Raw genomic sequence first — 288,358 nt, 5'->3', positions numbered from 1 at the left:
GACATAGAAACAGGCCCTTTGACCCACTGAGTCTATGCTGACCAGCGATCACCTGCACACTAGTTCCATCCCACAGTAGAAACAACTTTGAGAAGCCAATTAACCTACAAACCACTTCTTTGCGATGTGGGAGGAAACCAGAGCACCCGGAGGAAACCCACAAGGTCACAGGGAGAACGTACAAACTCTGTACAGACAGCACCCGTAGTCAGGATGGAATTCTGTACCTCTTGCCTGATGGGAGAGGGGAGAAGAGGGAGTGGCCAGGGTGCGACTGGTCCTTGATTATGCTGCTGGCCTTGCCGAGGCAGCGTGAGGTGTAGATGGAGTCAATGGGAGGGAGGTTGGTTTGTGTGATGGTCTGGGCTGCGTCCACAATTTGCTGCAGTTTCTTGCGGTCTTGGGTGGAGCTGTTCCCAAACCAAGCTGTGATGCATCCCGATAAAATACTTTCTATGGTGCATCTGTAGAAGTTGGTGAGAGTTGCAGGGGACATGCCAAACTTCCTAAGCCTTCCAAGGAAGTAGTTGGTCCTGGTGTCAAGACCACAACCTTTCTCTGAATGCCAGCAAGACAACGTCGATCACCATCTCCTTTTGTCTTGCTGACACTGAGAGAAAGGTTGCTGTCTTGACACCAGGACACGAGGTTCTCGATCTCCTTCCTGCACTCCGTCTCATCACTATTTGATATCCGGCCCACAACGGTGGCATCGTCTGCGAATTTGAAAATTGAATTAGATTTGTACGTGGCTGCACAGTCGTGGATGTACAAGGCATAAAGAAGGGGGCTGAGAACAGCCTTGCAGAGAACCAGTGTTGATTATCACAGAGGATAACCTGTCCCCTATCCTCACTGATCGGGGTCTGTTGGTCAGGAATCTGTAGCCTCTTCTGATTTAACTTTTGACCACTGTCCTTCAGGGCGGCACGGTGGCACAGCGGTAGAGTTTTTGCCTAACAGCACTTGCAGCGCCAGAGACCCGGGTTCGATCCCGACTACGGGCGCTGTCTATACGTTCTCCCCGTGACCTGCGTGGGTTTTCTCCGAGATCTTCGGTTTCCTCCCACACTCCAAAGATGTACAGTTGTGTAGGTAAATTGGCTTGGTGTAAGCGTAGGATAGTGTTAATGTGCGGGGATCGCTGGTCAGTGCGGACTCAGTGGCCGAAGGGCCTGTTTCCACGCTATATCTCCAAACTAAACTAAACGAAACGAAATGAAACAAAACAAAACAAAACTAAATTAAATGAACCTTCTTCAGAATGGTTATGGCACTACTGGCAGGAGGTTATCGATGTAAAGCAAACAAATGCTGAAAAAAATCCAAGCAGGATTAAGATCCTTTGTTATCTCTTGTTTCTCAAACCAAAGATGTGGCCTAACCTACTGTGTATTTCCTGTTTTGATTTTAGATTTCCAGCATGTGCAGTTTTGTTTTATTGATGGATTATGGATATCCTGGATGTTCACGTACTTTAAACCACCCCTCACCCTTCCACGCTTCCCTCTCTTGTCCATTCTCACTGCTCGTTTGCCCACCGTCCTCACTTTGGTAATAAGAATAAATTCTCTCTCCTTTTAGATTATTTTCTAAATTGAGAGAGAATCCAGAAATCGGGTTTCCAGAAAAGGAACTTGGGATTTCTGGTGCAGGACTCCCAAAAGGTTCATTTGCAAGTCGAATCGGTAGTAAGGAAGGTAAATTCAATGCTAGCGTTTATATCAAGAGGACTGGAATACAAACACAGAGATGTAATGCTGAGGCTCTGGTCAGGCTACATTTGGAACACTGTGAGCAAATGTGGGCCCCACATCTGAGGAAGGATGTGCTGGCTCTGGAGAGGGTCCAGAAGAGGTTTACAAGAATGATAACAGGAATGAGTGGGTTAGCACATGATGAGCACTTGACAGCACTGGGCCTCTACTTGCTGGAGTTTAGAAGGTTGAGGGGGGACCTCATCGAAACTTACATAATAATGAAAGGCTTTGATAGAGTGGATGTGGAAAGGATGTTTCCACTGGTGGGGGAGTCTGGAACCAGAGGTCATAGCCTCAGAATTAAAGGGCACTCTTTTAGAAAGGAGGTGAGGAGGAACTTCTTTAATTAAAGTTAATCTATGGAACTTGTTGCCACTGAGGGCTGTGGAGTCCAAGTGAGTGGATATTTTTAAGACAGAGATAGACAAATTCTTGACTAGAACGGGTGTCAAGGGTTATGGGGAGAAGGCAATAAAATGGGATTAGGAGGCAGAGATCAGCCATGATTGAATGGCAGAGTAGATTGAATGGCTAAATGGTCTAATTCTACTCCTATAACTTGTGAACTTGTTTGCTCATGTCGTGCCCACTGCACCTGCCTTGCCATCAACCCTTGTCCAAAACTCTCCCCCACCTCACCCTTCCACCCTTCCACAATCCCCCAAGATGCTGCTGACTCCCAGCCAGAGGCACCACATTAGCGCAGTGGTGTAAATATTATTACAACTAACTGCAGGACAATTAACAGGAGATGGTTGTTCCTGAGACCATTAAACATTAAAATCCAACACTTACCACTGCTGTACCTGCAAGAATACATTGATGTGATGGAGGTGTTAATGTTATTATTGCAACAGTGGTGCAGCAGTAGTGCCACTGTCTTGCCGCGCCAGAGACACAGGTTCGATCCTGACTACAGGCGACTGTACGGAGTTTGTACATTCTCCCTGTGACCACGTGGGTTTTCTCCGGGTGCTTCGGTTTCCTCCCACATTCCAAAGACGTACGGGCTTGTTGGTTAATTTGGCTTTGGTAAAAATTGTAACTTGTCCCTAGAGTGGAGGATACTGCCAGTGTACGGGGATCGCTGGTCGGTGCGGACATGGTGAGCCGAAGGGCCTGCTCTGTGCTGTACCTCGAAACTAAAGTAAACTATTTGTAATGGCACAGATTAAAACATAATGGAGCTGCAGACCTTCTCAAATTAAAATCATTATCTACCATAGATGGTGCTGTTGAGCTTCCGTGGTTAGAGAGTGGCATGAATTATGAATTATGGTGACATCACTGCACAATGTCTGCGACAGCACATCTTTTCTCTTCATTCAAAGTTTACGGGTGCTACAGAAAAAAGGTATATATTTGTTTGTACTTTTTAACTGTAGTTGGAAAAAAACTGCAGATGCTGGTTTAAATCGAAGGTAGACACAAAATGCTGGAGTAACTCAGTGGGTCAGGCAGCATCTCAGGAGAGAAGGAATGGATGACGTTTCGGGTCGAGTCCCTTCTTCAAATTTTAAAAAAATTGTAGTATTGTGTGCAGTTGTAGCAAGGACACTCTAGCAAGGATGTGGCTGTGCTGGGGAGATTGCAGAGCAGATTCACCGGGATGTTGTTTGGATTGGAGGATCTGTATGGGAAGAGATTGAATAGGCTGGGTGTAAGATGGAACTGCAGATGCTGGATAACACCAAAGTTAGGCACAAAACGGTGTACACATTTTGTGTGCTCCCCTGCGAAATCTCCTCAAGGTACTGTATGCTTACTTTGAAGTTCATCTCCTCTCTCTGACGTGGGTTCTGCAACACCCTCTCTCACTGCTCCCCCTCTGTGATTCCTCCTCCTTCTCCAGCTCTACCGCCACGTTTTAACCCAGATTAGTTCATTGTCTGCTTCGATCTGTCGTTTTTACATCTTACTCTTCTGACTCTCCACCCCTCTGACTATCAGTTTGAAGAAGGGCCTCGGTCCATGATGTCACCCATTCCGTCTCTCCAAAGATGCTGCCTGTCCCGCTGAGTTACTCCAATATTTTGTGTCTATCTGTTTGAATAGGCTGGGCTTGATTTCTGTGGAACAAAGGAGTCTGAGGGGTGGAAGAAGGATGTGAGAGAAGATAGTCAAGATCCCTTTCCCATGGCAGGGTTAAGGGTATCAAAAACAACAGGGCATAGGTTTCAAATGAGAGGATTTTTCAAAGAGATCAGAGGAGTAAGTTTTTAAAACAGTGGTTGATATCTGGAACATACTGTCAGAGGGGGTGGATTTGGATACAATCACCACATTTAAGACACATGGAGACAGACACATCTCCTGTTAATTGTAAGGCTCAGAGGGATACTGACCAAAAGTGGGCAAATGGGGTTAGTGTATCTTGTGAGACAAATGAGAATTCCAATTTACTTAAACTTTATTGAAGCTTTAAGCAACTCATTTCTGTAATAAATATCTTCCAAACGCCTGGAAGGGGAAGAGAGAGAGAGAGAGAGAGAGAGAGAGAGAGAGAGAGAGAGAGAGAGAGAGAGAGAGCGAGAGAGAGAGAGAGAGAGAGAGAGCGAGAGAGAGAGGGGAAGAGAGAGAGAGAGAGAGGGGAAGAGAGAGAGAGAGAGAGAGAGGGGAAGAGAAAGAGAGAAAGAGAGAGAGAGAGAGAGAGAGAGAGAGCGGGGAAGAGAGAGAGAGAGAGAGAGAGAGAGAGAGAGAGAGAGAGAGAGAGAGAGAGAGAGAGAGAGAGAGAGAGAGAGAGAGCACGATGACAGGCGACTGTTCATTCTCTCCACATCCGGCACAAAGTAATAACTATACACCATAATTACACATTTAAATAGATCATCTGAGAGGCAAAAACAACCACACAAAAAAACGATGCATTGAACCTTCACAGCAATTTTATTTTGTTGGAGTCATTTGGAGATAGATTTCCAGATCCTCAGCTTGTAACTTTACAAGCCAGTCTTTGGATTCACTCCCGGAGTTTAACTTTGATGTGCAATTGTCTCGTTCTTTGCTCCTGATTGCTATTTACAGACGGTTCTTGTACTTCTTGCAATGATAGTTGTTTTAGCCCGCTCCTTATGTATCCCTGCCTCTTTATCTAGCGCCGACGACCAGTGACTGACTGTATGGATTGGAAACATAAAGCCTGGCGTCCCACAGAAACCTCCCGTCCTCAGTCGCTTGACAATATTGACGTTCATTAACTAGAGCGTCAATGTGTCCGACTGAAAATCAAAGGCAAGTAATCCGAGCAAAATCGTGACCCTGACAAGCCAGCTTTGAGGAAACCAGTTTGGAAGAGAGCCCTCCCTCCCACAAGACAAGAAGTTCATGTTAAAAACAACAAGAACGTTATTCCTTCAAAGAAAATAAGCCTTTCACGCAGCGAATTTCAGAGCTTTATTTAACATTCCACTTACGACACATTATACCCGAATATAAACACAGTGTTTTCACCCACACCCTGTTTTGTATAATACACACAATAAACAATCAAGAGTAATCTAAATTAACTTGCATAACGCGATTAAACAGTAAAAATAAATTCTAAGGTCACCTTAAAAACCTTTACACATCCAACAAAAATGCCCATTATTGCTTTTAAATCCTTTAAGACTGTGAGATGTAAATTTGGTCCTCACAATCACGATGCCAGAGACAAAGTCGTGGAAACAAGAAAAGTTTATTCACGAGTCTGCAGAGCCGGGTGCCTCTCCAAACTGAGACACACTGAGGTCGGGAAAATCCCTTCTTTTTATTCACATCAATTTACAATTGTTACACCTTTAATTCCTCCCCTTTGGGCTCCTTCCAATCGGAGCACTGAGGTGCACAATCTACTGGCACCGCCCCTGTTGCCTCCCACATCATACATCACATGTGCATTTAAATGAGACATCTTGTCATGCTGGGCGTTTTTGTAATATTCATTTATCTTATTAGGCAGGCGCAGTACAGAGTAGTTCATGCCCTTTCCCCTAGTTCTGTGGTTATCTTCTAACACTTATCCTTGGAATGTCACCATTTGTTCTTGCGGTTCTTGTCTAGCCGAGCACGGTCGGGTGTTGATAATGAGAGCTCATTATCCCCCTTCCTGTTTATCTACCCTCAGCTATTTCTCAGGGTCCTTAGTCTAAATCAATTATCCCTTTTTACTCCTCTCTCACAATCCACCCTTTTTCTTATGCCACGCTACTTTGATTTATACTATTTCCTCCTTTTCTAGTGCTAGCAGCAGAGTCTTCGCCTCTCTATATTCCTCCTGCTGGTCATACTGTGTTCTAAAGGCCATCATGGCGATGTCGATCTTTGTCAGGGCTGTCTCTATCAATCGCTGAGACAACCCCCGTATGCAGGGAATGATACAACATCCGAATAGACACAGCAACCCCATCATAACTACCACTGATGTTAGGGCTGATGTAAAGATGTGCTTCCATTTCCCAAACCAGGAGTCTAGAAACCCGGTCCAGGAGGTGTCTACTCCAGAGTTCTCGGTCAGTTCGATAGACAGGGAGGTGAGACTTGCTAGGGCCCTTGACACGGACCCATCAGGAGCAGTGTTGTTGGGGATGAAGGTGCAACACTGTTCCCCAAACATCACAAACACCCCCCCCCCTTTCTCAGCCAGTAGCATGTCCAAGGCCATGCGATTTTGCCAGGCCATTAGGCTGGTAGCTGTCAGTTGTTCCGCTAATCCTTCAACCGCATCTCGAGTGTAATTTATAAAGCGTTGTTGATTGTAGTATAGGTAGTTGATCCAGTCCACATTTTTATTAATTGTGGACCACCAGAAGAGTATGGACTCAAAGCCCGCAGCTATCTGGTTTCTGGCTTTGAATTCATCGGGTCCCCCTCTTGGCACTCCTATTGCATCTATATAGATGTGTGTGTCGAATGATCCTTTCACCTCTCTCCTTTGTCGTCGGCCTCCTTCATTGAGTTCGACCGCATGTTCTACTGCTATGGTGAAGGGCATCATCAGTTGTGTGAGGGTACAGGTTCCCGTCCATGACCCTGGTAGCCGGGGCCACAGGGTATTTTCTCTGCACCACCACCAGACATGGGCTCTACTGACTATCTGATTTCTCAGCCAGGAGCTACTGAACAGTGACCCCTGTTCCTCAGCTGTTATGTTATACGTCTGATTGCAGTTTAGCACCTCCCCCATTTCCTGCCCATCTGGGTTATATCTTGTATAGAACTCAAATCCCTTCTCCCCGAAGATAAACAATGTGCCAAGGAAAAGGGACCAAGGGAAGAGGGTCCTCACATTCCGCCCGATAGTCCATATGTAAAAGAAAATAACTGCAGATGCTGGTACAAATCGATTTATTCACAAAATGCTGGAGTAACTCAGCAGGTCAGGCAGCATCTCGGGAGAGAAGGAATGGGTGACGTTTCGGGTCGAGACCCTTCTTCAGACTGATGTCGGGGGTGGGACAAAGGAAGGATATAGGTGGAGACAGGAAGATAGAGGGAGATCTGGGAAGGAGGAGGGGAAGGGAGGGACAGAGTAGCTGTCTGAAGTTGGAGAAGTCGATGTTCATACCACTGGGCTGCAAACTGCCCAGGCGAAATATGAGGTGCTGCTCCTCCAATTTCCGGCGGGCCTCACTATGGCACTGGAGGAGGCCCATGACAGAGAGGTCAGACTGGGAATGGGAGGGGGAGTTAAAGTGCTGGGCCACCGGGAGATCAGTTTTGTTAATGTGGACCGAGCGCAGGTGTTCAGCGAAGCGATCGCCGAGCCTGCGCTTGGTTTCGCCGATATAAATAAGTTGACATCTAGAGCAGCGGATGCAATAGACGAGATTGGAGGAGGTGCAGGTGAATCTCTGTCTCACCTGGAAATACTGTTTGGGTCCTTTGATGGAGTTGAGGGGGGAGATAAAGGGACAGGTGTTGCATCTCGTGCGGTTGCTGGGGAAAGTGCCCGGGGTTGGGGTGGTTTGGGTAGGAAGGGACGAGTGGACCAGGGAGTTACGGAGGGAACGGTCTCTGCGGAACGCAGAGAGGGGAGGGGATGGGAAGATATGGCCAGTGGTGGGGTCCCGTTGTAGGTGATGGAAATGTTGGTGGATGATATGTTGGATCCGCTGGCTGGTGGGGTGGAAGGTGAGAACGAGGGGGATCCTGTCCTTGTTGCGAGTGGGGGGAGGGGGAGCAAGAGCGGAGCTGCGGGATGTAGAAGAGACCCTAGTGAGAGCCTCATCTATAATAGAGGAGGGGAAGCCCCGTTTTCTGAAGAACGAGGACATCTCGGAAGTCCTAGTGTGAAACACCTCATCCCGGGCGCAAATGCGGCGTAGACGGAGGAATTGGGAGTAGGGGATAGACTTTTTGCAGGGGGCCGGGTGGGAAGAAGTGTAGTCCAGATAGCTGTGCGAGTCGGTGGGTTTGTCCGTTGGGGCGAATGTTGCAACTCTGGGGAGAAGGTGGCACTGGGGGTAAAAATAAGGAGACTATGATTAAGTTCTGTTATTTTGATTGGCCAAAGGAACCAATAAAAGGGAGTTCAGTCTGGTGGCCACGACTGGGCTCCGATGAGGATTGGGTACGGCAGGCACTAAATAATAATAATAATAATGCATTACATTTATATAGCGCTTTTCTAAACACTCAAAGACGCTTTACAGGGTTTACTAAAACATAGAGAAGAAAATAAATAGATAAATAAGTAAACGAACAGAAAAGGAAAAAGAAGGTGAGGTGACGGTCAGTGGTTGAAGGCAGTGCTGAACAGGTGAGACTTCAGTGATGTTTTGAATGTGGTGAGTGAGGAGGAGTCTCTGACGGTTTGGGGTAGTGAGTTCCAGAGGGTAGGAGCAGCGATGGAGAAAGCCCTGTCCCCCCAGGATCTGAGTTTGGTCCGGATGGGGGGGGACAGGAGGTTAGCAGCAGCAGAGCGGAGGGTGCGGGTGGGAGTGTGTCTGTGGAGGAGGTCAGTCAGGTAGGATGGGGCCAGGTTATGGAGGGCTTTGTAGGTCATGAGGAGGATTTTGTACTGGATTCTCTGTGGGATGGGGAGCCAGTGGAGCTTGTAAAGGACGGGGGTGATATGGTCATGGATCGGGGAGTGAGTGAGTAGACGGGCAGCGGAGTTTTGGATGTAATCTGGAGGAAAGTTGTTATGCTTGTAAGGGGAAAGCAAAGAAATATCCTGAAAGAATCGCAGGAATCACAGGCATGCCGATTCCCCATGGAATAAATATTAAAGGAATATAGTAGAACTATAGAAGATAGAAATAGCGTAATAGGTAGCATAGTGACTATAGAGACGGAACGGAGTGAGAACAAGGACTGCATTTAAACTGACTGACCAAGTGCACTAACATAAGACCAATACAATGAATAAAATAACTGCAGTTGAACTACTAAGTAGGAAGTTCCCCGTATCCAAAGAGGATATTAAAAAACACTCTGAGAAATGGGAAAAAAAGAACGAAAAAATTGGTTACGAAATGGCCCACGGAATGATATAAATATGATATAAATTTTGATATAATTTTGATATATTTATATTTTGATATAAATATGTGTGATGAAATGGGAATGTTAATTAAGAACTATAAGCCTAAGGATAAATCAGAAACCCGAGTAACGAAAAAGGAAAAAGAACTAGACGTACTTAAATTGTTTAGAATAGGAGAAAGGCTGAGGAAAGCATACCAGGAAAAGAATACCACCCCAAACAAGGGTGAAAAACCCCAAAACAGCATGAAAGTCAGGAGCTTCAGGAGAAAAAATCAACTCTGTATCCCAGCCTAAGGGACCCTGGGTATCCCCCTCCCTATTCCAGCCAGGATGTTTGGGGTGGTATTCTTTTCCTGGGTAGACCAGCACCCCTGGGTCCTTTTGGGCATCCGTACTGCTCCTAAGCAGGATCTCGGAACTTCGTCCACGGAACTGGTATATGGCTCGCCACTCACAGTGCCAGGGGATTTCCTTCCGGAGTCCTCTGGTCAGCAGCCCTTGGTTCCGTCGGTTTTAGCATCCCTCCGGGCGCGAGTGGGTTCCCTGGCTCCGGTTCCTACTTCACGTCATGGGTGTTCCATGGTGCACGAACCGCCTGCCTTGAAGGACTGTGAATTTGTGTTTCTGCGTAGAGATGCCCATCGTTCCCCGTTACAGAGGGTCTATGAAGGACCGTTCCGAGTGTTGCGTAAAGGGACGGTCACCTTCACCTTGGATGTTGGGGGCAGGAGTGAGCTCGTCTCTGTGTCCAGGCTCAAACCTGCACACTTGGATCAGGACCGCCCTGTCCTGGTCGGCCAACCGCCTCGGCGGGGCCGTCCTCCTGCAATTCCACCTGATCCGGGACCCCCTGCTCCTGTGGTTCCTGCAGCCCCTCTCCTTACTCGTTCTGGTCGCGAAATCCGGCTCCCTGCTAGATTCAGTACCTCGGGTTCTGGGGGGGGTCATGTAGCGACCATAGGGATTGGTCCTGAGAGTCGAACCCGCTGATTGGCCAGCAAGGTCACGTGGTGGTTTTGGGGCCCAAAAACCAGGCAGTGGGAAGAGAACTTCGATGTGAACAGTTTGAGTTAATGGTTGTCTGTAATCTCGTTTGTTATCCTTTGTAATTGAATATTGCTGCCGCAATAAACTTCTTTAACAAAGTACAAGCCTCCAGACTCGCCATAGTATTTTCGTATGTGTATGAATGTGCAAATATATATGTGCATATGTGTGTGTGTATGTATGTAAGTCTCGACCCGAAACGTCACCCATTCCTTCTCTCCCGAGATGCTGCCTGACCTGCTGAGTTACTCCAGCATTTTATGTATGTAAGTATGTATGTATGTATGTGTATGTGTGTATGTATGTATGTGAATGTATGTATGTATGTGTGTGTTTATGTATGTGTGTATGTACATATGTGTGTATGCATGTGTGTATGTATGTATGTGAAAATATATATGTGCATATGTATGTATGTATGTATGTATGCACATATATGCACACACATACATATACGTACACATATATACATATATACATGCACACACGCACATATATACACACATGTATACACACATATATATATGCACACACACATACTTATTTACATATATATAAAATGAACTATACCAAAACAATCATTTGTTTATCATATTGTTTACAGAGTACTGTTTACATATTCTGTTGTGCTGCTGCAAGTACGAATGTCATTGTTGTGTCTGGGATATATGGCAATAAAACACTCTTGACACCTGAAAGAGTCATTAATAATCGCTGCCCTGCAGTTAAAGGAAAGAGAACTCCCAGCCCCTCGAGGGTTTAACAACATTCCAACAGATCTGTGTCCCAACTTCACCTGTGCACCAGAATAACTCAACTCTCCGTCTCAAATATCATTGTGACCATCAGCCCAGTGATGGGTGCAGTTGCAGGGAGAAGTCCCATGTATGTCGAAGTGTTTCCCAACTTCACTTGGGCCTCACTTGTACAGCATGCACCCTGGTCCTAGACCCTCCCACCAGGGCAAATCCTTTCACCCGCCTTTCACTGTGACCTCCTCCCATTTTCCACACCTTAAAACTTGGTTTACATTTTACCGAAACTCAAAGAGCCGGAGGAGCTCAGTGGCTCAGGCACCGCGTGCAGGAAGGAACTGCAGGTGCTGATTTACACCGCAGATAGACACAAAATGCTGGAGTAACACAGCGGGACAGGCAGCATCTCAAGATAGAAGGAATGGGCGACATTTCGGGTCGAGACCCTTCTTCAGACGTCTTCAGAATCGTCACCCATTCCTTCTATCCAAAGATGCTGCTTGGCCCGCTGAGTTACTCCAGCATTTTGGGTCAGGCACCATCTGTGGAGTGAGTGGATAGACAACGTTTCAGGTCAGGACCCTTTACACTTCTTCCATCTCATGGTTCTAATGAAAGATCATCAATTTGACAAGTTGCTTCTGTTTTTTGCTCCGCAAATGCTGAGCGTTTCCAACAATTTCTGTTTGATTGCAGATTCCCAATGTCTGTTGTGTTGCACTTTGAAGTATTCTTTATTTGCCTCTGCTATTATGGGAGATAATACGATATTATTTTATACATTAGACATTGTTGTTTAAGGTTTGTAACTACTTAGGCATAGGCGCCTCTCTGTAACTAATTAAGGCGCTCTAGACATTCCTTACCCTTGACACGTGTCTGTAACTGCTGCTCAGAAGGAGGAGAATCATTGATGGATGAACCAGGATAGAAGACAAGGGTGAAAGGTGACATGTGAAGAAATACAGACATCCATCAATGAGTGGGGTGATTACTTGAAAGTTTAATGGTGGCAGAGTGGAAGGCAACATGTGAAGAAATACAGACATTCATCAATGAGTGGGGTTTAATGGTGGCAGGGTAAACAGAGCGACTGCAAAGAGATGAATAACTGTAAAGAGGAGTATGAGGGCGAGATAAGGAAAAGAAGATAAGGCTGGAAGAATCCTATAAAAATAGGCTGCCCGGTGTGCTAAGTGGGCAGTCAGATGGTTGACATCCTGATTGTTCCAGCCGTTGTTTGCAAATAAAGGCTTTTAACTTCTTGAAGAATTCTCCGTGTCATCTGCTTCATTTTGAACACCAGTAACCACGACAAAATTGGCGTAGTCGGCAGGATCGGAAAGAGGCCCGTTCGATAACGGACGACAAGCTAAAGGTGCTTCCAAACCCGTCAGGGGCTCCCCGGTTCAACAGGTAAAGGGTGGCCACCCGCAAAAAAGGTAGGCGGTTTTCCGCTTTATTTAGACTAATAGCCTGTTGAAAACGGGGGACCACTAGTGGCACAGGAGCGCCCAGGCGGTCCAAGGGCCTCTCCGATCCAAAGAATCTGTCTAAACTATTCTAAAAAGAGACCCGGAGGATTGCTCAGGAAGGCTGCGCAGTGGGGTAAGTAGAAAATAGATAAGTTAAGAAAGTAGATTTAGTTGAGGAAGAGATTGTGACGTCACGAAGACCTCGTGGATACCGCCCTAAGAGAATAGGGGACTGAATAGACGAGGCGTCCTGTGGATACCGCTCTAGTTAACTGGGGATCACTCTGGTTAGTTAGGGGTCTGGACGGACAGGATAAAAAGTCCTGTGGGTACCGCTCTAGTTAACTGGGGATCACTCTGGTTAGCTAGGGGTCTGGACGGGCAGGATAAAAAGTCCTGTGGGTACCGCTCTAGTTAACCGGGGATTACTCTGGTCAACTAGGGGTCTGTACGGACAGGATCAAAAAATTGGGATAATTGGATAACATAAAAAATAAAAATTGCAAAATATTAAAGGAATATAGTAGAACTGTAGGAAATAGAAATAGCGTAATAGGTAGCATAGTAACTACAGAGACGGAACAAAGTGAGAACAAGGACTGCATTTAAACTGACTGACCAAGAGCGCTAAAATAAGACAAGTACAATGAATAGAATAACTGCAGTTGAACTACTAATTAGGAAGTTCCCCATATCCAAAGAGGATATTAAAAAACACTCTGAAAAATGGGAAAAAAGGACGAAAAAATTGGTTACGAAATGGCCCATGGAATGATAAAAATATGATATAAATTTTGATATAAATATGTGTGATGAAATGGGAGTGTTAATTAAGAACTATAAGCCTAAGGATAAATCAGAAACCCGAGTAACGAAAAAGGAAAAAGATCTAGACGTACTTAAATTGTTTAGAATAGGAGAAAGGCTGAGGAAAGCATACCAGGAAAAGAATACCCCCCCAAACAAGGGTGAAAAACCCCCAAAACAGCATGAAAGGCAGGAGCTTCAGGAGAAAAAATCAACTCTATACCCCAGCCTAAGGGATCCTGGGTATTTCCCTCCCTATTCCAGCCAGGACGGAATAAAGCAGTGCCCTTTGGTGAAAGGGAATAGTGGAGATAGAGGGAGAAGTCGATGTTTGGAGGAATGGGCAGGACGTAAAGGAATATAGACAGAGAAGGGGGCAACGAGAAAAGGAAAGGATGAAGCAAGAATCACGGGAACTGGAAGCAGACATTAGAAGGCTGCAGGACCTCAGGGACCTCAGGGACAGAAAGATTTATGAGACCCGTCAGGCAGCAGATGAGGGGTGTGAGGGAGACAACAACGCAGAATCACAGGCAAGTAATCAACAGGCATCAGAGAGAGGGCAAAACTGTGAGAGTGAAGCAGAATTAGAAAGTGATGGGGAAATAACAAGGGAGCGTAGAAGGGAAATAAAGGCATCCATGAAGCGCTTAGAGATTGAGATAAGGGAGATGGAAAAAACTATAGAAAGAGAAAGAAAGGAAAGCGAGGGGTACGCCCAGGAAGGAATGAGGTGGGAAAGCATACAAGTAGATCCACAACAAGAGATGGCAAGCGAGAGACAGGAGCTAAAGGGTGGAATGATGCCGTTACTTGTGAAAAAGGCAGGACAAACTCAATATATTCCTTGGGCGACCCGAGACCTAGAAGGGCTGAAAAACACCTTGCCCTGTATATATAACGGGGCAGGAAAATGGATTAGGGCCTTTGAGGAGGAAACTACAGGACGATTATTGGCTATTATTGCACTACTGGTGAAAGTAATAGGAACCACGAAATTAGCAGAACTATGTGAAATGGCTGGGATAAAAAACGCGGCAAGTAACCCGATGATTGATGGCACGCCATTTGATCAAGTCAGGTAGAGGGTATGGCAGGCCCTCAGAGACTGTTACCCGCTCAAGGTGGACTTAAAGACATTGAAAGGAGACCCGCTGGGGGACACTGAGAACCCAGCGGCTTATCTGGAGGATCAACTGAAAAAGTGGAGACTTGAAACCGAACAAAACATAGACGGTAACGAGTTGATGACCGCTTTGTTTCGGACCGCTATAGTGGACGCAATGTCTCCTCGAGTTAAGTCCAGACTGGAGGAGGTGGTGGAATTGTCAACCATATCCCACTCCCAGTTCAGGGACCACCTGGTTCATGCAGTCGACAAATGTCGTACGGAGAGACAAAAAATGGTGAACCAACAAGAAGAGGTGCAGAGAAAGTTGATGCAAATGCAACTAGAAGAACTAAAAAAGAAAGAGCGTGAAAAAGGAAAGAAAATGCTGGCAGTAACAGCAGACCTGGCTGAAACAGCAGAGGTGAACGATACACCGATGGACAGTGAGTCCTATGGCAGAGCCAGACGGGGGCTGGATAATCCCATGCCAATAATAAATATCTTTGGGGCAGCTTCTCCTCAAATGTCCTATCAGGGGCAAATCAGATCAGGGAATCAGCCGCGACAGGATTGGGGCCCTCAAGGGGGAGCACAAGGAAGGGGAAGAGGAAGGCCAGTAAGTAGACAGGTAGTTGATAGAATATGTTGGGGATGTAATCAGGTAGGCCACCTGAGGAGGAACTGCCCATACCGACCGTGGCCCGGCCCGTACCAACAGGGACCCACAGGGGATGAGCAGGGTTTTAACCCAGGGCAAGCCCTAGTGGGCTCGGCAGGAGGCCCGCTTGGACTTATGAACCCCTATGCTAGATACTAGGGGTGCCCAGAGAGCCCGGATGGGAAGGGACTTTACCCAATTATAACGCGACAAGCAGAAGAGGAACCCATGGTTCAGGTAAATTTGGGAGGGCGGTTAACACCTATGATGATAGATACTGGAGCCACATATACTTGTGTGCAGCCGCAGTATGCCTCCCACCTTCCCATGTCAGGAAAATTTGTTAAAACTGTAGGGTTCTCGGGAAAAACACAGTTAACACGATGCACAACCCCCGTAAGTTTAAAAATGAGCAATAGAGAAATAGTATTGCCAGTATTGGTGTCCAAAGGAACCCCCATTAATCTGCTAGGCAGGGATGCCTTGTTGAAACTGGAATTAAAGTTAGAATGTACCAAAAATGGCCTGAATGTGGAGAAATTGAATACCCAGCTGTTTATGGGGGAAGCTAGAAAAGCTAATGGGTAGGAAATATAGAAGATCAAATTTGGAATACGTGGAACAATGTTAGAAAGGGAGTAACAACACCTATAGGACATATACCTGTGCCCGAAGGACCATTTAGGCACCTGGTTATTGACTATGTGGACATGCTGAGAAAGGAGGGGTCTGTGTCCTTTATGGGGAACACTGTTGTACGTTTATACCCAATAACACCAGTCCGGATGGGCTTTTCACTAAAGCAATGGAAAAATTGAGAAATCTGAAGAAAGAGGTTTAACAGAATGCAGGTTACGGGCACCAACTCTTTGGCTGGCTAGAAAACATTCTAGGCAGATGGGGAGCGTGGTTGGTTAAAGTCGGGATGACTATCGGAATCACCCTACTTATAATTGCTATTGTATTGTGTTGTGTTTTTCCATGTATTAAATCTCTTCTAGTGAAAGCTACTGCGAATCAGCTGCCGTTGTTCCAGGATACAGGCACAATTCACCTCCAAAAGAAACAGATCCCTCCGATCGAATACTATACTGATGAGCAATTTACTCTGGAGAATTACTAAGAACATAGTTGTAAGGGAAGCTGGGTCTTTTTTCCTACCCTAGACATATGGGGGTAGGTTTTTGGCCGAGTGACCCAGGATATTAGCATGATGGAAGGAGAACACTGACAAACTGCACATTATTTATAAAATCCTAAGTTGGGGGGGCTAATGGTTGTGAGTGGATTTATGATTTGAGTTAACAACATGTGCGTTTTTGTGGTTTTCTTTTTCTGTGAGACCGTGTAGGTCTCAAAGGGGGGAAATATACAGACATTCATCAATGAGTGGGGTTTAATGGTGGCAGGGTAAACAGGGTGACTGCAAAGAGATGAATAACTGTAAAGAGGAGTATGAGGGTAAGATAAGGAAAAGAAGATAAGGCTGGAAGAATCCTATAAAAATAGGCTGCCCGGTGTAGTAAGTGGGCAGTCAGATGGTTGACATCCTGATTGTCCAGCCGTTGTTTGCAAATAAAGGCTTTTAACTTCTTGAAGAATTCTCCGTTTCATCTGCTTCATTTTGAACACCGGTAACCACGACACTATCAGTTCCCATTAGTATCTTGAAAACACTCGACACAAGGAAGTGCAGGTGCTGGAATCTTGAACAAAAAACACAAAGTGCTGGAGTAACTCAGCGGGTCAGAGAGCATCTCTGGATGTCATGGATAGGTGACATTTCGGGTTGGGCCCCTTCTCCTGATCCGAAACATCGCATATTCATGTCCTCCAGAGAAGCTACGACCTGCTGAGTTGCTTAATGTTTTTTGCTCTTGAAAACACTGATTGAACCACGTTAGTTTAGTTTAGTTTAGACACACGACATAGAAACAGGCCCTTTGACCCACTGAGTCTGTGCTGACCAGCGATCACCTGCACACTAGTTCCATCCGACAGTAGAAACAACTTTGAGAAGCCAATTAACCTACAAACCACTTCTTTGGGATGTGGGAGGAAACCAGAGCACCCGGAGGAAACCCACAAGGTCACAGGGAGAACGTACAAACTCTGTATAGACAGCACCCGTAGTCAGGATGGAATTCTGTACCTCTTGCCTGATGGGAGAGGGGAGAGGAGGGAGTGGCCAGGGTGCGACTGGTCCTTGATTATGCTGCTGGCCTTGCCGAGGCAGCGTGAAGTGTAGATGGAATCAATGGGAGGGAGATTGGTTTGTGTGATGGTCTGGGCTGCGTCCACAATTTGCTGCAGTTTCTTGCGGTCTTGGGTGGAGCTGTTCCCAAACCAAGCTGTGATGCATCCCGATAAAATACATTCTATGGTGCATCTGTAGAAGTTGGTGAGAGTTGCAGGGGACATGCCAAACTTCCTAAGCCTTCCAAGGAAGTTGGTGCGCCTTCTTGGTCCTGGTGTCAAGACCACAATCTTTCTCTCAATGTCAGCAAGACAAAGTCGATCACCATCTCCTTTGTCTTGCTGACACTGAGAGAAAGGTTGCTGTCTTGACACCAGGACACGAGGTTCTCGATCTCCTTCCTGCACTCCGTCTCATCGCTATTTGATATCCGGCCCACAACGGTGGCATCGTCTGCGAATTCGAAAATTGAATTAGATTTGTACGTGGCTGCACAGTCGTGGATGTACAAGGCATAAAGAAGGGGGCTGAGAACACAGCCTTGCAGAGCACCAGTGTTGATTATCACAGAGGATAACGTGTCCCCTATCCTCACTGATCGGGCTCTGTTGGTCAGGAATCTGTAGCCTCTTCTGATTTAACTTTTGACCACTGTCCTTCAGGGCGGCACGGTGGCACAGCGGTAGAGTTTTTGCCTAACAGCCCTTGCAGCGCCAGAGACCCGGGTTCGATCCTGACTACGGGCGCTGTCTATACGTTCTCCCTGTGACCTGCGTGGGTTTTTTCCGAGATCTTCTGTTTCCTCCCACACTCCAAAGATGTACAGTTATGTAGGTAAATTGGCTTGGTGTAAGCGTAGGATAGTGTTAATGTGCGGGGATCGCTGGTCAGTGCGGACTCAGTGGTCGAAGGGCCTGTTTCCACGCTATATCTCCAAACTAAACAAAATGAAACGAAACAAAACTAAACTAAACTAAACTAAAGGAACCTTCTTCAGAATGGTTATGGCACTACTGGCAGGAGGTTATCGATGTAAAGCAAACAAATGCTGAAAAAAATCCAAGCAGGATTAAGATCCTTTGTTATCTCTTGTTTCTCAAACCAAAGATGTGGCCAAACCTACTGAGTATTTCCTGTTTTGATTTTAGATTTCCAGCATGTGCAGTTTTGTTTTATTGATGGATTATGGATATCCTGGATGTTCACGTACTTTAAACCACCCCTCACCCTTCCACGCTTCCCTCTCTTGTCCATTCCCACTGCTCGTTTGCCCACCGTCCTCACTTTGGTAATAAGAATAAATTCTCTCTCCTTTTAGATTATTTTCTAGATTGAGAGAGAATCCAGAAATCGGGTTTCCAGAAAAGGAACTTGGGATTTCTGGTGCAGGACTCCCAAAAGGTTCATTTGCAAGTCGAATCGGTAGTAAGGAAGGTAAATTCAATGCTAGCGTTTATATCAAGAGGACTGGAATACAAACACAGAGATGTAATGCTGAGGCTCTGGTCAGGCTACATTTGGAACACTGTGAGCAAATGTGGGCCCCACATCTGAGGAAGGATGTGCTGGCTCTGGAGAGGGTCCAGAAGAGGTTTACAAGAATGATAACAGGAATGAGTGGGTTAGCACATGATGAGCACTTGACAGCACTGGGCCTCTACTTGCTGGAGTTTAGAAGGTTGAGGGGGGACCTCATCGAAACTTACAAAATAATGAAAGGCTTTGATAGAGTGGATGTGGAAAGGATGTTTCCACTGGTGGGGGAGTCTGGAACCAGAGGTCATAGCCTCAGAATTAAAGGGCACTCTTTTAGAAAGGAGGTGAGGAGGAACTTCTTTAATTAAAGTTAATCTATGGAACTTGTTGCCACTGAGGGCTGTGGAGTCCAAGTGAGTGGATATTTTTAAGACAGAGATAGACAAATTCTTGACTAGAACGGGTGTCAAGGGTTATGGGGAGAAGGCAATAAAATGGGATTAGGAGGCAGAGATCAGCCATGATTGAATGGCAGAGTAGATTGAATGGCTAAATGGTCTAATTCTACTCCTATAACTTGTGAACTTGTTTGCTCATGTCGTGCCCACTGCACCTGCCTTGCCATCAACCCTTGTCCAAAACTCTCCCCCACCTCACCCTTCCACCCTTCCACAATCCCCCAAGATGCTGCTGACTCCCAGCCAGAGGCACCACATTAGCGCAGTGGTGTAAATATTATTACAACTAACTGCAGGACAATTAACAGGAGATGGTTGTTCCTGAGACCATTAAACATTAAAATCCAACACTTACCACTGCTGTACCTGCAAGAATACATTGATGTGATGGAGGTGTTAATGTTATTATTGCAACAGTGGTGCAGCAGTAGTGCCACTGTCTTGCCGCGCCAGAGACACAGGTTCGATCCTGACTACAGGCGACTGTACGGAGTTTGTACATTCTCCCTGTGACCACGTGGGTTTTCTCCGGGTGCTTCGGTTTCCTCCCACATTCCAAAGACGTACGGGCTTGTTGGTTAATTTGGCTTTGGTAAAAATTGTAACTTGTCCCTAGAGTGGAGGATACTGCCAGTGTACGGGGATCGCTGGTCGGTGCGGACATGGTGAGCCGAAGGGCCTGCTCTGTGCTGTACCTCGAAACTAAAGTAAACTATTTGTAATGGCACAGATTAAAACATAATGGAGCTGCAGACCTTCTCAAATTAAAATCATTATCTACCATAGATGGTGCTGTTGAGCTTCCGTGGTTAGAGAGTGGCATGAATTATGAATTATGGTGACATCACTGCACAATGTCTGCGACAGCACATCTTTTCTCTTCATTCAAAGTTTACGGGTGCTACAGAAAAAAGGTATATATTTGTTTGTACTTTTTAACTGTAGTTGGAAAAAAACTGCAGATGCTGGTTTAAATCGAAGGTAGACACAAAATGCTGGAGTAACTCAGTGGGTCAGGCAGCATCTCAGGAGAGAAGGAATGGATGACGTTTCGGGTCGAGTCCCTTCTTCCAATTTTTTAAAAAATTGTAGTATTGTGTGCAGTTGTAGCAAGGACACTCTAGCAAGGATGTGGCTGTGCTGGGGAGATTGCAGAGCAGATTCACCGAGATGTTGTTTGGATTGGAGGAGCTGTATGGGAAGAGATTGAATAGGCTGGGTGTAAGATGGAACTGCAGATGCTGGTTTACACCAAAGATAGACACAAAACGGTGTACACATTTTGTCTGCTCCCCTGCGAAATCTCCTCAAGGTACTGTATGCTTACTTTGAAGTTCATCTCCTCTCTCTGACGTGGGTTCTGCAACACCCTCTCTCACTGCTCCCCCTCTGTGATTCCTCCTCCTGCTCCAGTTCTACCGCCACGTTTTAACCCAGATTCGTTCATCGTCTGCTTCGATCTGTCGTTTTTACATCTTACTCTTCTGACTCTCCACCCCTCTGACTATCAGTTTGAAGAAGGGCCTCGGTCCATAACGTCACCCATTCCGTCTCTCCAAAGATGCTGCCTGTCCCCGCTGAGTTACTCCAGCATTTTGTGTCTATCTGTTTGAATAGGCTGGGCTTGATTTCTGTGGAACAAAGGAGTCTGAGGGGTGAAAGAAGGATGTGAGAAGATAGTCAAGATCCCTTTCCCATGGCAGGGTTAAGGGTATCAAAAACAAGAGGGCATAGGTTTCAAATGAGAGGATTTTTCAAAGAGATCAGAGGAGTAATTTTTTAAAACAGTGGTTGATATCTGGAACATACTGTCAGAGGGGGTGGATTTGGATACAATCACCACATTTAACACACATGGAGACAGACACATCTGTTAATTGTAAGGCTCAGAGGGATACTGACTAAAAGTGGGCAAATGGGGTTAGTGTAGAAAGGCAAAGAGCTTGCATGGATACAGTGGGCTGAAGGGCCTGTTTCTGTGCTAGCTGAAGAAGGGTACGGAACTGAAATGTCGCCTATGCTTTTCCTTCAGAGATGCTGCCTGACCCACAGAGTTTCTCCGGCACTCTGTGAAACATCGCCTATCCATGTTCTCCAGAGATGCTGCCTGACCCGCTGAGTTACTCCAGCACTCTGTAAAACATCACCTATACATGTTCTTCAAAGATGCTGCCTGACCCGCTGAGTTGCTCTGTCACTATGTGTAACGTCACCTATCCAAGTTCTCCAGAGATGCTGCCTGACCCGCTGAGTTACTCCAGCACGTTGTGTCTATCTTTGTTATAAACGGGCATCTGTAGTTCTTTGTTTCTACATTCTGTGCTGTACAACTCCATAACTTGAAGGAGAGTCGATGAGGGCAGTGCATTTGATCTAACCCAAGTAGACTTTAGCAAGGCTTTAAACAAGATGCTTTGTTGGCAGATGAGCCGAAAGTGTGAACAGCTGTGTGATCCAAGGGAGGGTGATGACTTGGATCCAAATTGACTCAGTGGAAGACAGGGTTATCGCTGACTAATGCTTTTAATGAATGGAAGCAACAAAATTCAGGACCTGGTTCCCTGCTTTTAACACTGCACATGAGAAATGTAGCAGGTTAGATAAAGCTTGCAGATGATTGTCAATAAGGTGATTAAAAAGAGATTATTTCCTTTATCAACCTGTACTGGCTCCCAGTACAGTAGAGAATCAACTTCAAGCTCCTCCTATTCACATACAAAGCCCTAAACGGGCTTGCCCCCCCCCCCCCCCCCCCAATATCAATAATCTTCTAACCCCCCTCTCTATCTCCAGGTCCCTCAGGTCGGCCGACTTGCGGCTACTGACTATCCCGCGGTCTGGGCTTAAGCTCAGGGGTGACCGCGCTTTTGCGGTTGCAGCTCCTAGACTGTGGAACAGCATCCCTCTCCCCATCAGAACTGCCCCCTCCATCGACTCCTTTAAGTCCAGGCTCAAAACCTATTTCTACTCCCTAGCGTTTGAGGCCCTCTGAGGGGGCGCTGTGAACTGTTTATGTATGTGCTGTTATGTTTGTATGTTCGTTCTTAGTACCTGAACTGATGTACAGCACTTTGGTCAACGTGGGCTGTTTTTAAATGTGCTATACAAATAAAATTTACTTGACTTGACAAAGAATATAAGAATGGGGACAAAATGCTGGAGTAACTCAGCGGGTCAGGCAGCAGCTCTGGAGAGCAGAAATAGGTTTCGGGTCGAGACCCATCTTTGTAGTCTGAACAAGGTTTTCAATCCGAAACATCACCTATTCCTTTTCTTCAGAGATTCCGCCTGATCCGCTGAGTTATTCCAGCATTATGTGTCTATCTATGGTGTGAACCAGCATCTGCACTTCCTTCAAATACATGCACGAATGGGGGTTTTGCTCAGACTACGCTCAACATATCTCAACCACAGCGGGAGCTCTGCATTGACCTGTGGATACCACATCACTGCAGAGTCGCAGCAGCACTGGAGAGGGTGCAGAGCAGATTCATGAAGACCTTGCTACAAATGGAAAATAATTGCAACTTTGAGGAAAGATTGGAAAATCTTGGGTTGCTTTGTTTGGAACAGAGAAGGCTGAAGCAAGACTTCAATGAAATGTATAAATGAGAGGGGGCTGGGCAGAGCTAACAGGAAGAGGCTGTTTCCCGTAGCAGGGCTTTCACAACCAAGGGGCAGAATCTGACAATAATTGGCAGAAGGATTAAATGGGAAGAGAGGATTTTACTTCCCTAAAGAGGATGGGGGAGGGGTTTGGAATCTGGAACTCACTGCCTCGAAGGGCAGGAAACCAGAAGACGGCAGCACAATGGCACAGCTGTTGCCTCACAGCGCCAGAGACCCAGGTTCGATCCTGACCTTGGGCGCTGCCTGCGTGGATTTTGCACGTTCTCCCTGTGACCGCATGGGTTTCCTTCGGTTCTGGTTTTCTCCCGCATCCCAAAGACATGTTGTTTGCCTTCTCTAAAATTACCCCTAGTGTACAGAGAAAGTGGGATAACGTAGAGCTAGTGTGAACAGTTGATCGATGGTCGGTGTGGGTTAGTGGACCAGGAAGCCTGGTTCCCTGCTGTATCTTTCAATCAATCAAGACCTCGTCGCATTTGAACAGAACACATGGTTGTGTATTTTAAGAGTCATGACCTGCAGATTGAATCGCAGATTGAGAGCTGCAAGATCGGGATGATGCTGCACAATTCTTTATGGAACGACATGGACAAGATGGGCTGAAGGGCCTCCTGACCCAGACATTTGGCGAGATTTTGTCAATCTGTAAAAGCACCACAAGGCGGCGCTGACGTCCAGTTCAACATTAAAACCCCACATTTAAAACAATGCTCGACACGTGTTTATTAGTCATTTGAACAGGAACAAAGAAATTCTTACTTGCTGCAGCTTTACAGGCACATTAGGTGCAATAACAATGATAAATGTACAATAAATTGTCAGTTATTTCGGGTAAACTGGACGATGATGGCATAAGAAACAACGTTTGTAGAGTAACCATAGTGGAGCAAAGTTGGCAGTGCTTCTGTAGGGTGGAGATGGATGGGAAAGGGTTGCAGTTACAGTTGTGCAGCTTGGCTCTGTGACATTGGTGAACCTTTGTTATGATTATATCTGTGTCTGGGCCCAGAACAGATCATCAGAGATGTGTACACACAGGAAATTGAAACTGTTGATTCTCTCCACCGCAATACTACCTTGGGCGTCCCCTTCCTGAAGACAATGACCGGCCCCATTGAGAAGTAGTTTGTTGTTCTGGCATCAGATTATCGATCTCCTTCCTGTAATCTTTGACTCAGTGTTAACTGTTATTCATCCAACAACACGGCACGGTGACGCAGTGGTAGAGTCGCTGCCTTACAGCAAATGCAGCGCCGGAGACCCGGGTTCGATCCCGACTATGGGTGCTGTTTGTGCAGAGTTGGTACGATCTCCCCATGACCTGTGTGCGTTTTCTCAGAGATCTTCGGTTTCCTCCCACACTCCAAAGACGTAGAGGTATGTAGGTTAATTGGCATGGTAAATGTTTTTTTTTAATTGTCCCTAGTGGGTATAGGATAGTGTTAATGTGCGGGGATCACTGGTCAGCACGGGCCCGGTGGGCCAAAAGGGCCTGTTTCAGCGCTGTATCTCTAAACTAAACTAAACAGAGGCATCAATGGCTAATTTGGAGATGGTGTTGGAGCTGTGTCTGGCTCCAGTCATGTGTAGAGCACGGGATTGAGCACGCAGCCTTGAGGTGCCCCTGTGCTGATGGTCAGTGAGGAGAAAGTACTGTCAGTTATCAGTTAGTTTATTGTCACGTGTACCGAGGTACAGTGAAAAGCTTTTGTTACCTGCTAACCAGTCAGCTGAAAGACGATACATGATTACAATCGAGCCATTCACACGATAACATTTAGTGCAAAGTAAAGCCAATAAAGTCCGATCAAAGAGAATCTGATAGTAGTTCAGGACTGTTCTGTGGTTATGGTAGGGTGGTTCAGTGGCAATCCGTACCGACTGACCTCAGCCGACAAGGAAGTGAAGGATCCAGTTGCATGGAGAGGAGCAGAGACTGGTCCCCTGAGTTTGTGTCTGAATGTCTGAAGAAGGGTCTCGACCCGAAATGTCACCCATTCCTTCTCTCCAGAGATGCTGCCTATCCCGTCGAGTTACTCCAGCATTTTCTGTCCATCCCCTGAGATTTGCGATGAGTTTGGAGAGGATGATGGTGCTGATCGCCGAGCTGTAATCAATGAACAGCAGCCTGATCTACGTGTTCCTATTGTTCAAGCAGTCCAACGCAGAGTGCAGAGCTAGCAAGATCACAACCACTGTCGATCTGCTGTGATGGTCGGCAAATGTAAGTGTGTCATTATCACAAAGGACGTGAGTGCCACAGGTTGCTAGTCATTGAGGCATGTCACCTTGTGCTCCTTGGACACCTTTTGATATTTTTGGATATCCTTTTGGATATCCTTTTAAAGCAAGTGGACACATTGAACCCCAATGGTGAGAGGTTGAACATGTCCATGAAAACTCCAGCCATGTTCGGCTGCCCAGGTGTTGAGAGCGTGGCCAGACACACCATCAGGGCCGGGTACTTTCCGAGGCTTCACCCTTCAGAAGGAACTGTAGCAGGAGCGCAGGACCAGGAGTGGGGAGAGAGGATGTCCAGCTATCAGGAAATGTGAGGGGAGATCTGGGGAAGAGGAATTGTGAGGAATGGAGGAAGGGAAGAGCCTTGGGGGAATGTCAGAGTGAGGTGTGTAGGAAGGAACTGCAGATGCTGGTTTACACCAAAGATAGACACAAAATGCTGCAGTAACTTAGGCGACATTTCGGGTCGGAACCCTTCTTCAGATTCTGACTTCTTCAGGGCGTCTGAAGAAGGGTCTCGACCCGAAACGTCACCCATTCCTTTTCTCCAGAGACGCCGCCTGACCCGCTGAGTTACTCCAGCATTTTGTGTCAAAGTGAGGTGATGGGCTTGGAAGAGAGGGGGCGGGCAGTTTAGGGAGAGGATGGCAGAAGGAAAGTGAGTAGGCAATGGGAATGGATGTGAGAGGGAGGGAGGGATGGGAACTGAAGAAATGGAACAAGGGCGAGGAAAAACAAGTTGGGGAAACCAAGTGAAAAGATGAATAAGTGAGGATAACAGATGATAAATAAACAGAGACAAGTATGAATGTGTCTGCCCACCCTTTTGTATGTGTGTGTGTGTGTGTGTTATTTGTGAGCATGATCTCGTTAGTTAAACCAAAATCGAGAGGGGAGGGTCAGGCAGCTGTACACTGAAGATAGACACAAAATGCGGAAGTAACTCAGCGGGACAGGCAGCATCTCTGCAGAGAAGGAATGGGTGGCGTTTTGGGTCGAGACCCTTCTTCAGACCCTTACCTACTCTAATCTACTCCCCCTCTGAACGTACAGTCCTCTGTTCACTGCAACAACCACGAAAATTCCTTCCTACAGAGCTCTACAGTGAAGGCAGTTTTGAAGCATTCACATGAAAAATCTGACTATCTCAGCATGATACAAGGAAGCAAAAGAGCTTTAAAACCAGAATGTGAGATGGAGGAAATGCTGCAATAACCGCTCATGCAGTGGCAAGCACAAGATGTGGAACGAGCAGACCACATGACGAGCACTGGTTAGAATCTAACTGTTTCCTCTTTTCCAGTCTGGGCATATTTAGGACATGTAAAAAGATGTGCAGGGTTGCAGGTTAATTGGCCTCTGTAAATACCCCCTTGTGTGCAGGGAGTGGTCTAGAAAGTGGGATAACATAAAACTAATGTGAACGGGTGATCGCTGGTCGGCTGTGCACTCGATGGGCCGAAGGGTTTGTTTCCAGCTGTATCTCTAAAAACTAAAAGTTACGACTCCACTGAAAAACAGCCAATTTGGTTCCACCAAGGTTGGATTCATTCCTGAAAGCCTTTGGGAATATGAATGCTCAGCTGGTCAATCTTTTATCAGTCCTCACTCCACATGGATAAGATTCAGGATAAGTTCAGGAATATTTGTTTCACAGGGGAAAGATGCAATCCCCCCCTCCTTCCCCTGACACTGTGACTGTTCAACATGAGGTTTGCCCTAAGCAATCTTGTTTTCATTTTTTCTACAGCATGCAAATCTTTTGATTTTAGAGATACAGCAAGGTAAGAAGCCCTTCAACCACTGAGTGCGCACCAACCAGCGATCACTCCGCACACAAGCACTATCCTACACACCAGGGACAATTTTACCAAAACCAATTAACCACATACCTGTATATTTGGAATGTGGGAGGAAACCGGAGGATCCAGGGAAAACCCACGTGATCACAGGAAGAACGTACAAACTCAGTACAGACAGCGCCCATAGGCAGGGTCGAACCTGGGTCTCTGGTGATATAAGGTAGCAACTCTACCGCTGCGCCACTGTGCCACTCCAAGTCGCTATTATGACCCTCAGGTCCACCACTCCCCCAGTCCTAGTGTGGACTGTGGCCTAGCTAAGTGTGTCATTGCTCCAGCCCTCTGCTCAATCATCACCACCTTCAATTAGCTCCCTACTGAGGTAAAGCTAACCTGCAGGAAGAGAAAAGAACCATTCAGCCTCTGCACCAAAGTTACTTCAGCCTTGGACTCTGAGCTGCAGGGGGCAGGCCATGCATGAGTACGTGAATGCCCAAGGGCAAGCTCCAACTTAATGTTGACTCGTTAACTGAAGCTCACAAGGAAATGTGCCTTGTACTTACCATCTGTAACACAAATGGTTTCCATCAATTCGAAGCCAATGAATGGCACCAATCCATGGAAAGACCTTGGAATAAGTGGATTGCTTCCATACTTTGGGAGCCACCTCTCGGTGAAGCCAAACATCAATGTGGAAATCCATTGTGACCTCCAGTCACCTGAGGAAAAGAGTATCTGAAGAAGATCTCAAACTCAGTACAAAGCTTGTAGTCTAGCAGGCAACAGTATTCTCACCCTCTTTTGTGTTTTAGAGGCATGGACTACTGCAGCATACAACTCAACTCTTTGGCAAAATGCCACCAGTGATGCCTCTGCAAAATCCTCCAAATCTACTGGCTGAATGTGCAAACCGAGGGAAATATGGATTCAGAAACAGGTAAAGCTAGAAATGCAAACTGGTTCTGGACACACATGAATGTGCAGTATAAGATGGTTGAGGGCGTGGGTGGAACAGGGTTGTTTAATCAGCTGTAGATATAGTCAAATGTGATATTCTGCACCCTTTCACTGTGCCTCTTTTCACAGTTCGCTGCAGAACAGGAAGAGTTTGTGCACAATAACAAACGCTCATTCTCAGTTAGTCTCTCATTAACACTGTTCCAGCTCAAGTTACCAGGGAACTATTCAATTACTTTTGGAGCAATTGAATATAACCATTAACAGTATTCGCAAGTATCACCAGCTCAATTGCTATAAAGTCCAGTTTGGCCTAGCCCGTCACCCCTGATTTTCTGGACTCACATACACCCAAATCCTTACCATCCAGTCCTAGCTGAACTCCAGTGTGCACATCACTCTGCACACAACCCCACCACGGATCCTTCAACATCGAAAGATCGAGTTCAAAACCTACTTACTCATTTACCATTACCTTTATATCTTTTATCTTCCTAAATATTAGCACATTGTAGTTCACTGAATTTTGCAGCCTGTTGTATTTGTCCACCTTATGTTCATTCATTCAATTACCTATCAGGATAGGTCTATCGGTCTTAATTTTTCCAATGTTCTTTGAGATCATAAATTAAAATTATTTAGTTTAGTTTAGTTTTAGAGATACAGCATGGAAACAGGCCCTTCAGCCCACCGGGTCCATGATTACCCGTTCACACTAGTTCTCTGTTATACCACTTTTGCATCCACTCACTAGACTCGAGACAATCAATTAACCTTTCAACCAGCACATGAGGCCACATTTAGAGTATTGTGTTCAGTTTTGCTTATCCTGTCATACGAACAATGTTGTTAAGCTGGAAATGGTGCAGAGATTTATGAGGATGTTTACAGGACTTGAAGGGTTGAACAAGCTTGTAATTTAGTCCTTGGAGCGCTGGTGGATAAGGGGTGATCTTATAGAGGTGTCTAAAATCATAAGGGGAATAGATAGGGCGAATAAACAGTGTCCTTTACCCAGGATCGGGAAATCAAAACCAGAGGAAATCACTGAAGGTGAGAGGGGAAAAATGAATGAGAACTTTTTCACACAGAGGGTGGTGGATATATGGAACAAGCTGCCAGAGGACGTAGTTGAGGCAGGTACAATCACAATTACTATACATTTGGACATGGATAGGAAAGATTAGAAGGATATAGGCCAAATGCAGGCCTGTGGGACTAATATACATGGAGCCTCTTGGTCAGCATGGATGTTGGGCCGAAAGGCCTGCTTCCATGCTGCACGACTCTATGACGTCTTGGGATATGGAGGAAACAGGTGCACCTGGATTAAACCCACGCAGTCACAGGTAGAACATGCAAACTCCACACCAACAGCACCCGAGGTCAACATTGAACCCAGGTCTCTGGCACTGAGGCAGCAGCTCTACCAGCTGCGCCACTGTGCACCCCCCCCACCCCCCCCAATTTTCAGCATTTAATGCCCTATTGCAGTCGTTTTGGCATCACAACATGCTCTTGTTTGCACTGCTGAAAATATATTCCAGACATGCAATATTATTTTTTAATATCATCAATAGACAATAGGTGCAGGAGGAGGCCATTCGGCCCTTCGAGCCAGCACCGCCATTCAATGTGATCATGGCTGATCATTCTCAATCAGTACCCCGATCCTGCCTTCTCCCCATACCCCCTGACTCCGCTATCCTTAAGAGCTCTATCTAGCTCTCTCTTGAATGCATTCAGAGAATTGGCCTCCACTGCCTTCTGAGGCAGAGAATTCCACAGATTCAGAACTCTCTGACTGAAAAGGTTTTTCCTCATCTCAGTTCTAAATGGCCTACCCCTTATTCTTAAACTGTGGCCCTTGTTCTGGACTCCCCCAACATTGGGAACATGTTTCCTGCCTCTAACGTGTCCAACCCCTTAATAATCTTATACGTTTCGATAAGATCTCCTCTCAGCCTTCTAAATTCCAGTGTATACAAGCCTAGTCGCTCCAGTCTTTCAACATATGACAGTCCCGCCATTCCGGGAATTAACCTAGTAAACCTACGCTGCACGCCCTCAATAGCAAGAATATCCTTCCTCAAATTTGGAGACCAAAACAGCATCCAGTACTCCAGGTGCGGTCTCTCTAGGGCCCTGTACAACTGCAGAAGGACCTCTTTGCTCCTATACTCAACTCCTCTTGTTATGAAGGCCAACATTCCATTGGCTTTCTTCACTTCCTGCTGTACCTGCATGCTTCCTTTCAGTGACTGATGCACTAGGACACCTAGATTTCGTTGTACGTCCCCTTTTCCTAACTTTCAGATAATACTCTGCCTTCCTATTCTTACCACCAAAGTGGATAACCTCACACTTATCCACATTAAACTGCATCTGCCATGCATCCACCCACTCACACAACCTGTCCAAGTCACCCTGCAACCTCATAGCATCTTCCTCACAGTTCACACTACCACCCAGCTTTGAATCATCTGCAAATTTACTAATGGTACTTTTAATCCCTTCATCCAAGTCATTAATGTATTTTGTAAATAGCTGCGGTCCCAGCACCGAGCCTTGCGGTACCCCCACTAGTTACTGCCTGCCATTCTGAAAGGGACCCATTTATCCCCACTCTTTGCTTTCTGTCTGTCAACCAATTTTCTATCCATGTCAGTACCCTACCTCCAATACCATGTGCTCTAATTTTGCCCACTAATCTCCTATGTGGAACCTTGTCAAAGGCTTTCTGAAAGTCAAGGTACACCACATCCACCGGCTCTCCCCTGTCAATTTTCCTAGTTACATCCTCACAGAATTCCAAAAGATTAGTCAAGCATGATTTCCCCTTCGTAAATCCATGCTGACTTGGAACAATCCTGTTACTACTATCCAAATGCTCCGCAATTTCGTCTTTTATAATTGACTCCAGCATCTTCCCCACCACTGATGTCAGACTAACTGGTCCATAATTTCCCGTTTTCTCTCTCCCACCTTTCTTAAAAAGTGGGACAACATTAGCTTCCCTCCAATCCACAGGAACTGATCCTGAATCTATAGAACATTGGAAAATGATCACCAATGCGTCCACAATTTCTAGCGCCACCTCCTTAAGTACTCTGGGATGCAGACCATCAGGCCCTGGGGATTTATCAGCCTTCTGTCCCATCAGTCCACTCAACACCATTTCCTGCCTAATGTGGATTTCCTTCAGTTCCTCCGTCATCCTAGGATCTCTGGCCACTAGAACATCTGGGAGATTGCTTGTATCTTCCTTAGTGAAGACAGATCCAAAGTACCGGTTCAACTCGTCTGCCATTTCCTTGTTCCCCATAATAAATTCCCCCGCTTCTGTCTTCAAGGGACCCACATTTGCCTTGACTATTTTTTTCCTCTTTACATACCTAAAAAAGCTTTTACTATCCTCCTTTATATTATTGGCTAGTTTACCCTCGTACCTCATCTTTTCTCCCCGTATTGCCTTCTTAGTCATCTTCTGTTGCTCTTTAAAAGAGTCCCAATCCTCTGGCTTCCCACTCTTCTTTGCTTTGTTGTACTTCTTCTCTTTTATTTTTATGCTGTCCTTGACTTCCCTTGTCAGCCACGGGTGCCTCTTACTCCCCTTGGAATCTTTCCTCCTCTTTGGGATAAATTGATCCTGCAACTTCTGCATTATTCCCAGGAATACCTGCCATTGCTGTTCCACCGTCTTCCCTGCTAGGGCCTCCTTCCAGTCAATTCTGGCCAGCTCCTGCCTCATGCCTCTGTAATCCCCTTTGCTATACTGTAATACTGACACTTCCGATTTTCCCTTCTCCCTCTCAATTTGTAGAGTAAAACCTATCATATTGTGATCACTGCATCCTAATGGCTCTTTTACCTCGAGTCCCCTTATCAGATCAAGTTCATTACACAACACTAAATCCAGAATTGCCTTCTCCCTAGTAGGCTCCAGTACAAGCTGTTCTAAGAATCCATCTCGGAGACACTCCACAAACTCTCTTTCCTGGGGTCCATTACCAACCTGATTTTCCCAGTCTACCTGCATGTTGAAATCTCCCATAACCACCGTAGCATTACATTTGCGACATGCCAATTTTAGCTCCTGATTCAACTTGCACCCTATGTCGAGGCTACTGTTTGGAGGCCTGTAGATAACTCCCATTAGGGGCTTTTTTTTTTAGCACTGTGCACAGACAAAATGTTTATATTGCAGAGGAGCTTGGCAAGGAGTTCAAGCTTGGTCCAGTGTCAAATCTGCCCTGGGCATGGATCTGGAAAACACAATGCAGAATCTTTTGTCTGAAAGGCAGGTGGCCTGCAGAGAAACAAGCACTGGATGGATTGTAATAACCCTCAAAATCAAATCAAAGATTCTGCCGCTTTGGCTTTCTTCACTGCCTACTGTACCTGCATGCTTCCTTTCAGAACCTGCATGCTTCCTTTCAGAGAGATTATCTGAAAAATCAATCATTGAGTGGACCAAAATAACAATGTTGGTTGTGGTCAGGTGAACAGCTAATGTGTGTTTTTGCATAATTAAGACAAAAGTGACGTGAACAGGATACTGCAAGCATCCTGTGCTCTGTTTTGAAACATGAAAAGAACTAGCAACAACGTGGAAAAAGCGGCAGAACCTTTGATTTGATTTTGAGGGTTATTACAATCCATCCAGTGCTTGTTTCTCTGCAGGCCACCTGCCTTTCAGACAAAAGATTCTGCATTGTGTTCTCCAGATCCATGCCCAGGGCAGATTTGGCACTGGACCAAGCTCGAACTCTTTGCCAAGCTCCTCTGCAATATAAACATTCTTCTGTCTGTGCACAGTGCTTAATGGCCACAGATCCCAGTCGCAGCTCCAGAGTGAGAACAAGTTGTGTTCATTGTGCAAGTCCCATGGCAGAACAAGGAGCCTGCAATTGCCTCCAGGGAAAATGGCACCCAGTTGAATGATTTGCCAAGCAGTGAAAAGACAGAACTGGTAAGTGATTCACATTCACATGGGAAGGCACTGCTGGAGCCTTTTAGTTCTTTTATCTTTAATGTTGTATCGAACTGTTGCTTGAGACTTGCAGCTCTTTATAGTGAATACTGAGAAATCCATATGCAGTACTTGGATTTTATCCTCTGTGTTTTAATTTGCTTTTAATAATATCTTGGCAATTGAATTAACCAGAACATTGCAACATTACTTCAGAGAATCATCTGTGAGAAGAGTCAGAATTTATTTTCGGCCAAGCAAAATAAGATTCAGCATCTCTGGAGAACATGGATAGGTGGTTTCCTATCCTGAGATGCTGCATGACCCACTGAGTTACTCCAGCACTTTGCGCATTTTTTCCTAAACCTGCACTTAGTTTCTTGTATCTCAGTAGTATAAGAAAATAACTGCAGATGCTGGTACAAATCGAAGGTATTTATTCACAAAATGCTGGAGTAACTCAGCAGGTCAGGCAGCATCTCTTGTATCTAAGATCATTAATGTGCATTCCAGTCAGAGTACCAACAACAAAGTTAAAAGCTGAGCACGTGTGTCTATGATCTTGAAGAACGTTGGAAACTAGGTTTGGACTCTTTAACTAGGGGAAGGATTCAAGCATTTAGCATTGAGGTAAGAAACTTTATTTCATGAATTTGAGTTAAATCGTTGAATAGTTTCAAGATAGTAATCAGCTAATTTTAGGATTATTGAGGATGTTGCGAAAAGTAGAGATAGGGAAGAATGTGATGTGTTTGAATGTTCAGAATACCTTTGATATGATGCTAGAGATTACTAAGAACAATTGGAGGAACCAGAATGACAGATGTTATTAAGGCAAGGTTTGAGGATTAATTAACACATTTTTGAAGGATGTGCAGCCTTGGCGGCCAAGTACATTCAAAACAGCGATAATGAGTTGTTTTTATGTTGAGAGATTGAGGGACATGGGGTTTAGTTTGGTTTAGTCGATACGGCGCAGAAACAGGCCCTTCGGCCCACCGAGTCCACGCCTCATACATTAACACTATCCTACACCCACTAGGGACAACTTTTCCAAGCCAATTAACCTACAAACGTGTATGTCTTTGGAGTGTGGGAGGAAACCGAAGATCTCGGAGAAAACCCATGCAGATCACGGGGAGAACGTACAAACTCCGTACAGACAGCACCCATAGTAGGGATCGAACCCGGGTCTCCGGCGCTGCATTCACTGTAAGGCAACAACTTTACCGCTGCGCCACTGTGACCGCAGGTGGTTGCAAGAGAAATGCTGTGGGGTAGAAGATGAGCCATTATTTGACTGAATGGCAAGAACAGATATGAGGCACTGAATGGTTACAAGTTCTGAAATAAAAGCAGCTGATCCCGAGGGTTTATTTGCATGGCATAGTTCCACTCAGCACAAGGCGTGTCCCTTCAACCAGCAACTGGAAAGTCCCAGAGCCTGTTATTAAATAGATATAATGATCAGACAGATATATTTGTTCAAATAGCCAATGTTTCTGTTAAAACCATGATGTGTGCATGACTTCTCCACCAGGGAGTGGCAGCTGAGAATGTAAAACGACTCTGGGCTCTTGGATCAGTTCACATGCTTTCACAATCTCTAAAAAATATGTTGAAATGCCTAAAGTCCACATCAACAATTTGGTAATCAGACTGAGCCACATTTGCTCATGAAAGCACATGAATAGTGTCTGCTCTCATTTCAACATCACGGAGCATGCGTCAGCCTTTCTGTTGTTGACAGCAACAGGATGTTTATTTTTCCTTTGCACTGTCTCTGTACAGTAGGTTGACTTTATTCATCTAATTTTAAATATTCTGGGCTGAACTGGTAAGTGTAGAGACAGTAAGTGGCAGCAGAGTGAGGGGAGGAGAGAGTCGGGTGGTGTGGTGTGCCCTGCTTTGTCCTTGACTGATGCTCACACTGTGAGGGTCAGAGTGGCTGAGGCACCCATTGAAGTTTGGCACAGGCTCAGAGGAGAAAGGCCTCTGTTTCAGGCATTCCCACCATCATACTCAGGCAGTTTGTAACAACTAACTGGTTGCTCGAGGGATCACTGATAAACCCTTTAAGAAGCAGAACACTGGAAGATAAATGCCTTGCACTCCTCAGTGGTCACAGTCAAGTCTGAAGAAGGGGCCTGACCTGAAACGTCACCTATCCATGTTCTCCCAGAGATGCTGCCTGATCTGCTGAGTTACTCCAGCACTTTATGTATTAACCAGCATTTTCAGTTCCTTGTTTCTCCTCCAGCACTTTGTGATGTTTTGTAAACCAGCATTTGCAGTTCCTTGTTTCTATATGTGGTTCAAATAACACCAGAAGAAACCAGACAGTTCCAGTTAAAGTCTGTGGCTACTCATGGGCCTTGCTTAGACAGGATGAGTAATTAAGTTGCAGCTTGATGTTAGCAGATGATAAGTGAAACAAAATTCCAGAAGTGATTTACAGGAATAAGAATGCAACTGGATGCAATGATAAAATTCAGTCACATTGCACGTAAGTACATCTTTTGCCTGAGAGATAGATTAAACCTACTTGTGAAGAAAACTGCAGAAAAATGATGACACAAGACACTGATATCAAACCAGAGCCAATATTTACACATGGACAAGGTTTGTATTTTTCTCAAACAAAATGGACAAACCTCTCTGTCAATAGGGAAGGAAAGTAAAAATTTCCACCAATTAATGTTCGTTCTTTGGTTTAGACTTGTTGATGCATGCATTCAACATAACTTATTCAGCACGCTCTGGCACAATGAACCAGCAGTTCAGCCCTTCCCTTATACGTAATTCATCAATGCCACTAATGCCACTAATGTTTCTTAGCCAAGCATTGGCACAGTGGTGCATAGGCTAGAACTGCTCACAGCGCCAGAGATCCCGGTTTGATCCTGACCGGGTGCTGCCTGTGTGGAGTTTGCACGTTCTCCCTGTGACCACATGGGTTTCCTCTGGAAGCTCTGATTTCCTCCTTCTCAAAGACGTGCGGGTGTGTAGATTAATTGGCCGCTGTAAATTGCCCCTCGTGTGGAGAGAATGGATGAGAAAGTGGGATAATATATAACTAGTGTGAATGGCTGATCGCTGGTCAGTGTGGACTCGGTGGGCCAAAGGGCCTGTTTCCACGCTGCATCTCTAAACTCAACTAAACTAAACACTGTGTCAGTGAAGTATTTGAGAGATTGTGCCACAGGATTCAACCTCTTAGGTCCCAAAGACGTACAGGTTTGTAGATTAATTGGCTTTGATAAAAATTGTAAATGATCTCTCATGTATGTATAGGAGAACATCAATGTGCGGGGCTTGGTGGTTGGCACGGACTCACTGGGCTGAAGAACCTGTTTCCGCGTTCTATCTCTAAACTAAACTGAACTAAAATATATTTGTCAGATAAACTCCCTTATATTCATCCTTGTGGGAAGTGGACAAAAATCCCTTAAAAAACCCATAGCCCTGACCGAAATGCATCTTCTGATTCTGGCTCACTTGACTCTACATTTGTGGGATAGAATCATGTGACATGCAAACTGGCCCTTCGGCCCACTAAGTCCGTAATGAACCACCAAGCACCATTTCTATACTGATCCCATTCTGTCCTCTGCACCATAGCATGGTAGACTGTGAGGAGGGAATCATTGGATGGTGCTTCCAAATGCTGCGACGGCCAATATTCAGGGCTGGTGCCTGCTCCCCCATTCACAGTGGGGTCTGACCATGTACGCATCCAGAAGTATGCTTATTAGAAGGAAAATTGTACATTTCCTTAAGTTTAACAATTCACTAATTGACGGAAACTGCGAACATGAACCCTGCCTCTCTAAAAGATCCATTTCAGAGCAACTTGTTTAGTTTAGTTTACTTTAGTTAGGATACAGGCCCTTCGCCCCACTGATTCCCGCCGACCCGCGATCCCCACACACTTACACTATCCTAGACACTAGGGACAATTTGAAATTATGCCAAGCCAATTAACCAACAAACCTGTACGTCTTTGGAGTGTGGGAGGAAACCAGAGATCCTGGAGAAAACCCACACAGGTCACGGGGAGAACGTACAAACTCCGTACAGACAAGCACCTGTAGTCAGGATTGAACCTTGGACTCTGGCGCTGTAAGGCAGTAACTCTACCGCTGCGCCACTGTGCTGCCACAGCTCTTGCTGTGATTGAAGATGATTTCCAATGGAGGAGGCCCAGGACAGAAAGGTCAGATTGGGAATGGGAGGGGAAGTTGAAGTGCTGAGCCACCAGGAGATCAGGTTGGTTAAGGTGGACTGAGCGAAGGTGTTGAGCGAAATGATTGCCAAGGCTGCGCTTGGTCTCGCCGATGTAGAGAAGTTGACATCTGGAACAGCAGATACAATAGATGAGGTTGGAGGAGGTGCAGGTGAACCTCTGCCTCACCTGGAAAGACTGTTTAGATCCTTGGATGCAGTCGAAGGAGAAGATAAAGGGACAGGTGTTGCATCTCATGCGGTTGCTGGGGAAAGTGCCCGGGGAGAGGGTGGTTTGGGTGGGAAGGGACGAGTGGACCAGGGAGTTACGGAAGGAATGGTCTCTGCGGAAACCAGAAAGGGGTGGTGATGGGAAGATGTGGCCAGTAATGGGATCCCGTTGGAGGTGACGGAAATTTTGGAGAATAATTTGTTGTATGCGATGGCTGAGGGGGTGGAAGGTGAGGACAAGGGGGACTCTATCCTTGTTACAAATGGGGAGAGGGGGAGCAAGAGCAGAACTGCGGGATATTGAGGAGATCCTAATGAGAGCTTCATCTATAATCGAAGAGGGGAACCCCGTTTCCTAAAGAATGAGGACATCTCTGATGCCCGAGTACGGAACACCTCATTCTGGGCGCAGATGTGGCGCAGGGAATTGGGAGTAGGGGATAGAGTTTTTACAGGAAACAGGGTGGGAAGAAGTGTAGTCAAGATAGCTATGGGAGTCAGTAGGTTTGTAGTAGATGTCGATCTGTCTCCTGTGATGGAGATGGTGAGATCCAAAAACGTTAGGGGATGTCGGAGATGGTCCAAGTGTATTTAAGAGCAGGATGGAAATTAGTGGTGAAATTTATGAAGTCAATGAGTTCTGGGTTCAAGAGGTAGCACCAATACAGTCGTCGATGTAGCGGAGGTAGAGTTCAGGGATGGGGCCAGTGTACATCTCGGACAGGGATTGTTCGACGTACCCGACAAAGAGGCAGGCATTGTTAGGGCCCATGCGAGTGCCCATACCAACGCCTCGGATTTGGAGGAAGTGGGAGGAGTCAAAGGAGAGGTTGTTGAGGGTAAGAAACAGCTCTGCTAGGCAGAGGAGAGTATAGGTAGATGGAGATTGGCTGGTTCTGCGGTTGAGGAAGAAACGGGGGGCTTTAAGACCATTCTGGTAGGGGATGGAGGTGTAGAGTGACTGGACATCCATAGTAAAGATGAGGGAGTGGGGGCCTGGAAAATTGAAGTTATTGAGGAGACAGAGTGCATGTGAGGTGTCTTGGACATAGGTAGGGAGGGATTGGACCAGGGGGGATAGGATGGAGTCAAATGAGCAGGCAGATTGTGAACCTCACACATGACTGTTGGAATTTTAAGGCCTATGATTTGTTTTGAGAACTTAGATATCAAAAAGCTACCAATTAAGTTACCGTATAGAATCTTTCTTCTGTACTCTGCAGTGTTATTATTAGTGATTTAGTAGCTCACTTAAAATACAATCCTAAAATACAATACAAAATAAATTCTGAGATCTGAAAGGTCTAATTCTTCTTTCAATGTTTAAACTGAAACCGACAAGCAAAGAATCATAGAGCATAAGTTCTCACATTATTATTAGTGAATGAACTGTCTTGTGTAGCCGCCAGAATAATATTAACAAGTAAACCTTGTGTAATAAAGGAGTGCGAGCAGCACAGAGGGTCAGCTCTTAGTCGTTGCCTCACTATGTCGGAGACTGAGCTTCGATCCTGACTTTGGGCGATCTCTGTCTGGTGTTTGCATGCTCTCCTGATGACCACACGGGCTTGCACCCACATCCCAAAAGTGTGCAGATTGGTATGTTAAATGGCCATTGCAAAATGCCCCTAGTGCCTGTAGTTGGTGGGGAGGGGTGCAACTGAATTATCCTACCGCAACCTGAGAGCTGAACTGAACTACTATCTCCCTCTTTGGTGACCCACGGACTATCCTTGATCTGACTTTGCTCCTTTACCTTACATTAAACATTATTCCCTTATCATGTATTCCCTTATTCCCTTATCACGGTAAATGGCTCGATTGTAATCATGTATTGTCTTTCTGCTGACTGGATAGCACGCAACAAAAGCTTTTCACTGTACCTCAGTACACGTGACAATAAACTAAACTAAACTGATGAAGGTTCATAGAATTTCAGGGCTCATGTCTTTGCCTCATTTAGCTAAAAATCTCACTCCTATTTCCTCGATTACTGATAACTGCATCGAACTGATTGTAGGAGCCATTTATGCTTAATTCAGTTGCTGTCATTGTGTTAGGGCTATGTTTTAATATTTCTAGTTTATGTCTTTTTTGCATGCTTGTGGGTCTGACTTAATACGTAATGGGGAGTGTCTAGATGGGAGGAGGCTAGCGTGGCGACAGAGGTTGTGGGTCAGTTTAGACTCGGAGGATGGTGAGCACACAGTTCTTTACCATGCGCTCGCACTGGTTATATTTGTAAGAACCACACGGTAATGACTATAAGAATTCTGAGATATTGTTTGAAGAAGAAACAGTTGATGAAGTACGGAAAGTGATGAATTACTCTTTGATTTGTGCTATTTTAATAAAAACCAATTAATGAAGAAAAGAAGTTTGGAAGATTCGTTTTATCATATCAAGGTGCGACATGTGCGTAAGCCAGACCTACGTTTCATCCCCGAGTAGTAATGGGACTTTGAGATGGTATAGAAACTGCCATTACACTGATGTTACTTTGAATTGAGGTAAATGTAGAAGGGGGCATCTTTTATCAAAATCCTTTTTAATAGATAAAAGATTCCATTAAAGAATAAGAGGCACAATTCATGCAAACACTGAGCAAAAAAAACAAAAGTACTGAAGTAATTTTATGCATCAGGCAGCATCCACGAAGGGATTGGATAGATGACATTTCAGGAACGGATCCTTCTTCCGACTGGGAGTAGAGGGGGGTAAAGCTGGAAGAGAGGTGGGGATGGGGCAAAGCTTGGCAGAAGGTCGAGTAAGCGAGAAAGGCCAGAGGTAAAAAGGTAACAAGAGAAGAGAAATGAAAATACAGTGGGAGGGATATGGGACGACAGAGGAAAGTGGGGGGATAAAAGGGAAATATGAGGACAAGGTATGAGAGATGAGCAAATGGGGGGGGGGGGGGGGGAGGGAGGGGAAAAGGGCAGGGTGTCTGGGGTGGTGAGAGAAAACATGTTCACTGGGTTGGGGCAGGGGAAAAAGAGGGGGTACGGGATGTATTACTTGAAGCTGGAGTTGCAAGATACCCACGTGGAATGGGAGGTGCTGTTCTTCCAGCTTCACTCTGGCAATGGAGGTGGTCATGGACAGAAAGGTCAAAATGGGAAGAGGAAAGGGAGTTAAAATGGTGTGCAAGTGAAAGCCTCCGGTAGGCCTTGGCGGACTGAACGCAAGTGTTCGGCGAAACTGTCGCCAAGTCTACGCTTGGTCTCGCCGATGTAAAAGAGGTCACATGGAGAGCACCAAATATATCTGCTGTTTCTTGTCCCCTCATGCAAATATTGATACAGTTTTACATACTTAACAGCCACAGATTTGTGCATTCATCATATATTGTGCTATTTATATTCTGAAAATACCGCTTTAACTATGCCCTCCCTCATACTGCACGTAAAGCAGTTTGGAGGGTTTGCATTGCTTTTCACTATTCCTTCCACACTTTACTCAAGTATGTTTCATCAGACATTCCAGTTCGCAACACTCAGTTATGGACAGTTCTTTATGCCTGAAGACCAGTGGTTTTCAGGTGGACTACAGAACCTTACTCATTGCATTATTATTATCCCAGCAGCAGTTGATATTGCTGGAAAAACCTGCAGCGCATGGAAACCTTTGTTATCAATTCCAAAGTTGATCACATAACATAAAGCGAGGAGGAGAACTCAAGCGAGCACTTAAAAGGGCAAAATGGACCATAAAATGTAATTGGCGAGTCGGATTAAGGAAAATCCCATGGATTTTTATGCATGTTAAAAACAAGAGGGTCACCAGGGAGAAGATAGGACTGCTCAATGATAAAGGAGGGAACCTATGGTTGGACTGGGGGGATGTGGGAGAGGTACTAAACAAATACTTTGCATCGGGTTTCACTGAGAAGGACGTAGGGGACAGCAAGATCAGGATGGCGTATACAAATATACTGGGGTAGTCTGAAATTGAGGTGGTGCTGAGCCTCTTAAAGAGCATTTTGGTGGATAGGGTCCCAGGGTTCGTGGGATCTACCCCATGTTATTGAAATGAAAAGTGCAGGGGTTCTTTGTTTCTTCTCTAGCCACAGGCTAGGTCCCGGAGAACTGGAGGGTGACCAATGTTGTTCCTTTGTTTAAGAAGGGAAGGAGGGAGAATCTACGGAACTATAAGCCAGTGAGCCTCACATCAATGGTAGGAAACTATTGGAGAGAATTCGCAAGCTAGAATTTACTCCCGTTTGGAAGAGAATTGGCTAATTAAAGATAGCCAGCATGGCTTTGTACAGAGCAGGTCATGTCCCACTAATCTGAGTTTGTTGAGGAAGTGACAAAAATGGATTGATGAAGATAGGGCAGTCTATGTCGTGTACATAGATTTTAGTAAAGCATTTAATAAAGACCCTCATATTAAGCTGATCCAGAAAATTAAGATGCAAGGGATTCATGATGATTTGGTTGTATGGATTTGGAACTGGCTTATTCACAGAAGACAGAGCATTGTTATGGAAGGAAGATATTCTGGCTAAGGGTGTGTGTCCAGTCGAGTTCCACAGGTATCAGTGCTGGGACCTCAGCTGTTTGCGATATATACAGTGCCCTCCATAATGTTTTGGACAAAGACCCATCATTTATTTATTTGCCTCTGTACTCCACAATTTGAGATTTGTAATACAAAAGAATTACATGTGGTTAAAGTGCATTTTTATACATTTTGGTTTCACCATGTAGAAATTACAGGAGTGCTTATACAAAGTTTAACCCTAACCCTAATGTAACCCCACTTTTCAAAAAGGGAGGGAGAGAGAAAACGGGGAATTACAGACCAATTAGTCTAACATCGGTAGTGGGGAAAATGCTAGAGTCAGTTATTAAAGATGGGATAGCAGCACATTTGGAAAGTGGTGAAATCATTGGACAAAGTCAGCATGGATATATGAAAGGTCTGACGAATCTTATAGACTTTTTCGAGGATGTAACTAGTAGAGTGGATAAGGGAGAATCAGTGGATGTGTTATATCTGGACTTCCAGAAGGCTTTCGACAAGGTCCCACATAAGAGATTAGTATGCAAACTTAAAACACATGGTATTGTGGGTTCAGTATTGATGTGGATAGAGAACTGGCTGGCAGACAGGAAGCAAAGAGTAGAAATAAACGGGTCCTTTTCAGAATGGCAGGCAGTGACTAGCGGGATTCCGCAAGGCTCAGTGCTGGGACCCCAGCTATTTACAATATATATTAATGATTTGGACGAGGAAATTGAATGCAACATCTCCAAGTTTGCGGATGACACGAAGCTGGGGGGCAGTGTTAGCTGTGAGGAGGATGCTAGGAGGCTGCAACGTGACTTGGATAGGTTAGGTGAGTGGGCAAATGCATGGCAGATGCAGTATAATGTGGATAAATTTGAGGTTATCCACTTTGGTGGCAAGAACAGGAAAGCAGACTATTATCTGAATGGCGGCCGATTAGGAGAAGGGGCGATGCAACGGGACCTGGGTGTTGTGGTACACCAGTCATTGAAAGTAGGCATGCAGGTGCAGCAGGCAGTGAAGAAAGCGAATGGTATGTTGGCATTCATAGCGAGGGGATTTGAGTATAGGAGCAGGGAGCTTCTGCTGCAGTTGTACAGGGCATTGGTGAGACCACACCTGGAGTATTGCGTACAGTTTTGGTCTCCTAATCTGAGGAAAGACATTCTTGCCATAGAGGGAGTGCAGAGAAGGTTCACCAGATTGATTCCTGGGATGGCAGGACTTTCATATGAAGAAAGACTGGGTGTCTTCTCTGGTGATGCTTTGCCAGGCCTGTATAGCAGCCATCTTTAGCTTATGCTTGTTTTGGGGGCTAGTCCCCTTCAGTTTTCTCTTCAGCATATAAAAGGCATGCTCAATTAGGTTCAGATCGGGTGATTGACTTGGCCACTCAAGAACTGATCATTTTTTAGCTTTGAAAAACTCCTTTGGTGCTTTAACAGTAAGTTTGGGATCATTGTCTTGCTGTAGAATGAACCGTCGGCCAATGAGTTTTGAGGCATTTGTTTAAACTTGAGCAGATAGGATGTGTCTATACACTTCAGAATTCATTTTGCTACTACCTTCAGTTGTTGTATCGTCAATGAAGATAAATGAGCCAGTACCTTCAGCAGCCATACATGCCCAGGTCATAACACCCCTACCACAGTGTTTCACAGAGGATCTTGGCCAATTCCTTCTCTCCTCCATACTTTGTTCTTGCCATCACTCTGATATGTTAATCTTCGTCTCATCTGTCCACAAGACCTTTTTCTAGAACTGTGGTTGCTCTTTTAAGTACTTCTTGGCAAACTGTAACCAAGCCATCCTATTTTAGCGGCTAACCAGTGGTTTGCATCTTGCAGTGTAGCCTCTGTATTTCTGTTCATGAATTCTTCTGTGGGCAGTGGTCATTGACAAATCCATACCTGACTCCTGAAGAGTGTTTCTGATCTGTCGGACAGGTGCTTTGGGATTTTCGTTTATTATAGAGAGAATTCTTCTATCGGCTGTGGAGGTCTTCCTTGGCCTGCCAGTCCCTTTGCCATTAGCAAGCTCACCAGTGCTCTCTTTCTTCTTTATGATGTTCCAAACAGTTGATTTTGGTAGTTTCACATTACAGTTGAACTGATCTTCAGTGTAGTACTCATAGTTGTTGTTGATGTTGTTGTAGAAATGGTTCTCTGGGTTAATGCCATTCTCAATGTCATACAATTTATGCTCTGTATAGTCGAAAGTCTTAAAGCTTAATTGTTCACATTTATGTAAGTTGTGCAGACTTTCCACATCGTTTGAATTATTATCTATAAACTCCTCATCCTGTGTTTCCAAATGGAAATAGACATTCATTGTCCAGTCCTTTCATCCATTAGTTGATAAAATTCCTTTAGTGTTAGTCCACTTGACACGGTAGCAATGTCCTCCATTCTGTCCACTTTCGTCAGGATGTGTAGTCATCTGTATTGATCAAAGTCTTTTAGTTCTCTCACCACGATCGCTTTTGCCTCTTCCGGTGATCCGTTCAGTTTTATCCATACTTTACAATTCCTCGTCCATGTTGCCTGTAGCTTGTTTTGTTTTTTCAAGATGCGTGCGTTTCTAGCAATATCTGCATTCTTCTTAGTAAGGTGCTCATTCAGGTACATGTCAGTTCCCTTCAACTTTCTGGCCTTCTTCAATAATTCAGTTTTGTGTTTTCTATTCACAAACCGAATTATGATTGCCGGCTTCACTTTGGTATTCTTCCGAGGAAGAATGTGACAAGTCACGATGTTATCTCTTTGGATAGCCATGTCTTTGCTGTCAAAACATGGAATGACCTGTTTTTCCAATGAGTGCAACGCACTTTGCGGGGAATCCTCACCATCTAATTATCCATCCCTAACTATCCTTCAGTACATATAGGTACATCACCTTACTGAACAGCTGCAGTCCTTCTGCTCCAAACATATTGTAATGAGAGTTCCAAGAGAGTTTATTTGTAACATGCACTCGATATGAATGGGGATCAATGAGATTCATATCTGCTGCAGCATTAAATACATTAAGTGCAACACCAACAAATATACAATAAATTATCAGTTATTTCAATAAACTTGACCATGAGAGTGCAAAACCAAAGAGTGTTGAGCAACAATAGTATGTCATCTGTAGTAGATTGGTAGGGAGAGGTAGGGTTTGCTTCCAGGGCTGTGCAGTGTTGGTTCGAGAATCTGATGGTTGATGAGAGGAAGCTGTTCTTGAACGTGGAGATTGGGTTCTCAGAATCCTGTACCATCTTCCCAATGGTAATAGCGTGAAGAGAGTGTGGCCACTGTGGTAAGGCTCTTTAATTACATTAGCTGTCTCGGATTCAGCAATGTCCATAACATGCTGCAACCTCCTTCATTCTTGAGCGATCGGCTTTACCTTATCTATCTTATGCTATATCATTCGATTCAATATGCCATGGCCTGAATTTTTGTGGCCTGAATGTTGCGTGATAATAGTCAATAGACAATAGTCAATTTATTTGTCACATCCACATAAATGTGCAGTGAACTGAAACATTACCCACAGTCCAACAATAAGACCAATAAAAATAAGCAATAAAAATAAGCAATAACACACACAATCATAAACCAACACCAAGATTGGACTTCCGGTGGCGCTATGCTCTGATAAAGCCACGCGTCAACTAGCTCCGAAGAAAATCCGATCTTAAAGGGGAAAGAACGGGACGGGTCCACTGAAATTTGCCGATAACTTTCAACGAAGGGTGAGTGAAGTCATTAGACCGTGACTCCTACCGTTTATATGTCGATAAGTCGCACTCCCCCGTTAAAAACTGCTGCAAAACGAGCTGGCAAGGCCAGGCTGCCGGAAGAGGAATCAGGTCAGATGGAAGCATCAGCCTCAGCCTCAGCCTCAATTCCAGTGCCGACCCAAGAAGAAATTCCCAAACAGTCCCGAAAGCCACAGCCTAAAAAAATTGGATTGGAGGAATTTCGAACCATAGTTGGTGAGGAGCTTTCAAGTATGAAGGATGATTTTCAGGAAATGAAAGATGAATTAACATCGTTGAAAGGATTGAAGGGAGAAATATCAACTATCATCAGTGAGAAGTTATCATCAGTGAAGAAAGAAATATGTGATAGTATGAACGAACATATGGTGGAAGTAAACTCTAAACTACAAAAGCTGGATTCCGACTTTACCAGTAAGTTGGAGCATATTACTACATCAACATGACGAGGCTATACGCGAGTTGGAAGTTCTAGCTGAGACAAGCGCTGATACAACAAAAAGGGTATTAACGGAGACTCAACGCCTATCTGATCTACTAGCGAAAGTAACCGAGAAATGCATTGACTTAGAGGGTCGCTCTAAACGTCAGAACCTAAGGATTGTTGGAGTTAAAGAAGGCCAAGAGAAAGATAAAAACCTCTGTGATTTCACTGCTGAACCCCTACGGGATGTTTTGAAATTGGACACAAAACCTTTGCTGGATCGAGCCCACAGAGCACTGAGAGCTCGGCCAGCTGCTGGCGCTCCCCCAAGGCATCTGATATTAAAGGTACACTACTCTCACGCCTTAGAAGATATTCTGTCGAGAATCGCTATCAACAGAAACTTATCATTCCAAGGCGACAATATCCGTATTTTTAGAGATTATCCTGCTGAGGTGGTTAAGAAAAGAGCACTTTTTAATGAGACAAGATCAATTCTGAGGAAGATCCCATCGCTCAGATTCGGAATGTTGTACCCGGCCAAACTGCGAGTCACCTACAAGCAGACAGAAACCTTTTATACTGATCACAATAAAGCATTCGAATTCGCCCGAGAGATTGAAAACTCGCTGAAGGGATGAATACCACTCCTCGGCTGTAATCACTGGCAGAGAACTGATTGGGCTATAAGGCGTTATAATTTAAAGTTCCAAGACCAGTGAATAAGCTATATGACTATTAATCTTTATTAACTACTATTAATAAAAAAATATTATTAATCACTACCAATAAGAAGTTCAAGTAACACTTGACTCATGTAAATTTTACTTTTAACATTTAACTAATACACCCTAGGGGGGAAAACTGGCCTATTTTGGATTAAATTCCTTTGGGCCTGTCCTGTTTATTTCCCCTTGCTTCTAAAAATATATATATTTTAAAACGGGAAAAAAAAAAAAATAACTGTGTTAAAAAACGGAGCTAGTATTAATTTTTTTTTACATCTCACGGAAGTCCTTAGATTTTTTGCCACCTTAGGGTGGCTAACACTAACTGCACTAATTGTAGTTGTAGTTTTAGTTGTCTCTTCTTTTTTCCTGCACTCTTTTAACCTTTTATATATTGATTTTTTTTTTAGATTTAACTTTTATTATCATGTCATTTTTCAGAAATTATATACTTTTGGGAGATATTTCCGGGAGGCACTCTACGCTGTACAAAAGATCATCCACCCCTCATTCAAGAAAAATGTTGTAGTCCGGGTGCCAGACCATTTGCTTTATTATAGCCCATTTATCGGTTAAGATGCAAGATTCTATTAGGAAAACAGGGGTTAAAGGTATTACATTTTGTAGTTGGAATGTCAAGGGTGTTAATGAACCAATTAAAAGAGGTAAAGTACTTTCACATTTAAAATCTATTGATGCAGACATAATGTTCCTTCAGGAAACTCATCTTAAAAATGTAGCACATAATAGACTGAAAGGCAAATGGATTGATAAAGTATTTCACTCATCGTTTCCCTTTAAATCAAGAGGTGTTGCTATTTTAATTCGTAAGGGTATACCATTTATAAATACTTCCTCTATAGTCGACACTGAAGGTAGATATGTTATATTAGTGGGAGAACTATATTCTACAAAATTGATATTGGTGAATGTCTACGCACCAAATTTTGATAATCCGTTATTTTTAAAAAATATATTTAATACCATTCCAGAATTTGGACAATATAACTTGATAATTGGAGGAGATTTAAATTGTACATTAGATCCTTATTTGGATAGATCTTCATCTCAAAGGAAAACAAAATCCAAGTCGTGTGAATTATTAAACTCTTATATAAATAATGCAAATATAAAAGATGTTTGGAGGATTGATAATCCTTCAGGCCGAGAGTATTCATTTTATTCACCTGTGCATAAAACTTATTCAAGAATTGATTATTTCTTGGTGGACTCCAAACTTATTCCTTATACGTATAATTCAAAATATCATAATATTATTATATCCGATCATGCCCCTTTAACATTTAGGGTAAAACTCCAAGGAGTAACGGGGAAACAGACTAATTGGAGATTTAATCCGCAAATCTTAAATGAAAAAGCATGTTATGATTATCTTAAATCGCAATTTGAGATTTTTTTTAACGCAAATGACCTTCCTGAAACACCTGCGTCCCTGCTTTGGGAAACATTTAAAGCGTTTGTGAGAGGATGTATTATTGCTTTTCAAGCGTCTCAAAACAAGAAGAACCGAGCTGAACAGAATGACCTGGAAAGTCAGATAAGACAGTTAGACATAACAAATGCCATCGCTCCCTCTATTGAAATACATAATAAAATTGCAGTTCTCAAATATAAGTTAAATTATATCCTTTCAGCTCATATTTTAAGGCTTTTTCAATATACTAAACAAAAACATTTTGAATTTGGAGATAAACCACAGAAATTGCTAGCACGTCAACTCCGTAAATTAGAAGATGATTCTACAATTCATAAAATTAGATCAGAAAATGGAGATTTGCTTAAACTACCTAAGGATATTAATCAGAGATTTTTTGCAATTTTATCAGTCATTATATTCATCAAAAATAACAGATACTTCTGCGCAGATGCAAAAGTTTTTGCAGGAATGTAACCTTCCTGGTTTGAATGTGAGTGATAGAAATTTACTGGGCGCAGAAATAACTATGAAAGACGTTGAAGAGACTATTAAATCCATGAAAAATGGGAAGACTCCTGGCCCTGATGGCTTAAATAATGAATTTTATAAAAAATTCAGTGGTTTGATCTCTCCACGTTTGCAAACTGTATATAGTCACGCCTTTAAACAACAGAGATTGCCACAAACTCTGACTGAATCAACAATAATCCTCATTCCTAAAAAAGATAAGGATTCTGAAGACCCTGGTTCGTATAGGGCGATAGCTCTTTTAAATACTGATCAGAAGATATTAGCGAAAATCTTAGCTCAGAGATTAAGTCTAGTTATAGACAAATTGATACACCCCGATCAATCAGGCTTTATAGCCAAACGATATTCATTTTTCAATTTGAGACGCTTGTTTAATATAATTTATTCAAATAGACTATTAAATGAAGATTTAGCAATCATCTCGCTAGATGCTGAAAAAGCATTTGATCAAGTAGAATGGCCCTATCTTTTCTCAGTGATGGAAAAATTTCAACTAGGTGAAAATTTTTGTGCATGGGTGAAACTTTTATATACATCCCCAACAGCTAGAATATTAACTAATCAAATGCTGTCATCTAAATTTCATTTAGCTAGGGGTTGTAGACAAGGATGTCCACTATCACCACTTTTATTTGCCCTTATTATAGAACCACTTGCTGAGAGTATTAGATCAAATTCAGATATTTATGGCTACAACACTAAACATACAACCAATAAAATTTCTTTATATGCGGATGATGTATTAATATATATTACAAAGCCAGAAATTAGCATTCCGAATTTATTAAATCTCATAACTCAATTTGGTTCATTTTCAGGTTATAGAATTAACTGGTATAAAAGTGAAATTATGCCAATAATGGAGCATAATCCGGCCATACTTCAACAATTTCCTTTTAAAATTGCCTATGAAAAGTTTAAATATCTTGGAATTTACGTGACTAGGAAATATACTTCTTTATTTAAATCAAATTTTCCTCCTTTACTTGCTAAATTACACAGAAATATCCAATTTTGGAAAACACTTCCTATATCATTAGTTGGTCGTAGTAATGCTATAAAGATGATCTTTCTTCCACAGCTATTATACTTATTTCAAGCAATTCCGATCTACCTTCCAAAAAAGTTTTTTTTTTAAATTGATTCAATTGTTACTAATTTTATTTGGGACTACAAGACTCATAGAATAAATAAAAGACACTTATGTAAGTCTAAAATTAATGGAGGAATTGCTTTACCTAACTTTTTATTTTATTATTGGGCGGTTAATATTAAAAATATAACCTGCTGGTTGGATGATTCTGATCAACAATCGGATTGGTTAAAGATGGAGAAAGAGGATTGTTTACCATTCGATATTGGTGCGATCCTCTTAGCTCCAATAAATTTAAATAAAAAAACATATGGAGGTAATCCCATTATACATAGTGTTATCCGTACCTGGAAACAATTAAAGCTTACGTTAAAATTGAGTAAATTATCTGTTTTCCTTCCTATTGCGAATAATCCTTCTTTTAAACCGTCTGTCTTAGATAGAGGCTTTGCTCAATGGAAAAGTTATGGAATCAAAAGGGTGGGAGATCTTTATCATAAGGGAACTTTTCTTTCGTTTCAGGAGTTACAGCAGAAGTACGGATTACATGTTAATAATTATTTTAGATATTTACAACTTAGAGATTATGTAAAATCACACATGCAAGAATATAAGTTTAGAGGTCCAGAAACACTTGATGTATGCCTGAATCGACATTATAACTCAAATAAATTAATATCTTTTATTTACAATATTCTCCTTGACATTGACATTCCGTCATCAGAATCTTATAGATGAGCATGGGAGGATGAATTGAATCAATTTATAATGCAAGATATATGGGATGAAAGTTTACAACATATACATCAATGTTCATTGAATACTAGACATTCCTTAATACAATTTAAAATAATACATAGATTACATTATTCGAAGACGAAATTAAATAGGATTTTTCCTAGTATCTCTCCTATGTGTGATAAATGTCAATTTCAAGAAGCTAATTTAACTCATATTTTCGTAACTTGTATAAAAATGCAAAACTTCTGGTTGGAGATTTTTAAAATAGTTTCTAAAGTTATTAATAAAAAATTAGATATGGACCCAAAATTAATTATATTAGGATTATCAGAACATACTACAAATTTTACAGTAAGTCAGGTACATTTTCTTGATTACAGTCTAATAACTGCGAAAAAACTAATACTTAAATTTTGGAAAAAACCAATAACCCCCACAATTAAAATGTGGACTATGGAAATGACAGAGACCCTGCATTTGGAAAAAATAAGGTTTGCCTTAATCGACAAACCTGAGTTATTTTTAAAAATATGGTCTCCATTTATTGAATTTTTAGAAAAGTAAATGGGTTTGGCACAGGACTAAAATAAAAAAATAAAAAATTTAAATAAAAAGTTGAAACTTGAGTTGGGGGTTGGATGTACAGCTGTGGTTTTTGTCTCCCGGATCTACTCCCGTTAATTTTTATTGTTAGATCCTTTTTTTTTTTTAACCCTCTTACTCTCTCTTCCCAAGTTTATAGTTTTATATTTTTATTTTTACTTTCTCTTTTCAAAAATTTAAAAATTGAAGCTATGTAAGAACTTTGTAACAAATGTGTTTTTTTTATTTTATTTCGATTTGTACATATGCTTTTCAAAAATAAAAAATAAATAAAAAATAAATAAACCAACACCAAACAAAAAGAAACATCCATCACAGTGAGTCTCCTCCAGTCACCTTCTCACTGTGATGGAAGGCCAGAATGTCTTTTCTCTTCTCCTGCCGTCTTCTCCCACAGTCAGGCTGTTGAACTTGCCACGTCGGGGCGGTCGTGGCTCCCGACATTGAGAAAATCCCGCGGACGGTGAAAGGTCCGTGGTGGGCCGACCCTAGCCCCGCGATTCGTGGCGGGCGAAGACGCTGCTGCCGCCGGAGATCCCAATGTCGGCCCCCACCCAGGGGCCTGCGAGCCTCCGACGTCCACGAGGCCCGCGGCCGAAGTAGCCACCGAAGACGAGTCGCAGCCTCTCCAGCAGCGCCACCACAGCCTCCGAAGGCAGCCAGCTCCGCAGATGGTGAGTCCGGTCAGCGGGCTCAGCGAACCAGAGCCCAGGTGGCCCCAGGTGGAGGCCGCCAGCTCCAGGTGATTGGCCGATGGTAGGCTGCAGCGGGAACGGAGATACCACCCAGAAAACAAAGGTCGCGTCTCCGTTCGGAAGAGACAATTTTACAGTCCCCCCCCCCCACATAACACACAATCACAAAAAACACTACATCATATCTAAACACTACAATTAAGACAAACAACAACATAAAACACAAAAGACAAACGGACTGCAGGCGAGTGCAGCTGCTAGGGCAGCGCATGCTTATTATAATACTGCTTTGTTTGCTGCTGCCAACTTATAAGTAAGTTTTAACACTCGGTGGACATCCTCCCACCCCCCACATTTTTGACCACCATTGGCTTGATGGCTTAGGGCTGGCATTGTAGATGTTCAGCAATCTTAACTATCATGTCCTGTGTGAACTCTCATTCCAACTATTGGTATGTTTTCCCATTCACTTCAGTTGTAACAGGGATTCTCCTGGCACCCACGTCAGATGTTGCCTTTATGTTATTCTCAGCTCATCTTTGGTCCATGTGTGGACCAAGGAATGTGACAAGGTTGGGAACCAAGTGGTCTCACCATAAATTTGGCATCATGGACCGCTTTATCATCACTTGAGAGAACAGTTAATAAAAACATATTGCTTGGTTCCTGCTTTCCTAGTTCAAAAACATATCGTACAGGTTATTGTGTGTCAGTATTAAGAAACAATGGCTCACGACTCTAATTACCAATCATGTTAGGACAAGAATTTCTTCATTTTTACAGGTTTTCCTTCAGTTTTAAAGACATAATTTCTATTGCATTAATATTATTGTGAATGAACAGCAATTTTTAGAGGAAGGGGAAAGAGCTGAAAGGGGTGAAATGGAGGGAAGGGGTATGAGAGGCGGAAATGGCCCGAGGCCTTACTCAATGGCCGGGGCTGCCGTCGAATCTAGCTATGGTGGCCACCCTAGCTAGTCGGCTACCAGGTAGGTAGTGATGATCAGCACAGTCAGTGGCCCCAGTCTGTGGCTGCCAGGGGGCAGGGAACTAACTCTGGTTTGAGTAACCTCTCCTCGTTGTTTAACTAGGTGAATACGGCAAATATGGCTGCTTCGTCCTGGCGGTGGTGAAACGTGTTGGAGAAAGTCGACGACTGTGAATGGACTACAAACTCACCACATGAGCTCTCAGAAAGTACCCTAAAGTTCTATGATGGCACGGGCCAACGGCAGCAGCATGAGGCAGTGGTGGAAGGAGCCGATGGTATCTCGCTGCGCCAAGCCAACCCCAACTTCATCGATCCAGTGTCACCAGATCACCGGACCTTAAAATGAGAAATATAAGAATTGCATGTATTTTTAGGCGCAAATCAGAAGTTTCAGAGACTTGAAAGTTGCAAACTGGCGATGGACCTTGGCAAATCTTTGCTCGCTGTTCTAGAAAAGCGTCTGTTGTAAAAAATGTTTTAATGGATAACATGATTTAATGGATAACATGCAGAACAAGCATTTCACGGTATCTCTGCTCATGTGACACTAAAGAAACTATTGAACCATTGAAAGGAAGGAAGAGGAAAAGACGAGTTAAAGTGGCAAGTAGGAGAGAAGAGAAGGGAGAAGGGAGGGAAGCTGAGAGGAGGGAAAGGCAAGTGAAGGAAAAGTAAATGGTGGGGCTTAAAGAGGATGACAATAGGGCAAAGAGATATGGAGGGAGCGAAAGGAGGAGGAGTAAAAAGGGGTAGAGAGATTCTGAGAAAGGGCTAAGGGAGGAAAGATAAAGTGGGCTAAGGAATGGGAGTTCAGATATGTGGTGGGTAGAAGGGTAGTAAGAGGATGGGAAAAATCACACACCATAAATGGCAGAAACCATTGACATTAAAATCAGGATCAGCTGAATATCAGCGAGGTGTGTCATCGAGCAGCGTGGTGGGCTGTCGGAAGTTCCCAGCGAGCATCACGGAGCCGTCCAAGAGTGGATCAGGCCATATCAGTTACTGTTTCTCAGCAGCCAGTTAGCATTGCTATTACTGTCACTGCCCAAATTTTATGGCGGGCAGAGTACAGATAAATCCTATACACACTTTGACCCAATACAGGACGGCTCAGTGGCACTGCAGTGAGGTTCTGCGACCCCACAGGTCCAAATACCTTGGACCACCTGTGTGAAATGTGCACATTCTGTCACTGCATGAGTTTCTGCTGCCAGCTCTTGTATCCTCCCAAATTCCAAAGACATGCTGTTAGTTTAATTGGCCCCTGTAAGGTAGCTCTTAACATTCATGCTATGTCTAGAATCAAAAAGGATTTGATGCTCATGGAATATTGCCTGGGCATGCACTGAAACCAGCACAAAAACCAGGACAAATCCAAACAGGTTAAAAACTGATCGGTCTGCTCTCAGTCATCAGCAGTGATGGAAGTTGTATTCAAGCTTAGTTTTATTGTCATATATGACTCTGTATGCTGAGGTACAGGTGCAATGAAAAATCTTGCTTGCAGCAGCATCATCACAGTCAAACACACAAAAACAAATTACACATAAATTGCACACAAAAATTTTAAAGACATCAAAAGCAAAAGACTTTAGTGGAAAAACATTTAAAAAATAAGCCCACTATAGGCAGGAGGTGGGTCGGTGTAAGTTGTTCTCTCCTACTCACTCATTCATAATAAAGAAATGCCAAATCAACACCTTGCACTAAGAATCTTCATTCTCATTCCCTCTTCAAAAGTTAGTATGTTGTTTATTCATAGATTTTATTGTAGATTATTATACATAAATACAATCTACAATGGGTAGAAAGGAAAGATACAGAATATAGTTCACAGCATTGTAGCGCACTTTATTTCCCACCTGACTGGGATTTATTTGTCATTGTTCTTTTTCCTCCTATTGTCAATGACTGTTGGTAATGAGGTGTGGAAGAAACGCAGTAAATGGGAAAGAAGGGAAATGTTGATAGCTAAGTAAGGAAGAAATAGCAAACCATATTTTTTTGTGGATTCAGCAATGAAACTTAAGAGCTGTACAGTGAGAACAGAGCAGCAGAGACATAGCCAGTAGAGCTGCTGCCTCAGTGCCAGAGACCGGGTTCGATCCTGACCTCGGGTGCTGTCTGCATGGAGTTTGCATGTTCTCCCTGTGACCACGTGGGCTTCTCCCGGGTGCTCCGGTTTCATCCCGTGTCCCAAATACAAGCGGGATTTGTCGATTAATTGGCCTCTGTAAAATTACAGGGAAGGTTATTTGCTGATCATGTACCAACGGCAGAACAAAAAATGAGTGTAAATCCAAAACATGTTATGTTCTTTTTCCCAGTTGTAAGCTAGAAAGATCCAGCTCGAGAACTACTGAACACACATCCAAAAATTCCTCCAAATCTGACCAGAACCATAATGCCAAATGCCCTAAATGGGAATTCAGTCAACACAATGGGAATTCAGGCAACACGACGCCCCCAGTTCGTTAATCTTTTTCAAAACAAAGTTGTTTCCACCCCTTGATCTCATTTGAAACCTCTAATTTTAAACTATAGAAGAGTGATGACGTCCATGAAACACACCTCCACTTTCATGTTTTCCATACGGTGACTGTTTTGCAAAACTGGTCTGCACTTTGATTCATAGAAGAGTCGAGAATGTGTTATTTCCATACATACCGAAATGGAACAATTAAATTCTTAGATTTAGCAGCACAACAGGTTTGTAAAATATCCAATAGATAATGGAAATATTTTAAAAATTCCAATTAATAAACAATATTGTGCAAAAAAAAAACTAAAACACAGCTCAAGGTCCCTAGTGCAATCGGAAACAGTTTGTAGTTTATTTGGGAGTTCAAAATGTTCAATGGCTGATCGTTGTGGGAAGAAGTTGTTCCTCAACCTGGGTGTAATAGTTTTCAGACTCCTATATCTTCTTTCTAATGGCAGATGTGAAATGTGAGTGCAGCCAAGATGGTGTGGGTCCTTGAAGATGTTGGCTGCTTTTTTGATCCCTCCTATAGATCCCTTCAATAGTGGCGAGGTCAGACCCATGATAGACTGGGCAGTGTTCATCACTTTTTGTAATCTTCATTCCTGGGCGTTTGATTTGCAAACCAGACCATGATGCAACCAGTCAATGTGCTCTCTACCCTGCACCTGTAGAAATTCAGGAGAGTATTTGTTGTCATACCGAATCCTCTCAATCTTCTAAGTATAGACATTGATGGGCATTCTTTATGATTGCATCAATGAACAGAACTCCAGAGATGTGCACGCCCAGGAACTTGAAGTTATTGACTCTCTCCCCACAAATATATTGATGAAGAAAGGTTTGTGGATCATCGGCCTTCCTCGTCTAAAGTCAACAATTAATTCCTTGGTTTTACCGACGTTGAGTAAGGTTATTGTTTTGGCTTATCATCCATAATTCATCCAATTATGATGGTGGCGTTTGCGAATTTAAAGATGGATATAGAACCGTGGCTAGCTACAGTCATGGGTATAGAGTGAGTAAAGCAGGGGGTGAGCACACAGACTTGAAATGCCCCTGTACTGATAGTTATCAAGCAGGAAGTGCTGTTCCAATTCTTACTGAATGTGTGCCGTTGATGAGGAGGTCGAGGATCCAGTTGCAAAGTGATGTGCAAAGAACCAGTCCCCCGAGCTTGGTGACATTTGATGGGGATGATGGTGTCGAACGCCGAGCTGTAGTCTATGAACAGCAGCCAGATGCATGCAAGCTACATGAAACTGCAAAATCCCCCATTGCAGCTATATTAACACTGCAGGATACTGCGAGAGTCTGAAAAAAGAAATGTGGCCTGTCCATTTCCCTCCACAGATGGTGCCTGGCCAGCTGAGTGCCTCCAGCACTTTGTGTTTTGCGGTATATGGGTATCATTTGGCACAATTTTAGAAATCTGAATCACAAACTATTTGGAACTACCAATAATATAATTTGTCCCACAAACGCGAGATGGAAACAGACATATAGACAAAAGAAACTCCAGGAAAATGTATCAAAGCTATTGAGTAATTAAAATATACTAAGCTGTGGTCAATTTAGAAGACCAAGCTCGTTCTTGAGTACAAATCAACTGTAAAATAAGAAAGATGCAGACTGAAGAAGGGTCTCGACCCGATACGTCACCCATTCCTTCTCTCCTGAGATGCTGCCTGACCTGCTGAGTTACTCCAGCATTTTGTGAATAAATACCTTCGATTTGTACCAGCATCTGCAGTTATTTTCTTACAAGTATACCATATGCTTTTTTTGTCACTGTTTACTTGTGTTGTCACTTACAGAGAGTTATGGACTTCTATAATGTCAAGTCATGCTGTTAATTATTAAAATTTTCCCCTTACATTCTACCTCCCAAAGTGCGACAACTCAAACTTGCTCAGATTGAACACCATCTGCCAATTCTCCCCCAGATTCCGTAGTTGATCTGTATACTGCTGTGTACTTTGATAGGCTTCCTCACAATCTGCAACCCCAGCAATCTTGGTGTCATCTGCAAAATTACAGCCCATGTTTTTGTTCAATACATTTATAAATATCACTAACCAGGGGTCAGACCACAGATCTCTGCGGAACTCAACTGGTCATAGACTTTCAGCTTGAAGATTGTCCTTCCACCACAACCCTCTGTTTTCTATCAGTAAGCCTGATCTGAATTCATATGATCAAGTCATCATTAATTCCACCACCTTAATCTTCTGGATCAGACAACCATGGGGGAGTTTATCTAATGCATTATTAAAATCCATGTAGACATCATCCACTACCCTATCCTCATCGATCACCTTTGTCACCTCCTCAAAAAATTTTGACCAAGTCGCAAGACACAACCTGCCACATACAAAGCCATGTTGACTTTCCCCAATTGACCCATTCTCTTCCAACTGGGAGTAAATCCTATCCCAAAAAAATCTACTCCAATATTTTCCATACCACTGATTCGTTTAGCATCTAAGCTACAGTGCCCTCCATAATGTTTGTGACAAAGACCCACCGTTTATTTAATTGCCTCTGTACTGCACAATTTGAGGTTTGCAATAGAAAAAAAATCATTGGTGCTTAAAGTGCACATTGTCAGATTTTAATAAAGGCCATTTTTATACATTTTGCTTTCACCATGTAGAAATTACAGCTGTGTTCATACATAGTGCTCCCATTTCAGGGCACCATGTTTGGGACACATGGCTTCACGGGTGTTTGTAATTGCTCAGGTGTGTTTAATTGCCTCCTTAATGCAGGTATAAGAGAACTCTCAGCACCTACTCTTTCCTCCAGTCTTTCCATCACCTTTGGAAACTTTTATTGCTGTTTACCAACATAAGGACCAAAGTTGAGCCAATGAAAGTCAAAGGAACTATTATGAGACTGAGAAACAAGAATAAAACTGTTACAGAAAACAGCCAAACCTTCGGCTTACCAAAATCAACTGTTTGGAACATCATTAAGAAGAAAGAGAGTACAGGTGAGCTTACCAATCGAGCAGGACTGGCAGGCCAAGGAAGACCTCCACAACTGATAGAAGAATTTGCTCTATAAAGAAAAATCCCCAAACACCTGTCCGACAGATCAGAAACACTCTTCAGGAGTCAGGTGTGGATTTGTCAATGACCACTGTCAGCAGAAGACTTCATGAACAGAAATATAGAGGTTACACTGCAAGATGCAACCACTGGTTAGCCGCAAAAATAGGATGGCCAGGTTACAGTTTGCCAAGAAGTACTTAAAAGAGCAACCACAGTTCTGGAAAAAGGTCTTGTGGACATTCTCAATCATGACAAACAAATACATTAAAGTAGATGTTCATCTATTTTATATCTATACTTATCTCTTTAATCCAAGCTCTGCCTGGACAAAACTTCTAAAGAAAATCAGACATGAAGGTTAAAGTGGCTGTCCAACTTTCCTTCTATTTATCAATTAATGGGAAATCCAGACACCTGTTGAGAATACATGGAGGATCCTAATAGATTTCTGGAATTCCCTTTAATTAAGTTAAATGGCAGGAGTATTGAACAGTAATCTGTACTCAACTGCTCCTTTTATGATTTTCTTCTCGCCACCTCAGGCTAAAATGAGGGCTGAGAAACAGTAATTAAGCATCTGTCAATTTTTACAGTTGGTTTCATTACTGGCTCTTTCGTCCTATTTTCCCTTTGATTTATATAAGAATATGGTAATAGGCAATACATTTCCTGTCTGAAATTCACAAGATCACTCAGCACTTTCAATTCTAGCTGTCTTTACAAGAATTCTGCTGGATGATGGTAAGAGGAAGTAAAACTAACATTGTTTCACATTGTTTTACCATCCATTTAAGAAATGTGTTATCCTCATTTGAACTCAAAAATCCCATCCTTATCTACCTAAAAGTAGAGATAAGGTTTCAGGTTGGTGATGAGCTTATTTCAGGCAAATATTAATACTTCCTGAGCACCGTTATTATTTTCATATATTTTGCGATTAAATAAATCCAGTGATTTTTATTTAAACTCTTTGCTCATTCAGCATTTTAACTCGTTCTAAATAAGTAGCTTTCCTTCAATATGAAAGCAGAAGCGAAGCATAGCAGTAAGTCCTCTGGAGAGACGGAATGGGTGACATTTCAGGTCGAGACCCTTCAGACTGAAGTCAGGGGAGTGGGCGGTGCATAGATAAGGAAGTGTATAGATAAGGAAGTGTAAGGTGTGAAAACACTACCAAGGCAATGAGGTTCATGGAACATGTAAAATAGATCGTTGTTAGTTGGGAGAAGATAACAGCAAGGCAAACAGAGATAAAATGTAGTTGGAGACAGTAAGAAAGGTCGGAGAACTGAGAAGGGGAGGGGATGGAGAGAGAGGGAAAGTAATGGGTGCTTGAAGTTAGAGAAGTCAATGTTCATACCGCTGGGGTGTAAGCTGCCCAAACGAAATATGAGGTGCTGATCCTCCAATTTGCACTGGGCCTCCCTCTGACAATGGAGGAGGCCCAGGATAGAAAGGTCAGTGTCGGAATGGGAGGGAGAGTTAAAGTGTTGAGCAACTGGGAGATCAGGTAGGTTTAGATGGACTGAGCAGAGATGTTCAGCAGAACGATTGCCGAGCCTGCGCTTGGTCTAGCTGATATATAGAAGTCCACACCTGTAACAGCGTACAGTAGATGAGGTTGGAGGAGGTGCAAGTGAACATCTGCCTAACTTGAAAAGACTGTCAGGGTACCTGGACGGAGTCGAGGAGGCAGATACAAGGACAGGTGTTGCATCTCCTGCGGTTGCAGGAGAAAGTACCTGGGGAAGGGATGGTTTTGGTGGAAAGGGATTTGACCAGTGAGCTGCGGAGGAACAGTCTCCGCGGAAAGCGGTGGAGATGGGAAGATGTGGCTAGTGGTGGGATCCCATTGGAGATGGCAAAGGATTATACGCTGTAAGCAACGGTTGATGGAATCGAAGGCGAGGACCTGACGTACTCTGTCCTTGTAGTGACTGGGGGAAGATGGAGCAAGAGCGGAGCTGAGAAGACCCAAGGCAGGTCCTCATCAATGATAGAAATGTGGAACCCCCATTCCCACAAGAATGAGAACATCTCCAACGTCCTAGTATGGAACATGTCATCTTGGGCGCAGATGTGGTGTAGACGGGAGAAATTGGGAATAGTCACCATATTACCACTTTCAACATTTCCACCCGGCTCACAGACACCGTGCTGGGCCCACAGCCCCCACCAGGCAGATTCCCACAGCACAGCCGGTCCTACTGCCCACCCCCTACTACAGGGAACCACAGCAAGGTTTCCACTGGGTCTCCCCCTTCCCCCTCTAGCCAGGCGACCCTAACTACTCCCCTCATCCCCTCTCTGCTCTGTTAACCCCTCACCATACATCCCCTCCACCTCCGCCTGCCCCCTGCTTTCATCCGACCACAACCCCCACACTTGCCAGGTGTTCACCATCCCCCCTGACCTCCCCCTTTCAGACACCGAACGGTCTGTCCTCAGCAGAGGCCTCACCTTTGTTCCCCTCCGCCCCCACATCAACGAGTTCCAGGTCCGCCATGATGTGGAGCTCTTCTTCCATCGCCTCCGCCTCCGAACCTTTTTCCATGGGAAGGAGTCCTCACCCCCCAGTGTTGACCCCTTCTCCCGTCTCCAGCAGAACCCCTCCTCTTGGATGCCCCCGGTTGGCCAACTACCCTCACTAGAACTTTTCATCTCCAACTGCCGGCGTGACATTAATCGCCTAAAATTCTCCACTCCCCTGACTAACTCTAACCTCTCCCCTCCTGAACGTGCAGCCCTCCACTCACTCCGCAACATCCCTGACTTAATCATCAAACCCGCTGACAAGGGAGGTGCTGTGGTAGTCTGGCGGGCTGACCTCTACCGGACCGAGGCCAGACGACACCTCTTCCTACTTATCCTTGGACCATGACCCCACCGACGAACACCAGACCTTAATCATCATCACCATCACAGACCTCACCATTTCCGGCGCTCTACCCTCTAATGCCTCCAAACTTATCGTTCCCCATCCCCGCACGGCCCGATTTTACCTCCTACCTAAAATCCATAAACAGAACTGTCCCGGCAGATCCATTGTTTCTGCCTGTTCATGTCCCACCGAACATATTTCCACCTACCTCGACTCCATCCTAGTGAGAGCCTCATCTATAATGGAAGAGGGGAAGCCCCGTTTCCTGAAGAATGAGGGCATCTCTGATGCCGTAGTGTGAAACACCACATCCCTGGCGCAGACGAATGAATTGGGAGCAGGGGATAGACTTTTTGCAGGAGTCAGGGTGGGAAGAGGTGTAGTCCAGATAGCTGTGCGAGTCAGTGGGTTTATAGTAGATGTCAGTCACTAGTCTGTCTTCTGTGATGGAGATGGTGAGGTCCAGAAACGAGAGGGAGATGTCGGAGATAGTCCAAGTATATTTAAGAGCAGGATGGAAATTGGAAGTGAAGTGTATGAAGTCAGTGAGTTCTGCATGGGGGATTCTGCCCTTCTGCATGGGGGATTCTGTCTTTGTTACGAATGGGGTGAGGGGGAGCAAGAGCGGAGCTGACATCTCCGACATCTCCCTCTCACAGCTCCGCTCTTGCTCCCCCTCACCCCATTCGTAACAAGGACAGAATCCCCCTCATTCTCACCTTCCACCCCAACAGCCAGCGTACTCAACAAATCAACCTCCAACATTTCCGTCACCTCCAACGGGATCCCACTACTGGCCGCATCTTCCCATCCCCTCCCCTTTCTGCATTCTGCAGAGACCATTCCCTCCGTAACTCCCTGGTCCACTCGTCCCTTCCTACCCAAACCACCCCATCCCCGGGCACTTTCCCCTGCAACCGCAGGAGATGCAACACCTGTCCCTTTACCTCCCCCCTCAACTCCATCCAAGGACCCAAACAGTCTCTCCAGGTGAGACAGAGGTTCACTAGCACCTCCTTCAACCTCATCCATTGTATCCGCTGCTCTAGATGACAACTTCTTTACATCGGCGAAACCAAATGCAGGCTCGCCGATCGTTTCGCTCAACACCTTCGTTCAGTCCGCCTTAACCAACCTGATCTCCCAGTGGCTGAGCACTTCAACTCCCCCTCCCACTTTGACCTTTCTGTCATGGGCCTCCTCCAGTGCCATAGTAAGGCCCACCGGAAATTGGAGGAACAGCACCTCATATTTCGCTTGGGCAGCTTGCAGCCCAGCGGTATGAACATTGACTTCTCCAACTTTAGATAGTTCCTCTGTTCCACTCTTCCCCTCCCCCTTCCCAGTACTCCCTCTATCTTCCTGTCTCCACCTATATCCTTCCTTTTTCCCGCCCCCCTGACATCAGTCTGAAGAAGGGTCTCGACCCGAAACGTCACCCATTCCTTCTCTCCTGAGATGCTGCTCAGTTACTCCAGTATTTTGTGAAATAAATACGTTCGATTTGTACCAGCATCTGCAGTTATTTTCTTACAGCTCACTTTAAATGCTTGATAAGCTTTACTTGGATTTAACTGGATCATAAAGATGTTGTAAGCTGTCGGGAGCAATTAACCATGTAAGCCAAACAGCCCATATTATCACTGACCATATTAAAAGTTGGGTTACAAACTGAACTAGAAACAATTTTGGAATAATTGGAATGATCATTTAAACTGTAGACAGAAGGAACTGCAATGCTGCTTTACAACAAAAGACACAGAGTGCTGGAGCAACTCCGCGAGTCTGGAGAACATGGATAGGTGATATTTCAGATCAGTACCCGTCTTCTGACTGATTGTGGTGGAGGGTGGGAGGAGAAAGTTGAAAATGAGGAGGGGCAGGACAAAGTCTGGCAAGTGATATGTGGTTATGGGAGGGGGGGTTGATAGGTAGATGATTGTATAGGCCGGAAATGAAAGGACAAAAGGTATAAAATAAGGATAGAAGTGGGTTGAATTGTGCAGCTCTATGTTTCAGTTTCGATTTTGCTGAGTTTCATTATGTTTCTGAAAAGATAAAAAGCAAAGTTTCATCTGGGTAACTGGATAATTACAATCTCTTATCATATCATATCATATCATATACATACAGCCGGAAACAGGCCTTTTCGGCCCTCCAAGTCCATGCCGCCCAGTGATCCCCGTACATTAACACTATCCTACACCCACTAGGGACAATTTTTACATTTACCCAGCCAATTAACCTACATACCTGTACGTCTTTATTGGAGTCTCTGCCTGTTAATAAACATTTGGGTTTTAGTTACCAGTAAGACAGCAAAAGAACAAAGGTAAAATATGAAGGAACATATTTTCTCATGCTTCAAAAGGTAGGAACTAGAACAGGCCATAGAGTCCCTTTACTACCACTGTGTGTAACTGGGATGTATTTACCCAGTGTGTCAACAAAAGGGCATTCTCCCCTTTTACATCCCATTCATTGCACTGTCTCTTTTATAATTTATTGCCACAGAATTTCCAGGTAAAGGTAAGCCACCTGTGCTCACGAGCCTATCGACTGCACTTTATTGGCACACAGTGAAATTATTTTTTAAGCGAGAGTTCTCTTTTCAAAGTCAACCCAATCTTCACTGCCAAGGCCTTCCCAATTAAAGGCCAGAATTCTGATATTTAGGAAAGGGGCGGCACGGTGGCGCAGCGGTAGAGTTGCTGCCTTACAGCACCAGAGACCTAGGTTCGATCCTGACTACGGGTGCTTGTCTGTGCGGAGTTCACACATTCTCCCAGTGATCTGTGTGGGTTTTCTCCAGGACCTCTAGTTACTTCCCACACTCCAAAGACTACAGGTTTGTAAGTTAATTGGCTTAGTATAATTATCAATTGTCCCTAGTGTGTGTAGGATACTGGAGTGCGCTGGGATTGCTGGTCGGCGCGGATTTGGTGGGCCGAAAGGCCTGTTTCTGCGCTGTATCTCTAAACTAAACTAAAGAACTGAAAAGGCTAAAGAAATTTTGACAGGTAGCTAAACCATATCCCTGACCAGCAATTTATCAAAAAGCTATAAAAATTAGAAAATGTCTAATCATTAATTTTCAAAATTGTTGAAACCTATAAAAATGGTTTCAAAACTCAAAATAATTATGCAATAGTTATGCAATTAGCAAAAATGTAAATGAATCATATATATCGTTCTCCCTTATAGCTATTCTCAATTCAAATGAATGGAGTTATATGCAGGTTTGGTGAGCAGATTACCGAGCAGAGGTACTGTAAAGACACTGGAAGTTTATACTCTGCCAATGTATTCAGTGAGGAGACCAACATTGGAACAAAGTTGGGAAACAACCAGCAGTCAAGTGGAAGCCCCAAACTTCCTTATGGTGAATAGGGAATGTCAGTAATTATCTGTACTCTTTGTATTACTCTGCATCTTATTTAATTAAACCATGCAATTCTGAAGAGTTCTCTGCTAATTTATTGACCTTTCCAATCTTATGACCCATAATATTGCAAATTACTGCGGCAATTCCCTAATGTCTCCAATATCATCTGATTGAAAAGGCAAGCTCAAGGGAAATTATCATCAAGCCGACGTTTTCACAGGAATCTTTGGAAATTAGTCATTGAAGTTTACAAATTCAGGGAGAAACTGTATTCAGGAAGATGAGTCGAGAAGTTGATGTACAAGAACGATAAATGGCGAGACCACGAAATCTAGAGCTCCCTGGATTATAATTCATTGTGTCAGGTAGAGAACTTTATTCCACAAGATACTTTGCAGAATACACAATGTGTTGTGAAATAAAAAGGGAAATAAAGAAAGTAAACAGGGGGCATGAAAAAATGGCAAGTAAAAAATTCAACGAAAATCCAAAACGCCATCTAGCTAAAATGTGAGATTACCACGGAAGAGGAAGGATTGAGGGACCACAATTGTAAATTTTATGCGTTTTTTATTTTGCCTGTCACCCTTGACAATCTCCAATTTTATTGTGTGTGTTGCCAATGCTGTTATATAAAGTAGATGCAGCATGGAAACAGGTACTTTGGCCCACCGAGTCCACACCGTCCATCAATCACCTATTCACACTGGATCTGTTCCCCCCACTTTCCTATCCACTCCCTACAAACTAGAGGCAAATGACAGAGGCCAATTAGCCTACAGACTCACATGTCTTGGGAATATGGGAGGAAACCCAAACTAAAATCGATAAATGAGATAATTCCTTTACTAGTTGAGGTATGGACAAGAGTAGAGAGATTATGCTAGGGTTGTAGATCAGTCTTAATAGGTTCCAGCTTCAGAATAGTGTACAGTTCCATTTGACATATTACAGAAAAGATGTGATTACACTGGAGAAAGCACAAACATGATTTATGAAACTATATCCAGGGCTGGAAACATTTGGCAATGTGGAAAGACTAGGGCAATGTTCTTTTGCATAAAAGGGACTTGAGAGGATAGGCTCATGGGTCAATAATGAAGGCATACATTTACAGTAATTTGTAGGATTACAGGGGAGATGAAGGCAATGTGAGAGTGATCGAGGTAGAAATCCATAATAATTTAAACGTTCTTGTCTGTATGCTTGAACAATAGCTGTGAAGGTCGTGTCTCTGAGCGCTGGAAAATGGGATTAGAGTAAATAGATCTTTTCATACGGTATAGAATTGATGGGCCTAATGGCCTATTCTTGATTCAGAGATTTTCTGTTCTATGTATGGATGCTTACTGCAACAAGATGGTGCTTAACACAATCTTCTGAATGTTCCCTACCCTTCTAATCAGCTTACAGTGACAATGTTTCAATGATTTCCCAGATATAATCAGCTACATGATAATATTTCAGTTGCATTCAATGGCTCCTCATTCATACACGTTCTGTTTTTAACAAACAAGAACATTTATTTTTAATCTTTAACCACTCTAAGCTATCACATGTGAAACACACTGCAGGACAAAAGATTAATTCATTAGTTTTATCGTTATGGCGTACATTGGGTACACTTGTGACATTCACTGCAGATGCAAACAATTGCAGCTTTATAAGAAGATAGACACAAAATGCTGGAGCAATGCAACGGGACAGGCAGTGTGTAGGAAGGAACTGCAGATGCTGGTTTACACTGAAGATAGACACAAAATACTGCAGTAATTTTATAGCTTTACAGGACTTTGGTTAGGCTGTATTTGGGGTATTGTGTACAGCTCAGATTTCCCATTACAGCAAAGACTTGGAGGCATTGTATACGGTACAGAAAAGGTTTACCAGTCTGCTTCCTTTATTAGATGATATTAGCTATAATGTTAGACAAATGAGCAGGTTTTCTCTGGAACCCAAAGGGCTGAGGGGAGACCTGATAGAAGTATATAAAAGTATGAACAGAATAGATCAGGTAGATAGGGTAAAAATATCAAAGATTAGAGGGCATGGCTTTAGGGTCAGATGGTAAAAGTTTAAAGGAGATGCGGGAGGCAATTTTATTTACACTGAGAGTTGTGGGTGCCTGGAACATAAGCCAAGGATATGGTGAAGGTGCATACAAGTGGCATTTAAGTGGCTTTTAGCTGGGCACATGGGTATGCAGGTTACATACAGGTTTATTGTTCTCATGTGGACCGAGGTACAGTGAAAAACTTTGTTTTGCATACTGTCCAGTCAGGTAATACTACACATGAATACAATTGTTAAACTCAATTACAATCGGTAGAGCAAAGGAGAAGATTCAGAGAGTTTTACACAAGTAGAACAGAGATTTTAAGAGGAGAGCGAATGTATTGATGATAATAGATCCTTCTCTGGGAAGAGCACGTAAAAAGTTGCCCTGCTTTTCAGCTCAACTTGTCCATGCCAACCATTTCTGGGCTAGTCCCATTTGCCAGCGTTTGGCCATATCCATCTAAACCCTTCACATCTGTCCACTTTCTGTAAGTGTATCCGCTAATATTATAGGTCCTCCTTAAACCTCTCCCTCTCACCTTAAACCTCTGGTTTTAGAATCCTCTACCCTATAATCCTGACAAAATTATGAGCGCTCAGTTGAAATTCCCCAAATGGCCACAGATGACATTGCTCTTTCTGTTGCGTCCCTCTGTCGTGAAAGAATTAAATATGCTTGCAATCTTCTCTCCTGTTTCGCAAAGACAATGGAGTAAACCCTCATTTTAACGACCCCCTCATAACAGATCGTGGATATAGCGGACGGACCTGCCGACCCATCCCCAGCTCGCACCCAGTCTCCCTGGCCATTTAGAGCCCCTGCCTCCAACCCCACTCCTGACTAGCAAGCCCTTCTTCACCCACCGAAAGGACACAAAATGCTGGAGTAATTCAGCGGATCAGGCAGCATGTCTGGAGAACACAGATATACGACACCTGGACCCTTCCCCAGACTGATTCAGTCGGCTGCGTTACTCCAGCACTTTATGTTTCAGTGTGCCCCCTCGGTCACTGTGGGACTCCCACCTGTTGTCACTTCCACAGTGGAGTATGTCGGCAACTTCAGGGGAGAAGGAGGAGGCGGCAGCAATCCAAAGGTCGGAAGCCTCAACTCCCCCCACCACACCCTCCCCCCCACCTCCACACCCTCCCCCCACCTTTTGTGCTGGGCCTCCGCCATTGCCAGAGTGAGGCCAAACACAAACTGGAGGAATAATACATGCTTGTGTCGCTTACAGCCCAAAGGCATGAACATTGAATTCTCTAGTTTTAGGTTTCTACATAACCCCCCCCCCCCCCCTCCCCCCATATAACACCCCTCCCGCCCTTCATGTGCCTCAACTGGACATACCCATTTCCCTTTCCCCCAACATTCCTTCCTCTAGTTTTACAATTCACAACTCTTCAATCCTTTTGACTTCTGTTTTTTCATCTCTGGCTTTCATCCAAATAACCCAAATAACCCAGCTCACCAGTGTCGGCCTATTATCTGCCAGGCTTTCTCCTCCCCCTCCTCTCTTTCAGTTTTCCCCCTCTCCCTCACCCCACAGAATCAGTCTGAAGAAGTCCAAAATGTCACCTTTCCAATCTCCTGAAATGTGGCCTGACCCGCTGAACTACACTAACTACAAAATCAGTCTGAAGAAGGGTCTTGACCCGAAACGTCACCTATTCCTTCTCTCCCGAGATGCTGCCTGACCTGCTGAGTTACTCCAGCATTTTGTGAATAAATCGATTTGTACCAGCATCTGCAGTTATTTTCTTATACACTAGCACCCTGTCTTCTTTTGTAAACCAACACCTGCAGTTGTTTGTTTCTACGTAATTGCATGATGGTTTGCTCCACAAGCATTAAAAAGAAGCTAGCCACCTGTTTCCTGGATGAAAGGAGAGCATCAACTTGGCACACAGCAAATGCGGCCAGAACTGAATTGCACCACGTCTTAACATTAGTAGCTCCGTGCATTCGTGGTTTATCACCAGGGCTGCCATCTTTTTTTTTTTTTAAATACTGTGGAGACTGGTGATTTGACAAATGTAAATTGCTGCAAGTATTCCACACTACAGGCAACAACTGTGGGAAGAGGGGTTAATGTTACATGTCAACAATGGAAGATTATTGACCTGAAATAATGTGAGATTAGTACAAAACATTGCCACAGAATAAATGTGCCTATAATATTAAACAGATTTGACAGGTTCTGTATTTTGGAATAGTACACTTGGCAGTACAAATGATACCAATCAGGCCACTGGTGTTTACTCTTGAAAGAGAAAAGCAGCTACAGGTTTGTTCCCAAAGCAACAAACCTCTCACAGGAACAGCAGTAGAAGAGCCTTGTTTGTGAACACAAATGGCCCACAGATGAAATGTAACTAGTAACAACAAGCCTGGTAAATATTAATAACCTTCAGAGGGAAGTGCTGTGGATTGTTTAAATATCTGTAAAAGATGCTCTTTACCTGTAGAATTTTCTCCACCATGCACTTAATTTACAAGTTCCTAAACAGAATGATCGGTCTCCGAATTACACGGAAACAGAAAATTGTAAGTCTTATTCTAAGAATTAATTAAAGCGCGCATTAAGGAATATTCCCAGAGGGTAATTCTGCAAATGGGTGTGATCCTTTGCAATGAGCATTGTGAACAAGCCATGCTCAAGTTTAAAAGCAATATAAGCAATGCTGCAAGCATTAGCTCCTGAAAATGCAGCAATCTTGGGAAGTATTTGTGATGTATATGTAATGTAAATGCCAGTGCCCCCTTGAGGCCAAGAGCAAAAGCTGGCCAATGGGCTTGTGCCTTGTGACTGAGGTCAGATGACCTTCTAGAAGTTTCCTGGTGAAGGATCAGTAATAAAACCTTCTTACAAGATGTTGGGTGTATATTCATTGTGCTAGCCACAACGGGGTCTTACAGAGGACATTACATGGTGTCAGAAGTAAAAAGCAACTAAAGAAAAGAATATCTGGACTCAAACCACCGGCACCACTCTCCCTGCAAGGGAACTTGGCCAAGAATTATAAGGACTAATGTAAAGTGTTTAAAAAATCTTCCCCGGGTAGTTTACCCTGCAACAGTAGGAGATGCACATGTCCCTATACCCACCCCCACCCCACACAAATCATCCAGGCGGGACTCCATGTGAGACTGAGGTTCACATACATCTCAGGCAGCATCCCTGGAGAATATGGTCAGGTTACGTTTTTGGTCGGGACTCTTCAGACTTTCCACATTGACCCTCCACCTCTTATTTTAGTCATCAAAATATGCTGCATTGAAGGTGGGCGTGGTGTTGGCTTGTGATTCATTAATCTCCTTCTGAATATGCCCCGGGCAACAACCAATGAAGCGGCGCACCCACAAGCATTTCAATGGGGAAATCCACGGCTTGGCACTGGGATATGGGCTGGAGTTCAACCACAGAGAGACGACTTGAACCGAGTAAAGCGTGAGAAGATGCTGGTGATATAATGTGACTCATACAGAGAGTAAGAGCGCCCTGACTTGCACCGTGAGTGTGACCAGAGAGGGCTGGCTGCACCCTGCTTGCTGTACGTTGCAGCTTCTGTGACTCTGGTTTCACATGTAGGAGGGGAGTAGGCCGCAGGGAGGTTGATTATTGCAGCCATCCACTGGGAAGGAAGGATGAGCCCGCACTACATCGGTCCCGCCCACCAAGGCACTTAAGCGAAAGCTGCAGCGTCCATGTTCCTGGCCGCAATGGATCCGTGGTCAGCACCAACGCCGCTGTGATCGGGTTCTCCCGCCATCAGCGCCTCGTCTCCCCGCTGCAGGATGCGCGGTCCCCGCAGTAAGTCACTCGGTGTCGGGGTGCGGGCGCCATGGCGACGGCCCGGGCGGGGAGGGGAGGGGAGACACAGAGAGGGGCGGGGAGACCTTGTCCAGAGACCGCCCAGCCCGCACTTGTTTACCTTTTGTCGCCTGGCCATGGGTGCAATCGTTTTTTTGTGGGTGTTTTCCCCGGTAAATACGAGCGGGTTTTACCTCAGTCCCAGCTCGTGCACTCGGTCTGCCTTTAAATCGCGACCGTTGGGCCGCCATTGGCGGGACGGCGCTGCCCCCCTGGCGGCGGGGAGGATTATTGACGTGCTGCTGGGCGTGGCTCCCCCTGGCGGCGGGGAGTAGTATTACCGGCGGCGGGGAGGAGTATTGACGTGCCGCTGGGCGCGGCTCCCCCCTGGCGGCGGGGAGGAGTATTGACTGGGCGCGGCTCCCCCCTGGCGGCGGGGAGGAGTATGTATTGACGTGCCGCTGGGCGCGGCTCCCCCCCGGCGGCGGGGAGGAGTGGTGGTCGCCGCCGCTCGAAGCTCCAACGCAGGTGGACGTTGGGGAGCGGAGCGCCGGACTGTGATCTCCCGCCCAGACTCCAGGTAGAGAAATGGAGACTAAAACTGTTCCCTCAGCTTCCTAGCGGAGCGGTTACAGCCCGTGCTGGGCTCGTTGTCCCTCTCCGTGCACCGTGAGGTGGGGAGAGCGGCGAGTGGGGGGCGCCACACTCACTCACTGGAGGTGTGGACGAACAATCCAGAAGGTTGTGAGTCCCCAGTGTCCACCTCACCCCGTGTCCCCACCACATCTAACCTGCTCTCCACACACTCAGTCTTCATGAATTTACACCGAATTCCAGAGATTTACAGCCCTTTGAAGATAATAGAAGCTGGAGTTGTGCCCTTGCCTGTGGGTGCTCTGATGGTCAATGTACATGAGGGTCTCCACCCAAACCTGCACTGACTGTCCGTCCATTGCCCTCCACATCCGCAGAGTTGTTCTCCCTATAATGCTGCAGATTCCAGCATCTGAGTCTCGAGTGACTTTAATAACATTGTGTCTATGTTATTTTTGCCTCGGCATCACATCCCTCTGCCATGTTCCAAAAATCATGTCAATCTCATTTGGCATCTGAGTGAGCTGCCACAAAGCTTTTGAGCAGAGAATTAATTACTCAAAAGAATTAGCAAAGTCATGCATTTTGCAAGTAGGAATAAAGGCGTCGACTGTTTTCAAAACGGGGAGAGACTTGAAAAATCAGAGGTGCAAAGAAAGGGACTTGGGAGTGCTGGTGCAGGATTCCCAAAACGTTAATTTACAAGTTGAATCAGTTGTAAGGAAGTCAAACACAATGCTAACATTTATTTCGAGAGGGTTGGAATATAAAAACAGCGATGTGTAGGAAGGAACTGCAGATGCTGGTTTAAACCAAAGTTAAACACAAAAAGCTGGAGTAACTCATTGGGACAGGCAGCATCTCTGGAAATAAGAAATGGGTGACGTTTCGGGTCGAGATCCTTCTTCTGACAGGGATGTAATGCTGAGGCTTTACATCCCTAATGTTAAAGGCCACTCCGGACTGTCAAAGCCGCCACAGCCAGGCATAAAAACAGTTTTTTTTCCACGAGCAGTAGCTCTACTCAACAATCAAAGGTCTGTAGCCTCCTTTTGCTCTAGTATTTTATTTAATTCTTCACATGTTTAAATTATATATCTTTTTTTTTATTGTCTACTGTATATCATGTTGTTACTCGTGAACAAAGCACCATTCCTTGTATGTATATATTTGCTTGGCTTATAAAATGTATTCAATTTTATTCAATTCATTTTATAAGCACTGGTCAGACTATTTGAAGTATTGAGAGCAGTTTTGGGCTCCATATCTGAGGAAGGATGTGCTGGCTCTGGAGAGGGTCCAGAGGAGGTTTACAAGAATGAGTGGGTTAACCTATGATGAGCACTTGACAGCACTGGGCCTGTACTTGCTGGGGTGCTGGATGAGGCGGGACCTCATGGAAACTCACCGAGTAGTGAAAGGCTTGGATAGTGAGGATGTTTCCACTGGTGGGAGAGTCTAGGACCAGAGGCCATACCCTCAGAATAAAAGGATGTGCCTTTAGAAAGGAGATGAGAAGGAATTTATTTTGTCAAAGGGTGGTGAATGATTGCCACAGACGACTATGGAGGCTTTATGAATGGATATTTTTAAGGCAAAGATTGACAAATTCTTGATTAGTCAGGGGTTCTGTGGAGAAGGCAGGAAAATGGGGCTGGGGGAATGAAAGATCAGCCATGATTTAATGGTGGAGTAGACCTAATGGGCCAAATGACCTAATTCTGCTCTGATAACTTATGAACGTATTACAAAGATTTGATGCCCTCTGGATGAAGACATTTCTTACCTCTGTCCTGAATGAATGACCTTATTTTGAGACCTGGCAGTTGGTCCTAGGCATTTCAGCCAGGGGTATGATTATACCTGCATCTAACCTGTCAAGCTCCACAAGGACATGAATCCAAGAGTGAATGAAGAAATATTTCCTCATCCTGTTCTTAAACAAACAATGGATCCTGTACTTCTGTTCTTATGCTGAGATTTCAGTTTGTCAGCACAAACCCTGCTGATCAAAGTCAGATACTTGTCTGCCTTAGCCCTAGGACACCAATGCAGGATTTTCACAAGACAATGTTCTCGGTCCACTGTCTTGTGCTGTTTTCTAACATTGTCCTTCTGTCATAAATTATGATTTTCATTGATAAAACAATTCCAGAGTAATACTTAATCAAGTAATTGGATGCATGAGCTAATATGAATTAATTAGTCGCAAATAATATTTGTGCATGCGACACTAATATCACATTTGAAAGGAGATTCAAAACCGTTCCCATCACCAACCATGCGCATCTTGTCGAAGTGTCATCATTGACAAGAGACTCGGCTATAGTGATAGATTAGATCACCTGTAGTGACTGACTAGCCTCCTAAATGCTGTCCACCTTCTACCAGATGGAATATGAAGATTTCAAGATCAATTTGTTGTCACATGTACCAATTAAGGAACAGTGAAATTTGAGTTATCATACAGCCATACTAAGTGAAAAGCAACAAGACACACAGCGACATAAAATAAAATTTAACCTAGACATCCAGCACAGCAGATTCCACATTCCTCACTGTGATGGATGGTAATAAGTTCAATCACCTTCCTCTTTGTTCACTTGCGGTCTGGGCTGTTGAACAATCCACAATCGCCATTGCCGACTGTCCGAAGCTCTTGTGTCGGGATGATCGAAAACTCCTGCGTCGGGACGGTTGAGCGTGGTGCTCCCGGGTCGGCCTCTTCTTACCAGCGACCGTGGGCTTGCGACCGATGTTAAAGTCCACAGGCCCCGTGGTTGGAGCTCTCCACAGTCGATCCCCGGCAAAGGATCACAGCTCCACGATATTAAAGCGCCATGAAGTGCCGGGCCGGTCTCCAGAAAAGGCCGCCAACACCTCGATGATAGGCCACAGTGGGAACAGAGATACGATACGGAGAAAAATCACATCACCTTCGAGGTAAGAGATTGAAAAAAAGTATCACCCAACTCCCCCCACCCCCCACATAAAACAAACCAAGGAACACTAAAATGTACTTTTAACACATACTGTTGGCGAGGCAGCCAATGCTGGTGGCGCCACCCGGTAGAAAATACAATAATAGCAAGAAGAGCTTTATAAATCAAAGCCAAAGCAGTCTAAGGTTGATTCATCCTTCATAGAAACCAATCTTACATCAAACTTTTATTCACAAAATGCTGGAGTAACTCAGCAGGTCAGGCAGCATCTCGGGAGAGAATGGAATGGGCAACGTTTCGGGTCGAGACCCTTCTTCAGACTGATGTCGGGGGCGTTACAAAGGAAGGATATAGGTGGAGACAGGAAGATAGAGGGAGATCTGGGAAGGGGGAGGGGAAGAGAGGGACAGAGGAACTATCTAAACTTAGATGAGGAAAAACTTTTTCAGTCAGAGAGTTGTGAATCTGGAATTCTCTGCCTCAGAAGGCAGTGGAGGCCAATTCTCTGAATGCATTCAAGAGAGAGCTAGGATAGAGCTCTTAAGGATAGCGGGGTCAGGGGGTATGGGGAGAAGGCAGGAACGGGGTACTGATTGAGAATGATCAGCCATGATCACATTGAATGGCGGTGCTGGCTCGAAGGGCCGAATGGCCTCCTCCTGCACCTATTGTCTATTGTCCCTCTCTTCCCCTCCCTCTTCCATAAACTTTAGATAGTTCCTCTGTCCCTCTCTCCTCCTTCCCAGATCTCCCTCTATCTTCCTGTCTCCACCTATATCCTTCCTTTGTCCCGCCCCCCTGACATCAGTCTGAAGAAGGGTCTCGACCCGAAATGTCGCCCATTCCTTCTCTCCTGAGATGCTGCCTGACCTGCTGAGTTACTCCAGCATTTTGTGAATAAATACCTTCGATTTGTACCAGCATCTGCAGTTATTTTCTTATATTACATCAAACTTTGAAAGGTACAGCATTGGAACGGGTCCTTCAGTCCACAATTGCTGTGCCAAATGTAATGACAAGATAATTTAATCTTTGACATTACGTGATCAATACCATGCATATCCATGTGCCTATCTACAAGCCTCTTAAACACCATTATTGTATCTGCCTCCACCACTACCCTGGTAATGCATTTCAGGCACTCACCACCCTCTGTGCAAAAAAAATAATTGCCCCACTCATCCAGCGTTAGTGGAGAGGTCGGTGCGGCGGTCAATGATAGCCCCAACCGGCGGACGAGGTTGAACACGTGGAAGTGAGGACGCTGCTGCCGAGCAAAGGAATAAAGGAGGACCCGGCATGGGTGGACTGCCTTGAGGGGTGGGGTGAGAACAATGAACAATGGGGACCCGGCGTGGGGGGGGACTACCGTCAAGAACAATGGAGGATTCGGCATGAGGGTACTGACATGAGGGGGGGGGGGGGGGAATTTGTAACTTTGTAAGTGCTCTTTATGGGCAACTATTTTGGGGGAGCAAAGAATTTCACTGTGACTTTCACTTGTGACAATAAAGTATTCAATTCAAATTCATGGAAACTTTTGTTGGATCACATTGTCCTTGTCCAACATTTTGTAGTACAGGTAGCATCACTGGATAGAAGGATGGGCGACGTTGCGGGTCGAGACTTCTTCAGACCTGACCGGAAACGTCACCCATTCCTTCTCTCCAGTGAGGCTGCCTATCCCACCTCGTTGCTCCAGCCTTTTGTATCTATTCTCGATTTAAACCAGCATCTGCAGTTCCTTCCTATTCCTTTTTGTAGACATGTTGAAAACCAATTTTCCTGCACCTCTAAAATCCAAAGAAAATTATGGAAGATCAGTTGAAATTCCCCAAGCACCCACAGAGCATTGTGAATGGCGAGGGCTCTTTCCAGACATGTCCCTACAAATTAACTATGCTCTCAATCTTTTGACTGGTTTGAAAGGACCACACTGTAAAATCCCTCGTTTTAACGACCTCCTTGTAACCGATGTCGGCTATAATGGACGGACCTGCCAACCCAGGCCCAGCTCTCACCGCCCCCGCCGATTGGAGCCCAGATACACCCCCGACTCACTAGGTGCATCAGCGAGCCCTTATTCACCTACCGAAAGGCCACAACATGCTGGAGAAACACAGCGGGTCAGGCAGCATCTCTGAAGAGCACGGAAAGGTGACATCGGGGCCCTTCCTCAGACCGATTCAGTCGGCTGAGTTACTCCAGCACTTTGTGTCGTTTCAGTTTAAAACTAGGTGCTGATGCCACTGGTCTGCACCAGTGAGCCCTTCGTCACTGGTTCACATGACTGTTGTAGCCCCCAACAAGACGCACTGTCTTCAGTATGCTCCCACGGACAGAACGCACTCGGTCATCGTGGAGTCTCCCTTTCCTCTCACCTGCTGTCGCTTCCAAAATGGAGGTTGTCCGCGACCGCGGAGGAGAAGCAATGGGCAACGGCAGTGGGGTGAGGAGGGGCCAGGGCGCGGATGGGTAAGGAGCGAAGTGGGGTGGAGCTAAAACGCGAGCCGCAATAACAGCCGTGTGAACCGGTGAAGAAGGGCTCTCTGGTGCACTTTGCCTGTCGGGTGCGGGATCAGAACTCGGGAGCTCTAAATGGCTTGGGAGATGGTGAAAGCCGGGGATGGGTCGGTAGGTCATTGCATTCACATTCAGTTTACATTTTATATTTGTTTCATTTACGTTTCTGGCACTTTGTGGTGCTTTAGAGACATGGGAGTTTATTACTGTTTCATTATCACATGACCTCTTTAGTCCAGAAAACTAATAATCCAGAAAGGCCGAAAAATTGGTGTTCAGCCTATCTCGTCATGCAGTACGGAAACAAGCCTTTTCGTCCAATTTGCCCATACTGACCAACGTGCCCCAGATCAGCCTTAATTCTTTATATTCCTTTTATTTCAGGATTTCTTGATTTGAAGAACTGGATATAATTTCATACCAATTTGTCATATTTTATAAAGTATTGTTACTTTATGCTTAGCAAAAGGATCGTGAAACGGACATTTAGCCTTTGTAAAGATCTGATTCCTAGGTAAATATAATTCTAGTACTGTACATGAATAAGCATAACTCTGCTTTAGTGTTAACTTGTAACCAGAAGGTGAAGAGTGTGACAGAGAACAATAAAATTAATAGTTGGTGAATCTGTGAAACTCATTACCACAGAAGGCCTTGGAGGCCAAGTCAATGGATATTTTTAAGGCAGAGATGGATTCTTGATTAGTATGGATGTCAGGATTTATGGGGCAGAGCAGGAGAATGTAGAGGGAAAGATAGATCAGCCATGATTGAATGGTGAATAAGTGAATATTAAACTGAATATATCAGATTGTTTTATGTTGTGGAGAATGGGAATGGGTCAGCATCCGGGTTTGATCCTGTTGGATGCTGTCTGTACAAAGTTTGTACGATCTCCCCATGACCATGTGGGTTATATCCGAGATATTCGGTTTCCTCCTACACACCAAAGACGTACAGGTTTGTAGGTTAATTGGCCTGGTGTAAATGTAAATCGTCCCTAGTGTGTATAGGATAGTGTTGTGTGGAGATCACTGGTTAGTGCAAACTCGGTGGGCTGAAGGACGCTGTATTTTTCAACTAAAATAAATTAAACCAGTGGTGTAGATTTAGATCATCTCTAAATTTTCAAGTTAAGATAATGGAAAAAAACATGGTTGAAAACGAATGAGAATTAATTAAGGTTCCTTTTGATAGAAAAATGTCATAATATTTATTACAACATCCATGCTTCATTCACATAGCACCAACATTTTCCTGCCATGTTTCAGTGAGAAATGCACAATTTCTAACTTTGCAAACTATACCTATTTATGTGATACTAACACCTGTTTAAAACTAAAGTTTCCTCTTGTTAATGATGCTTTAAATTTTGGTAGATATAAATGAATACATCCAACAGCAGGATGTTTTCCTGGAGCTACAGAGTATTGTTTAATTTGGATATCTTTATAATCTGGAGCTAAAAACAAACCGCCTGAGGAACTCAGCTGGTCATGCAGCATCTGTGGAGCCAGAAACATAGGTCAACATTTCACAAAGAGACACCATCTTGATTCAGGGCCCCAACCCAAAATGTCGATTCCATGAATGCGTTTACCTCCACAGTTGCTGTTTGACGCATTGAGTTAATCTTACAGTTTGTTTTAGCTTCAGATTCCAGAATCTGCAGTCTCCTCAGTTTTAGCTTTATAATCAATTTTCAGAGAATGAAATTAATGAAAAGTGATGAAGTCCATCCAAGCTGTGAGGAAAATACCGAGTCCCAGGAAATGTCAGGAACATTAAAGAACCCTGTGACAAGGGAATTTTCATGAGTGGGAAAGAGAGATGTAAGTTTAGGAGTTTGGCTAGTCTCAGTTTATTATGCTTAACTGGAAACAGTAGTGGCAAAATATGTGCTGCTCAGTGTTTTTGGGATAATATTTTTAAAGAAATATATTTGTCAAAAAATTGAATTTGAGTCCAATATTTTTTAATCTTTCATTAAATGGGTTTCCAGTAATTGCGTAGAGAGGATATATTGGAGTGATTGCTTAACTGACTGACCAAGTAGTGGAATTATGAAACTTCATATATAAATACTTCACTCAGTGGGCATGTTTTGCAGATACCAAAGGATGTGTCAAAATCCAATGAAGACTGAGACATGGAAAGCATTGCCTGTCATCCTAAACATCTCACTGTTCACAGCATTGCTTATCATTGGATGGAAATCTATTGATCATCAACATGTGCTTTCTTGCTCAGGTTTGTGCTTTTACATATTTGATTGTTATGTGATCAGTATTTCTAATAGGCTATTTTTGATTGGTCAGAGCATTTGTGGATTTAAAAACAAGTAGAGTTTATACTGTAGAGTTTATACAAAGGCCTTGCCTTTGTTCCACTCCGCCTCCACATCAACGAGTTCCGCGTCCGCCATGACGTGGAGCTCTTCTTCCGCCTCTAAGCCTTTTTCCATGGGAAGTAGTCCTCACCACCCACTGATGACCCCTTCGCCCGTCTCCAACGGACCCCCTCCTGGACCCCCCCGGTTGGCCAACTACCCTCACTAGAACTTTTTATCTCCAACTGCTGTCGTGACATTAACCGCCTCAAATTCTCCACTCCCCTGACTAACTCTAACCTCTCCCCTCCTGAACGTGCAGCCCTCCACTCACTCCGCAACAACCCAGACTTAATCATCAAACCCGCTGACAAGGGAGGTGCTGTGGTAGTCTGGCATGCTGACCTTTACCGGACCGAGGCCAGACGACAACTCTCAGACACCTCTTCCTACCTACCCCTGGACTATGACCCCACCGACAAACACCTGACCTTTATCATCAGTACCATCACGGACCTCACCATCTCCGGCGATCTACCCTCCAATTCCTCCAAACTCATAGTTCCCCAGCCCCGCACGGCCCGATTCTACCTCCTACCCAAAATCCATAAACAGAACTGTCCCAGCAGACCCATTGTCTCTGCCTGCTCATGTCCCACCGAACCTATTTCCACCTACCTCGACTCCATCCTATCCCCCCTGGTTAAATCCCTCCCCACCTACGTCCAAGACACCTCACACGCTCTCCATCTCCTCGATAACTTCCGGTTCCCAGGCCCCCACTCCCTCATCTTTACCATGGATGTCCAGTCACTCTACACTTCCATCCCCCACAAGGATGGTCTCGAAGCCCTCCGTTTCTTCCTCGACCGTAGAACCAGCCAATCCCCATCTACCAACACTCTCCCCTAGCAGAGCTGGTTCTTACCCTCTACAACTTCTCCTTTGACTCCTCCCACTTCCTCCAAACCAGAGGCGTAGCTATGGGCACTCGCATGGGCCCTAGCTACGCCTGCCTCTTTGTCGGGTACGTTGAACAATCCCTGTTCCGGGCGTACACCGGCCCCATCCCCGAACTCTACCTCCGCTACATCGACAACTGCATTGGTGCTACCTCTTGTACCCATGCAGAACTCACTGACTTCATACACTTCACCTCCAATTTCCATCCTGCGTTTAAATATACCTGGACTATCTCCGACATCTCCCTCCCGTTTCTGGACCTCACCATCTCCTTCACAGGAGACAGACTAGTGACGGACATTTACTATAAACCCACTGACTCGGACAGCTATCTGGACTACACTTCTTCCCACCCGGTCCCCTGCAAAAAGTCTATCCCCTACTCCCAATTCCTCCGTCTACACCGCATCTGCGCCCGGGATGAGGTGTTTCACACTAGGGCTTCAGAGATGTCCTCGTTCTTCAGGAAACGGGGCTTCCCCTCCTCTATTATAGATGAGGCTCTCACTAGGGTCTCTTCTACATCCCGCAGCTCCGCTCTTGCTCCCCCTCCCCCCACTCGCAACAAGGACAGAATCCCCCTCGTTCTCACCTTCCACCCCACCAGCCAGCGGATCCAACAAATCATCCGCCAACATTTCCGTCACCTACAACGGGACCCTACCACTGGCCATATCTTTCCATCCCCTCCCCTCTCTGCGTTCCGCAGTGACCGTTCCCTTCGTAACTCCCTGGTCCACTCGTCCCTTCCTACCCAAACCACCCCAACCCCGGGCACTTTCCCCTGCAACCGCATGAGATGCAACACCTGTCCCTTTAATTCCCCCCCAACTCCATCCAAGGACCCAAACAGTCTTTCCAGGTGAGACAAAGGTTCACCTGCACCTCCTCCTACCTCATCTTATAGAATCTTATAGAATTTTTCGAGGATGTAACTAGTAGAGTGGATAAGGGAGAACCAGTCGATGTGTTATATCTGGACTTTCAGAAGGCCTTCGACAAGGTCCCACATAAGAGATTGGTGTACAAACTTAAAGCACACGGTATTGAGGGTTCAGTTTTGAGGTGGATAGAAAATTGGTTGGCGGACAGGAAGCAAAGAGTAGGAATAAACGGGTCCTTTTCAGAATGGCAGGCAGTGACTAGTGGGGTACCGCACGGCTCAGTGCTGGGACCCCAGTTATTTACAGTGTATATTAATGATTTGGACGAGGGAATTGAATGCAACATCTCTAAGTTTGCGGATGACACGAAGCTGGGTGGCAGTGTTAGCTGCGAGGAGGATGCCAGGAGGCTGCAGAGTGACTTGGATAGATTAGGCGTGTGGGCAAATGCATGGCAGATGCAATATAATGTGGATAAATGTGAGGTTATCCACTTTGGCGGCAAGAACAGGAAAGCAGAGTATTACCTGAATGGTGACCGATTGGGAGAAGGGGAGATGCAACGTGACCTGGGTGTCATGGTGCACCAGTCATTGAAAGCAAGCATGCAGGTGCAGCAGGCAGTGAAGAAAGCGAATGGTATGTTGGCATTCATAGCAAGAGGATTTGAGTTTAGGAGCAGGGAGGTTCTGCTGCAGTTGTGCAGGGCCTTGGTGAGACCGCACCTGGAGTATTGTGTGCAGTTTTGGTCTCCTAACCTGAGGAAAGGCGTTCTTGCCTTAGAGGGAGTACAGAGAAGGTTCACCAGATTGATCCCTGGGATGGCGGGACTTGCATATGAAGAAAGACTGGATAGACTGGGCTTGTACTCGCTGGAATTTAGAAGACTGAGGGGGGATCTTATAGAAACATATAAAATTCTTAAGGGGTTGGAGAGGCTAGATGCGGGAAGATTGTTCCCGATGTTGGGGGAGTCCAGAACCAGGGGTCACAGCTTAAGGATAAGGGGGAAGTCTTTTAGGACCGAGATGAGAAAAAATTTCTTCACACAGAGAGTGGTGAGTCTGTGGAATTCTCTGCCACAGAAGGTAGTTGAGGCCAGTTCATTGGCTATATTTAAGAGGGAGTTAGATGTGGCCCTTTTTGCTAAAGGGATCAGGGGGTATGGAGAGAAGGCAGGTACAGGCTACTGAGCTGGATGATCAGCCATGATCATATTGAATGGCGGTGCAGGCTCGAAGGGCCGAATGGCCTACTCCTGCACCTATTTTCTATGTTTCTATCTATTGCATCCGCTGCTCTAGATGTCAACATATTTACATCGGCGAAATCAAGCGCAGGCTCGGCAACCGCTTTGCTGAACATCTGCGCTCGATCTCCCGGTGGCCGAGCACTTCAACTCCCCCTCCCATTCCCAGTCTGACCTTTCTGTCATGGGCCTCCTCCAGTGCCATAGTGAGGCCCACTGGAAATTGGAGGAACAGCCCCTCATATTTCGAGTGGGCAATTTGCAGCCCAGTGATATGAACGTCGACTTCTCCAACTTTAGATAGTTCCTCTGTCCCTCTCTTCCCCTCCTCCTTCCCAGATCTCCCTCTATCTTCCTGTCTCCACCTATATCCTTCCTTTGTCCCGCCCCCCTGACATCAGCCTGAAGAAGGGTTTCGACCCGAAATGTCACCCATTCCTTCTCTCCCGAGATGCTGCCTGACCTGCTGAGTTACTCCAGCATTTTGTGAATAAATACCTTTGATTTGTACTAGCATCTGCAGTTATTTTCTTATACTATATATAGAGTTTATACTTTCAGGTCAGTGACCTTGTGTCAGAACTAGAAAAATTAATATATAAGTGTGTTTTATGTTGCGGAGATTGGGAAGCGGACAGCATCTGGGTTTGATCCTGTCAGATGCTGTCTGTGGAGTTTGTACCTTCTGCCTGTGACCGCGTGGGTTTTCTCCAAGATCTTCAATTTCCTCCCACATTCCAAAGACGTACTGGTCTGTGGGCTAATTGGCTTGGTATAAGCGTAAATTGTCCTTTGTGTGTAGGATGGTGCTAATGTTTCTAACCTTGTAGATGTCTGCTTTTGTAGATGGCAAGCATCAGTAAATTGTGCTCACCATAGTTGGAAAGCATGGAGATATTAAATGTTTATAAACCTCAATCAGTTAGAGTCAGAGAATAGTGGTGGAAAGATAGGATGAAAATATGTGTTTCTGGGGCTGTGTGTAGATTTGGCAGTTTACCATTTAAGAGTTTATCAAGAGAAGAATATCTTTATTATGCATCCAGTTGCTAAAACATATCATTAGTTAATAAACGATAAGTGCAGCACTGAAATGCTATTCAGGTGAATCCTGCTGGTAACCAGGGTGCAAAGAATCAAAGTGATGTCAGAACACAGTTTTGCATTGAAACACCAAATACATGGAAGTAAAATAGATGAATGGAAGAAAGTCAAGTATGCTTGGGGAAATATCAAAATAACATAATTCACTAGACTGAACAACATTTTTTCTTTTGTATTTCTGCCATCTTCCTGCAGGCAATGTCAAGAATCCTGTGTTGAATCAGAGGTGGTATGGATTGGAATTCATCGAGAACTCAATAGTTCTCAAACAAAGAAATAGGTAAACATTTAAATGGATATAAAACAATTATTCTATGGTCGGATGCTATTCTTATCAAATACTTTAAATGCTGTACCGTTTAAGACCTCTTAAGAACATCTGAAATAGGGCCATGTGTCAGACAGTCTGCTTCACCATTCAAGAAGATAATTGCTGATCTTCAATATTAACTCCTATTGTCCTCACCCATTCCCTCCATTGACTCATTCTGCATCCAAAAAGCTATTGATTTCCATTTTAATGACAGACTCCACAGTCCAAATGGGGAGAGAATTCTTAATGAAGACATTTCTCATTTCAGCATGAAATGGCCTGCCACTCCGCAACCTTTTATTCTAGACTTCTTGGCCAGAAGAAACATCCAGCATCTCCCCTGTTGAGCACCTTCAGTTTGGTACTTTTTCAATGAGTTTGGTGCTCTTTTCCCTAAGCTTAGAGATATCTCGCCAACTCAAACTTTACTTATATGACAGACCTGTCAATCCAGGAACTAGTCTGCTGAATCTTCTTTGCATTTCCTCTATAACAAGAAAGGATGCCCCTACTGGATTTATGAATTTTGACTATAACACCGATGATTATTTAGCATATGTGTTCGTGATTTACAAAACTTTTCTTGCTATTCCAAAAAGCGTACAAATCGCTGCTATCAATGCAGCATTAATATCATGGTACTCCATTTTTATCTGGGTGCATAACAATTTATTCTGCGCATTTTTGATTTCAAACACCCCAGCAGTTCTGAGGATTGTACTTTCTGTAAGAGGTCATGGCAAGCCATAAGTGGTGATAAAAGTGAAGAACGTGAACATTTAGTGAGCACCAACAGTTTGTTAAATCTTGGATTGTGGACTATGTAAGGAATGCATAACATTGGCCAAGTGTCAAATATAGGTCACCCTCAGGTGCATAATGTATGTCACAAAATGGCATAGGTGCTAGAATGAAGACAACGGGGGGGGGTTGCGTGTATAATTAGACAGTCCAAATTAAAGATGCATTTCCCTGAACTGCTTTGTAATGTTTCAAGAAAAAGTGAGATGGTTATGGCAAGGTTTAAAAGAAGTTGAAGTGGATCATGATTCTTCTGAAAGTGCCACTGCTTTGTAGGACATCTATGACTCGTCTGAATATGTGCGAAAAATGTTCACCTTCTTTGGGCGAGGCAGCGTTCACACTGTGGCAGTGGAAATAAGAGGTTGAAATGAATGATCAAGGAGGCTGACTATTCTTGAACAATTGTTTGATGTGGGGTATATGGACCTTTTCTGGATGAGGATACTGCGCATAATTCATCTTGAGGGATGAGAAAATCATTCCAGGCTTGTTGGAGGCAATGCTGTGGGTCACATTAAATTAAATGTGTTTCAATCTACCATTCAGAGAACCCAGGGGTCTGAGGTGATACTAGAAGGCCAACTTTTTCACCCAGAGAGTTGTGAATCTGTGGAATTCTCTGCCACAGAAGGCAGTGGAGGCCAATTCACTGGATGTGTTCAAGAGAGAGTTAGATTTAGCTCTTAGGGCTAAGTGAATCAAGGGATATGGGGGAAAAAGCCGGAATGGGGTACTGATTTTGGATGATCAGCCATGATCAATTGAATGGCAGTGCTGACTCGAATGGGCAACTCCTGCACCTATTTTCTATGTTTCTATCTCCCAGTATTACCCAAATGCTGGTGCTGCTCTTTCAAGCTTATACCATGTTTTTCTCATTTTTATCAAACAACGTTGTGCAGGAAAAACGGACAATAGAGCTTTGCTTATCAATAATGCCCCAGTGAATTTGGTTGACTTTGAAGACATGGCTGACAAGATTCAGGTGGTGCTTTTGCTCTTCTTAATGCCATTGTTACAGGTTGCTGTTATTATGTTCAAGACTGACTACAGCATTTAATGATAGATGTCATTTTGGAATTGAGTGACGATAACAAACTCGCCATTTGGAAATTTGAAAAACTGTCATGTTATCCATAAACAACATCAATGCCTCTTTGGATGGCAAAACTCATCCATCAGCTGGGCATGTAAATAATTGTGAGGTGTTGCATTTTAAGGAGTCAACCAGGGCAAGATCTTCACTGTGATTGGTAGGTGTTACAGAGCAGAGCGATCTCGGGAGTATAAGCAAATAGTTCCCTAAAAGTTGTGTCACAGCTTTGGTACATTGGCCTTCAGCAGTTAGGATATGGTGTATGGAAGTTGGGAAGTTATGTTAAAGTTGCACAGGACATTGGTGAGGCCACATTTGGAGTACTGTGTTGAGATTTTGTCACCCTGTTATAGGATGTATGCTATTAAGCTGGAAAGAATGCAGGGAAGATTTACAAGGCTGTTGCCAGGATTGAGGGACTGAGCTACAGGGAAAAGTTGGGCATGCTAGGACTTCATTTCTTGGAGTGCAAAATGTTGAAGGATGAAATTATAGAGGTGTATAAAATTGTGAGGTGAATAGATAGGGGGGGTGCATGGAATCTTTTACCTAGGGTAAGGGAATCGAGAAACAGGGGACATAGGTTCAAAGTGAGGGGCAACATTTAATAGGAACCTGAGGGGCACTTTTTCACGCGGAGGGTGGTGGATATATGGAACGAGCTGCCAGAGGAAGTTGTTGAGGCAGGTACTGTAACAACATTTAAAAGACCCTTGGACAGATACATGGAAAGGGAAAGTTTAGAGGGATATGGACTAATTGAGAGCAATTGGGACCAACTTAGATGGTACACTTGGTCAGCAGAAACAAACTGGGTTGAAAGGCTTTTCCCCATGCTGTATGACTCCATATAGCTCCTCATATGGTGCATTATCAAATTTATTTTTGTCCCTCCAGAGTAGCAACCTGGTGGCCTTTATTTTCTTTATCGGTCTTTGAAGGGCTGGTGAATTTAAGTTCTGTGAATGAAATATTGTCTGGAAATTGTATTTTTAAAAGCTATTATTAGTAACTAACATTACATCAAAGTAGCAAAGCTCAGTAATTGTTCACCTTTCTCTTGACGTGACTGTCAGTTAACAGTACAAATGGGAGCAGGGTGGCACGAGGCATTTAATTGTTTTAACAAACAAATTAAAGCACAAGTTAGAGGGAAAACAATTGTAACTTTTAAAAAGTACTGAATAAATAAAAGGGAGTGAATTCCAAGGATAAAGGGAAATGTCAAGATAGTGGAATTGGCACATATTGAGTGATTGTTTGCAAAAATGTTCAATTTTTAGTTATTACTTGAGTGTCTCATTGATTCTAAACAGTACCATACATCTTTCACAGGTATCAACAGATGATCCAAATTTTAGTTGGAGCTGAAAAACTAAAGACGGCAGCCCCAACTCCATATGCCTTGCTTTTGATCATCTTGATTGGCACCTGTGCAATGTGCAAAGCAAGTTGTGAAGAACAGTTCGTATCATTTTCAGGTACATCTCCTTCTTGCATTTGAGGCAGCAGAAATCATGTAACGCCCTCCAGGCGCTGTAGCCAGTGCAATGTGCTGTAGTCGAGGGCAGTGAGGTCTACCCCTCCACCAGGGGGACGAAGGACAGCGAGTTGAAAATGACGTACTGCGCTGTTTGCTGGTCTGCTCCACGCATGCAGGCTGCTGATGAACGCAACCCCCAACGATGCATGTTGGCGTTGAACCGGCCGACCCCTGTGCGGAGCCGGTTCAGGGCGAACCACTCTTTGCGGGGCATGTCCGAGTCGGGTGGTGTTCGGTGCAACAGTGAATTGAGGAGGTGGCGATGTCTGTTCCTAGCTGGTTCTCCATGCTCCTAGTATGTTGAAACCGGAGCCACAGAGGGTCGCTGCATGACGGGAGAAAGGGTGACGAGATGACAGGTGTTGAGGTCCCAGTTGCTGTGAATCCTGGGCGAGGTGGTGCAAAGGATGATAGGGCCATGCACACCAGCCTATGAGTGAAGAACTCTCTTCAAAGCTTGGCGGGTGCGATACCTGCGACCGGCAGGAAATCCGTCGGAGTAGGCAGTGATGATCCGCATGGTGTCAATGAGGGTGGCGTCTTGCTTGCTAGTATGAACCCTGCGGCACCATGCTCAGCGGCGCTGTACACGAGTGCAAGAGCACTGGTTCGGAGAGAACATGTCCTGGTGCGCCATGACGATCCGGCCAAGCAATGCAGGAGATTGTTCCATGCCGAGACATTAGCACGGAGAGCTTCAAGGTGTTGCTTGTAGGTCAGCTGCAGATCTAGTTTCACCCCGAGGTATGTAGGAAATGGGTTGTAGGGTAGGGGTGACCCATTGTGGGTGACGGTTAGCTGGCGTTGAGCTTCCTTGTTCAGGTGAAAGGGGCTCATGTTGTTGACCTCCACGTGGCGAGCCCTGTCAATTGACCTCAGTCAGGTGAACGACAACAGAGATAGCAGAAGCAGAAAAAACAGCTTGCAGCCCAAATGCAACCTCAGTCGCTGTAGTTTGGCGCCAACCCGGAGCATGCGCCCTTCTTAGGGCGGGCACCTACGGATGTCGAACCAGATGGCATCACCCTGCTGCAACAGAATGCGGAATGCCACACCAAGGCGAAGACCACCATCGTTGAACATCTGCTACAGACCCACAAAGTCACTGCAATCCTGCTCCAAGAGACCCACAAAAGTGACAGCTCCCATCTGAAGATCACTGGTTATACCCTGGCCGCCTACACCGAGAGCCACACCCACGGGATTGCCAGTTTTGTAAAGAACACAGCAAAATGGAAAGCGATTGCAACTTCCCCTCCTGACTCCGACGTGGAATGGGCGGCAACGCAAGTGGAAGGTATCACTGTCATCAATGTATACAAGCCACATTCTACCAGGCTTCACAAAGACTCCATCCCTGCCTTTGATTCGCCCTGCATGTACACTGGAAACTTTAATTGCCACAGCACCACCTGGGGCTACCATTCAACAAACCCAGATGGCGCTGCACTAGAAGACTGGGCCTCAGCCACTGGCATTCAACTCCTGTACGACCCAAAACTACCGGACAGCTTCCGCTCTGGCAGGTGGAACACCACTACCAACCCTGACTTGGCTTTTGCAAACCTGAATGGACCATCCCCACACCGTATCACCCTGGATCACTTCCCGAAATCACAACATCTCTGATTATCCCGGACAACCCCATCAAGCCGGTCCCAACCAAACCTGCGAAGTGGTGGAATTTTCGCACGGTCAGGTGGGACCAGTTCACAAGTCTGGTAGACTCCTGGATCGACGGCCTTCCCACTCCCACCAACCTGGACAATGCCTACTCAGCCCTTTGCAAACTCCTCAACAGGGCAGCAAAGAGTTCCATTCCTCGCGGCTATCATCGCCGGTACATCCCCACATGGGATGAAGAGTGTGGCGCATGCTACTACGCATTCCTGTACGCTGAACCTGGCAGAGGCTGCCTCCAAGGCTGCGGAACTGACAAACTGCCTTGACAAGATGCGCAGAGAGCGGTGGAAAAAGACAGTCCAAGGAATCAACTTCACACACTCCAGTAGGGTGGCGTGGAAGACCTTCAATCGCCTCACCGGTCGAAGTACCCGCCCAAAGTATTGCCCTGTCACGGCCAACTCCATCGCCCACCAGTTCCTGGCCAATGGCCACTCCAAAGAAACTGACAAGAACCATACTCGTTCTGTCAAACAGGAAACCACTAATCTTTGGAAAACTCCAGGTACTGATGGGCACCTGTCAGCACCCTTTTCCTCTGCAGAACTTTCTTCAGTCATCTCTCAACTGAAATGTGGAAAAGCCCAGGGTCCTGTTAACATCCCTCCAGAATTCCTGAAACACTAAATGCCTGGTCTGGCTCCGTGAGTTTCACTCCTTTTGCCTCATTGGTCAGTCCATTCCGAAGATCTGGCGGAAGGCCACCGTCATTGCGCTACCAAAACCAAAAAAGCCTGCGGAAATATTGGCCGATTTCACTCATCTGTGTCCCGTACAAACTCCTGGAACGGCTTCTCCTGGCCCGGCTCGATCCAATCGTTGACCCTCAACTACCCGCTGAACACGGGTACGCTGCACCACGCACCAAATAGTCAAGTTGACCAATGACATTGAAGACAGCTTCGAAAAGGGTCACAAGACGGGCATCACGCTGGTGGACCTCACCGCCGCCTATGATACAGTGTGGCACCAGAGCCTGATCTTGAAGCTCTTCCGCACCATCCCTGACCGTCATTTAGTGCGGATCCTTGCCAACCGCAGTTTTGTACTCAAGACCAGCGACGGATAATCTAGCCGACTGCGACGCCTAAGAAACGGAGTCCCCCAAGGCTCGGTACTGACCCCCATGCTCTTCAATCTCTATTTCAGCGATCTGCCACGCACGACCTCACGCCAGTATGGATACGCAGATGACATGGCCCTACTGCACTCGGATAGGAGTCGGTCAAATGTTGAGCATGTGCTCTCGGCGGATATGGAACTTGTCGCAGGCTACCTTAAGACCTGGAGACTAAAACCGAGTGTGGCAAAAACCACCACAACGGCCTTTCACCTGAACAACAAGGAAGCTTGGAACACCCCAGCAACGGACTGTTCCAGCTGCTACGGTCAGGATGAGACGGAGTTTCTTCCCACAGGCCATCAGGACTGTTAACTCTTGTATCACCAGGGACTAATTTACTGTATTATTATTTTTTTTTTGTGTTGTGTCTTTTTTTTTAAAAATCTACCCTATTTTGTAGTTTTAGCACAATCTGCAGGCATTGCCACTTTCATTTCACTGCACATCTTGTATGTGTAAGTGACAAATAAAGTAGACTTGACTTGACTTAACTAGACTTGAAAGCTCATTTTCAGGTACAGCATTTGTACCATACATTTCAAAATAAAAGACGTATACATGACCATAAAAACAGTTGAGTGTTACTTTGTAATAAAAAGGAACTACAGATGCTAGTTTATACCAAAGGTAGACACAAAATGCAAAAGTAACAGCGGTCAGGCAGCACTTCGAGTGAAAATTGATAGATGAAATTTCAGGTTGGGACCCTTCCTGAAACCTTGCCAATCCATTTTCTCCTGCGATGCTGCCTAACCCGCTGAGTTACTCCAGCATTTTGTATCAGAAAACTATTTGTTAGATTAGGTTGCTTGGGAAGTAGTGTGTGGGGATAGTAAGGAGTAAGACCTGTGTGATCTCCCGGACAAGTTTCGATCGCCTAGCTTGGGGTCGGAGAGGAATTTCCCGGATTTTTTCCCAAATTGGCCTGGGTTTTTTATCCGGTTTTTCGCCTCTCCCAGGAGATCACTCAGTTCTTTTGGGTGGGCGGTTGGAGCGGTTGGAGCAGCGGCCGGGCGGTAGGTTTAGTAACCGAGCACGGGGCTTTGTTTGGGGAGTATGAGTGCTAGGGCAGTTTTTTGTTCTGGGTGTCGGATGTGGGGAATCTGGGAGTCTGATAGTCTTCCAGACATCCACATCTGCGCCAGGTGCGACAAGATGGGGCTCCTAAGGGACCGTATTAGGAACCTGGAGCGGCAGATTGATGACCTCCGTCTGGTCAGGGAGAGTGAGGAGGTTATAGATAGGAGTTACAGAGAGGTGGTCACTCCTAGACCACGGGAGGTAGACAAGTGGGTCACTGTTAGGGGGGGGCAAGGAGCAGAGGCAGGGACTAGGGAGTACCCCGGTGGCTGTACCCCTTGGAAATAAGTACTCCTGTTTAAGTACTGTTGGGGGGGACAGCCTACCTGGGGGCAGCGACGGTGCCCGGGCCTCTGGCAAGGAGTCCGGCCCTGTTGCTCAGAAGGGTAGGGAAAGGAAGAGGAGAGCGATAGTAATAGGGGACTCTATAGTGAGGGGGTCAGATAGGCGTTTCTGTGGACGCAGTCGGGAGACCCGTATGGTGGTTTGCCTCCCTGGTGCCGGTGTCCGGGATGTGTCTGAGCGTGTCCAGGATATCCTGAAAGGGGAGGGAGAGGAGCCAGAGGTCGTGGTACATATAGGTACCAACAATATAGGTAGGATAAGGGAAGAGGTCCTGAAAGGAGAATTTAGGAGGCTAGGAAGAGAGTTTAAAAAAAAGGACTTCCAAAGCAATAATCTCAGGCTTACTGCCTGTGCCACGCGATAGTGAGAATAGGAATGGAGTGAGGTGGAGGATAAATACGTGGCTGAGGAACTGGTGCAGGGAGCAGGTTTCAAGTTTCTGGATCATTGGGACCTCTTCTGGGGGAAGTATGACCTGTACAAAAAGGACGGGTTGCATCTGAACCTGAGGGGAACCAATATCCTGGCGGGGAGATTTGCTAAAATAATTGCGGAGACTTTAAACTAGTACGGTTGGGGGGAGGGACTCAAACACAGATAGCTAATAGGCAGTGTGCGAGGCAGGAGGCAGAAAAGGGAAACACTCAGACCCAATATGTAGGAGAGAAAGAAGGGAAAAGAAATAAACTGAGAATAAGAAATGATGGGTCCCTTAAATGTGTATATTTTAATGCTAGGAGCATTGTAAGAAAGGTGGATGAGCTTAGAGCCTGGATTGACATCTGGAAGTATGATGTTGTGGCGATCTGTGAAACATGGTTGCAGGAGGGTTGCGATTGGCAATTAAATATTCCAGGATTTCATTGTTTCAGATGTGATAGAATCGGAGGGGCAAGAGGTGGGGGTGTTGCATTGCTTGTCAGGGAGGATATCACAGCAGTGCTTTGGCAGGATAGACTAGAAGGCTCGATTAGGGAGGCTGTTTGGGTGGAACTCAGAAATGAGAAAGGTTTAGCAACACTTATAGGGGTGTATTATAGACCGCCAAATAGGGAACGAGAATTGGAAGAGCAAATATGTAAGGAGATAGCAGATATTAGTAGTAAGCACAGAGTGGTGATTGTGGGTGATTTCAATTTTCCGTATATAGACTGGGAATCACATTCTGTTAAAGGGCTGGATGGTTTGGAGTTTGTAAAATGTGTGCAGGATAGTTTTTTGCAGCAATACGTAGAGGTGCCTACTAGAGAAGGGGCAGTGTTGGACCTCCTGTTAGGAAATGAGATGGGTCAGGTGACGGAGGTATGTGTTGAGGAGCACTTTGGGTCTAGTGATCACAATGCCATTAGTTTCAATATCATTATGGAGAAGGTCAAATCTGGACCAAGGGTTGAGATTTTGGATTGGAGAAAGGCTAATTTTGAGGAGATGAGAAAGGATTTAAAAGGAGTGAAATGGAAATTTTTGTTTTATGAAAAGGATATAATAGAGAAATGGAGGATATTTAAAGGTGAAATTTTGAGAGTACAGAGTCTTTATGTCCCTGTTCGGTGGAAAGGAAAGAATAATAATTTGAAAGAGCCGTGGTTTTCCAGGGAAATTGGACACTTGGTTCGGAAAAAGAGGGAGATATACAATAAATATAAGCGGCAGGGAGTAAATGAGGTTCTTGAGGAATATAAAGAATGTAAAAAGAATCTTAAGAAGGAAATGTAAAAGTAATGTAAAAGTAAACCCCAAGGGGTTCTACAGATATGTCAATAGCAAAAGGATAGTGAGAGAAAAAATTGGTCCATTAGAGAGTCAGAGTGGACAGCTATGTGCTGAACCGGAAGAAATGGGGGAGATATTAAACAATTTCTTTTCTTCGGTATTTACCGAGGAGAAGGATATTGAATTATGTGAGGTAAGCGAAACAAGTAGAGTAGTGATGGAAATTAGGAGGATTAAAGAAGAGGAGGTACGGACACTTTTGAAAAATATAAAAGTGGATAAGTCTCCAGGTCCTGATAGGATATTCCCTAGGACATTGAGGGAAGTTAGTGCAGAAATAGCAGGGGCTACGACGGAAATATTTCAAACGTCATTAGAAACGGGGATGGTGCCGGAAGATTGGCGCATTGCACATGTTGTGACTTTGTTTAAAAAAGGTTCTAAAAGTAAACCTAGCAATTATAGACCTATTAGTTTGACGTCTGTGGTGGGAAAATTAATGGAAAAGATACTTAGGGACAATATATATAATTATTTGGATAATCAAGGCCTGATTAGAAACAGTCAACATGGATTTGTGCCTGGAAGGTCATGTTTGACTAATCTTCTTGAATTTTTTGAAGAGGTTACCAGGGAAATTGATAAGGGCAAGGCTGTGGATGTTGTCTATATGGACTTCAGTAAGGCATTTGACAAGGTTCCACATGGAAGGTTGATTAAGAAGGTTAAATCGTTGGGTATTAATAGTGAGGTTGCAAGATGGATTCAACAATGGCTGAATGGGAGATACCAGAGGGTAATGGTTGACAATTGTATGTCAGGTTGGAGGCCAGTGTCTAGTGGAGTACCCCAAGGATCTGTGTTGGGTCCACTGTTGTTTGTCATTTACATTAATGATCTGGATGATGGTGTGGCAAATTGGATTAGTAAATATGCAGATGATACTAAGATAGGTGGAGTAGTTGATAGTGAGGTAGATTTTCAAAGTCTACAGAGAGACTTGGGCCTTTTGGAAGGGTGGGCTGAAAGATGGCAGATGGAGTTTAATGCTGATAAGTGTGAGGTGCTGCATTTTGGTAAGACAAATCAAAATAGGACGTACAGGGTAAATGGTAGGGAATTGAGGAATGCAGTGGAACAGAGGGATCTGGGAATAACTGCATTGTTCCCTGAAGGTGGAATCTCATGTGGATAGGGTGGTGAAGAAGGCGTTTGGTATGCTTGCCTTTATAAATCAGAGCATCGAGTATAGAAGTTGGGATGTAATGTTAAAATTGTACAGGGCATTGGTGAGGCCGAATCTGGAGTATGGTGTGCAGTTCTGGTCGCCAAATTATAGGAAGGATGTCGACAAAATGGAGAGGGTACAGAGGAGATTTACTAGAATGTTGCCTGGGTTTCAGCACTTAGGCTACAGAGAGAGGTTGAACAGGTTGGGTCTTTATTCTTTGGAGCGTAGAAGGTTGAGGGGGGACTTGATAGAGGTTTTTAAAATTTTGAGAGGGACGGACAGAGTTGACGTGGGTAGGCTTTTCCCTTTGAGAGTGGGGAAGATTCCAACAAGGGGACATAGCTTCAGAATTGAGGGACAAAGGTTTAGGGGTAACATGAGGGGGAACTTCTTTACTCAGAGGGTGGTGGCTGTATGGAATGGGCTTCCGGTGGAAGTGGTGGAGGCTGGCTCGATTTTATTATTTAAGAGTAAATTAGATAGGTATATGGATAGGAGGGGATTGGAGGGTTATGGTCTGAGTGCAGGTAGATGAGACTAGGTCAGGGAGAATGGTCGGCGTGGACTGGTAGGGCCGGACAGGCCTGTTTCCATGCTGTAGTTATATGGTTATATGGTTATTAATCCAATTGTGATTGTCTCGTATTTGATAAAATAAATCTATTATTACTGGTGTTCCATCTCATTTACCACTGATTGTCAATCAGGTAAATTAAGTCTAAATATCCAGTTTCTGCTTACAGTAGTGAAATGACAATGACACGATATTCAGCCATCACACTGATAACTGGTGAAGCCAGACCCTGGTTATTCAGCTTGGAGAAACCAGCTCAGGATCACTGCTGTCAACATGGAGAGCCACCAAAGAGCCTGAGCTGAGATTCGCAAGTCAGCTGGCAAGGATAATGTACGCCAGTTTGCCCAGCCATCAGTTCATCCTCACGCCATTGACAACTACTACTGACTAACTAACCCCGTTGTGTCTCTTTCCATCAGTCCTGATGATGGACATCCAACAGTGGCAGTGCTAACATTTGATCATAACTGATCACATTTACAGTGCCATCCATAATGTTTGGGACAAAGACCCATCATTTATTATTTGCCTCTGTACCCCACAATTTGAGATTTGTAATAGAAAAAAAATCACATGTGGTTTAAGTGCACATTATCAGATTTTAATAAAGGCCATTTTTATACATTTTGGTTTCACCATGTAGAAATTACAGCAGTGTTTATAGATAGTCCCCCCATTTCAGGGCACCATAATGTTTGGGACACAGCAATGTCATGTAAATGAAAGAAGTCATGTTTAGTATTTTGTTGCATGCAATGACTACTTGAAGTCTGTGATTCATGAATATCACCAGTTGCTGGGTGTCTTCTCTGGTGATGCTCTGCCAGGCCTGTATTGGAGCCATCCTTAGCTTATGCTTGTTTTGGGGGCTAGTCCCCTTCAGTTTTCTCTTCGGCATATAAAAGGCGTGCTCAATTAAGTTCAGATCGGGTAATTGACTTGGCCACTCAAGAATTGACCATTTTTTATTTTTGAAAAACTCTTTCGTTGCTTTAGCAGTATGTTTGGGATCATTGTCTTGCTGTAGAATGAACCGCCGGCCAATGGGATTTGAGGTATTTGTTTGAATTTGAGCAGATAGGATGTGTCTATACACTTCAGAATTCATTATGCTACTACCATCAGCAGTTGTATCATCAATGAAGATAAGTGAGCCAGTACCTTCAGCAGCCATACATGCCCAGGCCATAACACCCTCACCACCGTGTTTCACAGATGAGGTGGTATGTTTTGGATCCTGGGCAGTTCCTTCTCTCCTCCATACTTTGCTCTTGCCAACACTCTGATATAAGTTAATCTTTGTCTCATCTGTCCACAAGACCTATTTCCAGAACTGTGGTTGCTCTTTTAAGTACTTCTTGGCAAACTGTAACCCAGCCATCCTATTTTTGCGGCTAACCAGTGGTTTGAATCTTGCAGTGTAGCCTCTGTGTTTCTGTTCATGAAGTCTTCTGTGGACAGTGGTCATTGATAAACCTACACCTGACTCCTGAAGAGTGTTTCTGATCTGTCAAACAGGTGTTTGGGGATTTTTCTTTAATATAGAGAGAATTCTTCTGTCATCAGCTGTGGAGGTCTTCCTTGGCCTGCCAGTCAATTTGCGATTAGTAAGCTCACCAGTGCTCTCTTTCTTCTTAATGACGTTCCAAACAGTTGATTTTGGTAAGCCTATGGTTTGACTGATATCTCTTAACAGTTTTATTTTTGTTTCTCAGTCTCATAATGGCTTCTTTGACTTTCATTGGCACAACTTTGGTCCTCATGTTAATAAACCGCATTAAAAGTTTCCAAAGGTGAGGGAAAGACTGGAGGAAAGACGAGGTGCTGAGAGCGCTCTCATATCTGCATTGAGGAGGCATTTAAACACTCAGCAATTATAAACACCTGTGAAGCGATATGTCCCAAACATTATGGTGCCCTGTACAATCACAGCTGTAATTTCTACATGGTGAAACCAAAATGTATAAAAATGGCCTTGAATAAAGTTTAACCACATGTGATTTATTTTTAATTACAAATCTCAAATTGTGGAGTAAAGAGGCAAAAAAAAATGATGGGTCTTTGTCCCAAACATTATGGAGGGCATTGTACATTTTTGAGCCATTTACAAGCATTGAACAACTGACAGTTCATTGAACAACTGACAGTACATCATCTTCGCTGTTGTTTGACCCATGAGAATTTAGTGATGGTTATGCAATAAAACATTTAAATCAAAATTGAAACTGGGATATTGAACTAGTAAAGTATTGAATTGTTGAAGATCTGTATAAAGAGAAACTGAGTTAATATTTCTGATGTAATCATCGGAACACATTACATTTCTGTATATAAAGGAAATTTAAAATTGTGCATTAAAAGTGGAAGGTTAGCATAAATAGGAGCATCATGTCTGTAAAAACTAACGCACACATCCTGTCATAACAAATATATTCCATATTTGTACAGTAATCCTAACTAATTAATCTTCATCAACAGTGTCTCCCTCGGCAACAGGGCGAAGGATCCCGTAATTAACTTTGGGAAATGTGGTGGAGTACATGGCCAATCAGCATAAATTATGCCAAAGTGGAAATGGTTGAGAGCTTAAAATTACCACCAATCTGTCCAGAACCAACCACATAGAAGCTACGGCCAAAAAGCACACCTCTACTTCCTCAGGAGAGCGAGAGAATTTGGCATGTCTCTAATGACTCTTTACCAACTTCTACAGATGCACGTAGGAAGGAAAGGACTGTCCCACTGAGTTACTCTTGCATTTTATGTCTATCTACAGATGTGCCATGGAAAGCATCAGGTAAAATCACAGCATTGTTTTGGAACAGTTCTACCCAAAACTGCACGATATATCGCAGACTTGTGGATGCCACCCATTCCATCACACAGATCTAACTCTCGATTTGCCTCAGGAAAGCAGCCAACTTAATCAAGGACACCTTTCACTCCTGCCATTCTCCTTTCTCCCCGCTCCTACCGGGCAGAAGATACAAAAGCTCGAAAGCCCATAACACCAGAGTTAAACTTTTTATTTTCCTCTCCGTAATCAGACTTTTGAACAGTCCTTTCATAAGCTTGGGATCAGTTCTGACCTCCCAACCAATCCCATTGCAACATTCGACTTTTTCTCTGGAACTGGTATGATACTATGCTGAAAAATATATTCTTCAGGCTAGTATTCGTCACTCTGCAATACCTGTTCTATAAGGCTTGATTAGTATAGTATTTGAATTGCATGCAAAAAAATCACTATCTCTACATATGACAATAATAAATCAATGGCAATAACTTTTGAAGATAGACAAAAAGATGGAGTAACTCAGCGGGACAGGCAGCATCTCTGGAGGGAAGGAACGGGTGACGTTTTGGATTGAGACCCTTGTGTTAGAAATAGACATATAGTTGTAAGTCTACCAGACCACCCCACATATGTAAATACAATTTGATATGCTTTATAATACAATTAACTGAATTTAACCCTGCCCACATAATTATAAAACTGCATATCTGGGCAGTGATATTATATCAGCAAAGGAAAGCCAGATTCCAGCATGTTGTTGCTCCTGCTCTCTGGCGTGGATATGCAGAGCATCACCAGAAGTCTTTCTGACCAGTAAGTGCAGATCTTGGCCATGGAATTACAATATTTAGACAGAATATCATAGACGTACATCTCTGGATAATGTGCAACTGGGAGGGAAATATCAGCAATAAATAAACTATTAGAATAATTCAGCAGGTTGACCAGCAGCTAAGAGTGCAGAGGGAAGATACCGAGTATGTGGAGGTGAGAGGGAAAAGAGTAGAGACAGAGGTTCGTGGGTAAGAGGAGAACAAGATAAGACAAACATGATGGGCGATGGTGTCAGGTGGGAGAGGGGTCGAGAGACTGGGTGGACTGGTGGGTGGGGGAAATGAACACTGAAAATTCAGTGATCATGCCATTGCACAGGCTACCCAAGGAGAATAGGAGGTTTTTCTCTAGTTTGCATTTGGCCTCACAGTTTCAGCGGGAAAGCCCAAGGACAGACAGGCCATTGTGGGAATGCGAAGGGGAGTTGAAATGACGTGCATCCAGAGCTAAGCTCTGCAAAGTGGTCGCCTAGTCTACACTTGGTCTTGATCGCGAGCACTGAGTGCATTACACCAGGTTCCTATGAATCTCTACTTCACCTGGATGGGCTGCATAGGTCTTTTGATGGTGGTGAGAGGTGTAGGGACAAATGTTGGATCTCTTATTGTAGCAGGGAAATGTGCCGGAGGGTTGGGTGGGAAGGGATAAGGGGACCAGAAAGTTAAAGAGAAAGTAGGGGAGAGGGGAAGATCTGGTTGGCGGTGGGACCCCCTTGATGTTGGTGGAAATGCCGAAGAATGGTGTTCTAAATGCTTGTGGGGTAAAGGTGAGGACCAGGGATCTCTTATCTGTCTGGGGTGAAAGAGGGGCAAGGTAAGAGCAGGGCATCATCAACTTTGGATACATTCACAAGCCTTCTAAGGAATAGAGACATTTGTATGCTTTCTTGGTCACAGCTTTGATGTGGCTGGTCGAAAACAAGTTGCTGATGATATTTCTAGGATCCTAAAGCTTTCGACCATCTCTACTTCAGTACATTTAATGTATACTGTATGTGTGTGTACTTCTTTGTTTCCAGAAGTCAATCACAATCTCCTTTGTGTTTTAGTTTAGAGAATCATACAGTGTGGAAAGAGGCCCTTCGGCCCAACTTGCCCACACCGGCCAACATGTCCCAGTTACACTAGTCCCATCTGCCTACGTTTAGTCCATATCCTTCCAACCTATCCTATCCACATACCCGTCTGTTTCTTAAATGTTGCGATAGTCCCTGACACAACTGTCTCCTCTGGCAGCTCGTTGCATACACCCACCATCCTTTGTGTTAAAAAAGTTACCCCTCAAATTCCTATTAAATCTGTACACCTTAAACCTATGTCCTCTTGTCCTCAATTCCCCTACTCTAGGTAAGAGACTCTCCATCTACCTGACCTATTCTCGTGATTTTTTTTACATTTCTATTAGGTCACTCCTCATCCACCTACGCTCCAAAGAATACAGTCCCAGCCTACTCAACCTCTCCCTATAGGTCAGACCCTTGAGTCCTGGCAACACCCTCGTAAGTTCTCCATACCTTTCCAGCTTAATGACACATTTCCCATACTTGGTGCCCTGAACTAAACACAATACTCTAAATGCGGCCTCACCAACGTTTTATATAACTGCACATGCCCTCCCAACTTCTACACTGATGAATGCCAATATGCCAAAAGCCTTTCTGACTACCCTATCTACCTGCGGCTCCACCTTCAAGGAATTATGCACCTGCATTCCTAGATTCCTCTGCTCTACAACACTCCCCTGAGCCCTACCATTCACTGTGTAGGTCCTGCCCATGTTAGACTTCCAAAAATGTAAATTTCATCAACCATTCCTCAACCCACCTGGCCAATCGATCAAGATCCTGCTACAATTTTTCACAACCATCTTCACTATCTGCAATACCGCCAACATTTGTATCATCTGCATACTTGCTAATCTTGCCATGTACGTTCTCATCCAAATCATTGATATATATGACAAACAGTAACGGGCCCTGCAGTGAACCCTGAGGCACACCACTCGTCACAGGCCTCCAGTCGGAGAAGCAACCTTCCACCATCATCCTCTGTTTCCTTCCTTGAAGCCAATTTTTTATCCATTCAGCTACCTCTCCTTGGATCCCATGCGATCTAATGTTCCAGTGCAGCCTACAATGTGGAATCTTGTCAAATGCTTTGCTGGTCCATATATACAACATTTACAGCTCTGCCCTCCAACCTTTTTGGTCACATCTTCAAAAAACTCAGATTTGTGAGACACGACCTCCCATGTACAAAACCTTGCAACCTATCCCTAATCAGCCCTTGTCCATCTGAAGAAGGGTCTCGACCCGAAACGTCACCGATTCCTTCTCTCCAGAGATGCTGCCAGTTCCACTGAGTTACTCCAGCATTTTGTGTCTACCCTTGTCCATCTAAATGCATATCCTATCCCAGAATACTATCTAGTAACTTTCCAACAGATGTTAAGCTCACTTAGCTTAACTCAGCAGCATTTTCCCTGCAGCTCTTAAATAGAGGCACATTTACCACCCTCCAGTCTTCCGGCACCTCTCCTGTATTTAATGACGACTTGTTCATTTCAACCAGAGCTCCTGCAATTTCCTCTCTAGTTTCCCACACTGTTCTCGGATATATCTGATCAGTTTAGTTTAGAGATACAGTGTGGAAACTGGCCGAACAGCAATCACCCCAGTACACTAGCATTATCCTACCCACCAGGGTCAATTTACAATTCTTACCAAAGCCGATTAACCTACAAACCTGAACATCTATGAAATGTGCGAAAGAAAACTGGAGCACCCAGAGAAAAACCCATGCAGTCATAAGGAGAATGTACAGTGCCCTCCATAATGTTTGGGACAAAGACCCATCATTTATTTATTTGCCTCTATTACACAATTTGAGATTTGAAATAGAAAAAATCACATGTGGTTAAAGTGCACATTGTCAGATTTTAATAAAGGCCATTTTTATACATGTTGGTTTCACCATGTAGTAATTACAGCAGTGTTTATACATTGTCTCCCCATTTCAGGGCACCATAATGTTTAGGACACAGATAATGTCATGTAAATGAAAGTAGTCATGTTTAGTATTTTGCTGCAATGACTGCTTGAAGCCTGTGATTCATGGACATCACCAGTTGCTGAGCCAATGAGTTTTGAAGCCTTTGTTTGAACTTGAGCAGACAAGTGTCTATAAACTTCAGAATTCATTATGCTACTACCATCAGCAGTTATATCATCAATGAAGATTCAGCAGCCATACATGCCCAGGCCATAACACCCCCTCCACCGTGTTTCACAGATAAGGTGGTTTGCTTTGGATCTTGGGCAGTTCCTTCTCTCCTCCATACTTTTCTCTTGCCATCACTCCGATTTAAGTTAATCTTCGTCTCGTCTGTCCACGATCTTTTTCCAGAACTGTGGTTGCTCTTTTAAGTACTTCTTGGCAAACTGTAACCTGGCCATGCTATTTTTGCGACTAACAAGTGGTTTACATCTTGCAGTGTAGCCTCTGTATTTCTGTTCATGAAGTCTTCTGCGGACAGTGGTCATTAACAAATCCACACCTGACTCCTGAAGAGTGTTTCTGATCTGTCGGACAGGTGGTTGGGGATTTTTCTTTATTATAGAGAGAATTCTTCTGTCATCAAGTGTGGAGATCTTCCTTGGCCTGCCAGTCCCTTTGCGATTAGTAAGCTCACCAGTGCTCTCTTTCTTCTTAATAATGTTCCTAACAGTTGATTTTGGTAAGCCCAAGGTTTGGCTGATACCTGTAACAGGTCTTTTTTTTTTCTCAGTCTCATAATGGCTTCTTTGACTTTCATTGGTACAACTTTGGTCCTCGTGTTGATAAACAGCAATAAAAGTTTCCAAAGGTGATGGAAAGACTGGAGGAAAGATTAGGTGCTGAGAGCTCTCGTATACCTGCATTAAGGAGGCATTTAAACACACCTGAACAATTATAAATACTCGTGAAGCCATGTGTGCCAAACGTTATGGTGGTCTGAAATGGGAGGACTATATAAACACAGCTGTAATTTCTACATGGTGAAACCAAAATGTATAAAAATGGCCTTTAATAAAATCTGACAATGTGCACTTTAACCGCAGGTGATTTTTTTCTATTGCAAATCTCAAATTGTGGAGTACAGAGGCAAATAAATAAATGATGGTCTTTGTCCCAAACATTATGGAGGGCACTGTACAAACTCCATACAGACAGCACCCTTAGTCAGGATCGAACCCAGGTCTCTGGTACCGTAAGGCAGCAACTCTACCGCTGCTTCACTGTGCCACCCAGTGTCTTCCTGACATTGAGATAGAGGTTGTTGCCTTGGCACCAAGTTACAAGGTTTTCAATCTCCTTTCTGTACTCCGTCACTTCATTATTCGATATCTGGCCCACTACGGTGGTGGCATCTGCAAACCTGCAAATTGAGTTGGTTTGGTATTTGGCTGCAGAATCGTGAGTGTTTAAGGAGTATAGTAGCGGGCTGAAAATATATCCTTGCGGGGCACTAGTGTTGAGAATTAACGTCGGATTTGTCACCTATCCTCGCTGATTGTGGTCTGTTGGACAGGAGTCCGACAGTCCAGTTACAGTGGGGAATGCTGGCTCCAGGTTCAACAAGTTTGGAGATGAGCTTGGTAATGGTATAGAAATATTTCCATGCGTTTGCACGACTGGCGACAGGTGAAACAAAAGGAAAATCCTACGGGTAAGACTTGGTATGAGTTGGAAAGTAGCAAAGATAAATCCCAGGGCAGGAGAATACTAAGCATCTGGTGGGGAGACAAAGTAGGCAATGTGGACCTGTGGAAAAGGTCCCATTGACTTACAAATTCGAAGGAGAAAATGGAGTTGGATTGAACACACCCTCAGAAAACCTCCCACAAACATCACCCAGCAAGCCCTGAATTGGAACCCAAAAGGAAAAAAGGTTGCCCCAGGAACAGCTGGAGAAGAGGTGTCCAGGCAGAAATGTCTGGGAGTGGGCTCAACTGGGGAGATCTCGAAAGAACCGCCAACAACCGAGTGAGGTGGTGGACATTTGTCAATGGCCTATGCTCCCTAGAGGAGCAAAGGGCTTAAGAAGAAGATCTGTTGATGTCTAAACTAATAAATTAGGGCATCTCTGATCAAGTCCTGTTCAGGATTGTTTTTCAGTAATTGCACACAATTGGAGCAATTGGATATCAATTCCGCAGATTCCTGAGAGAAATGTACTTATATTATTCTTTTGTTTTCAGGTACAGGAGGTGAAGAGTTGAAAAAGGTAGGAGTATCATCGCATTTCTAGTGAAAATAATATTTCAGATAATTAAGCTAAAATACAGTTTTAGCTTCCAGTTTCTTATTCTGTTGGTGTAATAATTCCGTCCTACATGTTAAATAAAATACTAAATTTGGCAGGAAAGAACTGCAGATGCTGGTTTAAATCGAAGGTAGACACAAAATGCTGGAGTAACTCAGCGGGTCAGGCAGCATCTCTGGAGAGAAGGAATGGGTGACTTTTCGGGTCGAGACCCTTCTTCAGACTCCAATCTGAAGAAGGGTCTCAGACTCCAGTCTTCGACTAAATTTGGCAAATAGTTCAGTTTAGTTTATTGTCAGCTGCACCGAGGTATAGTGAAAAGCTTCTGTTGCATACTAACTAGTCAGCGGAAAGACTATATGATTGCAATCGGGCCATTTACAGTGTGTAGATCCATGATAAGGGAATAATGTTTAGTGCAAGGTAAAATCAGCAAAGCCCGAACAAGGATAATCTGAAGGTCACCAATGCGGTAGATAGTAGGTCAGGACAAATACAAAGCTGTCTGTCATTGGGCTTATGTCCTTTCAGTTTATTATGGTCAGGATTTTAGGCTTAATTTTTTTTGCACATTAACCTCCATTGAACCCCAGAACCCAGAAAGCCTGGAGTTATGACTGTTTTTGTCTTTCATTGCTAATTAACTTAACGGCAGCCTTTTAGTGTCATCTTCATCTTCTTGAATGTTAATTTAGAAGCATAATTTCTATTTTTTAACTTTATATTGTCGGTAGCTTTCAGCTCCACACTGCGAGAATGCAGGTTAACACTTTAATACTGTTAGAGTCAATGTACAATTAGAGGATTAACCTGGCAGTGTTAGTGCAGGAGCTGCCAGCCTGGAAATTCCATTGTGCAGTGTTGATATTTTTATATTGCATGAGATTGAATTCTGTTATTCGTCACATTTATCAGTTCCTCATATGATCTATTAACTACAGCCTCCCAGACAGCCTTGATCTATTGCAATTTGCCAATTGCCAAAACAGGTCTACAGCAGACGCCTTATCCCTGGCCCCAGACTCATCCTTGCAACATCTGGATAACAAGGACACCTACGGCAGACTCCACTGGCTATAGCTTTGCCTTCAACACGACTATTCTAAACTCAACTCCACTACTGGACATAGGACCTGGCAACCCCCTCTGCAACTGCATCCTTGACTTCCAGACCATAGACTGCAATCGGTATGGATAGGCGATAAAATAAAGAATTATAGAGTCAGACAGCAGGAAACAGGCCCTTCGGCTCAACTTGCTCATGCTGACTAAGATACTCCGTCTGCACTAGTCCCACCTTGCCAGCGTTTGCCCATTAAACTCTTCATATCCATGTACCTGTCCAGAACGCTATTTAAATGTTGTCATCGTACTTGCTTCAACTACCTCCTCTGACAGCTTGTTCCATTTTTCACACCCTCTGTGGGAAAAGGTGGCCCTCAGGTTAGGATTGAATCTGTTTCCTATCATTTTAACCCTATGACGGCACCACCCAACTGATCGATATCGTCCTGTCATTTCTGATAACCATTTTTACCATCTACAATACCACCCACGTTAGTGTCATCTGCATACTTTTTAATAATCATGCCTTCTATATTTTCACCCAAATCAAATAAACCACAAACACTGATCCCTGTGGCACACTGTTCGTCACAGACTTCCAGAAACAACCTTCCACCATCACTCATTGCTTCCTTTCATGAAGCCAATTTTCTATTCAGTCGACTAGCTGTCCCTCGATGCCATGCAATCCAACCTTCTAGAGCAGCTGACCATGCAAAACCTTAGCAAACGCTTTGCTGAAGAGAGAGTCAATAGTCAAGAATGTTTATTGCCATATGTACCAAAATGGAATAATGAAATTCTTACTTGTAGCAGCACAACAGGTGTGTAAACACAATACTCAATAGATATTGTATATAAAAAAACAAAAAAAGTACCATAAAAAACCCCAATATAGGGCGCAACAAAACAAAAACCCAAAGACTCTAGTTCAACCAAGGTCGTTCGTAGTTTTATGTTTAGTTGCTGTTTGTACTGTTCAATAGCCTGATTGATTGTTGGGAAGCTGCTGTTCCTGAACAGGTCACGGTTTTCAGACCCCTGTACATTCTTCCCAATGGCAGGGTTGGTGTGGGTCTCTGATGATTCTAGCTGCCATTTTGAGTCAGCGCCTCCTATAGATCCTTTTTTTTTTATTATGAAAAATATTTATTCAAATATTAAAATAATATATACAACACAATAAAACCAAAACAGAACCCACCACCATTAAATAAGACAAAACAATAAACTATTATACAACTATCTTACAATGCTTGTCCAGGATGCATTCAACCCGCCATGGCACCCAGCGGTCCCGGAAATCCCCCAGGGTGCCGGTGGACAGCGTATAATCCCTCTCTAGCACCACCCGGGCGTGGACGTGACCCCACGAAAGGGCTAGGCAGCTGGTTTGGGCAGGGCCCTCTTCTACCTGGTGCTATGGCTCGCCGATGGCCAGCTTGGCCCTATAGATCCCTTTGGTGATGGGGAGATACATCGATTTAGCATCGACATCAGGATGTTATGTTACAGTTGTACAAGACAATAATCAGGTCGCATTTGAAATATTGTGTTCAGTTTTGGACACGGGTAGGTGGGAGCTGTCGAAGGCGGTCCTGAAAACTGGGGAATCAAAGAGGTGGGAGCCACTGGCGACAACGGATGCGAGGAGTGGGCCGGTAGGAGAGGGACCAGGGTTTGGCCTACAGCGACTTTAAGGACGGCTACTTGAGGTGCCTCCGGACAAAAAGTCGGTTGGGTGAGGGGAGGGACGTTGGTTTGCGAGCTGAGTCGGTTGAGGAGGACCTGCAGCAGCCTGGGGCTTTCCTGGGCTTTTACCTGGATCGGAGACGCACTATCACATCCAACTGGTGCATGTCGACCCTGTCTTTCTGCCTTGTACAATATTTCAGGTGCAACAGAGTTTCTACACAGCTGTCATCGAAGAAAATTACTCTAATAACGGATTTATATGAATGAATTGTAGTTGCAGATGTGAAGTAATGTTTGTAAAATAAAATATTTTTTATTTATATGTATTTTTCACTCCTTTCAAAGATCATTTATTATTTGAACCTTCCTTGTTTTTACCTGAAATAAGAACACAAAATGCTAGAAATACTAAGGCAGGCAGGCAACATTCGGTGAACTCTGATGAAAGGCCATTGACCTGAAACACTAAAATAGGGACAGACCATTGGTGGAAAGAGCAAGTGTTCAGGCTTCCGGTCAGCAACATTTCATCAGAACCCATTGTCAACATCTCTCCATGTTGCCTGACCAGTTGAGTATCCCTGGTATTTTATGTTTTTATTTGAAATTTTCACTTTCTGCCATGTTTTGCTTGTCAACCAGTGGAATTCATTGCCACAAACAGCTGTGGTGGCCAGGTTCATGGATATTTTTAAGGTGGAGTTTGGATATTCTTAATTAATAAGGGTGTCAGGGGTTATGGGGTGAAGGCAAGAGAATGGGGTTCAGAGGGAAAGATAGATCAGCCATAATTGAATAGCAGAGTAGACTTGACAGGCCAAATAGCTTAATTCTTCTCTGAGAACTTATGAACCAGAAGCATTCAGTCTATTTCTTTCCCAGAGATCCGGCTTGACAAGCCAAGCATGTACAGCATTTTCTATAAAATTACTTTGAAAGGACACAAGTAATCGTGCACCTACAATTTTATGCCAGGCTATAAATAGTATTTTGCATTATTTTTTTAAAGTCTAATTCTTCAGACTCTGTTGAAAACCTGCTAGTAAATGTTGCTGATCATCCCACGGAAAACAACACTGCTCTTTATTAATATTCAGCAGTACTGCCATAGAGCTACACACTGCAGAATGAAATAAAATATTTTTTTAACCCATGATATTTTAAAACAGTGATACTATTTCTAAAAAAAATATTTTTTCAGTTATTAATCCCTAAATTTAATTGTTTAATTACAGATTTTTATCACTCTATTAGTGATCTGTTATCTTTCACAAGTAACTGCTTGTGATCGAAGGGAGTATAAACATAATGGTGTCTGCTGCTCATTGTGTGTGGCAGGTAAGTGATAATCTATATCTTATACTGTCTTCGCCAGAAAGTAAACAGAATACTGTAAGGAGTTTGTACGTTCTCCCTGTGATCTGCATGGGTTTTCTCCAAGATCATCGGTTTCCTCCCACACTCCAAAGATGAACAGGTTTGTAGGTTAAGTGGCCTGGTATAAATGTAAAATTGTCCCTGGTGTGTGTAGGGTAGTGTTAATGTGTGGGGATCGCCGGTCAGTGCGGACTTAGTGGGGTGAAGGACGGATAAAGCACAGACTCCTGCTGCTTGCACTAAACTAAAGACATTTCCTTTAACTTTTATAAGTGCTGCAGTCATGATTTTGTTGAAGTGAAATGTGCACTGAATAATCTTTTATTTCATCAATAACGTTAACCTTATCCTATGAAAAATATAGCTACATTTTTCCTTTTGTTTATATCGAAAGTTTTGGTTTAATATTTTTATACAGCAGTTAAGTTTCTCATATCATATCATATCATATCATATCATATATACAGCCGGAAACAGGCCTTTTCGGCCCTCCAAGTCCGTGCCGCCCAGTGATCCCCGTACATTAACACTATCCTACACCCACTAGGGACAATTTTTTTATTTTTTTTTACATTTACCCAGCCAATTAACCTACATACCTGTACGTCTTTGGAGGCCAATTCTCAGATTTAATGGTTATACATGTTGAAACCACTCTAATCCAGCCTGAGAGACCTAACCAGCGCTGGACCACAGAGATTGCCCTGAGAACCCCCTACGTAAGCCCCTAAGCCTGCCCATCCAGCCTCCAGCTGTGATCCAGCAGCCCATGGTCCTTTGTCCTTGGTAAACTTTCAATTGTCTACATAAATTTTGTGTTGATTATTTTTTACACATAGATTCAATCAGATTGAATTTTTATTCTCAACAATTCGTATATGCAGAAATTTTGCAACTACAAATGCAAATAGAGTAGCCCTCATGGCTGCTCTGCCAACCACTGGCGCCAGATTCAAAACATGTTGGACCAATGGAGCTGCTGCCGCACCAGAGAGTTTAAACCTGTATTTTAAATTGTTTTACATTGTTAGTTATTTATTTTAATAATGTTTTTTCTTTCAATTCACAAATTTGCAACATTTTGACAAAGTATACTTTGGAACATAAATGTTCAGGTTTATTGTTGTAGATAAAACTAAATCACATTGAAGATGCTCTCCGGCAGTTTCACATTTCCATGACTCTTCCTACTGCATGTTTCCCATGACAGTAAGGGCTTTTGAATGATAATTGCTGCTGCCGGGTGTTTCATCCATTCAAGTGCCTTTGACAAAGCTGTGAGCAGGACGGAATGAACAGTGCTCTAGAACAAAGAGGAGTGGAATCCATACTGAGGCCCCCGGGTGGTTAAGATGGGTAGTCCTGAAAATGGGCATGGCCATCACTACTAACAGGTGCCCTGAAAATGGGCATGGCCATCACTACTAACAGGTGCCCTGAAAATGGGCATGGCCATCACTACTAACACGTGCCCTGAAAATCAGATAAAGCACCGACTCCTGCTGCTTGCCTGTTTTTGTGATTTCTGAATCAGACCAGTGGTCTCCAATCATAAGATTAAACACTACAGGCAGCAACAGCAAAATAAAGATTGGAAAGGCAAGGGCATAGGGAGAAAGTTAAAGAGACGGGGGAAGTAAGAAAATATCTCCTTTTCATATATGCAACACCAGTGGAAGAAAAACGTAACATAAACCTCCAGGGTGTCAGGGCTTCTATGGAAGTTATCACTTATCATAAGCGGTTTGAAAACATTACTTCCTCCATATTATAGCAATTCAAACTTCTGGTGTTGTTTAATATAGAGCCATCTTTCCATGAAAGCAGACATCAGTGATGAAACTGACCATCACCTTCAGTACTCCAGTGTAACGTTTGCCTCTGGAAGAGAGTGTTTGAAGATTAACATCACAAACCTGGCACAAAGCTGATGGTGCACAAGGGAGCAGTGATCTCTGCTTCTTCTGTGGCAAGCACTATCTGTACCCACCATATCAAACCTCTGGATCTGTCTCTGCAAGATCCTCCGAATCAACTGGTAGGATAAACAATCCAACATCAGCATCCTTTACCAGGGCAACATCTCCATAATTACAGTCAGTTTTCTGATGGGATAGGCATGTCATTTGCAGGCATAACAGCAGACTCTTGGAGCAAATTGTTCTGCGCTCCATCGCAGTAAGTAATTACCAGGTGGACAGACAAAAGGAGCTAGTCAGAGCCTCTTAAAAAATTGTGAAGTCTTATTAGATAATGGGAATCTCTGGCCTGTGTCTACTAACAATGGGGAAAAACATTCAAGGTAGGATTGAGAGAGTCCTGTGAATTTCATATCAGCCTCATCAGCTGCCACTGAACCAACACAACCAGATTTTAATCAAGTGATTCACAATACCCAGTGACTGCAAAAGAAAAAGACCCCATCCTTGACATGCTTATGTAACAACCTCCCTGAGGACTTTTCCAGAAAAAAAGCCAGAAAAGGCTATAGAAGTAAATACAAATGAGACCAACCTGTTATAATAATAATAATAATAATACATTTATTTTATATAGCGCTTTTCAAGATACTCAAAGACGCTTTACAAAGCAAACAAGACATAAATACAAACAAACAAACAAAAGATTTGTCCTGACGGTTATGTTAAATTGGTTGGGATAGACAAGGTTGGTCGAGTTTCAATGCTATATAGCTAGTTTCAAGCTAGTTTCAATGCTATATAGGCCCCATAGCAGAAGCGTCCATGTCACGGGGCTGGAAACTGGAAGTGTCCTTAGCTAATTCTGCGACCACCATCGTCTACTGTACAAGCGATGGCTCCCACTGATTGTCGCCGGAAGCTTGCGCCCGTTTCAGGATGGACGATGACAGCGATGCAACATTTGAAACATGGATGATGGACACGAAAGAAGAAGAATGCTATATATCTCTCTGACTAAATACTGCTATCCCTGCTTATAAATAAGATCTTTATTTCAATAAATTGCATGGTAACTGGTTTCCTTACAGCAGGACAAGCATTGTGATTTCATGTCTAATTCCATGTCTGCTTTCTCCAATTTTGTTTTATTATAGGGAGTGTAGTTGCTAAACACTGCACTGTTGATACTGGCACAGGGTGTAATCCATGTACAGCTGGAGAATTTATTGAACATCCAAATGGGCTTGAAAAATGTTTTAAGTGCAAGAAATGTGATCAAGGTATATATATTAGACTAGACCAAGTGGACCCGTTGGGCCCAAACCTCTCCTGAATTGGTGCAGCACCCTCTCCCCCCTCCCCTCTCCCCCTCCCCCTCCCTGAAAGAATGAGGGAGGGAGAGGGGAAAAATTAATTCATAGAATTTGAGGATCTGAGTACAGGAGCAAGGAGGTCCTGCTGCAGTTGTACAGGGCCCTGGTGAGACTGCTCATGGAGTATTGTGTGCAGTTTTGGTCTCCTAGTTTGAGGAACGCCATTCTTGCTATTGAGGGAGTGCAGCATAGGTTCACCAGATTAATTCCCGGGATGGTGGGACTGATATATGATGAAAGAATGGGTCGACTGGGCTTGTATTCACTGGAATTTGGAAGGATGAGAGGGGATCTTAAAGAAGCATATAACATTTTTAAGGGATTGGACAGGCTAGATGCAGGAAAAATGTTCCCCAGTGTTGGGGGAGTCCAGAACCATGGGTAACAGTTTAAGAATAAGAGGAAGGCCATTTAGGACTGAGATGAGGAAAATCCTTTTCAACCAGAGAGTTGTGAATCTGTGGAATTCTCTGCCACAGAAGGCAGTGGAGGCCAATTCACTGGATGTTTTCAAGAGAGAGTTAGATTTTGCTCTTAGGGCTAATGGAATCAAGGTATATGAGGGGAAAGCAGGAACAGCGTACTGATTTTGGATGATCAGCCATGATCATATTGAATGGCAGTGCTGGCTCAAAGAGCCGAATAGCCTACTCCTGCACCTATTTTCTATGTTTCTACTTTGTAGAGTAACAGATCCAAGTTTGATGCAGATACAAAGTAGTTGGCAAGAAGAGGAGTGAATGTGTGAGAGTTGGCAGATGGAATATAATGTGGAAACAAGTGCAGATACGCACTTTGATAGAAAAACAATGGAAGAAAGGAGTATTAAGGAGTATTAAGTGTTGGTGGGGCCATGGGGAGACCATAGCTGGAATGATGTACAGATCTGGTCTAACGTAAGGATGGATATATTTTCGATAGGGGAGAAAAACTAGTATTCCTGGGATAAGAAATTGTTCTAAGGGGAAAGGGCAAATCGGCTCTTTATTTTCCTGAGTTTAGAAGAAGCTTGATAGATCACCTTGTAGAAACATGTAAAATTCTTACGTGGCTTGTCGGGTTTGAATCTAACATTTCCCTTTGCTGAGGTGTCTGGAACCTGGGGTCACAGTATAATAATTTTGAGAGAATTGTGGGATATTGGGTTAGTGTTGAGGGAGGTGCAGAGATAGAAGGTCTTTCCAATGGCAGAGCAGGAACAAGATGTTAAACAACCAAATCCTGCTTCTTTTGTTTGGATTAAAATAGAAAATAGTTCATATTAATTCACGTTGGACCTCACAAATATTTTTTATTTACAGATTTGGGACTTCAAATTAAGGAAGAATGTACCTATAAACGCGATGCGAAATGTGAGCCCAGAACAGGGTATTACTGCATTGAAAACTGTCAGATGGCCAATAAACACACAACATGCCCAGCAGGTCATGGAGTTAAAGAGAAAGGTGGGTTGTTGGAGTGCCATGTGTTCCATTGCTAAATGCAATCTTGGGGTTGAATGGTAATTGCCGTGACCATCCTCTCCACAAAATCGAGGAGCATAATGGAATCAGTGAATGAAAATTTGACCAAGTCAGGATATTGCCAAGGAATTACGCTGAAATACCATGCGACTCTTTACTGGCCTGTGGTGTTAAATTCTGGGCTGCACGAAGACATTGAAATTACTGGCACCAAAGGGAGCTTGCTCCTAGCTGGATCATTGCATGAGGAGTCCAAGTAGCATCTGCACCTTGTTGGGTTTATTTTAATGAGTCCTTTGCACAAATTTAGAATAGAATTTGGATTTATGTTCTAAAAAAGTTGTTTGGTCCACTTACCATTTTTACCTATTATTGAGCAGTCTTGACTTTCGGTCACTATTGTCCATTTTATTGCTTCTGTCTGCACTCCTAATTCAATAGACAATAGGTGCAGGAGTAGGCCATTCGGCCCTTCCAGCCAGCACCGCCATTCAATGTGATCATGGCTGATCATCCACAATCAGTACCCTCTGCTGCCCTCTCCCATACCCCCTGACTCCGCTATCATTAAGAGCTCTATTTAACTCTCTCTTTAAAGCATCCAGAGAATTGGCCTCCACTGCCTTCTGAGCCAGAGAATTTACAACTCTCTGAGTGAAAACGTTTTTCCTCATCTCCGTTCTGAATAGCCTACCCCTTATTCTTAAGCTGTGGCCCCTGGTTCTGGAATCCCCCAACATTGGGAACATGTTTCCTGCCTCTAGCATGTCCAATCCCTTAATAATCTTATATGTTTCAATAAGATCTCCTCTCATCCTTCAAAATTCCAGTGTATACAAGCCCAGTCGCTCCAGTCTTTCAACATACGACAGTCCCGCCATTCCGGGAAATAACCTAGTGAACCTACGCTGCACTCCCTCAATAGCAAGAATGTCCTTCCTCAAATTTTGAGACCAAAACCGCACACAGTACTCCAGGTGTGGTCTCACAAGGGCCCTGTACAACTGCAGAAGGACCTCTTTGCTTCTAGACTCGACTGCTGTACCTGCAAGCTCACATTCAGTGACTGAAGAACAAGGACACCCAGATCTCTTTGTACTTCCCCTTTTCCTAACTTGACACCATTCAGATAATAACCTGTCTTCCTGGTCTTACCACCAAAGTGAATAACCTCACATTTATCCACATTAAACTGCATCTGCCCACTCACACAACCTGTCCAAGTCACCCTGCATCCTCATAGCATCCTCCTCATAGTTCACACTGCCACCCAGCTTTGTGTCATCTGCAAATTTGCTAATGTTACTTTTAATCCCTTCATCTAAGTCATTAATGTATATTGTAAATAGCTGCGGTCCCAACACTGAGCCTGCGGTCCCAACACTGAGCCCAGCACTAGTCACTGCCTGCCATTCTGAAAGGGACTTGTTAATCCCTACTCTTTGTTTCCTGTCTGCCAACCAATTTTCTATCCATGTCAGTACCCTGCCCCCATGTGCTCTAATTTTGCCCACTAATCTCCTATGTGGGACCTTATCGAAAGCTTTTAGAAAGTCCAGATGTACTACATCCACTGGCTCTCCCTTGTCCATTTCCCTAGTTACATCCTCAAAACATTCCAGAAGATTAGTCAAGCACGATTTCCCCTTCGTAAATCCATGCTGACTCGGAACAATCTTGTTACTGCTATGCAAATGTTTTGCAATTTCTTCTTTTACATTTGACTCCAGCATCTTTCCCACCACTGATGTCAGGCTAACTGGTCTATAATTTCCCGTTTTCTCTCTCCCTCCTTTCGTAAAAAGTAGGATAACATTAGCTATTCTCCAATCCACGAGAACTGATCCTGAATCTATAGAACATTGGAAAATGATCAGAGAGTCTTAAAATCCCATACTTCTTGATCAGCACGAGTTCTTTGTTAAGCCTTTCACTGTACCTCGGCGGTACACATGACAATAATAAATTAAAGTAAATTTAAACAAAAATCAATATCTTTATTCCCTTTTTTATATTCTTGTGGCTACCTCCTCCTCACACTGTTTTTGCAAAACTTATGCTGGTTTCTCTACTAACACGGAGGCCCACACACTAACCCGACCATTACAGCATGCATTGATCATTGCCTGCATTCCCCAGCAGCTGAAAGTGTTATTTGTGCAGTAGTGTGCCCTGAGAGCATGGGTGAATTTCCAGGCCCTAGTAACTGACTGAAGATATTTGTAGATGTTGCTTCGTGCAAGCTAAAAGTAAAATAAATCATGTTCAAGTAATTTTGCACTGAAGCAACGCTGGAACTATTCAGTGAAGTCAATTCTTTCCAAAGTTTTCAGAATGCCTACTATTTCGTAATTGATGAAATGGTAGTACAAAACTGAAAGTTTATTTTGTTCAATGTTAAACTAGTTTTGGTGCAAAGCAAAATAATTATTTTTAACTGGAGCACATGAAAAGGTGCTTTATAACGCCAGTATTTACAGGCTCCACACCAGTTACCTGATGTTTCTTCGTTTATATGTGGGTCCCTTGAAGGCAGACACCGGTGAAATTATTATGGGTAACAAGGAAATGGCAGAAGAGTTGAACAGGTACTTCGGATCTGTCTTCACTAAGGAAGACACAAACAATCTCCCAGATGTACTAGGGGACAGAGGATCTAGGGGGATAGAGGAACTGATTTTTTTTTGCATTAGGCGAGAAATAGTATTGGGTAGACTGATGGGACTGAAGGTTGATAAATCCCCAGGGCCTGGTGGTCTGCATTCCAGGGTACTCAGGGAGGTGGCTCCAGAAATAGTGGACGCATTGGTGATCATTTTTCAATGTTCTATAGATTCAGGATCAGTTCCTGTGGATTGGAGGATAGCTAATGTTATCTCACTTTTCAAGAAAGGAGCGAGAGAGAAAACAGGGAATTACAGACCAGTTAGCCTGACATCGGTGGTGGGGAAAATGCTGGAGTCAATTATTAAAGAGGTAATAACAGTGCATTTGGATAGCAGTAAAAGGATAAGTCCAAGTCAGCATGGATTTATGAAAGGGAAATCATGCTTGACTAATCTTCTGGAATTCTTTGAGGATATGACAAGTAAAATGGATGAAGGGGAGCCAGTGGATGTAGTGTATCTAGACTTTCAGAAAGCCTTTGATAAGGTCCCACACAGGAGATTGGTGAGCAAAATTAGAGCACATAGTATTGGGGGTAGGGTGTTGACATGGATAGAGAATTGGTTGGCAGACAGGAAGCAAAGAGTAGGAGTAAATGGTCCTTTTCAGAATGGCAGGCAGTGGCGAGTGGAGTGCCGCAAGGCTCGGTGTTGGGGCAACTGTTTACCATATATATTAATGATTTGGATGAAGGAATTAGAAGTAACACTAGAGTTTAGAAGGATGAGAGGGGATCTTATAGAGAAATATAAAATTATAAAAGGACTGGACAAGCTAGACGCAGGAAAAATGTTCCCAATGTTGGGGGAGTCCAGAACCAGGGGCCACAGTGTTAGAATAAAGGGGAGGCCATTTAAAACTGAGGCGAGAAGGAACTTTTTCACTTAAGAGAGTTGTGAATTTGTGGAATTCTCTGCCACAGAGGGCAGTGGAAGCCAAATCACTGGATGAATTTAAGAAAGAGTTGGATAGAGCTCGGGGGGCTAGTGGAACCAAAGGATATGGGGAGAAGTTGCGCACAAGTTACTGATTTTGGGTGATCAGCCATGATCACAATGAATGGCGGTGCTGGCTTGAAGGGCCGAATGGCCTCCTCCTGCACCGATTTTCTATGTTTCTATTTTTCAGGAACACCGTTAAAAGATACCGTGTGTGAGAAGTGTCCTGTAGGAACGTTTTCAGGCAGGGATTCGTCAACTGAAGCGTGTTTGAACTGGACAGTGTGAGTACTTTTAAAATCCATGGTGATCCATATTCAGGAAACTCAACCTCTTGTTGGTTTTTCTCAATTCACAAAGTCCTGTTCCCATCTTCTTCCTGTCATTCACAATGTGCCTTTCAGAGACAATTAATCATTAACTCCAATGTAATGTTAAGTTGGAACATTGTTGGAAATGTTGTTTTGTGCTTTCTCTGTGATCTCTGTGATCTGTGCTTCTTTCTTTGTAATAAAAGAAACAATCCTCCCGACACTCCTCGGCAGCGACGCGATCGCCCGCAGACCTGGAGCTCCACCGCTGGTCCGCGCACCACGATGCCGAGTCCCGCGACGCCATTGCTGCCACGAAGGTAGCAAGGCGAGGTTTAACATGGTAGTATAAAGGCAATCCCATGAGGATTTGATCACAATCAGACTTTAAAATTATATAATGGAAAGTTATTAGGATGAAACATTTTCTTTGAACTATTCTAAAATATTTACCATATTTTGTTCAGTAGTGCGATTCAAACTGCAATTCAATCTTGAATAATAATTGTGAATTGCTTTTCATCATTTCACTGGCCTTATAAATAATAGATAAGACAATTAAAGATATTACACTCAAGACAGAAACTCCAAAAAGAAACAAATTTATTTCCATGTTCCTCTGATGGGTAATGAGATTTGATTCTTTTGGAAATTTAAGAATGGAAGCAATTGAGAGCTCTGATATAGGTGTGTGAAAGAGTAGAAGAGAATGGTGTGATGAAATCAGCACAGAAGTTGACATGGATGAGAAGGAAAATGAGAAGGAGGAATGTGTTCCTACCAAGACAGTCCGAATGTTCCCCAACCAGAAGCCTTGGAGGCACCTGGAGATCCGCAATCTACTGAGGACCAGACCAGATCTGGGTGTTCTTGTCAGGTGATCTAGGTCGTACAAGAAGTCCAAGTACCTCCTCCAGAAGGCCACTGGGAATGTGACGTGACTCTCTGGGCTAAACTGGTGGCTCCGATGGACACTCAACAAATATAGCATGGCTTGCACTCTATCGTTTCAATCAGCATGAGATAGAGTAGCACAAGTGACAGCCACGTGTCACTCCCAGGCGAGCTCAATGTTTCCTCTGCTCACTTTGAAAGGGAGAACAATGATGTACCACCATGGGTCCTACAGTCCCACATGACCCTGTGCAAACTTCAAATAATACTTTACGATTGTGAACCTCTGAAAGCAAACAGTCCTGTTGGTATATACCTGTATTCTCAAAACCTGGCTTAGAGATTTCATGGAAATCTTCAACCTCTCACAACAACAGCCTGAGGTCCTCACCCTCAGTAAAGGACATCTCGAATACCAGTGCCTAACAAGAGCAGGAGCTGGGTGTGGCACAAAGCATTTCACCTGAGATGGAAGGATGTGATCCGTGAGAATCAGGGCTGACATCCCAGTGCATTGCCAGGGACAGGTGTTAAACCAAGGTCTTGTCTGCTCACGCAGGTGAAATGGAAAGATTCTGCAGAACTGTTTTGAAGATGAGTGGTTGACCTATTCCTGATGTCTTCATAATGCCAAAAGTGCTAAACCTCAGAATGCTGGGGTTGCAATAAAATTTCAATCATAGATTATTTGTAACTGATTCATTATATTTCAACAAAGCAGCCTTTGGGAATGCTTGTATTCATTTATTTTTCTTTCTGTAAATTCCCCAGATGTGAAAAGCTCCATCGACAACTGTTTGAACCTGGGAGCAGTGAAGCTGATGTAAAGTGTGCAGAAGCAAATAACAATTTAAGAATTATCATTCCAGTTATCGCCATTGCGGTTATCATTTTCATTTTAATTGGGGCAGTTGTTTTCTGGAGGTATCCTGAACTCAGACCACGTATGTTATTCATTTTCTGAATTCAATGTTTTTTTAGCCAGTTTGGAAATGATCATAATTTTTTTAATATTAGTATTTACAATCACCAAACTATTGTGCGACTATGAATTTAACCAATCTTTTTGCTCTCTGTACTAAAAAATGTAAAATTGCCAGTTTTACTAATTGTCATTATTTCCAATTGAGGAAATTGCTTGAAGCTGAGAGGAGTAATTCTCCACCTCGATGTTGTCTTTGACCTAGAACTGGGGTTTTCTTTATACATCCACACCACTATGAAGCCGCCCTGTTTCACTTCTTGCACATGGCTCTGTCTTGCATCAGCTCCTCCTTTACTCCTCAGCCATGCCTTTGCTACTTTTTCACCTCTATTCTGCTGCTCTGCTTGCTGATATACATTCACTCCTGCTACAAGCACACTTCAACTTTAAAATCTAAATACCTGTTATCATGGTCCAGTCTCATCCCTTCAGCCTTGTGCAGACCTGCAGGGCCTCTGGGTCTGCAAAGCCCCTCTCCTGATCTTCCCTGAATTCACTCTCCACCACTCCTCTAAATTCTGGAAATTCCTTCCTGAACATTTTCTTTAGGCTACCTCTGTGATCCAACTGAATCCAATTGCTGGGATTCCCCAGGATTTCTTTGTGGACCTGACAGATTGTTGATTAGTACAGGTGTCCAGGGTTATGGGGCGAATGGGATTGAGAGGGGAAGATAGATCAGCCATGATTGAATGGCAGAGTAGACTTAATGGGCTGAATGGCCGTATTTTACTACTAGCAGGAACTTGGGAGAACTACTTGTTCCTTTGCCTAATTGTGGTTCTGAAGAATTCTGCTTTTCATAACCCTTCTCATTGTGCCCACTCATGCCTGTTGGTCCCTGCTGCTGCTGTGGTGCTGCTGTCGGACCTCCGACAATACACACCCTGAGCTGTTGTATATCCCACTCCTAACATTATCACACCGATTATAGATTAAAATAAACTCCATCTTGCTACGGTGGGATCTTCTGTCATCCTGAACAGCCAAAGAGAACAGTTGTGGCAGAAAACTGGCAGAATAGTTTGTAAATCACCGATTAATTTCATGTCAAAACATGACAGACTAAAGATATAGTTAACCAATTTCACGGTATTTATACTGAAAACCTTCCATTTTTGTTTTTCCGATAGGTTTCAAAAAAAGACGAGAGAATGGGGTAAGCACATAATATCTCACCATTATTTAAAGGTCGTGTGTATTAAAGTTGAAAGCAATACAAACAGATTGCTGCTGTTTAATTCAAATAATTTAGTATTATGTTTTCTGTGCATGTTCTACTTACCCTGAAATGATGCATCATTACACTGGATCCAAAGCACAGGGCTTGTACAGTCTTTGAAAGTCCTGGAATTTGAAACTCTGTTTTTCAAGGCCTTGAAACTCCTTAGGTTTATCATAGGTCCTTCAAAGTCCTTGAAAATTCACTTTTCGTTTTAATAAATTACTAAATTTATGATCCGCGGATTTAGAAATTTGGAAGTTCAAGGTGCAGCGGCGGCGGCAGTAGCAGCTGAGGAGCCGGGTTCACGCCTTGCCTCGTCGCCGGAGGATCTGAAAGAGCTCCGGGTCTGTCGCCGTGAAGGAACCCCAGGTCGTGGCCTTGCCCTGGGCCTCTGCCGTGAAGGAGCGCCAGACCGGTTTCCGTGAGGAAGCTCCGGGCCACTGCCTTGAAGGAACCCTAGGCCGCGGCCGTAAAGACGCTTCAGATCACTGTCGGTTGAGATGGTGGCACCACGGGCATATCTGTCCAAAGTGTTCTCCTGTTTCCCCTTCCTGCTGGTACTTAGCGATCTTCAGTGTGAAGGTAGTGAGGAGGAGGAAGTGACATTGCAGCTGCTGTTGCTGCTGCGGGAGGGAGGGAGGGTGTAGGCCTGGCGCCAAGGTATCGAGATCTAAATGTGACATTTAGTCAAACTTTAAAAAAATTCCCTCTGGTTTAACTCTGCCAGGCGCGTCAATTGCAACCCCCATTCGCCAAGTGATGGAACCGATAAGTGAGTGAATGTCGGCAATATTGAAGGCATGAGGCCTGACGTAAAACGTGAAGGGGGGGACGGACCCATATTGCCATTGGAAGCTCTGCCTCCCGTTGCTGAGGAGCATCAATGTCCTGTGGTGTTATAATGAAAATAAGCATGAATCAGTGTAAGAAAATAACTGCAGATGCTGGTACAAATCAAAGGTACTTATTTCACAAAATGCTGGAGTAACTCAGCGGGACAGGCAGCATCTCAGGAGAGAAGGTATGGGTGACGTTTTGGGTCGAGATCCTTCTTCAGACTGATGTCAGGGGAAAGGGAGGCACATAGATAGAATGTAGTCGGACACAGTAAGACTGGAGGGAGAACTGGGAAGGGGGGGTTAGAGAGGGAAAGCAAGTGCTACTTGAAGTTAGAGGTCAATGTTCATTCCTCTGGGCTGTAAACTACCCAGGCTTACCTGAGGCTTCCACCGCTGCTGCCGCCGACCTCCACCGCCTCCCCGGGGCCGCTGCCGCCAACGTCCAAGGCCTCTTCACCGCCGCTGCCGCCAACGTCCTCCCTGGCTATCCACTGACCGGGCCGACCGGTGCTTACCCGGGCTCCAGTTCCCCGTGGGCCTCCACCAGCGACTGTGTCGACCCGCACCGCTCCACCATCCAGCAGCAGGTCACAGCCGTCGCTGCACCCGGCTCCCAGGCCCAGCAGCAGGTCGCAGCTTCACCCGGCCCACAGACACTGCGCTGGGCCCACAGGTCCAATGAGGCAGAGTCCCACAGTGCCACTGGGTCCTACTGCCCACTCCCTACTAAAGGGAACCACACCAAGGTTTCCACTGGGTTTCCCCCTTCCCCCTCTAGCCAGGTGACTCTAACTACTCCCCATATCGGTCCTCATGCCCCCCTCTGCTCTGTTAACCCACCACCCCCTCACCATACATCCCCTCCCCCTCCGCCTGCCCTCCCTGCCTTCATCCGGCCCCAACCCCCACACTTGCCGGGTGTTCACCATCCCCCCTGACCTCCCCCTTTCAGACACCGAACGGTTTGTCCTCAGCAGAGGCCTCACCTTTGTTCCCCTCCGCCCCCACATCAACGAGTTCCGGGTCCGCCATGATGTGGATCTCTTCTTCAGTCGCCTCTGCCTCCGAGCCTTTTTCCATGGGAAGGAGTCCACACCCCCCCAGTGATGACCCCTTCTCCCGTCTCCAATGGACCCCCTCCTCTTGGACCCCCCCCGGTTGGCCAACTACCCTCACTAGAACTTTTCATCTCCAACTGCCGGCGTCACATTAACCGCCTCAAATTCTCCACTCCCCTGACTCACTCTAACCTCTCCCCTCTTGAACGTGCAGCCCTCCACTCACTCTGCAACAACCCTGACTTAGTCATCAAACCCGCTGACAAGGGAGGTGCTGTGGTAGTCTGGCGTGCTGACCTCTACCGGACCGAGGCCAGATGACAACTCTCAGACACCTCCTCCTACTTATCCTCGGACCATGACCCCACCGACGAGCACCAAACCTTAATCATCAACACCATCACGAACCTCACCATTACCGGCGCTCTACCCTCTAATGCCTCCAAACTTATCGTTCCCCATCCCTGCACGGCCCGATTTTACCTTCTACTTAAAATCCATAAACAGAACTGTCCCGGCAGACCCATTGTTTCTGCCTGTTCATGTCCCACCGAACATATTTCCATCTACCTCGACTCCATCCTATCCCCCCTGGTCAAATCCCTCCACACCTCACATGCTCTCCGTCTCCTCAATAACTTCCGGTTCCCAGGCCCCCACTCCCTCATCTTTACAATGGATGTCCAGTCACTCTACACTTCCATCCCCCACAAGGGTGGTCTCGAAGCCCTCCGTTTCTTCCTCGACCGTAGAACCAGCCAATCCCCATCTACGAACACTCTCCTCCGCCTAGCAGAGCTGGTTCTTACCCTCAACAACTTCTCCTTTGACTCCTCCCACTTCCTCCAAACCAGAGGCATAGCAATGGGCACTCGCATGGGCCCTAGCTATGCCTGCCTCTTTGTCGGGTACGTCGAACAATCCCTGTTCCGGACGTACACCGGCCCCATCCCCGAACTCTACCTCTGCTACATCGACGACTGCATTGGTGCTACCTCTTGTACTCATGCAGAACTCACTGACTTCATACACTTCACTACCAATTTCCATCCTGCTCCTAAATATACCTGAACTATCTCTGACATCTCCCTCCCGTTTCTGGACCTCATCATCTCCATCACAGGAGACAGACTAGTGACTGACATCTAATATAAACCCACTGACTCGCACAGCTATCTGGACTACACGTCTTCCCACCCTGTCTCCTGCAAAAAGTCTATCCCCTAATCCCAATTCCTCCATCTACGCTGCATCTGCGCCCAGGATGAGGTGTTTCACACTAGGGCATCAGAGATGTCCTCAGTCTTCAGGAAACGGGGCTTCCCCTCTTCCATTATGGACGAGGCTCTCACTAGGGCCTCTTTTACATCCCGCAGCTCCGCTCTTGCTCACCCTCCCCCCATTCGTAACAAGGACAGAATCCCCCTCGTTCTCACCTTCCACCCCATCAGCCAGCGTATCCAACAAATCATCCTCCAACATTTCCATCACCTCCAACGGGATCCCACTACTGGCCACATCTTCCCATCTCCTCCCCTTTCTGCGTTCCGTAGAGACCGTTCCCTCCATAATTCCCTGGTCCACTTGTCCCTACCCAACCACCCCATCCCCGGGCACTTTCCCATGCAAACGCAGGAGATGCAACACCTGTCCCTTTACCTCCCCCCTCTACTCCATCCAAGGTTCCTAACAGTCTTTCCAGGAGAGACAGAGATTCACCTGCACCTCCTCCAACCTTATCTATTGTATCCGCTGCTCTAGATGTCAACTTCTTTATATCGGCGAAACCAAACGCAGGCTCGGCGATCGTTTCGCTCAACACCTGCGCTCAGTCCGCCTTAACCAACCTGATCTCCCGGTGGCTGAGCACTTCAACTCCCCCTCCCACTCCCAGTCTGACCTTTCTGTCATGGGCCTCCTCCAGTGCCATAGTGAGGCCCACCAGAAATTGGAGGAGCAGCACCTCATATTTCGCTTGGGCAGCTTGCAGCCCAGCGGTACGAACATTGACTTCTCCAACTTTAGATAGTTCCTCTGTCCCTCTCTTCCCCTCCCCCTTCCTAGTTCTCCCTCTATCTTCCTGTCTCCACCTATATCCTTCCTTTGTCCGGCCCCCCTGACATCAGTCTGAAGAAGGGTCTCGACCAGAAACGTCACCCATTCCTTCTCTCCTGAGATGCTGCCTGACCTGCTGAGTTACTCCAGCATTTTGTGAATAAGCGAAATATGAGGTGCTCTTCCTCCAATTTGCACTGGATCTCTATAATAGAAGGGGTTCCCCTCTTCCATTATAGATGAGGCTCTCACTAGGGTCTCCTCGACATCCTGTAGCTCTGCACTTGCTCCCCTTCCCCCCATTCATAACAAGGATAGAGTCCCCCTTGTCCTCCCCTTCCACCCATCAGCTGTCACGTACAGCATATAATCCTCCAACATTTTCGCCACCTCCAATGGGCTCCTACTACTGGCCACATCTTCCATAAATTAAGGGTAAACAAGCAAGGAAATTGTGTCATTTCAAGGTATAATTATCAAAAAAAATCTGCGTAATAGGGTTCCCGGCCCGGGCGGCCGCCATTGGTGGAGCGGGAGCACGTGGGCATTTGGCAATAATTTGAGCTATCTCAATGGTTCGTAATTTCAAAGGAACTTTGAGTTTAAAGTTGATTTTTCTGCTGAGTTCTTTGTACCCAGAGGTGTGCAAAACATGATTTTCAATCAAATCCGAGATGGTGACCAGCCAACCTTCTTACTTACTTTTAATTGGTACAGAATCAAATCATCCAATACCAAGCGATTTATATACGTCTCCGATAAACCATCAATGTTTGCTGGATTTTGGTCCTTGAAAATGGGATTTTTGGACCTTGAAAATCCTTGAAAAGTCCTTGAATTTATAGTTGTTCCAAGTGTACGAACCCTGAAAGCACATCAAAGGGAGTAACATCAGCTGATCAGTGCCTTACAGCGTGAGGTGCTAAATGATACGATACGATAGAACTTTATTTTTCCCAGGAGGGAATTTGATCTGCCAACAGTCATAAAAACACAAAATACATGAAACCTGAAATTAAAAAGTGGAATGGAAAGGCTTGGGGAATGTGCAAAGATTTGGGGGGGAGGGGGGAGTCAGTCTCAGCCCACCCCATGACAGAAGGTGGAGGAGTTGTAAAGTTTGATAGACACAGGGAAGAAGGATCTCCTGTGGCGTTCTGTCCTGCATCTTGCAAATTATCAAAGTATTTACTATATAAATTACAATCTCATCCCACGTCAGCTTTATCAGATACCATTGAACCCATGGAACTGGACTTTATCAAACAAAGCCGAGAGACTGCAAAATAGACCCAACCTTGATGTGCGTATGTGGCAACTTTCCTGAGTACAGGAGAAACTATAGAAGCAGATACAATTATGATGTAAAAAAGCATTTGGGAAGTTAGGAACTTGGAAGATAAGATAAGACTAGAAGATAATGGGAAGTTCAGAATTGTCCCTGTAGACTGAGAGCTGTGACCAAATCTTCATTTGTTCTTCCCAATGTGGAGGAGGCCACAATATGAACACTGGATGCAATACTCCAGGTTGCAAGCAATGCACCAAGGATCAGCATCTTAGGGATGCCCATGGATCCACATCCTGCCATTGTTAATTGATCTGGTGTGCTTGAAGGCAGAGGTGTCATCAACATTGGTGTAGGTGACATCTCAGGGTAAGGTCACGAAAGGAAAGGTATTCAGGCAATGAAGAACAGCCTAAGATTGGAAATCAGAGGTGAGGTGAACATGAGGAAAGGAAGTGACAAACTACTTGAGATGATGTAATGTCTGTGATGTTGTGGGGGGGGGGGAGGTTGGTTCAAGTGATCAGGTGAAATGTGGGAGGTAGGGAGTTTGTTGGGGAGCCCGTACTGCACAGTGAGGGTGGCTGGTGAGGAGGACTATAGATAGTCTTATGACCTCTGGACAACATTTAACATTCAACATGAAGATGGAGCGTGCCATGAAAGATGTCCTGACAATTTAACCTAAGAATGAGAGTTAGTGCCAAACATTGTGGGATAAATATTCTGTTGCTTTCATTGTCAAACAATGACAACTAAATCACCACTTTTAAAATGTAATTTTCCAAACTTGCAAGTTTAATAATGTGTTTATCTCTGCAGATTGGTAGGGGAGACAAACCATCTCCAGCTGGGACTAACAGCAACGTGAATGACTCTGAATCAATATCAATGCTTCTCAGAAACAACGAGCAGCCTGAGTGCAAAGTGGTTGAAGTGAGTATATTCAGGCAACATTTCAAACACTTCACACAGCAGGTTGGATATTTTTCTGTATTTCCTATTGCTGGATCATGTTGGGATGCAGGAGCACCAACAGTCTGAGCCTCAACCAAATCTCCCATTGTTCACATGGAGCCTGGTAGATTTTATTGAGGAAGGCAATGGTGAGAAAGTTCTGCTTCAAACCTTTCCTTTTTGTCAGATTCTGTTCTAGAAAAGGTTAGTAACACAGTATTATTGATGAGGTTGGAATGACTTCCTTTTATCACAGCCCAGTGTGTAATTGGCTTTGCATTGGTGTTTGCTGCCAACAACATCCAACCCACTGGTGTCTGTTTGATTGCTGCTGGAGGACAATGCAGAAACTGTTTGTTTTCTGTTTGAAGACTGGTTGTCTTTTGAATTAGGTAGCTGCTACCTTTATTCAACTCCTGAAGATGTGTGCATTTCTGTAACAACTTTACTAACTTGAATTAAAAAAAAAAAAAATACAGGTAAATTTGGGTAAAGTCTGATTTCAGTACATCAATCTTTCAAATCTGGGGTCACCTGTTAATTATTAGATTATGTCTGATTTGGTGACTGACTACTCTGTTGAACAAAATAGGTCCTGTGTATTCACTCTATATTGGTCTCATATATTCATTTTGGACACCACAATTGGATCTTCCCTCAGACTCCACTGGTCCAAAGAAAGCAATCTAGTTCATCTAATCTTTCTTCATAGATACAATTTTCCATTCCTGTCAACATCCTCGTACATCTCTCTATTCTCTCTGGTGCGATCTCATCTTTCCTAAATGTGTCAGCAATACTCAAAAAACTCAATACTTGCATAATTTTACCTTCATAGAACAGTACTGACTTTGTTTGATTAAATTATTTCTCAGTTGGTAGTACTTCCTTAATTAATTGGTTCTACCATTTTTTCCAACAACAGATGTTATGTTTATCCACCTCTAGTGACCTGCTTTCTCCCTCCCTCTGGCTTTGCATTGGGAGTTTTCCAATGCTCTGGTTCCTCTCCGGAATGTAAGGATTTGTGGAAGATGGTAAACGCTGCATCCACTCCAGCAATGGCCGCTTCTTTCAGGATCCCAGACACAAGATATCAGAGGACTTCTCTGTTTTTAGGCCGTGAGGTGCTAAATGATACGATACGATAGAACTTTATTTTTCCCAGGAGGGAATTTGATCTGCCAACAGTCATAAAAACACAAAATACATGAAACCTGAACTTAAAATGTGGAATGGAAAGGCTTGGGGGATGGGCAAAGATTTGGGGGGGGGGAGGGGAGTCAGTCTCAGCCCACCCCATGACAGAAGGAGGAGGAGTTGAAAAGTTTGATAGACACAGGGAAGAAGGATCTCCTGTGGCGTTCTGTCCTGCATCTTGCAAATGATTAAAGCATTTACTATATAAATTACAATCTCATCCCACATCAGCTTTATCAGCTACCACTGAACCCATGGAACTGGATTTTAATAAAAACAAAACCGAGAGACTGCAAAATAGATCCAACCTTGATGTGTGTATGTGGCAACTTTCCTGAGTACAGGAGAAACTATAGAAGCAGATAGAATTATGATGTAAAAAAAGCATTTGGGAAGTTAGGAACTTGGAAGATAAGATAAGACTAGAAGATAATAGGAAGTTCAGAATTGCCCCCTGTAGACAGAGCTGTAACCAAATCTTCATTTGTTCTTTCCAATGTGGAGGAGGCCACAATATGAACACTGGATGCAATACTCCAGGTTGCAAGCAATGCACCAAGGATAAGCATCTTAGGGATGCCCATGGATCCACATCCTGCCATTGTTAAATGATCTGGTGTGCTTGAAGGCAGAGGTGTCATCAACATTGGTGTACGTGACATCTCAGGGTAAGGTCACAAAAGGAAAGGTATTCAGGCAATGAAGAACAGCCTAAGATTGGAAATCAGAGGTGAGGTGAACATGAGGAAAGGAAGTGACAAACTACTTGAGATGATGTAATGTCTGTGATGTTGTGGGGGGGCGGGAGGTTGGTTCAAGTGATCAGGTGAAATGTGGGAGGTAGGGAGTTTGTTGGGGAGCCCGTACTGCACAGTGAGGATGGCTGGTGAGGAGGACTATAGATAGTCTTATGACCTCTGGACAACATTTAACATTCAACATGAAGATGGAGCGTGCCATGAAAGATGTCCTGACAATTTAACCTAAGAATGAGAGTTAGTGCCAAACATTGTGGGATAAATATTCTGTTGCTTTCATTGTCAAACAATGACAACTAAATCACCACTTTTAAAATGTAATTTTCCAAACTTGCAAGTTTAATAATGTGTTTATCTCTGCAGATTGGTAGGGGTGGCAAACCATCTCCAGCTGGGACTAACAGCAACGTGAATGACTCTGAATCAACATCAATGCCTCTCAGAAACAACGAGCAGCCTGAGTGCAAAGTGGTTGAAGTGAGTATATTCAGGCAACATTTCAAACACTTCACACAGCAGGTTGGATATTTTTCTGTATTTCCTATTGCTGGATCATGTTGGGATGCAGGAGCACCAACAGTCTGAGACTCAACCAAATCTCCCATTGTTCACATGGAGCCTGGTAGATTTTATTGAGGAAGGCAATGGTGAGAAAGTTCTGCTTCAAACCTTTCCTTTTTGTCAGATTCTGTTCTAGAAAAGGTTAGTAACACAGTATTATTGATGAGGTTGGAATGACTTCCTTTTATCACAGCCCAGTGTGTAATTGGCTTTGCATTGGTGTTTCCTGCCAACAACATCCAACCCACTGGTGTCTGTTTGATTGCTGCTGGAGGACAATGCAGAAACTGTTTGTTTTCTGTTTGAAGACTGGTTGTCTTTTGAATTAGGTAGCTGCTACCTTTATACAACTCCTGAAGATGTGTGCATTTCTGTAACAACTTTACTAACTTGAATTAAAAAAAAAAAAATACAGGTAAATTTGGGTAAAGTCTGATTTCAGTACATCAATCTTTCAAATCTGGGGTCACCTGTTAATTATTAGATTATGTCTGATTTGGTGACTGACTACTCTGTTGAACAAAATAGGTCCTGTGTATTCACTCTATATTGGTCTCTTATATTCATTTTGGACACCACAATTGGATCTTCCCTCAGACTCCACTGGTCCAAAGAAAGCAATCTAGTTCATCTAATCTTTCTTCATAGATACAATTTTCCATTCCTGTCAACATCCTCGTACATCTCTCTATTCTCTCTGGTGCGATCTCATCTTTCCTAAATGTGTCAGCAATACTCAAAAAACTCAATACTTGCATAATTTTACCTTCATAGAACAGTACTGACTTTGTTTGATTAAATTATTTCTCAGTTGGTAGTACTTCCTTAATTAATTGGTTCTACCATTTTTTCCAACAACAGATGTTATGTTTATCCACCTCTAGTGACCTGCTTTCTCCCTCCCTCTGGCTTTGCATTGGGAGTTTTCCAATGCTCTGGTTCCTCTCCGGAATGTAAGGATTTGTGGAAGATGGTAAACGATGCATCCACTCCAGCAATGGCCGCTTCTTTCAGGATCCCAGACACAAGATATCAGAGGACTTCTCTGTTTTTAGGCCGTGAGGTGCTAAATGATACGATACGATAGAACTTTATTTTTCCCAGGAGGGAATTTGATCTGCCAACAGTCATAAAAACACAAAATACATGAAACCTGAACTTAAAATGTGGAATGGAAAGGCTTGGGGGATGGGCAAAGATTTGGGGGGGGGGAGGGGAGTCAGTCTCAGCCCACCCCATGACAGAAGGAGGAGGAGTTGTAAAGTTTGATAGACACAGGGAAGAAGGATCTCCTGTGGCGTTCTGTCCTGCATCTTGCAAATGATTAAAGCATTTACTATATAAATTACAATCTCATCCCACATCAGCTTTATCAGCTACCACTGAACCCATGGAACTGGATTTTAATAAAAACAAAACCGAGAGACTGCAAAATAGATCCAACCTTGATGTGTGTATGTGGCAACTTTCCTGAGTACAGGAGAAACTATAGAAGCAGATAGAATTATGATGTAAAAAAAGCATTTGGGAAGTTAGGAACTTGGAAGATAAGATAAGACTAGAAGATAATAGGAAGTTCAGAATTGCCCCCTGTAGACAGAGCTGTAACCAAATCTTCATTTGTTCTTTCCAATGTGGAGGAGGCCACAATATGAACACTGGATGCAATACTCCAGGTTGCAAGCAATGCACCAAGGATAAGCATCTTAGGGATGCCCATGGATCCACATCCTGCCATTGTTAAATGATCTGGTGTGCTTGAAGGCAGAGGTGTCATCAACATTGGTGTACGTGACATCTCAGGGTAAGGTCACAAAAGGAAAGGTATTCAGGCAATGAAGAGCAGCCTAAGATTGGAAATCAGAGGTGAGGTGAACATGAGGAAAGGAAGTGACAAACTACTTGAGATGATGTAATGTCTGTGATGTTGTGGGGGGGCAGGAGGTTGGTTCAAGTGATCAGGTGAAATGTGGGAGGTAGGGAGTTTGTTGGGGAGCCCGTACTGCACAGTGAGGATGGCTGGGAGGAGGACTATAGATAGTCTTATGACCTCTGGACAACATTTAACATTCAACATGAAGATGGAGCGTGCCATGAAAGATGTCCTGACAATTTAACCTAAGAATGAGAGTTAGTGCCAAACATTGTGGGATAAATATTCTGTTGCTTTCATTGTCAAACAATGACAACTAAATCACCACTTTTAAAATGTAATTTTCCAAACTTGCAAGTTTAATAATGTGTTTATCTCTGCAGATTGGTAGGGGAGACAACCCATCTCCAGCTGGGACTAACATCAACGTGAATGACTCTGAATCAACATCAATGCCTCTCAGAACCAACGAGCAGCCTGAGTGCAAAGTGGTTGAAGTGAGTATATTCAGGCAACATTTCAAACACTTCACACAGCAGGTTGGATATTTTTCTGTATTTCCTATTGCTGGATCATGTTGGGATGCAGGAGCACCAACAGTCTGAGACTCAACCAAATCTCCCATTGTTCACATGGAGCCTGGTAGATTTTATTGAGGAAGGCAATGGTGAGAAAGTTCTGCTTCAAACCTTTCCTTTTTGTCAGATTCTGTTCTAGAAAAGGTTAGTAACACAGTATTATTGATGAGGTTGGAATGACTTCCTTTTATCACAGCCCAGTGTGTAATTGGCTTTGCATTGGTGTTTCCTGCCAACAACATCCAACCCACTGGTGTCTGTTTGATTGCTGCTGGAGGACAATGCAGAAACTGTTTGTTTTCTGTTTGAAGACTGGTTGTCTTTTGAATTAGGTAGCTGCTACCTTTATACAACTCCTGAAGATGTGTGCATTTCTGTAACAACTTTACTAACTTGAATTAAAAAAAAAAAAATACAGGTAAATTTGGGTAAAGTCTGATTTCAGTACATCAATCTTTCAAATCTGGGGTCACCTGTTAATTATTAGATTATGTCTGATTTGGTGACTGACTACTCTGTTGAACAAAATAGGTCCTGTGTATTCACTCTATATTGGTCTCTTATATTCATTTTGGACACCACAATTGGATCTTCCCTCAGACTCCACTGGTCCAAAGAAAGCAATCTAGTTCATCTAATCTTTCTTCATAGATACAATTTTCCATTCCTGTCAACATCCTCGTACATCTCTCTATTCTCTCTGGTGCGATCTCATCTTTCCTAAATGTGTCAGCAATACTCAAAAAACTCAATACTTGCATAATTTTACCTTCATAGAACAGTACTGACTTTGTTTGATTAAATTATTTCTCAGTTGGTAGTACTTCCTTAATTAATTGGTTCTACCATTTTTTCCAACAACAGATGTTATGTTTATCCACCTCTAGTGACCTGCTTTCTCCCTCCCTCTGGCTTTGCATTGGGAGTTTTCCAATGCTCTGGTTCCTCTCCGGAATGTAAGGATTTGTGGAAGATGGTAAACGATGCATCCACTCCAGCAATGGCCGCTTCTTTCAGGATCCCAGACACAAGATATCAGAGGACTTCTCTGTTTTTAGGCCGTGAGGTGCTAAATGATACGATACGATAGAACTTTATTTTTCCCAGGAGGGAATTTGATCTGCCAACAGTCATAAAAACACAAAATACATGAAACCTGAACTTAAAATGTGGAATGGAAAGGCTTGGGGGATGGGCAAAGATTTGGGGGGGGGGAGGGGAGTCAGTCTCAGCCCACCCCATGACAGAAGGAGGAGGAGTTGTAAAGTTTGATAGACACAGGGAAGAAGGATCTCCTGTGGCGTTCTGTCCTGCATCTTGCAAATGATTAAAGCATTTACTATATAAATTACAATCTCATCCCACATCAGCTTTATCAGCTACCACTGAACCCATGGAACTGGATTTTAATAAAAACAAAACCGAGAGACTGCAAAATAGATCCAACCTTGATGTGTGTATGTGGCAACTTTCCTGAGTACAGGAGAAACTATAGAAGCAGATAGAATTATGATGTAAAAAAAGCATTTGGGAAGTTAGGAACTTGGAAGATAAGATAAGACTAGAAGATAATAGGAAGTTCAGAATTGCCCCCTGTAGACAGAGCTGTAACCAAATCTTCATTTGTTCTTTCCAATGTGGAGGAGGCCACAATATGAACACTGGATGCAATACTCCAGGTTGCAAGCAATGCACCAAGGATAAGCATCTTAGGGATGCCCATGGATCCACATCCTGCCATTGTTAAATGATCTGGTGTGCTTGAAGGCAGAGGTGTCATCAACATTGGTGTACGTGACATCTCAGGGTAAGGTCACAAAAGGAAAGGTATTCAGGCAATGAAGAGCAGCCTAAGATTGGAAATCAGAGGTGAGGTGAACATGAGGAAAGGAAGTGACAAACTACTTGAGATGATGTAATGTCTGTGATGTTGTGGGGGGGCAGGAGGTTGGTTCAAGTGATCAGGTGAAATGTGGGAGGTAGGGAGTTTGTTGGGGAGCCCGTACTGCACAGTGAGGATGGCTGGGAGGAGGACTATAGATAGTCTTATGACCTCTGGACAACATTTAACATTCAACATGAAGATGGAGCGTGCCATGAAAGATGTCCTGACAATTTAACCTAAGAATGAGAGTTAGTGCCAAACATTGTGGGATAAATATTCTGTTGCTTTCATTGTCAAACAATGACAACTAAATCACCACTTTTAAAATGTAATTTTCCAAACTTGCAAGTTTAATAATGTGTTTATCTCTGCAGATTGGTAGGGGAGACAACCCATCTCCAGCTGGGACTAACATCAACGTGAATGACTCTGAATCAACATCAATGCCTCTCAGAACCAACGAGCAGCCTGAGTGCAAAGTGGTTGAAGTGAGTATATTCAGGCAACATTTCAAACACTTCACACAGCAGGTTGGATATTTTTCTGTATTTCCTATTGCTGGATCATGTTGGGATGCAGGAGCACCAACAGTCTGAGCCTCAACCAAATCTCCCATTGTTCACATGGAGCCTGGTAGATTTTATTGAGGAAGGCAATGGTGAGAAAGTTCTGCTTCAAACCTTTCCTTTTTGTCAGATTCTGTTCTAGAAAAGGTTAGTAACACAGTATTATTGATGAGGTTGGAATGACTTCCTTTTATCACAGCCCAGTGTGTAATTGGCTTTGCATTGACGTGTTTGCTGCCAACAACATCCAACCCACTGGTGCCTGTTTGATTGCTGCTGGAGGACAATGCAGAAACTGTTTGTTTTCTGTTTGAAGACTGGTTGTCTTTTGAATTACGTAGCTGCTACCTTTATACAACTCCTGAAGATGTGTGCATTTCTGTAACAACTTTACTAACTTGAATTTAAAAAAAAAAATTACAGGTAAATTTGGGTAAAGTCTGATTTCAGTACATCAATCTACCAAATCTGGGGTCACCTGTTAATTATTAGATTATGTCTGATTTGGTGACTGACTACTCTGTTGAACAAAATAGGTCCTGTGTTATCATTCTATATTGGTCTCTTATATTCATTTTGGACACCACAATTGGATCTTCCCTCAGACTCCACTGGTCCAAAGAAAGCAATCTAGTTCATCTAATCTTTCTTCATAGATACAATTTTCCATTCCTGTCAACATCCTCGTACATCTCTCTATTCTCTCTGGTGCGATCTCATCTTTCCTAAATGTGTCAGCAATACTCAAAAAACTCAATACTTGCATAATTTTACCTTCATAGAACAGTACTGACTTTGTTTGATTAAATTATTTCTCAGCTGGTAGTACTTCCTTAATTAATTGGTTCTACCATTTTTTCCAACAACAGATGTTATGTTTATCCACCTCTAGTGACCTGCTTTCTCCCTCCCTCTGGCTTTGCATTAGGAGTTTTCCAATGCTCTGGTTCCTCTCCGGAATGTAAGGATTTGTGGAAGATGGTAAACGATGCATCCACTCCAGCAATGGCCGCTTCTTTCAGGATCCCAGTCACAAGATATCAGAGGACTTCTCTGTTTTTAGGCCCATCTGTTTACCCAGGACTACATTTTTACTGATATTGATATTAGTTCCTCCCCAAGTGGACCATTCTTTAGAAAGTGAACAAAAATGTCACACACGTGACCAGACATCATCACATAAAGTAATACATTGAAAAATTCTTGTAAGAGATTAATTTTATTCATTGCTATTTTTCTACCTACAGAACTATAATGCATGTCTTTTTTAAAAATTCAGAGTTTGTAAGATAAAACTAGGTTATGTAAAAAATGCTTTGTGTGAGGTCATATTTGACCTCTGACCCTAAACAAACGTCAGCATAACATAAAAATGTCACTTGTTAAACTTTGACATATACGTCATATATACAGTACAAAACAACAAACCTGTAATGCTTTCAGAATTAGAAGAGATGTATTCCACAATTTTTCATACGTTTGGTTACACACGTGACTAAGAATGGCCTAAGCATGATGCAGTATGAATTGGACTAATTGGATTTTCATTGTACTTGCTATTTCACAGCGTGTGACACACTGGGAAACCAATGCAAAATATCTGTTTAACCCTTGCCATTTCCTTGTTTCCTAAAACTATTTACCCAGCTTTATTTTTTAAATATCTAAAGTTTACATGAACCACTGTCTTCCTTTTATCTGCTTGGAACAACTCTTGTTGTGATAGTCCTCCCTGGTTTGCTCTCGAGGTTTATTTTCTGTTTTTATCTTTATTGTCCTCCTTTGCTGGATTCTAAATATCTCCCATTTTTCAGGTCTATCATTAACTTTGGTATCCTTATACATTTTCTCTTCGACTTAGTATCCTCCATAACTGCATTGGTTCCCCATATTCTGTTTATCTCTTCCTTCTCACTGCGATATATTGTCATGTGTCTGTGACTCAATGTGCAGCATAATCGTGGGATGATGAAGGAGGGATTGTCAAAAACAGAGCAGCGTCAAGTCCCAGTGCACAGTGGTAAATTTGGCTGTCCTTCAATGCATCAATGAAATAGACAAAGCTGGACAACTCTGTGGACAGATAAACAGAGTTGATGTTTCATGTTCAAGATCTTTTGTCAGAACCATTCTGACAAATAATCTTCATGCTGAAACATGAACTCTTTATCACTTTCTGTGGATGCTGTTACCCACCGAGTGTTTCTCACATTTTCGGTTTTTGATTTCAGATTTGTATCGTGTTTATTTTCTTGATCTCTGTTCAATGCACAGTGTTTATAGCTGAACGTATGAATGCATAGCCTGACATAACTGTTCAGAAAGTTTCTGACATATGACATCCATTTACAGATGACCAAGAACTCCTGAAACAGACGACCATTCCAGTCCAGCCTCAAGAAGCTGAAATATTCTCATCCTCTGAACAGTTCAGGCTTCACCTTATTTACACATTCCACGCTGTATTTACACAAGACTCTGCTCCTCCGTACAACATCCTCAAATCAGCAGCCATCAAATGACCAGCACCTGAAGACTAAAACACTTGAAATGAAAAGAGAAATTTGATTTTGAGAGAAAACTTGCTGACAATATCAATAAGTGTTTCTCTGGATAAATGAAAAGAAAACGTATGGCTAAGCGTGGGACCTTCAGAGAATGAGACTGATGAATTAATAACGGGGTGAGGGAGCCTACTCCTGCACAGGTTTTGTTTTTATGCTCGCTGATAGTGACCGGAAAAACCAATTGGTGGAACTAGTTGCTAAATAATATAGTCTCACTTTGGTTCTGATGGGGAGGGGTGAGTGTTGTTCCTGAAATGTTCACTCTGAGTCAGAACTGCAGCCCCAAGAGGTGAAGGGGAAGTGTTTAATGTGATGTCCTTGACTGCTGATGGATCATCACTTTCCAGGAAGGCGAGGAAGTGCTAGTGGCTGAGATCCACCTGCAAGTGCGACGGGAGGCAACGAGAGTCCAGTAGACTCTCCACTTCATCTCCTCTACTTTGCCATCAGGACCATCTTGCTTTTCAAAGGATGTAGCCCATTCAGTACACAATGATATTGTCCATTCCAAAAGTGAGATGTAACTATCGATGACTTTATGTCTAAATGTGCTAATATTGTACATGTTTTTCTCACTATTCCATAAAATAAATGTTAACCCAGTGAGGATAAGTATCCTGGGAGCCTTAACCATCTTCTCTGCCTCTGCTCCTTAATACACAGGTCTGTGGACATGGGCTTATGACATATGGACATGGCATATATGCTCTAGCACTGCACTGATCAGTACCTCAGCATTTAGTTTGTGCTCTCCTGCCTTGCTGACCCTCCATTAATTCATTATCTTTTACTTCACTGGATTATTTTTAATTTTTTTGCCCACACGTGTTTCCATTTATAATTTGTTGTTAGATGGTCAGCAGACTAATAAAAAATGAGAAACCTTTGGTTTCCAGTAGCAGGGATGGTGGTGTAAGCGATGATATAAGTTAATCAACAAATGGCCTTCAAGGGCACTGCTCAATATCCAACAGATGTTGGATATCAATATCCAATAGATGTACTGCGGCTCACAATGGCCATCGAGGGCACTGCTGGCCTAATGGCCATTGTTTGCAGCAGTACAGCTGTTGGATATTGGACGTGACATAATTATCGCCAAATTGGTATTAAGGAAGGCAAACACAATGCTAGCATTTATTTCAAGAGGGCTGGATTACAAAAACAGGGATGTATTGCTGGTCAGGCTGCATAAGGTGCTGGTCAGGCTGCATAAGGTGCTGGTCAGGCTGCATAAGGTGCTGGTCAGGCTGCATAAGGTGCTGGTCAGGCTGCATAAGGTGCTGGTCAGGCTGCATTTTGAGTATTGTGACCAATTTAGGGCCCCATATCTGAGAAAGGATGTGCTGGCTCGGGAGAGGGTCCAGAGGAGGTTTACAAGAATGATCCCAGGAATGATTGGGTTACCATATGATCAGTGTTTGACGTACATGAGTGTAGATGAGGGGGAACCTCATTGATACTTACCGAATAGAGAAAGGCTTGGATAGAGTGGATGTGGAAAAAATGTTTCCACAAGTGGGAGAGTCTAGGACTAGAGGTCATAGCCTCCAAATTAAGGGACGTTCCTTTAGGAAGTGAGGAATTCCTTTAGTCAGAGGGTGGTGAACATGTGGAATTCTTTGCCGCAGAAGGCTGTGGAGGCCAAGTCAATGGATATTTTTAAGGCAGAGATAGATTCTTGATTTGTATAGGTGTCGGGTTATGGGGAGAAGGCAGAAAGAGATTGAGACATATATCCCTGACTTCCACAAGTCAGGGATACCTCCAACTGAGAGAATATTACAACAAAAAAGTTAAAAGGGATGCACCAGAAGAAAAGAATCCAGTGGTAGAAGTGATAGTCAATGCATATCATCAAAAAACATGACTATCAATTCTATCGAAAAGAGACAGGTGGGCAGAGGGGGTGGGGTCGCTCTGTTGGTAAGGAATGATATTCAGTCCCTTGCAAGGGGTGACATAGAATCAGGAGATGTTGAATCAGTATGGACAGAACTGAGGAATTGTAAGGGTAAAAAACCCTAATGGGACTTATCTACAAATAGTAGCCTGGATATAGGGTGTAAGTTGAATCAAGAGTTAAAGTTTGCATGTCGCAAAGTTCTACAGTGGTTATGGGAGATTTCAACATGCAGGTAGACTGGGAATACCATTGTGGTAATGGACCCCAAGAAAGGAAGTTTGTGGAGTGTCTCTGAGATGGATTCTTAGAGCAGCTTGTACTGGAGCCTACCAGAGAGAAGGCAATTCTGGATTTAGTGTGTAATGAACCAAATTTGATAAAGGAACTCAAGGTAAAAGAACCAGAAGGTAGTGATCATAATATGATGTTTTAATCTGAGATGGAGAAGGAAAAATTGGAAGTGTAGGTATTGCAGTTGAGCAAGGGGGACTATGGAGGTATGAGAGAGGAGCTGGATAGAGTTGACTGGAAAGAGACCCTAGCAGGGAAGACGGTGGAACAACAATAGCAGGCATTTCGGGGAATAATACAGAAGGTGCAGGATCAGTTCATTCCAAAGAGGAAGAAAGATTCTAAGGGGAGTAAAAGGTGACCATGGCAGACAAGGGAAGTCAAGGACAGTATAAAAATAAAAGAGACAAAGTATAACATAGCAAAGATGAGCGGGAAACCAGAGGATTGGGAATCTTGTAAAGACCAACAAAAGATAACTAAAAAGACAATACGGGGAGAAAAGATGAGGTACGAATATAAGCTAGCCAAGAATATAAAGGAGGATAGTAAAAGCTTCTTTAGTTATGTGAAGAGGAAAAAAATAGTTGACAAATGTGGGTCCCTTGAAGACAGAAGCAGGTGAATGTATTAAAGGGAACAAGGAAATGGCAGACGAGTTGAACAGGTACTTTGGACCTGTCTTCACTAAGGAAGACATAAACAATCTCCCAGATGTACTCACAAAATGCTGGAGTAACTCAGCAGGTCAGGCAGCATCTCGGGAGAGAAGGATTCCTTCTCTCCCGAGATGCTGCCTGACCTGCTGAGTTACTCCAGCATTTTGTGAATAAATCGATTTGTACTAGCATCTGCAGTTATTTTCTTATACTCCCAGATGTAGTAGTGGACAGAGGTCCTCGGGTAACAGGAACTGAAGGAAATTCACATTAGGCAGGAAATGGTGTTGGGTAGACTGATGGGACTGAGGGCTGATAAATCCCCAGGGCCTGATGGTCTGCATCCCAGGGTACTTAAGGAAGTAGCTCTAGAAATCGTGGACGCATTGGTGATCATTTTCCAATGTTCTATAGATTCAGGATCAGTTCCTGTGGATTGGAGGGTAGCTAATGTTATCCCACTTTTTAAGAAAGGGGGGAGAGAGAAAACGAGAAATAGACCAGTTAGCCTGACATTAGTGGTCGGAAAGATGCTGGAGTCATTTATAAAAGAAGAAATTGCGGAACATTTGGATAGTAGTAACAGGATTGTTCCGAGTCAGCATGGATTTACGAAGGAGAAATCATGCTTGACTAATCTGGAATTTTTTGAGGATGTAACTAGGAAAATGGACAAGGGAGAGCCAGTGGATGTAGTGTACCTGGATTTTCAGAAAGCCTTTGATAAGGTCCCATTTAGGAGATTAGGGGGTAAAATTAGAGCATGGTTTGGGGGTAGGGTATTGACATGGATAAGATATTGGTTGGCAGACAGGCAAAAGAGTAGAGATTAAAGGGTCCCTTTCAGAATGGCAGGCAGTGACTAGTGGGGTACCGCAAGGCTCGGTGCTGGGACCGCAGCTATTTACAATATACATTAATGACTTGGATGAAGGGATTAAAAGTAACATTAGCAAATTTGCAGATGACACAAAGCTGGGTGGCAGTGTGAACTGTGAGGAGGATGCTATGAGGATGCAGGGTGACTTGGAAAGATTTTGTGAGTGGGCAGATGCATGGCAGATGCAATTTAATGTGGATACATTTGAGGTTATCCACTTTGGTGGTAAGAACAGGAAGGCAGATTATTATCTGAATGGTGTCAGTTTGGAAAAGGGAAAGTACAAAGAGATCTGGATCTCCTTGTTCATCAGTCACTGAAAATAAGCATGCAGGTACAGCAGGCAGTGAGGAAACTTATGGCACGTTGGCCTTCATGACAAGAGGAGTTGAGTATAGGAGCAAAGAGGTCCTTCTGCAGTTGTACAGGGCCCTAGTGAGACCATACCTGGAGTATTGTGTGCAGTTTTGGTCTCCAAATTTGAGGAACGACATTGTTGCAATTGAGGGCGTGCAGATTAGGTTCACTAGGTTAAATCCCAGAATGGCGGGACTATCATATGTTGAAACGCTGGAGCGACTGGGCTTGTATACACTGGAATTTAGAAGGATGAGAGGGGATCTTATTGAAACATATAACGTTATTAAGGGATTGTACACGCTAGAGACAGGAAACATGTTCCCAATGTTGGGGGAGTCCAGAACCAGGGTCCTCAGTTTAAGAATAAGGGGTAGGCCATTTAAGGAAAAACTTTTTCACTCAGAGAGTTGTAAATCTGTGGAATTCTCTGCTTCAGAAAGCAGTGGAGGCCAATTCTCTGAATGCTTTCAAGAGAGAGTTAGATAGAGCTCTTAATGATAGCGGAGTCAGGGTGTATGGGGAGAAGGCAGGAACGGGGTACTGATTGTGGATGATCAGCCATGATCACATTGAATGGGGAATTGGCTACTCCTGCACCTATTGTCTATCACTTATGACTTTATGATCACCAGTTAATGGCTCTTGTGAGTAGCCTAAATGTTTTCAAACCCACAGGAGTTGGAAATGTAAGTTGTCCCTTCACCACGTGGTGCATTTCCCTGCTTGCCATTTTACCCCTTCCCCATCTCACATCCCACCCGATCACCCCACACTCCCAACCCCCTCCCTTTCTGGCATGATCCCAAAATAAAACCACCAGTGTGACAGATGGGTGTGGATTATATGTTGATGTGCACCACAGCACAGACTGGGCAGAGCCCACATGGATTTGGATTAAGATTCTGGGAATACAGAATACGGAATGCCTGGCAGCATTTGTGCTGAGAGAAACACAGTCAATTTTTCATGTTAATTACTATTCATCGGAGCCACATTAAGCAAAGAACAAGGGAATCTCTGGACACAAGAGACGGCAGATGCTGGAATCTTGAGCAGAACAGTGCTTCAGGATCGCAGCGTGTCAGGCAGCATCTGTGGAGGGAATAGACGAGAGTCGAGTGTTTTATTGTCATATTTATGTCCCAGACAGAACCATGAAATTCTTACTCGCAGCAGCACTACAGAATATGTAAACTTAGTGTTATGTAAATAATATAATAAATGAGAAAAAAAGTTCCATGTACATGGTATGATGGTCCAATTCTATACTGCCATCGTTGAGTCCGTCCTTATCTTCTCCATCGTGGTCTGGTTTGGCTCAAGCACGACATCCAGAGGCTGCAACAAATCGATCGATCAGCTGAGAAGGTTGTTGGGTGCAACCTTCTCCCCATTGATGAACTGTACACTGCAAGGGCCAAGAAGCGAGCGGGCAAGATCATCTCTGACCTCTCTCACCCTGGCCACAAACTCTTTGAAGCACTTCCCTCTGGAAGGCGACTCCAGACTGTCAAAGCAGCCACAGCCAGACATAAAAACAGATTTTTTTCCGCGAGTAGAAGCTCTACTCAATAACCAAGTCTGTAGTCTCTTTTTGCTCTGGTTTATTTCACTCACATGTTTAAACCGTAATGTTGTATTCTTATTGTTTTAACGTTTTATGCTTTATTCTTAATTGTTTACTGCATGTTCGTGTTGTTACTTGCGAGCGGAGCACCAAGGCACATTCCTTGAATGTGTACATACTTGGCCAATATACTTATTCATTCATTCATTCATTCATTCATTCATTCATTCATTCATGTTTCTGTAAATACAGCATTCGGTAGTGAAACTAAAGGTCTGCAAATTTCCAGGTTATTTTCCTGTTTTTTATGTTATATTCTCATTGTTTCATATCCTGTATGTTAAGTAGTATAGATCATGGTGTATAGTGTAAGATTTGAGAAGTTTTCCCTCATTCGGAAAGCAACACCAAAACCAAAGAGCTGCAGTTTGGACATTTTAAACGGGAGACTGGGGCTGATAGCGGAGAAAGGCTGCGGTCAGTTTAACAAGGGATGTCACAATCTGTGGGTCCAAAAATGGCCGCAGGACCTCGTGACCAGCCACAAAAAGTAAAAACCTTACAACCCAGTCTCTAGGTTTCTGCAAAGCCACGGCCAGAACAATGGATGGGTATTGGCCATGCAGAAACCTGCGAAACCAGGTCGAAGTCCAGACACTGGGGCACTGACATCAGCATACTCACAATGCCCCAAGCCGACCTACACAGTTAATCTCGTTAAGGGGGCACAATAGCCCATAGAAAACTACCTGGTAGGTGATGGGAAACCAGTTAAACCCATCACCTCGCAACGAAATACCAATTAACACCGTCTGGCCATCCCCGGTATCCCCGGACATAAGCGCAGATCAGAGAGAAAACTCATACATATCTATTAAACAAAGAGATCCCAAGATCTGGCGGGAGATAGGACGGGTCAGAATAGTATAACTGGCCACGACTTTTGGGTTTTAAACTCAAGAAGAAAATCTGCAAGGAACGCAAGCAGGCAAGAAAACGGATGCAAGGAAGCAAGTCAAACGGATGCAGGAGGAAGAAAAGACAGGCAAGAAGAAGCGAAGTGCAAGAAAGAGGAACCGGCACGCAACTCGAGAAGAAGTACTGCAGCACGAACAGCCAGTAACCCCAATGATAGCCCCATGGTGAGCATGTACCCCAAATCTGCATATCCTGGGCATAGTTTAGTGTAGAGGGGAGGGTGGTTTGAATAAACGTGGGTGTGTAAAGGAATGTGTGTTGGTCAATTTTGCGATGTGTCGTACGTTCCCCATCTTACAGTCGTGTATATGTCTTGTAGAACTGTGTGTTTTATGATTCATAGTTATAAGTATTCATGTGATTCGGTATGTGTTTTATAGACATGTCTTATAGAACTGTATAAGTATTCATGGACAATAGTCCCAAGCGCTAAATAAAAGTCTTTTCCATTTAAACCCTGGTTTTCAAATCTGGTCTGGTTGAATTTTTCTGCACTATAAACGCTCCTGCATCTAAGTCCAGTGTCTAGAACCGTAGGGGGTGAGTGGGTCGAACCACTCACGGGGAACCAGTGTGCACGGCCTGGTCAAGTGATCAGAGCAAGGCACGGGGACCTTAGGTCGGGCGAAAGCTCGGCGCAGAAACCCCTTACAATAGCCAAAATAATGATGAAGCAAAAATAAATGAATCTGTTTTTACAAAGAAAAATATCAGATATGTCCCTGTGTTCTCTTGCCTTTCTTTGTGACGTTTTTCAAGCGGGATTTCATCAAATCCTTAGGCTAATTTATACCAGAAAGATTACATTAATTTTACAATTAAATAACTGTATAAGCCAAATTGTGATTATGCTTATGATTTTATTATTGATCACCTGATTAGATGGTTTTCTGATGCCCCAGGGTTTTGCAGCACAACGTGAGTAGCAGTGTCCATTTGGTCACGTGTGAAATGTGTGAATTAAAAGCAGAGTAACCGTTTTTATATTTATTGTTTCTTTCTTAGTTTATATTTTGTGTTTAAGCTTTCCATTGAAATAATAATTAGAACCAGAATTTATTCCAGTTGTTCAAGGAAATGGCACCCGAGATTCCACTACCTCCTCAGCCCGCTTTGACCAGGTGGGGTACATGGCTCTCTGCTGTACTCTACTATGTTTCAATTTTGAAAAGCTAAAAGAAATTATCAACTGTTTTGAAGAGGAAAAATCTGCTGCAGTCAGGATCGTCAGTGAAATCATGCAGAAAAAGTCCCTCCACCACAATCTTGTGTTTATTGCTTCCAATTTTGCAAACTTCCCACAAGCTATCACTTCCCTTGAGAAACGTGGCAAAACATTAGTGAACAACTTGCAGGTTTTCAACAAGGTAACTGACGATATTCGTAAAGTTCCTGGCGATGTAGGTAAAGACATACAAGGTAAATGTGAGAGAGTGATTTTAGGTAACAAAGATCTTGAAGAAATACGAAAGTTCTCAAAGGTAGTTGTTATGCACAAGATATCGACATGAATATAGAGTCTGCAGCTTGTTTCGGGGATGCACCAGTGACCTCAGCTAGGGTAGAAAGATGTTTTTCACAACTGAAGCATATTTGGTCTGACAGACGGCTTTGTTTAACACCAGATAATTTGGAAAAAATGCTAGTAATTATGTGCAACCAGGCAACTTTGGGGTAGATCTTCTCATTTAAAAAACAGTTTAGCTTAAAGAGGAAAAAAAATTTGAGTTAATGTAATTCTTTAAAAAAAAGTCCTTCAATAGTGCTCGACGCCCGCTTGGTCCGGGTCCCACATGGGGGTAGCAGCGCCCATTTGTTTTTAGAAGGGGGAGGTAGGGTGGGGAGGAGGGGGTGGGGAGGGGGTGAGGGAGGGAGGGGGGGAGGGAAGGGGTGGGAGGAGGATGGGAGGGATAAGGGGAGTTGAGGGGGATGAAGTAGGTGAGTGGGGGGGAGGGGGTGGAGGAGGGAGGGGGAAGGCGGAGGGAGGGAGGGAGAGGGGGCGGGAGGGAGGGGGTGAGGGGAAAGGGGGGATAAGGGCAGTTGAGGGGGATGGAGTGGGTGAGGTGGGGAGGAGAGCGTGCTGCACCAATGCAGGAGTGGTTTGGGCCCAATGGGTCCACTTGGTCTAGTACATTACTAAAACTCTGTTTGTTGTTCTGAGGGATGTTATCCAGTGTGAGGGATGTTATCCGATGCCTGTGATGTAACCGTATTAAGGGCAGCGCGACAATTTTAGGACCACTCGACTCACCTTTGTCCTGGGGACCCTTTCATCCAAGTTTCATTCAAATTGGTCTGATACTTTTAATGTTAGACAGATTTTAAAGTTTAAATATTCCCTTATAAAACCGATGTCTTGTCACGTTCAACGTGTGACGGGACAATGTGAGCCGCCCGAGTGTCGGCCAATGCGGGATGCGCAGTTTTACATGTCCGCACCTGCGCAGTTGGATGCCGTTCATCTAATACTAACATATCCGCACCTGCGCAGTTGGATCCTGTTCATCTAATACTAACATGTCCACGCATGTGCAGTTAGGTCCCGTTCATGTAATACTCACGTGTCACCACCTGCTCCGTGCCTGCGCAGTTCGGTCCCGTTCATCTAGTAGTTACCTGTACGCACCTGCGCAGTTAGGTCCCGTTCATCTAGTACAGGTATTCCTCAGCTTCCGATGGGGTAGCGTTCCAAGAAACCCATCGGAAAATGAAAGAGGAGAGGGGGAGGTGGAGTGGGGGTTCTGCAGGGGAGCGGTGGGGAAGGGTGGGCGGGAGGGGGTTGGGGGGGAGGAGAAGGGTGGGGGAGGAAGGACTGAGTTGGGATGGGGAGGGGGGGGAGAGTGGAGGGGGGAGGAGACGGAGTGGGGGAGGGGAGGGTGCTAGACCAATGTAGGAGAGGCTTTGGGTTCACGGCTCGCTCTGGCTGCAGCGCTGGCGGCACGGGGCCGAGGTGAGTGGCACCCTCTCTCATTCCTGGCCCCCCCTCGACCGCCCACGAACATGGGGACACTCCCCACCCGACAAAGGGCTTTGCCAGTTGCAGAGGATCGCTGGGCCGCAGGATCGTCAGTTGGGGGAGGGTTGTCCCAGGAGAGGCCGCAGGAGAGATTTGGACCCAACGGAGTCTAGTATATACTACTAAAACTCTCATCTTGTATGTTTGTTTGTTTGATCCCGCAATACAGCCAAAACAGTACACGATAGTGCAACAATTTTAGGCCCACCTTACTCACCATTTGCCTGCGGAGTGCTGGAGGAAGTTTCATTCAAATTATCATATATATATATATACAGCCGGAAACAGGCCTTTTCGGCCCACCAAGTCCGTGCCGCCCAGCGATCTCCGCACATTAACACTATCCTACACCCACTAGGGACAATTTTTACCTTTACCCAGCCAATTAACCTACATACCTGTACGTCTTTGGAGTGTGGGAGGAAACCGAAGATCTCGGAGAAAACCCACGCAGGTCACGGGGAGAACGTACAAACTCCTTACAGTGCAGCACCCGTAGTCAGGATCGAACCTGAGTCTCCGGCGCTGCATTCGCTGTAAAGCAGCAACTCTACCTCTGCGCTGTAACTCTACCGCTGTAAAGCAGCAACTCTACCGCTGGTACCCTTATGTTGTCATATTTTAAAAGTTATTGGGTTTTTAAACTTTAATAAATCCCTTTTCCACTTGCCCTGCCCGTCAGCCATGCCTGCACAGTAATACCTCCGTGTTCAACGTCTCAATGGGAGATGGCCACAGGATCCGCTCGGAGGGCTGCAGGAACCTCCTGAGTGATGGGGCCGGGATCAGTGGCTCCCTCTCCCCTTCCCTCTCCCCCCTCATCTGCCCCCGGCCCAGGGGAGTTTTGAGGGGGGTGAGGGAGGATAGAGTGGGTGAGGGGGGGCAGAGGGGAGGCGGGGGAGAAAAGAGGGATTGAGGGGTATGGAGTGGGTGAATGGGGGGAGGGGAAGGGGGGAGTGGGGGTGGGGAGGGTGTTACACCAATGCAGGAGAAGTTTGGACCCAACGCATCCACGGCAGCTAGTAACATTCTAAAGTGGCCACCCTGTCACAGGCTGGTACCCTTATGTACGGAAACACCCATACACACACTCACACACACACTCACACACTCACACACACACTCACACACTCACACACACACTCACACACTCACACACACACACACACACACACACACACACAAACAAACACACACACACACACTCACACACCCATACACACACTCACACACACACACACACAAACACACACACACACTCACACACACTCACACACACTCACACACAAACAAACACACACACACACAAACACATAATAGTGTAAAAAGGATTGCATTTCATTCCTTACTAGTAGATCTACCCGACCCTCTCTGCCCACCCGCCTGATCAGGATTGAGAGTTAATGGTATTACAAATGCATTAAAGGATTGGTTTAAATATTGACATGGAAAATAGGTGCAGGAGGAGGCCATTCGTCCCTTTGAGCCAGCACCGCCATTCATTGTGATCGTGGCTGATCATCCACAATCAGTAATCAATGCCTGCCTTCTCCCCATATCCCTTGATTCCACTAGCCCCCAGAGCTCTATCTAACTCTCTCTTAAATCCATCCAGTGATTTGGCCTCCACTGCCCTCTGTGGCAGAGAATTCCACAAATTCACAACTATCTGGGTGAAAAGGTTAATTCTCACCTCAGTTTTAAATGGCCTCGCCTTTATTCTAAATGGTTGTTACTTAGTTAGTTGGACAAGGCCTACCGATTGGAAACTGCATTTTCATCTGGCAATTATGGAGACGCACCTGTGTGTGGGATCTGCAAAAACATGTTGTAACATTATCAGAACAATGCTTTGCAATTTAAAGTTCCCTCCAGCTGTAATCGGATCTTCTGTCAACCTGAACTGAGCCAAAGAGAACAGTTGTAGCGCGATCTGCAGCTTCACTTTGGCAAAATAGAAACATCCCGCGGACCATTCTTGCCAGATCATAGCTCCAGTGACTTTTTCTTGTAAAACATCGATTAATGTCACATCAAAATATGGCAGACTAAAGTAAAGGTACAGTAAATCAATTTATCAGTATTTATATTGAAAACCTCCTTATATTTTTGTTTCTGATAGGTTTCAATAAAAGACCAGCAAATGAGGTAAGCAGATAATATTTCAGCATGACTTGAATGTCCTGTGCATGTAATGGTATTTACTGCAGAATTAAAGTTGAAAACAATGCAGATTGCAGTTTAATTTAAATAATTTAGTGCTGTGGTGGTGTGTGAAACGAGCCTGGAATGAAGGCGTGGAGCCAGGCAAATTCCGTAAAGGCTTTTATTTCTAGCAGCACACGACTCTCCGCTCCAGTGAGAGACTGAAGACGGGTCTCGCGCCAAAACCCCAGCTACTTATCCCCGTAGCTGGGAGTCGCCCCCGGAACTTTCCATCACTGTGCTGGAAGGTTCTATGTGGGAGTGGCCTGACTCTTGGGAGCCGCCGCAGTGCAATGTTTTCTGTGCGTGTTCTATTTAGCCTGAAGCAATGCAGAATTATACCGGATCCAGAGCATATCGAAGGGTAAAGCGTTTCTCTGATGATTTCCCCTCCACAAGTCTCCAACCTTTTAGTTCCCCAAACCCACACTGCCCATTTCTATCTCCATATCAAAATCCACAAGCAGGACTATCCTACAAGTCCAATTGTTTCTTCCTGCTCCTCCTCGCCAAACTCATCTCAAATAACTTGACTTTATCTTGTCCTCCCTAGTTTAGTCGCTTCCCACCTATATTCGAGACACCTCATACATTCTTCACTACTTCAGTAACTTTTAATTCCTAGGCTTCCATCGTCTCAGGTTTACCATGGATGTCCAGTCCCTTTGCACCTTCATTACCCACATGAAGCTTCAGTCTGAAGAAGGGTCTCGACCCGAAACGCCAACCTTTCCCTTTCTCCTAGATGCTGCCTGACCTGCTGTGTTACTCCAGCATTTTGTGATACCTTCGATTTGTACCAGCATCTGCAGTTATTTTCCTACACAACTTGAAGCTTTAGTACCCTCCGATCCATCCTTGAACAGAAACCCACTCGGTTCCCCTCAACTAACGCTCTCCGTCTGCTACCTGGAAGAATTTATTCTCACCCTTAACAACTTGTATTTTGACTCCTCTCACGTTCTTCAAATCAAAAGTGCAGTGATGGTCACTCATGCTGGTGCTAGCAATGTCTGAATTTTTGTTTAGGAAAATAACTGCAGATGCTGGAGGTAAGGGGGGAATGTTGGATAATTGTAAAGTCACATGGTGGCACCCACAATTGACAAAAGCAGTGCTGAACATTGTGTCCCAATGCCAAATTTGCCAGAGGCACAATCCTGGAAGAGCCATGCGGACCGAACCAGGACATACGCCTGAACCGCACCGGCCCTTTCAGTGCATACAAATTGATTTTATTGACTTACCCAAAGTAAAACATTACAAGCATTGTTTAGTTATTATAGATCTTTTCAGTCGATGGATTGAAGCAGTCCCTACTACTAATGCAACAGCCCAGTATACTGTTGCTGTTTTACTACGCAAAATAATAACAAGGTTTGGACTGCGTACTGTTATCAGTTCAGACAATGGACCACACTTTACCGCTAAAGTAAATGATGAAATGTGTAAACAATTGAATATACGACAGCAATTTCACTGTGTTCACCATCCGCAAGCTGCAGGAATTGTGGAACGAGCAAATGGAACATTGAAAAACAAGCTTGATAAATTATCGGAGGAAACCAAGCTTAACTGGGTCCAACTTCTTCCCTTGGGCCTTTTTGCTATGCGTGTTACTCCTCATTCTACTACACATTTAACCCCTGCGTAAGTAATGTATGGAAGACCTCTCTGGACTCCCTAGGGAGCCTCAAAGAATGTTGAAATAACTTATGATCTTCATGCCTTAGATGAGCGCCTGTTAACGTACATACAATTATTAACAGATTCCTTGTCAGTTTTGCATTTACAGGTACGTGGAGCCCAGCGGCCCGTCGACGAGACGACTAAATAAAGGACGATTACGGGCCAGTGACTACATCCTGATACGGAATTGGGACCGACAGAACTTGGGCAACCGCTGGAAAGGTCCATATCTAGTGCTACTCACCACTCCAACAGCCGTTAAGGTAGAAGGACACCCTCGGTGAATACATCACTCTGATTGCAAGAAGACAACTGCACCGAGCCAAGAATTTAAAAAAAATGTTTACATTTTTTTAGATTTAGAGATACAGCGCAGAAACGGGCCCTTCAGCCCACCGGGTCCGCGCCGCCCAGCGATCCCCGCACATTAACACTATCCTACACCCACTAGGGATAATTCTTTTTTTACATTTGCCCAATTAACCTACAAACCTGTACGTCTTTGGAGTGTGGGAGGAAACCGAAGATCTCGGAGAAAACCCACGCAGGTCACGGGGAGAACGTACAAACTCCGTACAGTACAGCACCCGTAGTCAGGATCGAACCTGAGTCTCCGGCGCTGCATTCGCTGTAAGGCAGCAACTCTACCGCTGCACCACTCTCCTGAATTCTCCTATGACTATGTGGTGGACAGTGTTTAGAGTTATCAGTTCCCTGATTCCACAGACTGAGGCATGGAAAAAAAATGTGTATCTTAAAGCGGCTCACTTGTACGCATAACGTTTCACCCCTACCGACCAGTCATGCTGGATTTGTGCAGCAATACCATGTAATGGGAAAGGAGGGATTCCTATTCCACTGAATATCACTGAAAGATATGCCTTACAGTGCTTTTCTTCTTCCGTTAATAAAACAATTTGCCAGAGTAACAGGGATGGGCCCCGAAGTACAATAATTTTAAGGGATGGTACGTCCCATCTTTTAAGTCAAATTGGAAAATAAAGGTAAAAAAGGGGGGTGAACTTCCACGATTAAAGATAATGGAAGTTTCCCAGGAGCCAATTAACACCACCTGTCATTGCTATAACAAGGGCACAGGGGTTTTTCTGGGAAGTAATTCATGCACAGAGATGGACACAAGCACCATCTCCGGCCCACCCCGACCAGTTAATGGCACCTACTTTATAAGTGGATCATGGGCTTACCCGTGGTTACCGGGGATGCCACCGGACGATAAAAGTGTGGTCAGACGGTTGACTGGCCCCCATCACTGGAAGGGCTGCTGCTATCTTGCTTATGTAGTTCCTGCTATACGGCATTTTAATCTAATAACATATCATCCCACTTTTAATAACCCTGTACCCAGATCTCGGTTAACGAAGCGGCATATCTTCCCAGGTGAAGGTGTCGGGATGACAATGCTACCCTGGTATGGAGTACGTTGGAGTGTATTGGAGGCTAACCGCCTTTCTGGGCTATTGGAGGAATTGGCTAATAATACAGCTACTACCGCGTCAGAGACTGAAGCCCAAATCGGGTCACTTACAGCTGAAATGGTCTCTATGAGAACGGTGCTGCTACAGAATCGTATGGCCTTAGATTTTATTCTGGCCGATCGTTGGACAGGAATGTTGTACTTATATTTCTGATGAATCCTCCAATATCACTAATTTGGTTACCCATATAAAAGAGGCAATAGCCAAGATCAAGGGTGTGGGGAACAGCTGTTGACCGAGCCCAGGGTATGTGGAACTGGTTTAATGGATGGGGATCGATCTGGGGTCTTGTATGGCACTATGGAAGTATTATTTTGATAATTATAATTGTTGCTTTACTGCTATACTGCTGTGCGCCATGTATTCGCAATTGTATCGCTTCTAGCTTCATTATTTGATCTATGCTTTAAGTTAGAGTTGTGATTATAGAATAATCAAAGGGGGGAATGTAAGAGTTAATTCTGTAGAAACCATTTTGTGCTAACTAGAAACCATTTTGTGTTAACTGTGGCATACATTTTGAGCTGAATTTGCTCTTTAAGCTGAAGAGTTCTCGTGGGAAGTAGTCCTTCACAGTCCTGGACACCTGCAGATAAGAAGTTGCTTCCCAAGGTTTAGAAGTTGTTTTTCAGGGTTTGTTGTTGAGGACTGGACATTCCAATGTTCTGAACTAGATGCTATGGTGCCTCCTTATCGCCTAACGGTGCATCTCTAATCAGCTTAGCTATGCAACTCCCCTTTACTCCCCTGTACTCCTGTTTGACTCCCTAACAATTAAAAGAACTATACTATGGGAACTGTACTATGTTATTGTTAAGACTAGATGATGTCATGTAACACTGGAAAATTACTGGATGTGCTTTTTGTGCTGCTTTGAACTGTTTAATATTGCATATATTCGGGGTATTCTTTGAGAGGACGGAAGCAGGTGCTTGAGTGAACAACAGTGCACTCAGGTCGCTGTGTCTTCTCCCACCTTGGTGTTAAAGTAAAAAGTTTTAACTGAGTCGTGTGTTCTTTGAATTATTTCATAGATAAGTCTAGCTGACTTTCACACGGGAGCACGTGACCACTATCTGGGTGAGGCTACATGGGGAGCGGGGCGGTGACGTCACCTTGTGCCGTATTTGGGAGTAAGGAAGTTGGTAACCCTAGTCGATAGTTAGTCCCCTGTGATGGAGACAGTATGATCTAGAAACGGTAGGGAGATGTCGGAGATGGTCCAAGTGAATTTCAGTGCAGGATGGAAGTTAGTCGTGAAGTTGATGAAGTCAGTGAGTTCTGCATGGGTGCAGGAGGTAGCACCGATGCAGTCGTCAATGTAGCGGAGGTAGAGTTCGGGGATAGGGCCAGTGTATAAGGGGATTGCACATAAGGTCAAAGTGCGTGACGCATGGAGTCGCTCAAGCCATCTGGAGGACATCGCAGCTTCCGGCATACACTAGTAACGCATGCAACACATGCATTATTACCTTGAAAAAACCTCCAAAATGGTCAACATTTATGCTGTAAAAAATTGTGGAAGTCGGAGTAACCGTGAGCAATGATGCTGAACTTGCTCCGCAAGATGATGCTGAACAGGTTAATGATGAAGAAAACTTTGAACTGCAGCTGCAAGTATGCCATGAACTTCACATGGAAACACAAACACCAGTCAAAGAAACAATGGACACATCAACACAAACAGAAATGTGTGCAGCAGACATAACAGTACTGGAAGCACATTCTTTGCCTCAGAAGGCAGTGGAGGCCAATTATCTGAATGCATTCAAGAGAGAGCTAGATAGAGCTCTTAAGGATAACGGAGTCAGGGGGTTGGGGAGAAGGCAGGAACGGGGTACTGATTGAGAATGATCAGCCATGATCACATTGAATGGCGGTGCTGGCTCGAAGGGCCGAATGGCCTCCTCCTGCACCTATTGTCTATAGACGGCAACAATAAAGTGTTCGCTAAAGCAAGACAAGAAGCAGCCTAAATTAACCTTACTGAAGAAAGCTTTTCCAAGGATGACAAAAACGTTAACTTCTACATGGGTTTACCAACGTTTGCCGTTTTGATGGTGGTCTTTAGATTTAGAGATTTAGAGATACAGCACGGAAACAGGCCCTTCGGCCCACCGAGTCCGCGCCGCCCAGCAATCCCCGCACATTAACACTATCCTACACACACTAGGGACAATTTTTACATGTTATCCCGTCAATTAACCTACATACCTGTACGTCTTTGGAGTCTTCAAATATGTTAAGGACAAGCTCCCCACTGGACATTCATTAACACATTTTCAGCAGTTGCTGATCATCTTGATGAAGCTCAGACTTGCAGTGCCTCATGAAGATCCTGCATATCGATTCTTTGTTAGTGAATCCACAATATAGCGCGTATTCAATACTGGGATTGATGCACTTTACGGCATATCCAAGTTAATTGCTTGGCCTGAAAGAGAGGTTCTGTGGAAGACCATGCCCATGCAATTTCGGCGGACATTTGGAAAGCGTGTGGCAGTGATTGTAGATTGCTGTGAAGTACTTTGTAATAGACCTATGAGTTTAGAGGCACGGGCTCAGACTTGGTCAAACTATAAACACCAGAACACCATCAAATTTTTAATAGATATAACACCAAGTGGTGTTGTTTCATTTTTATCTGGGGCTTGAGGAGGCAGAGGCACAGATAAAACAATTACACTTTCATCTAACTTTTTTGACCACCTGCTTCCTGGGGATGTCATTTTAGCTGATCGTGGTTTTGACATAAAAGATGATGCCGGATTTTACAGTTGTGAAGCAGAAATTCCTGCATTAACAAGAGGGAAAGCACAACTATCTGCACTGGATGTGGAAAAAACCCATGAGATTGCACATTTACACATTCATGTAGGCCGTGTGATTGGTGCTGTCAAGCAAAAATACCTAATTCTAAGTCATAGTATACCACTGGAGGACATGACGACCAACTCTGAAATTCTAGTACCCAAAATTGATAAAATTGCAAGGATCTGTTGTGCACTTTTCAACTTAAATGAATCCATTTCCACCTCAAAAACATTGCCCGGGTCCGTCCATCCCTCTCCTCCATAGCTTCAGAAACCCTCATCCACGCCTTCATCACCTCCCGTCTGGACTACTGCAACAACCTCCTCTATGGCGCACCCTCAAAAATCATCAGTAAACTTCAATACATTCAAAACTCCGCTGCCCGTCTACTCACCCACACCCCGATCCGTGACCATATCACCCCCGTCCTTTATAAACTCCACTGGCTCCCCATCCCCCAGAGAATCCAGTACAAAATCCTCCTCATAACCTACAAAGCCCTCCATAACCTCGCCCCATCCTACCTGACCGACCTCCTCCACAGGCACACTCCCTCTGCTGCTGCCAATCTCCTATCCCCCCACATCCGGACCAAACTCAGATCCTGGGGGGACAGGGCTTTCTCCATCGCTGCTCCCACCCTATGGAACTCACTACCCCAAACCGTTAGAGACTCCTCCACACTCACCACATTCAAAACATCGCTGAAGTCTCACCTGTTCAGTACTGCCTTCAACCACTGAAGGTCACCTCACCTTCTGTCTCCTTTCTCTGTTCGTTTATTTATTTATTTATTTATTTATCTATTTATTCATTTCCCTATGTTCTCTAAATCTCTGTAAAGTGTCTTTGAGTATATGAAAAGCGCTATATAAATAAAATACATTATTATTATTATTATTATTATAGTCCCACAGTAGGTACAGTGCTTTCGTATGGGACATATACGCTTGTTGTCTCTTTTTAGTCTGGTTTATTTCACGCACATTTTTAAACTTTAATGTTGTATTCTTAATGTTTCAATATTTATGCTTTTTTCTTAATTGTTTACTGTTTGTTTGTGTTGTTAATTGCGAGCGGAGTACTAAGGCACATTACTTGTATGCATACATAGTTGGCCAATAAACTTATTCATACGAATTTATTCATTCGTAAGAACAGAAAAAAACTTTCAAAAAAATAATTTGGCTCATCAGTATTCATTATGAATGAAATTGTAAGTAATTGCCAAATCTTGGAATAACAAACACAGAAGTTAAAGTGCAGTTCAAAATCTTTAACATTAAATTAAATTTAACAGTTTTAAAAACAACCACAAAATGTCGCATATGCAAGACTTGGTGTTTATGTTCTGCCCAACACGTGGTGCTTATGTTCTGCCCAACACGTGGTGTTTATGTTCTGCCCATCACTTGGTGTTTATGTTCTGCCCAACACGTGGTGCTTATGTTCTGCCCAACACGTGGTGTTTATGTTCTGCCCAACACGTGGTGTTTATGTTCTGCCCAACACGTGGTGTTTATGTTCTGCCCAACACGTGGTGTTTATGTTCTGCCCAACACTTGGTGTTTATGTTCTGCCCAACACGTGGTGTTTATGTTCTGCCCAACACGTGGTGTTTATGTTCTGCCCAACACGTGGTGTTTATGTTCTGCCCATCACTTGGTGTATTTGTTCTGCCCAACACGTGGTGTTTATGTTCTGCCCAACACGTGGTGTTTATGTTCTGCCCATCACGTGGTGTTTATGTTCTGCCCAACACGTGGTGCTTATGTTCTGCCCATCACGTGGTGCTTATGTTCTGCCCATCACTTGGTGTTTATGTTCTGCCCAACACGTGGTGTTTATGTTCTGCCCAACACGTGGTGTTTATGTTCTGCCCAACACGTGGTGTTTATGTTCTGCCCAACACGTGGTGTTTATGTTCTGCCCAACACGTGGTGTTTATGTTCTGCCCAACACGTGGTGTTTATGTTCTGCCCAACACGTGGTGTTTATGTTCTGCCCATCACTTTGACAGATGCTGATGTTCCTGTTACACGCTGAGCTGCGGTACACGTACCTGCAGACAGCGTTGCGTCACACGGCAACAGCCACCTATCCGGTACATCTGGCCCGGCGTCTGTGCTCTGGCCCTTTATGTCCGGGGATCATGCCCGCAGTGAATCAAAGCCAAGGCACGAACACGCAACATCGTCCCCCCCCCACTTCCTTCCCCCTCCCCGTCCCCCCTCCCCCGCCCCTTTCCCGGCACCCCCCCCCCCCCCCCCCAAAGCCCCTCACCCCCGCCCCCACAACGGCCCCGCCCTCCGATAGGATAAAAGCCGAAGCGCGGGAACATTCTCGCCACTCGCAGGTGATCCGCGGTCAGCATCACACGGTGATCGTGTTCTCCCGCCATCAGCGCCTCGTCTCCCCGCTGCAGGATGCGCGCTCCCCGCAGTAAGTCACTCGGTGTCGCGGTGACTGTCCACGGCGAATGGATGAATGGGTGAGGGGGGGAGAGAGAGAGAGGGAGAGAGAGAGAGGGGGAGAGAGAGAGGGGGAGAGAGAGAGGGGGAGAGAGAGAGAGAGAGAGAGAGATAGAGAGAGAGAGAGAGAGACAGACAGACAGACAGACAGACAGACGCAGAAAGGTAACTGGGAGGAGTTGGCTGCGCCTAACGGCTGCGGCTCTCTGGCAGTCTGTTGTCTTTTTTTCTTTTTTTTTGTTTGTGTCGGTGTTGGGATGTTTTTTGTTTCTGTTTTTGGCTGTGTATGTGTGGTGGGGGTGTGGGTGTGGGGCGGGGCGGGGAAAACCTTTCTTTTATTAGGTCTCTTCCCCGGGGCGCAGCTCGCCCGCGGGGCCTTCCATCGCCCGGTGCGGCTCGGCTGTGGGCCTTAACATCGCCGGCGCGGCTCGGCCGCGGGACGTTCAGTGCCCGGTGCGGCTCGGCCGCGGGACGTTCAGTGCCCGGTGCGGCTCGGCCGCGGGACGTTTCAGTGCCCGGTGCGGCTCGGCCGCGGGACGTTTCAGTGCCCGGTGCGGCTCGGCCGCTGGACTTAACATCGCCCGGTGTGGCCGCGGGACGTTTCGGTGCCCAGGGCGGCTCGGCCGCGGGGCCTTCCATCCCCTTGCGGGGGCTGTGCGTGTCGGTTGCCTCGGTAGGGGTCGAGCTGCCTGTCCGTGGGTGCGGGGGGAAGAGAGGGGAAGTTTTGTTGCCTCCATCACAGTGAGGGGGTGTTTGGAGTCACTGTGATGGATGTTTGTGTTGGGGTCGGGTGTCCTGTGTTCTTTTCTTTTTTGCTGTGTTTTGTGTGACTGCTGAAATTTCGCTCGGTGTTGTGCCGAGTGACAATAAAGTGTTGTTATGTTACGTGTGGTGACCCCCAGCAACCGTGAGGCGGGGAGAGCGGTGAGTGGGCGACACACTTGTTTATATTTGCCTTTTACGCCCTGGCCAAAGGTGCCGTCCATGGGTTTTATTTCTGGTTATTACGAACGGCTTTTCCTCAGCGTCTGCATTCAAACCCCGACCGCTACGCCGCCATTGGTTGGCGGGACGGCTCCCCCTGGCGGCGGGGAGGAGTAATGGATGGGCGCAGGTCGTGGCTCCCACTGGTAGCGAGGAGGAGTATTGCCGGGCAGCTGGACGTGGCTCCCCCTGGTGGCGGGGAGGAGTATTGACTGGCCGCTGGGCGCGGCTCTCCCTCGCGGCGGGGAGGAGTATTGCTGGGCAGCTGGACGTGGCTCCCCCTGGCGGCGGGGAGGAGTATTGGCTGGGCAGCTGGACATGGCTCCCCCTGGCGGCAGAAGGTTCTGCGGCCCCAGTGTCCACCTCACCCCGTGTCCCCACCCCCTCAGTCTTCATGAATTCGTCTTCGCCCGCCCCGAATCGCGGGGCTTGGGTCGGCCTGCCGCGGACCTTTCACTGTCCAGCACGGAGGCCGCGGGATTTTCCACCGCCCGGCGGGGGCTTCAATGTCGGGAGCCACGACCGCCCCAACGTGGCAACTTCAACAGCCTGATCGCCGGCAGGGGAGAGAAAGACATTCTGGCCTTCCATCACAGTGAGGGGGTGACTGGAGGAGACTCGATGTAATGGATGTTTTTATGTTGGTTTTGTGATTGTGGGCTTTATTGCTTTATTTTTATTGCTTCTCATTGTTGACTGGGTAACGTAATTTCGTCCAGAAACATGTTTTTGGTTGACAATAAAGGCTATTCTATTTACACAGAATCCCAGAGAAACCGGACACAATACTGAAATAAGACAGTGGGGCAAGCAGCATCTCTGGATAGAAGGAATCAGACCAAGCGTAGGCTCGGCCATCGTTTCGCTGAACACCACCGCTCAGTTCCCCTAAACCTACCGGAACCTTTGGAGCTTCACGACATCAGACTCTATCTGAGACTGCAAGCTCCTCGATGGTGAAATTCGCAGGCTTTCCCAGGCAAGGGATCGCAGGCTCGATGGTAAGTCCACGGCCCTGTGGTGGGGCTCAAAGTCAGTCGCGCAAGGCGGCCAGCTCCATGATGTTAGGCCGCAGAGCAACCGGAGACAAAATCCGGAAAACAATCGCACCTCCGGCACTGCCCAGCGGCCTACCATTCATTGTGTAGGTCCTGCCCTTGTTCAAAGTCCCAAAATGCAACACCTCACACTTCTCTATTAAATTCCATCAACCATTCCTCCGCCCACCTGGCCAATCAATCCAGATCCTGCTGTAATCTTTCACAACCATCTTCACTATCTGCAAAACCACTCACTTTTGTATCATCAGCAAACTTGCTAATCTTCCCCTGTATGTTCTTGTACAAATCATTGATGTAGATGACAAATAGTAACGGGCCCAGCACTGAACCCTGAGGCACACCACTAGTCACAGGCCTCCAGTCCGAGAAGCAACCTTCCACGATCACCCTCTGCTTCCTTCCATGGAGCCAATTTGCTATCCATTCAGCAATCACTCCTTGAATCCCATGCAGTCTAATCTTGCAGAGCAGCCTACCATGCGGAACCTTTTCGAATGCCTTACTGAAATCCATGCACACAACCTCTACAACTCTGCTCTCATCAACCTTTTTGGTCACGTCTTCAAAAAACTCAATCAGATTTGTGAGACCCGACCTCCCGCGTACAAAACCATGCTGACTATCCCTAATCAGACCTTGCCCATTAAATGCCTGAATAACCTGTCCCTCCGAATACTCTAGTAACTTTCCAACTACAGATGTTAAGCTCACCAGCCTATAGTTCCCAGCATCTTGCCTGCAGCCCTTCTTAAAAAGAGGCACAGCATTTGCCACTGTCCAGTCTTCCGCTACCTCTCCTGTAAGGAAGACTCGTAAATTTCAACCAGGGCTCTCACAATTTCCTCTCTAGTTTCCCGCAATGTCCTCAGATATATCTGATCAGGCCCTGGAGATCTGTCTACCTTCCTACACAGCAGCACCTTCAGTACTTCGTCGACGGTAGCACTAACTGCTCTTTAGACAATTCCATTCATTTCCCCAAGTTACTCCGTCCTACTGTCTTTCTCCTCGGTAAATACAGAGGTGACCGCTTTGATTCCTGAGAGGTCCACTCTCTCTAGTTACCCTTTTCCCCCTTATGTATTTATAAAATCTCCTGCCTTCTCCCCATAACATCTGACACCTGTACTAATCGGGAATCTATCTCTGCCTTAAAAATATCCACTGACTTGGCCTCCACAGCCTTTTGTGGCAAAGAATTCTGACCAAAGAATTTCTCCTCATCTCCTTTTTAAAAGTACTTTAATTATTAGGCTATGACCTTTAGTCCTAGACTCTCCCACTAGTGGAAACATCCTCTCCACATCCACTCTATCCAAGCCTTTCACTATTCTGTATGTTTCAATGAAGCCCCCCCCCTCATTCTTCTAAACTCCAGTGAGTACAGGCCCAGTGCTGACAAATGCTCATCATAGGTTAACCTACTCGTTCCTGGGATCATTCTTGTAAACCTCCTCTGCACCCTCTCCAGAGCCAGCACATCCTTCCTCAGATATGGTGCCCAAAATTGCTCTCAATATATCAACCGGCCTTACCTGTGCCTTATAGAGCCTTAACATTACATCCCAGTTTTTGTGTACAAGCCCTCTTTGAATAAATGCCAGCATTGAGTTTGTTTTCTTTAGTACTGATCTGACGTGCAGATTAACATTTTGGCAATCTTGAACCAGCACTGCCAAGTCCTTTTGTACCTCTGGATTCTCACCCCATTTAGAAAATAGTCTACGCATTTATTCTTACTACTAAAATGCATGACTCCACACTTTGCGACACTACATTCCATCTGCCACTTACCTGCCCACTTTCCAAACCTGTCCGAGTCCCTGCTCTCTCTGCACTACCTGCCCCTCCACCTATTTTCGTATCTTCTGCAAATTTTGCCACAAAGCCTTCAATCCCTTCGTCCAAATCATTAATATACAACATGAAGAGTAGCGGCCGCAGCATCGAGCCCTGCAGAACTCCACTCGTCACTTGCAGCCAACCAGAATAAGCCCCCTTCATTGCCACTCTTGTCTTCTGCCATCCAGCCAACCCGCTATTCATGCCAGTATCTGCCCTCTGATACCGTGGGCTCTCATCTTCCTGAGCAGCCTAACATGTGCCACCTTATCAAAGGCTTTCTGAAAATCTAAGTAAACAACATCTACTGACTCGGCTTTGTCTGCCCTGCTATTTACTTCTTCAAGGAATTCCAGCAAATTTGTCAAGCAAGACCTCCCCTTCACAAAGCCTTGCTGACTTCGGCCTATCTTATCGTGAACTTCTAAGTACTTCGTAACATTCTTTATAATGGAGTCTAAAATCTTACCAATCACCGAAGTCAGACTAACCGGCCTATAGTTTAAACTAGATTGGCAGGGGGTGGGATCTCAGGACAGAGGCAGGTAAGAGGTTAGAAGTTGGTTTGGAGGGCGTGAGAGAAAGTTTAGTGGACAGAATAGACAGGATAAAGGCAGAGAACGAGGAAGGAAGGTTGGTTTAAACTACATGTATTTTAATTCAAGGGGCCTGACAGTTAAGGCAGATGGGGTATGGATAGGTACATGTGACTGGGACATTGTAGCCATTAGTGAAACCTGGTTAAGAGAGGGGCAGGATTGGCAGCTCAATGTTCTGGGTACAGGTGCTTCAGGAGGTACAGGGGTGAAGCTTTCCACCATCACTACTTCAGTGCCATCGGGTGTGTATACTGCTTTGCTTCTTGAAGTCAATCACAATCTCCTTTATCTTGCCGATGTTGAGGGAGAGGTTGTTTTCTTGGCAACAAGTTACAAGATTCTCAATCTCCTTTCTATACTCCGTCTTGTCATTATTGTATATCGATGGTCCTATATCACGTGTACTGAGAGGCAGTGAAATTTGATTTGCCATACAGTCATACCAAAAAAGCAACAAGATTTAAAAAACGACATAAAAATTAAATGTAAACCGTCACCGTTCGTGACAATTTGCGTCGGGACTCTTCTTCAGACTGATTGTAGTGGAGGGGATGTAGGGGAAGAGGGAAGGGAGGGGGATGGAGGTGTTTGTACAAGTTATCTAAAATTGGAGAATTCATCATTCATACTGCTAATTTGTAAGCTATTCAAGTGAAATATGAGGCGCTAAATAATCAGTTAATTCATTTAATTGATTAAAATCATTGAAAACATTAGCGACGCAGAGGTGCTGGTTTCCGGTGGGCACGGTGACAGATGCATCACACATCTCTGTCCTCCATACAGATGGCCAGCTCCTCTTTTATGAGGTGCTGCTCCTCCAATTTGCATGTTGTCTGGCAATGGAGGAGGCCCAGGACAGAAAGGGAAGGGTATTTAAATTGATAGAAACTGGGAAGTCCAGTAAGCCTTGGCCGACTGAACACATGTTTAGTGAAATAATCGCTGAGTCTACACTTTGTCTACTGAACATACAGGAGCCTGCATCAGGAACACTGGATGCTGAAAATGAGGTTAAAGGAGGTGCAGGTGACTCTCCGTCTCACCTGGAAGGAATGTTGGGGTCCCTGGAGGAGCTGGCAGGACTATTTTAAGACATTTTAATCTCTTCCTACTCCATTCTGAGACTCGTACCAGCTTTAAGATGACCATCATTGTCCCAGTACCCAAGAACAGCAAGATAGAGTGCCTTGATAACTACTATCCAGTGGCTCTGACATTCACCATCATGAAGTTCTTCAAGAGCCAGGTTTAGATGCATATTAACTCCAGTCTCCCAGACAACCTTGATCCACTGCAATTTGTTTATTGCCACAACAGGTCCACAGCAGATGCTATTCCCCTGGCCCTATTCTGGGAATAATGTGGAAGATGCAGGATCTTTTCATTCCAACGAGGAAGAAAGTTTCTAGGGGGAGAAAGAGGTGACCGTGGCTGACAAGGGAAGTCAGGACAGTATAAAACTAAAAGAGAAGGCAGATAACATCGCAATGATTAGTGGGAAGAGAGGAATAGGAAGCTTTTAAAGAACAACAGAAGGCAACTAAAAAGGCAATACGGGAAGAAAAGATGAAATGCGAGTTTCATCAGTTTCAGTGATTCTTCAGTTATGTAAAGAACAATTGAGAGGTGCGATTGGACATTGAACCGCTGGAGAATGATGCAGGAGAAGTGATAATGGGGAATAAAGAAATGGCAGAGGAGTTGAATAACTTTTTTGCATTAGTCTTCACAATGGAAGACACCAGCAACGTGTCTGAAATTCAAGAGTCAGAAGTTGGAAGTTAGTGGAGTGGTTATTTCTAGGGAGAAGGAGCTTGGGAAGCTGAAAGGGCTGAAGGTGGATAAGTTACCTGGACCAGATGGACTGCATCCTAGGGTTCTGAAAGTAGTGGCCTTGGAGATTATGGAGGCATTGACAGTGATATTTCAAGAATCACTAGAGACAGGAGAATTCCCAGATGATTGGAAAATTGCTAATATTACCCCGCTACACAAGAAGGGACAAAGCAGAATAGTGGGAACTATAGGCCGGTTCATCTGACTTTGGTGGTTGGTAAGATTTTAGAGTCCATTATAAAGGATGAGGTTATGGATTACTAATGATAAAATAGGCCGAAGTCGGTTTGGCTTCGTGAAGTGGAGGTTTTGCTTGCCAATTTTGCTGGAATTCTTTGAAGAAGTAAATGGCAGGACAGCCAAAGGGGAGTCAGTAGATTTTGTTCACTTAGATTTTCAAAAAGCCTTTGATAAGGTGCCACACATGAGGCTGCTAAGGAAGATGAGAGGCCACAGTATCAAAGGGCAGATACTGGCATTGACAGCAGGTTGGCTGGATAGCAGTAGACAAAGTGTGGCAATAAAGGGGCCATTTCCGGTTGGCTGCCCGTGACTAGCGGGGTTCCGCAGGGGTCGGTGCTGGGGCCGCTACTCTTCACGTTGTATATTAATGAAGTGGATGAGGGGAATGAAGGCTTTGTGGCCAAGTTTGCTGATAATACAAAAATAGGTGGAAGGGCAGGTAGTGCAGAGAAAGCAGGGACTCTGCAAAAGGACTTGGACAGGATGGGAGAGTGGGCAGAGAAGTGGCAAATGGAATATAGTATAGCAAAATGTGGAGTCATGCATTTTGGTAGTAGGAATAAAGTTAATCTGCAAGCCAAATCAGTAGTAAAGAAAGCAAACTCAATGCTTGCACTTATTTCAAGAGGGCTTGGAAACAAAAACGGATATAAATGCTGAGGCTCTAAGGCACTGGTAAGGCCGGATTTGGAATATTTGTGAGCAATTGTGGGCACCATATCTGAGGAAGGATGTGCTGGTTGTGGAGAGGGTCCAGAGGAGGTTTACAAGAATGATCCCAGGAATGAGTAGGTTAACCTGCGATGAGCTTTTGTCAGCAATGACCCTGTACTCACTAGAGTTTAGAGGAATGAGGGGGACCTCATTAAAACATACAAAATAGTGAAAGGCTTGGATCGAATGGGTGTGGAGAGGATGTTTCCACTAGTGGGAAAGTAGGACTAGAGGTAATAGCTTCAGAATTAAGGGATGTTTTTTTGGGAAGGAGGTGAGGAATTTCTTTAGTCAGTGTGATGAATCTGTGGAATTCTTTGCCACAGAAGGCTGTGGAGGCCAAATCAATTAAGGCAAAGAGATAGATTTTTGATTACCACAGGTGTCAGAGGTTATGGGGAGAAAGCAGGAGAATGGGATTAGGAGGGAGCGATAAGATCAGCCATGATTGGAATGGTGGAGTAGATGATGGGCCGAATGGCCTAAAACCCCTGTCCCACTTAGGTGATTTTTTAGGTGACTAGGCTGTGGCCACACGGTCGCCGGGGTGTCGACTCCAAAGAGTCGTAGCGTTTTTCTGATCGCCGTTGGATTGTGAAATGTTAAAAAAAATTGGCGACTGTTGGTTTGACGCCAATGATCGTAGCTTGACGTCTCTTGACGTAGGTGCTGTCGTAGGTGCTGACTTCGGTGAATTCCATTTTCGACTACCTACGTCACTGGCGACAAGTACCAGCATCAAAACCGGAGGCCAAAATGACGTGAATTATCATCAGTTGTCGCCGGCAGAGTCGTAGCTTGTCGCGGGTGGACGTAGGTTGACTTCGGTTGTCGTAGGTTGCTGCCTGTGTGGTCGTAGCTTGTCGTAGGTGGACATCCTAAGTTGCAACGATTGGGCCGATGATTGTTGTTAGCTTGCCATAGCTTGACGTCGACTATGTGGTAGGTTGTTGTAGCTTGTCGTAGACATTGTCGGGGGGGTCCAGTCACCGTTTTTTTTGGCGACCTGCTACGGCTATGACAGTCGCCGGCAGTCGCCTAAAAAATCACCTAAGTGGGACAGGCCCCTTATTCTACTCCTAACCCTTTTGACCTTATTCTCATCCTTGAAACATCTGCAGAACAAGGACATCTAATGTTCAAAGCCCTGCAATGGATTGTAATTTGTGCAAAGAGAGAAGCTGTGGGGAAAATTGTTCTTCAGTTTGTTCTCTTGGACAAACTGATGCATGTCGACCCAACCTCCCTGCCTTGTACAATATTTCAGATGCAAATTAGTTTCTACACCGCTATATTGAAGGAATTTATGCTATTAACATTTTTTATAAATTAATTTTAGTTTACAGATGTGGTGTAATGTTTGTGAAATAAAATATTTTATATTTACATTTTTCATTCCTTTCAAAGATCACCTTTTTAATTTGAGACTTCCCCTTTTTATCTGATATAAGAACACAAAATACGATAAATACCAAGCTGGGCAGGCAACATTAGGGGAACTCTGTGGAAAGGCCATCAACCTGAAATATTAAAATAAGGACAGACCTGACAGCATTATAATAATAATAATAATAATTCATTTATTTTATATAGCGCCTTATCACATGCTCAAAGCGCTTTACAAAAACAATTAACATAGAAACAAACAGAAAAACTATCCTGACGGAAAAGCGGCGAATACACAACGCCAGCGTCCTCTCACGTCAGGGTCCGGCAGTAGACATTAAAAAGCACAAGACACACAGATATAATTTTTTACACAAACAGCCATCACAGTGATTGCTCTAGGCATACCCTCACTGTGATGGAAGGCAAAGTCTTATCTCCTCCTCATTTTTCTCCCGTGGTGCCACGAGGTGATCGAGGCTCCCAACTTTTTGAAGCCCCCACCGGGCGATGGAAAATCCCAGGGCCGAGCCGAGCAGGCCGATGAAAGTCCTGAGCCCCCACCGGGCGATGGAAAGTCCCAGGGCCGAGCCGAGCAGGCCGATGAAAGTCCTGATCCCCCACCGGGCGATGGAAAGTGCTGCGGCCGAGCCACGCACGGCGATGAAGGGCCTGTGGGCGGGTCGATCGTACCTCGCGCTTCGGGGCGGTCGAAGCTGCTACGGCTGGTGCTCCCAAAAGCCGGTCGCCAGCCAGGGACCTGCGAACTCCCGATGTTGCGGTCTGCAGGGCCCAGGGCCGAAGCCTCCGAGATGGTAAGTCCAGGCCCTGCGACCGGAGTCTTTGAGGTCGATCCCAGCTGGAGGCCGCCGACTCCACGATGTTAGGCCGTAGCGCGATCGGAGATACGACACGGTAAAGGTCGCATCTCCGTTGAGGAGGAGATTTGAAAAAAAGATTTCCACCACCCCCCCACATAGAGTTAAAAATAAAACAAAACGTACATTTAACGACGACAATGACAAAAAAACAACAAAAAAAACCAGAGAGACTGCCGGTGAGCCGCAGCTGCAGAACACAGCCACGCCCCGCATTGGTGAAGAGAGCAATAGTGTCAATGCTTTGGGTCAGTAACTCTTCATCAGAACCTGTTGTCAACATCTCTCCATGTTGCCTGACCAGCTGAGTATCCCTGGTATTTTCTGCCTTTAATTGAAATTTTCAGTATCTGCTGTTTAACTTTTACTCTATTTCTTCCCCACAACATTTTCTGTAAAATAACTGAAAGGACAGGAGTAATTGTTCACTTACAATTTTATGCCTGGCTACAAATAGTATTTTGTATTAATCCAAAAGAAATCTGATTCTCTAGACACCGTTGAAGATCTGCCAATAATTGTTACTGATTACCCTATTGGAAAACAGCAGGGCTCTTTATTAATATTCACGAAACAGTATCGCTGCACAATGTAGAGTGAAATAAAACATTTTTAAACTCACAGTGGAACTAAACATAGCACAAAAAGTAAGGAAATTTGTGTTTGGTAGATTATTTCTTTGTTGTAACAATGCTTCTTGGCAATAACTTTTATACCGTTGGAAAGCCTGTTTATTTCCCTTTTAAATGGTGCCACATTTGTAAGGAACATGCATTTGTGGGATGAGCAGCAGAGCTGAGTATATGGGTTGCGCCCATGAAAAATTTGCCAAATCTTCTCTGCCAATGCCAAACAGCTTATTCTGCTGTTGCTATTGACTCTTGTTTTGAGCTTCTGGTACCCCCAGGTGCTGACAAGAATGGGATGCCATCCCACAACAGTGTGTGACCAGGCTGGTGACCAGCATGAGGAGGAGGTGCCAGGCTGTTATGGCTGTGTATGGTTTTTCCACACGCTACTGTGGCTCCTGTTTATTAAATGAATAAATTGTTAAATTGCCAATATGTCTTGTTTCTTCAGACTTCAATCATCCAATCCACCAAAGAACACCGAACAAGAGTCAATGGCAGAATAAGCTGTTTGGCATTGGCAGAGATTTGGCAAATTTTTCATGGGCGCAACCCATATACTCAGCTCTGCTGCTCATCCCACAAATGCATGTTCCTTACAAATGTGGCACAATTTAAAAGGGAAATAAACAGGCTTTCCAACGGTATAAGATTTATTGCCAAGAAGCATTGTTACAACAAAGAAATAATCTACCAAACACAAATTTCCTTGCTTTTTGTGCTATGTTTATTTGTTTCGAGAATTATATTTTTTCTAATTGTATTAATCTTTGTATTTAATTGTTTAATTGCAGATTTTCTTCAATCTATTACTGATTTGTCAACTTTCACAAGTAACTGCTTGTGACAAAGGCGAATATAAACATAATGGTACCTGCTGCCCATTGTGTTCAGCTGGTAAGTGATAGCCAATATTTTATTTGTAGTAAGGAACTGCAGATACTGGTTTAAACTGAAGGTAGACACAAAATGCTGGAGTAACTGGGACAGGCAGCTCTCTGGAGAGAAGGAATGGGTGACGTTTCAGGTCAAGACCCTTCATCGAACTGATTAGTGCCAGTTTCAACCAATAGTAATTAAATCCTCTGAGAATCAACCACATATTTGAAAAACAGTACTTCAGTCTGAAGAAGGGTCTTGACCCGAAAAGATCACCAATTCCTTCTCTCCAGAGATGCTGCCTGTCCCACTGTGTTACTCCAGCTTTTTGTGCCAATATTTTATACATTACCACAATGTTAACAAAGGTAATTTCCTTTTATATTTGTATGTGCTGCAGATATGATTTCGTTAAAGTAAATCATGTCATAAATGATTTTTTAATTTCTTGAATGATCATATCATCATATCATATCATATACATACAGCCGGAAACAGGCCTTTTCGGCCCTCCAAGTCCGTGCCGCCCAGCGATCCCCGTACATTAACACTATCCTACACCCACTAGGGACAATTTTTACATTTACCCAGCCAATTAACCTACATACCTGTACGTCTTTGGAGTGTGGGAGGAAACCGAAGATCTCGGAGTAAACCCACGCAGGTCACGGGGAGAACGTACAAACTCCTTACAGTGCAGCACCCGTAGTCAGGATCGAACCTGTGTCTCCGGCGCTGCATTCGCTGTAAAGCAGCAACTCTACCGCTGCGCTACCGTGCCGCCCTGATGTTACCCTTATCCTATGAAAAATTAATTACCTGCCTTTTATTTTGTTTACATTGAAAGTTTTGGTTTAATACTTTTGTACATCATAAGTTTTTCAAATATACAGTATGTGGTTGATTCTCGGAGGTTTTAATGACCATATGGGTTGAAACTGGCACCTGGAGACCTAACCAGCGCTGGAACACAGAGATTGCCCTGAGAACCCCCTACGTAAACCCATGTGCAACCCCGAGGACTGCCGGTTCATTTGTACGTCTCCCAAATGGCTCCCCACTGCGATCCAGCAGCCAGACCTTTATCTTTGGTAAACTAGTTCTATTCTCAACATATATTTTGTGTTTTTTTACATAGATTCCATCAAATTGATTTTTTTATCTTCAAATTTTTCTAACATGGAGAAGCTTTGTAAATACAAATGCTAATAGAGTTTTCCTTGTGGCTGCTCTGCCAACTAATGGCACCAGATTCAAACATGCTAGACCTGGAAGCTGCCGGGCCAGAGTTTCAGCCTGTATTTTGAATGGTTTACATTGTTAGTTATTTATTTAAATAATGTTCTTTCTTTCGGCCCACAAATTTGCAACATTTTGGCCAAGTATACTTTGGAATATAAATGTTCAGGTTTATTGTCGTAGATGAAACTAAATGATGTTGAAGATGCTCTCTGGCAGGTTCACGTTTCCATGCTTCTTCCTACTACATATTTGCCATGACAATGCAGGCTTCTGAATGAAGATTGCTGCTGCCAGGTGTTTCATCAGTTCAAGTGCCTTGTACAAAGCTGTGAGCAGGACGGAATGAACAGTGCTGGAACAAAGCAGCGTAAAGAGTCCTCGTTGAGGCCACAAGATGGTTAAATTGGTTAATCCTTAAAATGGGCAATGCCATCACTATTAGCTCGTGCCCTGAAAAGCTGACCATCACCTTTAGCACACCAGTGTAACGTTTGCCTCTGGAAGTGAGTGTTTGAAGATTAACACCACAAACCTGGCACAAAGCTGATGGTGCATTAGGGGGCAGTGATCGGTGTTTCTTCTGTGGCAAGCACTAACTGCAGCCACCACATCAAACATCTGGATCTGTCTCTTCAAGATCCTCTGAATCAACTGGTAGGATAAACAATTCAACATCAGCATCCTTTACCAGGCCAGCATAGTTGGCTTTTTCTGTTACGATATGATAGAACTTTATTTATCCTAGGAGGGAAATTGAAAAAAACACAAATACATGAACCATGAAATTAAAATGACAAGTGGAAAGGATTGGGGATGGGGGGGGGGGGGTGGTGAGGGGAAGGGAAGTCAGTCTCAGTCTACCCCATTTGTAAAGTTTGATCTCCTGTGGCGTTCTGTGCTGCATCTTGGTGGAACCAGTCTGGTGCTGAAGGTGCTCCTCAGGTTGACCAGTGTGTCATGGAGGGGGTGAGCTGTATTATCCAGGATGCTCTGCAGTGAGAGCATCCTCTCCTCGAAGACCACCTCATGAATCCAACTCCGCCCCAGGAAGGAGCCAGCCTTCCTGATGAGTTTGAAGAAGGATCTCGACCTGAAATGTCCCCCATTCCTTCTCTCCAGAGATGCTGCCTCCAGCATTTTGTGTCTACCTTCGATTTTTGTGTCTACCTTCGATTCTGCAGTTCTTTCCTGCACATTCCTGATGAGTTTGTTGAACCAATTGGTGTCTGCAGCCTTCACCCTGCTGCCCCAGCACACGGCAACAAAGAAGATATAAGAAAATAACTGCAGATGGATGGTACAAATCGAAGGTATTTATTCACAAAATGCTGGAGTAACTCAGCAGGTCAGGCAGCATCTCAGGAGAGAAGGAATGGGTGGGTCAAGACCCTTCTTCAGACTGATGTCAGGGGGGCGGGACAATGGAAGGATATAGGTGGAGACAGGAAGATAGAGGGGGATCTGGGAAGGAGGAGGGGAAGACAGGGACAGAGGAACTATCTAAAGTTGGAGAAGTCGATGTTCATACCACTGGGCTGCATGCTGCCCAGGCGAAATATGAGGTGCTGTTCCTCCAATTTCCAGTGGGCCTCACTATGGCACTGGAGGAGGCCCATGACAGAAAGGTCAGACTGGGAATGGGAGGGGGAGTTGGAGTGCTCGGCCACCGGGAGATCAGTTTGGCCAATGCGGACCGAGCGCAGGTGTTGAGCGAAGCGATCGCCGAGCCTGTGCTTGGTTTCGCCGATGTAAATAAGTTGACATCTAGAGCAGAGGATGCAATAGATGAGGTTAGAGGAGGTGCAGGTGAACCTCTGCCTCACCTGGAAAGACTGTTTGGGTCCTTGGATGGAGTTGGGGGGGGGGGGGGGAGTTAAAGGGACAGGTGTTGCATCTCTTGCGGTTGCAGGGGAAAGTGCCCGGGGATGGGGTGGTTTGGGTAGGAAGGGACGAGTGGACCAGGGAGTTACGGAGGGAACATTCTCTGCGGAACGCAGAAAAGGGAGGGGATGGGAAGATATGGCCAGTGGTGGGGTCCTGTTGTAGGTGACGGAAATGTTGGCGGATGATTTGTTGGATCCGCTGGCTGGTGGGGTGGAAGGTGAGAACGAGGGGGATTCTGTCCTTGTTGCGAGTGGGGGGAGGGAGAGCAAGAGCGGAGCTGCGGGATGTAGAGGAGACCCTAGTGAGAGCCACATCTATAAGAGAACTGAAGGAAACGGGGCTTCCCCTCTCCCTCTTACCAGGGGGGTGCGGGGAGGGGGGCAGTGGAGTGGGGGTGGAGGGGGGAGTAGGGTTGGGGGGGACATGGACTGTTGTGATTTGCTGTTGAAAACCATTGGAGCAAGTATGTCTTCAATTAAATTAGGTATGTGCATTTTTTTTAAATGAAACTCTTCATAACTTAGTCATACATTTTATGACCATTGTTCTTTTATTCAATACCAAGAGAATTGGGATGTGTAAGGAAAAAGCAAACTAGAAAAAACAAAACAAAACAATTTTTTTTTGGTGTAAAAAGTATTTCTGTTCAATAACCTTTCTATAATAGTAGAATATACTCATGATCGGCCTGACATTGTACATGTAGACTGTTGGAAATAATAGTCGTTTTTCACGTGCATGTAGCGCAACGCGTACGCGCATTTGGCGTGCATTACTTTTGCTGAAAAGTTACATTACGTGCCACATTATGAATTTTGATGTAAAATTCTGAATTTTGGACATTAAAATTCTGAATTTGTAAAATCAAATGTTGGGAGGTCTGGTAGTGTCCAAAGTCACATGGTTGAAATCCTCCGAGAATGCAATGAAAGCACTCTGGTGCTGGCGGTAGTCTCGCGCTGACTGTGGATGACATCACTCACGCACAGCGGGTTGGCAGATGGAGGACAGATAGATAAAATAAGATAGATAGCTAAAATGGGAAAGGCATGTCATTTGCAGGTGTTATAGCAGACGTATGGAACAAATTGTTCTGTGCTTTGTGGTTGTAAGTAATTACCAGGTGGACAGACAATCGGAGCTTGTCAAAGCCTCATTAGAGATTGTAGTCTTACAAATTAATGGAAATCCCTGCCATATGTTTACTCAAAATGGGGAAGGGACATTCAAGGTGACATTGAGAGCATCAGGTCTTTGCATTGGGAGTACACACATGTCCAGTGTAAATGGCAGAAGAAACACACTACCTTTAAAAGCATGCACAAACCCTCCCAATCACAGATGTCCTACCCAACTTGGGGTGAAGTCACTAAATCCCACATCAGCTTTATTCTGCTACCGAACCCGTAGAACTGGATCTTATCAAGTGATACACAATACCGAGAGACTGCAAAAGAAAAAGACCCCAACCTTGATGTGTGTTGTAATAGCCTCCGAGATTACCATGACTGACCCGAAAAAGTCAGAACATCCAATGGAAGCAGATGTAATCGCATTTAAAAAGACATTTGGATGGAAAGGTGGAGAGGAAAGGTTTATGGGGCTATCAGCCAAAATGCCAATGTAGTTGGCATGGGCAAGGTTGGTCGACGGGCTTGTCCCCATGCTGCATAACTTTCTGATTCTACATGCTGCTATTCCTGCTTACAATAGTAATAATAGTTAATAAACATACTCAAATGTTTTTTGTTAATTTAGTGTTGTGTAATGAACCAGATTTAATAAGAGAACTTGAGGCAAAGGGACCACTAGGAGGTAGTGACCACAATATGATAAGATTTAACCTCCAATTTGAAAGGGAGAAGGTGAAATTGGATGTGTCTGTTACAGCTGAACAAAGGGGAATACTGAGGCATGAGGGAGGAGCTGGCAAAGATTTACTGGAAAGGAGATTTAATAGGAATGACGGTAGAGCAGCAAAGGCAGGAATTTCTGCAGATAATTTGGAAGGTGTAGGATTATTTCATTCCAAAGAGGAAGAAAGACTCCAGGGGGAGAATAAGAAGACCATGGCTGACAAGGGAGGTCAAGCATGAAAGCAAAAGAGAAGGCATATAACATTGCAACGATTAGTGGGAAGCCAGAGGATTGGGATGTTTTTAAAAAACAAAGGTAACTAAAAGGCAGTGGAATAGAATAACTTTTTTGCATCAGTTTGGAAGACACCAGCAGTGTGCCTGCAATCCTGGAGAGTCGGGGGAGTGGCGATTACTAAGAAGGTGTTAGGAAAACGGAAAGATCTGAGGGTGGATAGATCACCTGGACTGGATGGACTGCACCCCAGGGTTCTGAAGGAGGTGGCTTCAGAGATTGTGGAGGCATTAGTTGTGACATTTCAAGAATCGCTAGTTAGAGCGGTTCCTGAAGATTGAAAAAGTTGCAAATATCACCCCCACTGTACAAAAAGGGAGCAAAGCAGAAGAGTGGAAACTATAGTCCGGTTTGCCTGACTTCGGTGGTTGGTAAGATTTTACATGGAAACATAGAAAGTAGGTGCAGGAGGAGCCATTTGGCCCTTCAAGCCAGCACTGCCATTCATTGTGATCATGGCTAATCATCCACAATCAGTAACCCGTGCCTGCCTTCTCCCCATATCCCTTGATTCCGCTAGCCCCTCGAGCTCTATCTAACTCTCTTTTAAATTCATCCAGTGAATTGGCCTCCACTGCCCTCTGTGGCAGAGAATTCCACAAATTCACAACTCTGGGTAAAAAAGTTTTTTCTCATCTTGATGTTAAAGTCAATTAGATAAAGGATTTGGTTATGCAGTACTTAGAAGTTCGATAAAATAGGCCAAAGTCAGTGTGGTTTTGTGAAGGGAAGATCTTGCCTGACAAATCTGCTGGAGTTCTTTGAGGAAGTTAATAGCAGGACAGACAGAAGAGGCTGTAGGTGTTTACCTAGAATTTCAGAAGGCCTTTGATAAGGTGCAACATGTCAGGCTGCTAGGAAAAATAAGAGCCCATGGTATTAAAGGGAAGATACTAGCGGGTTGGCTGGATGGCAGAAGGCTAAGAGGTTCAATAAAAGACGCTTTTTCTGGTTGGCTGCAGTGACTAGTGGAGTTCAGCAAGGGTTGGGCTTCTCTTCACGTTGTATATTAATGATTTGGATAAGGGGAATTAAGGCTTTGTGGCCAAGTTTGCAGATGATGCTAAGATAGGCAGAGGGGCAAGCAGTGTAAAGGAAGCAAGGACTGCAGAAGATCTTGGACAGCTTAGGAGAGTGGGCAAAGAAAGTGGCAGATGAAATTCAGTGTAGCAAAGTGCGGGGTCATGCATTTTGGTATTAAGAATAAAGGCCTAGATTATTTTCTAAATGGAGAGAGAAACCAGAAATCAGAGATGCAAAGGGACTTGGGAATGCTGATGCAGGGGTCTCAAAGTTAATTTGCAAGTCGAATTGGTAGTAAGGAAGGCAAGTTCAATGTTTATATCAAGAGGACTAGGATATAAAAACAGATGTAATGCTGAGGCTCTATAAGGCGCTGGTCAGGCCGCATTTAGAGTACTGTGAGCAAATTTGGACCCCATATCTGAGGAAGGATGTGCTGGCTCTGGAGACGGTCCAGTGATTTACAAGAATGATTCCTGGAATGAGTAGGTTAGCATATGTTGAGAGTTTGACAGCACTGGGCCTGCACTCACTGGAGTTTAGAAGGTTGAGGGGGGACTTCATTGAAACCTACAGAATAATGAAAGGCATAGATGGAGTGGATGTGGAAAGGATGTTTCCACTGGTGGGAGAGTCTAGGACCAGAGGTCATAGCCTCAGAATTAAAGGGCGCTCTTTTAGAAAGGAGGTGAGGAACTTCTTTAGTTAGTGGGTAGTTAATCTGTGGAACTCTTTGCCAGGCTGTTAGTGGATATTTTTACGGCAGAGACAAATTCTTGATTAAAGTGTTGGATTATGAGAAGGCAGGAAAATGGGATTGGGAGGCAGAAATCAGCCAGGATTGAATGGCGGAGTAGACCCGATGGGCCGAATGGCCTAATTCTACTATAACGTGAACTTTACACAAAACTGCATTGTTCCTGGTTTCATTACAGCAGGACATTCCTCGTCTGCTTTCTCCAATGTTTTTTTTTAATTGCAGGGGATGCAGTCGCTGAACACTGCACTGTTGACAGTGGTATCCGATGTAGTCGATGTCCACTTGGAGAATATATTGAACATCCAAATGGGTTGGAAAAATGTTTTAAGTGCAAGACCTGTGATGATGGTAAATATATTATAATGTGACTGAAAAGATGCTGTTTAAATCAAGGTTCATGGTTTCTGAAATTCTCTTACTGATCTTGTACATCCAATATTACTTGGTGATTATTACTGCCTCTGGCTGACAAATCGATTCATGATTTTGCAACTGCGTTAATAATGAAATCATGAGCTCAACTTGAAACGTGTGGGATTTTCTGCCATCAAAATCTTAATTTAGGATAAAATTATTACGTGCGTAAATATGAGTGACAGTGATCTGGACGGGATGTTCTTTGAGCATGGGAGCTACCCAGCTCCTTCAGGATCACAGATATACCCTGGCAGGAGGTTGATGGGGGAGGTCAAGAGTATTTAATTGTCATGCGTCTAGACAGGAATATTGAAATTCCTACTTGCTGTAGCTTTGCAGGAAAATTAAATGTAACAAAATCAGAAATAAAATATTCAGTAAATTAAATTCCGTAAACTGGGCTATGATAATGCAAGCCAAAGTGGGTATGCAATCTTAGTCGCCCATAATTGGGAGGATTATGCTGGGTGTTTCTATAGTCTGATGGTTGATATGAAGAAGCTTTGTTTGAACTTGGATGTAATGGTTCTCAGGCATGTGTGTCACCTTCCCGATGGTAGCAGCGAGATGAGAGCATGGTCAAGGTGGTGTAGGTCTTTGGTCACATGTGCCTCTGACCTGCCCTTTGTCCTGCTCATTCAAATAACTGTCCAAATGTCCCTTGAATATTGTTACTGTTCCTCCTCCTCTGGCACTTCATTCCAGATGCCAACTACTTTTTGTGTGAATAATGTACCTCATAAATCCCCTTTGAACCTTCTCCCTTTCATCTTAAATCCATGCCATCTAGTTTTAGATGCCTCTATTTACACAATTCGTGCTCTCATAATCTTGTGTACCTCTATTGTGTCACCAGTAAACCACCACCTCTCCAGGGGAAACAGATATATATAATAATAATAATATTCATTTATTGTCATTGCAACGAGTACAACGAAATTAAAAATAGCCAATCCTGACGGTGCGTACAAACATATATGCAATAAATGCAAAAACAAATAAATACATAAATACAATTAAATACAATTATATTAAGTACAAGATTTTTTAACGGTGTTGCCTAGTGCAAAGGTAGTGTTCAGTTCTCGTATGGCCCTGGGGTAAAAACTGTTCTTAAGTCTGTTTGTTCGGGATTTGATCGACCTGAAACGTCGACCAGAGGGCAGATGAACAAACAGACGGTGGCCGGGGTGGGATGGATCTTTTATTATTTTGCCTGCTCTACTGAGGCAGCGTAGTCTGAACAGGTGCTCCAGGGAGGGCAGTGAGCAGCCGATGATCTTCTGGGCCGTCGTGATGACCCTCTGAAGGGCCTTCCTGTCCTTTTCTGAGCAGCTGGCATACCATGTGGTTATACAGTATGCCAGCACACTCTCGATGGAGCAGCGATAGAAGGACAACATGAGCTTCTCCTGCAGGTTGGTTTTCCTGAGGATCCTCAGGAAGTGGAGTCTCTGCTGTGCCTTCTTTACTGTGGTGATGGTGTTGGTAGACCAGGTAAGATCCTCTGCGATGTGCGTACCCAGGAACCTGAAAGCTGGTACCCTTTCCACACAGACCCCATTGATGTAGAGTGGGTCGTAATCTCCACTGGTTTTTCTAAAGTCAATTATAAGTTCCTTTGTTTTGGAGGAGTTCAGGACCAGATTGTTCACTGAACACCATGCTGCCAGTGAATCACTTCAGAGTCCATTTCCTATTTCATCTTCCTCTCGTAAAGGGCTTTGTGAATATTTAACTGTGTCCTAAAATCAGGTTCATCATAAGATATGGAGAAAAGTGAGGGAATAGTGAAAAATATACACCATGATCTGAAGGAACATGAGCATTGAGTGGGCTGCTTTTTTTGTCTTTGCTGAAGAATTAAGTATGACTTTCAGTCACAGTCAATAAATTTGCAGGAAGTATTGTGATCAGTGCAAACAGTCAGGGACACCAAGAGGCCATTAAATACATCAGAGAAGCGATCAGTTCTCATTGTGCTCTGTATTTAGGTTTTCTAGTTGAAAGCTAGGCCATTTAGATTGAATCATAAAAATCCTCAACAAATTACCATCTGAAATCAACAATTACCTAATACTAAAAATTGAAGTAAAAACGTAATCGTGCAGAAAATCACAAATATCTGTAAAGAAAGCTGGAAATTAGAAAAATAAAACTAAACTAGACTTTTAGGGCTACTACAGACAATAGGTGCAGGAGCAGGCTATTCGGCCCTACGAGCCAGCACCACCATTGGCCTCCACTGCTTTCTGAGGCAGAGAATTCCACAGATTTACCACGTTGACTGAAAAAGTTTTTCCTCATCTCTGTTCTAAATGACCTACCCCTTATTCTTAAACTGTGGCCCCTGGTCTCCCCCAACATTGGGAAAATGTTTCCTGCCTCTAACGTGTCCAGCCCCTTAATAATCTTATACGTTTCGATAAGATCCCCTCTAATCATTCTAAATTCCAGTGTATACAAGCCTAGTCGCTCCTGTCTTTCAACATATGACAGTCCCGCCATTCCGGGAATTAACCTAGTAAACCTACGCTGCACGCCCTCAATAGCAAGAATATCCTTCCTCAAATTTGGAGACCAAAACTGCACACGGTACTCCAGGTACGGTCTCACTAGGGCCCTGTACAACTGCAGAAGAACCTCTTTGCTCCTATACTCGACGACTTGTTATAAAAGCCAACATTCCATTGGCTTTCTTCAATGCCTGCCTTACCAGCATGCTTCCTTTCAGTGACTGATGCACTAGGACACCCAGATCTCGTTGTACGTCCCCTTTTCTTAACTTGACAGCATTCAGATAATAATCTGCCTTCCTATTCTTACCACCAAAGTGGATAACCTCACACTTATCCACATTAAACTGCATCTGCCATGCATCCGCCCACTCACACAACCTGTCCAAGTCACCCTGCAACCTCATAGCATCTTCCTCACAGTTCACACTGCCACCCAGCTTTGTATCATCTGTAAATTTGCTGATGGTACTTTTAATCCCTTCATCCAAGTCATTGATGTATATTGTAAATAGCTGCGATCCCAGCACCGTGCCTTGCGGTACCCCACTAGTCACTGCCTGCCATTCTGAAAGGGACCCATTTATCCCCACTCTTTGCTTTCTGTCTGCCAACCAATATTCTATCCATGTCAGTACCCTACCCCTAATACCATGTGCTCTAATTTTGCCCACTAATCTCCTATGTGGGACCTTGTCGAAGGCTTTCTGAAAATCAAGGTACACCACATCCACCAGCTCTCCTCTGTCAATTTTCCTAGTTACATCCTCAAAAAATTCCAGAAGATTAGTCAAGCTTAATTTCCCCTTCGTAACTCCATGCTGACTCAGAACAATCCTATTACTGCTATCCAAATGCTCCGCAATTTTGTCTTTTATAATTGACTCCAGCATCTTCCCCACCACTGATGTCAGACTAACTGGTCTATAATTTCCCGTTTTCTCTCCCTCCTTTTTTCTAGAAGGAAGAAGGGGAATTTATTATGGGGAACAAGGAAATGGCAGATGAGTTCAACCGGTACTTGGGATCTGTCTTCACAAATTCCCCTTCTGTCTTCAAGGGACCCACATTTGCCTTAACTATTTTTTTCCTCCTCGTATACCTAAAGAAGCTTTTACTATCCTCCTTTATATTATTGGCTAGCTTACCCTTGTGCCTCATCTTTTCTCCCGTATTGCCTTTTTAGTTATCTTCTGTTGCTCTTTAAAAGAGTCCCAATCCTCTGGCTTCCCACTCTTCTTTGCTATGTTATACTTCTTCTCTTTTATTTTTATGCTGTCCTTAACTTCCCTTGTCAGCCATGGGTGCCTCTTACTCCTCTTAGAATCTTTCCTCCTCTTTGGGATAAATTGATCCTGCAACTTCTGCATTATTCCCAGGAATACCTGCCATTGTTGTTCCACCGTCTTCCCTGCTAGGGCCTCCTTCCAGTCAATTCTGGCCAGCTCGTGCCTCTGTAATCCCCTTTGCTATACTGTAATACTGACACTTTTGATTTTCCCTTCTCCCTCTCAATTTATAGAGTAAAACTTATCATATTATGATCACTGCCTCCTGATGGCTCTCTTGCCTTGAGTTCCTTTATCAGATCAGATTCATTACACGACACTAAATCCAGAATTGCCTTCTCCCTGGTAGGCTCCAGTACAAGCTGTTCTAAGAATCCATCTCGGAGGAAAATCCCTTTCCTGGAGTCCAGTATCAACCTGATTTTCCCAGTCTACCTGCATGTTGAAATCTCCCATAACCACCGTAGCATTACATTTGCGACATGCCAATTTTAACTCTTGATTCAACTTGCACCCTATGTCGAATCTACTGTTTGGGGGCCCGTCGACAACTCCCATTAGGGTCTTTTTGCCCTTACAATTCCTCGTTTCTATCCATACTGATTCTACATCTCCTGATTTTATGTCACCCCTTGCAAGGGAGTGAATATCATTTCTTACCAACAGAGCAACCCCACCCCCTCTGCCCACCTGTCTGTCTTTTCTATACATTGTGTACCCCTGATTATTCAGTTCCCAGCCCTGGTCCTCTTGTAGCCATGTCTCTGTAATTCCCACAACATCACACTTGCCAATGTCTAACTGAGCCTCAAGCTCATCCACTTTATTTTTTATACTTCGCATTTAAATACAACACTTTAACTTCGGTATTCACCACCCCTCTCACACCGGTCACCATTGGCCCTGACACTCTCTTATCCCATCTAGAACTTTCCTTCCCATTTATTCGAGTCCTGTGCAATTTCTCCTGTATTCGCTTCCCCTTTAACTCCATCTTCATATTCCCAATTTGTCATCCACTCCCCCCCCCCCACTACTTAGTTTAAACCCACACGTGTAGCACTAGCAAACCTGCCTGCCAGAATGTTGTTCCCCCTGCTGTTAAGGTGTAACCCGACCCTTTTGTACAGGTCAGCCCACCCCAGAAGAGATCCCAGTGGTCTAGAAATCTAAATCCCTGCTCCCTGCACCAGCCCCTCAGCCATACATTCATATCCCCAATCTCTCTGTTCCTGCTCTCACTAGCACGTGGTACAGGAAGCAATCCAGAGATAACCACCCTCGACGTCCTATTTCTCAGTCTTCTTCCCAACTCTCTAAACTCACGTTGCAGTACCTCCTTCCTCTCGACGTCGTTCGTGCCTACGTGCACAACTACTTCCAGTTGATCGCCTTCCCTCACTAGGATGTTCTGAAGCTGGTCCGTGATGTCTTGAACTGTGGCACCAGGGAGGCAACAGATAATCCTCGAGTCCCGCCTGCTGCCACAGAGTCTACTGTCCGTACCTTGGACAATGGAGTCACCCACTACTATGGCTCTTCCTGGCTTTGGTCTCCCCGGTCGAGTCTCCTTGCCTGGATTAGAGCCACCAACCAGTCCGCCACTTGGACTGGAAGCGTCTTCTGCCCCGACAGCTCCCAAGAGGGTGTACCTGTTTGCAATAGGCACAGCCACCGGGGCCTCCTGTAGTCCACGCTCACTCCCCTTTGAAACGGTCTCCCACCTTCGCTCAACCTGGTCACTTGGCGTGACAGCCTCACAGTAGGTCCTGTCCAGGAAACTCTTGCATTCCCGGATGGCCTTGAGGGCATCCAGCTGCTTTTCCAACTCCACCACACGTCCATTCAGGAACTACACCTACGTTCTGATAATTTTTTTATTTTTTTAAATTAATTTTTTTATTCCCCTCCATTTTGTTTTTTGTACATAACAACAAAAAAAATAATAATAATAAACCTCACCCACCTTCCCCGGACACCCCCCTGCAGCTGATGTGTTCACAATACACTACAAACACAAATGCACAACCCGACAGCAAAACCTCCACATTCCTCCAAGGCGCAGGCCCACACACATCCACAACATGTCAGATGGTTCAGGATACACTCATTCATTATGCATCAGCCATCCTGAGGTAATCGGCGCTTATGTAAACAAAAATAAGTAGATAAATAAAAGTAAAACATAATTAAAGGCAGATCCCCAACTACAATCAAGTGTCCTCTGTCAGTGGGCAGTTCTTTTAGACTCTCAAAGTATGACAGAAAATGTTCCCATTTTGAATAAAACTTTTTCACAGACCCCCTCAGTGTAAATTTGATCTTTTCTAGTTTTAGAAAAAACTTTACGTCCTCCAGCCAAGCCGGCAGCAGATGGAGGAGTTGTAGATTTCCAGACCAGCAAAATTCTCCTACGGGCCAAAAGTGATGTGAATGCAATGATGTCAGATTGGTTTGCATTTAAACCCAAAGTTCCATCTGTTACGCCGAATATAGCTACAAGCAGGCAAAGCCTCACTGTCACCCCAAGGACTTCACTGATGGTTTTGTAAACCACTGTCCAGTAGTCACCAGGTTTGGGGCAGGACCAGAATGCGTGAGCTAGATTGGCTGTAGAGAAGGAGCACCTGTCACAGCCAGCGTCTGTCCCCGGATATATGTCAGCAAGCCTGGCTTTACTTAAATGAACCCTGTGTAAAACTTTGAATTGTATGAGCCCCAATCTTGCACATAATGACGAGGAATGGACTCTTTTTCAGTGCTTCTTTCCAGCATTCCTCAGACAGATCCCTACCAAGGTCATCCTCCCATCTAGTTTTAATTTTGTTCAGGTTTTGATCTCCTAAAGACATCAATTGAGAATATAATACAGAGATCAGTCCTTTATTTGCAACGGTAACAGTGAGTTTATCCAACACTGACAGACGGAAGATCAGGAAAAGAAGATTTTTTTTTCATGGCAAAGTGGCGGATCTGAAGATATTTTAAAACAGTGATTTTGTGGGAGGTCATATTTTCTGCACAGGTTATCAAAATTATCAAATATGTTGTCAGTGTATAAAGCCTTAATGCACTTAAGACCATTCAAACCCCATTATCTAAAGGTTGAATCAAATGTAGAGGGGGGGAATAAATGGTTACTGTAAACGGGACCCAGAACTGAAGCTGATGTGAACTTAGAGTGGCAGCGAAATTGATTAAAAAAATTGAGGGGGGATAGTACGACGGGATTGGATGTGAATCGAACGGATTTTAGATTTAGAGATACAGTGCGGACACAGGCCCTTCGGCCCACCGAGTCCGCGCCGCCCAGCGATCCCCGCACATTAACACTCCTACACACACTAGGGACAATTTAAAAAAAACATTTACCCAGTCAATTAACCTACATACCTGTACGTCTTTGGAGTGTGGGAGGAAACAGAAGACCTCGGAGTAATATCTTTTGGATATTAAATGCCCAATAATAATGAATAAAACTAGGAAGGCCCAGTCCACCTACTTCACGACCTCTTTGGAGAATGCACTTATTAACCCTTGGAACCTTATTGCCCTGTATAAAGGAGGTTATAGTTTGGTTAACTAAGTTTAAAAAATGACTTGGATAGGAAGACCGACCGGCAAGCACTGGAACAAATAAAGAAATCTGGGAAGTACAGTCATCTTCACCGACTGCACTCTCCCGGAGGGGTAAGGGATAGACTATGCCATCTCTCAAAGTCAGCTTTCATTTGGCTAACTTGAGGCATATAATTAGTTTCAAACAGAGATGTAAAAGAGCGGGCAATGGGTATTCCTAGATATACAAAACCATCTTGAGATAAGGGAAAAGGCAGGGATTCCTGTCAGATCTGTAGGGCTGGGTTGATGGGAAAGCATTCACTTTTTTGGAGATTTAGTTTATAGCCAGAGAAAGTTCCAAACTGATCTAACAAGGACACAATTGCTGGGCTGCTAGCTGTAGGGTCACTCACATAAAGAAGGAGGTAATCGGCGTATAGAGACACACGATGTTCCATGTTTCCTCTCCTAATGCCCTGAAATATTGTGGTTGATCTAAGTGCAATAGAAAGAGGCTCAATTGCAATCGCAAAAAGAAGCGGAGACAGTGGGCAGCCTTGGCGAGTGCCCCGTGTTAATGGAAAATACTCAGATCGCGAATAATTTGTCTATGCATGCTAAAGGTGAGAGATATAATAGCTTAATCCAAACAGCAATTTTTTTGCCAAGCCCAAACCTCTCCAAGACTCTAAACAAGTATGGCCACTCCACTCGATCAAACGCCTTCTCCGCGTCCAAGGAAATAACAACCTCCGAACGCGGTGAAGCACGTGTGGGCAAATAAACCACACTGGCCAGTCGACGGATATTAGAAAAGGAATGACGATTTTTAATGAAACCTGTTTGATCTTCTGAGATTATTTTGGGGAGTTGGCGCTCTAAACGGCAAGCCAGCGCCTTAGCCAAAATTTTTACATCTACATTCAAAAGTGAGATAGGGCGATATGATCCACATTGAGTCGGATCTTTGTCTTTTTTGAGAAGAAGTGAAATAGATGCCTGTGAAAGGGTAGAGGGTAAGGAACCATTTTCCAAAGATTCTTGAAACATTTCTAAAAGAACTGGTGTGAGCTTATCCTTAAATTTCTTATAAAATTCTAATGGGTTTCCGTCAGGGCCCGGGGTCTTACCACTCTGCATCGCCATAATGGCATTATTAATCTCTTCCTGCCCAAGAGCCTGATCTAGATCTGCCTCTTCTGGTTCAAGAATGGGTATTTCCAAATCATCTAAAAAACGTTCCATGTTCATTGTGTCTGAGGTGAATTCTGAGGTGTAAAGAGAAGAATAAAAGGCTGTGAAAATGTTATTAATTTCTTTTGGGTTGCTTATTATATTTTGGTGTGTGTCTCTTATCTGAGGAATAAGTCGTGATGCGGCTTGACGCTTCAGCTGGTGCGCCATAAGCCGGCTCGTCTTGTCACCATATTCATAATAGAGACCAGGAGTCCTGAAAATTAGTTGTTCTGATTGGGTAGTAGATAGAAGATTAAATTGTGCTGGTAAATCAGCACGGCTTTTATATAATTCAGCAGTGGGTAGCTCAGAGTATTGCCTGTCCAGAACCAAGATGGATTGTGACAGGGTCAAATAAGCTTTTAAAGTTTCCCAAAGTAAAGAGCATGATACCGACTCGGTTTTATTAGTCTCGAGGAATATGTCTATGTTAGCGGGTACAAAACTGCAGAATTTCTCATTGGAAAGCAAAAGGGAATTGAGTCTCCAAAGAGGTCGTTCTCTAATGTTTAAAGGAAAATCTAGGTCCAGTATCACAGGCGAGTGATCTGATATTACTTTAGCAGTATATTCAATTTTCTTAACCACAGGCATAAAGGAACTGTCTATAAAGAAATAATCTATTCTGGAAAAAGAAAAAAAAGAGAATTGCCTAGCAATTGGGTTCAAGAATCTCCAGGGGTCTACATAGCCATTTTGTTGCATAAACAATGAGAAGGTCTTTGCCATACCAGAAGATATCCCTTGGAACTTGACCTATCAAGCAGTGGATCAATAGCACAGTTCAGGTCTCCCGAGAAAAATAGCTGATGCGTATTCAGATCAGGTATTAATGACAAAACCTTATTTGCAAAGTAGACATCATCCCAATTAGGGGCATAAATATTCACTAAGACGACAGGTTTTTGAAAAAGAGACCCAGAACTATAATAAACCGGCCATTCGGGTCACTGACTACTTCAGATGGTGTTTATTCACAAAATGCTGGAGTAACTCAGCAGGTCAGGCAGCATCTCAGGAGAGAAGGAATGGGTGATGTTTCGGGTCGAGACCCTTCTTCAGACTGATGTCGAGGGCGGGACAAAGGAAGGATATAGGTGGAGACAGGAAGATAGAGGGAGATCTGGGAAGGAGGAGGGGAAGAGAGGGACAGGAACTATCTAAAGTTGGAGAAGTCGATGTTCATACCACTGGGCTGCAAGCTGCCCAGGCGAAATATGAGATGCTGTTCCTCCAATTTCCGGTGGGCCTCACTATGGCTCTGGAGGAGGCCCATGACAGAAAGGTCAAACTGGGAATGGGAGGGGGAGTTGAAGTGCTCGGCCACCGGGAGATCAGCTTGGTCAGATGGTGTAAACTGTGTTCTTTTGGCGATTAATATTGCTTTCTGATTCATTTTGACAAAATGATTAATTTGACAAAATAATTAATCACTTTGCCCTGATTAAAATGATTAATTTGACAAAATCTATTTTTGTGATTTTCAAATTTATTTCACAAATGTAAATCTACTTTAGACTGTCATTAGGTCAGAACTCAAAAAACTTAAGATTTCAATGGTTTCATTTCTCAATGCCGTGTACAATTTAGTAACAGAGGCCATAGCACAAAACATCTTTCAGATTCAACTGAGCTGGGAGGAATTGTCCCGTGTGCTCTGTGCACTTTTTCAAGTGTGCTTGGACGCTTTGACATTCTTTCCAAGACAGCCGTTTCTCACTTCAATATCTTAAATATCTTGTGGTTTTGAATATGACCACATTAGCTTCGGTACTTGATATTCATTCTGGAGAGAATGGCATCGAGCGCTTCTGATTTACTTTGCTTCGCAGTGGGCTCCGCTCAATCATTGTCATCTTCTACACCATTTTCATCAAATAATTCATCATCTTTGTTTGAGAAGAGCCACATGTAAACATGTCTTGCAGTTTTGGCAAGATCCTTTGTGCACCCCTCCCAACCCTTTCGAATTTGGCGGAAAGTTTCCACTTTCTTATTTCATTTCCGCCATTCCGATTTCGCCTCACTTTTTTCCACAAAACGATCGTTAATTGCAATTTGTCAATTTGGCCACTAGAGTTCACTAGGGTTCCCCGCGTTCTGGAAGTCTCCCCGAAAATGTGGCACCTAGGCTGGGCAAGGCAGCCAATCTCGACCTCATTGGGCTTCCATGGCCGATTGGTGGGTTGAATTTGCAACCTGCGGCCGGGGCTCTGAAATTCCAGCCCATCTGGAGCCAGCACATCTGTCCCCATAGTCGACTTCCTTAGTCAGCTGGATAAGCCAGCAAAGCTCTGGAACCAAGAGTGCCAGAAAGTCAGTGGTGGAACTGTAATGAGTAAATATTACATTTAAGTGGAAGATTACATAACTGTATTAATTAATTAATTAAGACTGGGTTAAAATATAAAGCGCAGCAGAAAAGCCAATTACCACCTTTTTGGGCTGATTATCAATTAATGTGCAAATTTACTTCAAGTACTTCCGTATGCTTAGTAGAGTCACATATATCAACTCTTTCTTCATAACTTAGTCATACATTTTATGACCATTGTTCTTTTATTCAATACCAGAATTGGGATGTGTAAGGAAAAAGCAAAATAAAAAAACATGTGTAAAAAGTATCTCTGTTCAATAACCTTTCTATAAATAGCAGAATATACTCATGATAGGCCTGACATTGTACATGTAGTCCAAGAACTACAGACTGTTGGAAATAATAGTCGTTTTTCACACATGAATGTAGCGCAAAGCATATGCGCATTTGGCGTGCATACTTTTTTTTGCTGAAAAGTTGCATTACGTGCCATATTATGAATTTTGATGTAAAATTCTGAATTTTGGACATCAAAATTATAAATTTGTAAAATCGAATGTTGAGAGGTCTGTTTGTGGGTGGGAATGCAATCTGGGAGTTCCAGGCAGGGTCATAATCCATCGGATCATCCAAGTACCTGAGGGGTCCTGCAATGCCTGGGTTTCCTCTGCCCAATCCTGATGTAAACAGCTTCTGCCATTATCACCAGTTTGTTGCTCCAGATGGTTCTGCATTAAATCAAATATTTTGTCAGCTTTGACTAAGTTGCAATTGAGGACACTCATTGCAATCATATCCAAACTTTCAGGGAAAAGATGGCTTGATGAAATATCACTAGGCAGTGTTGGTATGACATCGCTCAGTTCCCATCTCTATTCCGTTTTCACGTTTGACTAGATTTTACAGTAAACCATTTCTCAAGGGTGATTTGCGGAAAGACATAGTAATTCAGCAATGTTGTTCAAAAGTAGAAACCTCAGCATCCACAATTGATCTTCAACCCACTCACCAATGGAGTCATCGTCTTCATCCTCATCATCGGACTCCTCATCTTCTCTCCATAGATCTTGTCCTCTTCATACTCATCTTCATCGCCTTCAGCAGACAGGATACGCAGCAGCTTGTACAACACATCAACCACGTTAAGTGAATGCCTTACAAATGCCATAATGGCTGGAAAATGCCTGATTTTTGACCAAGCTTCTTCATGGCACTGGCTCCAGCAGTGGTCATCCCAACGACATGTTTCTTCAAATTAATGTCAAAAGTTTCAAGTTTATCATGATCAGTTTTAGTCCTATTTCGGCAAGCATTGAACCATAGATTCGTATCATCCCGAGGCCAAAGAGCTTGTCCGTGTGGTGTGAATTGAGACACGTGTAGCATTGGTTTCTCTGAGGTTCACTCGTCCAAAGTGCGTGAAAAGCGGTCCCTTCAATTCCTGTGTTATTCTTGGATTTTTGTTCCAAACAGGTTCGGGGCTTCAAATTGAGCAAGAATGTACTCCAACTCGCAATACGATATGCAAACCCAAAAAAGGGTATTACTGCAAGGAAACCAACTGTGCGATGGCTAAAATGCATTCAACATGTCCAGCAGGCCATGGAGTTAAAGAGAAAGGTAGGAATTGAGCAGCATAACGGAATCAGAGATTGGAAGTTTGCATTAAGGCATTTTGCTAGGGGGTTGTGCTTAAATCCCATAAGATCTTTTATAGACTTGCTGCATTTAATTCTGGGCAGAACAAGGACATTGAAATGTCCAGCTGGGTGGCTGCCTGGAGACCCATGTAGCATCTGCAAGGCTGACGTTTATTTTAAGGAGTTCTTTGCATAAATTTAGATTGGGCTTTGGATTTATGTTCTAATAGGCTGCCTATTTTTGTCCATCATTGAGCAGTCTTGACTTCTGTCACTATTGTCCATTTCATTGCTTCTCTCTGCACTCCTGAGAACACAAGGTCTTAGACTCCCCAACCTCTTGATCAGCACTGGTTCTTTGTAAAATAATTAAATATCAATATGCTCATTTTTCGATTCACGTAGCTTTCTCCTTCTCACACTGTTATTCTGAAGCCTGTGCAAGCTCCCCTGCTCACACAGTCCCCATCCTATCCTCCATCATTACAGCATGCACTTGTTCCTTGCCTGTAGTCCCCAGTAGCTGGAAGTGTCCTTTGTAGTGGTGTGACCTAAGCAGCATAGGCAAGCTAAAAGTAATACAAAAACAGGTCCAAGTAACTTTTCATTTAAAACAACACAAATTATTCAGTAAAGTCAATTATTTCCCAAGTTTTCAAGGTGTTACGTGACAACTTCATAATTGATAAAATGGTAGTGCAAAACTGGCAAGTTTATTTTGTTTAATGTTAAACTTGTTTTGATGCAATGAAAAGTAATTATTTTTAACTGTAATGCATGTAAAAATGACAAGAGCTTTCTCAGACCAGTAATGCAGTCTCCACTCTAGTTACCTGTCATTAATGCTTATTCTTTTATTTTTCAGGGACACAGTTAAATGATACTGTGTGTGAGATGTGTCCTGCAGGAACGTTTTCAAGTAATAATTCATCAACTGAAGCTTGTATGAATTGTACAGCGTGAGTACTTTTAGAATCCATTGTAATCCATGTTCCGGAAACTCGTGTTGATATTTTGCAATTCACAAAGTCCCGTTTCCATATTATTCCTATCATTCACAATGTGCCTTTCAGAAACAAATATAATTTACTCCAATGTAAAGGTAAGAAGTTGAAATCCTCAGTTGAAAATGCTGTATTATGTTTTCTCTGGAATTTGCACTTTCTTTGTAGTAAAAGAAACAATCCTCCTGACCCACATTACGGCAGAACATTTGCAAAGTATCTCCTTCCTCTTGCATTGCCCTCGGTGACAGTAAATTGTCCCAATGTCTGGATCTTCCCCTTCAAGCATACCTGGCAACTTTTGCATTTGGGGAGCAACCCCCAGTTAGTACAATCATAATGATTCTCACATTTAATTCAGAGAGTTCCCAGATTCTCGGAGTGCTTAGAAGTACATTTCTTAATGCTCAAAAAAACCCACCGTACCACAGAAAGGTTGCAGGGTCATGCAATAAATACCCTCATAATTAATTTAGCTAAATGTTAGAAACTTTACACTATTAGATAATGCTGGATAATTCTGCCATGGTCAATCACGCTTAACACAGATAACAATATCAGCAGTCCTGCACATTTACTGTCAATTAAGGTGATGCATTTTCTGTTGTGGGCATTTCTAATTAAGCTTGAAAATAAAAATTAAAATCCAATGTTAGCTGCATAATTTAATTTAACTCTTATTATAGTTTAAGTATAACTTTGTAACTTGAATTATAACCAAGACTAACAAAAGTATCCCGAAGCAATAAACAAATATATTTCTACAAACAAGTAAAAAGATGTGAAGACAGCAATGCAAGGTTCAACATGGTAGAATAAAGGCAAACCCACGAGGATTTGAACACAATTAGACTTTAAAAATATCTAATGGAAAGTTATTAAGATGAAACATTTTCCTTGAATTACTCAAAAATATTAATCCATTTGTTTAGAGTGCGATTCAAACTGCAATTCAATCATGAATAACAATTGTGAATTATGTTTTTTTTCATCATTAATAAATACTAGTTAAGACAAGTAAAGATATTATACTCAAGATAGAACCTCCAAAAAGAACCAAATTAATTTCCCAGTTCCTCTGCTAGGCAATTATATTGATTCTTTTGTTGTCGTTGGAAACTAAAGAATGGAAGCAACTGAGAGCAGTCTCACATAGGTGTATGAAAGAGTAGAGAAGGATGGTGTGATGAAATCAGCACGGAAGTTGACATAGGAAAATGAGGAGGAGGAATGTGTTCCTACCAAGACACTCCGTGTGTTTCCCAACCAGCTTGGATGTACAAGGAGATCCGCAATCTACTGAAGATCAGATCTGGGTGTTCTTGTCAGGTGATCTAGGTCATACAAGAAGTCCAAGTGCCTCCTCCAGAAGGCCGCTGGGAATGTGACGTGACTCGTCTGGGCTAAACTTGTGGCTCCGATGGACACTCAACAAATATAGCATGGCTTGCACTCCATCGTTTCAATCAGCGTGAGATAGAGTAGCACAAGTGACAGCAATGTGTCACTCCCAGGCGAGCTCAAGGTTTCCTCTGCTCCCTTTGAAAGGGAAAACAATGATGTACCATCATGGGTCCTACAGTCCCACATGACCCTGTGCAAACTTAAAAAAACACGTTAAGATTGAGATCCTCTGAAAGCAAACAGTCCTGTTGGTATACCTGTATTCTCAAAACCTGGCTTAGAGATTTCACGGAAATCTTCAACCTCTCACAACAACAGCGTGAGATCCCCACCCTCAGTAAAGGACATCTCTAATACCAGTGCCTAACAAGAGCAGGAGCTGGGTGTGGCACAAAGCATTTCGCCTGAGATGGAAGGATGTGATCCATGAGAATCAGGGCTGACATCCCAGTGCATTGCCCAGGGACAGGTGTTAAACCAAAGTCTTGTCTGCTCACACAGGTGAAATGGAAAGATTCTGTAGAACTGTTATGAAGATGAGTGGTTGACCTATTCCTGATGTCCTCATAATGCCAAAAGTGCTAAACCTCAGAATGCTGGGGTTGCAATGAAAGTTCAATCATAGATTATTTGTAACTGATTCATTATATTTGAACAAAGCAGCCTTTGGGAATGCTTGTATTCATTTATTTTCCTTTCTGTAAGTTCCCCAGATGTGACGAGCTCAATCGACAACTGCTTGAACCTGGGAGCAGTAAAGCTAATGCAACATATGCAGAAAATTACATTTTAAGAATTATCTGTCCAATCGCCGTTGGGGTTATCGTTTTGATTTTAATTGTTTTCTGGAAGTGTCCTAAACTCAGAGCATGTATGTTATTAATTTATTGTGTACATCTTTCTATTATCATTTTCTGAATCCAATGTTTTTTTAGCCAATTTTGGAAATGATCATCATTTTTTAAATATTAGTATTTATAATCACCAAACTACTGTGCGACTGTGAATTTAACCAATCTTCTTGCTCTCTGTACTAAAAAACGTAAAATTGCCAGTTTTACTAATTGTCATTATTTCCACTTGAGGAAATTGCTTGAAGCTGAGAGGAGTCATTCTCCACCTCGATGTTGTCTTTGACCTAGAACTGGGGTTTTTCTTCATACATCCACACCACTATGAAGCCGCCCTGTTTTCACTTCTTGCACATGGCTCTGTCTTGCATCAGCTCCTCCTTTACCCTTCAGCCATGCCTTTGCTACTTTTTCACCTCTATTCTGCTGCTCTGCTTGCTGATATACATTCACTCCTGCTACAAGCACACTTCAACTTTAAAATCTAAATACCTGATATCATGTGCTTCTGGTGTTTTCCCAACTCCAGTCTCATCCCTTCAGCCTTGTGCAGACATGCAGGGCCTCTGGGTCTGCAAAGCCACTCTCCTGATCTTCCCTGAATTCACTCTCCACCACTCCTCTAAATTTTGGAAATTCCTTCCTGAACATTTTCTTTAGGCTACCTCTGTGATCCAACTGATCATGTTGTAATTGCTGGGATTCCCCATGGTTTCTTTGTGGACCTGACAGATTGTTGATTACTACAGGTGTCCCGGGTTATGGGGCGAATGGGATTGAGAGGGGAAGATAGATCAGCCATGATTGAATGGCAGAGTAGACTTAATGGGCTGAATGGCTGTATTCTACTCCTAGTAGGAACTTGGGAGAACTAGTTGTTCCTTTGCCTAAAGGGCCTGTCCCACTTAGGCGATTTTAAGGCGACTGCCGGTGACTAGGCTGTCGCCGGGGTGTCGCGGGCATGATTGTGAGGAATTTTTCAAAAATCGTAGTGGATCTCAGCGCGTCGTTGAGAAATCATCCGGTTTGAAATTTCTCGGCGACAGCTGGCTTGTCGCCAGGCATCGTTGCTTATTGCGGGCGCTGTCGTATGCTGTCCCCAGGTTTGATAGGTCCTCTTAGATGCATTTAGAAGCACATAATATTAAATTAAGTAAATTCATTTCAAAATACCATAAAATGCTTGTGTTTAACCAATTTATTTACTGTCAGGATATTTGACAGGTAGATTGGAGGCAACAGTTTGTCGGTCAGGTAAGCGTGGGAATTTTCGATGTTTATGGCCATCAGCCATTACATTTAAAGTGGACTCCAAACCCAGATATGCAACCCAAAAACCAGATATGCATCTCCCTTACATTTTTCAAAGAATGCCCACACACATTTCACAAAAATCCACTTAACCACTTAAAATCTTTTTTTTTTTAATACAGCTATTAGTAAACTGGAAGTAAACCCAGTTTATACCTTGTTACAGGGAAGCTTGGTTTTTACTTACTGACTTGTCAGTGATTACAGCGAAAATCAGGACGTCGGAGAAGCATTGATAAGCGTGGTAATTTTCGCGATGTTTCCGAAGACGCTGTAATCTCGAGCTGACTCGGCATTGTTGTGGTCATTGTAGTAGGGTAAAAGAAAATTTTGGCGATCTGCTACGACTTTGACAGTAACCGGCAGTCGCCAAAAAAATCACCAAGTGGGACAGGCCCTTAAGTGCAGTTCTGAAGAATTCTGCTTTGCATAACCCTTCTCATTGCCCACTCATGCCTGTTGGTCCCGGCTGCTGCTGTGGTGCTGCTGTCAGACCTCCGACAATACACACCCTGAGCTGTTGTATATCCCACTCCTAACATTATCACACCGATTATAGATTTAAAGTAAACTCCATCTGGCTACGGTGGGATCTTCTGTCATCCTGAACAGCCAAAGAGAACAGTTGTGGCAGGAAACTGGCAGAATAGTTTGTAAATCACTGATTAATTTCATGTCAAAACATGACAGACTAAAGATATAATAAACCAATTTTGCGGTATTTATACTGAAAACCACCTTCCATTTTTGTTTCTGGTAGGTTTCAAAAAAAGACTAGAGAATGTGGTAAGCATATAATATCTCACCATTATTTAAAGGTCGTGTGTATTAAATTGTATTTCCTGCAGAGTTAAAGTTGAAAGCAATGCAAACAGATTGCTGCTGTTTAATTCAAATAATTTAGTATTATGTGTTCTGTGCATGTTCTACTTACCCTGAAATGATGCATCATTACACTGGATCCAAAGCACATCAAAGGGAGTAACATCAGCTGATCAGTGCCTTACAGCGTGAGGTGCTAAATGATACGATACAATAGAACTTTTATTTATCCCAGGAGGGAAATTGATCTGCCAACAGTCATAAAAACACAAAATACATGAAACATGAAATTAAAATGTGGAATGGAAAGGCTTGGGGGATGTGCAAAGATTGGGGGGGGGAGAGGGATACAGTCTCAGCCCACCCCATGACAGAAGGTGGAGGAGTTGTAAAGTTTGATAGACACAGGGAAGAAGGATCTCCTGTGGCGGTCTGTCCTGCATCTTGCAATTGATTAAAGTATTTACGATATAAATTACAATCACATCCCACGTCAACCGTATCAGCTATCACTGAACCCATGGAATTGGATTTTAAGAGATTGCAAAATAGACTCAATCTTGATGTGCGTACATAACAACTTCCCTCAGCATACGAGAAACTATAGAAGCAGATACAATTGTGATGTAAAAAGGCATTTGGACAGATAAATGGATGGGAAGTGTTCAGAGAACCATGGACCAAATATAGCCAAATGGGACTGGCCCAATGTGCCAACCTGGTCAGTGTATAGCACTAGACCTCTAGTCTATGTTCATCTCTGGTAAATGTCAATCCAATCCAATCCACCTCCTGCCATTGTTAAATGATCTGGTGTGCTTGAAGGCAGAGGTGTCATCAGCATTGGTGTACAATACATCACAAAAGGGAAGGTATAGGGGGATTGCAGGGCAGGCGAGGTCACCACCCTGACCCGTACTGTTGCCACGCCTACTGGAGGGCAAGCCGTGCACTGCAGGCAAGCACTTACAGTGCAGCGGGGCCTCTTTACTTAGTCTTTTTCTTCGATATTATGGTAGAAACGACTTCTGTTGTGGAACAATTCTCCAGTCCTAATGAGAGGGTGTTGCAGTGGAATGCTGCGGCTGTAGTTTGCTGCAGCTCGGCTTCGCCCGTCTTCACCCATCAGCGCGTCTCCGGCTCCTTCCCGGCGCTCCGAGTGTCCTAACACCTCTCCCTGTTCCTGTGCTCCTCACACCCCTGCTCCGTGCCTCGCTTCCTGCGGCTCTTCGGCTCCTTGCCGCTCCTGCTGGCCCTCCAGCCCTTCTCCCCGCTCGCCATCTCCATCAACCGGGCTCCGCTTTCACTTGAGGCTGGGGCCGCCGAGCAGAGCCTTGGCCTGGTCCTCTGCCTATTGCCTCGGCTCCCAGAGCCCAGCCCAGCTCTCGCTGCTGCTTGGCCTCCGCTACCGATCGGCCTCTCCCCTCCTCTTCGGGCTCGACTCTCCGCTCCTCCTCCTCTTCCACAGCCTCCTCCTCCAAGGCACGACTCCCTGGGCCCTTCGCCCTTGGGCCCCGGCGGGTCGCCGACCTCCAGCACTCGCTGCTTCTCCCCCTGCAGACCCTCCAGGCCCCTCGGCTCAGGTTCTTCCCGCTGCCCCTCTCCCAGCTCGCTCAACCCCGTCGTTTACTCTGCCTTCTTCTCCTCTTCTTCTCCCCCCCCCAAGGTCGGCTGCCCTCTGCTTCTCGGTTTTGCTCTCCTGCCTCCCTGCCGAGTTTCCCCTTCTCCCACCGGCTGGCCAGACGTCTCCCCAGATGCTTCTTGCGTCTGCGGGCTTTGCAGCCTTTCTCCTGGTTCCTCTTCCTCCGCCAGATCCTCCAGCTTCTTCCTCATTTTATATAGCACAAAAATTGGCCTTTTGGTGATTTCTTTTCAAGGTAAGAATGTACGTGTTACTAATGTATGCCTGAAACTGCCATGTCCTCCAGGCGGTTTGAGCGACTCTGTGCGTCACGCACTTTGATGCACAGAGGAAAGGAAGTGACAAACTACTTGAGATGATGTAATGTCTGTGATGTTGTGGGGGGGCGGGAGGTTTGTTCAAGTGATCAGGTGAAATTTGGGAGGTGGGGAGTTTGTTGGGGAGCCAGTACTGCACAGTGAGGATGATGAGGAGAATTACAGATAGCCGTGTGGAATCTGGACAACTTTTAACATTTAACATGAAGATGGAGAGAAAAAAGATATCCAGAGAAGAGCATGAAATTTGTTTCTACTGTCAGGTACTTGGTGAGGATTTGACCGTACTAATGGAACAGTAGGTAATATTGCAATAATCCTACAGATTTGACAATGGACAATAGACAATAGACAATAGGTGCAGGAGTAGGCCATTCAGCCCTTCGAGCCAGCACCGCCATTCAATGTGATCATGGCTGATCACTCTCAATCAGTACCCCGTTCCTGCCTTCTCCCCATACCCCCTCACTCCGCTATCCTTAAGAGCTCTATCCAGCTCTCTCTTGAAAGCATCCAACGAACTGGCCTCCACTGCCTTCTGAGGTAGAGAATTCCACACCTTCACCACTCTGACTGAAAAAGTTCTTCCTCATCTCCGTTCTAAATGGCCTACCCCTTATTCTTAAACTGTGGCCCCTTGTTCTGGACTCCCCCAACATTGGGAACATGTTTCCTGCCTCTAATGTGTCCAATCCCCTAATTATCTTATATGTTTCAATAAGATCCCCCCTCATCCTTCTAAATTCCAGTGTATACAAGCCCAATCGCTCCAGCCTTTCAACATACGACAGTCCCGCCATTCCGGGAATTAACCTAGTGAACCTACGCTGCACGCCCTCCATAGCAAGAATATCCTTCCTCAAATTTGGAAACCAAAACTGCACACAGTACTCCAGGTGCGGTCTCACCAGGGCCCGGTACAACTGTAGAAGGACCTCTTTGCTCCTATACTCAACTCCTCTTGTTACGAAGGCCAACATTCCATTGGCTTTCTTCACTGCCTGCTGTACCTGCATGCTTCCTTTTATTGACTGATGCACTAGGACACCCAGATCTCGTTGAACTCCCCCTCCTCCTAACTTGACACCATTCAGATAATAATCTGCCTTTCTATTCTTACTTCCAAAGTGAATAACCTCACACTTATCTACATTAAACTGCATCTGCCATGTATCCGCCCACTCACACAACCTGTCCAAGTCACCCTGCAGCCTTATTGCATCTTCCTCACAATTCACACTACCCCCCAGCTTAGTATCATCTGCAAATTTGCTAATGGTACTTTTAATCCCTTAGCAGAATATACTCATGATAGGCCTGACATTGTACATGTAGTCCAAGAACTACAGACTGTTGGAAATAATAGTCGTTTTTCACACATGAATAGCGCAAAGCATATGCGCATTTGGCGTGCATACTTTTTTTTGCTGAAAAGTTGCATTACGTGCCATATTATGAATTTTGATGTAAAATTCTGAATTTTGGACATCAAAATTATAAATTTGTAAAATCGAATGTTGAGAGGTCTGTTTGTGGGTGGGAATGCAATCTGGGAGTTCCAGGCAGGGTCATAATCCATCGGATCATCCAAGTACCTGAGGGGTCCTGCAATGCCTGGGTTTCCTCTGCCCAATCCTGATGTAAACAGCTTCATGCAGTTTTCTGCCATTATCACCAGTTTGTTGCTCCAGATGGTTCTGCATTAAATCAAATATTTTGTCAGCTTTGACTAAGTTGCAATTGAGGACACTCATTGCAATCATATCCAAACTTTCAGGGAAAAGATGGCTTGATGAAATATCACTAGGCAGTGTTGGTATGACATCGCTCAGTTCCCATCTCTATTCCGTTTTCACGTTTGACTAGATTTTACAGTAAACCATTTCTCAAGGGTGATTTGCGGAAAGACATAGTAATTTAGCAATGTTGTTCAAAAGTAGAAACCTCAGCATCCACGGATTGATCTTCAACCCACTCACCAATGGAGTCATCGTCTTCATCCTCATCATCGGACTCCTCATCTTCTCTCCATAGATCTTGTCCTCTTCTTACTCATCTTCATCGCCTTCAGCAGACAGGTTACGCAGCAGCTTGTACAACACATCAACCACGTTAAGTGAATGCCTTACAAATGCCATAATGGCTGGAAAATGCCTGATTTTTGACCAAGCTTCTTCATGGCACTGGCTCCAGCAGTGGTCATCCCAACGACATGTTTCTTCAAATTAATGTCAAAAGTTTCAAGTTTATCATGATCAGTTTTAGTCCTATTTCGGCAAGCATTGAACCATAGATTCGTATCATCCCGAGGCCAAAGAGCTTGTCCGTGTGGTGTGAATTGAGACACGTGTAGCATTGGTTTCTCTGAGGTTCACTCGTCCAAAGTGCGTGTGTTATTCTTGGATTTTTGTTCCAAACAGGTTCGGGGCTTCAAATTGAGCAAGAATGTACTCCAACTCGCAATACGATATGCAAACCCAAAAAAGGGTATTACTGCAAGGAAACCAACTGTGCGATGGCTAAAATGCATTCAACATGTCCAGCAGGCCATGGAGTTAAAGAGAAAGGTAGGAATTGAGCAGCATAACGGAATCAGAGATTTGAAGTTTGCATTAAGGCATTTTGCCAAGGGGTTGTGCTTAAATCCCATAAGATCTTTTATAGACTTGCTGCATTTAATTCTGGGCAGAACAAGGACATTGAAATGTCCAGCTGGATGGCTGCCTGGAGACCCATGTAGCATCTGCAAGGCTGACGTTTATTTTAAGGAGTTCTTTGCATAAATTTAGATTGGGCTTTGGATTTGTGTTCTAATAGGCTGCCTATTTTTGTCCATCATTGAGCAGTCTTGACTTCTGTCACTATTGTCCATTTCATTGCTTCTCTCTGCACTCCTGAGAACACAAGGTCTTAGACTCCCCAACCTCTTGATCAGCACTGGTTCTTTGTAAAATAATTAAATATCAATATGCTCATTTTTCGATTCACGTAGCTTTCTCCTTCTCACACTGTTATTCTGAAGCCTGTGCAAGCTCCCCTGCTCACACAGTCCCCATCCTATCCTCCATCATTACAGCATGCACTTGTTCCTTGCCTGTAGTCCCCAGTAGCTGGAAGTGTCCTTTGTAGTGGTGTGACCTAAGCAGCATAGGCAAGCTAAAAGTAATACAAAAACAGGTCCAAGTAACTTTTCATTTAAAACAACACAAATTATTCAGTAAAGTCAATTATTTCCCAAGTTTTCAAGGTGTTATGTGACAACTTCATAATTGATAAAATGGTAGTGCAAAACTGGCAAGTTTATTTTGTTTAATGTTAAACTTGTTTTGATGCAATGAAAAGTAATTATTTTTAACTGTAATGCATGTAAAAATGACAAGAGCTTTCTCAGACCAGTAATGCAGTCTCCACTCTAGTTACCTGTCATTAATGCTTATTCTTTTATTTTTCAGGGACACAGTTAAATGATACTATGTGTGAGATGTGTCCAGCAGGAACGTTTTCAAGTAATAATTCATCAACTGAAGCTTGTATGAATTGTACAGCGTGAGTACTTTTAGAATCCATTGTAATCCATGTTCCGGAAACTCGTGTTGATATTTTGCAATTCACAAAGTCCCGTTTCCATATTATTCCTATCATTCACAATGTGCCTTTCAGAAACAAATATAATTTACTCCAATGTAAAGGTAAGAAGTTGAAATCCTCAGTTGAAAATGCTGTATTATGTTTTCTCTGGAATTTGCACTTTCTTTGTAGTAAAAGAAACAATCCTCCTGACCCACATTACGGCAGAACATTTGCAAAGTATCTCCTTCCTCTTGCATTGCCCTCGGTGACAGTAAATTGTCCCAATGTCTGGATCTTCCCCTTCAAGCATACCTGGCAACTTTTGCATTTGGGGAGCAACCCCCAGTTAGTACAATCATAATGATTCTCACATTTAATTCAGAGAGTTCCCAGATTCTCGGAGTGCTTAGAAGTACATTTCTTAATGCTCAAAAAAACCCACCGTACCACAGAAAGGTTGCAGGGTCATGCAATAAATACCCTCATAATTAATTTAGCTAAATGTTAGAAACTTTACACTATTAGATAATGCTGGATAATTCTGCCATGGTCAATCACGCTTAACACAGATAACAATATCAGCAGTCCTGCACATTTACTGTCAATTAAGGTGATGCATTTTCTGTTGTGGGCATTTCTAATTAAACTTGAAAATAAAAATTAAAATCCAATGTTAGCTGCATAATTTAATTTAACTCTTATTATAGTTTAAGTATAACTTTGTAACTTGAATTATAACCAAGACTAACAAAAGTATCCCGAAGCAATAAACAAATATATTTCTACAAACAAGTAAAAAGATGTGAAGACAGCAATGCAAGGTTCAACATGGTAGAATAAAGGCAAACCCACGAGGATTTGAACACAATTAGACTTTAAAAATATATAATGGAAAGTTATTAAGATGAAACATTTTCCTTGAATTACTCAAAAATATTAATCCATTTGTTTAGAGTGCGATAACAGTGCCTAACAAGAGCAGGAGCTGGGTGTGGCACAAAACATTTCGCCTGAGATGGAAGGATGTGATCCATGAGAATCAGGGCTGACATCCCAGTGCATTGCCCAGGGACAGGTGTTAAACCAAAGTCTTTCTGCTCACGCAGGTGAAATGGAAAGATTCTGTAGAACTGTTATGAAGATGAGTGGTTGACCTATTCCTGATGTCCTCATAATGCCAAAAGTGCTAAACCTCAGAATGCTGGGGTTGCAATGAAAGTTCAATCATAGATTATTTGTAACTGATTCATTATATTTGAACAAAGCAGCCTTTGGGAATGCTTGTATTCATTTATTTTCCTTTCTGTAAGTTCCCCAGATGTGACGAGCTCAATCGACAACTGCTTGAACCTGGGAGCAGTAAAGCTAATGCAACATATGCAGAAAATTACATTTTAAGAATTATCTGTCCAATCGCCGTTGGGGTTATCGTTTTGATTTTAATTGTTTTCTGGAAGTGTCCTAAACTCAGAGCATGTATGTTATTAATTTATTGTGTACATCTTTCTATTATCATTTTCTGAATCCAATGTTTTTTTAGCCAGTTTGGAAATGATCATCATTTTTTAAATATTAGTATTTATAATCACCAAACTACTGTGCGACTGTGAATTTAACCAATCTTCTTGCTCTCTGTACTAAAAAACGTAAAATTGCCAGTTTTACTAATTGTCATTATTTCCACTTGAGGAAATTGCTTGAAGCTGAGAGGAGTCATTCTCCACCTCGATGTTGTCTTTGACCTAGAACTGGGGTTTTTCTTCATACATCCACACCACTATGAAGCCGCCCTGTTTTCACTTCTTGCACATGGCTCTGTCTTGCATCAGCTCCTCCTTTACCCTTCAGCCATGCCTTTGCTACTTTTTCACCTCTATTCTGCTGCTCTGCTTGATGATGTACATTCACTCCTGCTACAAGCACACTTCAACTTTAAAATCTAAATACCTGATATCATGTGCTTCTGGTGTTTTCCCAACTCCAGTCTCATCCCTTCAGCCTTGTGCAGACATGCAGGGCCTCTGGGTCTGCAAAGCCACTCTCCTGATCTTCCCTGAATTCACTCTCCACCACTCCTCTAAATTTTGGAAATTCCTTCCTGAACATTTTCTTTAGGCTACCTCTGTGATCCAACTGATCATGTTGTAATTGCTGGGATTCCCCATGGTTTCTTTGTGGACCTGACAGATTGTTGATTACTACAGGTGTCCCGGGTTATGGGGCGAATGGGATTGAGAGGGGAAGATAGATCAGCCATGATTGAATGGCAGAGTAGACTTAATGGGCTGAATGGCTGTATTCTACTCCTAGTAGGAACTTGGGAGAACTAGTTGTTCCTTTGCCTAAAGGGCCTGTCCCACTTAGGCGATTTTAAGGCGACTGCCGGTGACTAGGCTGTCGCGGGCATGATTGTGAGGAATTTTTCAAAAATCGTAGTGGATCTCAGCGCGTCGTTGAGAAATCATCCGGTTTGAAATTTCTCGGCGACAGCTGGCTTGTCGCCAGGCATCGTTGCTTATTGCGGGCGCTGTCGTATGCTGTCCCCAGGTTTGATAGGTCCTCTTAGATGCATTTAGAAGCACATAATATTAAATTAAGTAAATTCATTTCAAAATACCATAAAATGCTTGTGTTTAACCAATTTATTTACTGTCAGGATATTTGACAGGTAGATTGGAGGCAACAGTTTGTCGGTCAGGTAAGCGTGGGAATTTTCGATGTTTATGGCCATCAGCCATTACATTTAAAGTGGACTCCAAACCCAGATATGCAACCCAAAAACCAGATATGCATCTCCCTTACATTTTTCAAAGAATGCCCACACACATTTCACAAAAATCCACTTAACCACTTAAAATCTTTTTTTTTTTAATACAGCTATTAGTAAACTGGAAGTAAACCCAGTTTATACCTTGTTACAGGGAAGCTTGGTTTTTACTTACTGACTTGTCAGTGATTACAGCGAAAATCAGGACGTCGGAGAAGCATTGATAAGCGTGGTAATTTTCGCGATGTTTCCGAAGACGCTGTAATCTCGAGCTGACTCGGCATTGTTGTGGTCATTGTAGTAGGGTAAAAGAAAATTTTGGCGATCTGCTACGACTTTGACAGTAACCGGCAGTCGCCAAAAAAATCACCAAGTGGGACAGGCCCTTAAGTGCAGTTCTGAAGAATTCTGCTTTGCATAACCCTTCTCATTGCCCACTCATGCCTGTTGGTCCCGGCTGCTGCTGTGGTGCTGCTGTCAGACCTCCGACAATACACACCCTGAGCTGTTGTATATCCCACTCCTAACATTATCACACCGATTATAGATTTAAAGTAAACTCCATCTGGCTACGGTGGGATCTTCTGTCATCCTGAACAGCCAAAGAGAACAGTTGTGGCAGGAAACTGGCAGAATAGTTTGTAAATCACTGATTAATTTCATGTCAAAACATGACAGACTAAAGATATAATAAACCAATTTTGCGGTATTTATACTGAAAACCACCTTCCATTTTTGTTTCTGGTAGGTTTCAAAAAAAGACTAGAGAATGTGGTAAGCATATAATATCTCACCATTATTTAAAGGTCGTGTGTATTAAATTGTATTTCCTGCAGAGTTAAAGTTGAAAGCAATGCAAACAGATTGCTGCTGTTTAATTCAAATAATTTAGTATTATGTGTTCTGTGCATGTTCTACTTACCCTGAAATGATGCATCATTACACTGGATCCAAAGCACATCAAAGGGAGTAACATCAGCTGATCAGTGCCTTACAGCGTGAGGTGCTAAATGATACGATACAATAGAACTTTTATTTATCCCAGGAGGGAAATTGATCTGCCAACAGTCATAAAAACACAAAATACATGAAACATGAAATTAAAATGTGGAATGGAAAGGCTTGGGGGATGTGCAAAGATTGGGGGGGGGAGAGGGATACAGTCTCAGCCCACCCCATGACAGAAGGTGGAGGAGTTGTAAAGTTTGATAGACACAGGGAAGAAGGATCTCCTGTGGCGGTCTGTCCTGCATCTTGCAATTGATTAAAGTATTTACGATATAAATTACAATCACATCCCACGTCAACCGTATCAGCTATCACTGAACCCATGGAATTGGATTTTAAGAGATTGCAAAATAGACTCAATCTTGATGTGCGTACATAACAACTTCCCTCAGCATACGAGAAACTATAGAAGCAGATACAATTGTGATGTAAAAAGGCATTTGGACAGATAAATGGATGGGAAGTGTTCAGAGAACCATGGACCAAATATAGCCAAATGGGACTGGCCCAATGTGCCAACCTGGTCAGTGTATAGCACTAGACCTCTAGTCTATGTTCATCTCTGGTAAATGTCAATCCAATCCAATCCACCTCCTGCCATTGTTAAATGATCTGGTGTGCTTGAAGGCAGAGGTGTCATCAGCATTGGTGTACAATACATCACAAAAGGGAAGGTATAGGGGGATTGCAGGGCAGGCGAGGTCACCACCCTGACCCGTACTGTTGCCACGCCTACTGGAGGGCAAGCCGTGCACTGCAGGCAAGCACTTACAGTGCAGCGGGGCCTCTTTACTTAGTCTTTTTCTTCGATATTATGGTAGAAACGACTTCTGTTGTGGAACAATTCTCCAGTCCTAATGAGAGGGTGTTGCAGTGGAATGCTGCGGCTGTAGTTTGCTGCAGCTCGGCTTCGCCCGTCTTCACCCATCAGCGCGTCTCCGGCTCCTTCCCGGCGCTCCGAGTGTCCTAACACCTCTCCCTGTTCCTGTGCTCCTCACACCCCTGCTCCGTGCCTCGCTTCCTGCGGCTCTTCGGCTCCTTGCCGCTCCTGCTGGCCCTCCAGCCCTTCTCCCCGCTCGCCATCTCCATCAACCGGGCTCCGCTTTCACTTGAGGCTGGGGCCGCCGAGCAGAGCCTTGGCCTGGTCCTCTGCCTATTGCCTCGGCTCCCAGAGCCCAGCCCAGCTCTCGCTGCTGCTTGGCCTCCGCTACCGATCGGCCTCTCCCCTCCTCTTCGGGCTCGACTCTCCGCTCCTCCTCCTCTTCCACAGCCTCCTCCTCCAAGGCACGACTCCCTGGGCCCTTCGCCCTTGGGCCCCGGCGGGTCGCCGACCTCCAGCACTCGCTGCTTCTCCCCCTGCAGACCCTCCAGGCCCCTCGGCTCAGGTTCTTCCCGCTGCCCCTCTCCCAGCTCGCTCAACCCCGTCGTTTACTCTGCCTTCTTCTCCTCTTCTTCTCCCCCCCCCAAGGTCGGCTGCCCTCTGCTTCTCGGTTTTGCTCTCCTGCCTCCCTGCCGAGTTTCCCCTTCTCCCACCGGCTGGCCAGACGTCTCCCCAGATGCTTCTTGCGTCTGCGGGCTTTGCAGCCTTTCTCCTGGTTCCTCTTCCTCCGCCAGATCCTCCAGCTTCTTCCTCATTTTATATAGCACAAAAATTGGCCTTTTGGTGATTTCTTTTCAAGGTAAGAATGTACGTGTTACTAATGTATGCCTGAAACTGCCATGTCCTCCAGGCGGTTTGAGCGACTCTGTGCGTCACGCACTTTGATGCACAGAGGAAAGGAAGTGACAAACTACTTGAGATGATGTAATGTCTGTGATGTTGTGGGGGGGCGGGAGGTTTGTTCAAGTGATCAGGTGAAATTTGGGAGGTGGGGAGTTTGTTGGGGAGCCAGTACTGCACAGTGAGGATGATGAGGAGAATTACAGATAGCCGTGTGGAATCTGGACAACTTTTAACATTTAACATGAAGATGGAGAGAAAAAAGATATCCAGAGAAGAGCATGAAATTTGTTTCTACTGTCAGGTACTTGGTGAGGATTTGACCGTACTAATGGAACAGTAGGTAATATTGCAATAATCCTACAGATTTGACAATGGACAATAGACAATAGACAATAGGTGCAGGAGTAGGCCATTCAGCCCTTCGAGCCAGCACCGCCATTCAATGTGATCATGGCTGATCACTCTCAATCAGTACCCCGTTCCTGCCTTCTCCCCATACCCCCTCACTCCGCTATCCTTAAGAGCTCTATCCAGCTCTCTCTTGAAAGCATCCAACGAACTGGCCTCCACTGCCTTCTGAGGTAGAGAATTCCACACCTTCACCACTCTGACTGAAAAAGTTCTTCCTCATCTCCGTTCTAAATGGCCTACCCCTTATTCTTAAACTGTGGCCCCTTGTTCTGGACTCCCCCAACATTGGGAACATGTTTCCTGCCTCTAATGTGTCCAATCCCCTAATTATCTTATATGTTTCAATAAGATCCCCCCTCATCCTTCTAAATTCCAGTGTATACAAGCCCAATCGCTCCAGCCTTTCAACATACGACAGTCCCGCCATTCCGGGAATTAACCTAGTGAACCTACGCTGCACGCCCTCCATAGCAAGAATATCCTTCCTCAAATTTGGAAACCAAAACTGCACACAGTACTCCAGGTGCGGTCTCACCAGGGCCCGGTACAACTGTAGAAGGACCTCTTTGCTCCTATACTCAACTCCTCTTGTTACGAAGGCCAACATTCCATTGGCTTTCTTCACTGCCTGCTGTACCTGCATGCTTCCTTTTATTGACTGATGCACTAGGACACCCAGATCTCGTTGAACTCCCCCTCCTCCTAACTTGACACCATTCAGATAATAATCTGCCTTTCTATTCTTACTTCCAAAGTGAATAACCTCACACTTATCTACATTAAACTGCATCTGCCATGTATCCGCCCACTCACACAACCTGTCCAAGTCACCCTGCAGCCTTATTGCATCTTCCTCACAATTCACACTACCCCCCAGCTTAGTATCATCTGCAAATTTGCTAATGGTACTTTTAATCCCTTAGCAGAATATACTCATGATAGGCCTGACATTGTACATGTAGTCCAAGAACTACAGACTGTTGGAAATAATAGTCGTTTTTCACACATGAATAGCGCAAAGCATATGCGCATTTGGCGTGCATACTTTTTTTTGCTGAAAAGTTGCATTACGTGCCATATTATGAATTTTGATGTAAAATTCTGAATTTTGGACATCAAAATTATAAATTTGTAAAATCGAATGTTGAGAGGTCTGTTTGTGGGTGGGAATGCAATCTGGGAGTTCCAGGCAGGGTCATAATCCATCGGATCATCCAAGTACCTGAGGGGTCCTGCAATGCCTGGGTTTCCTCTGCCCAATCCTGATGTAAACAGCTTCATGCAGTTTTCTGCCATTATCACCAGTTTGTTGCTCCAGATGGTTCTGCATTAAATCAAATATTTTGTCAGCTTTGACTAAGTTGCAATTGAGGACACTCATTGCAATCATATCCAAACTTTCAGGGAAAAGATGGCTTGATGAAATATCACTAGGCAGTGTTGGTATGACATCGCTCAGTTCCCATCTCTATTCCGTTTTCACGTTTGACTAGATTTTACAGTAAACCATTTCTCAAGGGTGATTTGCGGAAAGACATAGTAATTTAGCAATGTTGTTCAAAAGTAGAAACCTCAGCATCCACGGATTGATCTTCAACCCACTCACCAATGGAGTCATCGTCTTCATCCTCATCATCGGACTCCTCATCTTCTCTCCATAGATCTTGTCCTCTTCTTACTCATCTTCATCGCCTTCAGCAGACAGGTTACGCAGCAGCTTGTACAACACATCAACCACGTTAAGTGAATGCCTTACAAATGCCATAATGGCTGGAAAATGCCTGATTTTTGACCAAGCTTCTTCATGGCACTGGCTCCAGCAGTGGTCATCCCAACGACATGTTTCTTCAAATTAATGTCAAAAGTTTCAAGTTTATCATGATCAGTTTTAGTCCTATTTCGGCAAGCATTGAACCATAGATTCGTATCATCCCGAGGCCAAAGAGCTTGTCCGTGTGGTGTGAATTGAGACACGTGTAGCATTGGTTTCTCTGAGGTTCACTCGTCCAAAGTGCGTGTGTTATTCTTGGATTTTTGTTCCAAACAGGTTCGGGGCTTCAAATTGAGCAAGAATGTACTCCAACTCGCAATACGATATGCAAACCCAAAAAAGGGTATTACTGCAAGGAAACCAACTGTGCGATGGCTAAAATGCATTCAACATGTCCAGCAGGCCATGGAGTTAAAGAGAAAGGTAGGAATTGAGCAGCATAACGGAATCAGAGATTTGAAGTTTGCATTAAGGCATTTTGCCAAGGGGTTGTGCTTAAATCCCATAAGATCTTTTATAGACTTGCTGCATTTAATTCTGGGCAGAACAAGGACATTGAAATGTCCAGCTGGATGGCTGCCTGGAGACCCATGTAGCATCTGCAAGGCTGACGTTTATTTTAAGGAGTTCTTTGCATAAATTTAGATTGGGCTTTGGATTTGTGTTCTAATAGGCTGCCTATTTTTGTCCATCATTGAGCAGTCTTGACTTCTGTCACTATTGTCCATTTCATTGCTTCTCTCTGCACTCCTGAGAACACAAGGTCTTAGACTCCCCAACCTCTTGATCAGCACTGGTTCTTTGTAAAATAATTAAATATCAATATGCTCATTTTTCGATTCACGTAGCTTTCTCCTTCTCACACTGTTATTCTGAAGCCTGTGCAAGCTCCCCTGCTCACACAGTCCCCATCCTATCCTCCATCATTACAGCATGCACTTGTTCCTTGCCTGTAGTCCCCAGTAGCTGGAAGTGTCCTTTGTAGTGGTGTGACCTAAGCAGCATAGGCAAGCTAAAAGTAATACAAAAACAGGTCCAAGTAACTTTTCATTTAAAACAACACAAATTATTCAGTAAAGTCAATTATTTCCCAAGTTTTCAAGGTGTTATGTGACAACTTCATAATTGATAAAATGGTAGTGCAAAACTGGCAAGTTTATTTTGTTTAATGTTAAACTTGTTTTGATGCAATGAAAAGTAATTATTTTTAACTGTAATGCATGTAAAAATGACAAGAGCTTTCTCAGACCAGTAATGCAGTCTCCACTCTAGTTACCTGTCATTAATGCTTATTCTTTTATTTTTCAGGGACACAGTTAAATGATACTATGTGTGAGATGTGTCCTGCAGGAACGTTTTCAAGTAATAATTCATCAACTGAAGCTTGTATGAATTGTACAGCGTGAGTACTTTTAGAATCCATTGTAATCCATGTTCCGGAAACTCGTGTTGATATTTTGCAATTCACAAAGTCCCGTTTCCATATTATTCCTATCATTCACAATGTGCCTTTCAGAAACAAATATAATTTACTCCAATGTAAAGGTAAGAAGTTGAAATCCTCAGTTGAAAATGCTGTATTATGTTTTCTCTGGAATTTGCACTTTCTTTGTAGTAAAAGAAACAATCCTCCTGACCCACATTACGGCAGAACATTTGCAAAGTATCTCCTTCCTCTTGCATTGCCCTCGGTGACAGTAAATTGTCCCAATGTCTGGATCTTCCCCTTCAAGCATACCTGGCAACTTTTGCATTTGGGGAGCAACCCCCAGTTAGTACAATCATAATGATTCTCACATTTAATTCAGAGAGTTCCCAGATTCTCGGAGTGCTTAGAAGTACATTTCTTAATGCTCAAAAAAAACCACCGTACCACAGAAAGGTTGCAGGGTCATGCAATAAATACCCTCATAATTAATTTAGCTAAATGTTAGAAACTTTACACTATTAGATAATGCTGGATAATTCTGCCATGGTCAATCACGCTTAACACAGATAACAATATCAGCAGTCCTGCACATTTACTGTCAATTAAGGTGATGCATTTTCTGTTGTGGGCATTTCTAATTAAGCTTGAAAATAAAAATTAAAATCCAATGTTAGCTGCATAATTTAATTTAACTCTTATTATAGTTTAAGTATAACTTTGTAACTTGAATTATAACCAAGACTAACAAAAGTATCCCGAAGCAATAAACAAATATATTTCTACAAACAAGTAAAAAGATGTGAAGACAGCAATGCAAGGTTCAACATGGTAGAATAAAGGCAAACCCACGAGGATTTGAACACAATTAGACTTTAAAAATATATAATGGAAAGTTATTAAGATGAAACATTTTCCTTGAACTACTCAAAAATATTACTCCATTTGTTTAGTAGTGCGATTCAAACTGCAATTCAATCATGAATAACAATTGTAAATTAAGTTTTTCATCATTAATAAATACTAGTTAAGACAAGTAAAGATATTATACTCAAGATAGAACCTGCAAAAAGAACCAAATTAATTTCCCAGTTCCTCTGCTAGGCAATTATATTGATTCTTTTGTTGTCGTTGGAAACTAAAGAATGGAAGCAACTGAGAGCAGTCTCACATAGGTGTGTGAAAGAGTAGAGAAGGATGGTGTGATGAAATCAGCACGGAAGTTGACATGGATGAGAAGGAAAATGAGGAAAATGTGTTCCTAGCAAGACACTCCGTGTGTTTCCCAACCAGCTTGGATGTACAAGGAGATCCGCAATCTACTGGAAGACCAGACCAGATCTGGGTGTTCTTGTCAGGTGATCTAGGTCATACAAGAAGTCCAAGTGCCTCCTCCAGAAGGCCACTGGGAATGTGACGTGACTCTTCTGGGCTAAACTTGTGGCTCCGATGGACACTCAACAAATATAGCATGGCTTGCACTCCATCGTTTCAATCAGCGTGAGATAGAGTAGCACAAGTGACAGCAACGTGTCACTCCCAGGTGAGCTCAATGTTTCCTCTGCTCACTTTGAAAGGGAGAACAATGATGTACCACCATGGGTCCTACAGTCCCACATGACCCTGTGCAAACTTCAAAACATACTTTACGATTGTGAACCTCTGAAAGCAAACAGTCCTGTTGGTATATACCTGTATTCTCAAAACCTGGCTTAGAGATTTCATGGAAATCTTCAACCTCTCACAACAACAGCCTGAGGTCCTCACCCTCAGTAAAGGACATCTCTAATACCAGTGCCTAACAAGAGCAGGAGCTGGGTGTAGCACAAAGCATTTCACCTGAGTGAGAATCAGGGCTGACATCCCAGTGCATTGCCAGGGACGGGTGTTAAACCAAGGTCTTGTCTGCTCACACAGGTGAAATGGAAAGATTCTGCAGAACTGTTTTGAAGATGAGTGGTTGACCTATTCCTGATGTCTTCATAATGCCAAAAGTGCTAAACCTCAGAATGCTGGGGTTGCAATAAAATTTCAATCATAGATTATTTGTAACTGATTCATTATATTTGAACAAAGCAGCCTTTGGGAATGCTTGTATTCATTTATTTTTCTTTCTGTAAATTCCCCAGATGTGACAAGGTCCATCGACAACTGCTTGAACCTGGGAGCAGTGAAGCTGATGTAAAGTTTGCAAAAGCAAATAACAATTCAAGAATTATCATTCCATTTATCGTCGTTCCGGTTATCATTTTCATTTTAATTGGGGCAGTTGTTTTCTGGAGGTATCCTAAACTCAGACCACGTATGTTATTTATTTTCTGAATTCAATGTTTTTTTTAGCCAGTTTGGAAATGATCATAATTTTTTTAATATTAGTATTTACAATCACCAAACTATTGTGCGACTATGAATTTAACCAATCTTTTTGCTCTCTGTACTAAAAAATGTAAAATTGCCAGTTTTACTAATTGTCATTATCTCCACTTGAGGAAATTGCTTGAAGCTGAGAGGAGTAATTCTCCACCTCGATGTTGTCTTTGACCTAGAACTGGGGTTTTCTTTATACATCCACACCACTATGGATCCGCCCGGTTTTCACTTCTTGCACATGGCTCTGTCTTGCATCAGCTCCTCCTTTACTCCTCAGCCATGCCTTTGCTACTTTTTCACCTCTATTCTGCTGCTCTGCTTGCTGATGTACATTCACTCCTGCTACAAGCACACTTCAACTTTAAAATCTAAATACCTGTTATGTGTTTTCCCAACTCCAGTCTCATCCCTTCAGCCTTGTGCAGACCTGCAGGGCCTCTGGGTCTGCAAAGCCACTCTCCTGATCTTCCCTGAATTCACTCTCCACCACCACTCTAAATTCTGGAAATTCCTTGCTGAACATTTTCTTTAGGCTACCTCTGTGATCCAACTGAATCCAATTGCTGGGATTCCCCAGGGTTTCTTTGTGGACCTGACAGATTGTTGATTAGTACAGGTGTCCAGGGTTATGGGGCGAATGGGATTGAGAGGGGAAGATAGATCAGCCATGATTGAATGGCAGAGTAGACTTAATGGGCTGAATGGCCGCATTTTACTACTAGTAGGAACTTGGGAGAACTACTTGTTCCTTTGCCTAATTGTGGTTCTGAAGAATTCTGCTTTTCATAACCCTTCTCATTGTGCCCACTCATGCCTGTTGGTCCCGGCTGCTGCTGTCAGACCTCCGACAATACACACCCTGAGCTGTTGTATATCCCACTACTAACATTATCACACCGATTATAGATTGAAAGTAAACTCCATCTGGCTACGGTGGGATCTTCTGTCATCCTGAACAGCCAAAGAGAACAGTTGTGGCAGAAAACTGGCAGAATAGTTTGTAAATCACCGATTAATTTCATGTCAAAACATGACAGACTAAAGATATAGTAAACCAATTTCACGGTATTTATACTGAAAACCTTCCATTTTTGTTTTTCCGATAGGTTTCAAAAAAAGACGAGAGAATGGGGTAAGCACATAATATCTCACCATTATTTAAAGGTCGTGTGTATTAAAGTTGAAAGCAATGCAAACAGATTGCTGCTGTTTAATTCAAATAACTTACTATTGTGTTTTCTGTGCATGTTCTACTTACCCTGAAATGATGCATCATTACACAGGATCCAAAGCACAGGGCTCGTACAGTCTTTGAAAGTCCTGGAATTTGAAACTCTGTTTTTCAAGGCCTTGAAACTCCTTAGGTTTATCATAGGTCCTTCAAAGTCCTTGAAAATTCACTTTTCGTTTTAATAAATTACTAAATTTATGATCCGCGGATTTATAAATTTGGAAGTTCAAGCTGCAGCGGCGGCGGCAGTAGCAGCTGAGGAGCCGGGTTCACGCCTTGCCTCGTCGCCGGAGGATCTGAAAGAGCTCCGGGTCTGTCGCCGTGAAGGAACCCCAGGTCGCTGCCTTGCCCCGGGCCTCTGCCGTGAAGGAGCGCCAGACCGGTTTCCGTGAGGAAGCTCCGGGCCACTGCCTTGAAGGAACCCTAGGCCGCGGCCGTAAAGACGCTTCAGATCACTGTCGGTTGGGATGGTGGCACCACGGGCATATCTGTCCAAAGTGTTCTCCTATTTCCCCTTCCTGCTGGTACTTAGCGATCTTCAGTGTGAAGGTAGTGAGGAGGAGGATGCGACATTGCAGCTGCTGTTGCTGCTGCGGGAGGGAGGGAGGGTGTAGGCCTGGCGCCAAGGTATCGAGATCTAAATGTGACATTTAGTCAAACTTTAAAAAAATTCCCTCTGGTTTAACTCTGCCAGGCGCGTCAATTGTAACCCCCATTCGCCAAGTGATGGAATCGATAAGTGAGTGAATGTCGGCAATATTGAAGGCATCAGGCCTGACGTAAAACGTGAGGAGGGGGGGACGGACCCATATTGACATTGGAAGCTCTGCCTCCCGTTGCTGAGGAGCATCAATGTCCTGTGGTGTTTTAATGAAAATAAGCATGAATCAGTGTAAGAAAAAAACTGCAGATGCTGGTACAAATCAAATGCATTTATTTCACAAAATGCTGGAGTAACTCAGCAGGTCAGGCAGAATCTCAGGAGAGAAGGATTGGGTGACGTTTTGGGCCGAGACCCTTCTTCAGTCTGAAGTCAATGTTCATTCCGCTGGGCTGTAAACTACCCAGGCTTACCTGAGGCTTCCACCTCCGCTGCCGCCGACCTCCACCGCCTCCCCGGGGCCGCTGCTGCCGACGTCCAAGGCCTCTTGACCGCCACTGCCGCCGACGTCTTCCCTGGCTATCCACTGACCGGGCCGACCGGTGCTTACCAGGGCTCCAATTCCCCGCGGGCCTCCACCAGCGACTGTGTCGACCCGCACCGCTCCACCACCCAGCAGCAGGTCACAGCCGTCGCTGTACCCGACTCCCAGGCCCAGCAGCAGGTCGCAGCTTCACCCGGCCCACAGACACTGCGCTGGGCCCACAGGTCCAATGAGGCAGAGTCCCACAGTGCCACTGGGTCCTACTGCCCACTCCCTACTATAGGGAACCACACCAAGGTTTCCACTGGGTCTCCACCTTCCCCCTCTAGCCAGGTGACCCTAACTACTCCCCATATCAGTCCTCATGCCCCCCTCTACTCTGTTAACCCACCACCCCCTCACCATACATCCCCTCCCCCTCCGCCTGCCCTCCCTGCCTTCATCCGACCCCAACCCCCACACTTGCCGAGTGTTCACCATCCCCCCTGACCTCCCCCTTTCAGACACTGAACGGTCTGACCTCAGCAGAGGCCTCACCTTTGTTCCCCTCCGCCCCCACATCAACGAGTTCCAGGTCCGCCATGATGTGGATCTCTTCTTCCTCCGCCTCCGAGCCATTTTCCATGGGAAGGAGTCCTCACCCCCCAGTGATGACCACTTCTCCCGTCTCCAGCGGACCCCCTCCTCTTGGACACCCCCCGTTTGGCCAACTACCCTCACTAGAACTTTTCATCTCCAACTGCCGGCGTCACATTAACCGCCTCAAATTCTCCACTCCCCTGACTAACTCTAACCTCTCCCCTCTTGAACGTGCAGCCCTCCACTCACTCCGCAACAACCCTGACTTAGTCATCAAACCCGCTGACAAGGGAGGTGCAGTGGTAGTCTGGCGTGCTGACCTCTACTGGACCAAGGCCAGATGACAACTCTCAGACACCTCCTCCTACTTATCCTCGGACCATGACCCCACCGACGAGCACCAGACCTTAATCATCAGCACCATCACGAACCTCACCATTTCCGGCGCTCTACCCTCTAATGCCTCAACTTATCGTTCCCCATCCCCGCACGGCCCGATTTTACCTTCTACTTAAAATCCATAAACAGAACTGTCCCGGCAGACCCATTGTTTCTGCCTGTTCATGTCCCACCGAACTTATTTCCACCAACCTCGACTCCATCCTATCACCCCTGGTCAAATCCCTCCCCACCTACGTCCAAGACACCTCACATGCTCTCCGTCTCCTCAATAACTTCCGGTTCCCAGGCCCCCAATCCCTCTTCTTTACCATGGATGTCCAGTCACTCTACACTTCCATCCCCCACAAGGATGGTCTCGAAGCCCTCCGTTTCTTCCTCAACCGTAGAACCAGCCAATCCCCATCTACTAACACTCTCCTCCGCCTAGCAGAGCTGGTTCTTACCCTCAACAACTTCTCCTTTGACTCCTCCCACTTCCTATAAACCAGAGGCGTAGCTATGGGCACTCGCATGGGCCCTAGCTATGCCTGCCTCTTTGTCGGGTACGTCGAACAATCCCTGTTCCGGACGTACACCGGCCCCATCCCCGAACTCTACCTCTGCTACATCGACGACTGCATTGGTGCTACCTCTTGTACCCATGCAGAACTCACTGACTTCATACACTTCACTACCAATTTCCATCCTGCTCTTAAATATACTTGGACTATCTCTGACATCTCCCTCCCGTTTCTGGACCTCACCATCTCCATCACAGGAGACAGACTAGTGACTGACATCTACTATAAACCCACTGACTCCCACAGCTAACTGGACTACACGTCTTCCCACCCGGTCTCCTGCAAAAAGTCTATCCCCTATTCCCAATTCCTCCGTCTAAGCTGCATCTGCGCCCAGGATGAGGTGTTTCACACTAGGGCATCAGAGATGTCTTCAGGAAACAGGGCTTTCCATCTTCCATTATAGATGAGGCTCTCACTAGGGCCTCTTCTATGTCCCGCAGCTCCACTCTTGCTCACCCTCCCCCCATTCGTAACAAGGACAGAATCCCCCTCGTTCTCACCTTCCACCCCATCAGCCAGCGTATCCAACAAATCATCCTCCAACATTTCCGTCACCTCCAACGGGATCCCACTACTGGCTACATCTTCCCATCTCCTCCCCTTTCTGCGTTCCGCAGAGACCGTTCCCTCCATAATTCCCTGGTCCACTTGTCCCTACCCAAACCACCCCATCCCCGGGCACTTTCCCATGCAAACGCAGGAGATGCAACTCCTGTCCCTTTACCTCCCCCCTCTACTCCATCCAAGGACCCAAACAGTCTTTCCAGGTGAGACAGAGGTTCACCTGCACCTCCTCCAACCTCACTTATTGTATCCGTTGCTCTAGATGTCAACTTCTTTATATCGGCGAAACCAAACGCAGGCTCGGCGATCGTTTCGCTCAACACCTGCGCTCAGTCCGCCTTAACCAACCTGATCTCCCGGTGGCTGCGCACTTCAACTCCCCCTCCCACTCCCAGTCTGACCTTTCTGTCATGGGCCTCCTCCAGTGCCATAGTGAGGCCCACCGGAAATTGGAGGAACAGCACCTCATATTTCGCTTGGGCAGCTTGCAGCCCAGCGGTATGAACATTGACTTCTCCAACTTTAGATAGTTCCTCTGTCCCTCCCTTCCCCTCCCCCTTCCCAGTTCTCCCTCTATCTTCCTGTCTCCACCTATATCTTTCCATTGTCCGGCCCCCCTGACATCAGTCTGAAGAAGGGTCTCGACCCGAAACGTCACCCATTCCTTCTCTCCTGAGATGCTGCCTGACCAGCTGAGTTACTCCAGCATTTTGTGAATAAGCGAAATATGAGGTGCTCTTCCTCCAATTTGCACTGGGTCTCTATAATAGAAGGGGTTCCCCTCTTCCATTATAGATGAGGCTCTCACTAGGGTCTCCTCGACATCCTGTAGCTCTGCACTTGCTCCCCTTCCCCCCATTCATAACAAGGATAGAGTCCCCCTTGTCCTCCCCTTCCACCCATCAGCTGTCACGTACAGCATATAATCCTCCAACATTTTCGCCACCTCCAATGGGCTCCTACTACTGGCCACATCTTCCATAAATTAAGGGTAAACAAGCAAGGAAATGGTGTCATTTCAAGGTATAATTATCCAAAAAAATTTGCGTAATAGGGCTCCCGGCCCGGGCGGCCGCCATTGGTGGAGCGGGAGCACGTGGGCATTTGGCAATAATTTGAGTTGTCTCAATGGTTCGTAATTTCAAAGGAACTTTGTTTAAAGTTGATTTTTCTGCTAAGTTCTTTGTACCCAGAGGTGTGCAAAACATGATTTTCAATCAAATCCGAGATGGTGACCAGCCAACCTTCTTACTTACTTTTAATTGGTACAGAATCAAATCATCCAATACCAAGCGATTTATATACGTCTCCGATAAACCATCAATGTTTGCTGGATTTTGGTCCTTGAAAATGGGATTTTTGGACCTTGAAAATCCTTGAAAAGTCCAAGTGTACGAACCCTGAAAGCACATCAAAGGGAGTAACATCAGCTGATCAGTGCCTTACTGCAAAATAGACCCACATCCACATCCTGCCATTGTTAAATGATCTGGTGTGCTTGAAGGCAGAGGTGTCATCAACATTGGTGTACGTGACATCTCAGGGTAAGGTCACAAAAGGAAAGGTATTCAGGCAATGAAGAACAGCCTAAGATTGGAAATCAGAGGTGAGGTGAGCATGAGGAAAGGAAGTGACAAACTACTTGAGATGATGTAATGTCTGTGATGTTGTGGGGGGGCGGGAGGTTGGTTCAAGTGATCAGGTGAAATGTGGGAGGTAGGGAGTTTGTTGGGGAGCCAGTACTGCACAGTGAAGGTGGCTGGTGAGGAGGACTATAGATAGTCTTATGACCTCTGGACAACATTTAACATTCAACATGAAGATGGAGCGTGCCATGAAAGATGTCCTGACAATTTAACCTAAGAATGAGAGTTAGTGCCAAACATTGTGGGATAAATATTCTGTTGCTTTCATTGTCAAACAATGACAAGTAAATCACCACTTTTAAAATGTAATTTTCCAAACTTGCAAGTTTAATAATGTGTTTATCTCTGCAGATTGGTAGGGGTGGCAAACCATCTCCAGCTGGGAATCACATCAACGTGAATGACTCTGAATCAATATCAATGCTTCTCAGAAACAACGAGCAGCCTGAGTGCAAAGTGGTTGAAGTGAGTATATTCAGGCAACATTTCAAACACTTCACACAGCAGGTTGGATATTTTTCTGTATTTCCTATTGCTGGATCATGTTGGGATGCAGGAGCACCAACAGTCTGAGCCTCAACCAAATCTCCCATTGTTCACATGGAGCCTGGTAGATTTTATTGAGGAAGGCAATGGTGAGAAAGTTCTGCTTCAAACCTTTCCTTTTTGTCAGATTCTGTTCTAGAAAAGGTTAGTAACACAGTATTATTGATGAGGTTGGAATGACTTCCTTTTATCACAGCCCAGTGTGTAATTGGCTTTGCATTGGTGTTTGCTGCCAACAACATCCAACCCACTGGTGTCTGTTTGATTGCTGCTGGAGGACAATGCAGAAACTGTTTGTTTTCTGTTTGAAGACTGGTTGTCTTTTGAATTAGGTAGCTGCTACCTTTATACAACTCCTGAAGATGTGTGCATTTCTGTAACAACTTTACTAACTTGAATTTAAAAAAAAAAAATACAGGTAAATTTGGGTAAAGTCTGATTTCAGTACATCAATCTTTCAAATCTGGGGTCACCTGTTAATTATTAGATTATGTCTGATTTGGTGACTGACTACTCTGTTGAACAAAATAGGTCCTGTGTATTCACTCTATATTGGTCTCTTATATTCATTTTGGACACCACAATTGGATCTTCCCTCAGACTCCACTGGTCCAAAGAAAGCAATCTAGTTCATCTAATCTTTCTTCATAGATACAATTTTCCATTCCTGTCAACATCCTCGTACATCTCTCTATTCTCTCTGGTGCGATCTCATCTTTCCTAAATGTGTCAGCAATACTCAAAAAACTCAATACTTGCATAATTTTACCTTCATAGAACAGTACTGACTTTGTTTGATTAAATTATTTCTCAGTTGGTAGTACTTCCTTAATTAATTGGTTCTACCATTTTTTCCAACAACAGATGTTATGTTTATCCACCTCTAGTGACCTGCTTTCTCCCTCCCTCTGGCTTTGCATTGGGAGTTTTCCAATGCTCTGGTTCCTCTCCGGAATGTAAGGATTTGTGGAAGATGGTAAACGATGCATCCACTCCAGCAATGGCCGCTTCTTTCAGGATCCCAGACACAAGATATCAGAGGACTTCTCTGTTTTTAGGCCGTGAGGTGCTAAATGATACGATACGATAGAACTTTATTTTTCCCAGGAGGGAATTTGATCTGCCAACAGTCATAAAAACACAAAATACATGAAACCTGAACTTAAAATGTGGAATGGAAAGGCTTGGGGGATGGGCAAAGATTTGGGGGGGGGGAGGGGAGTCAGTCTCAGCCCACCCCATGACAGAAGGAGGAGGAGTTGTAAAGTTTGATAGACACAGGGAAGAAGGATCTCCTGTGGCGTTCTGTCCTGCATCTTGCAAATGATTAAAGCATTTACTATATAAATTACAATCTCATCCCACATCAGCTTTATCAGCTACCACTGAACCCATGGAACTGGATTTTAATAAAAACAAAACCGAGAGACTGCAAAATAGATCCAACCTTGATGTGTGTATGTGGCAACTTTCCTGAGTACAGGAGAAACTATAGAAGCAGATAGAATTATGATGTAAAAAAAGCATTTGGGAAGTTAGGAACTTGGAAGATAAGATAAGACTAGAAGATAATAGGAAGTTTAGAATTGCCCCCTGTAGACTGAGAGCTGTAACCAAATCTTCATTTGTTCTTTCCAATGTGGAGGAGGCCACAATATGAACACTGGATGCAATACTCCAGGTTGCAAGCAATGCACCAAGGATAAGCATCTTAGGGATGCCCATGGATCCACATCCTGCCATTGTTAAATGATCTGGTGTGCTTGAAGGCAGAGGTGTCATCAACATTGGTGTACGTGACATCTCAGGGTAAGGTCACAAAAGGAAAGGTATTCAGGCAATGAAGAGCAGCCTAAGATTGGAAATCAGAGGTGAGGTGAACATGAGGAAAGGAAGTGACAAACTACTTGAGATGATGTAATGTCTGTGATGTTGTGGGGGGGCGGGAGGTTGGTTCAAGTGATCAGGTGAAATGTGGGAGTCAGGGAGTTTGTTGGGGAGCCCGTACTGCACAGTGAAGGTGGCTGGTGAGGAGGACTATAGATAGTCTTATGACCTCTGGACAACATTTAACATTCAACATGAAGATGGAGCGTGCCATGAAAGATGTCCTGACAATTTAACCTAAGAATGAGAGTTGGTGCCAAACATTGTGGGATAAATATTCTGTTGCTTTCATTGTCAAACAATGACAACTAAATCACCACTTTTAAAATGTAATTTTCCAAACTTGCAAGTTTAATAATGTGTTTATCTCTGCAGATTGGTAGGGGTGGCAAACCATCTCCAGCTGGGAATCACATCAACGTGAATGACTCTGAATCAACATCAATGCCTCTCAGAAGCAACGAGCAGCCTTAGTGCAAAGTGGTTGAAGTGAGTATATTCAGGCAACATTTCAAACACTTCACACAGCAGGTTGGATATTTTTCTGTATTTCCTATTGCTGGATCATGTTGGGATGCAGGAGCACCAACAGTCTGAGCCTCAACCAAATCTCCCATTGTTCACATGGAGCCTGGTAGATTTTATTGAGGAAGGCAATGGTGAGAAAGTTCTGCTTCAAACCTTTCCTTTTTGTCAGATTCTGTTCTAGTGTTCTAGAAAAGGTTAGTAACACAGTATTATTGATGAGGTTGTAATGACTTCCTTTTATCACAGCCCAGTGTGTAATTGGCTTTGCATTGAGGTGTTTGCTGCCAACAACATCCAACCCACTGGTGCCTGTTTGATTGCTGCTGGAGGACAATGCAGAAACTGTCTGTTTTCTGTTTGAAGACTGGTTGTCTTTTGAATTACGTAGCTGCTACCTTTATACAACTCCTGAAGATGTGTGCATTTCTGTAACAACTTTACTAACTTGAATTTAACAAAAAAAATTACAGGTAAATTTGGGTAAAGTCTGATTGCAGTACATCAATCTTCCAAATCTGGGGTCACCTGTTAATTATTAGATTATGTCTGATTTGGTGACTGACTACTCTGTTGAACAAAATAGGTCCTGTGTATTCATTCTATATTGGTCTCTTACATTCATTTTGGACACCACAATTGGATCTTCCCTCAGACTCCACTGGTCCAAAGAAAGCAATCTAGTTCATCTAATCTTTCTTCATAGATACAATTTTCCATTCCTGTCAACATCCTCGTACATCTCTCTATTCTCTCTGGTGCGATCTCATCTTTCCTAAATGTGTCAGCAATACTCAAAAAACTCAATACTTGCATAATTTTACCTTCATAGAACAGTACTGACTTTGTTTGATTAAATTATTTCTCAGCTGGTAGTACTTCCTTAATTAATTGGTTCTACCATTTTTTCCAACAACAGATGTTATGTTTATCCACCTCTAGTGACCTGCTTTCTCCCTCCCTCTGGCTTTGCATTGGGAGTTTTCCAATGCTCTGGTTCCTCTCCGGAATGTAAGGATTTGTGGAAGATGGTAAACGATGCATCCACTCCAGCAATGGCCGCTTCTTTCAGGATCCCAGACACAAGACATCAGAGGACTTCTCTGTTTGTAGGCCCATCTGTTTACCCAGGACTACATTTTTACTGATGATGATATTAGTTCCTCCCCAAGTGGACCATTCTTTAGAAAGTGAACAAAAATGTCACACACGTGACCAGACATCATCACATAAAGTAATACATTGAAAATTTCTTGTAAGAGATTAATTTTATTCATTGCTATTTTTCTACCCACAGAACTATAATGCATGTCTTTTTTAAAAATTCAGAGTTTGTAAGATAAAACTAGGTTATGTAAAAAATGCTTTGTGTGAGGTCATATTTGACCTCTGACCCTAAACAAACGTCAGCAAACATAAAAATGTCACTTGTTAAACTTTGACATATACGTCATATATACAGTACAAAACAACAAACCTGTAATGCTTTCAGAATTAGAAGAGATGTATTCCACAATTTTTCATACGTTTGGTTACACACGTGACTAAAAATGGCCTAAGCATGATGCAGTATGAATTGGACTAATTGGATTTTCATTGTACTTGCTATTTCACAGCGTGTGACACACTGGGAAGCCAATGCAAAATATCTGTTTAACCCTTGCCATTTCCTTGTTTCCTAAAACTATTTACCCAGCTTTATTTTTTAAGTACCTAAAGTTTACATGAACCACTGTCTTCCTTTTATCTGCTTGGAACAACTCTTGTTATAATAGTCCTCCCTGGTTTGCTCTCGAGGTTTATTTTCTGTTTTTATCTTTATTGTCCTCCTTTGCTGGATTCTAAATATCTCCCATTTTTCAGGTCTATCATTAACTTTGGTATCCTTATACATTTTCTCTTCGACTTAGTATCCTCCATAACTGCATTGGTTCCCCATATTCTGTTTATCTCTTCCTTCTCACTGCGATATATTGTCATGTGTCTGTGACTCAATGTGCAGCATAATCTTGGGATGATGAAGGAGGGATTGTCAAAAACAGAGCAGCGTCAAGTCCCAGTGCACAGTGGTAAATTTGGCTGTCCTTCAATGCATCAATGAAATAGACAAAGCTGGACAACTCTGTGGACAGATAAACAGAGTTGATGTTTCATGTTCAAGATCTTTTGTCAGAACCATTCTGACAAATAATCTTCATGCTGAAACATGAACTCTTTATCACTTTCTGTGGATGCTGTTACCCACCGAGTGTTTCTCACATTTTCGGTTTTTGATTTCAGATTTGTATCATGTTTATTTTCTTGATCTCTGTTCAATGCAGTGTTTATAGCTGAAGGTATGAATGCATAGCCTGACATAACTGTTCAGAAAGTTTCTGACATATGACATCCATTTACAGATGACCAAGAACTCCTGAAACAGACGACCATTCCAGTCCAGCCACTCGAAGCTCAAATGTTCTCACCCTCTGAACAGTTCAGGCTTCACTGATGAATTAATAACGGGGTGAGGGAGCCTACTCTGCACAGGTTTTGTTCTTCTGCTCGCTGATAGTGACCGGAAAAAACAATTGGTGGAACTAGTTGCTAAATAATATAGTCTCACTTTGGTTCTGATGGGGAGGGGTGAGTGTTGTTTCTGAAATGTTCACTCTGAGTCAGAACTGCAGCCCCAAGAAGTGAAGGGGAAGTGTTTAATGTGATGTCCTTGACTGAAGTCTGAAGAAGGGTCTCGACCCGAAACGTCACCCATTCCTTCTCTCCTGAGATGCTGCCTGACCTGCTGAGTTACTCCAGCATTTTGTGAATAAATACCCTCGATTTGTACCAGCAACTGCAGTTATTTTCTTATACTACATGTCCTTGACTGCTGATGGATCATCTCTTTCCAGGAAGGCGAGGAAGTGCTAGTGGCTGAGATCCACCTGCAAGAGCGATGGGAGGCAACGAGAGTCCAGTAGACTCTCCACTTCATCTCCTCTACTTTGCCATCAGGACCATCTTGCTTTTCAAAGGATGTAGCCCATTCAGTACACAATGATATTGTCCATTCCAAAAATGAGATGTAACAATCGATGACTTAATGTCTAAATGTGCTAATATTGTACATATTTTTCTCACTATTCCATAAAATAAATGTTAACCCAGTGAGGATAAGTATCCTGGGAGCCTTAACCATCTTCTCTGCCTCTGCTCCTTAATACACAGGTCTGTGGACATGGGCTTATGACGTATGGACATGGCATATATGCTCTCGCACTGCACTGATCAGTACCTCAGCATTTAGTTTGTGCTCTCCTGCCTTGCTGACCCTCTATTAATTCATTATCTTTTACTTCACTGGATTATTTTTAATTTTTTTGCCCACACGTGCTTCCATTTATAATTTGTTGTTAGATGGTCAGCAGACTAATAAAAAATGAGAAACCTTTGGTTTCCAGCAGCAGGGATGGTAGTGTAAGCGATGATATAAGTTAATCAACAAATGGCCTTCAAGGGCACTGCTCAATATCCAACAGATGTTGGATATCAATATCCAATAGATGTACTGCGGCTCACAATGGCCATCGAGGGCACTGCTGGCCTAATGGCCATTGTTTGCAGCAGTACAGCTGTTGGATATTGGACGTGACATAATTATCGCCAAATTGGTATTAAGGAAGGCAAACACAACGCTAGCATTTATTTCAAGAGGGCTGGATTACAATAACAGGGAAGTAATGCTGAGTCTCTAAGGTGCTGGTCAGGCTGCATTTTGAGTATTGTGACCAATTTAGGGCCCCATATCTGAGAAAGGATGTGCTGGCTCGGGAGAGGGTCCAGAGGAGGTTTACAAGAATGATCCCAGGAATGATTGGGTTACCATATGATCAGTGTTTGACGTACATGAGTGTAGATGAGGGGGAACCTCATTGAAACTTACCGAATAGTGAAAGGTTTAGATAGAGTGGATGTGGAGAAAATGTTTCCACAAGTGGGAGAGTCTAGGACTAGAGGTCATAGCCTCCAAATTAAGGGACGTTCCTTTAGGAAGTGAGGAATTCCTTTAGTCAGAGGGTGGTGAACCTGTGGAATTCTTTGCCGCAGAAGGCTGTGGAGGCCAAGTCAATGGATATTTTTAAGGCAGAGATAGATTCTTGATTTGTATAGGTGTCGGGTTATGGGGAGAAGGCAGAAAGAGATTGAGACATATATCCCTGACTTCCACAAGTCAGGGATACCTCCAACTGAGAGTGTATTACAACAAAAAAGTTAAAAGGGAGGCACCAGAAAAGAATCCAGTGGTAGAAGTGATAGTCAATGCATATCATCAAAAAACATGACTATCAATTCTATCGAAAAGAGACAGGTGGGCAGAGGGGGTGGGGTCGCTCTGTTGGTAAGGAATGATATTCAGTCCCTTGCAAAGGGTGACATAGAATCAGGAGATGTTGAATCAGTATGGACAGAACTGAGGAATTGTAAGGATAAAAAGACCCTAATGGGACTTATCTACAAATAGTAGCCTGGATATAGGGTGTAAGTTGAATCAAGAGTTAAAGTTTGCATGTCGCAAAGTTCTACAGTGGTTATGGGAGATTTCAACATGCAGGTAGACTGGGAATACCATTGTGGTAATGGACCCCAAGAAAGGAAGTTTGTGGAGTGTCTCTGAGATGGATTCTTAGAGCAGCTTGTACTGGAGCCTACCAGGGAGAAGGCAATTCTGGATTTAGTGTGTAATGAACCAAATTTGATAAAGGAACTCGAGGTAAAAGAACCAGAAGGTAGTGATCATAATATGATGTTTTAATCTGAGAGGGAGAAGGAAAAATTGGAAGTGTAGGTATTGCAGTTGAGCAAGGGGGACTATGGAGGTATGAGAGAGGAGCTGGATAGAGTTGACTGGAAAGAGACCCTAGCAGGGAAGACGGTGGAACAACAATAGCAGGCATTTCGGGGAATAATACAGAAGGTGCAGGATCAGTTCATTCCAAAGAGGAAGAAAGATTCTAAGGGGAATAAAAGGTGACCATGGCAGACAAGGGAAGTCAAGGACAGTATAAAAATAAAAGAGACAAAGTATAACATAGCAAAGATGAGCGGGAAACCAGAGGATTGGGAATCTTGTAAAGACCAACAAAAGATAACTAAAAAGACAATACGGGGAGAAAAGATGAGGTACGAATATAAGCTAGCCAAGAATATAAAGGAGGATAGTAAAAGCTTCTTTAGTTATGTGAAGAGGAAAAAAATAGTTGACAAATGTGGGTCCCTTGAAGACAGAAGCAGGTGAATGTATTAAAGGGAACAAGGAAATGACAGACGAGTTGAACAGGTACTTTGGACCTGTCTTCACTAAGCAAGACATAAACAATCTCCCAGATGTACTCACAAAATGCTGGAGTAACTCAGCAGGTCAGGCAGCATCTCGGGAGAGAAGGATTCCTTCTCTCCCGAGATGCTGCCTGACCTGCTGAGTTACTCCAGCATTTTGTGAATAAATCGATTTGTACTAGCATCTGCAGTTATTTTCTTATACTCCCAGATGTAGTAGTGGACAGAGGTCCTCGGGTAACAGGAACTGAAGGAAATTCACATTAGGCAGGAAATGGTGTTGGGTAGACTGATGGGACTGAGGGCTGATAAATCCCCAGGGCCTGATGGTCTGCATCCCAGGGTACTTAAGGAAGTAGCTCTAGAAATCATGGACGCATTGGTGATCATTTTCCAATGTTCTATAGATTCAGGATCAGTTCCTGTGGATTGGAGGGTAGCTAATGTTATCCCACTTTTTAAGAAAGGGGGAGAGAGAAAATGAGAAATTATAGACCAGTTAGCCTGACATCAGTGGTGGGAAAGATGCTGGAGTCATTTATAAAAGAAGAAATTGCAGAACATTTGGATAGCAGTAACAGGATCGTTCCGAGTCAGCATGGATTTACGAAGGAGAAATCATGCTTGACTAATCTGGAATTTTTTGAGGATGTAACTAGGAAAATGGACAAGGGAGAGCCAGTGGATGTAGTGTACCTGGATTTTCAGAAAGCCTTTGATAAGGTCCCATTTAGGAGATTAGGGGGTAATATTAGAGCATGGTATTGGGGGTAGGGTATTGACATGGGTAAGATATTGGTTGGCAGACAGGCAAAAGAGTAGAGATTAAAGGGTCCCTTTCAGAATGGCAGGCAGTGACTAGTGGGGTACCACAAGGCTCGGTGCTGGGACCGCAGCTATTTACAATATACATTAATGACTTGGATGAAGGGATTAAAAGTAACATTAGCAAATTTGCAGATGACACAAAGCTGGGTGGCAGTGTGAACTGTGAGGAGGATGCTATGAGGATGCAGGGTGACTTGGAAAGTTTGTGTGAGTGGGCAGATGTATGGCAGATGCAGTTTAATGTGGATACATTTGAGGTTATCCACTTTGGTGGTAAGAACAGGAAGGCAGATTATTATCTGAATGGTGTCAGTTTGGAAAAGGGAAAGTACAAAGAGATCTGGATCTCCTTGTTCATCAGTCACTGAAAATAAGCATGCAGGTACAGCAGGCAGTGAGGAAACTTATGGCATGTTGGCCTTCATGACAAGAGGAGTTGAGTATAGGAGCAAAGAGGTCCTTCTGCAGTTGTACAGGGCCCTAGTGAGACCATACCTGGAGTATTGTGTGCAGTTTTGGTCTCCAAATTTGAGGAAGGACATTGTTGCCATTGAGGGCGTGCAGATTAGGTTCACTAGGTTAAATCCCAGAATGGCGGGACTATCATATGTTGAAAGACTGGAGCGACTGGGCTTGTATACACTGGAATTTAGAAGGATGAGAGGGGATCTTATTGAAACATATAAGATTATTAAGGGATTGTACACGTTAGAGACAGGAAACATGTTCCCAATGTTGGGGGAGTCAAGAACCAGGGACCCCAGTTTAAGAATAAGGGGTAGGCCATTTAAGGAAAAACTTTTTCACTCAGAGAGTTGTAAATTTGTGCAATTCTCTGCTTCAGAAAGCAGTGGAGGCCAATTCTCTGAATGCTTTCAAGAGAGAGTTAGATAGAGCTCTTAATGATAGCGGAGTCAGGGTGTATGGGGAGAAGGCAGGAACGGGGTACTGATTGTGGATGATCAGCCATGATCACATTGAATGGGGAATTGGTTACTCCTGCACCTATTGTCTATCACTTATGACTTTATGATCACCAGTTAATGGCTCTTGTGAGTAGCCTAAATGTTTTCAAACCCACAGGAGTTGGAAATGTAAGTTGTCCCTTCACCACGTGGTGCATTTCCCTTCTTGCCATTTCACCCCTTCCCCATCTCACATCCCACCCGATCACCCCACACTCCCAACCCCCTCCCTTTCTGGCATGATCCCAAAATAAAACCACCAGTGTGACAGATGGGTGTGGATTATATGTTGATGTGCACCACAGCACAGACTGGGCAGAGCCCACATGGATTTGGATTAAGATTCTGGGAATACAGAATACGGAATGCCTGGCAGCATTTGTGCTGAGAAACACAGTCAATTTTTCATGTTAATTACTATTCATCGGAGCCACATTAAGCAAAGAACAAGGGAATCTCTGGACACAAGAGACGGCAGATGCTGGAATCTTGAGCAGAACAATGTTGCAGGATCGCAGAGTGTCAGGCAGCATCTGTGGAGGGAATAGACGGAGTCGAGTGTTTTATTGTCATATTTATGTCCCAGACAGAACCATGAAATTCTTACTCGCAGCAGCACTACAGAATATGTAAACTTAGTGTTATGTAAATAATATAATAAATGAGAAAAAAAGTTCCATGTACATGGTATGATGGTCCAATTCTATACTGCCATCGTTGAGTCCGTCCTCATCTTCTCCATCATGGTCTGGTTTGGCTCAAGCACGACATCCAGAGGCTGCAACAAATCGATCGATCAGCTGAGAAGGTTGTTGGGTGCAACCTTCTCCCCATTGATGAACTGTACACTGCAAGGGCCAAGAAGCGAGCGGGCAAGATCATCTCTGACCTCTCTCACCCTGGCCACAAACTCTTTGAAGCACTTCCCTCTGGAAGGCGACTCCGGACTGTCAAAGCAGCCACAGCCAGACATAAAAACACCTTTTTTTTCTGCGAGTAGAAGCTCTACTCAATAACCAAGTCTGTAGTCTCTTTTTGCTCTGGTTTATTTCACTCACATGTTTAAACCGTAATGTTGTATTCTTATTGTTTTAACGTTTTATGCTTTATTCTTAATTGTTTACTGCATGTTCGTGTTGTTACTTGCGAGCGGAGCACCAAGGCACATTCCTTGAATGTGTACATACTTGGCCAATATACTCATTCATTCATTCATTCATTCATTCATTCATGTTTCTGTAAATACAGCATTCGGTAGTGAAACTAAAGGTCTGCAAATTTCCAGGTTATTTTCCTGTTTTTTATGTTATATTCTCATTGTTTCATATCCTGTATGTTAAGTAGTATAGATCATGGTGTATAGTGTAAGATTTGAGAAGTTTTCCCTCATTCGGAAAGCAACACCAAAACCAAAGAGCTGCAGTTTGGACATTTTAAACGGGAGACTGGGGCTGATAGCGGAGAAAGGCTGCGGTCAGTTTACCAAAGGATGTCACAATCTGTGGGTCCAAAAATGGCCGCAGGACCTCGTGACCAGCCACAAAAAGTAAAAACCTTACAACCCAGTCTCTAGGTTTCTGCAAAGCCACGGCCAGAACAATGGATGGGTATTGGCCATGCAGAAACCTGCGAAACCAGGTCGAAGTCCAGACACTGGGGCACTGACATCAGCATACTCACAATGCCCCAAGCCGACCTACACAGTTAATCTCGTTAAGGGGGCACAATAGCCCATAGAAAACTACCTGGTAGGTGATGGGAAACCAGTTAAACCCATCACCTCGCAACGAAATACCAATTAACACCGTCTGGCCATCCCCGGTATCCCCGGACATAAGCGCAGATCAGAGAGAAAACTCATACATATCTATTAAACAAAGAGATCCCAAGATCTGGCGGGAGATAGGACGGGTCAGAATAGTATAACTGGCCACGACTTTTGGGTTTTAAACTCAAGAAGAAAATCTGCAAGGAACGCAAGCAGGCAAGAAAACGGATGCAAGGAAGCAAGTCAAACGGATGCAGGAGGAAGAAAAGACAGGCAAGAAGAAGCGAAGTGCAAGAAAGAGGAACCGGCACGCAACTCGAGAAGAAGTACTGCAGCACGAACAGCCAGTAACCCCAGTGATAGCCCCATGGTGAGCATGTACCCCAAATCTGCATATCCTGGACATAGTTTAGTGTAGAGGGGAGGGTGGTTTGAATAAACGTGGGTGTGTAAAGGAATGTAAAGGAATTTTGCGATGTGTCGTACGTTCCCCATCTTACAGTCGTGTATATGTCTTGTAGAACTGTGTGTTTTATGATTCATAGTTATAAGTATTCATGTGATTCGGTATGTGTTTTATAGACATGTCTTATAGAACTGTATAAGTATTCATGGACAATAGTCCCAAGCGCTAAATAAAAGTCTTTTCCATTTAAACCCTGGTTTTCAAATCTGGTCTGGTTGAATTTTTCTGCACTATAAACGCTCCTGCATCTAAGTCCAGTGTCTAGAACCGTAGGGGGTGAGTGGGTCGAACCACTCACGGGGAACTAGTGTGCACGGCCTGGTCAAGTGATCAGAGCAAGGCACGGGGACCTTAGGTCGGGCGAAAGCTCGGCGCAGAAACCCCTTACAATAGCCAAAATAATGATGAAGCAAAAATAAATGAATCTGTTTTTACAAAGAAAAATATCAGATATGTCCCTGTGTTCTCTTGCCTTTTTTTGTGACGTTTTTCAAGCGGGATTTCATCAAATCCTTAGGCTAATTTATACCAGAAAGATTACATTAATTTTACAATTAAATAACTGTATAAGCCAAATTCTGATTATACTTATGATTTTATTATTTACCACCTGATTAGATGGTTTTCTGATGCCCCAGGGTTTTGCAGCACAACGTGAGTAGCAGTGTCCATTTGGTCACGTGTGAAATGTGTGAATTAAAAGCAGAGTAACCGTTTTTATATTTATTGTTTCTTTTTTAGTTTATATTTTGTGTTTAAGCTTTCCATTGAAATAATAATTAGAACCAGAATTTATTCCAGTTGTTCAAGGAAATGGCACCCGAGATTCCACTACCTCCTCAGCCAGCTTTGACCAGGTGGGGTACATGGGTCTCTGCTGTACTCTACTATGTTTCAATTTTGAAAAGATAAAATAAATTATCAACTGTTTTGAAGAGGAAAAATCTGCTGCAGCCAGGATCGTCAGTGAAATCATGCAGAAAAAGTCCCTCCACCACAATCTTGTGTTTATTGCTTCCAATTTTGCAAACTTCCCACAAGCTATCACTTCCCTTGAGAAACGTGGCGAAACATTAGTGAACAACTTGCAGGTTTTCAACAAGGTAACTGACGATATTCGTAAAGTTCCTGGCGATGTAGGTAAAGACATACAAGGTAAATGTGAGAGAGTGATTTTAGGTAACAAAGATCTTGAGAAATACGAAAGTTCTCAAAGGTAGTTGTTATGCACAAGATATCGACATGAATATAGAGTCTGCAGCTTGTTTCGGGGATGCACCAGTGACCTCAGCTAGGGTAGAAAGATGTTTTTCACAACTGAAGCATATTTGGTCTGACAGACGGCTTTGTTTAGCACCAGATAATTTGGAAAAAATGCTAATAATTATGTGCAACCAGGCAACTTTGGGGTAGATCTTCTCATTTAAAAAACAGTTTAGCTTAAAGAGGAAAAAAAAGTTGAGTTAATGTAATTCTTTTTAAAAAAGTCCTTCAATAGTGCTCGACGTACGCTTGGTCCGGGTCCCACATGGGGGTAGCAGCGCCCATTTGTTTTTAGAAGGGGGAGGTAGGGTGGGGAGGAGGGGGTGGGGAGGGGGTGAGGGAGGGAGGGGGGGGGGGAGGGAAGGGGTGGGAGGAGGGTGGGAGGGATAAGGGGAGTTGAGGGGGATGAAGTAGGTGAGTGGGGGGAGGGGGAGGGGAGGGAGGGGGTGGAGGAGGGAGGGGGAAGGCGGAGGGAGGGAGGGAGAGGGGGCGGGAGGGAGGGGGTGAGGGGAAAGGGGGGATAAGGGCAGTTGAGTGTAATGGAGTGGGTGAGGTGGGGAGGAGAGCGTGCTGCACCAATGCAGGAGTGGTTTGGGCCCAATGGGTCCACTTGGTCTAGTACATTACTAAAATTCTGTTTGTTGTTCTGAGGGATGTTATCCAGTGTGAGGGATGTTATCCGATGCCTGTGATGTAACCGTATTATTTTGCCCCCGTCAAAGGACAGCGCGACAATTTTAGGACCACTCGACTCACCTTTGTCCTGGGGACCCTTTCATCCAAGTTTCATTCAAATTGGTCTGATACTTTTAATGTTAGACAGATTTTAAAGTTTAAATATTCCCTTATAAAACCGATGTCTTGTCACGTTCAACGTGTGACGGGACAATGTGAGCCGCCCGAGTGTCGGCCAATGCGGGATGCGCAGTTTTACATGTCCGCACCTGCGCAGTTGGATCCCGTTCATCTAATACTAACATGTCCGCACCTGCGCAGTTGGATCCTGTTCATCTAATACTAACATGTCCACGCAAGTGCAGTTAGGTCCCGTTAATGTAATACTCACGTGTCACCACTTGTTCCGTGCCTGCGCAGTTCGGTCCCGTTCATCTAGTAGTTACCTGTACGCACCTGCGCAGTTAGGTCCCGTTCATCTAGTACAGGTATTCCTCAGCTTCCGATGGGGTAGCGTTCCAAGAAACCCATCGGAAACCGAAAGAGGAGAGGGGGAGGTGGAGTGGGGGTTCTGCAGGGGAGCGGTGGGGAAGGGTGGGCGGGAGGGGGTTGGGGGGGAGGAGAAGGGTGGGGGAGGAAGGACTGAGTTGGGATGGGGAGGGGGGGGGAGTGGGGGGGAGAGGAGACGGAGTGGGGGAGGGGAGGGTGCTAGACCAATGTAGGAGAGGCTTTGGGTTCACGGCTCGCTCTGGCTGCAGCGCTGGCGGCACGGGGCCGAGGTGAGTGGCACCCTCTCTCATTCCCTGTCCCCCCCTCGACCGCCCACGAACATGGGGGACACTCCCCACCCGACAAAGGGCTTTGCCAGTTGCAGAGGATCGCTGGGCCGCAGGATCGTCAGTTGGGGGAGGGTTGTCCCAGGAGAGGCCGCAGGAGAGATTTGGACCCAACGGAGTCTAGTATATACTACTAAAACTCTCATCTTGTATGTTTGTTTGTTTGATCCCGCAATACAGCCAAAACGGTACACGATAGTGCAACAATTTTAGGCCCACCTTACTCACCATTTGCCTGCGGAGTGCTGGAGGAAGTTTCATTCAAATTATCATATATATATATATACAGCCGGAAACAGGCCTTTTCGGCCCACCAAGTCCGTGCCGCCCAGCGATCTCCGCACATTAACACTATCCTACACCCACTAGGGACAATTTTTACCTTTACCCAGCCAATTAACCTACATACCTGTACGTCTTTGGAGTGTGGGAGGAAACCGAAGATCTCGGAGAAAACCCACGCAGGTCACGGGGAGAACGTACAAACTCCTTACAGTGCAGCACCCGTAGTCAGGATCGAACCTGAGTCTCCGGCGCTGCATTCGCTGTAAAGCAGCAACTCTACCTCTGCGCTGTAACTCTACCGCTGTAAAGCAGCAACTCTACCGCTGGTACCCTTATGTTGTCATATTTTAAAAGTTATTGGGTTTTTAAACTTTAATAAATCCCTTTTCCACTTGCCCTGCCCGTCAGCCATGCCTGCGCAGTAATACCTCCGTGTTCAACGTCTCAATGGGAGATGGCCACAGGATCCGTGCGTGCGCGCGCAGTTGAGGGAGGGCTGCCGCTCGGAGGGCTGCAGGAACCTCCTGAGTGATGGGGCCGGGATCAGTGGCTCCCTCTCCCCTTCCCTCTCCCCCCTCATCTGCCCCCGGCCCAGGGGAGTTTTGAGGGGGGTGAGGGAGGATAGAGTGGGTGAGGGGGGGCAGAGGGGAGGCGGGGGAGAAAAGAGGGATTGAGGGGTATGGAGTGGGTGAATGGGGGGAGGGGAAGGGGGAGTGGGGGTGGGGAGGGTGTTACACCAATGCAGGAGAAGTTTGGACCCAACGCGTCCACGGCAGCTAGTAACATTCTAAAGTGGTCACCCTGTCACAGGTTGGTACCCTTATGTACGGAAACACCCATACACACACTCACACACACACTCACACACTCACACACACTCACACACACACTCACACACACACACACACACACTCACACACAAACAAACACACACACACACACTCACACACCCATACACACACTCACACACACAAACACACACACACACACACACAAACACACACACACACACACACACTCACACACACACACACTCACACACACAAACACACACACACACACACACAAACACACACACACACTCACACACACACACACACTCACACACACACACACACACACACACACACACACTCACACACACACACACACACACACACACACACACTCACACACACACACACACACACACACTCACACACAAACAAACACACACACACACTCACACACTCACACACACACACACACACACTCACACACACACACACACACACACACACACTCACACACAAACAAACACACACACACACAAACACATAATAGTGTAAAAAGGATTGCATTTCATTCCTTACTAGATCTACCCGACCCTCTCTGCCCACCCGCCTGATCAGGATTGAGAGTTAATGGTATTACAAATGCATTAAAGGATTGGTTTAAATATTGACATGGAAAATAGGTGCAGGAGGAGGCCATTCGTCCCTTTGAGCCAGCACCGCCATTCATTGTGATCATGGCTGATCATCCACAATCAGTAATCTATGCCTGCCTTCTCCCCATATCCCTTGATTCCACTAGCCCCCAGAGCTCTATCTAACTCTCTCTTAAATCCATCCAGTGATTTGGCCTCCACTGCCCTCTGTGGCAGAGAATTCCACAAATTCACAACTATCTGGGTGAAAAGGTTAATTCTCACCTCAGTTTTAAATGGCCTCGCCTTTATTCTAAATGGTTGTTACTTAGTTAGTTGGACAAGGCCTACCGATTGGAAACTGCATTTTCATCTGGCAATTATGGAGACGCACCTGTGTGTGGGATCTGCAAAAACATGTTGTAACATTATCAGAACAATGCTTTGCAATTTAAAGTTCCCTCCAGCTGTAATTGGATCTTCTGTCAACCTGAACTGAGCCAAAGAGAACAGTTGTAGCGCGATCTGCAGCTTCACTTTGGCAAAATAGAACCATCCCGCGGACCATTCTTGCCAGATCATAGCTCCAGTGACTTTTTCTTGTAAAACATCGATTAATGTCACATCAAAATATGGCAGACTAAAGTAAAGGTACAGTAAATCAATTTATCAGTATTTATATTGAAAACCTCCTTATATTTTTGTTTCTGATAGGTTTCAATAAAAGACCAGCAAATGAGGTAAGCAGATAATATTTCAGCATGACTTGAATGTCCTGTGCATGTAATGGTATTTACTGCAGAATTAAAGTTAAAAACAATGCAGATTGCAGTTTAATTTAAATAATTTAGTGCTGTGGTGGTGTGTGAAACGAGCCTGGAATGAAGGCGTGGAGCCAGGCAAATTCCGTAAAGGCTTTTATTTCTAGCAGCACACGACTCTCCGCTCCAGTGAGAGACTGAAGACGGGTCTCGCGCCAAAACCCCAGCTACTTATCCCCGTAGCTGGGAGTCGCCCCCGGAACTTTCCATCACTGTGCTGGAAGGTTCTATGTGGGATTGGCCTGACTCTTGGGAGCCGCCGCAGTGCAATGTTTTCTGTGCGTGTTCTATTTACCCTGAAGCAATGCAGAATTACACCGGATCCAGAGCATATCGAAGGGTAAAGCATTTCTCTGATGATTTCCCCTCCACAAGTCTCCAACCTTTTAGTTCCCCAAACCCACACTGCCCATTTCTATCTCCATATCAAAATTCACAAGCAGGACTATCCTACAAGTCCAATTGTTTCTTCCTGCTCCTCCTCGCCAAACTCATCTCAAATAACTTGACTTTATCTTGTCCTCCCTAGTTTAGTCGCTTCCCACCTATATTCGAGACACCTCATACATTCTTCACTACTTCAGTAACTTTTAATTCCTAGGCTTCCATCGTCTCAGGTTTACCATGGATGTCCAGTCCCTTTGCACCTTCATTACCCACATGAAGCTTCAGTCTGAAGAAGGGTCTCGACCCGAAACGCCAACCTTTCCCTTTCTCCTAGATGCTGCCTGACCTGCTGTGTTACTCCAGCATTTTGTGATACCTTCGATTTGTACCAGCATCTGCAGTTATTTTCCTACACAACTTGAAACTTTAGTACCCTCCGATCCATCCTTGAACAGAAACCCACTCGGTTCCCCTCAACTAACGCTCTCCGTCTGCTACCTGGAAGAATTTATTCTCACCCTTAACAACTTGTATTTTGACTCCTCTCACGTTCTTCAAATCAAAAGTGCAGTGATGGTCACTCATGCTGGTGCTAGCAATGTCTGAATTTTTGTTTAGGAAAATAACTGCAGATGCTGGAGGTAAGGGGGGAATGTTGGATAATTGTAAAGTCACATGGTGGCATCCACAATTGACAAAAGCAGTGCTGAACATTGTGTCCCAATGCCAAATTTGCCAGAGGCACAACCCTGGAAGAGCCATGCGGACCGAACCAGGACGTACGCCTGAACCGCACCGGCCCTTTCAGTGCATACAAATTGATTTTATTGACTTACCCAAAGTAAAACATTACAAGCATTGTTTAGTTATTATAGATCTTTTTAGTCGATGGATTGAAGCAGTCCCTACTACTAATGCAACAGCCCAGTATACTGTTGCTGTTTTACTACGCAAAATAATAACAAGGTTTGGACTGCGTACTGTTATCAGTTCAGACAATGGACCACACTTTACCGCTAAAGTAAATGATGAAATGTGTAAACAATTGAATATACGACAGCAATTTCACTGTGTTCACCATCCGCAAGCTGCAGGAATTGTGGAACGAGCAAATGGAACATTGAAAAACAAGCTTGATAAATTATCGGAGGAAACCAAGCTTAACTGGGTCCAACTTCTTCCCTTGGGCCTTTTTGCTATGCGTGTTACTCCTCATTCTACTACACATTTAATCCCTGCGTAAGTAATGTATGGAAGACCTCTCTGGACTCCCTAGGGAGCCTCAAAGAATGTTGAAATAACTTATGATCTTCATGCCTTAGATGAGCGCCTGTTAACGTACATACAATTATTAACAGATTCCTTGTCAGTTTTGCATTTACAGGTACGTGGAGCCCAGCGGCCCGTCGACGAGACGACTAAATAAAGGACGATTACGGGCCAGTGACTACATCCTGATACGGAATTGGGACCGACAGAACTTGGGCAACCGCTGGAAAGGTCCATATCTAGTGCTACTCACCACTCCAACAGCCGTTAAGGTAGAAGGACACCCTCGGTGAATACATCACTCTGATTGCAAGAAGACAACTGCACCGAGCCAAGAATTTAAAAAAAATGTTTACATTTTTTTAGATTTAGAGATACAGCGCAGAAACGGGCCCTTCAGCCCACCGGGTCCGCGCCGCCCAGCGATCCCCGCACATTAACACTATCCTACACCCACTAGGGATAATTCTTTTTTTACATTTGCCCAATTAACCTACAAACCTGTACGTCTTTGGAGTGTGGGAGGAAACCGAAGATCTCGGAGAAAACCCACGCAGGTCACGGGGAGAACGTACAAACTCCGTACAGTACAGCACCCGTAGTCAGGATCGAACCTGAGTCTCCGGCGCTGCATTCGCTGTAAGGCAGCAACTCTACCGCTGCACCACTCTCCTGAATTCTCCTATGACTATGTGGTGGACAGTGTTTAGAGTTATCAGTTCCCTGATTCCACAGACTGAGGCATGGAAAAAAAATGTGTATCTTAAAGCGGCTCACTTGTACGCATAACGTTTCACCCCTACCGACCAGTCATGCTGGATTTGTGCAGCAATACCATGTAATGGGAAAGGAGGGATTCCTATTCCACTGAATATCACTGAAAGATATGCCTTACAGTGCTTTTCTTCTTCCGTTAATAAAACAATTTGCCAGAGTAACAGGGATGGGCCCCGAAGTACAATAATTTTAAGGGATGGTACGTCCCATCTTTTAAGTCAAATTGGAAAATAAAGGTAAAAAAGGGGGGTGAACTTCCACGATTAAAGATAATGGAAGTTTCCCAGGAGCCAATTAACACCACCTGTCATTGCTATAACAAGGGCACAGGGGTTTTTCTGGGAAGTAATTCATGCACAGAGATGGACACAAGCACCATCTCCGGCCCACCCCGACCAGTTAATGGCACCTACTTTATAAGTGGATCATGGGCTTACCCGTGGTTACCGGGGATGCCACCGGACGATAAAAGTGTGGTCAGACGGTTGACTGGCCCCCATCACTGGAAGGGCTGCTGCTATCTTGCTTATGTAGTTCCTGCTATACGGCATTTTAATCTAATAACATATCATCCCACTTTTAATAACCCTGTACCCAGATCTCGGTTAACGAAGCGGCATATCTTCCCAGGTGAAGGTGTCGGGATGACAATGCTACCCTGGTATGGAGTACGTTGGAGTGTATTGGAGGCTAACCGCCTTTCTGGGCTATTGGAGGAATTGGCTAATAATACAGCTACTACCGCGTCAGAGACTGAAGCCCAAATCGGGTCACTTACAGCTGAAATGGTCTCTATGAGAACGGTGCTGCTACAGAATCGTATGGCCTTAGATTTTATTCTGGCCGATCGTTGGACAGGAATGTTGTACTTATATTTCTGATGAATCCTCCAATATCACTAATTTGGTTACCCATATAAAAGAGGCAATAGCCAAGATCAAGGGTGTGGGGAACAGCTGTTGACCGAGCCCAGGGTATGTGGAACTGGTTTAATGGATGGGGATCGATCTGGGGTCTTGTATGGCACTATGGAAGTATTATTTTGATCATTATAATTGTTGCTTTACTGCTATACTGCTGTGCGCCATGTATTCGCAATTGTATCGCTTCTAGCTTCATTATTTGATCTATGCTTTAAGTTAGAGTTGTGATTATAGAATAATCAAAGGGGGGAATGTAAGAGTTAATTCTGTAGAAACCATTTTGTGCTAACTAGAAACCATTTTGTGTTAACTGTGGCATACATTTTGAGCTGAATTTGCTCTTTAAGCTGAAGAGTTCTCGTGGGAAGTAGTCCTTCACAGTCCTGGACACCTGCAGATAAGAAGTTGCTTCCCAAGGTTTAGAAGTTGTTTTTCAGGGTTTGTTGTTGAGGACTGGACATTCCAATGTTCTGAACTAGATGCTATGGTGCCTCCTTATCGCCTAACGGTGCATCTCTAATCAGCTTAGCTATGCAACTCCCCTTTACTCCCCTGTACTCCTGTTTGACTCCCTAACAATTAAAAGAACTATACTATGGGAACTGTACTATGTTATTGTTAAGACTAGATGATGTCATGTAACACTGGAAAATTACTGGATGTGCTTTTTGTGCTGCTTTGAACTGTTTAATATTGCATATATTCGGGGTATTCTTTGAGAGGACGGAAGCAGGTGCTTGAGTGAACAACAGTGCACTCAGGTCGCTGTGTCTTCTCCCACCTTGGTGTTAAAGTAAAAAGTTTTAACTGAGTCGTGTGTTCTTTGAATTATTTCATAGATAAGTCTAGCTGACTTTCACACGGGAGCACGTGACCACTATCTGGGTGAGGCTACATGGGGAGCGGGGCGGTGACGTCACCTTGTGCCGTATTTGGGAGTAAGGAAGTTGGTAACCCTAGTCGATAGTTAGTCCCCTGTGATGGAGACAGTATGATCTAGAAACGGTAGGGAGATGTCGGAGATGGTCCAAGTGAATTTCAGTGCAGGATGGAAGTTAGTCGTGAAGTTGATGAAGTCAGTGAGTTCTGCATGGGTGCAGGAGGTAGCACCGATGCAGTCGTCAATGTAGCGGAGGTAGAGTTCGGGGATAGGGCCAGTGTATAAGGGGATTGCACATAAGGTCAAAGTGCGTGACGCATGGAGTCGCTCAAGCCATCTGGAGGACATCGCAGCTTCCGGCATACACTAGTAACGCATGCAACACATGCATTATTACCTTGAAAAAACCTCCAAAATGGTCAACATTTATGCTGTAAAAAATTGTGGAAGTCGGAGTAACCGTGAGCAATGATGCTGAACTTGCTCCGCAAGATGATGCTGAACAGGTTAATGATGAAGAAAACTTTGAACTGCAGCTGCAAGTACGCCATGAACTTCACATGGAAACACAAACACCAGTCAAAGAAACAATGGACACATCAACACAAACAGAAATGTGTGCAGCAGACATAACAGTACTGGAAGCACATTCTTTGCCTCAGAAGGCAGTGGAGGCCAATTATCTGAATGCATTCAAGAGAGAGCTAGATAGAGCTCTTAAGGATAACGGAGTCAGGGGGTTGGGGAGAAGGCAGGAACGGGGTACTGATTGAGAATGATCAGCCATGATCACATTGAATGGCGGTGCTGGCTCGAAGGGCCGAATGGCCTCCTCCTGCACCTATTGTCTATAGACGGCAACAATAAAGTGTTCGCTAAAGCAAGACAAGAAGCAGCCTAAATTAACCTTACTGAAGAAAGCTTTTCCAAGGATGACAAAAACGTTAACTTCTACATGGGTTTACCAACGTTTGCCGTTTTGATGGTGGTCTTTAGATTTAGAGATTTAGAGATACAGCACGGAAACAGGCCCTTCGGCCCACCGAGTCCGCGCCGCCCAGCAATCCCCGCACATTAACACTATCCTACACACACTAGGGACAATTTTTACATGTTATCCCGTCAATTAACCTACATACCTGTACGTCTTTGGAGTCTTCAAATATGTTAAGGACAAGCTCCCCACTGGACATTCATTAACACATTTTCAGCAGTTGCTGATCATCTTGATGAAGCTCAGACTTGCAGTGCCTCATGAAGATCCTGCATATCGATTCTTTGTTAGTGAATCCACAATATAGCGCGTATTCAATACTGGGATTGATGCACTTTACGGCATATCCAAGTTAATTGCTTGGCCTGAAAGAGAGGTTCTGTGGAAGACCATGCCCATGCAATTTCGGCGGACATTTGGAAAGCGTGTGGCAGTGATTGTAGATTGCTGTGAAGTACTTTGTAATAGACCTATGAGTTTAGAGGCACAGGCTCAGACTTGGTCAAACTATAAACACCAGAACACCATCAAATTTTTAATAGATATAACACCAAGTGGTGTTGTTTCATTTTTATCTGGGGCTTGAGGAGGCAGAGGCACAGATAAAACAATTACACTTTCATCTAACTTTTTTGACCACCTGCTTCCTGGGGATGTCATTTTAGCTGATCGTGGTTTTGACATAAAAGATGATGCCGGATTTTACAGTTGTGAAGCAGAAATTCCTGCATTAACAAGAGGGAAAGCACAACTATCTGCACTGGATGTGGAAAAAACCCATGAGATTGCACATTTACACATTCATGTAGGCCGTGTGATTGGTGCTGTCAAGCAAAAATACCTAATTCTAAGTCATAGTATACCACTGGAGGACATGACGACCAACTCTGAAATTCTAGTACCCAAAATTGATAAAATTGCAAGGATCTGTTGTGCACTTTTCAACTTAAATGAATCCATTTCCACCTCAAAAACATTGCCCGGGTCCGTCCATCCCTCTCCTCCATAGCTTCAGAAACCCTCATCCACGCCTTCATCACCTCCCGTCTGGACTACTGCAACAACCTCCTCTATGGCGCACCCTCAAAAATCATCAGTAAACTTCAATACATTCAAAACTCCGCTGCCCGTCTACTCACCCACACCCCGATCCGTGACCATATCACCCCCGTCCTTTATAAACTCCACTGGCTCCCCATCCCCCAGAGAATCCAGTACAAAATCCTCCTCATAACCTACAAAGCCCTCCATAACCTGGCCCCATCCTACCTGACCGACCTCCTCCACAGGCACACTCCCACCTGCACCCTCCGCTCTGCTGCTGCCAATCTCCTATCCCCCCACATCCGGACCAAACTCAGATCCTGGGGGGACAGGGCTTTCTCCATCGCTGCTCCCACCCTATGGAACTCACTACCCCAAACCGTTAGAGACTCCTCCACACTCACCACATTCAAAACATCGCTGAAGTCTCACCTGTTCAGTACTGCCTTCAACCACTGAAGGTCACCTCACCTTCTGTCTCCTTTCTCTGTTCGTTTATTTATTTATTTATTTATTTATCTATTTATTCATTTCCCTATGTTCTCTAAATCTCTGTAAAGTGTCTTTGAGTATATGAAAAGCGCTATATAAATAAAATACATTATTATTATTATTATTATTATAGTCCCACAGTAGGTACAGTGCTTTCGTATGGGACATATACGCTTGTTGTCTCTTTTTAGTCTGGTTTATTTCACGCACATTTTTAAACTTTAATGTTGTATTCTTAATGTTTCAATATTTATGCTTTTTTCTTAATTGTTTACTGTTTGTTTGTGTTGTTAATTGCGAGCGGAGTACTAAGGCACATTACTTGTATGCATACATAGTTGGCCAATAAACTTATTCATACGAATTTATTCATTCGTAAGAACAGAAAAAAACTTTCAAAAAAATAACTTGGCTCATCAGTATTCATTATGAATGAAATTGTAAGTAATTGCCAAATCTTGGAATAACAAACACAGAAGTTAAAGTGCAGTTCAAAATCTTTAACATTAAATTAAATTTAACAGTTTTAAAAACAACCACAAAATGTCGCATATGCAAGACTTGGTGTTTATGTTCTGCCCAACACGTGGTGTTTATGTTCTGCCCAACACGTGGTGTTTATGTTCTGCCCATCACTTGGTGTATTTGTTCTGCCCATCACGTGGTGTTTATGTTCTGCCCAACACGTGGTGTTTATGTTCTGCCCAACACTTGGTGTTTATGTTCTGCCCATCACGTGGTGTTTATGTTCTGCCCATCACTTGGTGTATTTGTTCTGCCCAACACGTGGTGTTTATGTTCTGCCCAACACGTGGTGTTTATGTTCTGCCCATCACTTTGACAGATGCTGATGTTCCTGTTACACGCTGAGCTGCGGTACACGTACCTGCAGACAGCGTTGCGTCACACGGCAACAGCCACCTATCCGGTACATCTGGCCCGGCGTCTGTGCTCTGGCCCTTTATGTCCGGGGATCATGCCCGCAGTGAATCAAAGCCAAGGCACGAACACGCAACATCGTCCCCCCCCCACTTCCTTCCCCCTCCCCGTCCCCCCTCCCCCGCCCCTTTCCCGGCACCCCCCTCCCCCCCCAAAGCCCCTCACCCCCGCCCCCACAACGGCCCCGCCCTCCGATAGGATAAAAGCCGAAGCGCGGGAACATTCTCGCCACTCGCAGGTGATCCGCGGTCAGCATCACACGGTGATCGTGTTCTCCCGCCATCAGCGCCTCGTCTCCCCGCTGCAGGATACGCGTTCCCCGCAGTAAGTCACTCGGTGTCGCGGTGACTGTCCACGGCGAATGAATGAATGGGTGAGGGGGGAGAGAGAGAGAGAGAGAGAGAGAGAGAGAGAGAGAGAGAGAGGCGCAGAAAGGTAACTGGGAGGAGTTGGCTGCGCCTAACGGCTGCGGCTCTCTGACAGTCTGTTGTCTTTTTTTCTTTTTTTTTGTTTGTGTCGGTGTTGGGATGTTTTTTGTTTCTGTTTTTGGCTGTGTATGTGTGGTGGGGTGTGGGGCGGGGCGGGGCGGGGCGGGGGAAACCTTTCTTTTATTAGGTCTCTTCCCCGGGGCGCAGCTCGCCCGCGGGGCCTTCCATCGCCCGGCGCGGCTCGGCTGTGGGCCTTAACATTGCCGGCGCGGCTCGGCCGTGGGACGTTCAGTGCCCGGGGCGGCTCGGCCGCGGGACGTTTCAGTGCCCGGTGCGGCTCGGCCGCTGGACTTAACATCGCCCGGTGTGGCTGCGGGACGTTTCGGTGCCCGGGGCGGCTCGGCCGGGGGGCCTTCCATCCCCTTGCGGGGGCTGTGCGTGTCGTTTGCCTCGGTAGGGGTCGAGCTGCCTGTCCGTGGGTGCGGGGGGAAGAGAGGGGAAGTTTTGTTGCCTCCATCACAGTGAGGGGGTGTTTGGAGTCACTGTGATGGATGTTTGTGTTGGGGTCGGGTGTCCTGTGTTCTTTTCTTTTTTGCTGTGTTTTGTGTGACTGCTGAAATTTCGCTCGGTGTAAAAAGCCGAGTGACAATAAAGTGTTGTTATGTTATGTTATGTGTGGTGACCCCCCGCAACCGTGAGGCGGGGAGAGCGGTGAGTGGGCGACACACTTGTTTATATTTGCCTTTTACGCCCTGGCCAAAGGTGCCGTCCATGGGTTTTATTTTTGGTCATTACGAGCGGCTTTTCCTCAGCGTCTGCATTCAAACCCCGACCGCTACGCCGCCATTGGTTGGCGGGACGGCTCCCCCTGGCGGCGGGGAGGAGTAATGGATGGGCGCAGGTCGTGGCTCCCACTGGTAGCGAGGAGGAGTATTGCCGGGCAGCTGGACGTGGCTCCCCCTGGTGGCGGGGAGGAGTATTGACTGGCCGCTGGGCGCGGCTCTCCCTCGCGGCGGGGAGGAGTATTGCTGGGCAGCTGGACGTGGCTCCCCCTGGCGGCGGGGAGGAGTATTGGCTGGGCAGCTGGACATGGCTCCCCCTGGCGGCAGAAGGTTCTGCGGCCCCAGTGTCCACCTCACCCCGTGTCCCCACCCCCTCAGTCTTCATGAATTCGTCTTCGCCCGCCCCGAATCGCGGGGCTTGGGTCGGCCCGCCGCGGACCTTTCACTGTCCAGCACGGAGGCCGCGGGATTTTCCACCGCCCGGCGGGGGCTTCAATGTCGGGAGCCACGACCGCCCCAACGTGGCAACTTCAACAGCCTGATCGCCGGCAGGGGAGAGAAAGACATTCTGGCCTTCCATCACAGTGAGGGGGTGACTGGAGGAGACTCGATGTAATGGATGTTTTTATGTTGGTTTTGTGATTGTGGGCTTTATTGCTTTATTTTTATTGCTTCTCATTGTTGACTGGGTAACGTAATTTCGTCCAGAAACATGTTTTTGGTTGACAATAAAGGCTATTCTATTTACACAGAATCCCAGAGAAACCGGACACAATACTGAAATAAGACAGTGGGGCAAGCAGCATCTCTGGATAGAAGGAATCAGACCAAGCGTAGGCTCGGCCATCGTTTCGCTGAACACTCAGTTCCCCTAAACCTACCGGAACCTTTGGAGCTTCACGACATCAGACTCTATCTGAGACTGCAAGCTCCTCGATGGTGAAATTCGCAGGCTTTCCCAGGCAAGGGATCGCAGGCTCGATGGTAAGTCCACGGCCCTGTGGTGGGGCTCAAAGTCAGTCGCGCAAGGCGGCCAGCTCCATGATGTTAGGCCGCAGAGCAACCGGAGACAAAATCCGGAAAACAATCGCACCTCCGGCACTGCCCAGCGGCCTACCATTCATTGTGTAGGTCCTGCCCTTGTTCAAAGTCCCAAAATGCAACACCTCACACTTCTCTATTAAATTCCATCAACCATTCCACCGCCCACCTGGCCAATCAATCCAGATCCTGCTGTAATCTTTCACAACCATCTTCACTATCTGCAAAACCACTCACTTTTGTATCATCAGCAAACTTGCTAATCTTCCCCTGTATGTTCTTGTACAAATCATTGATGTAGATGACAAATAGTAACGGGCCCAGCACTGAACCCTGAGGCACACCACTAGTCACAGGCCTCCAGTCCGAGAAGCAACCTTCCACGATCACCCTCTGCTTCCTTCCATGGAGCCAATTTGCTATCCATTCAGCAATCACTCCTTGAATCCCATGCAGTCTAATCTTGCAGAGCAGCCCACCATGCGGAACCTTGTCGAATGCCTTACTGAAATCCATGCACACAACCTCTACAACTCTGCTCTCATCAACCTTTTTGGTCACGTCTTCAAAAAACTCAATCAGATTTGTGAGACCCGACCTCCCGCGTACAAAACCATGCTGACTATCCCTAATCAGACCTTGCCCATTAAATGCCTGAATAACCTGTCCCTCCGAATACTCTAGTAACATTCCAACTACAGATGTTAAGCTCACCAGCCTATAGTTCCCAGCATCTTGCCTGCAGCCCTTCTTAAAAAGAGGCACAGCATTTGCCACTGTCCAGTCTTCCGCTACCTCTCCTGTAAGGAAGACTCGTAAATTTCAACCAGGGCTCTCACAATTTCCTCTCTAGTTTCCCGCAATGTCCTCAGATATATCTGATCAGGCCCTGGAGATCTGTCTACCTTCCTACACAGCAGCACCTTCAGTACTTCGTCGACGGTAGCACTAACTGCTCTTTAGACAATTCCATTCATTTCCCCAAGTTCCTCCGTCCTACTGTCTTTCTCCTCGGTAAATACAGAGGTGACCACTTTGATTCCTGAGAGGTCCACTCTCTCTAGTTACCCTTTTCCCCCTTATGTATTTATAAAATCTCCTGCCTTCTCCCCATAACATCTGACACCTGTACTAATCAGGAATCTATCTCTGCCTTAAAAATATCCACTGACTTGGCCTCCACAGCCTTCTATGGCAAAGAATTCTGACCAAAGAATTTCTCCTCATCTCCTTTTTAAAAGTACTTTAATTATTAGGCTATGACCTTTAGTCCTAGACTCTCCCACTAGTGGAAACATCCTCTCCACATCCACTCTATCCAAGCCTTTCACTATTCTGTATGTTTCAATGAAGCCCCCCCCCCCCCCCCCTCATTCTTCTAAACTCCAGTGAGTACAGGCCCAGTGCTGACAAATGCTCATCATAGGTTAACCTACTCGTTCCTGGGATCATTCTTGTAAACCTCTGCACCCTCTCCAGAGCCAGCACATCCTCAGATATGGTGCCCAAAATTGCTCACAATATTCCAACCGGCCTTACCTGCGCCTTATAGAGCCTTAACATTACATCCCAGTTTTTGTGTACAAGCCCTCTTTGAATAAATGCCAGCATTGAGTTTGTTTTCTTTAGTACTGATCTGACGTGCAGATTAACATTTTGGCAATCCTGAACCAGCACTGCCAAGTCCTTTTGTACCTCTGATTTCTGGATTCTCATCCCATTAGAAAATAGTCTACGCATTTATGCTTACTACTAAAATGCATGACTCCACACTTTGCGACACTACATTCCATCTGCCACTTACCTGCCCACTTTCCAAACCTGTCCGAGTCCCTGCTCTCTCTGCATTACCTGCCCCTCCACCTATTTTCGTATCTTCTGCAAATTTTGCCACAAAGCCTTCAATCCCTTCGTCCAAATCATTAATATACAACATGAAGAGTAGCGGCCGCAGCATCGAGCCCTGCAGAACTCCACTCGTCACTTGCAGCCAACCAGAATAAGCCCCCTTCATTGCCACTCTTGTCTTCTGCCATCCAGCCAACCCGCTATTCATGCCAGTATCTGCCCTCTGATACCGTGGGCTCTCATCTTCCTGAGCAGCCTAACATGTGGCACCTTATCAAAGGCTTTCTGAAAATCTAAGTAAACAACATCTACCGACTCGGCTTTGTCTGCCCTGCTATTTACTTCTTCAAAGAATTCCAGCAAATTTGTCAAGCAAGACCTCCCCTTCACAAAGCCTTGCTGACTTCGGCCTATCTTATCGTGAACTTCTAAGTACTTCGTAACCTCATTCTTTATAATGGAGTCTAAAATCTTACCAACCACCAAAGTCAGACTAACCGACCTATAGTTTAAACTAGATTGGCAGGGGGTGGGATCTCAGGACAGAGGCAGGTAAGAGGTTAGAAGTTGGTTTGGAGGGGGTGAGAGAAAGTTTAGTGGACAGAATAGACAGGATAAAGGCAGAGAGCGAGGAAGGAAGATTGGTTTAAACTGCATGTATTTTAATTCAAGGGGCCTGACAGTTAAGGCAGATGAGCTTGGGGCATGGATAGGTACATGTGACTGGGACATTGTAGCCATTAGTGAAACTTGGTTAAGAGAGGGGCAGGACTGGCAGCTCAATGTTCTGGGTACAGGTGCTTCAGGAGGGACAGGGGTGAAGCTTTCCACCATCACTACTTCAGTTCCATCGGGTGTGTATACTGCTTTGCTTCTTAAAGTCAATCACAATCTCCTTTATCTTGCTGATGTTGAGGGAGAGGTTGTTTTCTTGGCAACAAGTTACAAGATTCTCAATCTCCTTTCTATATTCCGTCTTGTCATTATTGTATATCGATGGTCCTTTATTATCACGTGTACTGAGAGGCAGTGAAATTTGATTTGCCATACAGTCATACCAAAAAAGCAACAAGATTTTAAAAAACGACATAAAAATTAAATATAAACAGCCACCCCAGCGGCGTGTGAGAATCCCCAGGGCACACAGCATAAGTGGAGACCCACAGCCATCAGTTCACTGTCCGGGCCACACACTTGCTCCTTCACCGTGATGTGACCAGAGTTGTACCGATCACTGTCACTCTCTCTGCAGTCCCTGTCCGCCCGAACAGTCAGAAAGCTGTCCACACTTGCACCAGACTCCTAATGTAGCGATATCCCCTCAAACACCGAGATCACTGCACTCACGGCACTCCCTCCGAGTCCCCACCAGTGCAGGCAGCACGGCCATCTTGTTTTTTGGCGACCTCACATTCCCCACTCTGATGGAAGGCAAATAACAATTTACCTTCTTCCTCCTTTTCTCCCGCGGTCGGGGCGATCGATTGCAGTCGGGGCGATCGAAGCTCCCACAGTCTGTGATCGAGGCTCCCGCATTCGGGGCGGTCGATGCTCCTGCAGCTGGAGCTCCCGAAGTCGATCCCTAACAAAGGGACTGCCAGCTCCACGATGTTAGGCCGCAGTGAGGACGGAGATACGTTACGGAAAAAGTCACAGCTCCGTCGTCGAGGGAAGAGATAAAAAGGTTTTCCCCCACATCATACAAAAACTAAAGATTCACTAAAACATACAATTAAAACGGACTAAAAACAACAAAAGAAGAAAGGGACAAGACAGGCTGTTGGCGAGGTTGACACTGACAGTAGCACCCGGTGGTGTCGTCTGCAAACTTGTAGATTGAATTGGACTGGTATATGGCTGTGGTCGTGAGTGCATGGGGATTATAGGAAGGGGCTGAGGGCGCCCCCTGGTGGAGTACTGACCGGTGGTGAGAATTAAAGTAAAGGACCTATCTTCTGATTGTGGTTTGTTGGTCAGGATGTCTATGATCTGGTTGCAGAATGGAGTGCTGTCTCGAAGTTGTATGAGTTTGGAGATGAACTTGGATGTGATAATGGTGTTGAAAACAAAGATGAATCCCGAGGGAGATATGGTGATGTCTGAATTAATAGTCCAGGGCTTCTCTGATCAGTTTCAAATTCACGAATTTGAAAATCCAACTGTTTTCAGTAATTGTTCATGTGTCAGTGCGAGCAAATGCATGTCAAATCCATAGATTCCTTAGAAAAATGTGCTGACATTATTCTTTTTTTTCCCGGTACAGGAGGTGAAGAGTTGATAAAGGTAAGACTATCATCACATTTCTAGTGAAAGGGGATATTTAAGCCAAAATACAGTTTTAGCTTTCAGTTTCTTATTCTGCTGATGTTAATAATTCCTTCCTTCCTGTTGAAATAAATAGGCTAAATTTGGCAAATACAAAGTTGTCTGGCATTGGGCTTTCATTCTTTCAGTTTATTATGGTCAGGATACAGCTTAAAATGTTACGCACAAGTTATCCTCCATAGATCCCCCAAATCATAGAGAGCCCTTTTTAATAATAAAATGGAACTGCAGATGCTGGTTTATACCAAAGATAGAGGCAGCATCTCAGGAGAACATGCGTTCGTGACAATTTGCGTCGGGACTCATCTTCAGACTGATTGTAGTGGAGGGGATGTAGGGGAAGAGTGAAGGGAGGGGGATGGAGGTGTTTGTACAAGTTATCATCATTCATACTGCTAATTTGTAAGCTATTCAAGTGAAATATGAGGCGCTAAATAATCAATTAGTTAATTTAATTGATTAAAATCATTGAAAACGTTAGCGACGCAGAGGTGCTGGTTTCCGGTGGGCACGGTGACAGGTGCATCACACATCTCTGTCCTCCATACAGATGGCCAGCTCCTCTTTTATGAGGTGCTGCTCCTCCAATTTGCATGTTGTCTGGCAATGAAGGAGGCCCAGGACAGAAAGGGACGGGTAGTTAAATTGATAGAAACTGGGAAGTCCAGTAAGCCTTGGCTGACTGAACACGCGTTTAGTGAAATAGTCGCTGAGTCTATACTTTGTCTACTGAACATACAGGAGCCTGCATCAGGAACACTGGATGCAGAAAATGAGGTTAAAGGAGGTGCAGGTGAATCTCCGTCTCACCTGGAAGGAATGTTGGGGTCTCTGGAGGAGCTGACAGGACTATTTTAAGACATTTTAATCTCTTCCTACTCCATTCTGAGGCTCCTACCAGCTTTAAGATGACCATCATTGTCCCAGTACCCAAGAACAGCAAGATAGAGTGCCTTGATAATTACTATCCAGTGGCTCTGACATTCACCATCATGAAGTTCTTCAAGAGCCAGGTTTAGATGCATATTAACTCCAGTCTCCCAGACAACCTTGATCCACTGCAATTTGTTTATTGCCACAACAGGTCCACAGCAGATGCTATTCCCCAGGCCCTATTCTGGGAATATTGGGGAAGATGCAGGATCTTTTCATTCCAACAAGGGATAAAGATTCTAGGGGCGAAAGAGGTGACCGTGGCTGACAAGGGAAGTCAGGACAGTATAAAACTAAAAGAGAAGGCAGATAACATTGCAAAGATTAGTTGGAAGACAGAGGATGGGGAATCTTTTAAAGAACAACAGAAGGGAACTAAAAAGGCAATACAGGGAGAAAAGATGAAATACGAAGGTAAGCTAGCCAATAATATAAAAGAGGATGGCAAGAGTTTCTTCAGTTATGTAAAGAATAATAAAGAGGCAGAGTGGACCTTGAACCGCTGGAGAATGATGCAGCAGAAGTGATAATGGGGAATATAGAAATGGCAGAGAAGTTGAATAACTTTTGCCTCAGTCTTCACAGTGGAAGACACCAGCAATGTGCTTGAAATTCAAGAGAGTCAGGAGTTGGAAGTTAGTGGAGTGGCTATTACTGGGGAGAAGGTGCTTGGGAAGCTGAAAGGGCTGAAGGTGGATAAGTCACCTGGACCAGATGGACTGCACCCTCGGGTTCTGAAAGAGGTGGCTTTAGAGATTGTGGAGGCATTGACTGATATTTTAAGAATCACTACCGGAGAGTTCACAGATGATTGGAAAATTGCCAATATTACCCCGCTGCAAAAGGGAGCAAAGCAGAATAGTGGGAACTATAGGCCGGTTAGTCTGAATTCAGAAAACGGCACTGTTCTTTATTAATATTGATGAAATAGTACTGCTACACAATGTAGCGAAATACAAAATATTTTTAAACCCCCGGTGGAACTATTTGTTACGAGAATTATATTTAATTTAATTTTATTAATCATTGTATTTAATCGTTTAATTGCAGATTTTCTTCATTCTATTACTGATTTGTCAACTTTCACAAGTAACTGCGTGTGACACAGACAAATATGAACATGATGGTGTCTGCTGCTCATCATGTTTAACTCGTAAGTGACAGCCAATATTTTATTTGTAGGAAGGAACTGCAGATGCTGGTTTAAACTGAAGATAGACACAAAATGCTGGAGTAACACAGCAGGTCATGCAGCATCTCTGGAGAGAAGGAATGGGTGACGTTTCAGGTCGAGACCCTTCTTCAAACTGATTAGGTCTCGAGGTGCCAGTTTCAACCCATTTTTAGTCATTAAATCCTCTGAGAGTCGACCACATATTTGAAAAACAGTTCTTCAGACTGAAGAAGGGTCTCGACCCAAAAAGATCACCAATTCCTTCTCTCCAGAGATGCTGCCTGTCCCACTGTGTTACTCCAGCTTTACGTGCTGCAGATTTGATTTTGTTAAAGTAAATCATGTCATAAATAATCTTTGATTTCTGGAATGATGTTACCCGTATCCTACGAAAAATATAGCTACCTACCTTTTATTTTGTTTACATTGTAAGTTTTGGTTTAATATTTTTGTACATCAGAAGTTTTTCAAATATACGGTATGTGGTTGATTCTCGGAGGATATAATGACTGTAGGGGTTAAAACTGGCACCTGGAGACCTAACTAGCGCTGGAACACAGAGATTGAGAACCCCCTACGTAAACCCATGTGCAACCCTGAGGACTGCCGGTTCATTTGCACATCTCCTAAATGGCCTCCAGCTGTGCCTTTATCTTTGGTAAACTAGTTCTATATCCACATTGTTTTTTTTACATAGATTCCATCAAATTACATTTTTTATCGTCAAATTTTTCTAACATGGAGAAGCTTTGCAAATACTAAGAGTTGTCCTTGTGGCACCAGATTCAAACATGCTAGACCTGGAAGCTGCCGGACCAGAGTTTCAACCTGTATTTTGAATGGTTTACATTGTTAGTTATTTATTTAAATAATGTTCTTTCTTTTAACCCACAAATTTGCAACATTTTGGCCAAGTATACTTTGGAATATAAATGTTCAGGTTTATTGTCGTAGATGAAACTAAATGATGTTGAAGATGCTCTCTGGCAGGTTCAGGTTTCCATGCCTCTTCCTACTACATATTTGCCATGACAATGCAGGCTTCTGAATGAAGATTGCTGCTGCCAGGTGTTTCATTAGTTCAAGTGCCTTGTACAAAGCTGTGAGCAAGACGGAATGAACAGTGCTGGAACAAAGCAGCGTAAAGAATCCTCACTGAGGATTGGTTAAATTGGTTAGTCCTGAAAATGGGCAACGCCATCACTATTAGCTCGGGCCCCGAAAAGCTGACCATCACCTTTAGCACACCAGTGTAACATTTGCCTCTGGAAGTGAATGTTTGAAGATTAACACCACAAAGCTGATGGTGCACATGGGAGCAGTGATGGGTGTTTCTTCTGTGGCAAGCACTAACTGTAGCCACCACATCAAACCTCTGGATCTGTCTCTGCAAGATCCTCCGAATCAACTGGTAGGATAAACAATCCAACATCAGCATCCTTTACCAGGGCAACATCCCCAAGATTACAGTTGGCTTTTTCTGTTACTATACGATTTAAGCCAGCATCTGCAGTTCTTTCCTACACATTCCTGATGAGTTTGATCCTATTGGCATCTGCAGCCTTCGCCCTGCTGCCCCAGCACACAGCAACAAAGAAGATGGCACTGGCTACATCTGCAGCATCTTACTGCAGACGTTGAAGGAGCGGAGCCTTCTCATAAAGTACAGCTGGATCTGTCCCTTCTTGTACAGGGCCTCAGTGTTCCTGGACCAGTCCAGTTTACTGTCCATGAGCACTCCAAGGTATTTGTACTTCTTGGTAAACTGCACATCCACACCAGTGATGGAGACAGGGGACAGGGGTGTTCCTCTCCTCCTACACTCCACCACCAACTCCTTAGTCTTGTCGGAGTTGAGCTGCAGGTGATTCAGCCCACACCACCCAACAGAGACATTGACTACACCTCCGTATTCAGCTTCCCTCCCCTCACTGATGCAGCCCACAATTGCACAGTCATCTGAAAACGTCTGCAGGTGGCAGGAAACGGAGATATATCAGACATCCTAAGTATAGATGGTGAACAGGAAGGGAGAGAGGACCATCCCCTGTGGGGCCCCTGTGTTGCTCACCACCATGTCAGAGACACAGTTCTGTAGCCTGACATATTGTGGTCGTCCAGTCAGGTAGTTGGTGATGCAGGACACCAATGGAGCATCCACCCGCATCTTCATCAGTTTGCTCCCGAGCAGTGCAGGTCGGATGGTGTTAAAAGCACTGGCGAAGTAAGAAAACATGACTCACACAATGCTTCCCGGCTTATCCAGGTGAGCGTAGGAACAATGGAGCAGATGGATGAGGCGTCTTCAACCTCCATCTGTGTTTGGTAAGTGACCTGCAGGGGGTCCAGATAGGGTTTAACCAGGGGTCGCAGGTGAGTGGGCACCAGCCTCTCCAGGGACTCCATGATGTGTGAAGTCAGTGTCTGTAGTCATTGGAGCAACTGGGGCACGTCCTCTTTGGATCAGGAACCAGGCAGGATGTCTTCCACATCTCAGGACCCCTCTCCAGGCTCAGGTTGAACATATGCTGGAGTACTCAACACAATAGGCTGGCACACGCCTTGAGTACCCGAGGGCTGGCACCATCGGCACCCGTGGCTTTGCCTGGGCGGAGACTGCTCAGCTCCTTCCTCACCTGCTCAACCTCGATGGTCAGGCGCGACAAAGAAAGGGCAGAGGAAGTGGACCAGGGAGATTGAGGGGGAGAGTCTGTCTGAGATTACATCCTATGGAAGCGGATGTAATTGTGCCATTAAAAAGACATTTGGACGGATATGTGGAGAGGAAAGGTTTATGGGGCTATTGGCCAAATGCAATCACATATTGATTAGCCAAAATGCCAATGTAGTTGGCATGGACAAGGTTGGTCGAGGGGCTTGTCCCCATGCTGTATAACTTCCTGATTCTACATGCTGCTATTCCTGCTTACAATAGTAATAATAGTGAATAAAGATAATCAAGTGTTTTTTGTTAATTTAATGTTATGCAATGAACCAGATTTAATAGAGAACTTGAGCTAAAGGAGTCACTAGGAGGTAGTGACCACAATATGATAAGATTTAACCTACAATTTGAAAGAGAGAAGGTGAATTCAGGTGTGTGTGTTACAGCTGAGCAAAGGGGAATACCGAAGCATGAGGGAGGAGCTGGCAAAGATTGACTGGAAAGGGATTTAATAGGAATGACGGTAGAGCAGCAAAGGCAGGAATTTCTGCAGATAATTTGGAAGGTGTAGGATCATTTCATTACAAAGAGGAAGAAAGACTCCAGGGGGAGAATAAGAAAACCATGGCTGACAAGGGAGGTGAAACATGAAAGCAAAAGAGAAGGCCTATAATATTGCAAAGATTAGTGGGAAGCCAGAGGATTGCGATGTTTTTAAAGAACAAAGGTAACTAAAAGGACAATACTAAGAGAAATTATGAACTACGAATGTAAGTTAGCCAGCCAATAATATAAAAGAGGATAGCAAGAGTTTCTACAGATATATAAAGAGTAAAAAAAGAGGCAAGAGTGAACATTGAGCCGCTGGAGAATGATGCAGGAGAAGTGATAATGGGAAATCAATAAATTGCAGTGGAATTGAATAACTTTTTTGCATCAGTTTGAAAGACACCAGCAGTGTGCCTGCAATCCTAGAGAGTCGGGGGAGTGGCGATTACTAAGAAGGTGCTAGGAAAACGGAAAGATCTGAGGGTTGGATAGATCACCTGGACTGGATGGACTGCACCCCAGGGTTCTGAAGGAGGTGGCTTCAGAGATTGTGGAGGCATTAGTTGTGACATTTCAAGAATCGCTAGAGTTAGGAGCGGTTCCTGAAGATTGAAAAATTGCAAATATCACCCCCACTGTACAAGAAGGGAGCAAAGCAGAAGAGCGGAAACTATAATCCGGTTAGCCTGACTTCGGTGGTTGGTAAGATTTTACATGGAAACATAGAAAATAGGTGCAGGAGGAGGCCATTTGGCCCTTCAAGCCAGCTGATCATCCACAATCAGTAACCCGTGCCTGCTTTCTCCCCATATCCAGCAGGTGGGGGTGTGAATTTTGAATAGGATGTGGAGAAGCTTTCAGGGAGAGGGTGGGAAAGACAAGTCAAGTGAATGGGTGAGACATGATGGGTGGAACATAAAGTGGAAAAACAAGAAATGGGGGAGATATTAAACAATTTCTTTTCTTCGGTATTTACCGAGGAGAAGGATATTGAATTATGTGAGGTAAGCGAAACAAGTAGAGTAGTGATGGAAATTAGGAGGATTAAAGAAGAGGAGGTACGGACACTTTTGAAGAATATAAAAGTGGATAAGTCTCCAGGTCCTGATAGGATATTCCCTAGGACATTGAGGGAAGTTAGTGCAGAAATAGCAGGGGCTATGACGGAAATATTTCAAACGTCATTAGAAACAGGGATGGTGCCGGAAGATTGGCGCATTGCGCATGTTGTGCCTTTGTTTAAAAAAGGTTCTAAAAGTAAACCTAGCAATTATAGACCTATTAGTTTGACGTCTGTGGTGGGAAAATTAATGGAAAAGATACTTAGGGACAATATATATAATTATTTGGATAATCAAGGCCTGATTAGAAACAGTCAACATGGATTTGTGCCTGGAAGGTCATGTTTGACTAATCTTCTTGAATTTTTTGAAGAGGTTACCAGGGAAATTGATAAGGGCAAGGCTGTGGATGTTGTCTATATGGACTTCAGTAAGGCATTTGACAAGGTTCCACATGGAAGGTTGATTAAGAAGGTTAAATCGTTGGGTATTAATAGTGAGGTTGCAAGATGGATTCAACAATGGCTGAATGGGAGATACCAGAGGGTAACGGTTGACAATTGTATGTCAGGTTGGAGGCCAGTGTCTAGTGGAGTACCCCAAGAATCTGTGTTGGGTCCACTGTTGTTTGTCATTTACATTAATGATCTGGATGATGGTGTGGCAAATTGGATTAGTAAATATGCAGATGATACTAAGATAGGTGGAGTAGTTGATAGTGAGGTAGATTTTCAAAGTCTACAGAGAGACTTGGGCCTTTTGGAAGGGTGGGCTGAAAGATGGCAGATGGAGTTTAATGCTGATAAGTGTGAGGTGCTGCATTTTGGTAGGACAAATCAAAATAGGACGTACAGGGTAAATGGTAGGGAATTGAGGAATGCAGTGGAACAGAGGGATCTGGGAATAACTGTGCATTGTTCCCTGAAGGTGGAATCTCATGTGGATAGGGTGGTGAAGAAGGCGTTTGGTATGCTTGCCTTTATAAATCAGAGCATCGAGTATAGAAGTTGGGATGTAATGTTGAAATTGTGAGGCCGAATCTGGAGTATGGTGTGCAGTTCTGGTCGCCAAATTATAGGAAGGATGTCGACAAAATGGAGAGGGTACAGAGGAGATTTACTAGAATGTTGCCTGGGTTTCAGCACTTAGGCTACAGAGAGAGGTTGAACAGGTTGGGTCTTTATTCTTTGGAGCGTAGAAGGTTGAGGGGGGACTTGATAGAGGTTTTAAAAATTTTGAGAGGGACGGACAGAGTTGACGTGGGTAGGCTTTTCCCTTTGAGAGTGGGGAAGATTCCAACAAGGGGACATAGCTTCAGAATTGAGGGACAAAGGTTTAGGGGTAACATGAGGGGGAACTTCTTTACTCAGAGGGTTGTGGCTGTATGGAATGGGCTTCCGGTGGAAGTGGTGGAGGCTGGCTCGATTTTATTATTTAAGAGTAAATTGGATAGGTATATGGATAGGAGGGGATTGGAGGGTTATGGTCTGAGTGCAGGTAGATGAGACTAGGTCAGGGAGAATGGTCGGCGTGGACTGGTAGGGCCGGACAGGCCTGTTTCCATGCTGTAGTTGTTATATGTTATATGTTATATGTTAGTGCAGTCCACTTTGATGGAAGAGGGGAGTAGTAATTATGTGTTGGTGGAGCTATGGTGAGACTACCTGGGTAATTGTCTCATGATAAAGTGAAGAAATAGAAATGATTTAATGGGACTGGTAGAAAATAGAAGACTGAGTGATAGACTTCTGGATTTTGAGGGAATGGAGAGACATGGAGTTAGTGTTGAGAGGTGCTGGCATAGAAGAACTTTCCTAGGCAGAACAGACACAAGATGTTGAACAGCCAAAGTCAGCTTCAGTATCATCTATTATTTTGTCTGAGTTGAAATAGAAAGCAGTTAATAGTAATTCAGCCTGGACTTCATAAATGTTTTCTATTTACAGGTTTGGGGCTTCAAATTAAGCAAAATTGTACTGAAACTAACGATACGATATGCAAACCCAGAAAAGGGCATTACTGTGTTGGAACAAACTGTCAGATGGCTAAAAAGCATACATCATGTCCAGCGGGCCAAGGAGTCAAGAAGAAAGGTAGTGTGATGTCTTGAGAGGTCGGGAGCTTTTCTCTTGAAGGTTGGGAGGTGTGGGTGCCGGAAATGAAGACAGAAAAGTTCTTGTTTTCAAACTTAAATTCCATATATTTAGTCTTTTCCAAAAACAGGTAAACTTAATTGTTTGCAGACAGGTACACAAAACCAAAACAGGTAGTTAAATCAAAACTGTAGCTTGCTGCCTTCTTACAAAATATAACTCAAACACTGCTTCTCTCTCTCCCTCTCTGCTCCAGTCGTTGTCTCTCCCTGTCTGTCTGCTCCAGTCGTTGTCTCTCCCTCTCTGCTCCAGTCGTTGTCTCTCCCTCTCTGCTCCAGTCGTTGTCTCTCCCTCTCTGCTCCAGTCGTTGTCTCTCCCTCTCTGCTCCAGTCGTTGTCTCTCCCTCTCTGCTCCAGTCGTTGTCTCTCCCTCTCCCTCTCTGCTCCAGTCGTTGTCTCTCCCTCTCTGCTCCAGTCGTTGTCTCTCCCTCTCTGCTCCAGTCGTTGTCTCTCCCTCTCCCTGTCTGCTCCAGTCGTTGTCTCTCCCTCTCTGCTCCAGTCGTTGTCTCTCTCACTGCTCCAGTCGTTGTCTCTCTCACTGCTCCAGTCGTTGTCTCTCCCTCTCTGCTCCAGTCGTTGTCTCTCCCTCTCTGCTCCAGTCGTTGTCTCTCCCTCTCTGCTTCCCTTCCCTTTTAGCTCTCTCACTGAGGCAATCAGCTCATCTGGTTCAGCTGGGCAGCAATCAGTGTCAGCAGCAATCAGTGTCAGCAGCAATCAGTGTCAGCAGCAATCAGTATCAGCAGCAATCAATGTCAGCAGCAATCAGTGTCAGCAGCAATCAGTGTCAGCAGCAATCAGTGTCAGCAGCAATCAGTGTCAGCAGGGCAGGCAGCCCTGCTGACTATGGGGTTTGTAGTCTTTTGCTGGCAGCCATGATGGTTTGTAGTCCTTGTTGCATCCACCGGGAGGAAATGTATCTCCCCTCTATGACTCTACCTGTCATGATATCACAGTAGGAATTGAGCAGCATAACAGAATCAGAGATTGGAAATTTGCATTAAAGCATTTTGCCAAGGGCTTGTGCTAAAATGCCATGAGACCTTTTATAGGCCTGCTGCATTTAATTCTGTGCAGAACAAGGACATTTTTAGATTTAGAGATACAGCGCGGAAACAGGCCCTTCAGCCCACCGAGTCCGCGCCGCCCAGCGATCCCCGCACATTAACACTACCCTGCACACACTAGGGTACCCTGCACACACAGTCAATTAACCTACATACCTGTACGTCTTTGGAGTGTGGAAGGAAACTGAAGATCTCGGAGAAAACCCACACAGGTCACGGGGAAAACGTACAAACTCCGTACAGTCGGTGCCCGTAGTCAGGATCGAACCTGAGTCTCTGGTGCTGCATTTGCTGTAAGGCAGCAACTCTACCGCTGCGCCACCGTGCCACCATTGAAATGTCCAAAGGGAGCTTGCTGCCAGCTGGATGGCTGCCTGGGGATGCCATGTAGCATCTGCAAGGCTGACATTTATTTTAAGGAGTCCTTTGCATAAATTTAGAATGGGCTTTGCATTTGTGTTCTAATAGGCTGCCCATTTTTGTCCATTATTGAGCAGTCACTATTGTCCATATTATTGCTTCTCTCTGCACTAAAATGGTAGTTCAAAACCACAAGTTTATTTTGTTTAATGTTAAACTTGATTTGATGAAAAGTAATTATTTTTAACTGTAACGCATGTAAAAGTGACAAGAGCTTTCTCAGACCAGTAATGCAGTCTCCACTCTAGTTACCTGTCATTAATGCTTATTCTTTTATTTTTCAGGGACACAGTTAAATGATACTGTGTGTGAGATGTGTCCAGCAGGAATGTTTTCAAGAAATAAATCATCAACTGAAGCTTGTATGAATTGGACAGTGTGAGTACTTTTAGAATCCATTGTAATCCATGTTCTGGAAACTCTTGTTGATATTTTGCAATTCACACAGTCCCGTTTCCATATTATTCCTATCATTCACAATGTGCCTTTCAGAAACAAATTTAATTTACTCCAATGTAAAGGTAAGAAGTTGAAATCCTCTCAGTTGAAAATGCTGTATTATGTTTTCCCTGGAATTTGCACTTTCTTTGTAGTAAAAGAAACAATCCTCCTGACCCACATTACGGCAGAACATCTGCAAAGTATCTCCCTCCTCTTGCCTTGGTCTCGGTGATAGTAAATTGTCTCAATGTCTGGATCTTCCCCTTCAAGCATACCTGGCAACTTTTGCATTTGGGGAGCAACCCCCAGTTAGTACAATCATAATGATTCTCACATTTAATTCAGAGAGTTCCCGGATTCTCGGAGTGCTTAGAAGTACATTTCTTCATGCTCAACAAAACCCACCGTACCACAGAAAGGTTGCAGGGTCATAATTACCCTCATAATTAATTTAGCTAAATGTTAGAAACTTTACACTATTAGATAATGCTGGATAATTCTGCCATGGTCAATCACGCTTAACACAGATAACAATATCAGCAGTCCTGCACACTTACTGTCAATTAAGGTGATGTATTTTCTGTTGTGGGCATTTCTAATTAAGCTTGAAAAAAAAAAATTAAAATCCAATGTTAGCTGCATAATTTAATTTAACTCTTATAATGGTTTAAGTATAACTTTGTAACTTGAATTATAACCAAGACTAACAAAAGTATCCCGAAGCAATAAACAAATATATTTCTACAAACAAGTAAAAAGATGTGGAGATAGCAATGCAAGGTTCAACATGGTTAGAATAAAGGCAAAGCCATGAGGATTTGAACACAATTAGACTTTAAAAATATATAATGGAAAGTTATTAAGATAAAACATTTTCCTTGAATTACTCAAAAATATTACTCCATTTGTTTAGTAGTGCGATTCAAACTGCAATTCAATCATGAATAACAATTGTAAATTAAGTTTTTCATCATTAATAAATACTAGTTAAGACAAGTAAAGATATTATACTCAAGATAGAACCTGCAAAAAGAACCAAATTAATTTCCCAGTTCCTCTGCTAGGCAATTATATTGATTCTTTTGTTGTCGTTGGAAACTAAAGAATGGAAGCAACTGAGAGCAGTCTCACATAGGTGTATGAAAGAGTAGAGAAGGATGGTGTGATGAAATCAGCACGGAAGTTGACATGGATAAGAAGGAAAATGAGGAAAATGTGTTCCTAGCAAGACACTCCGTGTGTTTCCCAACCAGTTTGGATGTACAAGGCGATCTGCAATCTACTGGAAGACCAGACCAGATCTGGGTGTTCTTGTCAGGTGATCTAGGTCATACAAGAAGTCCAAGTGCCTCCTCCAGAAGGCCACTGGGAATGTGACGTGACTCTTCTGGGCTAAACTTGTGGCTCCGATGGACACTCAACAAATATAGCATGGCTTGCACTCCATCGTTTCAATCAGCGTGAGATAGAGTAGCACAAGTGACAGCAACGTGTCACTCCCAGGTGAGCTCAATGTTTCCTCTGCTCACTTTGAAAGGGAGAACAATGATGTACCACCATGGGTCCTACAGTCCCACATGACCCTGTGCAAACTTCAAAAAATACTTTACGATTGTGAACCTCTGAAAGCAAACAGTCCTGTTGGTATACCTGTATTCTCAAAACCTGGCTTAGAGATTTCATGGAAATCTTCAACCTCTCACAACAACAGCCTGAGATCCCCACCCTCAGTAAAGGACATCTCTAATACCAGTGCCTAACAAGAGCAGGAGCTGGGTGTGGCACAAAGCATTTCACCTGAGATGGAAGGATGTGATCCATGAGAATCAGGGCTGACATCCCAGTGCATTGCCCAGGGACAGGTGTTAAACCAAAGTCTTGTCTGCTCACACAGGTGAAATGGAAAGATTCTGCAGAACTGTTTTGAAGATGAGTGGTTGACCTATTCCTGATGTCTTCATAATGCCAAAAGTGCTAAACCTCAGAATGCTGGGGTTGCAATAAAATTTCAATCATAGATTATTTGTAACTGATTCATTATATTTGAACAAAGCAGCCTTTGGGAATGCTGGTATTCATTTATTTTTCTTTCTGTAAATTCCCCAGATGTGAAAAGCTCCATCGACAACTGTTTGAACCTGGGAGCAGTGAAGCTGATGTAAAGTGTGCAGAAGCAAATAACAATTTAAGAATTATCATTCCAGTTATCGCCATTGCGGTTATCATTTTCATTTTAATTGGGGCAGTTGTTTTCTGGAGGTATCCTAAACTCAGACCATGTATGTTATTCATTTTCTGAATTCAATGTTTTTTTAGCCAGTTTGGAAATGATCATAATTTTTTAAATATTAGTATTTACAATCACCAAACTATTGTGCGACTATGAATTTAACCAATCTTTTTGCTCTCTGTACTAAAAAATGTAAAATTGCCAGTTTTACTAATTGTCATTATTTCCAATTGAGGAAATTGTTTGAAGCTGAGAGGAGTAATTCTCCACCTCGATGTTGTCTTTGACCTAGAACTGGGGTTTTCTTTATACATCCACACCACTATGGAGCCGCCCTGTTTTCACTTCTTGCACATGGCTCTGTCTTGCATCAGCTCCTCCTTTACTCCTCAGCCATGCCTTTGCTACTTTTTCACCTCTATTCTGCTGCTCTGCTTGCTGATATACATTCACTCCTGCTACAAGCACACTTCAACTTTAAAATCTAAATACCTGTTATCATGTGTTTCCCCAACTCCAGTCTCATCCCTTCAGCCTTGTGCAGACCTGCAGGGCCGCTGGGTCTGCAAAGCCACTCTCCTGATCTTCCCTGAATTCACTCTCCACCACTCCTCTAAATTCTGGAAATTCCTTCCTGAACATTTTCTTTAGGCTACCTCTGTGATCCAACTGAATCCAATTGCTGGGATTCCCCAGGGTTTCTTTGTGGACCTGACAGATTGTTGATTAGTACAGGTGTCCAGGGTTATGGGGTGAATGGGATTGAGAGGGGAAGATAGATCAGCCATGATTGAATGGCAGAGTAGACTTAATGGGCTGAATGGCCGTATTTTACTACTAGTAGGAACTTGGGAGAACTACTTGTTCCTTTGCCTAATTGTGTTTCTGAAGAATTCTGCTTTTCATAACCCTTCTCATTGCCCACTCATGCCTGTTGGTCCCTGCTGCTGCTGTGGTGCTGCTGTCGGACCTCCGACAATACACACCCTGAGCTGTTGTATATCCCACTCCTAACATTATCACACCGATTATAGATTAAAATAAACTCCATCTGGCTACGGTGGGATCTTCTGTCATCCTGAACAGCCACAGAGAACAGTTGTGGCAGAAAACTGGCAGAATAGTTTGTAAATCACCGATTAATTTCATGTCAAAACATGACAGACTAAAGATATAGTTAACCAATTTCACGGTATTTATACTGAAAACCTTCCATTTTTGTTTTTCCGATAGGTTTCAAAAAAAGACGAAAGAATGGGGTAAGCACATAATATCTCACCATTATTTAAAGGTCGTGTGTATTAAAGTTGAAAGCAATACAAACAGATTGCTGCTGTTTAATTCAAATAATTTAGTATTATGTTTTCTGTGCATGTTCTACTTACCCTGAAATGATGCATCATTACACTGGATCCAAAGCACAGGGCTCGTACAGTCTTTGAAAGTCCTGGAATTTGAAACTCTGTTTTTCAAGGCCTTCAAACTCCTTAGGTTTATCATAGGTCCTTCAAAGTCCTTTGAAAATTCACTTTTCGTTTTAATAAATCACTAAATTTATGATCCGCGGATTTATAAATTTGGAAGTTCAAGCTGCAGCGGCGGCGGCAGTAGCAGTTGAGGAGCCGGGTTCACGCCTTGCCTCGTCGCCGGAGGATCTGAAAGAGCTCCGGGTCTGTCGCCATGAAGGAACCCCAGGTCGTGGCCTTGCCCTGGGCCTCTGCCGTGAAGGAGCGCCAGACCGGTTTCCGTGAGGAAGCTCCGGGCCGCTGCCTTGAAGGAACCCTAGGCCGCGGCCGTAAAGACGCTTCAGATCACTGTCGGTTGAGATGGTGGCACCACGGGCATATCTGTCCAAAGTGTTCTCCTGTTTCCCCTTCCTGCTGGTACTTAGCGATCTTCAGTGTGAAGGTAGTGAGGAGGAGGAAGTGACATTGCAGCTGCTGTTGCTGCTGCGGGAGGGAGGGAGGGTGTAGGCCTGGCGCCAAGGTATCGAGATCTAAATGTGACATTTAGTCAAACTTTAAAAAAATCCCCTCTGGTTTAACTCTGCCCAGCGCATCAATTGCAACTCCCATTCGCCAAGTGATGGAATCGATAAGTGAGTGAATGTCGGCAATATTGAAGGCATCAGGCCTGACGTAAAACGTGAAGGGGGGGACGGACCCATATTGACATTGGAAGCTCTGCCTCCCGTTGCTGGGGAGCATCAATGTCCTGTGTTGTTTTAATGAAAATAAGCATGAATCAGTGTAAGAAAATAACTGCAGATGCTGGTACAAATCAAAGGTATTTATTTCACAAAATGCTGGAGTAACTCAGCGGGACAGGCAGCATCTCAGGAGAGAAGGATTGGGTGACGTTTTGGGTCGAGATCCTTCTTCAGACTGATGTCAGGGGAAAGGGAGGCACATAGATAGAATGTAGTCGGACACAGTAAGACTGGAGGGAGAACTGGGAAGGGGGGGTTAGAGAGGGAAAGCAAGTGCTACTTGAAGTTAGAGGTCAATGTTCATTCCTCTGGGCTGTAAACTACCCAGGCTTACCTGAGGCTTCCACCGCTGCTGCCGCTGACCTCCACCGCCTCCCCGGGGCCGCTGCCGCCAACGTCCAAGGCCTCTTCACCGCCGCTGCCGCCAACGTCCTCCCTGGCTATCCACTGACCGGGCCGACCGGTGCTTACCCGGGCTCCAGTTCCCCGTGGGCCTCCACCAGCGACTGTGTTGACCCGCACCGCTCCACCACCCAGCAGCAGGTCACAGCCGTCGCTGTACCCGGCTCCCAGGCCCAGCAGCAGGTCGCAGCTTCACCCGGCCCACAGACACTGCGCTGGGCCCACAGGTCCAATGAGGCAGAGTCCCACAGTGCCACTGGGTCCTACTGCCCACTCCCTACTAAAGGGAACCACACCAAGGTTTCCACTGGGTTTCCCCCTTCCCCCTCTAGCCAGGTGACTCTAACTACTCCCCATATCGGTCCTCATGCCCCCCTCTGCTCTGTTAACCCACCACCCCCTCACCATACATCCCCTCCCCCTCCGCCTGCCCTCCCTGCCTTCATCCGGCCCCAACCCCCACACTTGCCGGGTGTTCACCATCCCCCCTGACCTCCCCCTTTCAGACACCGAACGGTTTGTCCTCAGCAGAGGCCTCACCTTTGTTCCCCTCCGTCCCCACATCAACGAGTTCCGGGTCCGCCATGATGTGGATCTCTTCTTCAGTCGCCTCTGCCTCCGAGCCTTTTTCCATGGGAAGGAGTCCACACCCCCCCAGTGTTGACCCCTTCTCCCATCTCCAGCGGACCCCCTCCTCTTGGACCCCCCCCGGTTGGCCAACTACCCTCACTAGAACTTTTCATCTCCAACTGCCGGCGTCACATTAACCGCCTCAAATTCTCCACTCCCCTGACTCACTCTAACCTCTCCCCTCTTGAACGTGCAGCCCTCCACTCACTCTGCAACAACCCTGACTTAGTCATCAAACCCGCTGACAAGGGAGGTGCAGTGGTAGTCTGGCGTGCTGACCTCTACCGGACCGAGGCCAGATGACAACTCTCAGACACCTCCTCCTACTTATCCTCGGACCATGACCCCACCGACGAGCACCAAACCTTAATCATCAACACCATCATGAACCTCACCATTACCGGTGCTCTACCCTCTAATGCCTCCAAACTTATCGTTCCCCATCCCTGCACGGCCCGATTTTACCTTCTACTTAAAATCCATAAACAGAACTGTCCCGGCAGACCCATTGTTTCTGCCTGTTCATGTCCCACCGAACATATTTCCATCTACCTCGACTCCATCCTATCCCCCCTGGTCAAATCCCTCCACACCTCACATGCTCTCCGTCTCCTCAATAACTTCCGGTTCCCAGGCCCCCACTCCCTCATCTTTACAATGGATGTCCAGTCACTCTACACTTCCATCCCCCACAAGGGTGGTCTCGAAGCCCTCCGTTTCTTCCTCGACCGTAGAACCAGCCAATCCCCATCTACGAACACTCTCCTCCGCCTAGCAGAGCTGGTTCTTACCCTCAACAACTTCTCCTTTGACTCCTCCCACTTCCTCCAAACCAGAGGCATAGCAATGGGCACTCGCATGGGCCCTAGCTATGCCTGCCTCTTTGTCGGGTACGTCGAACAATCCCTGTTCCGGACGTACACCGGCCCCATCCCCGAACTCTACCTCTGCTACATCGACGACTGCATTGGTGCTACCTCTTGTACTCATGCAGAACTCACTGACTTCATACACTTCACTACCAATTTCCATCCTGCTCCTAAATATACCTGAACTATCTCTGACATCTCCCTCCCGTTTCTGGACCTCATCATCTCCATCACAGGAGACAGACTAGTGACTGACATCTAATATAAACCCACTGACTCGCACAGCTATCTGGACTACACGTCTTCCCACCCTGTCTCCTGCAAAAAGTCTATCCCCTAATCCCAATTCCTCCATCTACGCTGCATCTGCGCCCAGGATGAGGTGGTTCACACTAGGGCATCAGAGATGTCCTCAGTCTTCAGGAAACGGGGCTTCCCCTCTTCCATTATAGACGAGGCTCTCACTAGGGCCTCTTTTACATCCCGCAGCTCCGCTCTTGCTCACCCTCCCCCCATTCGTAACAAGGACAGAATCCCCCTCGTTCTCACCTTCCACCCCATCAGCCAGCGTATCCAACAAATCATCCTCCAACATTTCCATCACCTCCAACGGGATCCCACTACTGGCCACATCTTCCCATCTCCTCCCCTTTCTGCGTTCCGTAGAGACCGTTCCCTCCATAATTCCCTGGTCCACTTGTCCCTACCCAACCACCCCATCCCCGGGCACTTTCCCATGCAAACGCAGGAGATGCAACACCTGTCCCTTTACCTCCCCCCTCTACTCCATCCAAGGTTCCTAACAGTCTTTCCAGGAGAGACAGAGATTCACCTGCACCTCCTCCAACCTTATCTATTGTATCCGCTGCTCTAGATGTCAACTTCTTTATATCGGCGAAACCAAACGCAGGCTCGGCGATCGTTTCGCTCAACACCTGCGCTCAGTCCGCCTTAACCAACCTGATCTCCCGGTGGCTGAGCACTTTAACTCCCCCTCCCACTCCCAGTCTGACCTTTCTGTCATGGGCCTCCTCCAGTGCCATAGTGAGGCCCACCAGAATTTGGAGGAGCAGCACCTCATATTTCGCTTGGGCAGCTTGCAGCCCAGCGGTACGAACATTGACTTCTCCAACTTTAGATAGTTCCTCTGTCCCTCTCTTCCCCTCCCCCTTCCTAGTTCTCCCTCTATCTTCCTGTCTCCACCTATATCCTTCCTTTGTCCGGCCCCCCTGACATCAGTCTGAAGAAGGGTCTCGACCAGAAACGTCACCCATTCCTTCTCTCCTGAGATGCTGCCTGACCAGCTGATTTACTCCAGCATTTTGTGAATAAGCGAAATATGAGGTGCTCTTCCTCCAATTTGCACTGGATCTCTATAATAGAAGGGGTTCCCCTCTTCCATTATAGATGAGGCTCTCACTTGGGTCTCCTCGACATCCTGTAGCTCTGCACTTGCTCCCCTTCCCCCCATTCATAACAAGGATAGAGTCCCCCTTGTCCTCCCCTTCCACCCATCAGCTGTCACGTACAGCATATAATCCTCCAACATTTTCGCCACCTCCAATGGGCTCCTACTACTGGCCACATCTTCCATAAATTAAGGGTAAACAAGCAAGGAAATGGTGTCATTTCAAGGTATAATTATTTTAAAAAATCTGCGTAATAGGGTTCCCGGCCCGAGCGGCCGCCATTGGTGGAGCGGGAGCACGTGGGCATTTGGCAATAATTTGAGCTATCTCAATGGTTCGTAATTTCAAAGGAACTTTGAGTTTAAAGTTGATTTTTCTGCTGAGTTCTTTGTACCCAGAGGTGTGCAAAACATGATTTTCAATCAAATCCGAGATGGTGACCAGCCAACCTTCTTACTTACTTTTAATTGGTACAGAATCAAATCATCCAATACCAAGCGATTTATATACGTCTCCGATAAACCATCAATGTTTGCTGGATTTTGGTCCTTGAAAATGGGATTTTTGGACCTTGAAAATCCTTGAAAAGTCCTTGAATTTATAGTTGTTCCAAGTGTACGAACCCTGAAAGCACATCAAAGGGAGTAACATCAGCTGATCAGTGCCTTACAGCGTGAGGTGCTAAATGATACGATACGATAGAACTTTATTTTTCCCAGGAGGGAATTTGATCTGCCAACAGTCATAAAAACACAAAATACATGAAACCTGAAATTAAAAAGTGGAATGGAAAGGCTTGGGGGATGTGCAAAGATTTGGGGGGGGAGGGAGGGAGTCAGTCTCAGCCCACCCCATGACAGAAGGGGGAGGAGTTGTAAAGTTTGATAGACACAGGGAAGAAGGATCTCCTGTGGCGTTCTGTCCTGCATCTTGCAAATTATCAAAGTATTTACTATATAAATTACAATTTCATCCCACGTCAGCTTTATCAGATACCATTGAACCCATGGAACTGGACTTTATCAAACAAAGCCGAGAGACTGCAAAATAGATCCAACCTTGATGTGTGTATGTGGCAACTTTCCTGAGTACAGGAGAAACTATAGAAGCAGATAGAATTATGATGTAAAAAAGCATTTGGGAAGTTAGGAACTTGGAAGATAAGATAAGACTAGAAGATAATGGGAAGTTCAGAATTGTCCCTGTAGACTGAGAGCTGTAACCAAATCTTCATTTGTTCTTCCCAATGTGGAGGAGGCCACAATATGAACACTGGATGCAATACTCCAGGTTGCAAGCAATGCACCAAGGATCAGCATCTTAGGGATGCCCATGGATCCACATCCTGCCATTGTTAATTGATCTGGTGTGCTTGAAGGCAGAGGTGTCATCAACATTGGTGTAGGTGACATCTCAGGGTAAGGTCACAAAAGGAAAGGTATTCAGGCAATGAAGAACAGCCTAAGATTGGAAATCAGAGGTGAGGTGAACATGAGGAAAGGAAGTGACAAACGACTTGAGATGATGTAATGTCTGTGATGTTGTGGGGGGGCGGGAGGTTGGTTCAAGTGATCAGGTGAAATGTGGGAGGTAGGGAGTTTGTTGGGGAGCCAGTACTGCACAGTGAAGGTGGCTGGTGAGGAGGACTATAGATAGTCTTATGACCTCTGGACAACATTTAACATTCAACATGAAGATGGAGCGTGCCATGAAAGATGTCCTGACAATTTAACCTAAGAATGAGAGTTAGTGCCAAACATTGTGGGATAAATATTCTGTTGCTTTCATTGTCAAACAATGACAACTAAATCACCACTTTTAAAATGTAATTTTCCAAACTTGCAAGTTTAATAATGTGTTTATCTCTGCAGATTAGTAGGGGAGACAAACCATCTCCAGCTGGGAATCACATCAACGTGAATGACTCTGAATCAACATCAATGCTTCTCAGAAACAACGAGCAGCCTGAGTGCAAAGTGGTTGAAGTGAGTATATTCAGGCAACATTTCAAACACTTCACACAGCAGGTTGGATATTTTTCTGTATTTCCTATTGCTGGATCATGTTGGGATGCAGGAGCACCAACAGTCTGAGACTCAACCAAATCTCCCATTGTTCACATGGAGCCTGGTAGATTTTATTGAGGAAGGCAATGGTGAAGAAGTTCTGCTTCAAACCTTTCCTTTTTGTCAGATTCTGTTCTAGAAAAGGTTAGTAACACAGTATTATTGATGAGGTTGGAATGACTTCCTTTTATCACAGCCCAGTGTGTAATTGGCTTTGCATTGGTGTTTGCTGCCAACAACATCCAACCCACTGGTGTCTGTTTGATTGCTGCTGGAGGACAATGCAGAAACTGTTTGTTTTCTGTTTGAAGACTGGTTGTCTTTTGAATTAGGTAGCTGCTACCTTTATACAACTCCTGAAGATGTGTGCATTTCTGTAACAACTTTACTAACTTGAATTAAAAAAAAAAAAAATACAGGTAAATTTGGGTAAAGTCTGATTTCAGTACATCAATCTTTCAAATCTGGGGTCACCTGTTAATTATTAGATTATGTCTGATTTGGTGACTGACTACTCTGTTGAACAAAATAGGTCCTGTGTATTCACTCTATATTGGTCTCTTATATTCATTTTGGACACCACAATTGGATCTTCCCTCAGACTCCACTGGTCCAAAGAAAGCAATCTAGTTCATCTAATCTTTCTTCATAGATACAATTTTCCATTCCTGTCAACATCCTCGTACATCTCTCTATTCTCTCTGGTGCGATCTCATCTTTCCTAAATGTGTCAGCAATACTCAAAAAACTCAATACTTGCATAATTTTACCTTCATAGAACAGTACTGACTTTGTTTGATTCAATTATTTCTCAGTTGGTAGTACTTCCTTAATTAATTGGTTCTACCATTTTTTCCAACAACAGATGTTATGTTTATCCACCTCTAGTGACCTGCTTTCTCCCTCCCTCTGGCTTTGCATTGGGAGTTTTCCAATGCTCTGGTTCCTCTCCGGAATGTAAGGATTTGTGGAAGATGGTAAACGATGCATCCACTCCAGCAATGGCCGCTTCTTTCAGGATCCCAGACACAAGATATCAGAGGACTTCTCTGTTTTTAGGCCGTGAGGTGCTAAATGATACGATACGATAGAACTTTATTTTTCCCAGGAGGGAATTTGATCTGCCAACAGTCATAAAAACACAAAATACATGAAACCTGAACTTAAAATGTGGAATGGAAAGGCTTGGGGGATGGGCAAAGATTTGGGGGGGGGGAGGGAAGTCAGTCTCAGCCCACCCCATGACAGAAGGAGGAGGAGTTGTAAAGTTTGATAGACACAGGGAAGAAGGATCTCCTGTGGCGTTCTGTCCTGCATCTTGCAAATGATTAAAGCATTTACTATATAAATTACAATCTCATCCCACATCAGCTTTATCAGCTACCACTGAACCCATGGAACTGGATTTTAATAAAAACAAAACCGAGAGACTGCAAAATAGATCCAACCTTGATGTGTGTATGTGGCAACTTTCCTGAGTACAGGAGAAACTATAGAAGCAGATAGAATTATGATGTAAAAAAAGCATTTGGGAAGTTAGGAACTTGGAAGATAAGATAAGACTAGAAGATAATAGGAAGTTCAGAATTGCCCCCTGTAGACAGAGCTGTAACCAAATCTTCATTTGTTCTTTCCAATGTGGAGGAGGCCACAATATGAACACTGGATGCAATACTCCAGGTTGCAAGCAATGCACCAAGGATAAGCATCTTAGGGATGCCCATGGATCCACATCCTGCCATTGTTAAATGATCTGGTGTGCTTGAAGGCAGAGGTGTCATCAACATTGGTGTACGTGACATCTCAGGGTAAGGTCACAAAAGGAAAGGTATTCAGGCAATGAAGAGCAGCCTAAGATTGGAAATCAGAGGTGAGGTGAGCATGAGGAAAGGAAGTGACAAACTACTTGAGATGATGTAATGTCTGTGATGTTGTGGGGGGGCGGGTGGTTGGTTCAAGTGATCAGGTGAAATGTGGGAGGTAGGGAGTTTGTTGGGGAGCCCGTACTGCACAGTGAGGGTGGCTGGTGAGGAGGACTATAGATAGTCTTATGACCTCTGGACAACATTTAACATTCAACATGAAGATGGAGCGTGCCATGAAAGATGTCCTGACAATTTAACCTAAGAATGAGAGTTAGTGCCAAACATTGTGGGATAAATATTCTGTTGCTTTCATTGTCAAACAATGACAACTAAATCACCACTTTTAAAATGTAATTTTCCAAACTTGCAAGTTTAATAATGTGTTTATCTCTGCAGATTGGTAGGGGTGGCAACCCATCTCCAGCTGGGACTAACATCAACGTGAATGTCTCTGAATCAACATCAATGCCTCTCAGAAGCAACGAGCAGCCTGAGTGCAAAGTGGTTGAAGTGAGTATATTCAGGCAACATTTCAAACACTTCACACAGCAGGTTGGATATTTTTCTGTATTTCCTATTGCTGGATCATGTTGGGATGCAGGAGCACCAACAGTCTGAGCCTCAACCAAATCTCCCATTGTTCACATGGAGCCTGGTAGATTTTATTGAGGAAGGCAATGGTGAGAACGTTCTGCTTCAAACCTTTCCTTTTTGTCAGATTCTGTTCTAGAAAAGGTTAGTAACACAGTATTATTGATGAGGTTGGAATGACTTCCTTTTATCACAGCCCAGTGTGTAATTGGCTTTGCATTGGTGTTTGCTGCCAACAACATCCAACCCACTGGTGTCTGTTTGATTGCTGCTGGAGGACAATGCAGAAACTGTTTGTTTTCTGTTTGAAGACTGGTTGTCTTTTGAATTAGGTAGCTGCTACCTTTATACAACTCCTGAAGATGTGTGCATTTCTGTAACAACTTTACTAACTTGAATTAAAAAAAAAAAAAATACAGGTAAATTTGGGTAAAGTCTGATTTCAGTACATCAATCTTTCAAATCTGGGGTCACCTGTTAATTATTAGATTATGTCTGATTTGGTGACTGACTACTCTGTTGAACAAAATAGGTCCTGTGTATTCACTCTATATTGGTCTCTTATATTCATTTTGGACACCACAATTGGATCTTCCCTCAGACTCCACTGGTCCAAAGAAAGCAATCTAGTTCATCTAATCTTTCTTCATAGATACAATTTTCCATTCCTGTCAACATCCTCGTACATCTCTCTATTCTCTCTGGTGCGATCTCATCTTTCCTAAATGTGTCAGCAATACTCAAAAAACTCAATACTTGCATAATTTTACCTTCATAGAACAGTACTGACTTTGTTTGATTCAATTATTTCTCAGTTGGTAGTACTTCCTTAATTAATTGGTTCTACCATTTTTTCCAACAACAGATGTTATGTTTATCCACCTCTAGTGACCTGCTTTCTCCCTCCCTCTGGCTTTGCATTGGGAGTTTTCCAATGCTCTGGTTCCTCTCCGGAATGTAAGGATTTGTGGAAGATGGTAAACGATGCATCCACTCCAGCAATGGCCGCTTCTTTCAGGATCCCAGACACAAGATATCAGAGGACTTCTCTGTTTTTAGGCCGTGAGGTGCTAAATGATACGATACGATAGAACTTTATTTTTCCCAGGAGGGAATTTGATCTGCCAACAGTCATAAAAACACAAAATACATGAAACCTGAACTTAAAATGTGGAATGGAAAGGCTTGGGGGATGGGCAAAGATTTGGGGGGGGGGAGGGGAGTCAGTCTCAGCCCACCCCATGACAGAAGGAGGAGGAGTTGTAAAGTTTGATAGACACAGGGAAGAAGGATCTCCTGTGGCGTTCTGTCCTGCATCTTGCAAATGATTAAAGCATTTACTATATAAATTACAATCTCATCCCACATCAGCTTTATCAGCTACCACTGAACCCATGGAACTGGATTTTAATAAAAACAAAACCGAGAGACTGCAAAATAGATCCAACCTTGATGTGTGTATGTGGCAACTTTCCTGAGTACAGGAGAAACTATAGAAGCAGATAGAATTATGATGTAAAAAAAGCATTTGGGAAGTTAGGAACTTGGAAGATAAGATAAGACTAGAAGATAATAGGAAGTTCAGAATTGCCCCCTGTAGACAGAGCTGTAACCAAATCTTCATTTGTTCTTTCCAATGTGGAGGAGGCCACAATATGAACACTGGATGCAATACTCCAGGTTGCAAGCAATGCACCAAGGATAAGCATCTTAGGGATGCCCATGGATCCACATCCTGCCATTGTTAAATGATCTGGTGTGCTTGAAGGCAGAGGTGTCATCAACATTGGTGTACGTGACATCTCAGGGTAAGGTCACAAAAGGAAAGGTATTCAGGCAATGAAGAGCAGCCTAAGATTGGAAATCAGAGGTGAGGTGAACATGAGGAAAGGAAGTGACAAACTACTTGAGATGATGTAATGTCTGTGATGTTGTGGGGGGGGGGGGGCGGGAGGTTGGTTCAAGTGATCAGGTGAAATGTGGGAGGTAGGGAGTTTGTTGGGGAGCCCGTACTGCACAGTGAGGGTGGCTGGTGAGGAGGACTATAGATAGTCTTATGACCTCTGGACAACATTTAACATTCAACATGAAGATGGAGCGTGCCATGAAAGATGTCCTGACAATTTAACCTAAGAATGAGAGTTAGTGCCAAACATTGTGGGATAAATATTCTGTTGCTTTCATTGTCAAACAATGACAACTAAATCACCACTTTTAAAATGTAATTTTCCAAACTTGCAAGTTTAATAATGTGTTTATCTCTGCAGATTGGTAGGGGTGGCAACCCATCTCCAGCTGGGACTAACATCAACGTGAATGTCTCTGAATCAACATCAATGCCTCTCAGAAGCAACGAGCAGCCTGAGTGCAAAGTGGTTGAAGTGAGTATATTCAGGCAACATTTCAAACACTTCACACAGCAGGTTGGATATTTTTCTGTATTTCCTATTGCTGGATCATGTTGGGATGCAGGAGCACCAACAGTCTGAGCCTCAACCAAATCTCCCATTGTTCACATGGAGCCTGGTAGATTTTATTGAGGAAGGCAATGGTGAGAACGTTCTGCTTCAAACCTTTCCTTTTTGTCAGATTCTGTTCTAGAAAAGGTTAGTAACACAGTATTATTGATGAGGTTGGATTGACTTCCTTTTATCACAGCCCAGTGTGTAATTGGCTTTGCATTGGTGTTTGCTGCCAACAACATCCAACCCACTGGTGTCTGTTTGATTGCTGCTGGAGGACAATGCAGAAACTGTTTGTTTTCTGTTTGAAGACTGGTTGTCTTTTGAATTAGGTAGCTGCTACCTTTATACAACTCCTGAAGATGTGTGCATTTCTGTAACAACTTTACTAACTTGAATTAAAAAAAAAAAAAATACAGGTAAATTTGGGTAAAGTCTGATTTCAGTACATCAATCTTTCAAATCTGGGGTCACCTGTTAATTATTAGATTATGTCTGATTTGGTGACTGACTACTCTGTTGAACAAAATAGGTCCTGTGTATTCACTCTATATTGGTCTCTTATATTCATTTTGGACACCACAATTGGATCTTCCCTCAGACTCCACTGGTCCAAAGAAAGCAATCTAGTTCATCTAATCTTTCTTCATAGATACAATTTTCCATTCCTGTCAACATCCTCGTACATCTCTCTATTCTCTCTGGTGCGATCTCATCTTTCCTAAATGTGTCAGCAATACTCAAAAAACTCAATACTTGCATAATTTTACCTTCATAGAACAGTACTGACTTTGTTTGATTCAATTATTTCTCAGTTGGTAGTACTTCCTTAATTAATTGGTTCTACCATTTTTTCCAACAACAGATGTTATGTTTATCCACCTCTAGTGACCTGCTTTCTCCCTCCCTCTGGCTTTGCATTGGGAGTTTTCCAATGCTCTGGTTCCTCTCCGGAATGTAAGGATTTGTGGAAGATGGTAAACGATGCATCCACTCCAGCAATGGCCGCTTCTTTCAGGATCCCAGACACAAGATATCAGAGGACTTCTCTGTTTTTAGGCCGTGAGGTGCTAAATGATACGATACGATAGAACTTTATTTTTCCCAGGAGGGAATTTGATCTGCCAACAGTCATAAAAACACAAAATACATGAAACCTGAACTTAAAATGTGGAATGGAAAGGCTTGGGGGATGGGCAAAGATTTGGGGGGGGGGAGGGGAGTCAGTCTCAGCCCACCCCATGACAGAAGGAGGAGGAGTTGTAAAGTTTGATAGACACAGGGAAGAAGGATCTCCTGTGGCGTTCTGTCCTGCATCTTGCAAATGATTAAAGCATTTACTATATAAATTACAATCTCATCCCACATCAGCTTTATCAGCTACCACTGAACCCATGGAACTGGATTTTAATAAAAACAAAACCGAGAGACTGCAAAATAGATCCAACCTTGATGTGTGTATGTGGCAACTTTCCTGAGTACAGGAGAAACTATAGAAGCAGATAGAATTATGATGTAAAAAAAGCATTTGGGAAGTTAGGAACTTGGAAGATAAGATAAGACTAGAAGATAATAGGAAGTTCAGAATTGCCCCCTGTAGACAGAGCTGTAACCAAATCTTCATTTGTTCTTTCCAATGTGGAGGAGGCCACAATATGAACACTGGATGCAATACTCCAGGTTGCAAGCAATGCACCAAGGATAAGCATCTTAGGGATGCCCATGGATCCACATCCTGCCATTGTTAAATGATCTGGTGTGCTTGAAGGCAGAGGTGTCATCAACATTGGTGTACGTGACATCTCAGGGTAAGGTCACAAAAGGAAAGGTATTCAGGCAATGAAGAGCAGCCTAAGATTGGAAATCAGAGGTGAGGTGAACATGAGGAAAGGAAGTGACAAACTACTTGAGATGATGTAATGTCTGTGATGTTGTGGGGGGGCGGGAGGTTGGTTCAAGTGATCAGGTGAAATGTGGGAGGTAGGGAGTTTGTTGGGGAGCCCGTACTGCACAGTGAGGGTGGCTGGTGAGGAGGACTATAGATAGTCTTATGACCTCTGGACAACATTTAACATTCAACATGAAGATGGAGCGTGCCATGAAAGATGTCCTGACAATTTAACCTAAGAATGAGAGTTAGTGCCAAACATTGTGGGATAAATATTCTGTTGCTTTCATTGTCAAACAATGACAACTAAATCACCACTTTTAAAATGTAATTTTCCAAACTTGCAAGTTTAATAATGTGTTTATCTCTGCAGATTGGTAGGGGTGGCAAACCATCTCCAGCTGGGAATCACATCAACGTGAATGACTCTGAATCAATATCAATGCCTCTCAGAAGCAACGAGCAGCCTGAGTGCAAAGTGGTTGAAGTGAGTATATTCAGGCAACATTTCAAACACTTCACACAGCAGGTTGGATATTTTTCTGTATTTCCTATTGCTGGATCATGTTGGGATGCAGGAGCACCAACAGTCTGAGCCTCAACCAAATCTCCCATTGTTCACATGGAGCCTGGTAGATTTTATTGAGGAAGGCAATGGTGAGAACGTTCTGCTTCAAACCTTTCCTTTTTGTCAGATTCTGTTCTAGAAAAGGTTAGTAACACAGTATTATTGATGAGGTTGGAATGACTTCCTTTTATCACAGCCCAGTGTGTAATTGGCTTTGCATTGGTGTTTGCTGCCAACAACATCCAACCCACTGGTGTCTGTTTGATTGCTGCTGGAGGACAATGCAGAAACTGTTTGTTTTCTGTTTGAAGACTGGTTGTCTTTTGAATTAGGTAGCTGCTACCTTTATACAACTCCTGAAGATGTGTGCATTTCTGTAACAACTTTACTAACTTGAATTAAAAAAAAAAAAAATACAGGTAAATTTGGGTAAAGTCTGATTTCAGTACATCAATCTTTCAAATCTGGGGTCACCTGTTAATTATTAGATTATGTCTGATTTGGTGACTGACTACTCTGTTGAACAAAATAGGTCCTGTGTATTCACTCTATATTGGTCTCTTATATTCATTTTGGACACCACAATTGGATCTTCCCTCAGACTCCACTGGTCCAAAGAAAGCAATCTAGTTCATCTAATCTTTCTTCATAGATACAATTTTCCATTCCTGTCAACATCCTCGTACATCTCTCTATTCTCTCTGGTGCGATCTCATCTTTCCTAAATGTGTCAGCAATACTCAAAAAACTCAATACTTGCATAATTTTACCTTCATAGAACAGTACTGACTTTGTTTGATTAAATTATTTCTCAGTTGGTAGTACTTCCTTAATTAATTGGTTCTACCATTTTTTCCAACAACAGATGTTATGTTTATCCACCTCTAGTGACCTGCTTTCTCCCTCCCTCTGGCTTTGCATTGGGAGTTTTCCAATGCTCTGGTTCCTCTCCGGAATGTAAGGATTTGTGGAAGATGGTAAACGATGCATCCACTCCAGCAATGGCCGCTTCTTTCAGGATCCCAGACACAAGATATCAGAGGACTTCTCTGTTTTTAGGCCGTGAGGTGCTAAATGATACGATACGATAGAACTTTATTTTTCCCAGGAGGGAATTTGATCTGCCAACAGTCATAAAAACACAAAATACATGAAACCTGAACTTAAAATGTGGAATGGAAAGGCTTGGGGGATGGGCAAAGATTTGGGGGGGGGGGAGGGGAGTCAGTCTCAGCCCACCCCATGACAGAAGGAGGAGGAGTTGTAAAGTTTGATAGACACAGGGAAGAAGGATCTCCTGTGGCGTTCTGTCCTGCATCTTGCAAATGATTAAAGCATTTACTATATAAATTACAATCTCATCCCACATCAGCTTTATCAGCTACCACTGAACCCATGGAACTGGATTTTAATAAAAACAAAACCGAGAGACTGCAAAATAGATCCAACCTTGATGTGTGTATGTGGCAACTTTCCTGAGTACAGGAGAAACTATAGAAGCAGATAGAATTATGATGTAAAAAAAGCATTTGGGAAGTTAGGAACTTGGAAGATAAGATAAGACTAGAAGATAATAGGAAGTTCAGAATTGCCCCCTGTAGACAGAGCTGTAACCAAATCTTCATTTGTTCTTTCCAATGTGGAGGAGGCCACAATATGAACACTGGATGCAATACTCCAGGTTGCAAGCAATGCACCAAGGATAAGCATCTTAGGGATGCCCATGGATCCACATCCTGCCATTGTTAATTGATCTGGTGTGCTTGAAGGCAGAGGTGTCATCAACATTGGTGTACGTGACATCTCAGGGTAAGGTCACAAAAGGAAAGGTATTCAGGCAATGAAGAGCAGCCTAAGATTGGAAATCAGAGGTGAGGTGAACATGAGGAAAGGAAGTGACAAACTACTTGAGATGATGTAATGTCTGTGATGTTGTGGGGGGGGGGGGGGGGCGGGAGGTTGGTTCAAGTGATCAGGTGAAATGTGGGAGGTAGGGAGTTTGTTGGGGAGCCAGTACTGCACAGTGAAGGTGGCTGGTGAGGAGGACTATAGATAGTCTTATGACCTCTGGACAACATTTAACATTCAACATGAAGATGGAGCGTGCCATGAAAGATGTCCTGACAATTTAACCTAAGAATGAGAGTTAGTGCCAAACATTGTGGGATAAATATTCTGTTGCTTTCATTGTCAAACAATGACAACTAAATCACCACTTTTAAAATGTAATTTTCCAAACTTGCAAGTTTAATAATGTGTTTATCTCTGCAGATTGGTTGGGGAGACAACCCATCTCCAGCTGGGAATCACATCAACGTGAATGACTCTGAATCAACATCAATGCCTCTCAGAAGCAAGGAGCAGCCTGAGTGCAAAGTGGTTGAAGTGAGTATATTCAGGCAACATTTCAAACACTTCACACAGCAGGTTGGATATTTTTCTGTATTTCCTATTGCTGGATCATGTTGGGATGCAGGAGCACCAACAGTCTGAGCCTCAACCAAATCTCCCATTGTTCACATGGAGCCTGGTAGATTTTATTGAGGAAGGCAATGGTGAGAAAGTTCTGCTTCAAACCTTTCCTTTTTGTCAGATTCTGTTCTAGAAAAGGTTAGTAACACAGTATTATTGATGAGGTTGGAATGACTTCCTTTTATCACAGCCCAGTGTGTAATTGGCTTTGCATTGACGTGTTTGCTGCCAACAACATCCAACCCACTGGTGCCTGTTTGATTGCTGCTGGAGGACAATGCAGAAACTGTTTGTTTTCTGTTTGAAGACTGGTTGTCTTTTGAATTACGTAGCTGCTACCTTTATACAACTCCTGAAGATGTGTGCATTTCTGTAACAACTTTACTAACTTGAATTTAAAAAAAAAAATTACAGGTAAATTTGGGAAAAGTCTGATTTCAGTACATCAATCTTCCAAATCTGGGGTCACCTGTTAATTATTAGATTATGTCTGATTTGGTGACTGACTACTCTGTTGAACAAAATAGGTCCTGTGTATTCATTCTATATTGGTCTCTTATATTCATTTTGGACACCACAATTGGATCTTCCCTCAGACTCCACTGGTCCAAAGAAAGCAATCTAGTTCATCTAATCTTTCTTCATAGATACAATTTTCCATTCCTGTCAACATCCTCGTACATCTCTCTATTCTCTCTGGTGCGATCTCATCTTTCCTAAATGTGTCAGCAATACTCAAAAAACTCAATACTTGCATAATTTTACCTTCATAGAACAGTACTGACTTTGTTTGATTAAATTATTTCTCAGCTGGTAGTACTTCCTTAATTAATTGGTTCTACCATTTTTTCCAACAACAGATGTTATGTTTATCCACCTCTAGTGACCTGCTTTCTCCCTCCCTCTGGCTTTGCATTAGGAGTTTTCCAATGCTCTGGTTCCTCTCCGGAATGTAAGGATTTGTGGAAGATGGTAAACGATGCATCCACTCCAGCAATGGCCGCTTCTTTCAGGATCCCAGTCACAAGATATCAGAGGACTTCTCTGTTTTTAGGCCCATCTGTTTACCCAGGACTACATTTTTACTGATGATGATATTAGTTCCTCCCCAAGTGGACCATTCTTTAGAAAGTGAACAAAAATGTCACACACGTGACCAGACATCATCACATAAAGTAATACATTGAAAAATTCTTGTAAGAGATTAATTTTATTCATTGCTATTTTTCTACCCACAGAACTATAATGCCTGTCTTTTTTAAAAATTCAGAGTTTGTAAGATAAAACTAGGTTATGTAAAAAATGCTTTGTGTGAGGTCATATTTGACCTCTGACCCTAAACAAACGTCAGCATAACATAAAAATGTCACTTGTTAAACTTTGACATATACGTCATATACGTCATATATACAGTACAAAACAACAAACCTGTAATGCTTTCAGAATTAGAAGAGATGTATTCCACAATTTTTCATACGTTTGGTTACACACGTGACTAAGAATGGCCTAAGCATGATGCAGTATGAATTGGACTAATTGGATTTTCATTGTACTTGCTATTTCACAGCATGTGACACACTGGGAAGCCAATGCAAAATATCTGTTTAACCCTTGCCATTTCCTTGTTTCCTAAAACTATTTACCCAGCTTTATTTTTTAAGTACCTAAAGTTTACATGAACCACTGTCTTCCTTTTATCTGCTTGGAACAACTCTTGTTATAATAGTCCTCCCTGGTTTGCTCTCGAGGTTTATTTTCTGTTTTTATCTTTATTGTCCTCCTTTGCTGGATTCTAAATATCTCCCATTTTTCAGGTCTATCATTAACTTTGGTATCCTTATACATTTTCTCTTCGACTTAGTATCCTCCATAACTGCATTGGTTCCCCATAATCTGTTTATCTCTTCCTTCTCACTGCGATATATTGTCATGTGTCTGTGACTCAATGTGCAGCATAATCGTGGGATGATGAAGGAGGGATTGTCAAAAACAGAGCAGCGTCAAGTCCCAGTGCACAGTGGTAAATTTGGCTGTCCTTCAATGCATCAATGAAATAGACAAAGCTGGACAACTCTGTGGACAGATAAACAGAGTTGATGTTTCATGTTCAAGATCTTTTGTCAGAACCATTCTGACAAATAATCTTCATGCTGAAACATGAACTCTTTATCACTTTCTGTGGATGCTGTTACCCACCGAGTGTTTCTCACATTTTCGGTTTTTGATTTCAGATTTGTATCATGTTTATTTTCTTGATCTCTGTTCAATGCAGTGTTTATAGCTGAACGTATGAATGCATAGCCTGACATAACTGTTCAGAAAGTTTCTGACATATGACATCCATTTACAGATGACCAAGAACTCCTGAAACAGACGACCATTCCAGTCCAGCCTCAAGAAGCTGAAATATTCTCATCCTCTGAACAGTTCAGGCTTCACCTTATTTACACATTCCACGCTGTATTTACACAAGACTCTGCTCCTCCGTACAACATCCTCAAATCAGCAGCCATCAAATGACCAGCATCTGAAGACTAAAACACTTGAAATGAAAAGAGAAATTTGATTTTGAGAGAAAACTTGCTGACAATATCAGTAAGAGTTTATATGGATAAATGAAAAGAAAACGTATGGCTAAGCGTGGGACCTTCAGAGAATGAGACTGATGAATTAATAACGGGGTGAGGGAGCCTACTCCTGCACAGGTTTTGTTTTTATGCTCGCTGATAGTGACCGGAAAAACCAATTGGTGGAACTAGTTGCTAAATAATATAGTCTCACTTTGGTTCTGATGGGGAGGGGTGAGTGTTGTTCCTGAAATGTTCACTCTGAGTCAGAACTGCAGCCCCAAGAGGTGAAGGGGAAATGTTTAATGTGATGTCCTTGACTGCTGATGGATCATCACTTTCCAGGAAGGCGAGGAAGTGCTAGTGGCTGAGATCCACCTGCAAGTGCGACGGGAGGCAACGAGAGTCCAGTAGACTCTCCACTTCATCTCCTCTACTTTGCCATCAGGACCATCTTGCTTTTCAAAGGATGTAGCCCATTCAGTACACAATGATATTGTCCATTCCAAAAGTGAGATGTAACAATCGATGACTTAATGTCTAAATGTACTAATATTGTACATATTTTTCTCACTATTCCATAAAATAAATGTTAACCCAGTGAGGATAAGTATCCTGGGAGCCTTAACCATCTTCTCTGCCTCTGCTCCTTAATACACAGGTCTGTGGACATGGGCTTATGACGTATGGACATGGCATATATGCTCTAGCACTGCACTGATCAGTACCTCAGCATTTAGTTTGTGCTCTCCTGCCTTGCTGACCCTCCATTAATTCATTATCTTTTACTTCACTGGATTATTTTTAATTTTTTTGCCCACACGTGTTTCCATTTATAATTTGTTGTTAGATGGTCAGCAGACTAATAAAAAATGAGAAACCCTTGGTTTCCAGTAGCAGGGATGGTAGTGTAAGCGATGATATAAGTTAATCAACAAATGGCCTTCAAGGGCACTGCTCAATATCCAACAGATGTTGGATATCAATTTCCAATAGATGTACTGCGGCTCACAATGGCCATCGAGGGCACTGCTGGCCTAATGGCCATTGTTTGCAGCAGTACAGCTGTTGGATATTGGACGTGACTTAATTATCGGCAAATTGGTATTAAGGAAGGCAAACACAACGCTAGCATTTATTTCAAGAGGGCTGGATTACAATAACAGGGAAGTAATGCTGAGTCTCTAAGGTGCTGGTCAGGCTGCATTTTGAGTATTGTGACCAATTTAGGGCCCCATATCTGAGAAAGGATGTGCTGGCTCGGGAGAGGGTCCAGAGGAGGTTTACAAGAATGATCCCAGGAATGATTGGGTTACCATATGATCAGTGTTTGACGTACACGAGTGTAGATGAGGGGGAACCTCATTGAAACTTACCGAATAGTGAAAGGCTTAGATAGAGTGGATGTGGAGAAAATGTTTCCACAAGTGGGAGAGTCTAGGACTAGAGGTCATAGCCTCCGAATTAAGGGACGTTCCTTTAGAAAGTGAGGAATTCCTTTAGTCAGAGGGTGGTGAACCTGTGGAATTCTTTGCCGCAGAAGGCTGTGGAGGCCAAGTCAATGGATATTTGTACGGCAGAGATAGATAGATTCTTGATTTGTATAGGTGTCGGGTTATCATATCATATCATATATATACAGCCGGAAACAGGCCTTTTCGGCCCTCCAAGTCCGTGCCGCCCAGTGATCCCCGTACATTAACACTATCCTACACCCACTAGGGACAATTTTTACATTTACCCAGCCAATTAACCTACATACCTGTACGTCTTTGGAGTGTGGGAGGAAACCGAAGATCTCAGAGTAAACCCACGCAGGTCACGGGGAGAATGTACAAACTCCTTACAGTGCAGCACCCGTAGTCAGGATCGAACCTGAGTCTCCGGCGCTGCATTCGCTGTAAAGCAGCAACTCTACCGCTGCGCTACCGTGCCGCCCTATGGGGAGAAGGCAGAAAGAGATTGAGACATATATCCCTGACTTCCACATCCAAACACTCTTGGGAGAAAAAGCGCTTCCTGGACATATCAGGAGAATCAGAATCAGAATAACCTTTATTGTCATCCAAAAAAACAAGTCTATTGGACGAAATTCCGTTACCCACAGTCCAACAATAAGAGCAAAAACACACACAAAGCCAGTAAAGTCTGATCAAAGATAGTCCAAGGGTCTCCAATGAGGAGGATAGTAGCTCAGGACTGCTCTCTAGTTGTTGGTAGGATGGTTCAGCTGCCTGATAACAGTTGGGAAGAAACTGTCCCTGAATCTGGAGGCATTCATTTTCACACTTCTATACCCTTTGCCCGATGGGGGAGGGGAGACGAGGGAGTGGCCCGGGTGCGACTCGTCCTTGATTATGCTGCTGGACTTGCCGAGGCTGGCCAGCAGCATAATCAAGAATGAATCTTACCCAGGTTACTCCCTCTTCTCCCCTCCCATCAGGCAAGAGGTACAGAAGTGTGAAAACGCATACCTCCAGATCCAGGGAGAGTTTCATCCCAGCTGTTATCAGGCAACTGAACCATCCCCTCACTTGGACACTCGCTACTATCTACCTCATTTTGAATTTATTATGGGTAACAAGGAAATGGCAGACGAGTTGAACAGGTACTTTGGATCTGTCTTCACGAAGGAAGACACAAACAATCTCCCAGATGTTCTAGTGGCCAGAGATACCAGGGTGACGGAGGAACTGAAGGAAATTCACATTAGGCAGGAAATGGTGTTGGGTATTCTGATAGGACTGAAAGCTGATAAACCCCCAGGGCCTGATGGTCTGCATCCCAGGGTACTTAAGGAAGTGGCTCTAGAAATTGTGGACGCATTGGTGATCATTTTCCAATGTTCTACAGATTCAGGATCAGTTCCTGTGGATTGGAGGGTAGCTAATGTTATCCCACTTTTTAAGAAAGAAGGGAGAGCCAAAACAGGAAATTATAGACCAGTTAGTCTGACATCAGTGGTGGGGAAGATGCTGGAGTCAATTATAAAAGAAGAAATTGCGGAACATTTGGATAGCAGTAACAGGATCGTTCCGAGTCAGCATGGATTTACGAAGGGGAAATCACGCTTGACTAATCTTATGGAATTTTTTGAGGATGTAATTAGGAAAATGGACAAGGGAAAGCCAGTGGATGTAGTGTACCTGGACTTTCAAAAAGTCTTTGATAAGGTCTCACATAGGAGATAATTGTGCAAAATTAGAGCACATGGTATTGGGGGTAGGGTGCTGACATGGATAGAAAATTGGTTGGCAGACAGGAATCAGAGTAGGGATAAACGATTCTTTCAGAATGGCAGGCAGTGACTAGTGGGGTACCGCAAGGCTTGGTGCTGGGACCGCAGCTATTTACAATATACATTAATGACTTAGATGAAGGGATTGAGCAATCAGCAGTAGCAGCAGCAGCAATCAGCAGTAGCAGCAGCAGCAATCAGCAGTAGCAGCAGCAGCAGCAATCAGCAGTAGCAGCAGCAGCGTTGCTTGGGAAGTAGTGTGTGGGGATTGTGTGGGGATAGTAAGGAGTAAGACCTGTGTGATCTCCCGGACTAGTTTCGATCGCCTAGCTTGGGGTCGGAGAGGAATTTCCCGGATTTTTTCCCAAATTGGCCTGGGTTTTTTATCCGGTTTTTCGCCTCTCCCAGGAGATCACTCAGTTCTTTTGGGTGGGCGGTTGGAACGGTTGGAGTAGCGGCCGGGCGGTAGGTTTAGTAACCGAGCGCGGGGCTTTGTTTGGAGAGTATGACTGCCAGGGCAGTTTTTTGTTCTGGGTGTCGGATGTGGGGAATCTGGGAGTCTGATAGTCTTCCAGACATCCACATCTGCGCCAGGTGTGACGAGATGGGGCTCCTAAGGGACCGTATTAGGAACCTGGAGCGGCAGATTGATGACCTCCGTCTGATCAGGGAGAGTGAGGAGGTTATAGATAGGAGTTACAGAGAGGTGGTCACTCCTAGACCACGGGAGGTAGACAAGTGGGTCACTGTTAGGGGGGGCAAGGAACAGAGGCAGGGACTAGGGAGTACCCCGGTGGCTGTACCCCTTGGAAATAAGTACTCCTGTTTAAGTACTGTTGGGGGGGACAGCCTACCTGGGGGCAACGACGGTGCCCGGGCCTCTGGCAAGGAGTCCGGCCCTGTTGCTCAGAAGGGTAGGGAAAGGAAGAGGAGAGCAGTAGTAATAGGGGACTCTATAGTGAGGGGGTCAGATAGGCGTTTCTGTGGACGCAGTCGGGAGACCCGGATGGTGGTTTGCCTCCCTGGTGCCGGTGTCTGGGATGCGTCTGAGCGTGTCCAGGATATCCTGAAAGGGGAGGGAGAGGAGCCAGAGGTCGTGGTACATAGAGGTACCAACAATATAGGTAGGATAAGGGAAGAGGTCCTGAAAGGAGAATTCAGGGGGCTAGGAAGAGAGTTAAAAAAAAGGACTTCCAAAGTAATAATCTCAGGCTTACTGCCTGTGCCACGCGATAGTGAGAATAGGAATGGAGTGAGGTGGAGGATAAATACGTGGCTGAGGAACTGGTGCAGGGAGCAGGGTTTCAAGTTTCTGGATCATTGGGACCTCTTCTGGGGGAAGTATGACCTGTACAAAAAGGACGGGTTGCATCTGAACCCGAGGGGAACCAATATCCTGGCGGGGAGATTTGCTAAAATAACCGCGGAGACTTTAAACTAGTACGGTTGGGGGGAGGGACTCAAACACAGATAGCTAATAGGCAGTGTGTGAGGCAGGAGGCAGAAAAGGGAAACACTCAGACCCAATATGTAGGAGAGAAAGAAGGGAAAAGAAATAAACTGAGAATAAGAAATGATGGGTCCCTTAAATGTGTATATTTTAATGCTAGGAGCATTGTAAGAAAGGTGGATGAGCTTAGAGCCTGGATTGACATCTGGAAGTATGATGTTGTGGCGATCAGTGAAACATGGTTGCAGGAGGGTTGCGATTGGCAATTAAATATTCCAGGATTTCATTGTTTCAGATGTGATAGAATCGGAGGGGCAAGAAGTGGGGGTGTTGCATTGCTTGTCAGGGAGGATATCACAGCAGTGCTTTGGCAGGACAGACTAGAAGGCTCGATTAAGGAGGCTGTTTGGGTGGAACTCAGAAATGAGAAAGGTTTAGCAACACTTATAGGGGTGTATTATAGACCGCCAAATAGGGAACGAGAATTGGAAGAGCAAATATGTAAGGAGATAGCAGATATTAGTAGTAAGCACAGAGTGGTGATTGTGGGTGATTTCAATTTTCCGTATATAGACTGGGAATCACATTCTGTTAAAGGGCTGGATGGTTTGGAGTTTGTAAAATGTGTGCAGGATAGTTTTTTGCAGCAATACGTAGAGGTGCCTACCAGAGAAGGGGCAGTGTTGGACCTCCTGTTAGGAAATGAGATGGGTCAGGTGACGGAGGTATGTGATGAGGAGCACTTTGGGTCTAGTGATCATAATGCCATTAGTTTCAATATCATTATGGAGAAGGTCAAATCTGGACCAAGGGTTGAGATTTTGGATTGGAGAAAGGCTAATTTTGAGGAGATGAGAAAGGATTTAAAAGGAGTGAAATGGAAATTGTTGTTTTATGAAAAGGATATAATAGAGAAATGGAGGATATTTAAAGGTGAAATTTTGAGAGTACAGAGTCTTTATGTCCCTGTTCGGTGGAAAGGAAAGAATAATAATTTGAAAGAGCCGTGGTTTTCCAGGGAAATTGGACACTTGGTTCGGAAAAAGAGGGAGATATACAATAAATATAAGCGGCAGGGAGTAAATGAGGTTCTTGAGGAATATAAAGAATGTAAAAGGAATCTTAAAAAGGAAATTAGAAAAGCGAAAAAAAGATATGAGGCTGCTTTGGCAAGTAATGTAAAAGTAAACCCCAAGGGGTTCTACAGATATGTCAATAGCAAAAGGATAGTGAGGGATAAAATTGGTCCATTAGAGAGTCAGAGTGGACAGCTATGTGCTGAGCCGGAAGAAATGGGGGAGATATTAAACAATTTCTTTTCTTCGGTATTTACCGAGGAGAAGGATATTGAATTATGTGAGGTAAGCGAAACAAGTAGAGTAGTGATGGAAATTAGGAGGATTAAAGAAGAGGAGGTACGGACACTTTTGAAGAATATAAAAGCGGATAAGTCTCCAGGTCCTGATAGGATATTCCCTAGGACATTGAGGGAAGTTAGTGCAGAAATAGCAGGGGCTATGACGGAAATATTTCAAACGTCATTAGAAACAGGGATGGTGCCGGAAGATTGGCGCATTGCGCATGTTGTGCCTTTGTTTAAAAAAGGTTCTAAAAGTAAACCTAGCAATTATAGACCTATTAGTTTGACGTCTGTGGTGGGAAAATTAATGGAAAAGATACTTAGGGACAATATATATAATTATTTGGATAATCAAGGCCTGATTAGAAACAGTCAACATGGATTTGTGCCTGGAAGGTCATGTTTGACTAATCTTCTTGAATTTTTTGAAGAGGTTACCAGGGAAATTGATAAGGGCAAGGCTGTGGATGTTGTCTATATGGACTTCAGTAAGGCATTTGACAAGGTTCCACATGGAAGGTTGATTAAGACGGTTAAATCGTTGGGTATTAATAGTGAGGTTGCAAGATGGATTCAACAATGGCTGAATGGGAGATACCAGAGGGTAACGGTTGACAATTGTATGTCAGGTTGGAGGCCAGTGTCTAGTGGAGTTCCCCAAGGATCTGTGTTGGGTCCACTGTTGTTTGTCATTTACATTAATGATCTGGATGATGGTGTGGCAAATTGGATTAGTAAATATGCAGATGATACTAAGATAGGTGGAGTAGTTGATAGTGAGGTAGATTTTCAAAGTCTACAGAGAGACTTGGGCCTTTTGGAAGGGTGGGCTGAAAGATGGCAGATGGAGTTTAATGCTGATAAGTGTGAGGTGCTGCATTTTGGTAGGACAAATCAAAATAGGACGTACAGGGTAAATGGTAGGGAATTGAGGAATGCAGTGGAACAGAGGGATCTGGGAATAACTGTGCATTGTTCCCTGAAGGTGGAATCTCATGTGGATAGGGTGGTGAAGAAGGCGTTTGGTATGCTTGCCTTTATAAATCAGAGCATCGAGTATAGAAGTTGGGATGTAATGTTGAAATTGTACAGGGCATTGGTGAGGCCGAATCTGGAGTATGGTGTGCAGTTCTGGTCGCCAAATTATAGGAAGGATGTCGACAAAATGGAGAGGGTACAGAGGAGATTTACTAGAATGTTGCCTGGGTTTCAGCACTTAGGCTACAGAGAGAGGTTGAACAGGTTGGGTCTTTATTATTTGGAGCGTAGAAGGTTGAGGGGGGACTTGATAGAGGTTTTTAACATTTTGAGAGGGACGGACAGAGTTGACGTGGGTAGGCTTTTCCCTTTGAGAGTGGGGAAGATTCCAACAAGGGGACATAGCTTCAGAATTGAGGGACAAAGGTTTAGGGGTAACATGATGGGGAACTTCTTTACTCAGAGGGTTGTGGCTGTATGGAATGGGCTTCCGGTGGAAGTGGTGGAGGCTGGCTCGATTTTATTATTTAAGAGTAAATTGGATAGGTATATGGATAAGAGGGGATTAGAGGGTTATGGTCTGAGTGCAGGTAGATGAGACTAGGTCAGGGAGAATGGTCAGCGTGGACTGGTAGGGCCGGACAGGCCTGTTTCCATGCTGTAGTTGTTATATGTTATTAAAACTAACATTAGCAAATTTGCAGATGACGCAAAGTTGGGTGGCAGTGTGAACTGTGAGGAGGATCCTATGAGGATGCAGGGTGACTTAGAACGTTTGTGTGAGTGGGCAGATGTATAGCAGATATAGTTTAATGTAGTAAATGTGAGTTATCCAGTTTGGTGGTAAGAACAGGAAGGCAGATTATTATCTGAATGGTGCCAAGTTAGGAAAAGGGGAAGTACAACGAGATCTGGGTGTCCTAGTTCATCAGTCACTGAAAGTAAGCATGCAGGTACAGAAGGCAGTGAATAAAGCTAATGGAATGTTGGCCTTCATTACAAGAGGAGTTGAGTATAAGAGCAAAGAGGTCCTTCTGGAGTTGTACAGGACCCTAGTGAGACCACACCTGGAGTATTGTGTGCAGTTTTGGTCTCCAAATTTGAGGAAGGACGTTCTTGCCATTGAGGGAGTGTAGCTTAGGTTCACTAGGTTAATTCCCAGAATGGTGGGGCTATCATATGTTGAAAGACTGGAGCGACTGGGCTTCTATACATTGGAATTTAGAAGGATGAGAGGGGATCTTATTGAAACATATAAGATTATTAAGGGATTGTACATGCTAGAGACAGGAAACATGTTCCCAATGTTGGGGGAGTCCAGAACCAGGGACCCCAGTTTAACAATAAGGGGTAGGCCATTTAAGGAAAAACTTT

At 44.2% G+C, this 288,358-nt stretch overlaps 3 protein-coding genes across 5 annotated transcripts; all 3 read left to right on the top strand.

Moving 5' to 3' along the window:
• The first annotated feature begins 70,039 nt into the window (after nucleotides 1-70,039).
• On the top strand, nucleotides 70,040-136,429 carry LOC144608128 (uncharacterized). Of its 3 annotated transcripts, none has more exons than XM_078425506.1 (18): nucleotides 70,040-70,473; nucleotides 76,917-77,046; nucleotides 78,643-78,782; nucleotides 83,257-83,341; nucleotides 86,610-86,755; nucleotides 103,440-103,465; nucleotides 107,500-107,602; nucleotides 110,718-110,843; nucleotides 112,238-112,381; nucleotides 116,195-116,288; nucleotides 116,522-116,635; nucleotides 117,981-118,153; nucleotides 119,328-119,353; nucleotides 125,482-125,595; nucleotides 127,938-128,051; nucleotides 130,392-130,505; nucleotides 132,846-132,959; nucleotides 135,390-136,428. In XM_078425506.1, exons 2-18 carry the CDS (start codon nucleotides 76,988-76,990, stop codon nucleotides 135,405-135,407), a joined length of 1,710 nt encoding a protein of 569 aa, XP_078281632.1. In that variant the 5' UTR covers nucleotides 70,040-70,473; nucleotides 76,917-76,987; the 3' UTR covers nucleotides 135,408-136,428. The 3 variants fall into 3 exon arrangements, with proteins under 3 accessions (XP_078281632.1, XP_078281634.1, XP_078281633.1); XM_078425507.1 differs by lacking the exon at nucleotides 70,040-70,473 and adding an exon at nucleotides 70,916-71,053 and having other exon boundaries at nucleotides 135,390-136,429; XM_078425508.1 differs by lacking the exon at nucleotides 116,522-116,635 and having other exon boundaries at nucleotides 70,047-70,473; nucleotides 135,390-136,424.
• A 25,137-nt stretch (nucleotides 136,430-161,566) lies between these two features.
• On the top strand, nucleotides 161,567-221,446 carry LOC144607896 (uncharacterized). Its single transcript, XM_078425023.1, has 15 exons — nucleotides 161,567-161,671; nucleotides 166,906-167,008; nucleotides 174,273-174,398; nucleotides 186,860-187,006; nucleotides 187,892-187,985; nucleotides 192,357-192,382; nucleotides 196,798-196,944; nucleotides 197,830-197,923; nucleotides 201,463-201,488; nucleotides 205,904-206,050; nucleotides 206,936-207,029; nucleotides 209,183-209,355; nucleotides 210,530-210,555; nucleotides 218,362-218,475; nucleotides 220,911-221,446. The coding sequence occupies exons 1-14, from the start codon at nucleotides 161,567-161,569 to the stop codon at nucleotides 218,458-218,460; spliced, it is 1,407 nt and encodes a 468-aa protein (XP_078281149.1). The 3' UTR covers nucleotides 218,461-218,475; nucleotides 220,911-221,446.
• A 25,535-nt stretch (nucleotides 221,447-246,981) lies between these two features.
• LOC144607895 (uncharacterized) lies at nucleotides 246,982-281,180 on the top strand. Its single transcript, XM_078425022.1, has 10 exons — nucleotides 246,982-247,114; nucleotides 247,210-247,229; nucleotides 248,162-248,284; nucleotides 249,255-249,357; nucleotides 255,600-255,746; nucleotides 257,574-257,667; nucleotides 259,837-260,009; nucleotides 261,194-261,219; nucleotides 277,191-277,304; nucleotides 279,742-281,180. Exons 1-10 carry the CDS (start codon nucleotides 246,982-246,984, stop codon nucleotides 279,757-279,759), a joined length of 951 nt encoding a protein of 316 aa, XP_078281148.1. The 3' UTR covers nucleotides 279,760-281,180.
• The last annotated feature ends 7,178 nt before the right edge of the window (nucleotides 281,181-288,358 follow it).

Source organism: Rhinoraja longicauda, chromosome 30 (assembly GCF_053455715.1).
Source record: "Rhinoraja longicauda isolate Sanriku21f chromosome 30, sRhiLon1.1, whole genome shotgun sequence".
Lineage (NCBI taxonomy): Eukaryota > Metazoa > Chordata > Chondrichthyes > Rajiformes > Arhynchobatidae > Rhinoraja > Rhinoraja longicauda.
Note: the sequence above shows the minus strand (reverse complement) of the source record. Positions and strands in the feature narration are given on the sequence as shown.

Coding starts and splice junctions, on each gene's coding strand:
- LOC144608128 (XM_078425507.1), top strand. CDS start 76,988: ATGCTTAGCAAAAGGATCGTGAAACGGACATTTAGCCTTTGTAAAGAT. Junction 103,466..107,499: donor GAGGTGAAGAGTTGAAAAAG/GTAGGAGTATCA, acceptor GTTTAATTACAG/ATTTTTATCACTCTATTAGT. Junction 118,154..119,327: donor GTATCCTGAACTCAGACCAC/GTATGTTATTCA, acceptor TTTTTCCGATAG/GTTTCAAAAAAAGACGAGAG.
- LOC144607895 (XM_078425022.1), top strand. CDS start 246,982: ATGAACTTGGATGTGATAATGGTGTTGAAAACAAAGATGAATCCCGAG. Junction 247,115..247,209: donor TGAAAATCCAACTGTTTTCA/GTAATTGTTCAT, acceptor TTCCCGGTACAG/GAGGTGAAGAGTTGATAAAG. Junction 257,668..259,836: donor GCTTGTATGAATTGGACAGT/GTGAGTACTTTT, acceptor TAAATTCCCCAG/ATGTGAAAAGCTCCATCGAC.
- LOC144607896 (XM_078425023.1), top strand. CDS start 161,567: ATGACCATCATTGTCCCAGTACCCAAGAACAGCAAGATAGAGTGCCTT. Junction 161,672..166,905: donor TGAAGTTCTTCAAGAGCCAG/GTTTAGATGCAT, acceptor GTTTAATTGCAG/ATTTTCTTCAATCTATTACT. Junction 187,986..192,356: donor GCTTGTATGAATTGTACAGC/GTGAGTACTTTT, acceptor TGTTTCTGGTAG/GTTTCAAAAAAAGACTAGAG.